General features: G+C 47.4%; 8 protein-coding genes, 1 long non-coding RNA gene and 1 other non-coding gene across 17 annotated transcripts in view; 9 read left to right on the top strand and 1 right to left on the bottom strand.

Annotated features, from left to right (window-relative positions):
- Positions 1–27,991, top strand: part of BPIFB4 (BPI fold containing family B member 4) — a 28,391-nt gene extending 400 nt beyond the window's left edge. The window contains exons 2-15 of the mRNA XM_053201379.1: positions 480–1,590; positions 2,557–2,661; positions 3,456–3,599; positions 6,557–6,620; positions 7,078–7,138; positions 8,255–8,346; positions 9,707–9,910; positions 11,709–11,762; positions 14,844–15,014; positions 16,101–16,168; positions 18,379–18,421; positions 20,361–20,424; positions 23,156–23,232; positions 27,649–27,991. Coding sequence (XP_053057354.1) covers positions 480–1,590; positions 2,557–2,661; positions 3,456–3,599; positions 6,557–6,620; positions 7,078–7,138; positions 8,255–8,346; positions 9,707–9,910; positions 11,709–11,762; positions 14,844–15,014; positions 16,101–16,168; positions 18,379–18,421; positions 20,361–20,424; positions 23,156–23,232; positions 27,649–27,672 — 2,282 coding nt within the window. The 3' untranslated portion in view covers positions 27,673–27,991. The remainder of the gene's footprint in view (positions 1–479; positions 1,591–2,556; positions 2,662–3,455; positions 3,600–6,556; positions 6,621–7,077; positions 7,139–8,254; positions 8,347–9,706; positions 9,911–11,708; positions 11,763–14,843; positions 15,015–16,100; positions 16,169–18,378; positions 18,422–20,360; positions 20,425–23,155; positions 23,233–27,648) is intronic.
- A 41,833-nt stretch (positions 27,992–69,824) lies between these two features.
- Positions 69,825–76,533, top strand: BPIFA2 (BPI fold containing family A member 2). The gene is made up of 6 exons (XM_053201378.1): positions 69,825–69,981; positions 71,901–72,045; positions 72,708–72,815; positions 73,745–73,897; positions 76,247–76,328; positions 76,441–76,533. Exons 1-6 carry the CDS (start codon positions 69,825–69,827, stop codon positions 76,531–76,533), a joined length of 738 nt encoding a protein of 245 aa, XP_053057353.1.
- Positions 76,534–77,293: 760 nt separating this feature from the next.
- Positions 77,294–79,125, top strand: LOC128311133 (uncharacterized). Its single transcript, XR_008289145.1, has 3 exons — positions 77,294–77,471; positions 78,300–78,380; positions 78,936–79,125. It is a non-coding gene; the product is annotated as an uncharacterized LOC128311133 (long non-coding RNA).
- Positions 79,126–87,467: 8,342 nt separating this feature from the next.
- CDK5RAP1 (CDK5 regulatory subunit associated protein 1) lies at positions 87,468–282,407 on the bottom strand. Of its 5 annotated transcripts, none has more exons than XR_003423984.2 (21): positions 282,257–282,407; positions 279,161–279,475; positions 275,570–275,673; positions 274,779–274,813; positions 273,679–273,779; positions 270,949–271,159; positions 269,143–269,263; positions 264,364–264,594; positions 262,632–262,729; positions 261,168–261,223; positions 259,213–259,343; positions 256,395–256,544; positions 248,734–248,874; positions 245,735–245,894; positions 200,216–200,290; positions 200,068–200,117; positions 98,226–98,470; positions 95,921–96,039; positions 95,613–95,747; positions 91,224–91,398; positions 87,468–88,622 (listed from the first exon to the last, which is right to left on the bottom strand). XR_003423984.2 is itself a non-coding variant. In XM_027069859.2 (14 exons), exons 2-14 carry the CDS (start codon positions 279,450–279,452, stop codon positions 245,814–245,816), a joined length of 1,752 nt encoding a protein of 583 aa, XP_026925660.2. In that variant the 5' UTR covers positions 279,453–279,475; positions 282,257–282,407; the 3' UTR covers positions 235,137–245,813. The 5 variants fall into 5 exon arrangements, 2 of the variants coding, with proteins under 2 accessions (XP_026925660.2, XP_026925661.2); XR_008289143.1 differs by having other exon boundaries at positions 88,387–88,622; positions 95,613–95,728; XM_027069859.2 differs by lacking the exons at positions 87,468–88,622; positions 91,224–91,398; positions 95,613–95,747; ... (2 more) ...; positions 200,068–200,117; positions 200,216–200,290 and having other exon boundaries at positions 235,137–245,894.
- On the top strand, positions 91,826–100,103 carry LOC106974623 (latherin-like). Its single transcript, XM_015071876.2, has 7 exons — positions 91,826–91,925; positions 93,111–93,240; positions 94,842–94,946; positions 95,825–95,974; positions 98,130–98,211; positions 98,845–98,908; positions 100,048–100,103. Exons 1-7 carry the CDS (start codon positions 91,826–91,828, stop codon positions 100,101–100,103), a joined length of 687 nt encoding a protein of 228 aa, XP_014927362.1.
- Positions 113,660–122,264, top strand: BPIFA3 (BPI fold containing family A member 3). The gene is made up of 7 exons (XM_015071875.3): positions 113,660–113,988; positions 116,847–116,997; positions 118,849–118,956; positions 119,589–119,738; positions 120,981–121,065; positions 121,482–121,545; positions 122,046–122,264. The coding sequence occupies exons 1-7, from the start codon at positions 113,874–113,876 to the stop codon at positions 122,078–122,080; spliced, it is 708 nt and encodes a 235-aa protein (XP_014927361.1). The 5' UTR covers positions 113,660–113,873; the 3' UTR covers positions 122,081–122,264.
- Positions 130,730–134,163, top strand: BPIFA1 (BPI fold containing family A member 1). The gene is made up of 5 exons (XM_027069857.2): positions 130,730–130,889; positions 131,056–131,215; positions 132,689–132,796; positions 132,939–133,088; positions 133,965–134,163. Exons 1-5 carry the CDS (start codon positions 130,730–130,732, stop codon positions 134,059–134,061), a joined length of 675 nt encoding a protein of 224 aa, XP_026925658.1. The 3' UTR covers positions 134,062–134,163.
- BPIFB1 (BPI fold containing family B member 1) lies at positions 160,859–182,757 on the top strand. Of its 2 annotated transcripts, XM_053200064.1 has the most exons (16): positions 160,859–161,165; positions 163,354–163,510; positions 164,564–164,705; positions 165,312–165,419; positions 166,316–166,465; positions 167,220–167,301; positions 170,479–170,542; positions 172,314–172,399; positions 173,375–173,554; positions 174,484–174,537; positions 175,053–175,211; positions 177,026–177,093; positions 177,591–177,636; positions 178,524–178,587; positions 179,524–179,600; positions 182,474–182,757. In XM_053200064.1, exons 2-16 carry the CDS (start codon positions 163,396–163,398, stop codon positions 182,504–182,506), a joined length of 1,428 nt encoding a protein of 475 aa, XP_053056039.1. In that variant the 5' UTR covers positions 160,859–161,165; positions 163,354–163,395; the 3' UTR covers positions 182,507–182,757. The 2 variants fall into 2 exon arrangements, with proteins under 2 accessions (XP_053056039.1, XP_026925659.1); XM_027069858.2 differs by lacking the exon at positions 182,474–182,757 and having other exon boundaries at positions 179,524–179,715.
- LOC113602517 (vomeromodulin-like) lies at positions 216,453–233,849 on the top strand. 3 transcript variants are annotated; one of them, XM_027069862.2, is made up of 15 exons: positions 216,453–216,572; positions 219,674–219,950; positions 222,161–222,644; positions 222,971–223,072; positions 224,562–224,717; positions 225,623–225,701; positions 226,035–226,092; positions 226,790–226,860; positions 227,306–227,452; positions 228,312–228,434; positions 228,997–229,064; positions 229,349–229,379; positions 230,955–231,015; positions 232,162–232,241; positions 233,495–233,837. In XM_027069862.2, the coding sequence occupies exons 2-15, from the start codon at positions 219,689–219,691 to the stop codon at positions 233,516–233,518; spliced, it is 1,746 nt and encodes a 581-aa protein (XP_026925663.1). In that variant the 5' UTR covers positions 216,453–216,572; positions 219,674–219,688; the 3' UTR covers positions 233,519–233,837. The 3 variants fall into 3 exon arrangements, with proteins under 3 accessions (XP_026925663.1, XP_026925665.1, XP_026925664.1); XM_027069864.2 differs by lacking the exon at positions 222,971–223,072 and having other exon boundaries at positions 233,495–233,849; XM_027069863.2 differs by lacking the exon at positions 232,162–232,241 and having other exon boundaries at positions 233,495–233,836.
- LOC113602636 (small nucleolar RNA SNORA42/SNORA80 family) lies at positions 251,474–251,612 on the top strand. Its single transcript, XR_003424116.1, has one exon. It is a non-coding gene; the product is annotated as a small nucleolar RNA SNORA42/SNORA80 family (small nucleolar RNA).
- Positions 282,408–285,055: the final 2,648 nt, after the last annotated feature.

Genomic DNA, 285,055 nt, shown 5'->3' with positions numbered 1-285,055 from the left:
TGGATGTGGTTGTGGCCCCCGTCATAGAGGACTGGTTTGAGAATGAATGAGGTAGCCTTCTGAAAACGTGGTCCCGTTCCTGGTACATACATTGAAGGCCTTCAAATGTGGGGGCTGTAATTATTCCCCCCTTTAATTCTTGGGAGCTCATTTTTGTCATCTGGCAAACAAAGACCTGCCCTGATGCCATCCAAGCAGGTTTATAAGCTCTAAAGTGTGGAGCACTTGAAAGGGAGTAGAAGGAAGAAAATCTTTCCAGGTTCAGTGAATGATGTTGAAATCTAGTTAAAGCAAGAGCAGGTCCAGGTTAGCAGTCAGTGAGCCCACCTGAATGTCAGGGCTGGATTGGTCTGGGGGAGTCTTCCCATTCGACCTTGACATTCTACTGGTGGGAAAGGTGGGGCCCAGAGAGCCAAGGAGTGGGCCAGAGGTAGCGCCTGGGGGAGGAAGCCCTCACTAATGCCTTTGCTTCTCTGCAGCCATTTCAGGCACCCTGCAGCAGAGTGATGCTCTCCGCTCAGCCCTGAGAGAGGTGCCCATGGGTAAAGCTGGTGGTGATGGTGGAGGACCTCTCCTGGGGGGTCTGCTTGGTGGAAGTGGAGGTGGTGGGGGCGGTGGCCTTCTGGGGGGCCTGCTTGGTGGTGGGAGCGGAGGGGGTGGTGGTGACCTGTTGGGTGGGGTTGGGGAAGGCTTATTGGGTGGCGGAGGCAGCAATGGCGGGGGGCTTTTGGGTGGCAGTGGCGGGGGGCTGTTGGGTGGTGGAGGCAGCAATGGTGGGGGGCTCTTGGGTGGCAGTGGCGGGGGGCTCTTCGGTGGCAGTGGCGGGGGGCTGTTGGGTGGCGGAGGCAGCAATGGCAGGGGGCTCTTGGGTGGCAGCGGTGGGGGGCTGTTGGGCGGCAGTGGTGGGGGGCTGTTGGGCGGCGGAGGCAGCAATGGCGGGGGGCTCTTGGGTGGCAGTGGCAGGGGGCTCTTGGGTGGCAGTGGTGGTGGTCTCTTGGGTGGCGGTGGTGGTCTTCTGGGTGGTGGCCGACACCATTACGATGACTACAGACGCGTTGAATTCCCCCGAGGTGTCGGTGGCATTCCCTACAACGATTTCCATGTTCGAGAGCGCCCCCCCAAATATACCAATGGCAAGCAGCTTGGCGGTAATTACAAGTATGGTCACATCGAGACCAATGACAACACTGCTCAGCTGGGGGGCAAATACAGATACGGTGAGATCCTTGAGTCAGATGGAAGCATCAGGGACCTCCGAAAAGGTGACTACCGCAATGCTGACAATGCATATGGCGGCCACAGGGGCCGTGGGCAGTACAGGTCGGCCGAAGGTGCAGCAGCCGTGGGCAGGCTTCACCGGAGGGAGCTGCGGCCCGGAGAGATACCACCCGGTGTAGCCACTGGGGCACTGGGCCCAGGTGGTTTGCTGGGCACTGGGGGCATGCTGGCAGCCGATGGCATCCTGTCGGGCCAAGGTGGCCTGCTCGGAGGAGGTGGTCTCCTTGGTGATGGAGGACTTCTCGGAGGAGGTGGAGTCCTGGGCGTGCTTGGCGAGGGCGGCATCCTCAGCACCGTGCAGGGCATCACCGGGTAAGGAGGGGCCAGGCTCTCCCTATCAAGCCCAAATGATGAACTTAACAAACATGGTGATCACCCCAGGGGCCTAGAGTTGGAGGGGTGACAGTCTTCAGAGCCCCATGCACTTCAAGACTTGGCCTCAGGACTGGACATCTTGAGAGTCCCAAGTTGTGTGGCTTGGGGTCTAGTCACTAAACAACCCTGAATTTGAGTCACAGCTCACCTTTTTATGTATGTGTGTGACTTTGGGCCATTGTTTTCATCATCTCTCTGAGTCTCAATTTCCTCATCTACAGATGGTCATCATCATAGTTAAAGTAGAAAATGCGCAAGGATTTAAAACTACACACATATAATTTCAGCTATGCCCAGTCTCCTCATATTCTCATAGTCACTATTTAATTCAACAAATACTGAGCACGTCTCCTATGTGCAGGCCACTGTGTTGGCACTGGGGACAAGGACACATGGTTAGCCAAGAAAAGACACATCTCTAGTCCTCACAGAGCTTGCAGGCCGATGGGGTATATGGGCTTTGATAAAGACGCCTGAAAATAATCATGCAATTATAACACTGGTTAGCAGCCCATGGAGAAATAAGGATGTGTATAGTGGGGGAGGTCAGGGAAGGCTTCCTGGAGGAAGAGGGTCTTAAACTGAAAGCAGAGAATTTGTAGGAAGGAACCAGGAAAAGAAGGGCAAGGATAAGCAGGGAGAATGGCATCTTTACAAGAAAAAAATTCAAAGGAAATACAAGGAAATGTAAACAGTGGGCCTCCAGGCAATGAGAGTGTGGGTCATGGCATTTTTTCCTGTCACTTCTCTGTGTTTTCCAAGTTCTATCCACAAACCTCAGGTCTCGTTAGAGTTCGGGGGAATGAATGTGGCACAGAGAAGGGGGTGTATGACACAGGGCACCCCCAGTGAAGCGTGGCAGACCCCGGGGATGACCATCTCACCAGCCTGGGTCCTATGCAGGCTGCGCATCGTGGAGCTGACCCTCCCCCGAGTGTCCGTGCGACTCCTGCCTGGTGTGGGCGTCTACCTGAGCTTGTACACCCGCGTGGCCATCAATGGGAAGAGGTGTGTACCCTCAGCCCTGGAGGGGTCCCCACCACCCGAGGTCCTGGATGAAAGATCTTGAGCAGGTCATTTCCCCTGTCTGCACTCCAGCCTCTTTGTCCGTAATGTGAGGAATACTAACACCGAATGTGTTACCGGCACCTGACTTATACCCTTGGGCTCAGGCCATCTTCCGGTCCCGGTCAGCAGTGAAGGTAGCCTGCATGGGTGTTAAGATCTGGGAGGCTAGAGACAGGTGACAGCCTGGCTTTGAATCCTGACTCTATTACAAGCTGTGTGACTTCTGGTCAGCCCCTAATGTCACCAAGTCTTAGTGTCTTCACCTGCCACGGACATAGTGACAAGTGACATAGTGATAGGGAAAGCAAGAAAATGTCTCCCTGATAGTGCCCGCCACAAAGTAGGTGCTTAGCGGAGGACTTTAGAGAGTGGACTTTTGTGCTGATTTCTCCCCATGGGACGAGGTCCTGTCTATGAGGCTAGGTCAGTGGGTAGTCACTTTGAAAACCAGAATTTATGTGTAGAGTTCATTTATTGACTCCTGTTCCCAGCCTTTGAGGCTCTCTCATTGACTAAGTGGGAGATGGATTTGTTCATGGATGTAGAGGGACCCGGGAAGCCTTCTGGTTTGGGACCCCTAGAGATGAGCAAGGCGCAGAATAGATGCACGACAGCAAGGGGCGGGGACAGCAAAGACAGCCCAAGGTGCAAGGTGCTGGGTAGAACTGAATGAGGCTGGAGGCCTGGAGGCTGAGGTTGACTAGCCGTCTCCCTGGCCCCACTACCTCCTCTAGTCTCATTGGCTTCCTGGACATCGCGGTGGAAGTGAACATCACGGCCAAGGTCCGGCTGACCATGGACCGCACAGGCTACCCTCGGCTAGTTGTGGAGCGATGTGACACCCTCCTGGGGGGTATCAAAGTCAAGCTGCTTCGAGGGTGAGTACTGGTGGGCAGTGGAGTGCCTCGGTGGACGGTGGAGCGGTCTTTGATAAACCATGTGGTCAGGAGCAGAGGCTCTAGAAGCAGCCTGCGGTTCAACCTCCACGATTCCTTGCTGTGTGACTTTGGGCAACTCTGCTGCCCTCTGAATCTGGGCTCCACTTGCTGTGTCTGTGAAATGGGCTAATTCTCTTTCCTTTTGGAATGGAGATAACGAATGCAAAACAGTACAGAACCTGGCACATTTTAAGTTTTCTGAAGAGGTGGCTCAGCTGATTACACCTCCAACTCTAGATTTCGGCTCACCTCATGATCTCACGGTTTGTGGCTTGGAGCCCCGTGTTGGGCTCTGTGCTGACAGTGCGGGGCCTGCTTGGGATGCTTCCTCTCCCTTTCTCTGCCCTTTCTCCCCTCTAAAAATAAATAAATATTTTGAGAAAGAGTTTTCTGGGGCGCCTGGGTGGCTCAGTTGGTTTAAGCATCCGACTTCAGCTCAGGTCATGATCTCGCAGTTTGGGGGTTCGAGCCCCACGTTGGCTCGGTGCTGACAGCTCAGAGACTGGAGCCTACTTCAGATTCTGTGCCTCCCTCTCTCTCTCTGCCCCTCCCCCGCTCATTCTCTCTCTCTCTCTCTCTCTCTCTCTCAAAAATGAATAAAAATTAAAAAAAAATTTTTTAAAGAGTTTTCTGAACATATGTCTAGCAGGAATTTTCTGTCCCTTCGAGCCCCAGCTCATGGGGAAGTTTCCCAGTTAGTTCTATTCAATGCAAGCTTGGTTAGGGTTGGGTTTTTTTCTATCATAGCCTCCCCACAAAGTGGCCAACACAACCAGAGAGGTTTCAAGTGTGTGTGTATTGAGGGGTATGCTGCCTCCAGGTGATGGTCTTGGATGAGGGCACACCAGGGCAGCTCAGAGCTGAGCCCCTTTCTCCTCCCTCCCTGGCCTTCATCATGGGAAATGTGTCTTTTTGGCTTCTCTCATTGAGGCCTCTGGCTGCCTGCTCCTCCCCCTCCTGTCTTATCAGTCTCTTTGCCCCTGTCCCTCCAGTGCTCATCTTATCTAGACTTTGGGAGCAGATAACCTCACTGTACGACTTGACCCCAAGAATTTCTGATTCATGTGAGCTTCTCTGAGTCTTTGTTTCTGCTCTAGAGTGGGTCAGGACAGAGAAAATTGGCCCCTGATATTTTGGTGAGAACAGGAGGGGAGAGAAGCACCCAGAAGCCTCAAAGATTGATTTTTTAAGTTTATTTATTTATTGTGAGTGAGAGGGTGCGATGCTTGAACCCATGAACCGCGAGGTCATGACCTGAGCCGAAATCAAGAGTTGGATGCTTATTCAACTGAGCCACCCAGGCGTCCTAAAACCTCACAGATTTTTTTTAATTTTCTAGGAAATATTTTTGGTAGTACATGGTTCAAAGATATAAAAAAAATACAAAGGCACAGACTGGAGAGCCCCCTCTCACCCTGTCTCCCATCTCCCCGCCCCCCCCCCCCACAAGCTCACTGTGCTTGTTTCTTGATTCTCCTTCCAATTCTTTTCTACAAATGAAGCAAACATGAACATAGAGTCTCATTCCCCACCCTCCTTTTAACACAAGTGGACACATACTATAAACATCACCTTGCACTTTTTCATTTACTCTATTTGGAGATTTTCCTGTATTTGGACATCGAGAGCTTCCTTTTTGTTTAACTTTTTACAGCTGTGTGGTATTCCGTTGTCCGGATGAGCCATCATGTATTCGTCCAGTCCCCTGGTGTGGCGACATTGCAATTTGCCTAATCTTCCGCTCTGAGGAATAGGTTACAGTGAATTATGTACATTTTAAACATGGGCCGATGTATCTGTTGGATCATTTCTCAGAAGGAGACAACAGTCTGTGCCCTGAATGGACATAGGTTAAATTCAAATTACCCCCCCACACACACACACATATGCACACACACGCACGCATGCACCCATGCATGGATAAATTCTCAAGGGCCTTATCGTCCACAGAGCACTGGAACCAACACAAGGTCCCTTAAGCTGTGAATCCACCTAAGAAGGAGACCAAAACGTGTACAGAAATGTTCTAATTAGGACATGATCTCAAGAAATGCTTTGCTCTGTCAAACTGGCAAGCGTTGGACACAAGCTGGGAGGGTGCAGGCAGGGCAGTGTTCAGTGGGGACAGAAGGGTGGATTTTTAAGGGGCCAAGCTATCGGTGACACTGCGTGAGGATGACCATGTTTCGCTCACCTTCTCATCACTGCGGGGCCTCGGGAAATAAACCCTTGCCCTACAAGTCTGTCTGTCTGTCCATGTGTCTTGCTTATGCATCAATACTATGATCTCTTTCCCCCCTTAACCAACTGGTTAGGACGGTTTGTTTACAGCTGGATGATGCACTTGGACCTCTTCTCCAGAGCTGTTTCCTTGTCTGTAGAACCAATCCCATCTCCCAGACTTTCAACAGCAACAGCTCGTTTTCTCCTGTGGACCCCATGAGCACATTTTGTCGGCCAGTATTTCTCCTCCCCTCCCTTCCACACACATTTATCGAGCACGTACGGTGCCCCAGGTACTGTGCTGGGTGCTTGGACAGAGGAATATGTTCGTTTTCCTGCAGCAAGCAGCCCGCTAGAGGGGCAGATGAGCAGGAGGGAGTGACTTCTGCACACAGGAGCATCCCAGCCTGGGCCTAGCCCAGTGCAGAGTTCAAGGAGTGTCTGTTGAACAAACGGATGGATGGATGGATGGATGAGTGAATGAGTGAATGAAAAGCCAAGCAATTTGCCTGGGCAGCCTGTCCGGCCAGTCTGTGGTGAATGTACATTGTCTGTCTGGCTTTCGGAACAATTTTCCAGCACTCAGGGGTTCTCGCTGCCCAGGGCCTGGCTCGGGACTCTGCGTGGACAAGCTTGGTGAGCTCCCTCCTCCTCCCCCACTCCTCTCTCCTCAGGCTCCTCCCCAACCTCGTGGACAACTTAGTGAACCGAGTCTTGGCCAACGTCCTCCCTGACTTGGTAAGAACCTATCCTGGGATGGGGAGCAAGGAGCACAGACTTTCCCCAGACGGAGGGAGCGCAGTCCAGCCTCCATCCCTGTGGGTGTGCAGGTGACCCAGAGGAGCCAGAGGCCTGGGGCCTGTTCTTAGAGGTCTGGGGAGGACCCTGACGAATGTGGAGGGACAGATGAGTGACGGGATAAGGAAGTGGAGCTTAAGAGTCACACAGTTCTGGTTTGAATCCCAGCTCGGGCACTTCCGAGCCACGTGACAATCCTATCACCTCTCTGATCTCGGTTTTCCCATCTATAAAATGGGGATCAGGAGAGCGCCTTCCCCGCAGGGCTGTGGGGAGGACAGTGCCAGGCACAGAGCACGCAGGCAGTAAACGCGGCTATTGTCATTGCTATTCCTGCGCCCTGCGCCCCAGCGCCCAGCCCCGGCTCCAGAACCTCATGCCATCTCTCCCCCCACAGCTCTGCCCCATCGTGGATGTGGTGCTGGGTCTTGTCAACGACCAGCTGGGTCTCGTGGACTGTAAGTCCTTCCTGTTTTGCTTCATTCAGCCAGGGTCTTCCAGCCCTGATTTGGGCCCAGCCAGGGAAGGCGCCGGGGGGCATAGCATGTCTGGGAGGAAGGTCCAGTGTGGTGGGGGCACCAGGCCCCTCTCGGGCCCTTAGAGCGCGGTGTGGCTGATGTCACAGGAGAGAGGCTACCTGGCCTTCCCTCTTGGCGCCAGACATGCCCCCAGAGGGAGGAGCATCCCACCTGGCCCAGTGGCTAAGTCTCTGGACAGAGACAGTGAGGCTGGTCAGAGCCCTGGCTCTTTCCTGACAGCTATGTGGACTTGGAAAGACTCCTTCCAGTTTCCTCAACTCTAATATGGGGGGCTGGCTTCAGCCCACAGAGGGATTGGAGAGTGAATAACAGGAGACACCATGAATACTGTTCAGGTCCCTAGAACCAGGCTCCAATACCAGCCGTGGTCCACGATTTCTGAGTGAACATTCCTGGAGGCAAGCCTGCCCTGTATGGTTGTGAGGTTCACGCACAGCAGGATGGCAGGGACCTCCTTTCACATAAACTGCAACATAACGGAGGCACCTGACTTGTGAGGTGCACAGTATCTATAGCCATACAGGGCGGCCCTCTTGGGTGGCGCTCCCGTCTCTCTGGGGTCCCAGGAAGTTTGGGGATGGCTTTTGCAGATGGGTGAAATTCTGTCCTTTTGTGGCCAGGAACAAGGGAGGGAGAGCCCAGAAGATGGGGCTGTTGGTCATAAGCAGTCAGGGAAGTGCCAGCTTCAACTAAGCACCACGTTGTGGAACCTTAAAACTTCCTCCCTGGTCACAGTACTCCACAGTTTACAAAGCTTATCAATATCCAGAATCCCACAGACCCCACAATATAGCCCAAGGAGTTATACAAACCTATTTTACAGAGGAAGAAACTGAGGTTCAGAGAGGCACAGTGTCTTGCCTGAGGTCACACAGCAAGGAAGAGGCAGAGGTGGGATTTGAACCCAGAACTCTTGTTCTTTTCATGCTGCTGTCTGGAGCTGGAGCCTTGCTGCCCTGCCCTCCTTGGGGCATAAGAAGGGAAGGCATCTGGGAGGATGAAGGGTGCTACCTATGACCCCACCTTTTCCTGCAGCTCTGGTTCCTCTGGGGATATTGGGAAGTGTTCAGTATACCTTCTCCAGCCTCCCGCTCGTGACCGGGGAATTCCTGGAGCTGGACCTCAACGTGAGTGCCGGGGCCTCAGGGAAGGGAAGGCAGGCAGGGGTGTGAGCACCAGACCCATGGGCTTCTACTCAGTGTCTGGGAAGCAGTGTTGGACCAGGACCCTCTTCTGATTACTTGAAGACCTTCCAGAAGCCACATCAGGAAACACAATCGCAGCCAACACTTACCAAGTGTTCGCTGCGTGGCAGGCACGTTCCAAGTGCTTTAATGTAGATTGACTCCGTCTGTCTTCACAGCCACTGTATGACATAATAAGGTGACCTCCGTGCTGATGTCCATGCTCTAAAGACTCCCACCATGGCCAGTTTCAAGCTACTAACTTTATATCACATGCATGGAGCTTTTGCTCTTCCGAGCTAGCGTGAGCGGGTTCCAGCACACCACTGAATCTGACCCCTACCTGTGCACGGGACACACACACACGTTCTTCCCCCCCATCCTGTACCAACATGGGTGCTTCCCCCGCTGCTCTATCAGCTACAGAACTGCGGGTGAACCCCACGCTGCCACGTACACAGGATACGTGTGAACACATATACGTGCCCCCCAGTCTATTCGCAAACAGTAGTCATTCAAGAGGTGTTTGTCAGTTACCTGCTGTGTGCCAGACTCCGTGCTGGGGCTGGGGGTGCACCATGAACAAGGCAAGACCTCTACCTTAATGGAGCTTACAATCCGTTGGAGGGGCTAGGCCATCCAAGAGTCACTCAAATAAATACACAATTAAAGATCATCAGTTCTGTGCAAGAGGGTCCCAGGATATCAGAGCCTAAAGCAAGGAGTCAGGCTGTATCCAGGGGGGTCATGGAGGGCTTCCCGGAGGAAGTGACATGTAAGCTGAGACCTGCCAGTGAGTGGGCCATAATAAGAGAAGAGCGTGGGTCAGGGAACAGTATGTGGGAAGGAGCCACGGTGGGAGTAGTGAGGTGGTGGCAGGGACTGACCAGGGGCAGTAGGGACGGAGTGAATCTCAACGAGGCGGAGAAGTCCCCACGGGCAGACCACACAGCATCTGTAGAGCAGGGAGAGGGGTCTGGTCTTCAGGGAGTAGATACGCCATGGGCACTGTGCGGACACGTAATTAGCTCCTTTTGGCAGGGCGGAGGGGCAAGAATCCATGTTGGACACGTATTTAAAATAAAGGGCGATAGCTCATGGCTGTAAGTGGTCATAAAGTGAGAACTGCAGGAGGTTCCATGCCATCACAAACGAAGAAAAGCCAGGGACCATAAAAGAAAGGGTAACTCAGACCCAGTGCGTTTAATCGAGGAAGGCTGCCGGGACGTCACCCCAGTCTCAGCCTCCTCCGCTCATCTCCCTGGAACCCTCCCTGTGACCCCTTTCCTCTCTGCTTCCCCAGACTCTGGTCGGGGAGGCTGGAGGAGAGCTCATTGACTATCCACTGGGGCGACCAGCCACGACTCCCAGACAAAAGATGCCAGAATTACCCCCCATGGGCGACAACACCAACTCCCAACTGGCCATTTCTGCCAACTTCCTGGGCTCAGTGTTGGCCCTCCTGCAGAAGCAGGGGGCACTGGATATCGACATCACCGACGGCATGGTGAGTCATGGTCCCATCCGGAGGTGGGCTGGGCTGGGCAGCAAACAGCTCCCCGTTGGTCCTGTCTAGTCCCCACAGCCTTGGGCAAATTGCTTTCAAGTGAGAACAGTAAGCAGATAGTGCGCCCCTGACTCATTTCCCACTCACGGGCATGTATTGGTTATGTCAGTGTTTACCAAAGCACGGTGACTGAGATGATTTTAGGCGATTCGTAGACGTGGCATTAAAGAACATCAAATCATATGATGATGATCTCTATTCAGTTCTATTTAATTTTATGTCACTCCTTCTTTAAAATCATAGTGTATATTCTTACATACGTATCTCAATATAAATGCTTAGGATCCTTTTACTTGGTAAACATTGGTATTAAATAACTAAAAGATACATAAGAATAAGGTGTGCTCCAGAATGATTTTCTTTCCAAACGTTTTCTTTTAAAAATGTCAAGCCTTCAGAAAAGTTACAAAATAGCACAATCGGTGCCCAAATATCCTTCACCTAGATTCACCAGTTAATATTTTGCCATATTTGCTTCATGTCTACGGATCCATCCATCTGCTCACCCACTGATCTACCCACCTACTCATCCGTGCTTCCTCCTCCCTCCCTTCCTCCCTCCCTCCCTCCCTTCCTCCCACCTACTCATCCATGCTTCCTTCCTCCCTCCCTTCCTCCCCTCTTCCCTCCCTCCCTTCCTCCCTCCCTTCCTCCCTTCCTCCCTTCCTCCCTCCTTTCCTTCCACCCTCCCTTCCTTCTTTCCTTCCTTCCTTCCTTCCTTCCATCATTCCATTCATCCACCTATCTAACCTATCTATCAGCAACCTAGCCAGCTATTGTTGAACAATTTAAGTTTTTAGAAACATGACATCCCACTCCATAAATTTGTGTGTGTCTCCTAAGAACAAGTTATTCTCCAAAAAACCACCGTATGAATTACGTCCATCTTGATTCCACCAAGAAGTCTCCATTTGGTGCTAGTATATAGTTAATCCTCTCTTGTACTTTTAAGTGTCCTCTTTGTAACTCAGAGAGAACAGGACTCACCCCCTCAAAGCCCTCCACAGACAACAAGATCCATGGAGAATATAATGGCACTGTTTCATTTTTATTGCGTTTACTTTCACAGTTGCCATTTCTTTCTGTCAAATGGTACTGACTTTTCATTTTTTAGTATTTGAGGTTTTCAAAAGCAGATCTTTGGATATGGCAGAATTATGCATTTAGTGGACACTGGGTTATGCACATGGACTCACCGATGTTCACCTTGTTTTGATAAAGAATTACATTTAGGCGCGCCTGGGTGGCTCAGTCGGTTAAGCATCTGACTCTCGGTTTTGACTCAGGTCATGATCTCACGATTTGTGGGTTCAAGGCCCACGTGGGGCTCCAAGCTGGCGGGCAGAGCCTGCTTAGGATTCTCTCTCCTTCTCTTTCTGCCTCTTTCTCTCTCTCTCTCTCTCTCTGAATGAATGAATAAATAAATAAATAAATCAACAAAAAAAGTTAAGAATTACATCTAGAGGAGAAAGAGTCAGGTCTTTTCTTACCTCCTGCCCCATAAAGTCATGCCTATAGTAAGCTTAAGTGGCTGGCCCTGTCCCCTTAACCACAAAACGGCTGCCGTGATCAGTATGTGGGTTGCCATTGGACAGGCAGGACCTCCCAAGGGGTCTTTGAAGGGAAGAAGATGCCCCTGCTGGTTGCCTGAGGGTGTGTAGGAGTTTAAGCACTGTGTTAGCAACTCCTGTCTGTCCCTGCAGCCTCAGGGACTCACATGCCCCTTCTTGCCCTGCAGTTTGAAGAACTTCCTCCTCTCACCACGTCCACGCTGGGAGCTCTGATTCCCAAGGTACGTAAAGCAGACGCGTCCCCTTGTCTTCAGCCCTCCCCTCCTTCTAGGTGTCCCAGGAACTGGGTCAGAAGAGGAGACACCCACAACCAGGGTGGGGTGATCCGAGTGCATTGACAAAGGTGTGGTGTCCAAATCCCCATGCCAGGAGGGCATGGAGGGTTGAGGTGGAAAGACCCTGAGCTGTAGCAGTGGACTGGTCTGCACCTTTCTAATCCTCATCTGGCTACTTCATCGCTGTGTGTCTTCAGGCAAGAGTCTTAACATCTCTGAGCCTTGGCTTCCTCATCGGTAAAAAAAGGATGCGAGCTCCTACTCCACACCTTCGTCTAGGAGAGTGAAGGAGATGAAGGTGATGGTTCACGTAAAGATGCTGATACGCGCAGGTGCATGGTGGCTCAGATGGGAGGAGCCAGATTTTTGGAGCAAACATGAACTTGAATTCCAGCTAAGCATGTCTCAACCATACTACCATAGGCAAATGACGTCTCTCTGAGCCTCTGTTTTCTCCTCTGGGAAATGGGGCTAATAATGCCCACTTCACCATGTGGCTGTGAACCTGGGAGTTGAACATAAGCACAGAGTAGGCATTTGATAAATGTTCACTATTATTGTTCTTGTTCATAATAACAAAATCGTTTTTTGTTTTTTTTTTTTTAAAGGGCAAGTGTGCTCTTGTCAGATTATTAGCTATATACGGTTGGAACAAAGGCCTTTCCGATCCCAGTTCTTGTCCCAGCGTTGGTCCAAAACCTGTTAGCCTGCACCTGGCAGGAGAGAGCTTCTTACACAGTAAGCGCTATGCAGGTACAACGGATTGCTGTAACCTACGACCATTTTAGACATTTTTCATCTCTTTTCTACCTGTTCTGCTCCTGGTTCGACTTCAGAAGCAGGAAAGGAGACCTAAGTCAACAAATGATCACTATCGCCCTCATGCGGTTGGAAGCTGAATGGCATAGCACCATTATCTGAGGTCAAAAACAGCGGCAGGTCCCAGGGGCAGGTAGAGTTCTATCAAATGGACCTTTTATTTACTGAACCACTTCTATGTCCACTGCACTTTACAGTTTATGAAAAAAATTTAAGAATCCCCTCTTTTATTTGGTTTTAATCATCCCCCTCATTCATGGAGCCGGAAAAGGGGAGCAATCCATTTCACAGACAGGGAAACAGAGGCTCAGAGAAGTCACACAACATGGCAAAGGCTGTGCTGGCACAAAGACTCAGACCTTGAAATGGGACTCTGGGTCTGCAGCAGCGGAAATTCAGGCTAGACACGGGAGAGTGTCCCCCGGAGATCCAGGCTTAATCAGAGCTGGGGTGTGCATCCTGGGTCTCCTGCTGCTGTGGGGAGAGTTTGAGGTAACCTCTCCGCGTCCGTGTGAAGGAAGGTGTTGCTAATTATTGGAGACCATGTATGTTGGGGTTGGCTCCTCCAGGTATCCCCAAAATCCCCTTGTGAAAAGCCAGTTACCAAATTATTGATTTGTTGAAAGCCAATTTGCCAAAGGGTGAATTCGCTCAGTGGTCATTTGGCTAAATCTACTAGATTCACCAACAGATCAAGAGTTTGTTTAAAAGAATTTCACCTTGGGGCGCCTGGGCGGCTCAGTCGAATGCGGTTAATTAAGCATCTGACTCTTGATTTTGGCTCAGGTCATGATCTCTCCGTTCGTGAGTTTGAGCCCTGCCTCAGGCTCTGTGCTGAAAGCATGGAGCCTGCTTGGGATTCTCTCTCCCTCCCTCTCTGTCTGCTCCTCCCCCGCTTGTGCTCTCTCAAAATAAATAAATAAACTTTACAAAAATTTTTTAAAAATAAGTAAGAATAAATAAAAGAACTTCACCTTGACAATGTGTTCAAGAACATGAGTAGAATCTTCTTAGTTCCAGGATCCACACTGCTGCATTGCCTGTGGAAAAGTTTCCATTTACATGGATTTCTTTTTAAAGTAACTTTGTAGTTTTTCCCATATAGTTAAATTCTTTTAATATATATTTAAAAAAAATTTTTTAATATTTAGTTTTGAAGGAGAAAGAGACAGAGCGTGAGTGGGGGAGGGGCAGAGAGAGAGGGAGACACAGAATCCGAAGCAGGCTCCAGGCTCCAAGCCGTCAGCCCAGAGCCCGACGTGGGGCTCGAACTCACAAACCACGAGATCATGACCTGAGCTGAAGTCGGGCACGTAACCGACTGAGCCACCCAGGCGCCCCCATTTAGTATATTTAAGAAAAGTGCTCCTTCGGGGCATCTGGCTGGCTCAGTCAGAAGACCATGCAACTCTTCATCTTGGGGGTCATGAATGTGAGCCCCACGCTGGGTGTAGAGATTAAAGTCTTTTTAAAAAAAAAAAGAAAGAAGAAAGAAGAATGTTCCTTAAAATAAAGTTTTTGCTAAAGCAGTAATTCAGCACATATGGGAACTTTTTGATGAACCGCCCCTTTAACTCATTAGCTTTTGGGGAGTCCATTCACAGCAAACAGGCTCAGATTCCTCCCACCTGGGGGGCTCCAGAGACCCCTGCAAACCCAGGTAGGCTGTGCCTTGCTCTGAGTTTTCACTGTGAGGTGCCCCAAAATACAAACTGTCTCATTCCAGGTGGGGTGTCCAGAGGCAGCAAGAGGGGAGATGGGCCCTGGGCTTCTGAGTGACACAGCCCTGGGCTGCCATCTCAGCTCGCCTGCTGACTTTGGACAATTTGTTTGAACCTCAGTTTTTTAACTCTGTCACACGGAGAAAATAATACCCTATGGATTTGTAATGATTCGATGCAATCGTGAATGTCCGGACAAACCCATCTTGCTCAGTCGCAAATTCTGAGCATTTCCATGCATCGGACATTGAGCTCGAGGCTTTGCCAGCACTCCCACATTTAATTCTCGTAGCGACGCCCTGTGAGGGGCTCGGAGAGGGCAGCCCCCTCCCCAAACGCGGCAGCAGGTGAGAGCCCTCACGTGCATGCAGGGCTCGGGCATTGCTGCAGGTGCCCAGGGTGACACCCTGTGCCGTGTGTTTAGAGTTGGCTGCTGACCCCGCTACCCAGGGCCCAACTCACTCTGGCCTGGTGTCCCCCCCGCAAGGTGTTCCAGCAGTACCCCGAGTCCCGCCCACTCACCATCAGGATCCAGGTACCGAACCCGCCTTCAGTGACGCTGCAGAAGGACAAGGCACTGGTGAGGGTGTTCGCCACCTCCGAGGTCATGGTCTCCCAGCCCAATGACGTTGAGACCACCATCTGCCTCATCGATGTGGTGAGTATCAGTGGGGGCGGGGGGGGGGGCGCCGAGTGGTCTTCCGGAGTCCCCAGACCCCCTCAGATCCCCACAAAACCAACCGTAGTGACTATAAGCCCAACTTGGGGCCAGATGATCTGATTCAAATTCAACCTTTAGCACTTTTAGCTATGTGAGCTTGGATGCGTCTCTCTCTCTCTCTCTCTCTCTCTGCCTCTTGCGTTACTTGGTTTGTAGCCTTAACCTGACACTATAAAATGCATTTGTTAGTTTATTTCTGGACAGAGATGTAATTTGTCTTATTCACTACAGCATCCTCAGCCTAGCCACAGAGTGCTACACATAGTAGGTGCTCAGTAAAGCACCTATTTGTTGAAGCAATGTGCTGTGTTAAGTGCCATTTCCCCCTTGGTGGTTAAAGCTTACGATTCAGACACTTAGGGTTCTGCCCCATCTGCTATGTCTTCTCAGTCTTTCCTCCCAGGGCTCAAGACCAAATGAGCCACTTCTAATCCGGGAAGTGGGTATTCTCAGCTAGACCATGCCAAGCCATGGTGTACTGGGGGTCCTTTCTGGGCATCATCAGATGTCAGATTCAAAGGGCTGGTTCTCACCCAGGGAGTGGACATGGCTGTGCCTGATTCAGTCCCCTGTTGATCAGCCCCTGCTGTGTGGAAATTTTTCCATCAATAGCCTAAATGTCTGTATGATCCAGCTCAGAGTCCTGCCATGGCTCTCCAGTGCCTCCAGGATGCAGCCTTGATTTTTCTGGCCCTGCCCGATCTGGCCCCTTCCCACTCAGTCTCCTGCAGCCCTCTTACCTCCTTGCTCTCCGGCTTTCTCTCTTCCATCTAACGCCATCCTCTTTCCTGCCCCAGGGCTTTGGCACATACCCTTCCCACTGCCTGGATCACTCTCACACCTTCTTTTTCATCTGGCCGAGTGAACGTTACTGGGGCCTCGGCCGGACCATAAAAGGAGGTTTGGCCAAAACCTCGGGGAACAGCCTGTGTTACGCTGAGTGCTGACGCAGCGCCCAGCCAGCGCCTGGTGCACAGAGCGCTCCCAGTGGCGACACTTCGTTCTCATCCCTCTTTCCTCCAGGACACAGAACTCTTGGCCATGTTTTCCGTGGAGGGGGATAAGCTGATGATCGACGCCAAGCTGGACAAGTAAGGGGGTTGCAGACTCGGGCCCCTCCTGCTCAGAAGGGCCTCCTTGGTGCTGCTGTGCCTGGTGCCAGCTCCTGAAGGGACATCTGGGAGGTCACCAGAGGTCCCCCAGCATGGCTGTCAGAGCTGGGTAAATCCAAGAGGCTGCAAAGGTGAAAATGGGCTGTGACCGCCAAGGCCGCTGGCGCGAGCTGGGCAGTGGGGGTGATGCCGTGAGCTTGCTAGAAGGAACCTACTGCCGACAACAACTACCATATCAATAATAATAATGACGGCCGTGATGATGATGGGCCAGGCTTTGCACTAGGTATTTATGTGCATTCTCTTGTTCAGCCTTGCAATGGCCCTGCGGAATCTCCCATCTTAAAGAGGAGACAACTAGGGCTTAAAGAGGCAGGTTGCCTTACTCAGACCCACACAGCAGGTCCAGAGAGGGGCTCTGGGCCAGCCCAGGTCTGTCTGAGCTGGAGCTGCGTGGTTACAAGTGCAGGCTTTGGAGCCAGGCCATATGAGCTCAGATCCTAACGTGACCACTGACAGGCTGTGTGACAGAGGCCAAGTGACTTTGCCTCTCTGAAACTCAGCTTTCTCATCTGAAAATGGGGATAATAGTCCCTACCTCATAGGACTCATAATAACACTACGTGCCAGGCATTCAGCTAAGCCCTGAATGTGTGTCAGTTCATTTCATTCTTGACCTCAGCCTATGGCAGTAAGTACTATTCTCATTCCCACTTCAAGATAAGTGAGACTGTGTGTAAAATTGTCAGCGTGTGCCTCGTTCATTATCACTTTTTCTTCTTATGACAGTTGATCAAGCCCAACAATGGGAATTACTCAAAATAAGACATGACTCAGAGCCATCCAAGAGTTTCTAAGGAGGTGATGCCCAACCTAAGTCCTGGATGATGAGAAGGGGCCAGTGGGGGCTTCGGGGCAACCAGAGCAGTGCAGGCAAACTTTAAAGGTCAGGAAAAAGCTGCGGTGTTGTGGATGGAGGGGCTGAGGGAAAAGGAGGGAAGGGAGTGGAAGTCGGCAGTAAAACACTGGTTTCTGTCCTGCTGGATGCCCTACGGCCCCAATGGCTTTGCCCCATGGGTGAGTCTGGTCTGGCCGCAGGTAGGGCTGTGGGTTTGCAGGTAAGATTCAAGTGCAGTGAGACTGAGACTCTCACAGCACAGACAGGGACCTCAAACCCAGGCCTTGAGCCTCCCTCCTCAGAATAGCCCAGCAGCCAAAATCGCACCTCAGGGCAGAGTCCTGGGCTCTCCCCTCTGAGCTCTGTGGCCATGGCCAGTTACCCCGGGAGCCTCAGGTTACTCCCAGACAAGGTTGCCGGAAGGATCCAGCGAGGTAGGGATGATTGCTTATGTGTGCACAGCACGCACTTATGTACCAGGCACGGGCTTGACTTGGATGATTCCTTTGGTCCTTGCAGCCACTCACTTTGCAGACGAGGAAACTGAGGCATAGAGAGGGTAAGTACTTTGGCCAAGGACATACAGCCAGTAGGGGTCACAGTTATGATTTGAGCTTTATGTACAGACAGTCCCTCCTTATCCGCAGGGGATACGTTCCAAGACCCCCAGCAGATGCCTGAAAGTGTAGACGGTACCAAACCCCACCTCTACTGGGTCTGGGTCTTCCTGTACAAATGTACCTGTGATAACGTTCCATTTATAAACTAGGCCCGGTAAGAGATTAACAACAACCATAATAAAAGAGGACAATTATAACAACACCCCATAATAAAATTTACGTCTCTCTTTCTCAAAATACTGTGCTGTACTCACCCGCCTTCTGGTGATGATGCGAGACGATAAAATGCCTAGGTGCCGAGATGAATGAAGCCGGGTGAATGATGTAGGCACTGTGATGTAGCATTAGGCTACCACTGACCTTCCGGCAGCACACCAGAAGGGGGATCATCTCTTCCAGACTGCAGCTGAGTGCGGGTCACTGAGACCACGGAAAACAAAACCTCCGCTAAGGGGCTCCTGTGTAGAGTATAAAAGCCTCCGCGTCATGTCTAATACATAGTTGGTGCTCAATACGCGGAGATCAACGTCGTTCTTACTGACTGCCCCCCGGGTCAAGCAAGGTCTTTGTGAGGATGTTCGCGGAGGGGCTTTCGATAGTTTATGGGAATATAACCCCTTATGATTCTCAGGCAATCACCACTTCTAACAGGTCGTTTGCTTTATTGGCAGGACTCACCTCAACCTCAGAACCTCAAACGTAGGCAACTTTGATGTAAGTACTAAGCGCAAGCTCAAGGGCAAGATATTCTGGGAACGGTGTCCCCACGTGGCTAGCTGGGGCCGAGGGAGTCTGTGAATTCCAAAACATTGGCACCATCTCTGCGAGGCCTCCTTTACAGGTGGGGAAACTGAGGCCCCCAAAGCCAGTGAGGGGCAGAGTACAGACTCACAGCTCCAACTCTGCCAATGAGGCTGTCCCATTTTAATGGTTTTTATTTTTTATTTTTGAGAAAGAGAGAGAGAGAGAGAGCACCAGTGGGGAGGGGTAGAGAGAGGGAGACACAGATTCCGAAGCAGGCTCCAGGCTCCGAGTGTCAGCACAGAGCCCGACACAGGGCTCGAACTCATGAACCGCGAGATCATGACCTGAGTCGAAGTCGGACGCCCAACCGACTGAGCCACCCAGGCGCCCCAAGGCTGTCCCATTTTAAACCACCTGCTCCCATGGAGGCAACCTGGCCCAAATCCCTCTGCTCTGAAGCGGGGGGGCGGTAGGGACAGCCACGTCCCAGGACCCCTTCCTTTCTGGATCTGGAGGCTTGGCTTTGCCACTGACTCCTATGTGACTTTCAGCAATACCAACCCACTCCGAGCCTCAGTTTCCTCATCTGTAAAGCAAACAGTTCCGGATATGTTTCTAACCACACCTTTACCACCACGTTCTGAAATTCTGCCTTTCTAACTGGAGAAGCTCAGATTCTAGGGGTGGGTCCCGTTTCATCTGTTTATTCTTGGGTCCCCCCACACCACCAAGAGTCTCCAGAAATGCCCCTCTTCTCTTTTACAAATTGACAACAGATGTTTGCTTTCTAGAACAGTCGTGGTGAGACTTCCATGTGCACAGAGAGAGTCAAATACTTACTGTGTTGCCTATTTTTGGGTTTTTCCACCCCCAGCCTCCACAACCCATGTTGCTGGTGTCACCAGCCGCATTTTATAGATGGAGAAGCTGGGGCCCAGGGCTGGGCAGCGACGTGCCTCACAGCTGCCTGGGGCAGCTGGGACCAGAACTGGCATCTCTGGACTCCGAGAAGAAAAGAAGCTCGCACAGTGTGAAATTAGAGACTATTTATTTCTGGGGCCACAGAGACTGGCACCAAATTAAGCTTCTTTTTTTTTTTTTTTTTAACCAAATTTCTCTCGTTTAATCCTCACAACAAACTTATGATTTGGGTAGAGCTATCAGCCCATTTTCCAGATAAGGCAGCCCAATGCAGAGAAGCTGGGGGGCTTGCCCAAGGTCACAGCGCTGGGATGAAAGTCCCGTGCTCTTGTCGCGGCTGCACCATGCGGTTCTACAGCCAGGCGGGGACTTTACACGGAGGAGTTTACATTCGGCTTCTACAACCGCTGTACGAGAAAGGAGTATTCACTCCTATCTTCAGCTGTGGAAACCAGGGCTTAGAGAAGTCAAGAGCGTGCGCACATGAGAAGTCTCAAGGCTAGGTATTTTACCTGATCTGCCTGTGATCCTCGCCGCATCCTTGCAGGCTGGGCTTGCTGGCCCATTTTACAGCTGAGGAAACTGAGGGTCAGAGAGGTGAGAGAGACTTCTCAGAGGCCCACGGAGACTCAGCTGGGATGGAACCCCAGAGTGTTGGCTACACAGCCCGAGGGCCTTCCATGACACCAGGGTGGCTGCAGAGCGAGCCACGGTAGACCAGTGCTCCGGGCCTCCCCCAGTCCCTGCCTCACCATGAGCCTGGGGCCGGCGCTTGCCCTGCTCTGGGCCTCAGTCTCCCCAACTACACCGAGAGCAGGTGCACAGATGTGCCTTGCGGCTGTCCACCTAGGTGGTTCTAAAGTCACGGCAGCTCCCAGATTCTCCCAGAGCAGCTCTGCACCTTCCGGCCACAGGGCAGGGCCTCAAGGGGCCCCCGGGGATCTGAGCGAACCAATGCCTGGGTTGAGTTCTCGTCCTTCCCCTGCAGGTTGGCCTCTTGGAGGTGCTGGTGGGGAAGATCTTCGACCTGGCGTTTCTGCCCGCCATGAACGGTGAGAGTGGTGCCTGTGCCTCCACGGGGGTGGGGGGTGGCTTGGGGACCTGGTGGCTGCTGGTTCGTCGGGCATGTTTGACACACAGCCATTCTACTTCAACCGTATTCCTGAGAGCTTCATTCTAAGCTTATTTATCTAACCCTCTGAGCGCAAATATTGCCCCAAGGGTGCATCAACTTCCATATTTGCTGCTTCTGCCGCCTTCTTCTCTCCTTCTCCTCCTTCTCCTCCTTTTTCTCTCCTTCTCCTCCTCCTTCTCTTCCCCCTCCTCCTCCTCTTCCTCCTCCCTTTCCTTCTTCTTCACTTATTTGGCTGATTTTTCTGATTATCCATGTAAAATTCTGATCACACATGAAAATTATATGTGTGTAAGTTTTAGAAAGTCCTGAACAGTTTAAAAGGTAAAATCCCGAGACGCCTGGGTGGCTTGGTCGGTTAAGTGTCCACCTTCGGCTCAGGTCATGATCTCACGGTCCGTGAGTTCGAGCCCCACGTCAGGCTCTGTGCTGACAGCTCAGAGCCTGGAGCCTGTTTCCTTCTCTCTCTGCCCCTCCCCTGTTCATGCTCTGTCTCTCTCTGTCTCAAAAATAAATAAACGTTAAAAAAATTTTTTTAAATAAATAAAAAATAAATAAAAGGTAAAATCTCACCTCCCAGAGGCAGTTAATCTCGACCCCTGTTATATTTCCTATTAAACTCTTTTTTCTCTATTAAAAAAAAATATGGCCTAAAATATTTCCTGATATCTTTGAGGTTTATTTTTAATCGTGGTAAAATACCCATAATGTGAGATTTACCTTCCCTAACCATTTTTAGGTATATAGTTTAGTATTATTAGGTATATTGACATTGTTATGTCCCTGATTGATTTTTGTTTTTGTGTTTTGTGTTTTGTGGTTTTTTTTATCTTTGATATCACATATTTAATTTTACATGCAGAGACAGTGTGAATACATTATTGTTGTAGAAAGTTTCGTCAGTACAGATAAAGCTAAAGTTGCTCTTACTGATCTCCCCAGAATCCTAACCCAGAATCCGCCCCCTAGGCAGCCACGTTATCATGAGAGGGTCTTCTTGCCCAACTTCATAAAAAGAAGGGACTGAGCATGATTCCCCCTCTCTGTGGTGCCTCAAGGATGTTATCAGGAAGCCACCTGACCTGCAGGGCCACTGGAGGCTGGGGTAGCTGAACCCCATTTTAACTGGAAACCTCGCCCCCAAGGCCTCCGCCGGTCTGGCCGCACCCTCCCTCTCCCTGCTTCTGCATCATGGAGAAGAGGACAGAGAGGGGCTGCTGTGAGCTCTACCAGTGAGGATTCGTTGGGGGTGCTCTTGATGTCAGATGGACCTTTACCCCAAAAACTGTCACCAGAGGAGGCCAAATCTCAATCACAGAAAAGCCCTGGCCACCAAGGCCAGGCACGTTCGCCAGCGGGAGAGGACGACGTCAGGAGCTAGGCTGGGCTGGGCTGACCTGTGAGGCAAAAGGTGGAGACTCTCACCTGGCTTGGTCACTAAGAGGTGGTGTGAACTGGGCAGCAGGCCCCTTGGTCTCGCTGTAATGCAATTTGCCATTCTCAAAAGTGAGAGATTGGACAAGAGCCAGGATTCTCAAAGTGGGTTCTGTGAAAAAATCCATCCCATAAGATACTCTTAAGGAAAGGGTTCCGTGGCGCCAAGCAAGTTTGGGAAATTCTGAATATACTACTCTGGGGTAGGTTTACAATGTCCCTTGCTCTCTGAAAAGTCCTGCTGGAGGCAGAAAATCTGTTTGACTTCATTTAATCCAGATTCCTTCACTTGTCTTTTCATCCCTCTCTTCCTTCTTACGTTCTTTCCTCCCTTCCTTCCTTCCTTCTCTCCTTCCTTCCTTCCTTCTCTCCTCCTTCTTTCCTTCTCTCCTTCCTTCCTTATCTCCTCCCTTCCTTCCTTCTTCCTTTCCTTCCTTCCTTCTCTCCTTCCTTCTTTCTCTCTTCCCTTCCTTCCTCCCTTCCTTCCTTTCTTCTTTCCTTCCTTCCTTCCTCCCTTCCTTTCTTCTCTCCTCCCTTCTTTCCTTCCTTCTCTCCTCCCTTCCTTCCTCCCTTCCTTCCTTCCTTCTCTCCTTCCTTCCTTCTCTCCTTCCTTCCTTCCTTCTCTCCTTCCTTCCTTCCTTCCTTCCTTCCTTCCTTCCTTCCTTCCCAGAACATGAATCAGTATGAATCTACTTCAGTTCTGCCAATCTAAAAGCAAACAGCACATCCCATGGCAGTCACTTGTTGGGGCCCCATGTGTATCCTTCCATACCTCCATTCAGCAAACATCTGTCCACTCCTCTGTGCCCAGCCCAGGGCTGGGTGACACCGGGGACACAGTCCTTGCCTGCAAGAAACTCACAAGACGGGTAGAGGTGACAGATGTGGAAGCAGAGAATTAACATTCTGTGATTTCAATAATGGTGGGGGGAGGGGCAGTTCGAGGGAGAGGCAGGAGCCCAAGGTTCCTTGGCCTGGGGTGGAGGAAATCTCTTAGAGGGCATGACATCCAAACAGTCCCGGGGAAGGCTCAGAGCCTGGCAGGCAGGCAAGGGTGAGGGAGTGTGCTCTGGGTGGGAGCATCTACAAGGACAAAGGCCTAGAGACAGAGGAGAAATGGCTGGTTTCCTTGAAAATATTGGTAGCCTCCTGTGTGGCTGACACCTCTTAGCCACGCTGACTGTGCCTGACCGTTTTGTTGTTGTCTCTTTTCACAGCCGTGCTGGGCTCTGGCGTCCCTCTCCCCAAAATCCTCAACATCGATTTCAGCAATGCAGACATCGACGTCTTGGAGGTAAGGGAGGAAGAGCTTTTTTCGCTCTCGGCTCCATGCCCAGGAATTGGGAGGAGGAAGAGAAGGGAGGTGAAGGGTGGGGCAAGAGAGGTCTGTTTCCTCAAAGGGCGGGGCTGGGGGAACAAGACACCAAGCTTAAGAACCCTTAAATAAAGTTTTCCAACCCACCATCTCATTTCGTCCTCATGGCAGACGTCCTCGCCCCCATCTCGCAGATGGGAATACTGAGGCTCAGAGCAGTAAGGGGCTCACCCAAAGTGGAAGTGTGATGTAGTTTGTTGGAAAAACTTTTACTGAGCACCTTCTGAGTGCCAAACAATGTGCAAGGGGCTGGGAATACAGCAGTGAGCAAAATGTACAACCCTGACCCTTGCAAAGCTCGCCCAGCCAGTGGGAAGATGGGCCTTTGGATAAATATTCCTGAAGTAATTGCTAATTATAATCATGGCAGTTGCCTTGAAATTCAAATGCAGAGGGTCTTTTTGCACTATAAAAACCACATATGCTCATTATCTGCAATTTGGAAAACACAGAAAAGATTAAACAAACACCTGTTTATCCTCTTAGACATATTTGCAACCTAGAAATGAACATTTAGAGCATTTCACTATTTTCATCCCAGTCTTTCTGGAGTTTTATTTTTAAACACAATTTTGATCAGTAGGGCACAGGCATTAAAGAATGAGGATGCTAGAACCCAACAGCCTGGGGTCAAATCCTGCCTCTGCCAGTATCCTGCTGGGAGACCCCAGATAAGTTACTTAACTTCTCTGAGCCTGTTTTCTCCTCTGTAAAAAGGGGCTAACCATAGTACCTAACTATAAGGCTACTTTTAGAATAAAGTGAGATTCTACGTGTAAAGTGCCTTAAACAGCCCCTGGCATACAGTGAGGAATCTAGAAGTGTCCATCATCCTCAGTGTCCCCATTGTAATAAAGATCCTGGTGCAAAAAGGTGTTTCTGGGTCTGGGATTCAGTACACTCCTCAGAACACACTCCCAGAAATGGAAAGAATGGGCTTTTCCCCCAGAACAACCATTTCCTTTTCAAAAGATGGCCCCGTCCACACCGCCTCCAGCAGCGTGCAGAGAGCCCAGCTCCTCACACACCTACCGGGCTCGGGTCTCAGCCCAGGCAGGGATGGCTCCCACCACCACCTCAGGGGAGCAGTCAAAGGAGGCGGGCAGTGACCTTGAAGGGGCAGTGCGGACAGAGGTCAGATGTAGGCGCTGGGATGGTCCTCAGTGGTACGTGTCCTGGTCCCATCTCTTGAGCTCCTGGAGGGCCTCGGTGCTACCCTGAGCCTCAGTTTCCTCATCTGAAAATGGGAACGGTAATGCCCCTCTCATAGGGTTTGTGATGAGAAATTAAATGAGATACAGCATTTTATTTATTTATTTATTTAGAGCGCCTGCATGTGAGCAGGGGTGAGGGGCAGAGGGAGAGGGAGAGAGAATCTTGAGCAGGCTCTCACGACCGTGAAATCCTGACCTGAGCTGAAATCTACAGTCAGACGCTTAACCGACTAAGCCACCCAGGCGCCCCAAGATACAGCATCTTAGTGTTAACCACTCTTCACTTTTAAAGGGGGGTTAGGAAATACGGATGGGATTGGCACAAATTTATCATCACCGTCACCATCATCATCATATGCCATTTCCCAAGCACATCCTGTGTCCCATGCACTAGTTCGTACGCATTTGGGCCCTAGCACAACCCTGGCTGCTGTTTGCCCTCATGTCATAGATGTAGGACCTGAGGGTCAGAAAGGGTAGGCCACCTGCCCGAGGTCAGCCAGCTCCTGAGAAGTAGGTTTTGCACTGAAATAACGGAGATGGCGCCAACCAGTGATTCTCCACGGGGGCTGTATTGCAAGCCCCCTCCCCAACCTGAGAGCCCTTTTTAAATTACTGGGGATGATTTTTTATTTCCTGGATAATCATGCTTGAGTATTTCACATCAAAATACATATTATTTCATTATAAACTACTTACCTTTTATTTCTTCTTTATATTCTAGTAAGGGATGTAAGTAGCTTATATAGGTTATGAATTTTATTGCAGAATAATAAAAGAGAAAAAAAGAATAATAAGAGAGATAACACAAATACCTGTAATAAAATGTAAAATGGAGTGTTGGTTCTGAAAGGTATAGAACCACTGAGTTATTTATTTTTTGTGCATAAACATTTTATTTTTTATTTTTTTAATATAATTTATTGTCAAATTGGCTAACATACTCTGTGTAAAGAATGCTCTTGGCTTTTGGGGTAGATTCCTGTGGTTCATCACTTACATACGACACCCAGTGCTCGTCCCAACAAGTGCCCTCCTCAATGCCCATCCCCCACTTTCCCCTCTCCCCCATCCCCCCATCCCCCCTCAATTTGTTCTCTGTAGTTAAGAGTCTCTTATGAGTTGTCTCCCTCCCTCTCTGTTTGTAACTATTTTTCCCCCTTCCTTTCCCCCATGGTCTTCTGTTAAGTTTCTCAAGATCCACATATGAGTGAAAACATATGATATCTATCTTTCTCTGACTGACTTATTTCACTTAGCATAATACCTTCCAGTTGCATCCATGTTGCTGCAAATGGCAGGATTTCATTCTTTCTCATTGCCCAGTAGTATTCCATTGTATATATAAACCACATCTTCTTTATCCATTCGTCAGTTGATGGACATTTAGGCTCTTTCCATAATTTGGCCATTGTTGAAAGTGCTGTTGTAAACATTGGGGTGCATGTGCCCCTAAGAATAAGCACTCCTGTATCCCTTGGATAAATTCCTAGTAGCAGAACCACCGATTTAAAGACCCAGTCCAGTCTTGGTCTCATACAACCTCTGTAAATAGTAGCTAATTCTTCTCCTTCTCTTCTCCTCCTTCTTCCTCTTCTTCCTCTTCCTCTTTCTTCTTGTTATTATTATATGGGTCTAGCCATGTATTTTAATTTTTCATTTTCTTTTTTTGTTGTTGAGAGAGAGAGAGAGGGCGCAAGTGAGCAAGGGGCAGAGAGAGGAAGAATCCCAGAAGGGGAGAGAGAGAGAGAGAGAGAGAGAGAGAGAGAGAGAGAGAAGCAGGGATCACCCGAAGCAGGGTTCATCTTTTACCTGAAGTGGGCTCATGTTCACCCAAAGCAGGGCTTGAGCTCACCCGATGTGGGACTTGAACTCACCAACTGTGAGATCATGACCTGAGCCAAAGTCAGATGCTTAACAACTGAGCCACCAAGGCGCCCCTAGTTTTTCATTTTCAAACAATTTTAGACTTACAGAAGAGTTGAAAAAATAGTACACAGAGCACTAGAACACTCTTCACTCAGTTTCCCCTAATGTTGCCATCTTTTATACCCAGAGTATAATGATCAAAACCAGGAAGTTCACACTGATACAAAACTATTAACTGATCTACAGGCCTTCCTTGACAGTTTTCCCACTGATGTCCTTTGTCTGGCTTAGGATCCAGGATCCCACTTTGCATTTGGTCATCAGTCCAAATCTGCGACAGTGTCCTCCAGTGTGTGACAGTTGCTAAATTTTCCCTTGTGTTTTATGACCTTGACATTTCTGATGAGTCTGGCCCGTTGTGTGGAGTGCCCTACAATTTGGATTTGACAGATGTTTTCTCATGATTAGATTGAGGTTATGTATTTTTGGCAAGAACACCACTGAAGCGATGCTGTGTGCCTTCTCAGTGCACCGTATCGGGGGCACGCAATGTCAACGCCTTCTTCCCAGGGATATTGACTTTGATCATGTGGTTAAGGTGGTTCCTGCCAGTTTCCCCACTGCTAAGTTACGATTTTTCCCATTGTAACTAATAAATATCTCACAAGGAGATACTTGGAGATGACCCAAATATCCTACTTCTCATCATGCTTTCTGCCACTCATTTTAGCATTCTTTAATGGTTCTTGTCTGCAACAGTTATTAGTGCGGTGTTTGCCCAATGGAGACTCTATAACTCCTTTCACATTTATTAGGTAGAAATCTCCTACGAGGAAGAACCATCCCTGCTCACCATTTATTTATTGATCCAATAATTTATATCAGTACAGACTCATGGGTATTTATTTTGTTCTGTGGGTTAAACCTATCATTTACTTTGTTGTAGATATTTTTAGTTGTGGAAATTGGATTTGGGGAGAGTGTGGACAGAGGCCCAGGCCTGCTTCTCTTATTTGGGAGAAGAAAGAGATGAGGGGTGGGGAGGGAAGTGTCTTGCCCAAGGTCCCCTGTACAGGGCAAGCCAATGACATGGCCAGGGTGATCTTCAGGCCCCTTGCCCCCAATTGTCTCCTCTCTTCAGAACTGCTCCTTCCCAGAAATGTGACTTGCCCAATCCAAAGGCAGGTGACTACTAGGCTGCAGGCAGAAGTCATCTCATCCATTAACTGGATTCTCTCTTCTGTTCTCCAAGGACCTTCTGGTGCTGAGTGCCTGAACAACAGAGGCAGAGATGCTGCCAAAGCCCTGGAAGAAGCCAGAACCAGCCCTGAAAAGGCTCTGCCTAACACAGCCCCTGGCCCCGAGTCCCTTCAGCCCCCTATGACAGTCCTTCCCCAGTCCTGCAACCCTCTTCCCACATGCCCCCACCCAAAAAAGGAACCAGCCATTGGCCCTGTGGGCAAACAGTCCCATCCACGGTTAGCCCTACAGTCAGCACCCACAGGGGGAAGGAGGTCACCTGGAGGACTGAGGCCTTTTGGACTCCATGCCAGACTCCACGCTGCATACTTTACACTTTCAATAAAAGATTCCAATTTCCCTGCAGTTGGGCCAAGTCTCCACAAAGACCTTCCCTCAGGGTCTGGGTGTTTCTTCCCTCGATGGCTGGCCAGGGGCACCTGGCAGCTGTAGCTATGACCTGATGGAGGATGGTTCAGGTCATGAGTGAGTGAAAAAAATATCAGATACATATGAGGACCCTACAGATGGACAGGAGGGGATTTAATTCAGTTCTCACTGCCTTGGTTCAGGGCGCAATTTGGCTGATTCCTCTTGCCTCGGTTTCCCCCACCACTCCTCAGCACACAGGGAGGGCCCAGACTCAGAAGCAACAAGTTCAGAATCATCAGGCTCCACACTGCCAGAGGAACTGCCATCTAGCCTACCTCCCATGTGCCATGATGACGAGGGTCTCCTCTCCTTCCTCAGCTTTCAGCTGCTTTCTCCCTTCCTTTCCTCTTCTGTGTCCCCAGCAAGACTTTCCCAGGTCCTAAAGGGTGGATGGCTGTATCCCAGGTCCCAGGGGACAAAAAAAGATACCCTTCTGCCCCATCTTTCTGAGAGCTCATGTCCATCAAGGGCTTAACTACCTGCTGAGCCCTGCACTCAGGCTTTGTGTCTTGATCTCATTTAACCTCATGAGAGCACCATGAGGTAGGTACCAGGTGGGTCCCTATTTTGCAGATGGGGAAACCGAGGGATCAAGAAATGCAGGGACTTGCCCAAGGTCACACAGCTGCAAAGTGGCAGAGCTGGGGTTGGAACCTGATAAGTGAGCTCCAGAGCCCATGTCTTAACCACCCACCACACTGATTCTGTTCATAAGCTGCAGGGAGAAACCCCACTGAGTTTGGCCCCAAAACTGTCCTGAGCAGAAAGAAAACACAGAGAGTCACACACCTGTACTGCTCCCATGCATCTGCTAGGAAGAGAGGCATATCACTTCTTCTCATATTTCATTGGCCAAAGCAGGTCGCATGACCCTGCCTGACCTCAAGGGGTAGGGAAGTGTGATCCTTTCTTATGGCGAGGAAGGGGAGGAAAACCAGACATATTGCTGAGCACAGGCACTGTGTTCCACGCTCTCCCATGTCCTCCTGGGGAGATGAGGCTAGGACAGGGGGATAGCGAGACTCCTGTGGCACAGAGATTCTACAGAAACCCAAGGCACCTCATGCCTTCAGGTCCAAACTGGGGAGGCCCAGATGCAGCAGCAGCCCAGAAAATGAGGTTCACAAACTGGTCCTTCTCATGCATGCCCTTGGTTTCTAGAAATAAAGCCCAATGACTCCAGGTTCGCTGAAACCCAACCCCTGCCAATGTACTGTCAGTTCAGAGTACCTGTTTGGCTAACCCACACCCAAAGGCTCCTGGAAACCCTGTCTGCCAGACAGCGAGGGGAACAGCCAGCGTCTTCATGTTCAAAACAATTGCACGGCATTCTACAGAGAGGTTACCCTGCCAACAAGACAGCTTTGTGCGTCACTAAACTCGACTCTGGTGTCAGGAGGTCACTAGAGAATAAGCATCTTGGTGTCAGAAGGATGGGGCTCTTCCCTCTCTGCCAGTTGGTTGACTTGGTGAGACCCTTAGCCTTCTGAACTTCGGTTTTCCCTTCTGTAAAATGGATAATAATAATTGTTATTACACTCTAAGTGTGAAGCTATTTAAATGAGTTTTTTTTTCTGAAGTGTTTGGCACTAAGGCTGGCACACAGTTAAGCACTCAATCTGGGCTTGCTGTGGTTAGTGCTAGTGTTGCAAGTGTGAGCCTTCGGGGCCCCTTGCCTCTGATCAGAGCTAAACTGAGAACAAGGAAGGGCATTTGACATGCTGGCAAGAGAGTGCCCAAGGAACCCCTCCCAGAGCAAGGCATTGGCTGCTCTCCCAAATGGCTCCGTGGCTATGTTTAGAGCCACAGGGCACATTCAGAGCGGTTTCAGCAGAGCTATTTGATCCCAGCTTCCAGCCTTGAGAGGGTACAGAAACACTGAAGTCCCTTTTACAGAATTAAGATAGCTTTTCCTCCCAGGGATTTTTTTAAAGACTTTTTTTGTTGTTGTTTTTGTTTGTTTGTTTGTTGGTTTGGTTTGGTTTTTCCCAATAGTTTATGTAACTCAATAGTGTATTGGGTGTATTCCTGGCTGCATCCTTCCTTCCTTCCTTCCTTCCTTCCTTCTCTGAGTGCCCATTCTGCCCTCACGAAGTTTAGAAGCTTAGATTCTAGTCCACAAGACACACCTTTAATAATAAGGCTGAAGAAAACAATAAGCAAATGACCAAAAAGGCTATTTTGAGATTGTCTTGAGGGTCATAAAGGGAGGGAATAAACAGGGACACATATCAGAGAGGGAAAGGAGAGGGGGAGGCACCATTGGGTTGTCAAGGAAGGTCAACCTCTCCAAAGAGGAAACACACCATCATCAGGCAGACCTCTCTGGGGCAGAAGTTTAATTTTTTCTGCCATTTAATTTTCTACGGGATTTTTAAAACTTTTTTTTTTTTTTAAACTTTTGTATTAGCACTCTTCTTCCTAGCGGAAGGATCTAGGGTCTCTTTCTCCCCTGGTCTCCTTGGTGACGCCCAAATCCTAGCCCCAGAGATGGGGGGGGGGGGCCGCAGCTCAGAGAGAAGTGGGGCAGGACTTCCTGTCCAGTCTGTTCTGGGAAAGGCTAGAGGAGAGGAAGTCCCGCCTTAGAGGGTGGTGTCTGTGAAGAGAATCCGAAACTTGGTTCCCAGGCGGATGGGTCATGCATAGCTTCGCTGTTCTTACTCCCATCGTGTTAGAACCAACTCCTGTAATTCCCATGAATTCGTCCATTTGTTTCTATTTCTACACCTCCACCTTGGTTCCTCCCATCATCTCTCTTCTGAACCACTCCAACTTTGTCATTGGTCTCCGCTCTTCCAGGATGGCACATACTATCCATTTTCCACTCAGTGGCCAGAAGGTTTTTGTAATTGCAGACATCCAACCACCTCCTTTCCCTGCTTCAAGCCCTTCTATGGGCTTTTCATGGCATCCAGAGCAAAATCCAAATCCCACATCACTGTCCACAAGGACAGTGTAGGGTCTGCCCCCAGCCATGTGTCCCCTGGTCCTCCCTGGAGGAGGGGCAGTGAAGCTCTCCATGGGCCCCTTACAACCCTTCCTCAGACATTAAAACACACCCGTATGCTCCAAGTTTAATTTCTTCTATTTAATTTTCTAGGGGATTTCTAAAACTTTGGGGGGGGGGCTGTGTAGAACTTCTGGATTATAAATAACTCGTTTCATTTTCCATCGACTGTGGTTTCTCAACATTCAAAGGACACGTTCAGTCATTCTTTAAAGTAGGAAGACGGAAAGATTTGGAAGAATAGGGAAGGAGGAAGGGACGAGGTTGGATCATATTAGAATTTAGGCAGAGTAGCACGGGGTTGAGGGTCCAAATGATGATACATGGTCCAGAATGCTTGGACTTCTGGGGCACTGGCGGGTGCTAGTGGAGGAGTGAGGCATGATGGGATTAGATTAGTGCAGCTGATACAACAGGAGAGGATCATCAACACCTGGCCGGATTGTTCAGGCCTCGGACCACGCTGCCCCTCCTCCTTCAGCTCACAATGATGTTGACCAAACCACCAAGTGAACAGTTGTTTCATTTTACTTTTTAAGATTTTATTTTTCAGTGATGTCTGCACCCAACGTGGGGCTCGAACTTACAACCCTGAGATCAAGAGTTGCACGCTCCACCGACTGAGCCAGCCGGGCGCCCCTAAACTGCTGTTTTAAGTTTAAAAGCGAGAAGAGCCTCTATTAAGCAGTTCCACAAGCTTCGAGGCAAGTGGGGCTGCTTGAGCAGGTTTCTGGTGGGACATGGCCATGAGACTTGCCATGTAACTTCACTGGTCTTCTTCTTCAGTCATAGCTGACGAATAGCAAACTCTGGAAGCCCCCGCCAGGAGCTCATTTAGAAGTTTCTGCTGCTAAGCCTGAGTAACAAGCCATCTCAAAACTTGGTGACATAAAACACAGTCTCAGTTTCCTCACAGATTCTGTGAGTCATGACAGCTTCTTTCTGCTCCAAGATATCCGGGCCTCAGCTGGGAAGAATGGCTGAGAGTGACTTGAGGGTTGCAGCTGGAATCATTTGGAAGCTTCTTCACTCACCCGTCTGGGGGCTGATGTTGGCTGCCAGCCAGAACACCTCCACGCGGCCTGTCCATGTGCTTGCTGGGTTCAAAATGTGAGCCTCCCAAGGGCACAAAATGGAACCTGCATGGCACTTTATGATCTAGTTTTGGAGGTCACGTAGTGTCACTCCTGTTGTACTCATTTATTGTTTTTATTAAAAATTCTTTAAGCTTTATTTATTTTTGAGAGAGAGAGAGAGAGTGTGTGTGTGAACAGGGAAGTGGCAGAGAGGGAGGGAGACACAGAATCCGAAGCAGGCTGCAGGCTCCGAGCTGTCAGCACAGAGCCCGACGTGGGGCTCCAACACACAAACCGTGAGATCACGACCTGAGCCGAAGTCGGCCGCTTAACCGACTGAGCCACCCAGGCTCCCCCCTGTTGTACTCAGTCAAAGCAGTCACAAAGGCCCTTCCAGGTTCATCAAAACGGCTACTTTGTCACAATGTCATGGAAACCTGTGAGCGTCCCTGCTGCCTGTGAAGTTCACTTCGTTGCCTCTTACCTTCACCACCCTCACCTTCAGCCCCACACCTAAAATCCCACTTGTAGGCCCTCCACTAGAACCAGTACTATTCTAGTCCAGTGCTCCCACTTTTCAGATGAGTACGGGGAGGTGCAGAAAGGGGAAGGGCTTCCCCAGGTCGAAGTAGCAGGCACAACACAGGATGCTGGTGTGTTCAGTAACATTGCTTTTGAGGCTGGTGATTCCTAGGAAATACTCTGTTTCAATCGTTTATTATTATATCACAAACCACTCCAAAACTTAATGGCTTAAAAATCCCAACAATTGATTATTTATCCTGCTTCTGTGGGTAAAGGGGGCCATTTTTCTGCCATGTGTGATGTTGACTAGGCGCTAGGGTGGCCGCGAGTTGCAGTGTTGAGCCTGAGGCCTTTCCTTGCACCTGCTCAGTTTTTTGGTGTCAGTCATGCAAAGAGGTTGGGCCCTGCCAGTGTCCTCCCGTAGGACCTGTTTGTCCCAGGCCATTTACACTGGCATTTGGCTGACACCCTTGCAAGTCCTTCCAGTCTCTGCTTGAGCCCAGGTCCCATCTGGGGAGGGGGGGAGTGCCAAGACCCTATCGCCAATCCCAGAGGGGGTCACTCACTCCCCATTTAAGCAGATGGTTCCAGGGGCGCCTGGGTGGCTCAGTCGGTGAAGCGTCCCACTTCGGCTCGGGTCGTGATCTCTCGGTTTCTGAGTTTGAGCCCCACATTGGGCTCAGAGCCTGGAGCCTGCTTTGGATTCTGTGTCCCCCCTCTCTCTCTGGCCCTCCCCTGCGCGCTCTCTCTCTCTCCCAACAATAAGTAAACATTAAAAACAATTGTTTAAGCAGATGGTTCTGACCTAGAAGCACTGTGAAGTGGACTGTAGTCCCTAAGGGCACCAGACCACTCCTTGAGTCCCCACGCTGAGCCCATCTGGTCTGTACTGTGGAGTCTCGGCCTTTCTCTGACAATTTGAGAAGGTACGTCTTTTGGGTCAAAAATGGGAAGACATCGTCGTCATCGAAGTCATTGCCATAATAGCAGCCATTTATTGAGCACTTACTATGTGCTGGGGATTGTGCTAAGCACTCACAACTACCATCATGCAAGTATGATTACTTCGCCTTCCCATTACACAGATGAGGCAACTGAGGCTCTGAGAAGCTAAGTTCCCATCGTCAGACGGTGTGCAGGTGGCAGCACTGGGATTCTTTCCCAGGCCTAGGACACTCTGAAGCTGGTGCCCTGCTGTCAAATGAAGACCTGCCCAAAACTGCCACGTGGGATTGTCATGAGGTTTAAACACGGTGAAGCCATTTAATCCGTCATCCAACCTGGGACAGCTCTGTGAGTGAAAGGGGCGCTATTAACACATACATAGGACGACAGGCACAGCCGGAACCATTCTTTGCAGAAGGGACGTAAGATCAGCCTAGTAAACACGCACCAAGTGGGTACCCAGTCCCGAGCCAGGCACAGAGAGGACATTCGTTCAGCCTGTAGCTTGTCACTCCCAAACATGGCCAGAACCCCACATCAGCCAGCCACCTCCCGCCACCGCATCACGAGTCTTTATTTGGGGAGAGACCAGTATCATCACTGGTTCTGTCATCAAGCATCTGTACACTGGGAGCGATCATTCTGAGGAGCAGTTATAAGGACCTTTGGGTAATCGAACATAATTGTTTTGGAATCTGCCCAAACCAGAGATGTCGTATATCCCTAGGCAGGATGGTGCTTGGATTCCTTTTTTTATCACAATCAGGCGAACTTTCGGGACTCTGGAAGACAGAAGCCAGCCAGGGAGACTTACGGGTTTTTATTCCCCATTAAGTAGAGTGCCGGGAAAACCCAGGTGTTATTTACAAGATGCCTCACTTTGGCCTCAAGCCGGCATCCTCAAATTTTGAGACGTCCAAGCCCCAAAACCGACTCGGTTCACCTAGATTTGGGGGAAGACGAGAGCTGGTATCGGCCGTCACACTTGGCCTCGGCCAGCTGGACTGGGGGAGGAGGTGCTCTGATCCCGTGAGTGGGTTTCCCCAGAGCAGACCCTGCGGCCCGCGGTGACAGCCCATCCCACCTCTCTTAACTCACGCAGGACATTAAGAGACTCAGTGGGGTTCCTGGTCTTCCTTAGAAACATTACAATCTGACAAGCAAAACTCCCCGCAGGTAAAGATGTTCTGTGGAGGACACGTGCGTGCGTGTCCCACATTCTCCTTTGTCTCTGACACAGAAAGGGATCGGACACAGGGTGGAGCATGGCCTTGAGTAAGGCTGCCTGGTCTAATCCTGCCACCCCTGCTGTGTGACCACAGGCAGGCTCCTTAACCTCTCCAGGTCAGTGTAAGGGTTAAATGCATGAATGTGGAGAAAGTGCTCAGAACAGTGCTATGTACCACACACAAGTTTTGCTGATTTAATATCTGGGCAAGGGGCGCCTGGACAATTACAGGAGTGGCGTAAGGACAGTACACAATCGACCGGCCCCACGGCTTCCCGGAGCTTCTAGCTGGTGCCGTGTGGTCGTGGGGAGGGGGGGGGGGTGGTGACAGCTGGGGTGGCGGTGGTGGTGGTCTTACGAGGAGTAACAAGCGGTTGGCACAGCAAGAAAAAGGCTGAAAGGAAAGAGAGAGAGAGAGACCCCACGCATGCTTTTCGGTGTATTGGTTTTTTCTGGAGGTGGTGGTCATCTCTGTTGTCCAGTGGTCCATTTGGTGGAGCACCCACATTGGGTCCCCTGGAAGCGTTGCTCAAAGATGGTGATGTCATCTGAAAAACAAGAAAACGCAGGATGAGCCACACACGCTGGCCTGTGGCCCGTGGCTCCCACACTCCCCACGGCTGGAGCTTTTCGGCTCTGAGCACGACCCTCCCCTGTGCCAGCACTGAGAGAGCCTCTTCTTTGAATACAAACTTCCCAAGGCCCCTTCTGCCTGTCCATCCCCACACCTCTGGTCACGGTCTTCTCAAAGCCATTTGGGAATCTTTGAGAAGGCAGCACCCAGGGCCCCACCCTGGGGCTCCTCAGGTCAAAGGAACCTTGATCCTTCTGGTGTTATTGGGTTGGTCTTTGGGTCGGGCAAAGCACGGGAGGGAGACACGACATTCTGAGTTTATACCCACTAAGGCAGGTCGGGTTAACAAAGGGAGAAGGATGGAAGGGGAAGTTCTAGCAAGTTCCAGGAGCAGTGACAGGTACTTCCTACCCATTATCTCACAAAATCCTTGAAACCATTCTGGGGGACAAAGGGGATGATCCTCACTTCATAGATGAGGATGTGATGCTCAGAGGGCTCAAGGGACTTGGCCAAGTTAGCACAGCAAGTAAGTAGAGGGACAGGAGCGTGGCCCAGGTCTGACTTCAGAACCTGCTCCTTTTCACTTCACCACAGAGCAAAGGCCAGAAGGAGGAAAGCCCGGAGACTCTGGGGAGTAGAAAAAAGACTAGTCTGACCAGAGCAAGTGAGCATTGGAAGGTGGAACTTACTAGCAGGAAGCTCACAGCAGATTGTGGAGGCCTGCAGGTTTGGCTGAAGAGTTTGGATTTCCTCCCATCGGCAGTGGGGAGCTATGGAAGGTTCTTGAGGAGGAGAGGAACCTGATGTTGGTGTTGGCTATGCTAGCATGGACAAGGTAGACCACAGTGGGAAAGGCTGGAGCCTCGGTCAGGGCCTTGGAGGAAGAGAGGAGACCACTGGTATGGGCCTGGTTAACCGGACATTGACATTTCATTTTCCCAGGACCTCCCTGTGTGAAAAGGACGCCCACCCAGTCTGAGGCCTAGACCCCTGCGATGTCCCTACCCCCGAGCCCTGAGGTCTGAACTTAGGCAAGAGGGCCATCCTATGCCCCCAACTGCCCGCTGCCACACTGAGGCTCTCTGACTGGACACAGGACTTCACCAACGTCACCAAAGCTTGTCCTCAAATGATTCAACTTTCCATTTTTCGCACAATTCTGGGGGAAGAGTCAATGTCTGCGATTCAATGATCCATCAGCCTAAAAGCCCCAAAGGTGGGGTTCTGGACACCTGGCGGGTGCTCGAGCAATGCAAACCCCGCCCCCACCCCTTGTGGATCATTAAGTATAGCCTTTCCCATTTTGGAGATGGGGAAACTGAGGCCCAGAGAGGCAAAGGGGCTAGCCCAGGGCTACGCGCCAGTAGTGTGGCAGGGTCAGGACCAAGTCTCTTGAGTTCACATCAAAGCCCCTTCCACTTCATCACTGTGACCATCTGTGTCACACCCTGGCGAACATAGAATCCCCAGGGCAGCATGTAAAATTGCAGGCCACCAGGCCCCCTCTCAGTGTTTCTGACTCAGTCACTTCAAGATGGGGAACTGGAATTTGAGTTTAATAAGCTTCACGGGCGGATTGGGGGAAAGACCTGGAGAAACACTGTTTTAGTCGACACTCTTAATTGTGCAATCAGTGAAACTGAGTCTGGAGAGAGCAAGGGGCACAGAGCAAGCAGGTGACAGAGTTGGTTTTGGGACCCAGGTATTGGAGGCTGAACCCAGCTGGGCCTGACTGACTTGAGGGCGTTTCAAGCGATTCCCCAAATCCCATGAGTCTGCTCCTGTCCCCTGCATGGAGGTGACTATGACAGAGAGCCAGCCCAGCTGTCAGCTCCTGGCCCCCCTGCACTTTCCCCACAAGAGGTGACTTGGAAAAGGGCCAATGCAGAAGCTGGCCTGGCCTGGCCTGGGCTTGATAAAAACAAGCCGGGCTGTTGCCCTAGGGGAGCCACAGGGCTCAGCTCTCAGGAGCCCTTGTTGTCAGCCCTGAGCCCCCTGCCTGGCCCGGCCCCCACCTCCGCCCCATCTGAACACTAACATCTCACTTGAAGCCCCCCCCCGCCCCGATTCACCTGCCCCCTGGGGAATTCTGCACCTCCCCTCACCCCCAGTCTCTCTGGCTGCACCCTCACAGCTCTCTCTGTCCTCCCTCTACCTGCCCTCATCCCTCATCCCGGATGTGCAACCGTTACCCTCTCTCCAAGTTGCCCAGATCGCTCAAACTGTTTATTGGCATTGTCCTGCTTCAGGGCCTTGTTCCCTGGTTTCTGCACCAGAAGAGTCTCCTGGCTCCTGCCCTTGCCCAGATCTACCCTTTCATGGGCCACGCATCTGATTCTTCATCTACCGATCGTTCATTGAGCAACTACTATGTTCCGGGGCACAGGATGAGTAAGACAGCCTCCCCTGCCTCCTGTCCTTTGAGCTTAGGCGGCTCTACTGCTTGAGAGGCCATGTTGGATCTTGGGAATCTTCGCCAAGGCTGCCAGTCTTGGGATCTTGGCCGCTACGCAGCCTCTAAATGCCAGGGTCCTCTCGTCTCTCTATGGCACTGGCAGAGAGCAGGGTGCAGGCCCCAGCTCCTCTTCCCAGACTTGGGCAGACCCTCCCCGACTGGAGGGTTACAGAATGTGCTGTAGCTGTGATTCATCTGACCCTGATGTGGGAGCTGTGAGGCAGAGCAGGGGTTGGGATTCCCATTTCACAGATGGGAGACTGAGGCATGGGGCATGGGAAGGTGTGACTTCCCAAGGCCACCTGGTGAGGAAAGGACAGGGCTCGGTGACAAGCCAGGCCTCCTGTTCACGCCCAAAAGACTCCTCACCCTCATCCTAAGAGCAGCCGTGGTTCGGGCTTACTTGGTGCCTGACACGTGATGTGCCCTTGGCAGGCGACTCAGCCAGCCGTCGCAATAGCCCTTTACTTCACGTACAAGCGCCAACTGCATCTGACAGACAGATGAGGACACGGAGGCTCAGAAAGGTAGCTTGGGGCCACCTCAAGCGTGAAGAGCAAAGCTGAGATTCAAATGCAGGTTGTCCTGACTTCAGAGCATGTGTTTCTAACCTAAGCCACAGAGACAATGGGGTGACATTTAAACTCAGCCAAACACGGGGTCATGCAAAATGACCAGAGGAGTGGGGTGTGACGCTGGGAATCAGCAGTCCACATCTTACCAGAGTGTTCAAACTGAGCTCTTGACCAAATGAGAGTTTCCGGGCAGCCTGATAGAAAAACAGCTTTGGGGGTTGGGCCGCTTGGGTTGCAGGACAGTGGGCTTCAGAAGCCCTGCCCCTCCAGGCCCTCTCACTCCCAAGACAGCCCCTGGTCAATGAGGATAATAGTGGTGACAGTGGAGATAAAGTCCTATTAAAATCTTTTCACGGAAGCAGCCAAGATTCTCTGAGCACTTGCCATGTGCTGGCCAGACCATTCGTTACTGCCTTATTCTTGTCCCCGTTTACAGATGAGGAAATTGAGGCGTAGGCGAGTTGGTCTATCAGTATGAGAACACACTGATAACGAAGGGCAGACTCAGGATTTGAACCCAGAGCCCGCAATGCGCTTCCTCACTGAGTCCCCGGGGGATGGAGCGGGGATACAAGAGAACTTTCTATGGCTTCATCTGCAGGACTGTGTTCTTTTTCCCAAGAACCTTCCTCTCAAAAGTGGCTTCTCCCACAAAGCTCCCCACCTTCCCTTCTACAGACATCCCTTCTCCCCCTTTCTGAAAGATAGTTCCCTTTCTGTCCCTAATCCCTGTTCAAGGGCATCGGCTGGGAGCCTGGCCACCAGGGCTCTGAACAAAAGGGGTGTGATGGCCCCACCAATGCCCGGGAAGCGAGCCAGGTGGTTTTCAATTTGCTTTCAGCAGAAGAGGAGTGTTATTGCTGCTACCAATCTACTTAGAATTATTGGGAAACAATCTTTGATCACAGTCTCGTGATTTTTGGCATAAATGTTGGAAGCAGTTCCGAGAATTGAGCAACACCGTCTTAATGAAACTCCCCCATGTCCACCCGTTTGCCAAACAAATAAACAGCAATTTTTTATAGCACTTAGGTCTCCGAAGTTGAAAATTAGGTCTCTGCTGCTTTGCTGAATCCTGTCCCTTCCAGCAGTGACTAAATTCATGTGCAGATAAAAGAACAAATTGAGAAAAAGCTCTGTTCATTTCCTTAAAGCATCCACTTCCAAATCAATATTACTTTGTGTTTAATCATTATTAAATTGTTAACAGGCTATCCATGAATGTTAATTGTAATAACAATGTAAAAGATTATTTTAAACAGTGCCTTATGGTAAAAAACAAAATTGAAGAACTTTTAATCAAGATACATATTTTTGATTCAGAGGAGTGCACCTCCCTCTCTGCCTGCCACCCCCCCCCCCCGTTCTTTTCCCATTTGATAGCTTTGCAACAGCCCTGCTGACCTCCTAATGACTCCTCTAACACACCAGCACATTTTCCACCCCAGGGCCTTTGCATATGCTGCCCCCTCTGCCCAGACAGCTCGTCCCCGAGATATAATTATGGCCTCCTTTCTCACCTCCTGCAGTCTTTGCTCTAAGTCACCTTCTCAGTGAGGACTTCTCCGACTTCTGTATCAAAAATTTCTCCCCCTTTCTCTCAACCCTTCATACTCTCTGCCTTGCCTTTTTCCCTCTTAGCACCAATCCCCTCTTGGTATAAAGACATCATTCAGATTGGATTAGGGTTGACCCTCATGACCTCATTTTAACTTAATGACCTGTTTAAAGGCTCTCTCTCTCTCCAAGTGCGGGCACATTCTGAGGTGCTGGGAGTTGGGATTTCAGCATATCGATTTCGGAGGTGGACACAAGCCAGCCCTTAGCACACGGGAAGCTTCACTTCATGCTAATGCCGCCAGCTCTATGCTTATGATTTGTGCACTTTGTGTTTGCATGTTCTGCTTCAGTAAAGATGTGAGAGGCACATGGTTTAAACCAAATTGTATTAGTATAAACAAAATGATTTGGAGTCTGCTCAGGTGGAGGTTTCTCTGACTAAAAATTAGTGTGTCTTCCGAGGCTCTGGGGTAATGCTGCACGTAAATCCCCAGGGCTGTGGACAGATGGAGAAAGGGACAGCCCACGAGGTTCTGCATCTGGACCCCGAGATGAGAGGGAGAGCTGGCCCAGCTGATTTGCCCCATCCTCCCATCTCAGCAGATAAACCTCCTGCCAACCCTCCTTGATGGAGGTCTCCAGACCTGTATATGCCCATTTTACAGATGGTACAAACTGAGGCTTCAAGAGAAGGGACTTACCCAAAAGCCACCCTGGATGTTTGGTTGTGAGCATCCTCAGCCCTGACTGAGCCTGGTCACACCGTCCTATCCCTCAGGCCTGGCACTGTCCCACCATTTCCCATGAGCGAGGTGCAAAATGGGCAAAGAGCCTGCAGGCAGAGAGGGAGGCCAGCCAGCTCTTGCCAGGCAGCCTGCCCAGCCCAGGCGTCCTTTGGCCTGGTCATCTTGTGCCCAGCTCCGGATTCCCACACCAGTGGCATCCTAAGGACACAGGGCACAGCCTGCGTGCCTGGAAGGGATGAGAAAGTGGGGTTAAGATGAAATGAGACCTCCTCCCCTGTGGAGGTCAGGGGACCTGGGTCCCTCCTCGTGCAGCACTCATTTGCTGTGTGATCTCGCTGAGCCCCTTTGCCTCTCTGGGCCACAGCCTCCTCTCCCAGGAGAAACACACTGAGGATGAGTGAATGGCGACAGAAAGACCCATCCTCATGGCCACAACAGCCCTCCAATGGCACCACCCTTTAGAGTTTGCCGGTCAGCCTTCCCGACTGCCAGGGAAGCACTGCTGAGGCCAGTGCCTGGAGGGCATCTGAGACCCTGTGATAGGACGTGACACATTCAAGATTCCCCAGCTGGCCAATGACAGAGCCCCTAAAGCCACTCTGGGGACTCTGAGCCCAGCCTGGGGGCTCTGCCGCTCCTTTGGTGACCCCTGGGAGAGGGAGACTTCCCACAGGAGTACTGGCATTTCCAGAGAAATTGTGGCCCTTCTCTCAACCAGAACCGGAATTCTCCCAACAACACTGAGACTCCTTAGGGATGTTGACAATGCCCTGGAATTCCCTCAGGATTAGCGCACCGCCCCACCCCCCACCCCCAGACACTATATTCTTACAGAACACTGGTCTTTCTGAGCTGTCATTAGAATTCTTAGAAACAAAGGTTCTTCAACATAGAAAGATTTCGTAAGGAAAGGTTAGCATTTCTCAAGAATTGGAGTATCCTCTCAGAAATGTGAGTTTCCTTACGAATTTTGAGATTTCTGACACCCACAGAAAGGCTGACAGTCTCCCCCAAGTCATTGATTCTCCCCCAAGAAAACTAAGAGACTCCACAGGAAGTTGCCTAAAAATCGAAGCTAACTTCCGGGGCACTTAAGATGCCTCAGGGAATCAGGTAAAAGCCGTGGCCTAGGGGCACCTTGGTGGCGCAGTCGGTTAAGCGTCCGACTTCAGCCAGGTCACGATCTCGCAGTCCATGAGTTCGAGCCCCGCGTCAGGCTCTGGGCTGATGGCTCAGAGCCTGGAGCCTGTTTCTGATTCTGTGTCTCCCTCTCTCTCTGCCCCTCCCCCGTTCATGCTCTGTCTCTCTCTGTCCCAAAAATAAATAAACGTTGAAAAAAAAATTAAAAAAAAAAAAGCCGTGGCCTATTCCCAGAACTTTGCAAGATGCACACCAAGAGACGTGGGAGCCTGCAGAGAGCCCCTCCACACACACACCCACACACACAATTGCGTACATGATGCAACACACACACAGACACACACACACACACACACACACACACACACTCAGGGATTCATGGTGGTTTCAGGAAGTGACAAGTTCCCGCCCAGCTGACCTCATGGCCTCATCTTCCTCAGGCCTCCTGTTCTCTACCCCACCTCCTTGCTGGTATCAGCCACAAGTGGCCAGTCTTCCAGAAGCCCTGCTCAGGGCCCCCAGGGCAACTGCCCGCCCCCTCCTGCCTGCTACTTAAGCTCTTCTCCACCGCTGGCTCTCACTCCAGGGGCAGGTGGAGGAGACCCAAAGGTCCCAGGTGACGGGAGCCATAACCCAGGTAAGGGCCCCATATTGCCTGCTCTCAGAGGCCTGGAGAGCAGCCGGGTGGTGCTAGATAAGGAGCTGGAGCCCTGGGTTCTGGTCCTAGCCATGACGCTGACCTGCCAGATGACCCTGGGGCCTCAGTTTCCAGATCTGCAGAATGGAGACCCTCAACCTTTGGTATATTATGTCTGTCAAATAACCAACACCACACCTATGGGAAATCCAAAGCCCACTTGTCCAAAGACCAGAAATGTGTCGGCTTATGAACACACTGTGTTGATTTTGTTCATTTGTGGCAAATATTAAGGATTCAGAGCACTCCCTGCCTGGGAGGAAGGGACACAGAGATGAGAGATGAGTGCTAAGCGCAGGGCCCAGAATCTGCTGGCGCAATTGTCATTGTCATTGTTCTGGGGGCTGTTAGCCCAGAGAGAACAGGTGCTCTGCTCATGTGTGAGACTGCTTCAGCCACCTCCCCACAGGTCCCAGGCCGGAAGGGGGCATGAGCCCCCTTCACATGACCGGGGTCCTGTGGGGGATCCAAGGGGGTGGCGGGGTGGGGATTGCAATTAGGCGTCTGCAAACAACAATCATAACTGTAGTTGTTCCATTTCTCGGTCCAGTTTATGAGGACGCAATCCCCCCCCTCCTTCATCTGCAGGGTGCTCGAGAGGGGACCCCGTGGGCACATGACACCAGTCTTTTGTACATACTACCAAGAAAGCCAATGCGCTGCGAATTAAACACATGAATTGTAAGATGCCTCCTGATTTCAGAGACAGTCCTGTGAGAGAAAAATCTGGGTCAAAGCCACTTAAACGTGGTAGTAAAAACCAGATGGTGTAATAGATATGATGAGCTTCTGAGTCCTCCAGCAAAGGAGTGCCCTCCTGCCTGCCCACTGTCTGTCTCTCTTTCTTCCTTAATTCCTCCCTCCCTTCCTTCCCCACTGCCTTCTTTCTTTCTTTCTTTCTTTCCTTCTTTCTTCCTTCTTTCCTTCCCTCCTTTGTCTTTCTTCTTTCTTCCTTTCTTCCACATTCCTTAAAATTTCTTTAAATTTTAAAATTTCTTTTTAAATTGAGTTGCATACATAAAATGTACATCTCGATGACTCTTTCCTTATTTGTACGCCCATGTAATCACTGCCCAAATCTCAAGACAGAACACTTCCATCACCCAAGAGTCTCCCCTATGCCCCATCCTGGTCATACCTGCCCCCAGAGGGGACTACTCTTCTGACCTCTATCCCCATGGGTGAGTCTTGTCTCATCCGTTTTTGATCTCCATGGAAGCAGAATCTTACTGACTTCTTTTGTTCAACATAATGCCTGTGAGATCCACTCATGTTGCTGCATCTGTCAGCTCTCTCTCATATTTCTTTCTTCTAACTCAAATGAAATCCAGTCCAGGAACCCTGGCTCCTCCCTTCTTCTGCCCTCCCCTCCCTGGGATGCACTTGGGCCCCAAACAAGTCCCCCCTGTGTGTGTTGGCTGTGCCCACTGCCCCTCACCCAGGCTGCAGAGTGGCCCTGGGAGGTCCTGCTGCCTCCTCCCTCAGCCTTCTGGTCAACCTGAGGCCTGGAGGCACTCCACAGGCCATTCTTTCCAGCATTTCTCACATTCAAGCCTTCGTGAGCATCCATCAGGTGACAGCGCAGACCCAACATTCCATATCTGCCTCCTCACGCCCAGGGAGGGTGAGGTCTGCCCTACTCTGGTGACCTCCAATCCCAAGCTCCTTGTGTCTGTTTTCCCTCCATCCAGCTCGCTCAGCTATAGTTCAGGGCTTGAGTTCTTAAACTGGCAGTCCCAGGGATGGAGCCCAGCAGTGTGAGTGCACACGCGTGTGCCCATGTGTGCATGTGTCCCACAACATATATTTGAATCACTTTTTTTATTAAGTTTACTTATTTATTTTGAGAGAGAGAGCATGAAGAGGAGAAGGGCAGAGAGAGAGGGAAAGAGAATCCTAAGCAGGCTCCACACTGTCATCGCAGAGCCCAACTCAGGTGTCGAACCCATGAACCGTGAGATCATGACCTAAGCTGAAACCGAAAGTTGGATGCTTAACCGACTGAGCCACCCAGACGTCCCTATTTGAATAACTTTTGAAATCTGACTTAGTTGCCAGTATCTTAAAATCAAAAGTTTCAATTCACGCTCTTGACAAGTTGTGTGTGTGTGTGTCCATGATAAGCCAGGCCCTACTGTGGAGGCTGGGAATACGCAGTGAACAAAACAAAGACCTTGCCAAAAAAGGACCTTACATTTACAGGCACTTCATCAGAATTAAAAAAAAAAATCCCCGCTTTTCTGGAAAGTTCTAGGTTCTAGCCAGAAGGGGTCCACGTCTCCCATATGGTGCAGTTGGCTAGTGTCAAAATCGCACATTTTGAAAGGCACTTGCCCTCCAGTGCATGGCAGCCCCTTCCCTCATTTGAGCTGCTTGCCTGGCTCCTGAAGGCATTTGAATCCTTTACCCCCTGGTTTAGACTTCTGGAAAGCGACTACTGTCAGTCCTGATCTACAAGGAAGGCTGATGAGGACCTTTCTCAGCCTTCTCCCTTCCCCACTGGGCTCATACCATCTCCTCCCCACCTCCAACACACACAGAAAAAGCCCAGGCCTAGGACTGGAGATGGTGGGGGGTAGGGAGCGGGGGGTGGGGAGGGGACATTCCCTCCCAATTTCTATAGTATTAAAAACAAATTCCAGGTGATTCTCAAGAAGCTACCATCTCTGTTAGATTATTAAGAAATTACCTTTCCAGGGAGCGCCTGGGTGGCTCAGTTGGTTAAGCGTCCCTCTTCAGCTCAGGTCATTATCTCCCAGTTTGCGACTTTGAACCCACAGCAGGATCTGTGCTGACACCTCAGAGCCTGGAGCCTACTTTGAATCTGTGTCTCCCTCTCACTCTGCCCCTCCCCTACTCATGTTCTCTCTCTCTCTCTCTTAAAAATTAACATTAAAATTTTTTTAAATAAGAAATTATCTTTCCAGGAGTGCCTGGGTGGCTCAGTCAGCAGAGCATCTGACTCTTGATTTTGGCTCAGGTCATGATTCCAGGGTCATGGGATCGAGCTCCACTTTGGGCTCTGTGCTGCGTGCAGAGCCTACTTAAGATTCCCTCTCTCTCTCTCTCTCTCTCTCCTTCCCCTGCTCTTCTCCCCCCACTCATGCTCTCTCTTTAAAAACAAATTAAAAAAATAAAAAAGAAATTCCTTTCCATGATCACTGCTATCTATTAGGGTGTCTCATGGGCCCAGTGCCATGCCAGGGGCTTTGTGCACATTATCTTATTCATCCTCCAACCTCCTTGTAACAAGGGTCTGCTCTCAGCTTCATTTTACAGCTGAGAGACTTAGGCTCAGAGAGGTAACTTGACTCAGCCAAAGTCACCCAGCAATTAGCTGGTGACCCTGGAACTGGGAGCTGGATCTTCCTGCCTCCATAACCACCTATAAGCCCCCACTCTAATCCACTCCCATTCTTGCCAAAGGGGAGTCCTTGCTGATCTTCTCTGGAACTGAGGAGGTTGGCCCAGCTCACCACCCATCCTGCCTTTGTCTCCTTGCCTTCCCCGTGATGGGACTGAGCTAAAGAAAACGGGCAGAGAAGAATATTCCCACCATTAATGCCTACTGTATACCCATAGGCTCTGTGCTAGGATCCAAGGAGTCTTTCTTCAAGAGGTGACACACAAGGGTAAGTTGCTATAATGACTGTGATAAGGGAGATCATTGGCTTTAGCCCTTGTTACCACTTCCTTTGCATCCAATTTAGTTATATATTGTTGCATAACAAATTGCCCTCCAAATTTGGTGGCTTCTATCAGGAATTCAGGAGCAGTTGAGTTGGACGGTTCCAGCCTGGACTCTCTCTGTGTTGGAATTAGGTATTGGCTGGGGTTGTAGTCACCTGAAGGCTTGCTCACTGACATGTCTGGTGGGTGATGCTGGCTATTAGCAGTGTCCTTGGCTGGGACTGTCGGTTGGAGCTTACCTGTGGACTCTGGATGGCCTGGGATTCCTCATAACATAGTGACTGAAGGCCAGGGCAGGTGTCTCCAGAAAGAGAGAATGGAAGCACAGCATCACTTTGGTTGTGCTGCATTCTTTGGGGCAATCGCCAGCTTTACCCTGACTCATGGAGGAGGAATACAGACACCCCCCGCCCCCGTATTAACACTGCATGCAGAAGATGTGGGACAGGATAAATATATAGTTGTGGTCGTCTTTGGAAAATGCAATCTACCATAGCATCCTCATCCACTAGCTCAAGTATCCGAGGGAATTCAAACAATAACCATCTCTCATAATCCTGGCTCTGTCATTACCGCTGAGTCACCTTGGCCAAAATTATCTCACTTCCATTTCTTCGGCTATAAATTGAAGTTAATAGTGCGTGCCTCTCAAGGTTGTTAAGAAGATTTGACTAAGTGAAATGGTGAGTGGAAAGCACCTAGCGTGGGAACTGGCACAGAGTAGGCCCTCGGCAAATGGCGACTGCTGCTTGCCGTGTCTACCAATGGAAGCGTTAGACCGTAGTATGCGCTCTGGGGCCAGCCTGCCTGGCTTTGGGTTCTAACTGCCACTTATCAGCTGTGTGTTCTAGGGCAAATTATTCTCTCTCCCCACACCTCACCTCTCTGGCCATAAAGCAAGCATGATAAAAGCACGTATTTCATAAGGTCCTCGTGAAGGTAAAATGGGGTGATGGAGACAAAGTGCTTGGCAAGATGTCGGGCACATAACACACCTAGTAAACTCTGGCTGTTCTTAGGACCACATGTGCAGAGGAACTTACTGCCCATTTACAAAGCACTTCTATATCCAGGGCCGTGTTTTCCTCTCAAGAAGCAGGACAAGTGAAAATATGTCAGTTTTGCAGCTGAAGAAGCTCAGAGGCTCAGAGAAATTGAGTGGCTTGATTCAGCCACACAGAAAGTGACCGGGAAGATCAAATGAGACGCCAGGGCTCCTGGATCCCAGACTAAGGTTTCCCTGTTGACCAAATCTTGTCTCCATCGGTACCCAGAGGGAACGTGGGGATGTTTGTGGGCTCTCTGCCTCCCCTGGCACCTGCTTAGCACAAGCCATGCTCATTTTGGAGGTCCCAGGTCCCAAACAGGTAAGTTACCCCATGCTCCTTGGAAGCTCCTTCCAAGGAGATTCCAGAAGAAACTCCCCTCTGTTAGATAAGCTGACACCTGTCACCAAGTCTGACTCATTAGAAGTGCTTAGATTTGCAAGTGATACAGGAGGCCCTCTCCCTTTCCTAGAGGTTCCTAATCCTTTTTGGATCCCATTTGGTGTCTAGATCGTATGTTTAATACAAACCTCATGTCATTTCTCTACCCTCTCACTGTAGTCTTCTTACACTTGGTTCCCAGGCAAATCTTTCCAGCGTCCATCTCTGATGACCTGAGTCCCATGAGATTGCAGTGCCAGCTGCTTTGGAACCACATTATCACAGACTTGTGGCTTCCGGTCTTCTGATAAAAGACTTTGGAAACCACTCATATGCCTCAAGTCCAGAGTCTGGTCCATATTGTCTCTGACGGTTTCTTATCTGGAACCCCACTCCAGATACTAATTTCTGTCATAGAGATTGTTTGATTGCAAGGGACAAAAACTTTCCCTATGAAATAGTTAAGCAAAAAGGTTGATTTATCAAAAAGGGAGAGGTGTTATCCCAGTGATTTCAAAGTTCAGAAGTCCCCCGGGCCTCTCAGACCACTAACACCAAGACCTGGGAAGCTGTCCATAGTAAAGCAGTTACACCCCCTTTGAAGCCACTGTGTTTGTTTCTCAGAGCATAACTGTATCATCATTTTCTCTGCTCCATCATAAATAACCCCAGTGTGGTCCCCTTGTGTCTGACTTGTCATTGCCTCTTGAGTCAAATGCTCAATAAAATCTAGTAAGAGAGTCTCAGTTCTACATCTGCGAAGGTAATCCTTATCCTGGTTCCTGGGCAGGGTCACAGAGCTGTTTCTGGGATGAGCTTATTCCTGTGGCTCTAGTGGAAAGGTGTGGTGGCCTTGAACTTACCCATGCACCTTTGTCCCGGCAGGCAGTGGAACTGGAGGTCTCCTGAGCAGCGGTGGTCTGTTGGACATAGGCCTTCTCAAAACTGGCCAGGTGCTTGGCCGTGGTGGTGTGCTTGGGATGGGCCTTCTCAGTGGGAGCAACCAGCAGGCTCTGGCCACCAGCAGTTCTTCAGGTAGCAGAGGAGCTGTCCATGTCTGTGAACAGAACTCCTCTGAGAAGGACCAGAAGTACATTTTCCTAAGGACCATGACACTGAGAATGTCACTGAGTACAGTATCTAGCCCAAGAAATCCAGTCTTTCCCTTGAAAACAAACCTGCTGACCACACCCCCAGTGAGAACAGCTGGGCCAAGTCCTACTCCACCCATGAGAACCCATGTGGCTGGTTGGGTCACCATGAGTTACCCTGATCAAAGTGAGATGAGGGCTCAAGGCTCTGCTGACAAAAGCAATGTGATGGGCCAAGGGTCTTTAGGCCACAAAAGAATGACTCTCCCTGGACAGCTTGGTCAAGAGGGTATGAAAAACCTTGGCTACTCTGACCACAGTCATCAGCCCAACCTGACATTATAGGTGTGGGAGTTATGAGTGTTTCAGGCAGTGGTCTTCCTGCAGATGGTTCTCTAGAAAGTGCTGCCAGATCTGAGGTGGCTGTGTCTGGCAGTTATAGTCAGTCTGGGTCATCTCGTGGTTTTGATCAATCTAGGGAAGAGCCAGTAAGTGGTCAGCTTGGGTCAGGGAAAACTGGTGGTTTGGGTCAGTCTGGGGTGGGATTAATGAGTGGTCAGACTGGTGTGATTATGATCAAATTGGTGGTAGGTCATCTGGTGATTATAGTCAAATTGGGGATAGGCCATCTGATGGCTCTGGTCAGCTAGAGAATGGGTCATCTGGAAGATATGGTCAATCTGGGGCAGAGTCAATAAATGGTCATCCTGAGTCTGGGTCATCTTGAGGGAAGCCTTTAGAACAACCCCAAACATTTGCTCTGGAAGGGGAGGGTTGCCTGCACTGCAGAGGTGGAGAAAACAAGACCAGTGACTTGTCTCCAGGAGTGGTCTGGGACCCAGGGAGTGCCCTGGCTGTGACTTCCCAGGCCACTCTTGCTTAGGCCCCCATTGGAGGTTCCCCAGGAACTCAGCTCACACTGTCCTCCTGCTCAGCTTCCTCAGTGGCTCCATGCTGGATGTGACCATGGAGGCTCCCTTAGCAATGCCCCAGACCAGATATGGCCAAGTCTTACTCGCTCTGCAGAACTGTCAATCTGTCTTCACTGGGATCCACATGTGAAAATGGTAGGTACTACACAAGGAGGGCACAGTGGGACAGTGCTAAGCACAGTGGCAGCTACCAGGCTCACTGGGGACCACAGTCAGGATGCAACAAACCACACCACCAGAGCCTCTGTCTTCTCATTTCAACCTCTGACCAGGTTTTTCCACCAGGGAACCTACATTTCTAAACAGAAAAGGATATCTTCTTGCTAGAAGCACGTATCTTCCATGAAAGTGTCCCTGAGTATTGCATGGCCCCTTGCCTGTGCTCACACAGAGAGACCCTGGGCAGGATCTCTGTCAAAGCACCTCTCACACTACGTTGTAATTGGGTGTGTGCACCTACGTGAGGTCTGTGGGAGTAGAAGCTGCCTTATATTTGTCATTAATTTGTTCATTTATTTACTCAACAAATACTGAGCCATTCACTATCGTGTTGCTCCTGGAGATACACTGGAGAACAAGACAGAGAAGGATGAGTAGATGGTTGGATGGACAGATGAATATATGAATAGGAGGATGAGTGCAAGGATAGGTGGCTGGGAGGATGGATGGATGGATGGATGGATAAATGAATGGATGGATGGATGGATGGATGGATGGATAAATGGATGGATGGATGGATGGATGGATGGATATAGGGTGGATGTGTGTATGGATGGAGGGATGTATTAAAATGTAAAAAGATAAGCTGATGGCTCAAAAACTCTTTTGTGGTCTCCCCTAAAAACCTAAGCTTGGTTCACTAGATGAGTTCTAAAAATTCACACTTACTTAGTTTAAGAGCAATGAGCTGGGGTGCCTGGGTGGCTCAGTCGGTTAAGTGTCAGACTTCGGCTCAGGTCATGATCTCACGGTTCATGGGTTTGAGCCCCGGTTGGGCTCTGTGCTGACAGCTTGGAGCCTGCAGCCTGCTTCAGATTCTGTCTCTCCCTCTCTGTCTGCCCCTCCACTGATTGCTCTCTCTCTCTCTCTCTCTCAAAAATAAACATTAAAAACATTTTTAAAAAGAGCAATGAACAAAGGGTTAATCAGATTCTGTAGCATTATATTTCAGACAGACCATCCCCTGAATAAGTAAGTGTCCAGATGCTGGGCTGGGAACCCAGTCACCACCTAATGGATAATCTCTAAGATCATTTTTCATGGTTGAGAGGGATGCTGTAAATCACAGATGGGTGCTATAACTCAGGAGTGAAATTGAACATGGGTTTAAAAAGATAGGCAGGCGAGCCCTAGAACCCAACTGCCAGCTGTCTGTGGTCCTTTCTGGCTCCCAGAGTCTGAATTCAATGCCTCAGAACCAAGATCACAAACTTAAATGCCCATTAGGGGTAGGAAATTAGCAAAATCAGTAAGTGGGCTCCAGTTAAGAGAAGTACAACATATGAGTTCAGTTTCAGTTTTAGGGATCCAACAGAGAGTGGTGGGCACTACGGCAAACTGGACGCTATGTTTCTTATCTGAAGAGGACAATCCCTCTTTGGCTCCTGCTGACTGTGGCCATTTGGGAAGGCGGGCCCTGTCTTGTCAGATTTCTGAATCTTAAACAGAAACTGAATATTTGGGTTTTTATGTAAAGTTACTTCATTTTTAAGTTCTGAAAACTCACTGTAAAATTTTAAAAGACTGTGCTTGCAAAAGAAGCAAGCCTGTGGGCCTCTTTTGGTCTGCAACCTGCCACTTGGCAACCACTATTTTAGAACATGGTTTCTAAGAAGAAATGCCTTCTATGCACCTTAAAGCAAGTCCCAAGGAATGTAAAAGCTCCCACCTGTTTATAAGGTGGTAGACCCCCTATTGATGACAGGTAGCCCTCCAGCCCATATCTTTCTTTTACTTACTGAATTGTCACAAGAACTTTATTTTCCATGCTGCACAGGAGACGCACAGAGAGGCTATGTAAATTGGACAAGATCACACAGCCAGGAAATAGCGGCACTGGGAGGCAAACAATCTGTGTTTTTAACTATCATGGTAATTTGAGTTAATATTTGCCAAGCGCTGAGACTGGTCTTTGGAGCAGAAAGAAAAACATTTTATAACCATCAGCTATAATTGTTGTTATTATAAATTTCCCCGATCCCCTTTGCAGCCTGCTCTCTTCAGGGACAGAAGTCATGCTGAAACGGGTCCTGCAGAACTCCTTACCCAACGTGGTGAGTTTGACAAAGGTAGACCCCATAGATCAGCTAGAGGTACAGAGGGACGGCCAAGGTAGGGAGAGATAGTCCACACTGGCAGTTTTATCCCTGGACTCTCCAGCCTCCCAGAATTTCGCTGCCCTGTCCTTTGTCCGCATCCCCAATGCTGGGGAAGGGGGAGAGAAATAGGGGACTGATGTTGCCAAGCCGTTTTCACCTGTGGAAGAAGGAGATTTGTGTCATGTTTATAAAAGACTCTGATAAAATCACTCCACTCTGTACCTGGCCCGTCAGGGGCTGGGCTGGGCTGGGCTGGAAGGGTGGCCCAAGCCTCCTGTCACAGAGACCTCTGCTTATCTGTATTTCGGCTGTGCCCAGTTGTCTGATTCTGGCTCTGCATCACCCATCAGTTGAGCATTCTGAAAAGTAAGATGTGCCATGGGCCTGAGCATTGCTCTCTTGCTAAGACACTGCAGTAGCCACCCCACCCACTCCTGTTTTCTCCCCTTCATGGCTTCAGAGAGATTTTTCTGACTCCTGTCTCTGATCAGAATCTTCTGGAGCTTCCCATTACCAGGAGGATCAAGTTCAAACCCCCAAAGCTGGCAGTCAAGGCCTTTCCTGCTCCAGCCTTATTGTCCTCTGTCCCCATCTTGCTGCTCCAGCCAGCTGATCTCAGACATCCCATAAACTCCAGGACCTTTTCACACTTTATAGTTTTGCTCCTCCCTCTGCCTGGAAAAATCCCACACCCCTTCAAGTTGTGGCTCCAATAGTTTGTCTTCTCCAAAGTCTTTCCAGATCGCTCCAGGTGGACTGACTCCCTCCTCAGGACTGCCACGACCTTGTGCGCACGTATCCATCACGCTTATCATATTGTATAGTAACTGTTGGTTTCTTCCACTAGAACAAAAGCTCCTTGAGGGGAGGGACTCTGTCGTAGTCTTTCTTGTGTTTGTCTTATAGCTCCTACTTGGGCACAGAGCAGGCACTCCATATATACTTTGTTGGAGTATGAACTGGAAATGAAAGGGGAGAATGCGGATGGATGACAGAACAAGCGGCGGGAAGTATTAACGAATAATAAAATAGAAAAATGAAAACATGTATGATAGTAGGGGCGGATAGAAGAATGGATGAGTGGCTGGATAAATACAAGGAGGTATGGACAGAATATGATGGAAAAAGAATGGAAAGAAGGAAGAATGAAGGAAAGGGAATTTAGATGTATGGGTGAATGGATGGAAGAATAGGAGACCGTAAAAATGATGGATGGATATAAGAGAAGCGGGAAAGATGAAGGATAATGGATGGGTGTACAGACAGATAAAGGGATGGATGGACGGATTGTTATGTGCCAAGTTAAGAATGTTCCACTCTCTTGTGCTGGAAGACGGTAGGGCTCTGGGCCTACGATGTATTTTCCAGCAATTTGGGAATTACCTCCCCCTTCTGGATAAGTCTGTGTATGACAAGGACAAAGGAGGTTCTGAGTCTGTATTTCAATTTGATCTCTTGTGTCTCCTCTTGTCCTCCCTCCCACTGCCACCTCTGTCCCTCTCTCTCCTTCAGACGTCCACTCACTCAAGTTATTTAGGAACCTTTGCTCTCACCCAAGTGCCCACATCGTCTGAGCCTTATTATTGCCTGGACTTTCAGGTAAAATCAGCAAGTTCTCTCCTGAGAATCTTCTGAGATTAGCCAAACCTTCACATCTGAGACTAGCTCGGTGCTGGCCCCACCCCATCACTCACTGGTCTTCTCTGTCAGGCAAATGTGCCACAGCTGCCCTGTCAAGAGAGGCAGGCTTGGCTGCTGCTTGACTGTGCAACCTCGGGCACATGGCCTTAGCTCTCCATGCCTCAGTTCGCTCATCTGTCAGATGAGAGTGATTATCAGACCCATATGAAGCGATCATAGCTCATCAATTCCAAGACACACATTTCCCCCACATTGTACCATTTCTGAAGTTGACATATGTCTTATATTCAATGGTATCCCATAGTTGGCAATTAAAAAAAAATTCCTAGTGGCACATTAAGATCATGTGTATCTTAATCTATGGTTTTTTGACATGTATGAACTATAGTACAATGATTAGATGAGAAGATGTCTGGTTCCAGAGTAGAGATTCAAAACTTAGTGGTTTATTCCCCTTTCCCCTAGATTTATATCCATAAAATAAACAATCAGGTTAGTTACTTAGGATCACAATATGTGGGGTCCAGGCTGGAGAAGTGAGAAGTGGTCCACGGTGGAGAAGTGGTCCATGCTGGGGGAGTGGCCCATGGTGGCCTCTCCTGCATCCCTCTCTTCTGAGCTTCTTCTAAACATGAACATGGTCCAGCCAGCACCCCGACTCATGGGAAGTTCTGATTATGAGGAATATGATTTGTTCCACAAAGTAGGACCTTCAGGGACCTTGGGAACAACAGCCCCCATGCCTTCCAGCACTCAACTGCCCAGACTCAGAGTTGGGAATCCAGATTGTAGGAACAGCTCTGCCACCAGCTCACTGTAAGACCTGGGCAAAGCAGTTCACATCTCCAAGTCTCCTTTTTCTTGTCTATAATCCCTCTATGGCAAGTTTGTTGTAAGGATCAAATGAGAGGCTTGGGGCCTGGCATGCAGATGGTGCTCAATTAATGGAGGCTTTCCAGTTTTTCCCAGGACAAACACTTCCCGGCCTCTCTCATTAACTGGCTGATTGAAAGTAAGTTTTTTCTTCTCATCTCCACCCCCATTGTTTCCCAACCTCATTGCCTTCTTCAGTGTTGAGCAGTCCTTTCTCAAGGGCTCTGAAAGCATGGGCTCTGGGGCCATGGAGAGCCTCCCTGACACAGAATCCATATTTTGATCCACAAGGAGCACTAAAGCTGGGTTTTTGGATAAGCAATGCCACAGTGACCAGTGGGGTTCCTGAGATAGCCTGCTCCATAGTGATTAATGTTAGATTTGAATTCTAGGTTCTCCTATTCCATCGTGATCCTTGTTATAGATTTTCCTGAAGCAGCCCATTCCATAATGATCAATGTAGGAGCGGAGTTCTGGGGATAGCCCACTCCGCAAGCATCAGCATTGAGATAGAGCTCCTGAACTAACCTACTCCATGGTGAAGAGTATTGTCAAGAAATTCACTCACTCTGTAATAGTACTTCAGGGAAATTGCTGAAATTCTCTACTCCATAATGATCAGTGTTGTGGGGTTCCTGGAATATCCTACCCCATAGGGAAGACTTCTATCATGGGGTTCCTCAAATAGTTCACTGTTGTGGTCAGCTATCGGGATATCTCATTCCATAGTGAAGGTATTACCGTTGGGTTTCTGGGCTAGCCCATTCTCTTGGTGTTAAAGTGAGGTTGTTCTTAGTATTATATGTAAGTTTCCAGGCTGTCTCACTTTGGTGAAAAGGATCGTGGTGAGATTCCCAGGATATTGCACAACTCTATTGTGAGAAGCTCTCCAATAAAGCCAAGTGATCTCTGAGTCTTAAAGGAGGTTTTTTTTTTTAAGTTTTATTTTATTCTTTATTTTGAGAGGGAGAGAAAGAGTGAGCAGGGAAAGGGCAGAGAGAGGGGGAGAGAGAATATTCCAAGCAGGCACCATGTTGTCAGTGCAGAACCCAACACAGGCTTCAAACCCATGAACCGTGAGATCATGACCTGAGCTGAAATCAAAAGTTGGACACTCAACTGACTGAGCCACCCAGGCACCTCAGGAAGGTTTTGTTGTTGTTGTTGTTGTTTGTTTTTGTTTTTTTATTACATCGTTGTGTTTTCATTCTATTTCTCAAATCCCCTATGCTGAGGGGTGGGGGAAGGAAGGGAGAAGACAGGAGCAGTGGACAAAGGAGAGCTGTCCTGGCCAGACTTCAGGACTATCATCATAGCTTGCCTCAGGCCACCTCCGTCTCCTCTAGGTTTCTCACCAAGATTGGGTCCCCAGCAAAAGACAGGGGAAGAGACGCGATCCCCTTCAAGCAGGAAGGGGCAGCCTGTAGTCGCCCTGGAGAGCCAGGGACGGCCTGACTCATCTGAGAGGCCTCTAGTGGCTTCCCTGGGATTCCTCCGTGGTTGTGGCGAAAGCCAGGGAAGATGGCCAGAGAAAGCCCTGGCCTCGGCATCCTGAGACCTGAGTTCAAGCCACAGTTCAACTACTAGCTCTCCAGGTGACCTTATACCAGACCTTTCCTCTCTCTGGGCCTCTCCTGTCCCATCTGTAAAATATGCACAGTTTCCGAAAGCCCTTCCCTCAACGATGAGTGTTGGGGACATAGGAGAGGACAAGGCCAAAGGCCGGAGAGGCCTGTAGTGGCCATGGTTTTTCCAGGGGCCTCTCCGGCCTCCGCTCTTGTCCTCTCCCATGTGCTACTACAGGCCTGCTTCACAGTGACAACTTTTCATGTCTCTCTTTGCTGCCAGTTGCAGAGGCCCCGTGGTCCTCCTATCTGCAGGATCGGCATGGCACCTTGCGGGGACTCCAGTAAGGATGTTTAAACCCCAGAGAGTCACTGTGGAACTCTGGCCCCATCTCGAGAGACCGTCACTTGATGATCTGCCACAGCCGAACTGCCAACAGTCCCTTTGTTGGGCTTGGGCTTGGATGTGCTGGAAGACGGAGTACCTCTCCAGGAAGGTAGGTCAGCATGGGGCTGGTTATGGCAGGGGAGTCTCTAAGAACTGAACCAAAGGAATGGAGTTCCAGTGGGGGAAGACCAGTCTGTGAACATGGCGCCCCATCAGGAGGTAGGTCTGCCGTACAGCTGAGGGTTTGAGCATTGTCGCTGGCTGCTGAAGCTGGGGCCATCTTCTGCCCGGTAAGTAGGGCCACAGCATTCCCGTAAGACGCACGATACCAGGCCGCTGACGAGCTATAAGCCCTCCAGGGCCCAGAGGCAATGGGTGCTACCAGTGAGGTTGCCCGGGACCCTCAAACCCTGTACCCTCATCTCCCACTTGTCTGTCCTCCGCTTTCCTCTCCTGTATAACGAATTTGCTCCAAAGCCACTTTTTCAGGTTTAAGATACACTTCAGGATCTGCCTGGAAAAAATAAAATTGAGGAACAAGAGAACACACGTTTAGAATCCTGGAAGGTCAGAATCCGGGCCTCAGAGGGAACCTGAGATCTTCCTGATGGGTGGGAAGGAGCAGGAATGTCAGGCCGGTAGGTCCCACATCACTGAAGCCCTGACCCTTGTTTTGCATGAGACCCTCATGATAAGGCTGTGACAGGGAGTGGGCAGCCCCTGTCACAGCTCTTTGGTGCAACAGTGATGGGGCCAGGCTTTGGAGTCAGCTAGACCTGAGTTCAAATCCTGCCCTTCCACCGACTCTCTGAACCTCAGTTTTGTCTTCTGCAAAACGGGAGTGAGAATAGCCCCTATCTCATAGGGTAACCTTAAAAAACTTCATGAAGAAAGCGGCAGTGCAGAGGCTGGGACTGCGTAGCAAGCTGCCTCCACCGGGTAACAGTCTAAAACCAATGAGGCCAACAGAGCAACCGTGCAGAGATGTGGATAGAAAACTTCAAGGGGGTGTGAGAACCCGCAGTCAAACCCTCCGCGTCACCCCTGATCCCCAGAGAGAAGCCCCTGCAATCACAGGGGTGGAAACTGCATGAGCTTCAGCTGCCCCCTCGCCCCCATCCCTCCACCTCCGGAAGGAGTAAGAACAGACTGGCGGGACAGCCGGGTGATGGGGGTGCAGTCCCCAGACGACACCACAAGGTGGAGCCATGACCCTGCTAATCCATGCTTCCTACCCTGAAGCCTGAAGATCCTTATGTAAAGCAGCATTTTTGACGCCAGGCACCCCGCTGGGCACGGGCCTTTCATGATCTTAATTTTCAAAGCCGTCCCTCAAGATCAGTATCACTAGCTCCTTTTTAAATATGGGGACACTGAGGCTCGGAGAAGTGACATGACCAAATGTGAGGACTAGAGAGTTATAATACTTGGGCCCAAATCCCAGTTCCTTCAGCCCACTAAGATACTTAACCTGTCTGTGCCTCAGTCTCCCCATCTGAAAAGTGGGGCTAATAATAGCAGTAACATTATGATAGTTTAATAGACCTTAGCTATTTGTTTTTATTCCGTGCCCAGCCCTGTGCTCCGCACCTTACATGAATCACTTCATGCGGTCCTCACAACCACCTTGGGAGGTGGCCATTAATATCCTTTTTTTGCAGATGAAGAAACTGAGGCTCAGAGAGGCTAGCTGCCTGTCCCATTTCCACCCAGCTAGATGGAGGCAGAGTGAAATTCAAAGCCAGGTCTCCTGGCAGAGAGTAGTAGGAGGTATCCAAAACCTCAGAGGAGAGAGATGCCCTAGATTCTTGTCCCGGCCTACATCTCCCTCATGCTCTGGCCTCAGTTTCCCCACTGGTGCACAAGCAATTGGGATGCATGAAGCCAAACCCCTTTGCCACCCCCGGTTCTGTGACTCACAGTGTGGCAGCCAAGAGACCCCATTCTGGAGGTGCCAGAGTTGGGGCAGAGGAACCCCCAGGGACAGGAGGGCCCCAGGTCTCCGCGGGTCTCCCCACACCCTGCACAAAGCGACCCCAGACCTCAAGCCTCTCGAGGCCTCCCTCATGTCACACGGACCCACGGCCTGAGGACGCACTGACAGGTGTGGCTCACAAGGCCATTCCGGCCCAGCAACACCTATGACAGTATTCATTCTCTCAGCCGCCTTCTCCAGCACCGTATTTGCGAACCACACGAGGCGCCTGTGGGCCTGGAAGAGAGCTGCGTGGAGCCAGATGGAGGGACAAAGAAGGGAGAGAGGGGGAAGCGGAGTGGCCTTCAGCGTTCTCCCCAAGTCTCTGCTGTGCCCCCGGGCACCTGGTGTCCTCGGTCCAGCAATAAACAAGCCTGGAGGGGCCTCCAGTTGCCAAAGGAAGCGGAGCAGGAAGCTCTCGGGAACATTTATTCTTTCAGGCAACAAATACAGTCGGGTCACATTTGCTGTGAATCTGATTCATGCAAACATGGAATCATGTCCTGCAAAATACTAATGAGGTTTCACCTTGTGAACAGAAAGTTAATTATTTCTTTCATTGTTAAGAGCACACAACCAAACACACCCCAGCCTGCCCCTCCTTGGGAGGAATCGAGGCCCTTTCCATTGACACCACACCCCCTCCGGCTCCCTCCCTCCCTCCCTCTCCCCCCTCACAACCAGCTTCCCCAGAGCTGAACCGGGCTGCCTCCCTGGGCTCTGGTGAAACTGTGGGTCCTGGCGGGGTTGGTCCGGGCCTGAGAGTCTGCATTCCCACAAGCTCCCTGCAGAGGCTGAGGCTGCTGGTCCCTGTGTCACCCACTGAGCAGCAGGCGTGTGGGGGGCGCGGCCAGCCCCCTCCCCACCTGGCTTCCATCGGTCACCCCACAGCCCAGCTCCAACAGTGTCCTCAACAATTTCAACGTGGAGGAACTCTGGGGACCCTGGTCGGCTTCATCCTACGTGGCCCCAACACAGATGCTATTTCCTCCTCCTTGAAATTAGTTCTTCCTTTGGATCCCCCCACCCCCTGCCCCCCATGGTCCTCCTGCCTCTAAGCGTTGCAGCTCTTCCTCCTTTCCCCCCCAGGGTGTGTTCCTACCGGCCAGTCCCTGTTCCTGCACCCCAGCCACTGCGGTTTGTTCAGAGCCCTTGGCCTCCCCAAGTTGATAATCGTGTGTGTCTGTGTGTGTGTGCGCGCACGTGCATGCAAGGAAGACACCTGTTCCAAACCTACGAGTGAGAAGTGCCGGCTAAGTGTGCCAGTGAGGGCTTCATAGAAGGGGTGCCCTGAAGGATGGGGGGGATCTGTCTGGGTGTGACATCCTCAGACCTAGCTCTGGGCACTGGGAGGAGTTGATGCAAAGCAGGCTCAGGAGGCCAGAGAGGAAGTCCTGGGGATGATCCAGAAGAAACAGAGAGCCTGAGCATGGCGGTAAGCGGAGATCCCACTGGACCTAGGTCCTGTGAGGAAAGGCAGGCAGCTCGCTGTTTTCTCCATACTTTCTCCTCCTCTTTTACCTGGGCGGCCTCTACCTAGTGTTCTGGAACTCTGCCTTCTCTCACTTAATGTACCCCCAGTCCCTCCTTGCCAGGATCGGCACCGGGTTTAGAGAGAAGGTTCGAAGAACTGATTTACCTTGCCTAAAATTACAGAGCTGGTAAGAAGCAGGGTCAGGATAGAGACCCTCCACCCTTCTCCCAGGCAGGCATTGCAGGCCTATCTTAACTGAGCACTTACTATGTGCCAGGCCCTGTGCTGAGGGGCTTAAACCTCACCTAATCCTCACGCCAGTGTCAGCAAATTGGCCTTCGGGTGATTTCTATTTTGCAAATGAGGATTGGAGGCTCAGAGAGGTGATGTAACTTGCCTAAGGTCACACAGCTAGGAAGTAGGAGGGTTAGGACTTAAACTGAGGTCTGGTCAATTACTACAAGTCCCTGCAAGATAAACATACTCAAAGCCACCCCAGGCTTGGGGATTATGCCAGTGTTTGTTTTCTGTCTTCTCTGTCTCCACCTGTACCATAATGTCTTATCATTTCGTTCAAGTCTCAAAAGGCTCAGTTCAACGCAATTCTGCTTATGAAGGGCCTTCACCAGGACCGGGCTCTGTGTCAGGGACAGCAGCGAAGCCTCAGGAGGAAAAATTCTGACCATCTGCAGGGGTTTTCAAAGCACAGAACATGTTCAAGTATGTTACCTGCTTCGTGGAGAGTAATCACAGGCGGGTATGTTTGCCTCCACACTCTGGTGGGGTCTGAGGGTAGACGCACACACGAGTGCTCTCTGGGGCGCAGCACCTGGCGTGGGGCAGGGCCAGAATAGAAGCTCCATAAATATGGGATGAATGAATGGATGAAGGGATGGGAGGATGGACGGGAGAGGGAGGCATAGGTTTCTGGAATCTTCTCGCTGGACTCTGGATCTCATCCCCTACATTTATCTATTCGGCCAGATGGCCAGCCTGTCCGTTAACCTGTTCTTTGCATTCTAATGCACTACAGTGTTTATGGGGACCCACTGCAAGCCAGGCCACAGCTGACTGCCGGATGCACAAAGATGGCGGAGCCTTGAGCCATGAGCCGTGACCTGAAGGAGTTCCAGTCCACGTTCCTCCAACTAACACATTTTAATGAGTGCTTCCTCTGACACCGACCTTGGGCTGGGTGGTGCTAGGGAAGAGACACGAATCCGAGCGCTTCCCCCGCCCGTGACGGGCTCCCACAGGCCAAGGGGGTGTGAGTTACCAGGGTATAAACGAGTGTGTGGTGTGAGAGGCTCGGAGCATGGACTCTGGGACCAGGCTGCCTGGGCTCTGATCCCAAGTACTCACTGTGAGTGACCCTGAGCTATTCACTTGGCTTCTCTGTGCCTCAGCTTCCTTGTCTGTAAAATGGGAACAAAATAGCACCTGCCTCTGGTTGTCTGAGGGGAGTGAGTACCTATGACACTATAATTTCCTGCCACTCATGAGTGATGGCAGGGGCTCACCTACTGCCCCACAGGGTGGCCCGTCTCTGGAACAAGTTCATCTTTGACTGCAACACAGGGTGTGGTACTCAGGAGGTGCCCAATAAACGGTGATCAAATGGAAGAGTGGTCCCAGCTCAAAACATCTTACATTTGTTACATGAATGAACGAACGAGGGAGTGAACGAATGAGGAAAATGTTTGAGAGCTGAAAAAACAAAATGTGTTTTCTCTAAAATCAGGAAAAGAAAACCAACGTCAGGATCCCAACATGTGTAATTAAAGGTCTTCAGACTGTGACATCATGACAACTTTGTTCACTCTTACATTTAGCAGTCGTGAAAATGACAATACATGGGAAAACATTTGTCACTTGGATCCTTCTTGTTTGCCAAGAATTCCTGAGTGGGTAGTTCAAGTGTGGGAAACTGGGGGCCTATTGTAAATTGGATGAATTATTCGCACCTGACTGACTTCAAAGGAAAAGGGACAATCCTTTCAGTCTTTTCCAGTAAAATAAAGGAATTTCACTGGGTGGATGAGTGGGTGCGCATCTCTGCAGCCATCATCGCCTGAGGAAGGGGTGGAGAGGGGGAGCCTCAGCCCAGCCCCCAGGCCCCACCCCTCTGCAACCTCAGCCCCACCGCTCCCCCTGTCTGGTCTCAGTGAGCTGGATGACCTTTTAGGACCTTTCTTGCCAGGGAATTGAGCCATGTTGGGAAAAAGATACCAGCTCAGAGGTTAAGGGCTGGGTCAGTGGGACCAGGAAGCTGCCACGGTGGAGATTAGTAGTCACACCGAGGTAGCACGTCCCAGGCTTGAGATAGCCAGCTAATCCTTAATGCCTCACTGGAGATTTTCAATGAGAAATTCATCCCACGACCCTCAAGGCTGGGGCCCTTGTCCCCAAAAGGCAAATACCTGCCATGCGTGGAGACTGCCTGTCCCCTGGAGAGGGGACAGAGGGGACAGAATACGCAAGAGGAGCCGTCACTGTTTCTGTTTCCGGGATGGCTCGGACGAGCGGCCTGGACCTCAGGTGGCCTCAGAGGGGACCGACCTCTCCGGCCACCACCAAAGGCCCTTTGCATGCCCCCTCACACCCGTGTCCTGAGGGTTTGGAGATCGTTTGCTTGGCTGGGAGGGGACACTGATACAGCACCCCAGCATTGTGCCAGCCCCAGACTGACGTCCTCAGACATCACAGCAGACCGGAGAAACACTGAGCCCAGCATTAGCACCCAGAGCCGAGAGGCCAGGGAGACCCAAGGCCGCACAGCTGAGGGGAGAAGTGGGCCTGGCCAGCCAAGCCCATGCTCAAGGCCACTCTGCAGCCCAAGGGCCACCAAGCAGGTCAGCAAGCAGGGGCCAGAGTGAGAAAGGAGAGGTGGGTTGTGCCATAACCTCTGGGGAGAGGCAGATACGCGTGGAAAGTACTAGCAGACAGAGAGCCATGGCTCTCCTTCGGAGGAGCCACCTGCGGGCGAAGTCCTTGACCTGTGTGTAGAAATAATAACAGCGGGGCGCCTGGGTGGCTCAGTCGGTTAAGCGTCCGACTTCAGCTCAGGTCATGGTCTCGCTGTTCGCGAGTTTGAGCTGTGCTGACAGCCCAGAGCCTGGAGCCTGCTGCGGATTCTGTGTCTCCTTCTCTGACTCTCCCCGGCTTGCACTCTGTCTCACTCTGTCTCTCAAAAATAAATACATGTTAAAAAAAAAAAAAAAGTTTTTTTTAAAGAATCCCTGCCTTCTGGAGCTTCCATTCTAGAGGGAGGATGAGAACCACACATCTTTCCAAAGCGCTTACAGGCTGTACACATGTTACCTTGTCTCCTTTTCAGACTGGTCCTGGGAGGTAGGCACACTTATTGTGCCCACTTAAGAGATGAGAAGGCTGAGTCTCTGGGAGGGTAAGGTCACAGGGCTGGTAAATGGCTGGGGGAGGATTTAAGCCCAGGTCTGTTGTGTCCTTTGTCATGCTCCCACACTGTCCCTTGTCACCCTCCCAATTTCCCTGGGCTCCTACACACTGTGCTGCATCACCCCTCCCTACTGTTTACTGCAGCAATAATAACGAAGATGGTAACTGTTACCCACGGAACACCTCCAGCAGGAGCTGAGCTGGGCTCTCCACTGCCATTTCCTCCTCTGGCCCCCCGCTAGCAGCTCTTCTGAGGTAGAGACCATTCTGATTCTCACTTTATGCTAAAAATAACAGAGGCTCAGAGAGGTTAGGGCACTGGCCTGCTGTCACACAGTCAACAAGGGGAAAGACTGAGACACACAACCAAGGCCAACTCAACGCAGATGTGCTCAGGCCAAGCCGGAGGGACCATTAGTGATCACCCAGGCTCCTCTTGCCCGTCCTGAAAGGTGGCAGACATCACTCGCCAACCATCCCCTCCAAGCCCCGGAGCTGCCTCAGAGGCCATCTCAGCAGAATGTTCCATCGAGCCCTGCGATCAAAGTCGTGCATGAGACCAGAGTTCTCAGACCTCCCTAAATTGGCCCGGGAGGGGAAACTGAGGCCCAGTGAGGAAATGCACGAGCCACACACCAGTGGCCCAGGGAGCTAGGACTGGTGGGCACTGGCATACGGGGGGCCTGAACCCATTTCAGCTCATCAGGACCTCACTGCACACAAAAAGAAGAGGCACAGCCGCCGTTAGGTGAGCATGAAGCCTATCGGATGCACTGTCTCCTTTAGCCTTGTCACTAACCCCGTGGTGGCAGGGCTGCGTGCAGACGGGAAAACCGAGGTGGACAGGAGTGAAGGGACCAGAAACCAGCAATAACGATAATCACCCTCGTCACTGCTGTTACCATGTGTCGAGGGCCTACCTCGTGCTAACCCTTCCACACAGGTTACCCTCCTCATCCTCAACAACACCCCTGGCGGGTAAGTCCCGCTGTTAGTCCCATTTCACAGATTGGGAACCTGAGGCTTCCAGAGACGACACCCCTTATCCAGGTCATTCAGCCAGCAACAGGCAGAGACAGGGGATTCGAAGCCAGGCCTGCCCAAGCCCCGAGCCAGGCTCTGACCACCACCCTCAGAGCCCCCTCGGCACCCTTTTGATTTCCACTTTGCCCCTGGGATCCAGGCACGGGGGTGTTTATCCCATGTTACAGACAAGGAAACTGAGGCCTGAGGTCTTTACGACACATTCGGCCTTCTGGGCTGTGTTCCTGGGGCGGGAAAAACTCTCTTCAGGGATTTCAGCGCTGTCCTCAGCTCTGTGCCCCATGGCTGGAGGAAGAGGGGCCCCACGTTGGCAGAACTAGGTGTCAGGCGAGGGGGGGGTCTGATGACTGGTCCAAGGCCACCCAGCACAGCTCTATTGGGTTCTCCAGGTCCCCGCCCCAGGCTTGGGGACCTGGGCTGCCACCCTGCTCATGCTCTAATGGTAGCACCACGGTCAGCGTGAGGAGAGCTAGGTCCCCAGCCACCAGTCCTATCCCACCCTTGCCCGGGCCACGTTTGCTTGAAGGACAGGCCGCCGGGTCCTTACTGAGCGGCAGGTGGGGGAACAGAGGAGACACACGGGATGCTCCTGAGCCCTCTGCCAGGGCTCCCCAGCCTGATGCCAAGTGGCACCCATTGGCGTTTCCTGGGGCCTGTTCCGGGTTGACACAGGCCCAGGGCACCAGGCGTTACAACCAACTCAAACAGCAGAGGCTGAGGGATAAACAGGATATTCAAGCTCCAGGGCTTTCCCGCCCCCCCAGCTGGCCTCAGTGTGACATGGGTGGAAGGATCTTCCCTGGGGACCCAGATGACCAGTTCCTGTCTTTGTAAAGCCAGGGCAAGCCACCTCCTTTCTCTGAACCTCAGTTTCCTCAACTGGTAATGGGGCTCCCAAAACCTCCTCACAGGGTGGTCGTGAGGACTAGCTGGGGAAAGTGCCCCGAAAGCATCGAGCCCAGCACCAGGCACCCAGCAGCTGCCGGACACTCCCCTGCCTCTACCGGGTGCAGGGCACTTGGGCAGAAAAGGGGGACTCGCTGCTTCTCCCAAGAGGCCGCACCTGGAACAGCCGCTCTCAATCGGTGGGTTACCATTTCCCAGCCCTGCCCTCTCCTGTCCCGGCTTCGAGCAAGTTGTCTTTCCTGCCCCAGCCCCATGCTCCTCATCCGAGAAACGGGGCAGTAACACGCCCCGCAAATCCACTGGGGAGACGAAACCAGATGAAGTCAAAGCACCGTACAAAGTAGGTGCCCAATAAATGGCAGTTGTTACTGTCCATCGTCTGTTGGTATGGGTCTCATATCAGCTTCTACAAGAGAGACTACACTGTAGGGTGCTGTGCACATGAGCTATAGGCTTGTTCCGGTCATGTCTAGGCTGAGCTGGGGCTCCAGAGGTTGGGGAAGGGTCACAGGTAGGCCATAGGAATCAAGGTACAAGGCACCTCTGAGTGAGTCATCCAGTCCAGGTGTTTTCGTTTCTGGTCAACCGCCCCCCACCCCCGGGGGTAGCCTAGACACAGACCCCCTTGGGGCTCCAGGAACCCCTGACCCAAATTAGCTAGGGATGAGACTCAAGTACCTGTACGTTAAACATGCTTCCTAAGTAATTTTGTTTAATCTTTTTTTATGTTTATTTATTTTGAGAGAGAGAGGGAGAGCATGAGCGGGGGAAGGGCTGAGAGAGAGAGGGAGAGAGAGAAAATCCCAAGCAGGCTCCGTACTGTCTGCCCAGAGCCTGACATGAGGCTCGAACCCACGCACCGTGAGATCATGACCTGAGCCAAAATTAAGAATTGGATGCTTAACTGACTGAGCCACACAGGCGCCCCTAATCTTTTCTTTTTCTAAGGCTATTGCCCAAATTAGAAAATTCCAACAAAACTGAAAGCCATACAAGAAAAGAGGAAGATAAGAGGGGTCCAAGGTCACTGCACAGTCCTTCTCCTTTTCTGGGCCACAGGCTCCCCAGACTTCCCAGCACGGAGGTTAAACTGATGCAATCTCAGCTCCCTCTGGCTTCAGGGTCTGCAGTGTACAGGGTGTAACCCTCAAGTAGCCATCGGAAGGGAGGAGGCCAACGTGAGCCTACAAAGGTGTGAGTCAGGACTGCTGTGGGTTTGAGTGGCAGGAATCCCACTCACACAGGCTTAAGCAAAAAAAAAAAAAAAAAAAAATGGAAGAAGAAATTTATTTGAACCGAAAAGTCCAGAGATATACATGACTTCAGGTACAGTTGGATCTAGACACTCAAATGACAAACTTTCTCATTTCCTTAGTATTGGTTTCATTCTCCAGTGGTCTTCACCAGATAATTGTATCTGAAGTCCTTATTTGTTTATTTGTTTATTTATTTTTCATCTTTTTTTTAATGTTTTTTACTTATTTTTGAGAGACAGACTGCGAGCAGGGGAGGAGCAGAGAGAGAGGGAGACACAGACTGCAAAGCAGGCTCCAGGCTCTGAGCTGTCAGCACAGAGCCCAATGTGGGGTCTGAACCCACGAACCGTGAGATCATGACCCGGGCTGAAGTCGGACGCTTAACCGACTGAGTCACCCAGGCGCCCCTGTATCTAAAGTCTTTAAAGGAAAAAACAGACCCAGGCAACCTGTGGAGACCCAAACCCCGCTTTGTGGGTAGTAAGCTCTTCTCATTCAGAACTGTGGTAACATGATCTCTAGGCTTCTGTAAGTTCTCCTCGTTGCAGGCAGGGAAACATATCTGTTTTCTTCAGAGGAGTCTAGCTTGTGCCATCTTGTTCTTGCACGTGCACACGCACGCCCATATGTGTGCATGTATGCCCACGTATGTAAATGTGCTTGTTCAAGAGTCCCACACCACTGTTAGGAGTAGGATCTGGAGAGCCCCAGGAAGAAGAGGGCCTGAGTTCCCTCCACTTTGATAGATTTAGCCTGGTCTACACCAGATTTGGGGGATTCCCCCAAATGCTCCAGCAGATGGGAGCCCTTAAGGGTGTGCCGAGAGCCAGTGAAGCAGCAGAGGAGAGAATGATCCGGAGAATACGGCTCCTTAGGAAGCAGGACCTTTGAGCTGCACAGGGGAAGTGTAGGGCCCACTACTCACTCGCCTGTCTCTGTGCCACCCCAGGAGCACCCCAGGGGACAGGAGCTTCTAGTCAACATCACCTCAGAGCTCAGCTGTGAGAGGCAGCTATGCCAGGGAGAGAGGCTGGTTTTGTCCTGATGTGCTCTGTGCTGAGGAACGGTGCCACAGCAGCTACGGTGGCTCCAGGAGGCCACAGCGGGGCCAGGCAGGTGAGAAAAAGAAAGAGGCAGGAAGCCTGACGAAACCACATCCCCAGGAAGGCAGCCAGACCCAGGCAGAAAGAGAACCTGAAGGGAAGAATCGTGAAAATGCACATCACTCTTTAAACTTAGGTCAGTGAGATCTGGAACCACAGCTCCAGCCACATGAAGCTGCACGGGATCTCAGCAATCACCTAGTCCAATTTCTGAGCATCTCTGGTGATGGGGACCTCACCACCTGCCCAGGTGGGTGGCTGTGCTCCAGGGAGAGGCCCGGAACATTCTAAGGACAGGTCAGTGTCTTAGGGACCCATGCGAGAGGAAGGCCCAGAGCACAGGACAGTAACAACTTGCTGGAGGGCAGGAAACAAGTTAAAACAAAAAAACCCAGTTGTGATGATTTGTAGCGAAAGAAGCCGACAAGGAGCTGAGGGTGGGAGCGGCTGGCTCCCTCAGCTGGACAGTCAGGGAAGTTCTGGGGAGGTGAGTGTCAAGGGCTGGGGACAGCTGGGGATGAGAGCACAGCCTCTGCGAGGGACCATGGCAGGAAAGAGGTTGGCACCTTTCCGAAACAGAAGGAAGGCCAGTAGGGGCTGGGGAGGGAGAGGTAGGAGATGACTCTGAAAGGCAGAGCACAGAGGACACAGGCTTCGAGAGCCATGGCGAGGACTCTGGGGGTAGGCTGAGTAACACCCCTCCGGCTGCTGTGCTGAGAGTAGAGCGAATGGAGGCAAGTGGGCAGAGGGAGACCAGGGATGAGGCTGTTGGTGCGTATCTCCTGACACTGGCTGTGCAGCCTCAGGTGAGACGCTCGACTTTTCTGGGCCTCACTATTGCCCACATATATGGAGGTAATGTGGGGCAAATTTTGTTCACTCCCAGGAGGAGCTCCCGACCAGCTAGATGGAACAGGCTGTGGGGGATAGGAAGCTCTCCGTCAGCACAAACATCACACTGAGGCTGGCTCCACCACGCGAGATTTTGTGAAGAGCATTCAGACACCAGAGGAGGGTTGGGTAGAATGACCTCCCTGGTCGCTGACCCTGACTCTCTGTGAGCCATAATTCTAGCCCTACCTCTGGACCTGTCTTGCTGGGTGACCTCAAATTGGTTACTTCCCCTCTCCGTGCCTCAGTTCCCAAGTGAGGACAGAATTAGCTGGATGATCACTCTTGGTCCTCCCACCAGAACATTCTCCTCTTCATCCATTCTCAGTCTTTACCCCAACCCCCACTCACAATGGCCACCGTCTTGGCAGCTGGATGCTCCATGAGAACCTGGTCTTAGTCTTGGCAGAAAGTCCTCTGCATGTCCATCCATTTCAGTTCAAGCATCCTGGGTGACCTTTGGGCTGGAAATCTCTCTGCTCATCCTGGACAGGGGTTATTTTCTTTGGAATCGCTCTGGATGGCCCCGGAACCAGGGCTTGCTTCTGTGCACAGCCTCCCATCCTGTCACCACCACATAAAGGCCACCAGCCCCTAGCAGATCCCAGGAGACTGTGCAGAGGAGCAAGGATTTGCGGACATCCTCCTCCAAACCTGTGAGTGGTGGGCTTTCCCCCTGATGGCACCCCATGTGGTGATCTTCAGAATGTTTGGGGGGCAAGAGACAGAAGGATGGGGCCACTTGGATTAGCTAATATTTTGAGTGTAGCATTATTATTGACATCCAGAACTCTGATCAGAGGACGAAGACAGCAAGATGGTGTGTGTGGGGGGGTGCCCCCTAACCTTGACTCTGGGAAGGGGCCAGAGTGGGCTTCACAGAGGGCATGATGTCTTACTGAAGCTGGAGAGTCAGTAGGAAATAACTTAGGTAAAATTGCAAAGACAAGGAGGCAGAGGAGCTAGCATGTGCAAAGGACCTTTGTGTAAAGAGCATAGACTTGGAACTAAGTGTGCCTTGCCAAATTCCAGCTCCTCCACTCACTGGCTGTGTGTTTCTGGGCAAGTTGCTCTAGCTTTATGATCTGGGTTGCCCATCTGTAAAACAGCAGATGACCACATCTACCTTAAAGGAATGTTAAGTGTAAGAGTAACAGGTGCTTATCAAAGATGATCCTTTTCTCTCTGGGTAATTCTCACTCTTGTTCCTCGTGGTGTCAAAGTGTTAAGACAAGATGCTTCAGCTTTGGAAACTTGTTCTCTTGTGCGGCCTGCTCACTGGGACCTCGGCATCTCTTCTTGGAGACCTTAGCAACGACCTGAATAATGTTGTGGACAAGCTGAAACCTGCTGTTGAGAAAGGACTTGAGACCATTGACAATACAGTTGAATGTGAGTTATCAAGATGATTGGCCTAAATTCTATGCCCGCATTACCAGAGGCTGCCACCAGGGGATGCTCTTTATGAGTGGTTTGCTGAGAAAGGTGACTATTCAGTTCTAGTTCATTCACTTATTTTTCTAGGAATAAGCAATGCTCAAATGAATATCCCTTTACACACTACATCATGGCAAACTTTTCCTAATATATGCGTCGTATAAATTCCTAAAAGTGAGATTTCAAAAGTTCAAAAGGTATGCACATTTTAGGGGCGCCTGGGTGGCTCAGTCGGTTAAGCGTCCAACTTTGGCCCAGGTCATGATCTCGCAGTTCACGAGTTCGAGCCCCACGTCGGGCTCTGTGCTGACAGCTCGGAGCCTGGAGCCTGCTTCCGATTCTGTGTCTCCCTCTCTCTCTGACCCTCCCCCCATTCATGCTCTGTCTCTATCTCAAAAATAAATAAACATTAAAAAAAATTTTTTTAAATAAAAAAAAGGTATGCATATTTTAAATTACAGTCGTTGTTGACAAATAATCCCTTACATTAACATTCTCTCCATTAGTCTCGGGAGAGCGCCTTCCCCTCCCCCACCCTTGACAGTACTAGTATGGGCAACTTAAGTGTTTTGCTAATGTCATAGACAAAAGATTATGACTCATTTCACTTTGCATTTCTCCAATTATGAAAGAATCCACTCATTTTTTCCATATTTTATTAGCTGTTTACATATTTTAGCACATTTTGTTCATATTCATAGCCTATTCTTCTGCTACATTGTTCAATGTTCTTATTAATTTGTATTAGTTCATTGGAAATTAGCCATACTTAAGCCCTCAGCCTAGGTAGCTTTTTTTTAAGTTTCTTTATTTATTTTGAGAGAGAGAGCACACACACACACACACACATGCGCGCGCGCACACACACACACACACGTTTGAGTGGGGAGGGGGAAAGGGGCAGAGAGAGAGGAGGGAGAGAATCCCAAGCAGGCTCTGGGCTAACAGCAATGCTAACAGCTCCAAAATGGAGCTTGATCCCACAAACTGCAAGATCATGACCCGAGACAAAACCAAGAGTCAGATGCCTAACCACCTGAGCCACCCAGGCGCCCCTAAGCCTAGGTAGCTTTAAAGCTACCTAGCTTTAAATTTATTTAATTTTGTCTCCTTTTTCAATTCTGATTTCTTTTTGTTGTTGTTGTTTTGTAAATGTTTATCTATTTACTTTCAGAGAGAGAGGGAGAGTGGGAGCTGGGGAGGGGCAGAGAGAGAGGGAGAGAGAGAGAATCCCAAGCAGGCTCTGTGCAGAGCCCAACTCGGGGCTCGATCTCACAAATTGTGAGATCATGCTCTGAGCCGAAAACAAGAGATGGACCCTTAACCAACTGAGGCACGCAGGCACCCCTTTATGAATGCCTCTAAATGCCTGCTGCCAAGCTCTCATCCTCGAACTCCCATTTGCCACTTTTATGAGTTGGAGCCATACTTTTCCCTTGATTCTGGATTTTCCATTTCTTAGTTTATTCTCTTCATTTTGTTTGACCCAGTTTCTGAAACTTGTGTGAACATCTCATTCAGAGCAATAGACCACCCCCCCCCAACCCACCTCAACTAGAAGCTGGTGTACAATCGATATCAATTGCCTCGTTCGTTGATTGATTGCTCTGGGTACGAATGATGAGTATGTATTAGTACAAAGGCAGCACAGAAGGAACAAAGGCTCCCCAGCCGCATGACTTTAGGCACATTTCTTAACCTTTCGGTCCTTTATTTCCTCATCTGAAAATGCAGATAATAACAATATCTACCTCATTTGTATTGTTAGGAAGAGTAAATAAAATAACATAGGCAAATGGTCTTTCCTAGCGCCTCGTGAATGGTCACTGCTCCATAAATGGCACACAACTCTCAATGGCAATTGTTTTTGTCAGCTATCCTTCAGAAACTGAAGGCTGACGTGGCGGTGCTTCAGGATTCTAAGGTTTGGCAGCTGGCCAAGCAGAAGCTGCAGGAAGCTGAGAAGTTGGTGAACGACGCTCTTTCTAAGGTCCTCTCACTTAAGGACGGGACTTTGAGGTGAGTTGATGCTTCAAGGTGAAGAGCTTTGCTTCAGGAAAAGGGAACACACACCTTTGGGGAGGTGAGTTTAAGATCAAAGACAGAAGGGTGGATAAATCTTGCTCCTCCTCATAGAGCTGAGGCCGTCTGAGGCCAGGTTCATCAGGGCTTGAGCAAATTAGAAGCAGGGCCGCGGGGCCAGTCCGAGCAGCTCATGGGTTTGGGCTTCCACATTCTGTAATTTCGGGATCCCAGTGAAGGTCCCTTTAATCCTCACCCCCACCTGCTTGCTGGTGCCTGAAGTCCCTCTTCCAAGGAATAAGACCTTTCTTCTCCAAATATAGCTGAGGGTAAAAGTCTGGATCCCCTCAGGAGAGAGAAAACTGGAATGCATACCACATAGCTGGCTCCACACATAGAGTTTTGGAGTCAGACGGTTCTGGGTTCAAGTTCTGATGCTGACACTTGTTGCTCCCCGGAATCTGTGGGGGAAATGACATCCGTCTGAGTGCCCGTTTTTGCTACGCCCCAACACGGAGAGGATCAAACTTCCAAACAGGGCGACCGTGAAGGCCAAAGAAGGCAGGGGTGGTGAGGCCCAAATGCTCAGCGTGATGCTGGCGTCAGGCTAGCATGGCTGTCACGAGGAATAACAAAGGCAAACCGTGGTTTTTGCACAGCTTGAACATCCTTAACTCCCGCATCCTGAATATCAAAATTGAACTGACTCCTGATGGCGAAGGCATTAACATAAGGGTCCCCGTCACCGCTAATGTCACCCTGGCTCTGTGAGTATGCATTCGAATCTGGGATTGGGGAGTGGCAGTGCAGCATGGCCAGGGGATTCCCAAATTGGAACCAGGCACTTTTCCATGCTGCTATGTGGCCTTGGGCCTCAGTTTCCCAATCTGTAAATGAGGGGGCCTTTCCAGCTCTAAGATCTGAGCCCTTAAAATGTTCTGATGAACTTTGGCCATCACCAAGTCTCTTTTAAAAGAACCTTCCATTAAATATTTCTGAAATCGTAACATTTGTACGATTGTAAAATTTGTAACTTTTACAATCTAATTGTAAAATTTGAAAAATTGAGAAAACATGAGCATTCACAACTCTTTGGCAAAATTTCCTCCAGCATTATCTGCTCTCTTGAGACTCTCTTTGAATAGCGAGGACCACTGTGCCTAATGCATATAGTATTGTACAGTATATAATGAAGGGCGTATGTGACAAATACAATTTTAAAGTATATTAATGACTTTAAGAAAGATAGGAGAATGAGCATGTGTGGAAGCAGATAAATGGAGGACACGGGGGCTCCATCATTCATTGGCAGTGAGATCTTGGGATGGTTGCTTAGCCTGTCCGTACCAGTATTTCCCCATTTTGAAAATAGGGATAATAGTGCTTTTCCCTCATGGTGTTTGTGTAATGACATGGATTAATCCAGGCATTTTAGAAATGCCTGGCATATAATTTGCCCTCGATAACTGTTAACTATTATTATTTTAATTATTACAGTGGTGCTATATAAAAATGTCATATGAGCCATATCCATGTGGCCAGGCAAAGACGCCCCTAACATAAATATGTCAGTCTCATAAGGAATATAGATGACACTGACATCAGCCATAGACATCCTGGGTAGTGTGTACCCACAGTGGAGGAAGCTTAGCAGGCCTTCTCGACTTGCATTCACTGGGAATCTTATTTCCTACAGGCCTCTCATTGGCAAGAAGGTCAACCTGAAGGTTTCTTTGGACCTCCTGACTAGCCTCAGACTTGAAACCGATGCCCAGACTGGCATCCCCAAAGTGGTCGTGGGAGAATGCCTCAGTGACTCAGACAGCATCTCCATCACCTTGCTGGACGGGTAAGGCCCTTGTTCCACCTCAGCAGAGCTGGGCTCTCAGGGGAGTTGAGGACCCCTAATCTCAGCCCTATTCCTATACCCACCAGGCAACACCATGTGGCGAAAAGGAGTTTCGCTCTGGAGTCAGACAGACCTTGGCTCTGCTACCAGCTTGTAACATTGTGACCAACTTAGCCCCTCCGAGCCTCAGTTTTCCCTTCAGTGAAGGTGATAATAATGCCTGCTCCTCAGTTGCTGAGCCGACCAGATGGAAAGACACAAGTGTCTGGCACCCAGCCTGGCACACACTAAGCTCTCAGGGATCATAATACCCATGCAGACTCTGTCTCCTTGTTCTCTCCGTTACCGAGACCAGAGTGTTGACCTCTGAGCACGAATCTGTTCGTTCCACCTTACGGTGCTGCCAGGATTCTGCTTCCTGCTTTTTGAAGCTCTGTTGTTTTGTGCGTGTGCACATTTAGGATTGTTACTTTTTCTTGCAAAATGGACCCCTCTATCATTATGTTATATCCCGTAATAACAACAACAATAAACTGTATTCACCTTCTTGCCTCCATGTGGGGGTGGGGGGAGAAGAGAAGTCAGTGCTTACCATGGGCTCTAATTTCCGATTGCCCCCAGAGAGGCCTCCACCCACTGGAAAATTCCCAAAATGAGATCTTGAAAACTCAATCCTCTCCATTAAAATCATCGATCCCTGTTAATCCACAAAACCTATGCCTTAAACTATGCTTGAAAGGGCACGTTTGGCGGGGAAAGAGGGTTGGGAGAGGAAGGGAGACCCTGGAGGTGGCTCATGGAGGAGGAAAGGCTGGAAGCTGAGGGCTGGGGCAGGTTGGCTTTGGGAGGAAACAAGGCTGGCTTAGCTCTCAGCCGTGAGGGCTATGAGCAGAGGTCACTCTACCATACCCCTCTCGAGGGATATGACCGCAGGTTGCCTGAAGTTCCCTCCCCCCGCCCAAACCAAAGAAAGGCTCTCCTGCCTGATGTTATTTGGGAAGGCTGGGATACAAAGTGACAGACCTGAGCCCTGCTGGATACGGCCTTGTCTGCAGGTCCCAGGGAATTCATCCTGTCACTCTGGGTCTCAGTGTCCCCATCTGTGAAATGACATTCCTCTCTACTGCCCCCAGCCTGCTCACCCCAAGTGCTCCCCACAGCTGTCTGGGCTCAGTATGAGCTGGCCCCACCCTCAGATCACTGCGCTCTTGCCATCACTCACTGCGTTCCAGGCACCCTGGCCCTTACTCTGGGCTCAGCGAAGCTCTCTCCCACCTCTAGACCTGTCCTTGTTCCGGCCTCCTAGAACACCTTGCCCCTCCACCTCCATGTTCTTCTTAACCTTTAGGTTCTAGCAATGCTTCCTCCTGGGGCGCCCGGGTGGCTTAGTTGGTTAAGCGTCTGACTCTTGATTTCAGCTCAGGCCATGATCTCATGGTTTGTGAGTTCAAGCCCCACATCGAGCTCTGTGCTGACAGTGCTGAGCCTGGTTGGGATTCTCTCTCTCCCTCTCTCTTTGCCCCTCCCCTGCTTGCACACATGCTCTCGCTCTCTATCTCTCAAAATAAATAAATAAACTTAAAAAAAAAGATTTTAAAAAGTTTCCTTCTATTCTCCCTCGAAATAGTCTACTCTAGCTCTTCAGAGTACTTGTCCCAAGTTGTCCTTATATATTTAATTCTATATTTATTTCATTGCTTCTTTTAGCCAAAGATGCTTGAACATCTGCTATGTCCCAGATAGGCTCTGAACTCTGGAGAATTTTTGATGACAACAGACAAGGACCCTGTTTTCCTGGAGTTTATTGTCCTGAGGGAAAGGCAGGCAGACAAGCTTCTAGTCCATCTGTAAAGAGCCCTCAAAGAAAATGTCAGATTATAATGTCAGACACATAGCGGTCTGATGCAAAGCACTCTCTTAGGCGAGCAGTCAGGGAAGGCTGCTCGGAGGAGGTGTCGGTCGTGCTGAGAGCTGAAGGTGGGAAGGAGCCAGACTTAGCAAGACTTGTTTCATGCTTAGGTACCAGGAGGCATGGTGCTTGTGTTTTGCTCCTCCCCGTGGCCCCAGCCCAGCTTAGTGCCTGGCATGTAGGTGGTGATCTGTAAATATGTGTTGAATGAATAAATGAATGAATGAAGTCTTAAGGTTGTGAGGAGACTCTCACAGGTTGAGGTGAGCCTCTGGTCAGACGTGGGGTGCCCCTGAACAGCACTCTGTGGTTAGAAAGGCGTCGCAGTGTCCCTGGGCCTATGTGACTTCAGGGTGCTACGTCATCTCCCACCCTCCTCCCCGCTGCTATGTGGCAGTTCTTCCCACTCGCCTGGTTTATCAGTTGCCTCTCTTTTCCAGCCACAGTCACCTGATCAACAAGGTCCTGAACTCCATGACCAGCATCCTGGAAAAGACTGTGTCCCACCTAATAGAGAAGGATGTGAGTCCTCCACTCCTGGGGGCCCAGAGACATGAGAGGGCCGGGGGGGCGAAGGGAGGCAGGTTTACCGTTCACAGGCCTGATCGTATTCTCTGGCACCTTTTCTTCCAAGGTGCAAACTTCTCCTTGGGCTGTCAGCTGGAACCTGCACCCCTTTACTCAGCCTAGGGAGCAGGAGAGAGGAGCAGGGCCTGACAGTAGCTGAAATCATTGGGTCCCAAACTTGAGCCACTGGCCATACCTACCTGGCCTTTTTAGCTAATGTGTTCTTTTAAACAATGCAATTTTACTTAAACTTATTTAAATACATTTATCTTAAAAGAAAACTATATCTCCACCATAATTGGAAATTAGTATCACTGAGATAATTAATTAAAGCAATAAGCACCAACCTGTAAAAATAGGTATTTTCATCATTTTCATATGTACACACATATGTACACACAAAGTTCCAGAGGTTCTGAATCAGTCATTCTGGAAGGGGGCTGGGAATCTGGGTTTGTGAAAGAAAAATCCTCCACGTGGCTCTGCGATTCACTGAATGGGAGCCTCACTACTCAAAATGTGGTCCTCTGACCAGCAGCATGGACCCTCACCAGGGAGCTTACTAGAAATGCAGGCTCTCAGCCCGCCCCCCTGCCCCATCACCACCCAGACGTGCTGAGTCAGAATTTGCATTTTAGTGAGATCCTCAGGGGATTGTACACACAGAATGGTGAGAAACTCTGCTCTATGGCTCCCAGGGCCCCATTTGATTCCTTAAAATTCCAGGGTGCCAAGGTTCAAGGTTTCCAAGAGTGTAGGGTTCTGGGATGTGAACATTCTAGATTCTCAAGGTTCTAGGGTTCCAATGTTCTAAGGTTTTAGAATTCTAACATCCTATTGTTCTCTAGTTTTAGACTTCTAAGTTTCTGTTGTTCCAGAATCCTAAGGGTCAAAGGTTCCGAGATACTCCTGGGCAGCTGGCAGTTTCTCCCCAGCTGATAATGATTTGTCCTCCTTCCTGTTCCTGGCCCTCCTCCCCCTCCCTCCTTCCCTTCTGCCCTGTTTCTCCGCCCGCCCCCCCTCCCGCCCCACAGGTGTGCCCATTGATCCACCTCTTGGTCTCCACCGTGGATGAACATATTTTACATGACATCATTGGTAAGTCACAGCCTGGGGACGGCGGCGGGGGGGAGCTTTTCCCTCTGCAGCCTTCTAAGGTTAAGCACGAACCCTGCACCCACCCCATGGTAGGTCTGGCCAGGGGACCCTGGAGAAGCAGGAGGACCCAACGTCTGAGCAAGCTGGGGGAGTGTGGCTGGATGGAGTCTTTGCAGAACTGAGGGGGTTCTGTGGGCCTCTGAGAGCTCTCTATCATCCCTCTTTAAACCCACAGAACCTGCCTGTGAGATGTGAGAAGAGCGGCCATATCTGGGTTCAAATCCTGGCTCTGCTATTTAGCAGCTATGGGGCCTTGTTCAAATGGGTCTGCCTCTCTGAGCCTGGGTTTCCTCCCGGGTGAACCAAGATTGTAAACACCGGAGGCTGATGAGTGGATTCAGAGGAAAAGCTGGCCTCTTTCCCTCCTTGTGAAGAGCCGTGGCTTCTCCTCCAGCCATGGGGGGTGAGGGAGCGGCTTTCTTTGTTCTCTGGGTCTCCAGGCGTGGCTGGGGTTGCCGAGCAGTAGAAGTGGGTAGGTGAAGGTATCAGGGTCCTGGAGGTGGCCCTTCTATGGAAACAGCCACAGGTCAGTTCCTTGGGCGATCTTTCTACGCTCTGCATACCCCATCCCATCGGAGCCTCGCAACAGTCCTGTGGGGTGGGTGCTGTCATTATACCCATTTTACAGATGAACAAACTGAGGCTCAGAGAAGTGGACTGACATGCCTGAGGTCCCATGGCTGTCAGACTGACCCGCTGGAGAGCAGCAGCCATTGGGGTCTGGTTTCTACTGGAGAATGAGGCCTGCTATTTATTTTGTCCCTTCAGATAAACTTCCAAAGGACAGCAAACCGCAAGCTGCTGCCTGAAGAGGGGCATGAGGAGGGCTTCTGTGATGCCCAACCAAAGGTAAGGGGTGGCTCTGTGCCCCATTAAGGGGATGAGGCCCCTCCACAGGCACCTGTGGTGAAGCCAAAGCAAGGCTTGGCTTCTCTCTTTTTAGCAGCAGGCTGAGCCCTAATTTTGGTCATAGACTGAGCTGTGACCCTGGCCCCAGCCTGAACTCTGACCTGGTCACACTCTGCACCTTGAACCTTATTCCGACACCCAGAATGAGCCTGGATCCTAGTCACAGACTGAGCCCTGACCTTGATCTCAGACTGATCCACGATCCTGGTCGTATACTGAGCCCTGAACCCTGGCTCTAGTCTTGGCCTCTGATCAGTCTTTTCACATCTGCCATTGCTCCTAAGGTGAGGGGAGAGAAGGGTGAGGGGAGGAGGATAGGTCCGTGTCAGGTGCCAGAGACAAACCCCAAACCACAGGTGCCAGTCCCTTCTCCAAGACGTGAGACTCTGTAGGATATTGTGGAAAAGAGTTCAGGCAGCAGGGTCTGGTGGCTGACAGGGATCCACAACAACCCCACTGCGGTCAGTGCCCTAAGCCCTCGCGGTCTCATTCCAGCTCAGTTCCCAGTGGCTTGACTGTGCCCCACGTAGCATCTCCATCTGGTAAGGTACAGCCACCATCCAACCAGAGTGACAGCCTAAGTTCAGCCAGAAGGAGCCCTCGCAGATCCTTCTCCTCATGGTTGGGACAGCAGCCTCTGTGCTCACCGCCCTCCACCCCCTGCAATAAAAAAACAATTTCTGCACCCTCCTGTGTGGCTCCTTTTATTCCCTCCATTGGCATGGGGAGGGGGCAACTGGGGCGGTAGAGACCTGGGTGGGATCTGGAAGAGATATTTGGGACTATCCATCTTGTTTCACAAGGCACAGAGAGGGCAAGAGACTGACCCAGGGTCACACAGCCAGTCGGTGGCAGTGGTAGACCCCTTGATTCATCCATTCACACGTTTGGCAGGTATTTAGTGAGTCCCTACTGTGGATCAGGCAAGCAGTGGGAATGCGACAGTCACATTCTGGGTGACCCCACCTAGTGCTTTCGTCCCCTGCCCTCCAGGGACTCTGAGAGGCCTTGTGGAGGACTGGGGACATCTGATCCATGGGCTCAGGAGTACAGAGCAGAATGACGTAGGGTCAGGGGCCTAGGCCACATCCCAGCCTGCCCCTCCGTGCCCCCTGAAGGGCTGGAGCTGAGATCAATTCAAGCAACCCCTGAGAACACCCATGGTCCCCAGACTCCAAGGCTCATCTCCCCTCCAACTGCCAGCCTGAGAGCCTGTGCGCCCACCTGCCAGGCTGCACGGAGGCCCAGCCAGCCTGGTGAAGCCAAGGGTCCCTTGGAGACCAGCTGCTGTCTCCAGCCGAGGTCCCTTCTTCCACACTCCAGAGCTCAGCTCACCCCAGGCTGTGCCAGGCCATGGTTGAGTCAGCATCGCTCTGCTTATGTTACCACCACTGCCATCCTGGGGAGCTGCCTTTGCTGGCCACATGTGACCTCACCAGTTCTTAACAACAGCCAGAAAACACTGTTCTTGTCCCCATTTGACACATGAGGAAACTAAGGCTCACAGAGGGAAAGTGACTCATCAAGGTCACACAGTAAGCAAGTGGCAAATCTGGATTTGAACACACAACTATGAGAGCCTTTGCTCAGAGAAGTGACATCCCATCGCCCCGGCACTTTGGCTGCCTCCTCAGCCCCCAGCAGGCACTGCTTTCTTCTGCCCCTGACACATGAGAGCCTCTCGAGGCTGGTCTTCCTCCCTACATGCAGGCCTCAGTTTCCCCTTTGCCCTGCAGGGAGGAGGATGCCACCCCACCCAAAAGGGACTGCCTCATGGGGTCCAGTCACCTCAAGGGACTCTTGAGTCCCTGGAGTGGCCTGGAGGGGCCTCAGACTAGCTCTCCTGAGTGATCCCGTGAGGACCTCAGTTCAGATGTGCCAAGGGGCTGCTGGGCACAGGGCGAGGGCCAGGGAGTTTGGCACATCTGAGCTCAAGATGGCCCCTGCCACTTTCTAGCTCTGAAATCTTGGGTAATTTACTTAGCCTCTCAGAATCTGGAGTTTCTCCCCTGTAGGGAATTAACAGTGAAACCTCGGTCACTAGGTTGTTGCGAGGATGGGAAGTGTTTAACTAGGGCCTGATAGCTATTGCGTCCCCTCTACACGCTGAAATTGCTATCACAACCACCCTAGTGTTTGTTGATTGACTGCTAACAGCCCTGATGTGGTAGAGAAAACCATGGTCCTGGGAGATCTTGGGTTTTCACCCCATCTTTATCACAACACTGCCAATGATCTCCCAGTGGTCATTCTCTCCCCTCCCCAGATTTTAACTGGGCACATCGTCCCCAGCCAGAGACTACATTTCCCAGCCTCCCTTGCAGTAGCCATGCGATTAAAGTCTGACCAATGGCATATCAGCAGAAATGATGTGTTTGAAAGGAAGGAGTTCCTGGCTGGCTGGCTCAGTGTGTGGAGCATGTGACTCATGATCTTGGGTTGTGAGTTCAAGTCCCACATTGGGAAATGAGCTTTAAAAAAAAAAAAAAAAAAGAAGGGGGGGTCCCTCTACTTTCTTCCTTCTATCAACTTAGAAATGGGAATGAGCAGAACTGTCTGAGACCTAGAGGTGGAAGCTGTGTACTGAGCCAGCAGAGCTGCTCCTAAAGCCCCTGACCACCCACCTCTGGGCTCCATGGCAGTAAAAGAATGAGCTAGCTTATTTAAACCAGTGTGTTTTGGGGTCTCCTTGTCAAGGCTACTTTGTCTCTATTCCACCTGCCTCCTTCTGCCAATAACGTGCTGTGTGACATTAGCCTGCTAACTTCTCTCTGAGCCCTGTTTTCTTATTTGCACAGAGATCCCTAAAGGCCCTTCCTGTTCCAACAGGACAAAAGTTAGTGCTCCCTCCAGACTTGAATGGGAAAGAGAATAAACATTTATTGAGTCCCTACCACATGCCAGGCACTGTATTAGACTGGTGATTCTTTGCCCCCCAGGGGCATTGGCAATGTCTGGAGACATTTTAATTGTCACAGATTGTTGCAGATGCTACTGGCATGTCGTGAGTAGAGGCCGGGGATTGTCACTTAGCATTCTACAATACACAGGACAGCCTCTCACAAAAAAGAATCATCTGGGCCAAAATGTCAATAGTGTTGAGAATTCCTGTATTAAACCTTTATGCACATTATCTCATTGAATTCCGTTTTTTTCTGAGGGATGCAGTGAATGGGTCTTGGGGGAAGATGTGGCAACTAAGTAAGGCTCAGAGAGGTGAAGTGACTTGCCCAAGGCCACACAGCTGGTCAGGGGCAAAGCTGGATTTAATCCAAAGTCACCCTCCTCCAGAGCCGGTGCTTCCCTTCTGGCGGGGGAAGAAGGGTGAGTTTTCCTTTCTCGCTGTTTTGTGACAACCCCTCCTCCCACAAAAAATACACAAAGGAGGTCTCAAAATTCAGGGCTTCTTTGGGCCATAACCAACTGGAGTCATTGCCAAGCCTTTGTCCATGCTGTTATGTCTACTGGGGACACCATTCCTCCTCCCTCCCCAGCTGGCTAAATCCTGCTCAGCCTTAAAACTTTGCTCAGGGGCGCCTGGGTGGCTCAGTCGTTTAAGTGTCCGACTTCGGCTCAGGTCATGATTTTATGATTCATGAGTTTGAGTCCCACATGGGGCTTTCTGCTGTCAGCCTCAAACCCACTTTGGATCCTCTGTCTTCTCTCTTTGCCCCTCCCCTACTCCACCTCCCTCTCTCTCTCTCTCTCTCTCAAAAATAAATAAACATTAAAAAAAAGGAAGAAAGAGTGTCAACTCTGGTTAGTATGGTTTTTCCCTTCTTTTTTTTTTTAATATTTATTTTTGAGAGAGGGGGAGGGGCAAAGAGAGGGGAACAAAAGATCTGAAGCAGGCTCCATCCGATGGGGGCCGCCAACCAGCGAGCCTCGAGATCATGACCTGAGCTGAAGTCGGATGCTTAACCCACTGAGCCGCCAGGAGCCCCGGTTTTCACCTTTCCTATTCATCAATCTGCCCCCATGAGCTCCTTGAAGGCAGGTACCTCGCTCCTCTCAACAGCCCCAGCGTCCAGAAAAGGACCAGATACAGTACAAGCACTAACAAATGTTGAATGAGTGAGTGAATGAATGAATGAATGAATGAATCTCTTCTGTCTGTATACAATCAGACACCATCTCCAGGACACCTGAGTGGGTAGGTGCACAGGAAATTTCTAGCAAGCCAGAAGTGGGGGTATAGGAGACTTGTCATCATTTTCTGTCAATCAGGGCCAGATACCTGGGACTTGAGGACATAAGTGATGGACTAGGACCAAATGCGGGGCTCCTAGGTAATTGAAGCCAGAACATGGGGTGGGTGGGGCCGAGGCCACATGGCCCCACCGGTGACTAACATGGGCAATGGAGGTGAAAGGAAAGAGGGTGCAGAAGTGACGAGGGCTCTGTTGTCAGCCTGGCGCCCCTGCTACCAGCTCTGGCTCAGACCTCAAAGAGGGGTGAGGGCTTCCTAGAGACGGTGACACCTCATGAAGGAGGCTTTGGGGACAAAGAGGCCATACGGAGGAGGAGAGGGAAGAACTGGCCTGAGGGAATATATGGGAAGAAAGAAGGCAAGACCTGACTGGACCCCGAATCAGCCAGAAAACAGAGAGCAAAACTGTCGCCCAGGCTCTTTTAAAGGTTTAATTCAATTAAATAAATGCTGGATCTTTCCAATGTTTGCACCATCCCTTCAGGATAACATCTCAGGATCAAAATTATTTACTTTATGCCTTGGAACATTTTAGGATGCCAGGAACACATCATAGAACTTACCAACCCGGATCTTTCTATTTACGCTAGGATGAGGGAGTATATACATTTCACCGTATATTTGCCAGCAGATAGACGCTTTTATTTTAAATATTTGTTCTTTGAATGGGAGTGGAATAAACTTCATCGCCCTGGAAGAGCTGAAGGTCCCAAGTTAGGAGAGTCAATTATTCCATCAACTCAAGAGATTATTTTCTCAACTTTTTTTTTTTTTTAATTTGGGGAAATACTGTGTTTTACAGCTGAATGAAAATACAGCTCTGAGAACTGTGCTGAGCTGGTGTCACAATGATGCAAGAAACTGGGACTGGGTGGGGGAACTGAACGGGGATGCTGAAATTTGACAAATTTCATTTGTTGGGGTGACTCACTTCTGTGTTAATGTTTGTTCAAGAAATAGCATGGATTTTCCAAAAAGAAGAGGGTTGTTGAGCACCTAGCTAAGCCAGGCTCTGTGCCTGATGACAGAAACAGGACCCCCTGCCCCTGAGCGCAGCAGCCTAGAGGGGATTCTGCAAAGCTCCAAGTCCACAGCAGGGTCTGGGAGTGAAGAGGGCAGGACTCAGGCTCATAGCCCCCCTGGGAGGTGGGGGTGAGAGAAAGACTCGTAGGAGGGGCTTCTGGCCCAGCCTGGGGCTGAGGGGCATCGCATTTTAACAAAATGACGTATTTTATGAAAAATAACTCCATGTTCCAGAAAACATCAAAAGTGAGAGGAGTAGCTCTGTTTTACTTTCTTTCTTTCTTTTTTTTTAATCTCGTGGGGCACCTGGGTGACTAATCAGTTAAGCATTCAACTCTTGATTTTGGCTCAGGTCATGACCTCACCGTTCAGGAGTTCAAGCCCTGCATGGGGCTCTGTGCTGACAGCATGGAGCCTGCTTGGGATTCTCTTTTTCTCTCTCTCTGCCCCTCCCCTCTCTCGGTCTCCTTTCTCTCTCTCTCTCTCTCTCTCTCTCTCACACACACACATGAATAAATAAATAAATAAATAAATAAATAAATAAATAAATAAACATTTTTTAAAAATCTCCATAACGACTGGCTTAACAGAAGACAGCTGGATCCTCGCATCTGCTCTGCCTCCAGTCAGTTCCAATATCACATGTCATGGAGTTCTCAGAAAAATCTGCTCTACACTTATGAGATAAATGAGAGAGAAGAGGCAAATAATGTCTTCATATTAATTCAAAATTGTTTTGGACCTCGCAGACCTCCTGGAAGTTTGGTGGGGGCCCCCAGACTACACTTTGAGAACCACTGGGCTAGTTACTAGGAAGCCATGGAAAGTTTCCAGACAGGAGAGAGACAATCTCAGCAATCAGTTTCAGGAAGTTTCCTCTAACAGGTGATATGTTGGGTGGGTTGAAAGGAGGCAAAGGCCATGGCTGGTCGAGGTCCCACCCAGGGCAGGAGCTGTTGGGGTGGAGAGCTGGGCTGTGGACAGAGAGAGAGGGTAGCTTCCAGGGAGGAGGTGCCCATGAGAGAGGTACAGCTAGGGAAGTCCATTCTGCAACTTAATCATGCTGAGCCTTTGCTATCCTGGGCCCCCCAGACTAGGCTCTGGGGCCAGAGCTGATGGTTCAGGAGCCTACATCCCACCATCCTCAGCTTAGGAAGGAGAGAGTGTTGCAGGAAGGCACTAGACCTCACCTTTGGTTCTGATTCTCTTTATCTCATATCCAAGGTCAGTAGGCAAAGTCACATTTGTCCCTGTTGTCCTGCAAGCACTTGCCCATCCAACTGACCCTCTGCCTACAGACACAACTGCTAACTGGAGCAGCTGTACTGACAATGGTATCCGTGGACCTACATTTCACAACCTTGATCGAAGCTTCCAGAGTGTCTCACCACACCATGCCACAATCACACCCCTTGGTATTTACCCAAAGGAATTGAAAAGATGTGTCCACACAAAAACCTGCACTTGGAGATTTTAGCAGATTTATTCATAACTTCCCCAGCTTGGAGGAACCAAGATGCCCTTCAACAGGTGAATGGATAAATAGACTGTGGCACATCCAGACAGTAGAATATGATGCAGCACTAAAAATAAATGAGCTATGGGGCTCCTGGTGGCTCAGTCACTTGAGCACCCAACTCTTGGTTTCTGCTCAGGTCATGATCTCGTGGTTTGTGAGATCAAGCCCTGAGTTGGGCTCCACACTGACAGTGGAGCCTGCTTGGGATTCTCTCTCCCTCTCTCTGCCCCTCCCCTGTGCTCTCCTCTCTCTCTCTCTCAATAAATAAATAAATAAATAAATAAATAAATAAACAAACAAACAAACAAACAAACATTAAACAATTTTTAAAAAGAAAGGAATGAGTTATCGGGTCATGAAAAGACACAGAGGAAACTTAAGTTCATATTACTCAGTAAAAGAAGTCTACTAAGTGAAAAGGCTGCATACTGGATGATTTCAACTATATGAAATTCTGGAAAGGGCAAAACTACAGAGACAGTATAAAAAAATCAGTATTGTCAGGGGCTTGGAAGGAGGGAGGGATGAATTGGCAGAGCACAGAGAATTTTTAGGGCAATGCAACTGTTCTGTATACTGTAGAAGCAGATACACATCATTACACATCTGTCCAAACCTACTGAATGTACAACCCCCAGCGCAAGCCCTAATGTAAACTGTGGGCGTTGAGTGATAATGATGTGTCAGTGCAGGCTCATTGTCATAACAACAGCCCACTCTGGTGGGGGATGCTGATCATGGAGGCTGTGCATGCACAGGGACCAGGAGGTATACCAGAAGTCTCCACACATTCTGCTCAAATCTGCTGTGAATCTAAAAGTACTCAGAAAAAGTCTATTCCAAACAAACAAACAAACAAAAAAACCCTTCAAGGTGGAGGTTCCAAGCCTGGCATTGTGATTCCCTTAGAACCTGACCCCTGACTGCCTTTCTGCCTCCTCTCCTGGGCTTCCTGGCCCATGTTCTACAAAGAGGAGGCATGCAGTGATGTTTTGGTGGGTGGCCAGGAGCTCTCAAATGACCCACATTAGGATGGCCTTCTGGCTCTAACATGTATCCATAGGCAGAAAACATACTGGATGAAAGTGAGTTGTGATTAAGACCTTGGCTCTAGGATCTACCTCCTGGGTGTGGATCTTGGCTCTTCCAGGGCTGGAAGCACACCACTCAGCTTCTTGGAGCACCACCTCTTTGCCAGTAATGTGAGTGTTGGAGCATCAACCCCTCATAGGGTTTGGAGAGGACGAAATGAGTGAGGTATGCAAAGCATGTGGTGCAAGGCCTAGGGAGGCAGAAGAACTTAGACACAGCCCCTAAAAGCTGACACATTAGCAGCAGAAACTGAAATCCTCAAACTTGGAACTGAACAGGGGAACAAATGGTCCCAGCTTTGGAGCCAGAGAGAGATTAAGTTCTACCAGGGAAATCTGTAACACCTTCTTGGTAAGCGTGAGTGAGATTAGAACAAGGCTTCAAAGAATGGCTCCTTAATTCATTCATTCTTTTCACACAGATCTATGGAGTATTTGCTACTTTCCAGGAACACAGGAATAGTTCGAACAAAGGTCCTGAGGTAGGAGGGGGAGGACATAGCAGGGAAACAATGTGTAGGCAGCACTGGACGTAGGCTGCATTTAGGGATGGGTGGCGAGAGATCAGCATAAGGTCCCCACAGCTTGGACTTTGTGGAACTGTCTGATCTTTGCCAGAATGGTTAAATGACTTAGTGTGGCAGACAAGAAAGTACTGTTCAGCTGTCCCTTCAAGGAGACCTGCCACAAAGAGGTTAGCTGGCTGGTTATTCTCCATATCTATGTGTATGTCCAGTTGCACAGAACGAAGACTAGAGAGCAATGAGCCAAAGTGCTAGTAGAGGTTATCTCTAAATAGAGATATTGTTTTCTTTATGCATTTCTATATTTAAAAATGTTCCCTCGTGGGGCACCTGGGTGGCTCAGTCAGTTAAGCGTCTGACTTCGACTCAGGTCATGATCTCGCAGTTCATGAGCCAAGCCCCATATTGGGCTCTGTGCTGACTGACAGTTCAGAGCCTGGAGCCTGCTTCAGATTCTGTGGCTCCCTCTCTTTCTGTCCCTACCCCCCCACACAAACATTAAAAAATAATAAACAAACAAACAAACAAACAAACATTTCCTTGTAAACAGGGATCATGTGAATAATCTGAAATATATGTTTTAATATATTTTTGAAATTAAAGCTTGAGTGGGGTCCCAGTTTTTGGAGCAAATGATGAAGCATATCTGTCCTTCAGGCCTTGAGGAACAAGCCTTCCCAGTGTAACAGAGAACTGTTCCTCCTACCCAATAAGAAAGCCTCAGCTCTGCTCTAAAAGGAGGAATTTGAGATGTGGTGTCAAAGTTACAAGCTTGGGCATAAGGCAGAACTAGATTCACAACCTGATTCTACTATAGACTAGCTCTATGATCTTGGGCAAAATTTTCCTCTCTTGAGTCTTGGTTTCCTTTTCTGTAAACTGGGGCTAATAATAGTTTTTACATGGTAAGGTTGCTATGAGGATTCCACAAGCATTTGTGAAAATTGCCTATCAGTGCTGGAATTATAATAGATGGGGGAACTGAGGCCAAGAAAGGGCATGAGGCCTGACCAGTATCAAAGAGCAAGACATAGTTAGAGCCAGGGTAAAACTCAAGCCTCCCTGAACTGAAGCCAGGATACATCCACCCTTGACTCCACTCAGAGTAGACTGAGTGGCTTCCTCCTTCACAGTCCTTTAGGTCCACCTCACTCATGGCACAAATGAGGAAACCAGCCAATAGGGCCATGAGTGAGAGTCATGAACGCAGCCTCCAGGCTCTCTCAGGGCTCCCAACATTCTCTACACCTCTGCATTTGCTGACATTCGTGATGTGCAGTTTGAAATATGTTTTTGACACTTCCATCAAATGTCTTAAGTGAGTCCCTATCTCCTTAATCCTCTAGGACTTCTATGCAGGAATGTTTGCTTTGGAGGTATTGGATGGACGTGGTGAGATTGAAGACTTCTCATCAGTTTCCTAGTGCCACGTCTTCCCAGCAATGGGGCCATTCGCCATTTATAAAGTCTGCCCTACTGCAGAGCCATCAGGATTCAACTGACGGAGACCCAGGGCATCAGAGTGGTCCTGAAACTGACTCTACTTACCTGGGATCCCCACAGGTACTGCCCCAAGATGCTGAAAGTCTCAGATCTCCTTCTCATCCTCTATAGTCTTCTTGCCCTGTTGTCTGCTCAATATTTGAATAATTGAATGATGTGTGAGTCTGTTATATTGTATATTTTAATTTCTTGGATTTCAGTCCATTTGTCCTTTTGTGCATGTGTGTATGCCTTGTAATTTTTCATTAGATGCTGAACATCATGATACAAATTATAGAGGTTCTAAACGATGTCATCTTTTTCCAAAGCCAACTGAAAGAAGATAGTCAAGAGATAGAATATAGGTGGATGGCTTTGATTCTGCTGAAGCTCAGATTTATGTTTTATGAGGGTGGAAATGTTTTGATTTTGCTCTTACTCTTCAGGGGAGCCTTTATTTCTAGGGCATGTCCCTTTCTCCTGCAGAATTGTCTTCTGAGTCTTAACTAAAAGACCAAGGTGTCCATTAAGGGCACTCCATCTTAATAAGGCTTGAATTCAAACCAGTGTCTCCCCAGCACCACATGGGGAGGTGCTGAAATCTGCTCAGCTTCTTAACTTTCAGCTGCTATTTTCTGCTGATGTCTCAAAGTCTAATGATTTTCACACCAAATATAATGTGCATTTATACACATTTATGCATTTCTATATTTAAAAATGTTCCCTTTCCTCCCACACCACCAAGAAATTTCTCTGACACTAGCTGAGTGTCCTACAGTTCACCTCAATTCTGACACACTCTACCCAGAGATGGCATTAGAGTCCGCAGCTTAAGAGCTCAGTCCCATGAGACTGCCCTCACTTCATATGCCACGTGCAAGTCCATGTTGGTTACCTGTGTCTCTGATTAACTGGCTATAAGTCAAAGGTTCGCATAACCCCTTCCTTGGGTTTGATTACTTTGCTAGAGTGGCTCACAAAACTCAGAGGAACATTTTACCTCCTAGATTACTGGTTTGCTATAAAAGAATACAACTCAGGAATAGCTAGGCAAAAGAGATTCGTAGGGCAATGTGTGAGGAAAGAATCATGGAGCTTCCATGCTCTCTCTGGCTGCATCACTCTCCTTGAATCTCCACATGCCCACCAACCTGGAAGCTCTCTGGACCCCATCCTTTTGGGTTTTTATGGAGGTTTCATTACACAAGCATGACTGATTAAATCACTGGTCACTAATGACTCAACTCAATCTTCAGCCCCTTTCCTCTCCCCAGAAGACTGAAAGGTCCAACCCTCTAATCACCTGGCTGGTTCCTCTGGCAACCAGCCCACATCCTTAGGTGCTTTCCAAAAGTCACCTCATTAACATAACAAAAGACACCTTTATTGCTCTCATTACTTAGGAAATTCCAAAGGTTTTAGGAGCTCTGTGCCAGAAACTGGACAAAAACCAAATATTTGTTTCTTATTATAAATCATAATATCACAAGTGTCACACTGCACAGGTGAGCTTAAGTCCAGTGAGTTGAGGGAAATCTGTGCACCAATTTCAGGTTTCTTTCCCTGTGGTACCTCCCTCTGTGGGATTTTGTTCCTCAAGTACCAACTTGAAAGCTCCTAGTCCAATTTCTGCCTCCTCAGCCCAGTAAGACTGGTCCTTTTGTTTGGACTCTACTCCCCCATATGGCAAATTGGGAAATGACCTTAAGCAGAATTTGGGGTGAATGTGGAGCTCACCTTGAATGACACCCTTTTCTAAAGAATCACAGGCTCTCATATTGTACCTGCGTAATTTTTCATCGATACCCTCGAAGCACTGTTTTATATATTTCTATCTTATATAGTTTCGATTTACTGGGAAGTTTAGTCTAGTAACTCTGTCATGACCAAAACCAGAACTCTGCAGCTAGAATTTGACCTTATATCTCACTGGAACATTGTAACCACCCATTTAGGGCTCAGGGTGAGAAGGTTCAACACAGGAAATGCTGCAACCTTCCAAAAACAACTTCAAGATTGGTTATTTCAAGAAAATGTTTTATGGGATATAATATGGCAAGTGAGCCAAAAAAAAAAAAAAATTCCAAGTATGTTCATCCCAGGGCTGTTGGGATTTGAATACAAAAATGGCCAAAAGGAGGAGACTGATTAAATAAACATTGGTCAATCCATACATTAGAATATTCTGCAGATAAGGAGGTAGAAAGACAGTCATGATGTGACATTATTTGATCAAGTGATTCTATAGAAGCATGGCAGGACAATCCTGGTTTTTCATAATGTTACATGAATGTATGTGCGTGTATGTACATGCAAGTGTGTAAAGAAAAACTTTTGAAAGTAGAAACAGAATTTAATCTCTGAGAATTTATTTTTATTTACTTTTTTCTTTCTTTGTATATATCTTTTTCTAATTTTTCTACTGGTCTGAAAACAGATCATCAAAATTAAAATTAAACCAAATGGGCTACTTTACATGGGATTGGTAACCAGAACTGGCCTCAGACTCTTTCCTGAATCTGTCAGGTGTCTAAAGGGAGGATTGGGCCCTACCAGCATCTGCCTGTTAGTCTCAGGTCCCAAAAGGGGCCATTTGCACTGTCATTTGGATGAAGCCCCAAAAAGTCCCATCAACATTTGCATGAATGTTTTTGACCCATAAGGGGGTGTGAGGTAAGTGTCAACATCCTGAAGACCTATCCCAGCCCATGCCATATAAGCAGAAAGTTCCAACCCAGAAGCATGCCCTCCACATACTCTAGACCATGTCCATACTCTGAGGGACATGTCCATGCCATCGAACGTATTGTTTCCTGCCAACTCAGGAAGAGTTGAATCCCAAATGAGAATCATTATCATCATAAAACTCATCAGCATAATGGTGACCATTTATGGAGCACTTCCAATATGCAGAGTGCTGTGCTCAGTACTTACAACAAGGCTGAGAGGAAGGTATGGGTGTGTATCATCCACATTTTCCAGATGAGGAAATTGAGCCTCCAAAACTCTGCATTGCCCAGATTGTCCAGCAAGTAGTAGGTGGCAGAGCTGGGATTCCATCCCAGGCCTGTCTGTCTCTGAAGCCAGTGCACATCACCACCAATGCCTCCTGTAAAATGAGGATAATATGTCCTCCATACAATGTCATGTGGTGAAGCAACTTGCCCTAAATCCCACAGTCCCACACCTGGTAAGGAGTGGAGGGCTTCAGAGACTGTTCTTGCAACTATAACATTGTGTAGTCTCTCACAGCGGCAGAGGGCAGCTGTACTGGGGAAGACTGTGTCCCTGCAGGAAAAGCTGCATGTCCAGCTCCATTGGCCTTGGGGAGCTGACTTCATCTCTTGTACCTTTCATTTCTTGCTCTATACTATGTGGAAAAGCATGTCTCCTCTCTGAAATTCACTGGCCCCATCTGTAAAGTAGGTCCACATGAGTTCTGTAGCCACACAGACCCAAGCTCTGGGGAGACCCCCTCAGAGAATGACCCCATAGCTGACCCTCTCTGCTGCTTCCCTACAGGTACCTGACCCAAGATGCTAAAGGTCTCCAGCCTCTTCATTCTCCTCTGTGGGCTGATTGCTTCATCCTCTGCTCAAGAGGTCCTCTCCAGAGTTTCTTCCCACATCACTGATGGTGAGATTGTCTTGCCTTGGGTCATACCTGGACTGATCAAACCCATAGGCCTCTCCTAAAATTCTAGACTGTCAGCCAATGTGGGTTAAGTTCTAATTAGCATAGTGTCTGGGACACAGTTAACATAATGAATCATTAGCTGCTCTGATCATCACATTACTATATTTAATCTTGTGTTCCCAAGATTCCCTCTTTCCTGTCTCCTTGCCCTGATTTATCTATTAAAACTCACCATCAAAAGACCCAGCCCTACCCGGACTGGCTCCTGTTCACCTCTCCTACCACCCTCCCCGCCGCCAATCACTGGCTCCCCTTCTGCCACAGTAGCCTCCTCAACACATAAAGCACATCCCAGGACCTTAGCACTTGCTGGTCCCTCTGCCTGGAACACGCTTCTGGCATCAAGTCTCCCTTCCCTTGTTTCAAGTCTCTGCTAAAAATGTTGCATTTGCAGAAGACATTTCTTGACCTCCTTGCATGAATTGCCACCCTCACTCAATATTCTCAATTCCTCACTCTGCCTTTTATTTTTCCCTCATGACAGAAATAGCTTCAGTAGAATGCACAGTATGGCTGCAGTGGTTAAAATACTGAAAAATTTTTTCTAAGCTCCTTGGAAAGTAGCCCCTGCTCAGAGATTCCCTAAGTGGCCCCCTCTCATCACCCCAACCATCCTACCTTAATCCCAGGACTCCAGGCTTCTCACCAACCAAAATCTAATGAGTCAACACCTGGCACAGCCCAGGAGCCACAGAACCAGGCTACAGAACTATGGTTGATGTCCTCTCTGGTTGGTTGGTGCCTATGCCCAACTGGTCGTTGAATATTTTGAAACCAGCCCCCTCATGGCAGTTATCTGCACTTGACTCACACATGTCCCTTTATTCACTACTTTATCATCTCTCTCCCCTCATCCCCACCAGAATGCTGGCTCCACAAGGGCAAAGAATGCTGCCTATTCTCACTGGTACAGCCTGGAATGGCTCTGGCACATAGTAGGCCTCTAAAAATATTTGCTGAATGATTGTGTTAGGAACTTGGCCTGGCACCAAGCAGACCAGGGAAACTAGGTGAATGAAGAATAAGCACCACATGTGGGACATTCTCAGAGGTCAAGGTTGCGTCCGAGAATCTTTGGCATCTAAATGTCTAATGGGGGGTGGGGGGGGGGGATATGTTTTTCAGCTTTGACACAAGGACTCCTTGGTATGAACTTTCTTCCCACCCTGCAGACAATTGACTTCCAGGGGCCATTGAAGGATATCTTCAGCCTTGTCCTGGGCCACCAGCTCACCAATGGGGAAGCCAATTTTATGTGAGTGGCCTTTGATCACAAACCCCCATGTCCAGACTGTCCTGATTTGTTGGTTTATTAGCAGCCTTCTGGCATTTTCTTGACTCTACAGAGCCTCTTCCATCAACTAACAGCCTTTCCAACTCTAATGGACTAAGAACCCCTGGTTGGGAGAAATTCCCACTGGGAGCAGAGGCAGAAGCTAGGGAGGTGCTAAAGACAGGGGTCCAATCTCTTTGTCTGGGAAGAGAATGGCTGCTCACCAGCTGTGAGAGCACCACCAGTGTCTTCCCCTATCTGAGTCTCAACTTCTGCCCCTATTAAATGGGGAACTATAGCATCCAACCCTACAGGACTGTTGTGAATATTAAATGAAACAACACATGAACCATGCTTACACAGCTCCCTGTCCTCAGCAAGCCCCCAGTCAGCAGAACCAATTACAACAACCTCTACAAATAACGATGTGGTAATCATAGTAATCAATGCTATCTGACAACCAGAGTGTAGAAGATGCAGGTCCCTTGTCTTAGCACATTCAAAACTACTGATGATTCCCAGCCTCCCAGCCTGCTTCTCCTCCAGCCCAGCCCATTTTAGCTAATGAAGCTCCATCCATCCTGCTGCTCTGGCCAAAACTCCTGACATCGTCCAACACCCCTCTCTTCACTCACACCCCCATGCAGCCTGTCTGCAAACTCTGTCAGCTCTATCTTCAAAACACACCCAGGGGTCTGACCATTTTCTCCACCTCATCTGGTGTGAACCACCAGCATTTTCCCCTGACTTGTGGTCCCAGATTCCACTGTTTCCACTTCAAGCACCCTCCCCCATTCCTTCCACCAGTATCCAGAAGCATCTTTCTGAGAAGTAGGCCAGACACTGTAACTCCCTTGCTCAAACCCTCCAATGTCTTCTAGTTACTCTTAGAACCAAACCCAAAAGTCTTACCATTGTCCCACAAGGCCCCCTGTGACCTGGTCTTGACTGCCCTCTCCCTTTCCCCCTGCCCACCTGCCACCTGCCATGCTGAGCCTGTTGCTGATCCAGCCTCAGGGCCTATGCACTTTGTCTTCTCCCTGGTCCTTTCTTCCTCTGGCCATCTTTATGATCTACCTGTACCCTCACGCATTCATGATTCTGCCCTAGTGTCACCTCCTGTAAGAAGCCTTCCCTGACACTCTGTCTAAAATGTCACTATTCCCAGTGTTACCCTCTTCACCTGATCCCACCAGGCTTTTTCTTCACAGCACCCATCACCCGACACGTTCTGTATGCATTCACTTACTGGGTTTATTGTTTTACACACACACACTCTGCCCAAGCATGAGCTGTCTATAGCTTTCAGTCTTCTACTTTATTCATATTCCAGCCTGCTTGGTGCTGGCCAAAGGGCTAGACATGATGACCATTCTGTGATGCATTAAGGCAAGAGGTTTTTTTGTTCAGGGCTATATTCTCAGTGCTTATCTCACATGGCAGCTGTACAATAAATAACATGATTAATGAGTCAGTAACTATCTTTGCATACATTCAGCCTCTGCTCTGTAGGGGACCTGCCTTTACACAAAGTGGGGCCCCCAGTGGCTAGAGCCACAACCTTCCCTGCTTTTCTCACACAGGGTACAGATGAAAGACCTTCGACTTTTTCAGGTCTTCCTTGAGACCTCCCCTGACTTCAAGGGGATTGATTTACGGATGCCATTGGCGTTTTCCATACAAATAAAGTAAGTAACAGCTGCAAGTCACTGGTTCAATCCTGTACTTTTGCACAGGTGTGTGGGGGTTTGGGAAGTAGCCATAACTAAAGGGTGTCCAGTATAATCTTAGCAAGGCTCATTGTGTGGTTGGGGTAAAACACCCTCCCTCTCCAGGCCTGGGTCACTCTATGGGTAGAATTTGGAGGCTGCAGAATAACTGAATGCTTCCAAGCTGGGGTCCCTAAAGCAGATTCCTTTCCCTGCTTTATCCAGAGAACCCCACCTTCATTTATTTGGACTTCATGAGCCCACTCAGCCCTGACTGAATACAACTTAAGACGAGAACACAGAATGTGCTCTAGATGGCAATGCCCCTTGGCACCATTGCCTAGAGATTGTCCACAGATGTGTTTTGTTTGGTCTGCACCGGTGTCTTCAGAGAGACCAGACATTCCTCAGGTCACCACCGCTGTCACCTCTCCCTGTGAAACCAGCCCCTGCTCTATCTGATTCATTTCCATGTCAAGCCTGGTCCTGGAGGCAGTGGAGTTGGTGACCTCTAGAAGAGTACTTTCCAAATTCAGTCTCTCAGTTTTGATAAGATGCCATACTTACAATCAACCTTTTCCTTTCTAACTGTCCCCCAAGCCAGAGATAGTGGGTATTAGGTATACACCCTGAATGCAGACCTACCTGGCTTATCCACTGGCTGGATGGCCGACTTGGAGAAAGCCATTCCCATTCTCCAGTCCTGAATTATCTCTTTTGAAAGATGAGGAAATGATCTCAACAGGGTGATTTTGAGAGTCCTGTGCAAACCAGGGGAACCTTCATTTTAGAAACAAATGGGAGTAAAATAAGCTCTGAGGTTCTCTCCCACCAGCCTTAATACTTCCCTCCCACAGGTTTCCGGCTCTTAATCCCTACATATTCCATGTATGGACAGATATGAAAGTCCAACTTTACTTGGAGAAGGATGTAGACAACAGATACCAACTCACCTTTGGGCATTGCAGGATTGTTCCTGAGACTGTATGGATCCAATCCGGAAATTTGTGAGTTCTCCATTTTTCTCTCTCTGCATCCAACTGGTTGTGATGAAGTCCCAAGGAAGCTTCACCTGAAACACGTCAACACCAAAGCATACCTTCCAAATGAGTCTTTTGTGCATATGGGGATGTATGTCCTACAAATAGAACTTCATAGAATTTAAAAATTTTTTTATTATGAAAATAATATTTTCCCTGACATGAAAAGAGGTTCACTGAATAATAGCACCAAGGACAAACAAAGCAGGCTCACTTGATTATTGGTTGACATTTAGGTTATTTCTGAATTTTTTGCTATTATAAATAATCCTAAACCTTTTAGTGCAGGAAATTATAGATTCGTGAAATGATTGAAAAAGTATAAACAGTTCTATGACTTTCAAATTTGAAGGTATATAATAGTTTTAAGGCATTCCACATCACTTACCAAATACCTCGCCAATAGAACTGAAGTGAGGTGTTTCTGGCTGGCATTGGTCACTTTCACCCTATAGCCAATCTGGACCAATTACTCTCATGTTTACAACTTTTCTCTTCAGTAGGAAATTTCAGCAGAAAATCCCATGGGTGCCATTCTCTTGACTATCAGTAGAGCAAGGATGTCATCATTTGTGTATTAGTCTGTGACCTCTCCTCTTCAGAGTAACTGTTTTCAGAGGTTTGCCCTTTTACTAAGGTTACCTTCTACATTTGTAATCTCTTTTTTACAATATTCTTTGTAAGATTTTTTAAAATTTAGGCTCACATCTATGATTAACTGCAGTCAAATGCTCTACCACTGAGCTATACCCCCCATGATTAACTGAATCCAATAGTTATCACCAACCTATTGTACACCATGTCTTTTTCATTCATGAATTTTATTTTGATTCATTTCACAGTTGCTCACTGTTTTAAGAAAGATCTGAGTGTGGAATCTTTTCTGAGCCCTTACAGGTCTGGTAATGTCCTCCTGTTCTGTTCCAGATACAGTGTCCTTGACTCACAGCCATTCTGCCCAACTCTGTCAGTGTGGCTCCATATCTTTTGATATGTTGAAGAAAACCAGTTTTTCCTTTGAGGGAAATCTGAGTCTTCAGGCTGGAAGTGATAAATCAGCTGATTTTTATGTAAGCTTTTTATAGAATAAAGACACAAACACTTTGCCTGAGAATGAGATTTACCCTCACTTGTAAGGATTACAAACTGAGCCAGGAACATGAAGACACATTTACACTGCTGTTTCCTGATTTTTTCTCATCCCCCCCCAACTGAAGAATGATATTACACTATTCCTTCCATTAAAGCATAACTATCAGGCTAAGGAGATAAGTTCTATTGGAACATAGATAATCAGAAGAATGGGAAAGCGTGCCAGAAAGAGAGTGATCAGGATCTAAAAGGGTGGTAGAAGCTGAAAGCATTCCAGAAGAGAAGAATGAAATAGGCAAGGAGAGGGAGGTGATGGGGAACAATGATGAGGGCAAGGTGATTTAAATTGAAAGATTAATTTCAGGGACACCTGGGTGGCTGAGTCGGTTGAGTGCCCAACTCTTGATTTCGGCTCAGGTCATGATACCAGGATCGTGGGACTGAGCCCCATGTCAGGCTTCATGCTGAGCATGGAGCCTGCTTAAGATTCTCTCTTGCTCTCTCTCACTCTCCCTCTGCTCCTCTCCCCTATTCGTGCTCTCTCTTTCTCTAAAATAAATAATAAATAAATTAGAAAATAAACAAATTAAAAGATTAATTTTAAGGAGTCCTAAGAGGTAGGTTGGAGCAGAAGGGCAAGCCTAGGTATGGAGCGCCATGGAAACAAGGAATTTAAATAATGTGGCGTCAACTAAATACATAAGTGATGTAAAGAAAGGAGGTTTTGGTGGGGTGTCTAGGTGGCTCATTTAAGTATCTGACTCTTGACTTTGGCTCAGGTCATGATCTCATGGTTCGTAAGTTCAAACCTCGCATCAGGTTCTGCCTGACAGCACGAAGCCTGCTTGGGATTCTCTCTCTCCCTCTCTCTGTCCCTCCCCAACTGGCTCCCTCCCTCCCTCCCTCCCTCCCTCCCTCCCTCCCTCTAAATAAATAAATAAATAAATAAATAAATAAATAAATACTTTCTAAAAAAAAGAAAGGAAGGTTTTGGAGAATTTAATCTGTTCTACTTTCATTCTTCATTTAGCATCACCCCAATGAAAAACTTTATTGTGGAAAACATAGAGAGAGCCCTGGGAAACGTGATAATCCATAATTTTGGAGCAAAAGTAAGTACACAAACACAGACTCCTTAAGTTTTTGACTCTGAGACTCAGAGCTTGGCGGATTGTGTCTTCTTAATAAACTGGAAGGAAATCTTCCAGGAAGGACAGTTAGGGAGAGAGGAAGTGGCATTTATGAAGCTCCCATTCTGCAGCCAGCACTGGTGAAGTGCTTTACGGATATTAGTTAATTCTTCAAGTCAAAATCAGCATCTGTGCGACTGGAGATAAGATGATAAGCCTCTTCAAGACTCAGTTTCCTTATCTGTAAAATAAGTGTAAGTAATCATAAAAATTAACAGCTAACATTCGTTAAGCACACAGGCACTGTGCTAAGGATCTTACATGAATTTTCTTACCCTACAAACAGTCTCATACTCTAAATAACAATATTCTTTCCATTTGCCAGACTTAAGAAAAAGTTCCAGAGATGGCCAATGACTTATCTAAGTCACATAGCTGCCAAATAGCTCAGCTGACATGTGACCCCAAGGCAGTCTGTCGCCCAAACTCCCCTACCTGGTCGTTCTCTAGACTAGGTTGGCTTAGAAGGAGAGTTTGCCTTGATTGCCCCCTGAATATTCAGACACCATTGGTAGAGTCCTCCTTCTGACTCTTGCATATTTCCTTGTCTTTCAGATGTGTCCCTTCATTAATTCATGGCTTTATAACCTGAATCCGCAAGTGACTAACCAACTGATTAGTAAGTGCTGGTGGTGAGAAGACATAGGAACACCCAAGGAGAAAGCTCAGACCCCTCCTTCACTCTTTTAATCTCCTCTCCCCTAACACTTCCCCCAGACAAAACATCCCATCCCTGATGAAGCAGAATGGTCCCTACTAATAACAGTCCTCATTAACTCAGCTGTCATTTACTGAGGAAGTCCTGTGTGCTATTCCCAGGGTTAAGCACTTTGCCTTCACTAGCCATTGAAACTCCACCGCTAGCCAAGAACTTGGTGGTTTCAATTCTATTCTGGTCCCAAAAGACTAGAGAAAATGAGATATAAATGGAAGCTACTCTGGGGGAGAAAAGCTGCCTGATTCCTCTTAACTTTCCTCCTAGATTAGATGATGCTACATTATGAGCAGAAAATTGACCTGGTTTCAACCCAAAGACTGCTTCCTTCCAATAGTCTCTATCTCCAGGCACCCAAAGTTTCCATGTCTGCCAGAAGCTAAAGCAGACAGCTGAAGCCCCCAGCAGGAATCTGAAAACCAACAGAATTTCTGGGTTGAAAGGACTCCCCCTTCATTCACTGAAGATTCACTAGTCCTTACCAAGTGCTAGATGCTGGAGTTTCTAAAGTTCCTTTAAATGTCTCTCCTGACAAGTGGTTTTCTGGTCTCTCCTCACATACCTCTATTGACAGGGAGCTCACTATTTATGAAGTAGGAAATTTGAGGCAGTTAATCTGGATGAGTATTAAAGCTCCCAAAGTTTGGTTCCCAGATTCACCCAAAGTAAATGTGAGTGGGGCAGCTCAACCAATACTGATATTGGGCTAGCATTCTGGAGAGGTGACCAGACAAATGGGGACCCAGCTGCTATAATGCCAACTTCCCCCACCATCTCATTTCAATGTACAGATCTTCAGTTATTAGTTTGGAAGGGAGTAGCTGTTCCCAATTTATGGATGAGGAAACCAAGGTCCAGAGCCGTCACTGAGGTGATCAGACATACCAGCAACTAAGCATAGCCTCCAGGCCCAGCCTTGTGACTCCAAGCATTTAATTCATTCCCTGACCCTGCTCTGCCCCCATTTGGAGCAGGAGAAAGCTCCTTTGGCCTCTCTGGTCCTCCTTTACTCCCACTGTCTAAGGTATTTGTTTGCCTTCTAGGTCTGCTGCTGCAGCATGGCACATACCAAGCCACAGTCAAAATATCCGCAAAGTAAAGGAGTCATGTTTGCACCAATCTGGTGAGAGATCAGAGCATATGTCCATTCCTTAGTGATGACACTTGGCCTTTAGGGCCATTATAAATATGTCATTTGTTCATTCATAAAATTTCAATTAAGCATCTACTATGCGCTAACTGCTAGGAATATGGCCGTGAATAACACAAAGACTCTGCTTTCGTGAAGTTTGTATCCTAGTTGGGTGTGCTGACAATGAACTAAGAAATAAATGTATAGTCAGCTAAATTCCAGAGGGTGGTGGGTACTATGCAGAAAACAAAGTGGGGTGTGAGAGAGAGTGATGGGTGGGGGCAGAGAGGGAGGCATCACATTAAGAGAATATAGTCAGGCAGAGGGCTCTTTGAGATCTTTCAGCTGAGCCCTGAATGATAAGGCAGAAGTTGTGCCAAGACCCAGTTGTGCCAAGATCACAGACAGGAAGATAAACATGTGCAAAAGCCCTGAGACAGGAATGAGTCTTCCTTTTGGAAGCAAGAAAGGGGAGCAATGTGGCTGAGATGTGGAAGGAGCTCAGTTATAGGAGATACCCTTCAAGGTTTCTGTAAAAGAAGATATTATTCATGCATCATGTATTTATTTACAACTATTCTGTGCTGAATACACTCTGCTCAAGTATCACCCTCTTAGATCTCTCAAAAAAAAAAAAGCATATCTGCCACTCTCTTCCTTGCTTATTTTTCTTCATAAAATTCATTATTATCTGACTTTTTACTATATTATGTGTTTCTTTTCTGTCTGCCTAACCAGAATATATATTTCATGAAAGCAAGGGCTTTTTCTTTTTTTTAATTCTTATTTATTTTTGAGGGAGAGAGAGAGACAGAGCATGAGTGGGGGAAGGACAGAGAGAGAGGGAGACACAGAATCTGAAGCAGACTCTAGGCTCTGAGCTGTCAGCACAAAGCCCAATGTGGGGCTTGAACTCACAAGCCATGAGATCATGATCCGAGCTAAAGTCAGATGCTTAACTGACTGAGTCACCCAGGCACCCCAGCAAGGACTTTTTCTATTCCTTGTTTTATCCCAGGTGCCAGGATTACAAAAAATGAATTAGACATGTCCCTGACTTCAAGAGTCCCAAGTCTAGTAAAGGATAAGACAAATAAATAGGCAATTTCATATGCAGTAAGGTGTTCTGGTTGGAGTTCTCTGGAAGTAAGGAGGCAAGATCCAGTAGCACTGCCTGAGGACTTCCAAGAAGACTTCACAGAGAACACAGCATTTAAACTCGATGTTGAAGAATGGTTGAGAGTTTTTATGGGAAAATGCATTAAAAGAGGAGGATACATTATGTGCAAATATACAGGAGTAGGAAAGAACCTGATGCTCTAAACAATGGGAAGAAGCTTTAGGTGACTGGTCATAGGAGTCATGGAGGATGGAGGCATCCTCCTCTGAGGGCCAAGGAGAAGTGTATAGTGAACTATACATGTGCTTTCTAAAAATAAAGGTTCACATGATGGAGTGAGCCACCGAGAAGAAGGTGAAATCCATGAAAGGGGGCATAAAAAACTGAATGGCCAATGCCATAATGGAATCTATGTCTTTGGGCTGATAGCTTAGTTATGTAAGATTCTAAAGTAATCTTGTCCAAATAGAAATATAACACAAAACACACACGTAGCTTAGAGTTTTCTAGAGATGAAATTTTTACAGGAAAAGGAAACAGATTATTATTAATGAAATGTTTTACATTCCTTTTTTGTGCTAATTCTTTGATATCTGGTGTGCATTTCATAATTATAACACATTTCAATTTGGACTAGCTGCAACTGAAGTACTCAACATCCATGTATGGCTAGTGGCTGCCATATTGGACAGTGCAGTTCTAACTAACTTGCTGCCAGCTGCAAAACTTTGAAAAGCCTAGAGCATTTCATTTGTACCCACAAAAACATCTAGGCTGCCATCTAACACAGCAGCTCCAACTGTGCCCCCATGTTATATTCAGTCGACAGACATATTTGGTTCAACCTAGAAAGTATTTTGTAAATGTGACTATGTTGTCAATATTAAAAGTAAGAAATATATCTTTTGATCAAGCAGGACATCTGACAATATTTTACATCCTTGTGTCATGAAGTAAGGCAAGGTGAGAAGGAAGATTCATCTTATCTGACGAGAGAGAGTACAGGGAACACAGCAAATTTTTTTGTCCAGGGATAGGCAGTGGATGGATGTCCAGACTGGAATATGGTTCAGCACCATGGAGAGTGGACAGCAGTACCAGAGGGAAGTGAGATGGGGAGAAGAGGCTCTCAGCTCTGGTTTACAGCCTCCTTAAAAGGGGGTAGAAAAAAGGCGCCTGGGTGGCTCAGTAGAGTAAGCATTCAACTCTTGATTTCAGCTAAGGTCATGATCTGATGGTTAGTGGGTTCAAGCCCCACCCACCTCCCCCATGGGGCTCTGCGCTGACAGCGAGGACCCTGCTTGAGATCCTCTCCCTCTGCCCTTCCCCTTCTCTCAAAAAAAGGAGGGTATGCAATTGACTAATATCTTGATTATCTCACACAGAATCAGGTACTGCTTGCTGATCTCTTTGGAATATCCTCCACACTTCAGACCATCACCTGTATGGCGATGATCCTAGATGTTCATGTTGATTATTCAGCTGCTACCTGGAATTTCATTACCCACCCTGGACTCAAGGATCCCGACTTCTCTGGGTATGGAGGCTATTTCCCTGTAACTTCTCACCAGAATCCATGTGCTGATTCCCTGTAATATCTTCACAATAAAAAAATTTTTTGCAGCTCTGAGCTGTAGGCCGTCCTGCCTCCATAGTGCAATGTGGACAGGGGCACAGATAGTCAGAGATGGTGGTGGGTCTGATCGTGATGATAAAAATTTGCACAGTGGAGGAGGATGCCTAGGTTAATTTAATCTTTATATCAGAAATACTTCAACACTCTGGTCTGGAGATTCCCAAAAACTAAGGAATAAGTCTTCTTGTCTTGTCTGAGATATTTTCTGGAAGATTCTGTGACCCTAGGTAGCTCCCCTCTTTGGGCCACAATCTCCCCACTGTGAAGTGAGAATTTTGGTCTTATCCAGTAAGTCCTTCAGGCAACCTACAAAGTTGTGGCTTATGGAAGAAAACATATCTTGGCCCTGGTAACTCCATTTTTCTTCCCTATATCACCAAACTTCTCAAGAGACATATTGCTATTCATTCTTTCAAACTTCTCACCTTTATCTAGTGCTCAATTTTGGATAATCTGGCTTATTTCCCCAACTCAAAATAACTTACTTTAGGTCATTTATAACTTCCTTCATGGACAACACCAGTGAACCCTTATTCAGTGTTCATGTTCCTCAAGTCATTACAAATTAATTTTGGAAGATCACTCCAATCTACTCCCCACCCGCTTCTGCTCCTTTTTTTTTTTTTTTTTTTTCCTTATCACTACCTTGATTCATGCCTGGCACTCTTCTGTGCGTATATACATTACATCATTTGCTCTTAAATAAATTGTGTTTTTATTAAGCTTTTAGCTCTTGGTTACAAATCTATCTTTCTGTACTCTGATTTGCAATGCTGGGTCTGGGACTCTGAAAACCACCTATCTTTTTTACCGGCTTGCTCCTTATTAGTATCCTTTACTAGAGGGAGATTGCAAGGCTGAAAGAGGAGAAAAGAAATCTCTCTTCTGTTTGCTTCCTGTTCCTCTAACCATCACCCAGCAATGGTTTTTCACCCAATCAGGGAAAGGTGGATTCAGTGTACAAGTTGTTTGTTTGCTGCTTCCAAACCAGCTTTATTATGTTCCTCATAATATTGCACCAGCCAACAAGAGTCCCTTCTTCAGAAGTCTGTTTCCCAGTTCCATGAGGTTTCTCCTCCAAGATCTTTAAAACTCATCCCAACCACCCTTTGTTGTCACTAGACCCATAACTAGGTTCAAACCTCAGCATGCTCCAAGGGAGCAAGAATAGAGGATAAAATAACTTATATACTCAAAATAATTACCTTTTTTGCCGATTTATGTCAGCAGACATGAGGAATATGTATAGCAATTGATTCTAAATATGTTAGACCAAGGAAGATAGAATATAACACTGGGTTGTTCCTAATTAATTGATGAGTGCTTTTATCAAAGATTCTGGGTTTAATATTAGATCACATAGTTAAAAATAGCTTTGATAGTTTACCGTGTTGGTTATTGGAAATTGAACTCAATAATGATCTTCATTCAGGGCGACTAGGTTGCTCAGTTGATTTAGTGTCTGACTTCGGCTCAGGTCATAATCTCACTGCTCATGAGTTCAAGCCCCGCATCAGGCTCTGTGCTGACAGCTGGGAGCGTGGAGTCTGCTTCTGATTCTCTCTCTCTCTCTCTCTCTCTCTCTCTCTCTCTCTCTCTCTCTCTCATATAAAATAAAACATTTAAAAAATGGCCTTCATTGAATAAGGTTGAGAACTTTCTAGGTACAATATAAGTAACTAAAGGCTTGGGGAGATTGGACTGTTGGAGTGGATTGATCTTTTGCCAACACATATGTCCCAAATTACATCTGAGAGGGTCCAAAGGACAATCTCTTCACTAAGATATTGAAAATTACATTAGTTAAGGGTACCCACATCCTTGAAAAGATCTGTGGTGGCTGTTTTCTGGGAGCCACCACATCTGGGAGATGCTGCCATTGAAAAGGATTCCCTGATTTCAGTGGGGGACAATGAGATATACAAGTAACAGAGAGCAAGTGGTGGAGCTTAACTGGCAGAAACAAGAGGGCATGCTTATTGTAATGGGTAGCAAGGATGAATTGGTAATCAGAGTATTTGGCAATTGCTAATTGATCACAGTTTTCCTAGAAAGGAAATCGTTCACCTGCTGAATGTTAATTAAGAGGATCTCCCGGTTTGGAATCCAGAAACTTGACTTGGGTTGCCAAAATTGAAAGTCAGAGCCTTTCACCCAATTTGCAGTTAAAAGCCAGTTCAGAATCAAGAACCCCTTGATTGAAGGGGAGGCAAGGGATCCTGGAATATTGCCACAGCATATGCTGTAAATCTTCCTTCAAGTATTTCCCAAACTGGCCTGTTGACATTTAGTAGAATCATAGTGCACTGTGTAAAAATACCCGGAACTTTTGGGGATATGAGATACTGGATCTCTGAATTTATGCTATTTTCCAGGAACCCAAAATACCTTTATGGTCCAGCAAATCAGGTTTGTGTTTGTCAAATGATAAGTGGAGTTTTGGCATAAGTTTGATTCAGAATGACCTGATAATTACACAGACCCAGTCTGTGATTATTTCTCCAATTCTTTAATGTCTAATTGGAATAGAAATAATTCGCAACTGGCAGAATCCCCACTTGGCTCTGTGATCCATGGAGGGAGAGCTTTCGGGAGAGGAAAGGCCAAGTGGAAACTCCTGGAGCTTTCTCTTGTAACAGGATAATAAACCAAAGCAATACTACACCACTGGGGAACTGGAGAGACAGAGACCATCGTTTTAGTTTGAGAGTCAAAAAGATGCTGATACTTGTATCAGTCAGGATTAATGCAGAGAGAGAGAGACAAAGAGAGGGATGAGAAGGAATCGACTTACATGAATATGGGGGTTGACTAAGCCAGACCAAAATCCATAGGTCAAGCTATCAGGAAGGGAAAAGCACTGAAGCTGCTGTCCACAGGAAATATTCCTTCTTTTTCCCTTCCTCCTCCTCCTCCTCCTCCTCCTCCTCCTACTCCTCCTCCTCCTCCCTCTTCTCTCTCTCTCTCTCTCCCCCTTTCTCCTTCTCTGCCCTCAGCATTGCTTTTAAGTCCTCTCAACTAACTGAATTAATCCTACCTGCATTATCTAGGATACTCTCCCTTACATTAAGTCATTTCATTATGGACTGAAAACTCCCTTCAGAGAAACACCTAGGTTAGCATCTGATTAAATAACAGGAGACTGTAGCCTAACCAATTGGACACGCTAGAAAAAAAAAAAAAAACTCACAATACTTATCCCATCCTCATTTAACAAGACTGTTCACTGTCTTTAAAGTCAATCCAGCCTCTGACACCTGGGATTCACTATTGCCCTTGAAAACATTTTTCCTTCTATTCCAAGATGTAGGGGCCATCAGAATTGGCTTGCCTTACCTGGCAGGGCTATCAGCACACCTTCATAGTTTTTCTCAGTGCTATTCAGCAATCCTGCTCTCTACCATAATATAGTTTACAAAAATCTTGGTCATATTGACATCACAGAGCATCACATATGTCCAATACATTATTAACATTATGCTGATAAACTTGAGGAGTAGGAATTAGCAAGAATTTAAAGGCATCAGTAAAATACACACAAGCAAGAAGATGAGATGCAATCTCATAAAAGCCCACATTCCCACCACTTTGATGAAGTTTCTGCAAGTACAATGGTTTGGAGCATGCCAGGATATCCCTTCCAAGATTAAAAATAAGTTGCTGTGCCATGGCAATGCTTATTCTTACAAAACGACACAAAGTTTCACTGGCCATTTTAATTTTTTTAAAACTTTTAAGGTAATATATACCACAATTAAAAGTATTATTCTGATGCATTTACTGAGTAATTCTTAAGGGACCAGTTTGAGTAGGAATCAGAACAAGAAAAGGCTTTCCAGCAAGCGGTGCAAACTTCTCTACCACTTTGTCCTTATGACCTAGGCAGAACCAATTATACTTTCAAAGTATCTATGGCAAGTGAGGATGTTTCTGGATGTACTGGCAGCTCTAATAGGAGAAACACAGCACAGATCTCTAGGGCTTTGGATAAATGCCCTATCCTAGTCTGCAGATAACTGCTTTAACTTTGAAAAATAGCTCCTGTCTTGCTACTGAGTCCTGGTAGAGATGAATACCTTAGCATGGGATATCAAATAACCATGCAATCTTAGATATCCTTCATTGACTACATGAAATCTGATCTATCAAGTTTGTTAATATGACGTATTACATTGATTGTCAAATGCTAAACCAACCTTGATTTCTTGAGATAAAGCCCCACATAGTCATGATGTATTACCCTTTCTATACATTTAAATCTGTTGAAGTCACTAATATGTTATTGAGGATTTCTGTCTCTATGTCATAACAAATGTTGGTCTGTAGTATTGATCTTAGTCTGTGTTTGGTATTAGGGTAAGGCTGCCTTCATAGAAGGACTTAATAAGTACGCCCTCCTCTTCAGTTTTCTGGAATAGCTGGGTATAATGTGGTGTTTGGTATGGAGCAATCTCGGCCTAGAGTTTCTGTGTCTTAAGGTTTTTATCCACAAATTCAATATCTTTAATAGATACAGGGCTTCTCAGGTTATTTATTTCTTCTTCTTCTTTTTTTTTCTTTTTTTTTAACTTGTTTTATTTTTTTATTTTTTAAAATTTCCATCCAAATTAGTTAGCATATAGTGCAACAATGATTTCAGGAGTAGATTCCTTAGTGCCCCTTACCCATTTAGCCCATCCCCCCTCCCACAACCCGTCCAGTAACCCTCAGTTTGCTCTCCAGATTTATGAGTCTCTTCTGTTTTGTCCCCCTCCCTGTTTTTAATATTATTTTTGTTTCCCTTCCCTTATGTTCATCTGTTTGTCTCTTAAAGTCCTCATATAAGTGAAGTCATATGATATTTGTCTTTCTCTAATTCCGCTTAGCAGCATACCCTCTAGTTCATGCACGTAGCTGCAAATGGCAAGATTTCATTCTTTTTGGTTACCGAGTAATACTCCATTGAAAGACATGCCACATCTTCTTTATCTATTCATCCATCGATGGACATTTGGGCTCTTTCCATACTCTGGCTATTGTTGATAGTGCTGCTATAAACATGGGGGTGCATGTGTCCCTTTGAAACAGCACACCTGTATCCCTTGGATAAATGCCTAGTAGTGAAATTTCTGGGTCATAGAGTAGTTCTATTTTTAGTTTTTTGAGAAATTCCACACTGTTTTCCAGAGTGGCTACACCAGCTTGCATTCCCATATTTATTTCTTCTTGAGAAGCTTTAGTAGTTTGTGCTTTTCCAAGTTCAGTTTTCCTGAATGAACCCAAATATATATATACTTATATATGTGTGTGTGTACATATATATGTATGTGTATATATGTATACATATATATGTATGTGTATGTATAAACCTAAAACCTCTTATAAACCCTCTAGAGTGTATCACATATACATATATATGTGTGTGTATGTATAAACCTAAAACCTCTTATAAACCCTCTAGAGTGTATTTATTTAAAAAAAAAAAAAGTTCCTAGAAGCAGCAAGAAAAAAAATTCAACTGATCTTGGCTCAGAGGTTTCATTCAACACAAGGAGCTCGGTGTGGTGAGTGTGTGGTGAATGGAGGAAAAAAGGAAAAACAAACAGACAAAAATGAAAACACACAGTGCAGAGATGTATAAAGTAAACAGGATTGGCCTTCCATCACAACTGGTCCAAAGAGACCCCAGACCCCAGTCAGCTGGTCCAGCAGGACTGCAGGAAAGCCCTAGGAAATATATGCCTCCCTCTTTTCCAATTTCCTTTGCTGTTCTCACAATTCACATCTCCAAATGTTGTAATATCAATTGAGATAAAGTTATTCATAATATTTCCTTATTTCCTTTTAATACCTGTAAAGTCTGGAATGCTGTCATTCCTCTCATTCCCGATGCTGGTCATTTGCATCTTCTCTCTCTTTCTGAATCTACCTGATTAGAGTTTTATCAATTGTATTAATCTTCTGGAAGAAACAGCTTCTGATTTCACTGATTTTCTCTAATGTTTTTTTTTTTATTTCATTAATTTCCATTCTAACCTTTATCACTTCCTTGCTTCTGCTTGCTTTGTTTTTAGTTGACTCCTTCTGATCAAATTTCTTACAATGGATACTAAGGTTGGATGTGCACTTTAAGAAGGACTCAAGCCCGTTTCCTCCTCCCCACTGGCTGACATTTAAGGCAGGTGTGCCTCTGAATAGCTGGTCACTGTGAAGGGCCTGCCTCCCTCCTTTCCTCCTGAGAACATCTCCACTGGGTAGGACCCCGGGCTTCACGGGGCCAGTTCCTGCCCCCTAGTGGTTCAGAGCCTTCATGGTTTTGGTGAGACCTGCAGTCTTCACTCCCCCTGGTAGGTCAACTCCAGCTCACTGGCAATCTTTGGCAGTTGCCATGTGTGTCCCAGGGAGTCGTCTGTGGCCTCTGTAGAATGCCAGAGGAAATGCCACTGGGCAAGACAGGCTCACCAGGGCCCAGGCTGAAGGGCAAGGGCTGTGGGCGAATTTATCAGAGACCAGACAGAGCCTACAGAGCCAGACAGCCTGGCTTTGAATCCTGGCTCCACACTCACCAGTGCATGTCCCCGGGCAAGTGAGTCCATCTCTCTGTGCCTCAGGCTCTGCATCTGGGAGGTGGGGCAATAACAACACAACCCTCCAGGGCTATTGGGTTCATGAGATTAAGCTACCAAAAGCCTAGAGCAGAGCCTGGCGCAGAGAGAGGATGGAAAGTGAGCAGGGGAGGGGCAAAATAGGAGTCTGCTGCTCTTCCTCCTGCCTCTCCTTGCAATGCCTGTGAGGGCCGTGGGATCGTGTTGGGGAGCAGAGTGGGGTGTGGGAGGGGGAGGCCCAGGAGGAATGAGCGACAGCTCCTCTGATCTCCCTTCTGTGGGTCTGGTTGCCTCGCTCCTGCCCCAGCCCCACCTGCCCTGGCTGGTGACTTCAGGGATCTGACTCAACTTCTCTGTGCCTCTGCAAAGGGGGGCCAATCACAACAGTACCGACCTCAGAGGGCTGTGCGGGGGGATTAAAGAAGCGATTAAAGGAAAGCACTTCGACTGCCCCTAGAGCACAGTCAGCTCTCAGCAAATGGCATCATCATTCTTATTTCAGCTCAGTGGTTCTCAGGCACCATGTACAGCAGAATCTCCCAGAAGCTTATTCCCAGGTCCCACCTCCAGAGGCTGACTCAGTTGCTCAGGGGTGGCCCAGGAATCTGCATTTTTACAAGTCCCATTTGTCCTCTCAAAAGCACTGCAATGCACCAGAAACGCCAGCTTTTCCACTCCCCTACTTCGCGCCACTCCAGAACCCAGAAGAGACATCCTCATCATCCTTTTTCAATCCCGATGTTCTATTCAGATGGCACCACACTCCCTGCCTACCTTCCACACCCTTTTCAAGTAAATTTGTCTTTGGGTTAAAGTTCCAGTCGTAGACCTCTATGAATGTTAAAAATATATATTTCTACAAAAAGTGGAATAAATGAATGCCTACATGAATAGTGAATTCCATTCCACAGAAGAGTGATTCCCAAAAAATAAACCAAACCAGTCCACCCTGCTTCGTTAGGTACAGGAAACTTCCACCATTCTGCTTCCACCCATTCTACTGCCCCCTGGAGTTTCAGGAATTCTGCCTTTGGCTGGGGACCTGGAGCTGCCTTTGAGCCCCGGGAGCAGCTGGGGGAGGAGTCTGGAGTTGGCAGGGAGGGGGACGTCTTTACCCAGCTATAGGAGGGCGGTCACGTGCAAAAGCCTGCTTGGCCCTTGGTTCAGCCAGGGGAAACTCCTGCCTCCTTGTCATGCTGGACACCCCCTCCCTAGAGCCATGGACGTGAGCCTGGGCACCTGGGCACCAATTTCTAACCCAGTAGACCCAGCCACACCCATTTTCCTTTGTTCCCCCAATCTGCTGAGCCCTTTCCCATCTCAGGCCCTTTGACCTTACAGTAGTACTATCTGCCAAATGTGTCGTTCCTCCATCTACACCCAATGCAGGCTCTGTCTCCTCCTGGACTCAGCTCAAATGTCACCTTCTTGAGAGACCTTCCCTACTCATTGCTCAAAGTGGCCTCCCTCCTATTCTCAATCTCACCCAAATTTCCCCCCTTCGTATACAATTTGTAATTATTCCATGTATTGTTTATTTTGTCTTATTCTGATTCTCTCCCCAGAGTATAAGTCTCTAGAGAAGCTGTGTGTCTGTTATTGCCTAGAGCCAAGCACAGTTCCTGGCACATTGTAGGCCCACAGGAAGTAATGGTTGACTGAATAAATAAATTTTATCCAAGTCAAACTCCTTGAAAGCCAGTTACCAGGAGAGCAGGGGTTTTAACTTGTGTCAATGGTCACGGCTTAAGAGGGTGATGGAAATCCTGCTACTATCAGCAACATTTTTTAACCAGTTTTTACATTATTTTTTCTGGACAAACCAAAGTTGTCATCACATTTTGAAAATGCCCCCCAAAAAGGTAAAGAAGCTTGTTCTAAAGCAAGTTATTTGAAATAGTAAAGGAAAGGGCTACTAGATGAGGTTTGGGGCAGCCAGCAGCTCCACCTTCCAAAGGAAACCTCTTACTCCTCTGGGCAGGGACAGAGAGCCAGAGAGCCTGCCGGGTGGCAGCTCGTCCTGGTCCCAGCCCAGAGCTCTGTAGGCCTCTTGGTTTCTCTATGTCCCCAACCCCTCACGTGTGGAATGAGATCACACATGGAGCAGGCTTAGCACAGTGAATGAGGCCCACCAAATAAACGTCAGCAGCACCATCCCTAGAGGTAGCTGCCTGGGGCAGGAAGGCAGGCCGTGGGGGAAGAGGAAACACGACACCAGCTAACTTGTAGGCTTTCCCTTAAATTCCACTCTGTCTCCTCAGGGAGGTCGTTTTTCTGATAACCCCCCTCCCCAGTTGTCTGGTGTCCCCACCCCCCACACCCCGCCAGGTATGGGAGCACCACGAGGACAAGGAAATCCAGGGCTCGTCCCAGAGCGGTGCCTTTCTGCTCCCTTGTCATGCACCAGGCTTGGAAAGTCTACATCCTTCACCTGCTCATTTCTTTAGACTCAGTAGCCCTGAGCACCACATCCTGCAATGGGGCAGGACTGACAGCCCTCCCCACTCCCAAGTTCAGACCTTCAAAGAGCCAAGGACAACAGGTTTGTTCCTCCAACAGTGCCCACCCTTCTCCAATTTTCTTGACAAAAAAATAACAAAATCCCAACTGGTTACACAAGATCAGGAAGACTGGAAAAGTACATTTTGAGGTAACTGATATTCTACAAACATCCCCAAGGGGAGCGTGAGCCCTGCAAGAGGACATCAATTCCGGAAAGCCATCACCCTGAACGAATGCTTTAGTTATGATCTCTTACAAAACTGGATGTGAAGTGCCCAAGGATGGCCCCAGGCTTCATGAGATTTGCAGAGGACCCTGAACATTCTCGGGGCGGGGGGGGGGGGGGGGTGTTGCGGAGCACAGGAAGTCAAGAGTACCTTTGTCTTGGGATTTCACAGCAGCTGAATTGTGGGACCCAGACCATGCCCCTCCCCCCAGGCCTGTGTGGCTGCCAGGAGTGGGAGCAGATGAGGGACAGTGTTAAGAGGTAAGGTCAGAGAGAACAAACACCAGGGAACCCTGCAGGACCTGGGAGGCATTGCATGGAGTTTGACATTTGCTCTGTGAGCAGTGGGAAGCTTTAGAAGTTTTGAGCAGAGGAGGGCTGTGATCTGATTAATGTCTTGAAATGGTTAGGCAGGCTGCTGTGTGCAAAACAGAGTGTGGGTGGGCAAGGAAAAAAGCCACGAATTCAGGTAGGGATCCCCATACGATAATCCAGGCCAATGTAATGGTGGCTGAGAAGGAGTTATTAGATGTGGTCAGATTCTGGAAGTGTTGACAGGACAGATGGATAGTGGGTCATGAGGAAAGATTAGTTAAGAGGGACTCCAAGGGCTGGGGCCAGAGCAACTGGATGGATTATGGTGCCATTTCTTGAGATGTTGAGGACAGGAGGATTTGTGCTGAATTCTCTCTGACTCCCAACTTCAGAACAATGAAATAAGAGACAGGCTCTCTGTCCTTCTCCTATAAATCTTATCCATAAACCATCGATCCATCCATCCATCCATCCATCCATCCATCCAATCATTCATTCATTCTTATCATTTAACAAACATTAGTAACTACCATGCGGTAAAAACATGGGAGGCATTGGACTCACACCCTGCCTTTATAACTTGGTAGGGGGTTTAAAGATCAGCCATTCTCACTCATTCATGTATTTAGTCATTCAGTCACTCAACAAACATTCGTTAACCCTCAATTCCTAGCAAGCAAGCATCATGGTAGGCATTGTGAATGATCTTGCCCTTGAGAAAGTTCTAGTCCAGGGGAGCCTGGGTGGTTCAGTTGGTTAAGCATCTGACTCTTGATTTCAGCTCAGGTCATTATCTCACAGTTCATGGGATCAAGCCCCGTCTCTGGCTCTGCACTGACAGTGCCGAGCCTGCTTAGGACTCTCTCTCTCTGCTCCTCCCCCACTCATGCTCACTCTCCCTCTCTCTCTCTCTCTCTCTCTCAAAATTAATAAATAAACACTAAAATAAGTCCTAGTCCAATTGGAGAGCCTGAAATTAGTCATCCTCAGTCACTCATTCATTCATTCACTTACTGTAGAATCCCCAAGATCCAGCCTGCGCAGGGTCTGGGAGACAACTCCTGCTGGATGACCCAACAGTGGGCTCTCCTGGGCGTATCCAAGCAACAAGGTCCCCCTCTGGATCTCTGGCCCTCCCCACAGGGTTCCACCTTCTGCCCTCACCATGGGAGCAAATCCCAGTGGCAGCTGCCAGAGCCCATCACAACACCTCCCCACGGCATGTTCAGGGATAACTCTGGTGTCATCTTTCCACAGGAAACCATGAGTCCACTCATTCAGGCAGCCACCCCCACAGCCACCCATCTGGGTACCTTCTGACCCTTCTTGACACCCACAAGTCCCAGAACCTGAGATGTGCCCAATCTGGAGGCTCCTAGTTCTCCTCAGCTTGCTGTCTTTGCCCTCAGCACTGCACAAGCAGGGCCTGGCCAAAGCCCATGTGGACAGCAAACCAGCTCTGGCAAGAAGTAAGTTCAACCCATGCTCTGCCTACTGTCACAGGGTGGGTGGGGAGGCGTCATCTGGGTCCCACCACTGACTTGCTGGGTGACCTCGGGTCAGTCATCCTCTTTTCTTCCTTTTTCTCTTAGACCTTTAAGTACAGAAAACTGAGGTTCAGTTGATCATATGCCAGTTCATAGCACATCATTGTTACTATGAAGGTCCTCTTGTGTTTTATTTTGTCATTTTCCCCTTTACCTCTTATTCTCACTCCCATCCCCTCTTCCTTGGCAGGCCCTGCGGTGTGTTTAATATTTGTTTACATATGCTCATGTCCTTATAAAACGTGCAGTGTTTTGATTTGCATAAATGGTACTGCCATGTAGATCTTGTTGTTCTTTATTGCTTTCACTGGATGCTGTGCTGTTGACATCTGTTGCTTCAGGCTGGTACTTACAAGTCCATGAGATTCATCCACTTCACCATCAGGCGGCCATTTCCCTAGGGATGGACACTTGCCTTGTCTCTAACTCCCCACTGTTTTAAACTACAGTGAGATGAACATCCTTGTTCATGTGCTCATGCATGTGTCCCTGTTAGGAGCTGTGGAAGAATTTCTCTGGGATATACCCATTTCTGGAATAAATATGATATTTTTTATAATTTACCATAATGATATATTTATCCTGTACTATTTTTTATAATGTAATAGAATGTATTATAATGTATCATACTAAAAATATACTTTATAATGTAATGTAATGTAGTTATAGAGAGCTAATGTACTACTAGCTATCTGATTTATTAGCTAATAATTTTACAGGATGTTAGCAAAGTTTTCATACATGAAAGTGTTGTGTAACTTTCTTTCCTGGTGCTTTTCTTGAAGCTAGGCAAGTTGTACTAGCCTCATAAAATGAATTTTGCATCTTCTTTTTCTGTTTTCTTTCACAATTATCTCTTTACAGAGTTTGGTAAAACTCTTCCCCAAAACCATCCAGATCAAAAACTTTTGGGGAATGAAATCTTCAACTACTATTTCTATTTCCTAATGGTTCTAGATAATCAGTATTTCCCATTTCCCTCATCACTACTTGGTATTTTATGGATTGCCACAAATGTATCCATTTCATTACATTAGGAAATATATACCACGTGTATTTGTGGGCCTAGGCATCATCATGGTTACAATGGTGCAGTTAGAATGGTATTTCATGGGGCTGCTTTTGATATTTAAACAAAGGAAAGCACGTGCCAAGTGCTTTTTCAACTGTGAATATATTTATCACTATAACCACCTCTCCTATCAGAGTATTTAGCTGCACATAATAGAAAACCCAACTCAATATGGCCGAAACAATGAAAAAAATGTCACAGAACCAAAAATCATAGGTAGGACAAGCTCCAGGTATGATTCAATCAGCAACTCAAAGGTGCCATTCAGAACTGGATTTTGTCCAATTTTTTTTTTTTTTTTTTTTTTTTTTTTTACCTCTGCTATCAGCATAGTTTCATCCTCAGGCCACTAGTTCCCAGTGTGGCAGGAAAATGGTGGCCAGTGGCCATCAGAGCTACAGCCTGCCTTGCTCCCTTCCAATAGGAGACAAGGAAAGAAACTTCCCCTTTAACAGGAAACATAAGATCTTCTGTTTAGTCTGATTAATAGGGCCAACTTGGGTGATATGCCCACTTTAAACCTGAAAGAGTTACCAGGCAATGATGGTTCAGATAATCAAAGGCTTTAATCTGGATCAGGAATTGGAGAGAGAGCATGAATCTGAACAAGGTTCAGATGAGAATGATAGGATAGATGAATGGGAGGATGGATGGATAGATGGATATTGGACTGGTGACTACTAATGTGTACTGGTCACAAATTTCCAAGTGTTGTCATCATCATTAACCAAGAACTGATAAGAGTTCTAGGCATACCTATACTATCACTCTATCTTTGAAACTATGTGGTCAATGTATGTCTCTCTTATTAGACAGAAAACTGGTTTGTGTCTTTATTATGTACCACAAGGCCTGATACCCAATAGATGCTCAATAATATTCTTGTTTGGATAAATTATCTCAATATTCCTTACAAGAATCCTGTGAGATGGGTAGTATTACTGCCTCTGTTATACCAGTGAGGAAATCAGGACTCAGGAAGGTGACAGATCCAGGATTTGAACCCAGATCTATGACTCCAAACACATTTTCTCTTTGCAGGCGACAACAGAAACATGGGATACTGAAAGGGGGTCTGGGAGCTGGAGGGAGGAGAGTGAGGTGGAACCATGGTTTCTGCTGCTCTGCAGTGTGGGTTCTGACCACAGGGAGGGTCAAGCAAGTGAAATAAATGTGTCCTGTGTACCCTCTGAGGTTCATCAGAGCTGGGCCCAATCCTGGGCAGGAGGGTCTAGCGCTGATAGGCAGGACTGAAGCATGCCCATCACTTTTAAAATCCCCTTCCTTTTTGGAATTCATTCTTTTCTGCTGGTAGCTCCACATAGTCCTGCAGCTTGTTCTGGACACAGTGTGGGAGAAATTACATTTATTCTCTTCTTATTTACCCACCTATTTTTCTCTTCAACCAACATTTGCTGTGATGTACATCCCGTACGTCAGGTTCTCTGTTTCAGATTCAGAGATAGAACACTGGGCGAACTTTCAACTACTATCATCTCGTCAGAGCAGCTATTACCTGTCAGACCCACTGCATGTGTGTCCCATCAACCCTGCAAAGCACAGGGTCCCAGATGAGGAGTATGGGTTTCAGTGTGGAGAGTGGAGTTGGAGGGTGACAAGCACCGATCACTCAGCAAGAAGTGGATGCCCCAGCCTGCAACGTAGGCCCCTTGACTTGCAGTGTCACTGGTCCCTTGTCCATTTCCAGTTATTGCCCAGGGCCTCATGAAGCACAACGCAGAGGGCCGAATCCAGAACATCCGCCTCATGGAAAGTCTGAATGCCTCGGGGCAGATGGCCCCAGGGATGGTGGGCTGGCTAATCAGCAGCATGAGCCTCCAGCAACAGCAAGAAAGCAGGTGAGGCCCTGAACCCCGCCCCTGGCCCTGGGACTCTAGTAAACTCTGGGTCAGAGGGCAGAGCCGAGGGGATGAAAGCACAAGGCTGTGAAGAGGGAAAGAAGGAAGATTGGAAGGAGGGGATAAAAGGTCCAATACAAGGAACGGGGCGGGGGGTGGGGGGGGAGGTGGAGAGGGCACTACGAGGAACCACTGGGGAGGGAGCATAATTAAAGCAGGATAATGAAAGCAAAGTTTCAGGAATAAAAGCTTCTGCGTTTAAATCCTGGGGCTGCCACCAACCTTAGGGAAATTGTGGGACCACTCCAGCCTCATCTATAACGTGGATACCCAGAGCACAGCCTGGACAAACATCTGGGATGCCGAAGGAACCCAGGTCTAGAGTCAGACATTTGAACCCCACTCTACTGTTGACGGCTGTGTGACTCTTGGCAAGGTGTATGAGGTCTCTGAGCTGCAGCCTTAAGCCCTCATCAGTGAAATGGGCATAATAACCGTCCCTGCCTTGGGAGCTGGGAGCCTTCTCTGCCCCACATAGGGATGCAGAGGCAGCAGGCCCTCCGATTAACCCAGCAGAGCCGGCCTGGGCTGCTCACCTGTAGTTTCCCTCCTTCCTCTCGAGGGACACGGCCTCCTCAGCCTCCCAGGCTCCCAGCCGCTCCACTGCGGTTCCAGCTGGCTGGGCCCCTGAGCCCCCGTCTCCCTGATTCAGTCCCTCACTCTCGCCATTGTAAGGAGCCAGCAGGGTTTCCCCTGATGTGTGTCCACAACCACCTCCCTTCTTTCATTCCCTTCCTAGTTGTTACAAGAATTCATTAAGCACCTACCATGTACCAGGACCTGGGCTGGGGTGCTTGCAATATGGCCATAAACAAGACACATGGTCACTGCCTTTTTGGATCCTACATCCTAGTTAGTGAGATGAGGCACAAAAGGAAATAGCTAATTTCAGGGAGACGGACATGTTAGGAAGACAACTTCAGCAAGGTAAGGGGTGACAGTGAGGGGTTGATCAGGAAGACCTTGCTCAAGAGATAATCCTTAGGAAGAATGAAGAGAAGGAAGCAAGCGACATGAAGGATATGTCAGTAAGTGCAAAGGCCCTGAGGAAGGAAAGAGACCGATGTGTCAGAAGAAGAGAAAAAGTCCTGTGTGGTGGGTGAGCAAGGCGGGGGGGGGGGGGGGGGGGCGGGTAGAAGATGCGGCTGTGGAGGCAGGTGGGGCCAGACCCTGCAGGTCTTAGAGGTCATGGTATGGAGTTCGGGTTTTATTCCAAGAGCAGTGAGAAACCCAGGCAGAATGTTAAGTAACAGGGCTGCCTATCGGCTGCCGTGTGGAGAAGAGTTCGTAGAGAGGCCCAGTTCATGGCAAGGAACTCAGAGAGAAACTAGAGTATCTCCAGGCAAGAAGTGATGGTGACCTGGACCAGAGGAAAGGGACAGAAGTAATGAGAAGTTGCCAGATCCCAGGTATATTTTGTAAGCAGAGCCAGTGTGATTCGCAGATGAGTTGAAGGTGAAGGTGAGAGATGGAGGGAAGGCAGAGGCGGCTCCCAGGCCTTGGGCCTGGGCACCTGGGCAGACAGCAGGGCCCTGTGCTGGGAGGCAGCTGCTGGGTCTGAGAACAGTCCCAGGATTTAGATCTGCAGTTGGCTGTGGGTCGTACACATTTGTCGTGTGGAACTGTTGAGGGCCCTCAGGGACAGCTTGCAGGCCATGGCTCCTACAGGTGGCTCTTGCCCTCCAACCATCTTTAAAAGGATCTGACTCCAAAGCCCACTGTTTGTCAGCCTAAGGTCCTGATGTCCAGATTTCCTTACCCTTGAAGGGCCTCTGCTTTCTCCTTGTGTAGCGCCAACGTCACCAACATTCAGCTGGACTATGGTGGGATCCGGATGTCTTTCCACAAGGAGTGGTTCTCGGCCAACATCTCACTTGAATTTGACATTGACTTGAGACTGTGAGTCATACCTCAACAGGGGCAGTGGGGCGCTGTTCCTCCCCAGCGGGAATCTGGGAGCTGGTGGGGGAAGGGTGGAATTTGGCAACCTAAGGAACCCAGATCTTTCTGACTCCAACCTGGTTCAAATCCTGGTTTCTGAACTCACTTGCTGTGTGACCTGGGGCAAGTCACCTCACACCTCTGAGCCTTGGTTTCTTCAGCTGAAATGTGGATGGCAATTCCTGGTCAGTGGAGGCAGGTCATTTGCTCATTTAAACCTATGTGAGTTCATGACACTGATTCGAAAGAAAAGAGAGAAACATTTTATTTCTATCATCACCCCTCCCTCCGTCTGTCAGACTATCCTTTAACATCAGCTGCCCCCAAGAAAAGGGAGGCCACAGCTAAACGGTAAAGTTTTTTTAATAAGACTAACTCTCAACTTCTGAATTTCCAAAGGCCCCTAAGCCGGTCGAGTTAAAGAATTTTCAGAAGCCACTCTGTCTGACAGCATTTTCTCCTTTGTCGCCGGCCGCAGGAGTAGTTGTTGAAAAAGTTGTTGAAAGGGTCACTCTTCTCTTGGTGTTGGCTGTTCCACCTCCTCCTCCATCCCTGGCCCTTTCTCTTCTCCTCCTCTCTCTTGTCCCCAGGTCCTTCAATAACAAGATCATAAAGATACACGTATGCATGAACCTCGTTATGGAGTTCTGGCTGGAGAAAGACGAATTTGGCCGGAGGGATCTGGCGATAGGCAGTTGCGGTGTGGAGCAAAGCAGCATCTACACAACAGTTCTAACTGAGTAAGGTCCCAGCTGCCCTCCCCAAGGCCAGGCCCCTTCCCAACCCCCCCTAGGTGCGACCACATGTCTCCAACACCTCCTGGGTGAGTCCAAAATAGATCTCACCATTTCCCTAGGATCGACTTCTCTTCCTGAGCCGCATCCCAGTGATGGCGCGGCCACCCTCCAGGAGGGACCTTTCCTCTTTCCCCACACCCCGCAGCCCATCCTCTCTGGCTCCCATCAATGACCTTCTGGCAGCCCCTGCTTGCTCCCTCTCTCTCCATCCCTCAGCCACTGCTCCCGCTCATAGACCACTTCCTGGACCCCCGCAGGAGCCACTCTGACACTCCCTGACTCAGACCTCACCTCCTTCACTGCATTCTGCCCCTGCAGCAGAAATAACTTTCTAGCACAGAAATGTGCCCCTGCTCCAAACCCTCCAGGTGTTCTCCAAAGCCCTCTGAATGAAGAGCAGACCCCTAGATGTCAGTCAGGGCCCTCCTCGTGCTCTCGCCTGCCCCACTCTGCAGCCCTTTGCCCTCTCGTGTCAATGAAGGCCCCACCTCTCCATCAACATGCTATATATTTGCATACCACCCTGCCTTTGCACATGCTGATCCTTTCACCTGGAATGCCCTTCCCTTCTCTCAAGCACTCCTCCTCATCACTTATTCATTCAACAAATATTTACTGAGAACTTACTAGGTGCCAGACATGGCATACTTGATGTTAGCCATACAGTAGGGAACCAGACAGAGAAAAAAAAATAGAGCTATTTATATGGTGCATCTATTAATAGAGTGTATAATTGACCTATATATACTGGCTGACCAACTCTGTTAACCTCAGCAGACTATGAGTCCCTTGAGGGCAATATGTGGGTGTGACTTCTCTCTGTAATTCCAGAACGCTGAAAGTAACCAGGTCGTAAGCAGGTGTTCATTCATTTATTCATCAGACATTCACTGAATGCCTAAATCATGCAGGGCATTCATGGCTAGGACAGTGCAGGGGAAGGACTGAACTCTGGTGCTCTCCTGACCTGGTTCTAATCCAGTCAGCACCAACTAGCTGTGTGACCTTGGGCAAGTCACATCACCTCTCTGTGTTGCCCCCTCAACTACTGCTAACAGTGATGCTTCTTGTAGAGGGCTGGCCGATGATTAAATGTCTGTGTAGGGTGTACTCAAGCAGTCAGTCCCAGCACTGGGACTGCAGAGATTTCTCTATTCTGTTCTACACATCTACCTCTCTTTCCAGAGATATCTCACCAAAGATGAAACATTTTCTCCGCCACTTCAGGGAGAACCTGGTAAAAGTGACCCCGCACCTGGTAGAAAGTCAGGTAAGTTTGAGAAAAATATTTTCCCCCTGGGTATCTTTGAGTCTGAGGGTCAGGATGTATATATTGGCAATTCAGAAAAGAGTTTCAAATCTTGGGCTTCAGAACCTGAAAAATCTCAGTTTTGTCATCTGCTGGCTGTGTATCCTTGGCAAATGACTTAGCCTCCCCACACCTCAGTTTCCCCATCTGTAGCATGGGAACAATCACAGTCCCCATCTCATGGAGTCATCATGAGGATTCAGGCACACTTCTAAGTGCTGTGCGTGGCCTCTAGTTGGCGCTCAGCACAAGGGAGCTGCCCTTGCTGCCATGATTCCTTGTGGAAATCCAGTGGGGTCTAAGGCTCCAGCCACAGGCTCTCTAGCTTTCTTCTCCTAGCCCCCAGCCTGACCCTTGTCTCTATGCTGGTGGCCCAGGTGTGTCCTCTGATCAGCGAAATCCTCAGACAGTTGGACGTGAAACTGTTAAAAAGCCTCATGGGTGAGTGTCTGCGTCTGTCCAGGGAGGAGGACTCAGGGTGGGCAAGTAGAGAGGCACCCAGCGGGGAGCTCCCAGGGAGGCCTGCTGGGGGGTGTCTGCATGTGCCCTGAGGACACTTAGAGGTGACCATATGATAATGACCGTTACGGTCTCCCGAGAGAGCTAGGACAGCAGAGGGCACCCCTACCAAGAAGACTGGGCCCTGCCAAGTCACCAGAATCTCCAGACCAACAGAAACTGTAACTCCTCCCAAGATCTCCACTCAGTCCTTCAGGGACCGCTGGCCCCACCCCAAACCTGAGACCACCCTCCATCTGTAGACAGACAGACACAGTCCCCGGGAAGCCAACAAGAAGCGCCTAACTACGTACCATTTGGAAAGAGTTTTAACGCAAATGCCTCAGGCACTGGCCCTTGGTCGGCTTGGATGGATGGGAGTCCCATTCGGGGGTTGAACAGGCAGTCACCCTGGTGACTGATCTTGTCTCTTCTCCTTACAGAACAGGCTGTTGCTCATAAATTCAACCAACTGTGAGTCCAGCCAAGCTTCCATGTGCCAGACTTGGAGTGTCCTCCAGCTACCTACTGATAATCAGGAGATTCCACATGTTGAGATCTTAAGCCTCCCTCAGAGTGGGGCTTCCACGGCCCCAAAATCCTTTACCACAGGCCCTGCAGAGTCCTGTCCTGTCCCTAATAAACTCTAGCTCTGAAGGGTACAGAGTTTCCCCTTCCTGGGTCCTGAGGTTAGAGTTCCACAAGTCAGACTTGATGAAGGTCCATCCTGAGACTAAATATGCCTGGGTTTGCTCATGAGCCCAGAAATAGCAGAGAAATCACTTTCTTTTCCTGTAATTTGCAGCCAAAAGCCCATCTGGAGATTTACTTATCAATGCAGGGAGGGCCCTGTTGAGATTTCCCATTCCATCACTCACTCGAGCCATATTTGTTGAGTGCCTACTATGTGCCAAGCACTTTGCCAGGCTCCAACGGAGTGGAGAGAAAGGCTGACATAGTGGAAAATCATAAACGTTGGCACCGAACGGATCTGAGTTCGAACCCAATTCAGCCAAATGAGAAGTTCCACGTGGGTATGAACCCTGTGCATCAGAGTGACGGATGCCCCCTTCCCCACTGGCCACCAGCGTAGGGCTGGCACAGAGTGTGAGCCCAGCAAATATATGTGGTTAAGTGGTGGATGAATCTGGTTTCAGGACCCACTCGCTGTGTTTGGAACAAGGCACTTTACCTTCAGGCCTCCCTCACCTGCAAAGTAGGGATAGAAGTCTTACGGGATGTGGGGCAACAAGAGCCTGGGCACTGCTGGTGGGAGGTAAATAAACCTGGGTGGCGGTTGCTACAGAAGCGCAACATAGACCCGCCCTGTGCCAGAAACACACGTGTGTGGACGCCACAAGACGTGCACGAGACTGCTTATAGCAGCAATGGTCATAATAGTCCCTGAGGAAAAGCCCTGAATGCCCTTCAAAAGAGTGGGCAAATATCGTGGGATAGTCTCCCAGTGGAATGCTCTACAGTAATGAAAATGACCTACAACTACGCACGATCACATGGGTGGATCTTGTGCACATAACAAAGCCAGGCACCAAAGAGCACATGTTACATCTCCCATTTATATGAAGTTCAAAAACAGCAAAACGAACCCATGCTGTCAGAGATCAAGATAGTGGTTACCCGTGAGGGGAGTGTTAGTGACTGGGAGGGGCTCAAGGGGGGCTTCTGGAGCCCTGGTAACGTCTGCTTCTTGATCTGGATGCCACTTATGGGGAGCCTGTTAAGTTTGTGAAAATTCACTGAGCTATTCACTTATGTGCGCTTTTCTTATGCATGTTAGACTTTAACAAACATTTTTAAAATAGAAAATATTTACCATGCAGGACATTTATGGGAGCATGTGAAAAAGCATTTGCAATATGTTTAGCATGTGCTAGGTCCATGGGAAATGCTTATTAAAAGTCATTTAGCTCATGGGGTTCCTGGGTGGCTCAGTTGGTTGAGCGTCCAACTTTGGCTCAGGTCATGATCTCACAGTTCCTGAGTTTGAGCCCCAAGTCGGGATCTGTGCTGACAGCTCAGAGCCTGGAGCCTGCTTCAGATTCTGGGTCTCCCTCTCTCTCTCTCTCTGCCCCTACCCCACTCGTGCTGTCTCTCTCTCTCTCTCTCTCTCTCTCTCAAAAAATAAACATTAAAAATTTTAAAAACAAGTCATTTATCTCATTAATGATTTGATTAATGACTATTCATTTCTGAAATATTGATTCCCGCCCTCCTCCCAAGGGGAAGGAAAGAAATCAAGGAGAAATAACACACACATATTAATAATAGTAGCCCACATATATTAAGTACTTGGCATGTGCCAAGCTTGGTGCTCAGAGTTTATATTCAGCATCTCATCAAATCATCACAGCAAATCCATGCGTGAAGACCCTGCGGTTCAGAGAGAGAAAGCCACTTGCCCAAGATCACACAGCAAGGAAATGATCAAGTCGACTGTGCTCAGGCAGCCAGACTCTAGAGCCAGACTCCACGCTTGACCACTGTGGCTCCCCCTCCAGTTCTCCCTCCCTTCCTCTTAACACCACTCCCCCCCAACACACACACACACACACACACACACACACACACACACACACACACTGAGGGAAAAATGATGAAACAGGAGTTTGGCTGGATTGACAAGCTCAAACAAGGAAGTGTCAACAGCTCAGAGATGAGAATAGGGTGAGGGAGCCTCAGGTCTCCTTCTTTCAATTCAGACTGCCTAATCCGAAATGCTTCGTTGGGGATTTGCAACCCTAAACGCCCATGTTCATTCACACAGAGGATTCCCCTTGACAGCCTCAAGTCTGGGGGAGGGGGGGTTCCTGCTCATGATTCAAAGAGCAAACAGAGGGCTGGGCCCCATCCTCCAGCGAGGGTGCCCGGTCTCTTGGTGAAGGCAGCTTTTGTCTGCCTTCCTCCTGACCCCTCCGGGGTGGCTCAGGGGCCTCCTTCCTCCAGCGGCCTCCTTGGGTTTCTCAGATTCTGTTTTCTTTTTGTTTTAAGGTTCATAGAGCCACGGACTCATCATGTTTTCTGCCGGCAGCTTGTTGCACAATGCACCTCTATTATGATCATGGGGTCTGGGGGGATTTATGCAGAAATTCAGCCCCAAGTGGCCAAAAGCTTGCTCCAGGTCCTGCCTATCTGTGCCTTGTAATTTTCACGCCCTTTCATTACAGAGTTCTGACTCTGTACCACACACTGGGCTGCAAGCTACATTTGTTTCCCCCATTTAACCCTCTCACAGCTCCAGGAGGTGGGCGTCGTCAGCCACGTGTTCTAGAGGAGGAAACCAGGGCGGCCAGAGGGAAAGCATCTTGCCCAGAGTCATCAGCCAAGCCGGGCTCGGCACTCAGCGCAGTCTGACTTCTCAGGAGTGGGAAGGCTCCAGAGAACACGAACAAGAATTTTCTGAAGATTCTGGGACACAAACTTGCCCTCAAAGTTAAGAGCACTGAAGCTGGATGGCCCAGGACGACAGTCTGACTTCACATCTTCCCAGCTAGGCTGGCCCTAGCCAGGTCACTGTGTTCTCTGAGCCTCAGTGCCCCCACAGGGTTGTTCTGGATGGTATAGAGATGATGTAGTGCTCTAGGCTCTCATAAAAAACAGTTATTACCATTAACTGCAAAGGTAGGTGGGAAATTAATCTCCACGGTAAGTGGAACTTAAAGCAAACTCTGCTGAACCAAATATAGTTTTCTCATCAAAGTGGGGGCCCCCAGCTCCCTGTGAACCCTTTATGCCACTGCCCCTCAACAAAACCACTGGGGTTTCCAAGGCCACCTGAAGATCTCCCCTGAACCCAGCCTCCAACCTGATCTTGCTCCTGAGCCACAGAACCAGCACCCCCCTGATTTGTGGGAAGCAAAGGGCACCACCTACAGTTTCTGAGAAACACTTTGGGAAGGCACTGACATCACCAACGTGGAAAACACTGTCTTGAAATGTTAGCGGCATGACTTCCACGTTTCTGATGCCCTACACCCCTTGCCCTCCCCAGGGCAGTGGGACATGCAGCTCCTGTGGCTTCAAGGAAGGGCAACTCCAACAGAAGCAAAGAGAAGGCTGTGAGTTTCCAAAGCCTGGGACTTTGATGAAAAGGTAGAGACAGAGAACAAAGCAGTGGTTGCCAACCGGTGGGGGGAGGGTGTGACACTAAAAGGGCAGCTGGAGGGTGCTTGGGGAACGATGGAGCTCTTCTTTGTCCTGATTGTTACGGTGGCTACATAAAACTCTACATGCGTTAAGATTCATAGAACTATACACCAAAAGGAGAAAAAGCCAATTTTACTGTAGGTTAATGTTTTTAAAATTTTACACATGCACCCCAATGTTTATAGCAGCACTATCAACAATAGCCAAAGTATGGAAAGAGTCCATCAACAGATGAATGGTTTTAAAGAAAATGTGGTACATATATACAATGGAGTATCACTCGGCAATCAAACAGAATGAAATCTTGCCATTTGCCACTACGTGGATGGAACTAGAGGGTATTAGGCTAAGCGAAAGTAGTCAGAGAAAGACAAAAATCATATGACTTCACTCGTATGAGCACTTTAAGACACAGAACAGATGAACATAAGGGAAGGGAAACAAAAATAATATAAAAACAGGGAGGGGGGCAAAACAGAAGAGACTCATAAATATGGAGAACAAACTGAGGGTTGCTGGAGGGGTTGTGTGAGGGGGGGATGCGCTAAATGGGTAAGGAGTATTAAGGAATCTACTCCTGAAATCATTGTTGCACCATATGCTAACTAATTTGGATGTAAATTTAAAAAAAATTAAATTAAAAGAAAAAGAAAAAATACAAAAAATAAAATTTAATCCTGGGCTTTTTCCTAATGTTTATTTATTTTTGAGTGAGAGAGAGTGTGTGTGTGAGCGAGGGAGGAGCAGAGACTGGGACAGAGGATCCCAAGTGGGCTCCACACCGACAACACAGAGCCTGATGCAAGGCTGGAACTCACGGACCGTGAAATCATGACCTGAGCCAAAGTCGGACACTTAACCCACTAAGCCACCCAGGCATCCCAAGCCTGGGTTTTTTAATTTTGAAACTCAAGGCATAGAATCACACATATATAATGAATTGAAGCAAGGTTTCCTGCCTCCAAGACTAGAAAATTCTCCATGTCAGGTTGGGTGAGTGTGAAAGCCCAAGAGAAATTGAAGAGAACACAGTTCTAGTGGGTTCTAAGAAGTAATTCCCTTGCTACTCCCCAGGCAAAACTTGGCACTGGAGGAGGGACAACAGAAACCCCCAGTCAGTGTGCTGGATTCAAGAACAGAGGACATCTGTGCCCTTCCAGAGCCATGAGAGGTGAAGGACGCCAGGGAAAGAAGATTATCCAGAGAGGGTCTAGGTGGGTCTTGGCAGATGGTCTGGGGTGGACTCCCACAGTTCTGCCTGAGACCCAAAGAATTGAGAAACAGAAGAACTATGCTGAGTGTTTGACAAAGAGTAAGAAGTAAATGCTAAATCTAGGGGGTGGGGGGCTTCTGGGCGGGAGGGAAGCATAGATTTCCTGGCAATTAGGGGGGACCAGATGGCATGTGGATATCTCTCCATTTCCAGTCAAAATAGGGACAAGGCAGCCTCCTTTAGAGGAATTGATACAAATGAAACCCCTGGAACAGAAATAAAACTCCAGAGGAAAATGGCGAAGTTTCTGCTACCCAGCAAACTGACATTTGAAATGGTAACTAAGCTGTAGATACATTAGAAAGAAAAACACAGACATGTGAGTTTATGAACCAAGATTCATGCCAACTCCCCAGACATCATCTCCCACAGCCCTAAGAGGTAGATATTATCCTCCCACTTTACAGATGAGAAAACTGAAGTTCAAGGGATTAAAGTGATTTGCCCGGAGTCACAAGATTTGAATCAGGGCAATCTGCACCCAGACCCATCCCCTCTCTGCCATAAAATATACGTAGCCTCCTGGATCCACACCAGAGGCTGTTAGCTGTCCAGTAACTAGCTGCACAAACTTAAATCAGTCCCTCGACTTATCTGCCTCAGTTTCCCCACAAAGATAGCAACAACCTGACCCAACCCATAAGAGTTGTACCAAGATAACAAAAAACGGTACTTTGAGGACTACTGACAACATAGAAGCTGTGGGAAGAGTCTAGAAAGTGTTTCATTGGATATGTCAGTCCAGAGCCAGGGTCCTAGCCCCTTGGAGGCATCAGTCAGACTCTGACAGGAAGTGAGAGCAGATTCAGGGAGGGCCTGGCCTGGAGGAAGGCAGCATGGCTCACAGGGCCGAATCCTGATTCCACCACTCACTCGTTGTGTGTCCCTGGGAAGTAGTCCTCCTCTCTGAACCTCAGTCTCCTTATCTGACATTTGAGGGGCAACAATACCTACCAATGCTGATGAAGATGAGGTTCAGGTGGGGAGAGCACCTGGCACATAGTAAGTGCTCAATAAATATGCATTTCCTCCTCCTCTTTTACTCTTGCTCTTAAGATGTTAGGTTTTGCAGGACAAGAGCTGCTCTCACCAGTCTGCGACCTTGACCTTTCCACGTCTCAGCTGTTTCATCTTCAAAATGGATTCAAAGGCCCAAGCGGTGGGGACAGATGCCTTATTACTTCATTTGGGGGAAGAAGAAAGGGTAAAGGCAGAGACCAGGATACCACGGCATCCTTCAGGCTTGGGAACCTGGAAGGACTCTTCCAGGATACAAAAGTGAAATTTCATAAGAGCATGAGATGTGGGAAAGCAAAATGCACAAGTGAGTGTGAGGAAGGTGTCTTCGTGCCTCAGCACAGTGACTCCGAGAACGGGCTGGAGTGTGAAGGCCTCGGCCCCGTGCCCGCTGTGCAAATCTGGACGTGTCCACTCACACTCCAAGCCTCGGTTCTCCCCTGGTAAAACAGGGCTACTCCTTCCCAGCCCACACCCTGGGAGGATTCATGGGGTTGCTGAATATGAAAAACAATGCCAGGCTGGCATTCAGCAAGAGCTCGGCAAGTGTCAGCTGTCGACACTGCTTTATTGTGATCGTCCAGTGAGAGAAATTCTGACTCTGCCCCATCCTCACTGTGTCTGGGCGCTTGTCCCACTGTGCAAAGGAGCAGGGCGGCATCCTCTCCCTCCCAGGGTTCTGGCGAGGATGTGTAGCCCCCGGCACGTCGTGCAACAGGGACCCAGAAAACAGGAGACCCCAGATGTAGGAAAGTCAGAGGCAGTTTGAAACTTCTGACACTTTGGGAGCAAGAATCCTCCAAATGGAGAAGAACTGGACCAGGAATGGAAAAGAGCCTCATTAGGAGAGGCTTCTTCCCGAGCCCCAGCTGGCTGCCTCTCGCGAGTTCCAAATGTGATCTGCCACCTGGGCACGTGGGCCCCCAGCCTCAGCCCTGCGCATGAAACCATGAAGTCTTGAGTAACATCCCCATCTCAAGTTTTTCTCTGTTTAACTTGTCCATCAAGTGGCTTAAGTGTCCCACCTACTAATGTGATTGGCAATTATTTACTTTGGAGAGCCCTGAAAGACACCACCGGATCGCAGAATTCTGAATTATCTAGAAACCCATCATCTGATCGCACATTTCCTGATTTGCACACTATAAAAGACGCTACCTCCTCGGCAGGAGCAAGCAGGCGAGGGGAGAGGAGAGCAGGGAGAGCCGCCAGGACCTCTGAGAAGCCCAGGTGAGACCTGCCTGTCCCACGCCCGTCCCACTCCCGCTCGGCGGCCCTGGGTGGCAGGGCCGCCAGGCTCCTCCCTGTGTGGTGGGCACCGGCTGGCTGCACTTAGGATCACTCATTGTGGGTCTCTTTCAGAGGGATTTTCGGGGGAATGGGAATGGCCATTCACTCTGCTTCCCTGAGAGGGCAGTAACATCGATGCAAGGTTTGAATGTGGAAATGTAAAGAGAATTTGATGGCGATGGGGAGCGTATGGCTGCAGCTGCCATTGCACACTGCCAAAATCCCATGATAGGCTTCACTCAGGAGCGTGCTCTTCATACCCTAAATCAAAATCTCTACGGCAGGAGTGTTAACTTGAGGTTGCCATTGTGGATTCGGACCAGCATCCTTAGCTAGGGTCCTTAGCTTCCTCTGGATTCATAAAAGGTCTGTTTCCCAAAAGAGTTCAGAGAATGCGATCTAAGTTTGAGAGCCACAACTGGCTCTTGGGACCAAAAAGCGTTTTCGATTCCAGCCAGCCACAGCAATGAGGGTGCTTTGGCCGCATCAGCCAGTTGATGGAATTTTGCCCAAAGCAGCTCTTGACACCTTTGCTGGCTGCCAAATAGCTCTGTGACAGGGTTGATGATATCTGGGAGGGGACAGTCCAAAAGGCAGCCAGATGTCAGGGACTGCCTCCAAATTTTGTTCAGGTTAGCTTGAGGGAGAAGAGAAAGGTGTAGAAAAGATAGTGTATGTTTGGGGGATGGGGGCTTGGAAACCTATCTCCAACTACAACTCTGCTATCAAGTTGCTGTGTGACCTTGGGAAAGTCACTACCCCTCTCTGGTCCCTTGATTCTCCTTATGCAATGAGGATTCTGAATGGCCCCAGGATTTCCCCAGCACTGGATGAGATGATGGCCATGGCCACATGACCTCTGTGATTTCAAAGGGTTTCCACAAACCATCGCAAGCTGGACCTGGGCCAAAAGACTTCCTGGGGATAATAGCAAAGCAGTTCAGCCCCTCAGCCTTTCCATTCTCTTGTCTGGACAGCAAGAACTAGGGGCAGGCCACTGCAAGCAAGCCCAATTGGAGAGTAAATCTGATGGTCACTTAACTTAAGGCCTTTGGGTCAGACAGATCTGGCTTCAAATCCCACCCCTACTGTGTGCTTGAAACCTTGGGGGAAGTTACCTACACTCACAAGACCTCCCTCTGCTCATCTGTACAGTGCAGGTGATATGCTCCCACATCTTAGGGGATGGTTAAGATGAAATCAATTACCAGGTCTGGAGTGCCTACCCTGATGCCTGGGCCAGAGGAAACGCTGAGTAGTGTTGTAGCTATTGCCATTCACTTCCTGGTGTTCGAGAGCCAGGAGGCAGATGGTGGGTAATTTCTCTCTGGTATCTGGGCTACATTAGATCCATTGTTCTATCCACAGATACCAAGATAGAAGATGTTTCAAACTGGGGGCCTCATTGTCCTCTGTGGGCTGCTGGCCCATACCACAGCCCAGCTGGAAGTCCTGCCCTTGCCCCTGGACCAGAACCTGCTTTTGGCTGGGACTCCACCCCAGGCCCCACATCCCACAGATCTTGCTGGAAGCTTAACAAGTGGTGAGTCTGTGACAACCTCTTTCAGGGGTGTGTGTGTGTGTGTGTGTGTGTGTCCAACTGTTCAGTGTGGGGAGGGAGGCAGGGGGGATGATTGGGAGAGAGGGGCTGAGGATCTGGAATTGTCAGATTTGACCCCCCAAGGACCTACCCCTACACCCATTTCCAGGTCTCAGCAGTGGCCTGCTCTCTGGGGGTCTGTTGGGCATTCTACAAAACCTTCCACTCTTGGACATCCTGAAGACTGGAGGAGACACTTCTGGGGGCCTGCTTGGGGGCCTGCTTAGGAAAGTGACTTCATTGGTCCCTGTCCTGAACAACATCATTGAGTGAGTAGTCATAAAATAGGGCCTTGGTCCCCACCCCCACCAGATAACCTTCATGGAGATCTGGGAGCCCCAGGCAGTGGCCCTGGAGGAGGAGGTGGGGGGAGGGTGGTCTGAACATGAGGCCAGGACTCATGACAGCCTTCTCACAGTCTGGTGAGGAACACCAGCCCTCCTGAACCAGGGATTGCCCCCAGTCCTGATGCATATCTTGAGTCCCCAGCATCATCTATAACCCTCACAACCCTTTCAGGTCGAAGTAATAATCTCCAGTTTACAGATGGAAAAACTGAAGCATGGAAAGTTGCCTGTGCTTACACAACTAGAGTGATGCTAAGCAAGAGCTCTAACTCTAATTTACTTAAGTCCAAAGCCAAGGCTTTCCCACCACACAGTGGTAATTCTGTTCTCCTCACCTGTGGGATCCTTCAGAACACAGGTGGCCCTTGATGTAAGCAAGAAAGTGGACGCAACTCTCCTCAATTATGTCATCAGTGGATGTCCACTGAGCAGTCTGATGTGGGGTTCCCACGAGACACCCGAGAGCTCTCTAAGCAAGCGGCAATGGGAAGTTTGATGCCAGGGAGCTGGCAAATCCTGGGTCCTTGACAGGGCTGGATCAAAGCCATTTCCAAGATTCCTACCCACCCAGGCGCTTGCCCTGACTTGAAGACAGACAGATAGCCTTGAGTTTGATTTCCAAATGCACCATGTACTTGCTGGGTGATAGGAAACCAAGGCACACAGTCTCCCTGGGCTTGGTTTCTCCATCTGTAAGATGAGATCATAGTACCCACAGAGAAAAACTGTCAGGGAGATTAGGAGAGATGTAATCACCTGGCACACTGGTTGTAAGATCGGCTCAGAGGAGAGTCTTGCTTCCATCCTCTCTCCATTCTCCCTGACTTCCTGCTCCTTGATCTGATCGTGACCCTTGTTGATTGACCCACCACTGATGGTTATGGCAGGAACCAGAAGCAGTAAGTGCTTCTTACCCATAAATGTTTGTGAGGGACTTACTCCACTTACTCTCATCCACTCACCCACTCATCTATCCATCCATTTGTCCATTCTCTCTACCATCTAACCAGCTACTCTCCCATGCATCCTTCCACCCATTCATCAATCCACAAAGTCAACCAATATGGACTAGGCCCCTTCTTTGTAAGACTCTGAGCTGGTATACAGGATGCAAATATAATCCAGACACAGCCTCCACCCTGGAATACCTCATAGACATGAGATGCAGAGAGGGGCATGGTGTGTTAGGATCTGACCCAGTGCAGAGGCTGGGAAATACTGATGTGTGACTCAGAACTCACGTGGCCTTTGCTGCAAGACTCCTCTCTTTTCTCCCCCATCCCATCTCATGAGTAGCTCCTCCTCTGGGATGGGTACAGTTTGGATTAAAGGTGGTTTCCAGATTTGGGGCTAAAGGAGCTAATATTCCTCCCTCCAATGTTGCTTCTTGGACAGTCTGAAGATCACTAATCCCCAGCTCCTGGAACTAGGCCTTGTGCAGAGCCCTGATGGCCATCGTCTCTATGTCACCATCCCTTTGGACATGATCCTCAATGTGAATACGTGAGCGGACCCCAAGGGGGAAGGGGAGGGTGGCTCACCAAAGGAGACCCTGATGCAATGCATAGCCATAAAGGGGTGTTGGAGTCTAACAGATATGAGTTTTCAACTCAGATACAGATGCAGCAAACTGTTTCCTCTGCAGGCCCCTGGTCGGAAGTCTGTTAAAGCTGGCTGTGAAGCTAAACATCACTGCAGAAATTTTAGCTGTGAAAAATGAACAGGGGAAGATCCACCTGGTTCTTGGTGACTGCACTCACTCCCCTGGGAGACTGCAAATCTCTCTGCTTGATGGGTGAGGCCAGAGGGGTGGCTTCTCCTGCCCAGAAATAATATTGATGAGATGATAGACAGATGGCTGGGAAGACAGAACAATGGGAGTATGGATGAGTGGGAGGGTGGAAGGGTGGGAAGATGGATGGATAGATGGATGGATGGATGGATGGATGGATGGATGGATGGATGGATAAACAGCCACTTATCTTTTCTTTGGTGGGGCTGACCAGTTTTATGCTAGATCAGGCAATCAAAAATCTGAGTTCAAGCCCACCTACCAGAGGGGCATGTGGAGAAGTAGAGGGATTCTTGTGTGAACATGGACAGTGCCTCCCCAGTTAGAGTCTCAGCATACTCAGATCACTGTACTACAGAGGCACTTTGGGGCTCTTGATTGAATCCACTAAGACAACAGGTGCGAAAATGCTTTGTCCCAGTATGGGGTAAAACAGCTATGCAGCCGACCTGGTTTCCTTATTTCAGTTACCTGTCACAGGGGAGACTGAGTCATGCATAATGTGCAGAAGTCGTCCTCATCATGGTTAACATTCACTGAGCACGTATGTTGTATTTCACACATATCTCGTTGAATTCTCATGACAACGATGTACTAAGCACTGTTCATCCATTTATGGATTCAACAAAGTCTCACTGAATACCTACTGTATGCTGGAACTGTGTGCTTATTCTATTCATACCTACTGTATGTACTGCTGTGTAGGGTGCCACTCCCTTTGGCTGGACCCCCCGGTGTTCACCTGCATGAGGGTGTGAGTGGACAAGGCCCCGTTTTAGTCATGGAGTACTGAGACCGACACGGGCACAGTAGCCCCTCTGAAGCCTTCTCCATACCAACCCCAGGCCTCTGCACTGCCCCCTGGATTTTCTCTTTCAGATTTGCTCCCCTCCCCGTTCAAAGCCTTGTCGACAGTCTCAGCGGCATCTTGAATGAAGTCCTTCCTGAGCTGGTACAGGGCAAGGTAAGTGAATAAAAGTGGCAGCTCCTGATTCTTAGGTCATAGGGCTTCTCAGGATGAAAAAAGCCCCTGGAGCGAGGTTTTCTGAACTCCTCAGTTTGATATGTCTCCCTGTCCGCTGATCCATCTGTCTGTGTTTCTTCTTTCCACCCTTCAAAATGCATTGATTGGTTCCTGCTGTGGGCCAGGCCCTGGGCACGTCCACACTACAGCTGAAATGGATTGGCCCCTGCCCCAGGAAGCTCCCAGGCCACCCTCACCAGGGCTGTAGGCAAGCACTCTTCCAGCCTATGCTAGGGTGCCTCCTATAACCAGAAACTCATCTCTCCCAAAGAAGCTCTAGTTAGAAGCAGGTGTCCTATCACACGGTGAACACTGGCTCATGTGATCGGGTGCTTCAACGTACACACCTCCCTTTTCTCCCTCTGCCCGTGTGAATGTGTAAGCATTCATCTGTGAGACTGCTTAGAACCAACACTCTCAGACACAGAAAAATGATAGAAAATCTCCCCCAGAGAATCCATCCTCGGGATACTGCTGCACCCAGGGCCTCCCTACAGGTGCCACTTTGCCTAACGCCTCTCTCTGCCCCTGGGTCAGGTGTGCCCTCTGGTCAATGAGGTTCTCAGCCACTTGGACGTCACCCTGGTGCATTCCATTGCTGGTAAGTACCCACTTCCAAGGCCTCTCTCCCTTTCCAGAACAGCGATTTTCCCCCAAGGAGCCCCATCCCTGCACACCGTAGGAGAGAGCCAGATCCTTCCAGCCTCAGCTCTCCCCATTGCGGGGTTTTTTTTTGCCTTTAATTATCCAGATAATGTCAATGGATAGGCCTTGCTTCCCCCCCCTCCCCCACCGCCCTCCACCTCCAGTAACCCAACACTGAAAATAGCTGAGCTGGTTGGTGGAAGGAGGTGTTAGCCCTGCCAAGCTTCACCCGAGCTTAGTGGGATCACCAGAGTTCCCAGTGCCCGTCCCCAGGCCTCCAGGAAGTGTGGGATATCTCTGAACTCCTTCACACTGAGATCATCACTCTGGTCTGCAGTGGTTATTCTTTCATTTTCCAGACATGCTGATCCATGGGCTGGAATTTGTCATCAAGGTCTAAGCCTTCCGGGAAGGGACCCAGCCTCTGTCAAACTGGTGAGTGCTGTTCCCCAATCCCCAGGATTTGGGTGCTGCTGCTCTTCTCCTGACAGCGGACAGCGGGGGGCTTGGGACAGTGACTCTATTGGGACAGTGACTATCTCCAAAGGGAGACAAACAGCCACACAGAGGTACACAGAGATGCACAGAGAAGTCCACAGAAATGCTGACAGAGGTGGAGAGACACAGACAGCACCCCAACACAGCTACAAAGAGAAAGACACATGGCTATGGATACACACACACAACACACATAGGTACACATGGATACCAATGCACTCAAACAAATGCACAAGGAGTCCCCTTGGCCCCAGGCCCCAGACGCTAGCCTGAGGTTCTCAGCCCCCTCCCCTTCCTTTGGAGGGCAAGTTTGATGATGGGCCAATACCAACAAAAGTCAGTGACCGCCAGTCTCCATTCTGACTGGGGGCTTCTCCCAACAGAACCACTTCCTGCTGCTCAATCCACTCCCTGCCCAGCTTCCGAGGGCTCACAGAAGGCTGACCCATGTCCTGGACAATGACACAGCCACTATGTGGGGACCAGAGCAGCCTTCTCTCCAAGGAAACTGCTCTCCCTCCTTTCCCACAGGCACGTGTTACAGCCCATGTTCCTCACCAAATAAAGTTGCTCTTTCTCTGCACGGGGGCCCTTGTCATTCTTCACCATCATCTGAGAGCTAGTATATTGGAAAGAACCCCGGCCTGGGTGGTTGGAGCCATAGAACAGAGTTTGGACTTTACACTATAGAACTTTATGGTTTTCAGCTAGACAGGGAGATGTTCAGATGAGTGTGGATTTCAGAGCGACTGCTCTGGGGTCCTTAGGATGGGTGGACAAGGGGTTGGGGATAAACGTAACACTCCAGGCATAGATGATGACACACAAGTTTGCCATACAAGAAGTGAAATGGTTTATTTGAGAGATGTTCAGGAGGTGGACCTGAGAGTGTAGGTGAGGGACCAGGTGAGGCACAGGTTGCTGCCCATGTACCAGGTTGGGGAGCCTGAAGGGAACTAGGGATATGGGAGGAGTAGACTCCAGCAGGAAGATCATGCCTTTAGCTTTGGGCATGCTGCGTGGAAGTGCCTGGGAGACCCTGAGGGAGATATCCAGGAATCTGGTGGATCACAAGTCATATGCCATTCCTCTTTGCTCACTGGCATCCAGTTAAACTAACTTCTTTTCTGTTTTCTCAGCAAGAGGGTGATAAGGATGACAAGGAGGAAGTATAGGAGGAAAGATAAACTGGTCCCAAGTGCTCATGGTTCACAGGCATAGAGGAGAGTCATTGGAGATGCATATGAAAAGATTATTGATGCCATAAGAGTCTTATTTTTGGAAGAAGACGCCTGGTTTTTAGGAACCAAGAAGAGGAAGAGATGAAAGGAAGTTGAGAGTGAATGCAGATACAATATATGAAAAATTGGAGGCAAGAATGAAGAACAGGGCTACCCAGGCTGGGAAAGCTTGTCCCCTCAAATAAAAACTAATTTTGCAACCATTGTTTGAGGTCCTTAGAGGACTAGCCCAACTGTCTTACTCCACAGATGAGGGCACGGAGGCCATGGGGATATGTGGATGACTTGCACAGGTCATAGAATGACAAAAAGGCAAACTCAAGACATCACAAAAACCTTGTCCTTTGTGCTTTGGGAGACCCCACTGACCTTGTGAGAATGACCAGATTCAGGCTGGTGTTTCTCAACCCTTGCGAAACATCTTTCATCAAGTCCAGACCTACCACCATACCCACCTACTGTTGTCACTAACCAACATGGCATCATGGGAAGATAGTCATATAGTTCAGAACTTCAAGGTTTATTGTAGGAAACCAGCAGGTGTCTTCTGGTGAGGACGTAAGGAAGGAAACATCTTCCACCTTCACAGAAGTAGAAGATCTTTGAATTTTATAAGCAGATGAATGATCATTGTGAACATCTGTCTACCTAGTCAGTGCCCTAAAGTACAGAAGAACCTTCCAGACTGGAAACCAGCAATCAGGACTTGACTGGGTTTGAGGAGAGTCCAGGCATTAGTTACTTTCAAGTCCCTTTTTGGGTAGGCATGAAGTCAATACTGAGTGTCCCCCTTGGCTGAGGTCCCAAGAATCAACCTGAATAAGGACAGGTACACACACCTGGTACCATCAGCACTGGTCCTGCTGCCCTCTGGCCATGGCACCAAACTGCATTCCTATCTGAACACACATCCACTGCCCATCTCTGAATACTATTTTCCCAGTGCTCCCTTGGACTTCTTTCTATAGCCCACAGATGGGTCTTTCCCCTCTGCTAACAACTTCAATTCCTAACTAACTAGTCTAAGACTGCCCTGGATACACAATAGTCTGACAGGCAGCCAGGTCAATCAGAACACGTTCATGACTTTTAAATAGTGATAACATTTTCACATTTTAAAAGCTCTCTCAAAAGGATGTCAGTGACAATGGCAGATTGAAGACCTCTAAAAATTCTCTCCTATGGAAAAGCCATGAGAAAGCTGGCAAAAAAAAAAAAAATTGTCAGAACCAGCTTTTTCAGAACTCTCTGAATTAACCAAAGGTTTGCAGCAATCTGGGGTGTGCTTATTCAATTAAAATTGCTGAATCTTGGTAAGGACAGTGAGCTCTGGGGCGTTTTAGTTGACCCTGGTCCCATCTCCCACTCTCCGACTTCACAGAAGACTTGAAAACCAAATGCCCACAATCTTGGTGAAAATCAGTAGCCTAGAAGCCACTGGAGACAGGCAGAACAGAATTGAAATAACTTCAAAGCCTCATTCCCATAAAATGGTCATTATTTGATCTGCCTTGTTAGTTCCCTGCAAGATCCCACTCTCAAGGCTGTCTTGACTTGACTTGACTCAGAGTTCACCTAGTTTCAACAGCCTTTCCTCCAAGGACCTTTGTCAAGATGGTAGACAGATGTGAAGACTGGGGGTTTCTAACTCTCAAGCTAGTCCACACTCAGGCTTTGGCAATTTGTCACAATTACATTTTAAGTGTTCCTCCCCAGCAGCCTCTGCTTCAGGTAAGCTGACCTCGGCTGTGATTTTATGTGTTCACCTGTCTCTCCAGATCTGGGGATGGCAGTTTACCCTATGACAGGCCTGAGAGAGTTACTGATTGTCCGTATTGAGCTCTTTTCTTACCATGAAGGTGGGAATGACAACTTCCGAGCTCTTTCATGTTGGCGCTGAGATGAGCAGTCTGGGTTTATAGTTTTCACCAGTTATGTTTGTTTCACGGGAGGATGGGCCCCCAAGCCTCCTCATACCGCCATCCGGAAAGTGAGACTTCACTGAAAGTTGTTAACCATTACTTCTTCAAATTTCTTTTCTGCACCATTCTTCTGTCATCCTGAGTCTCTCATGACATGAATGTAGATCTTTTGTGATGATCTAAACGGGCTCTATTGAGGCTCTGCTTGTTTCTTTCCGCTTTCTTTCTTCCTCTTATTCAGATTGGATCCATCTCCAATGTGTTGTTGTAGTAGACATTTTTATTTTTTTAAGTTTTTTTTAATGCTTATTTGTTTATTTCGAGAGACAGAGAGAGTGGGAGTGGGAGAGGGACAGAGAGAGGGAGAGAGAAAATTCCAAACAGGCCCCATGCTGTCAGCATAGAGCCCGATGTGGGGCTTGAACTCACAAACCATGAAATCACGACCTGAGCCAAAATCAAGAGTCAGACGCTTAACCGACTGAGCCCCCCAGGTGCCCCTAGACATTTTTAACACAATGTTAGGAGACTCTGGGTCCTGTTTAAATCCTGTGGAGAATGTTGGGGGGCAGGGCTGTTTGGTTTAGCAACTGACCCAGTGAGATTCAGCCTAAGTTAGTTTCAAGTTCCAATCTGCCTTCTGTGGGCTGTGTTCTCAAACAAGGGATTTCCTCCAATGTGTCTACTTGTAGGGCACCCCCCTTCCTGGTTCTTGGATCAGAAGGAGAGGACTTCTCTTGAAGCTTTTTGTATTCACACCTGCACACAGTGTCATGACTCACACTGCCTTTGAGTCCGGGAGGAAAGATACAGGAGGAATAAAAACTCGGGAAACTCAGCTTTGGATCATTCATTCTTTCAGTTATGACTTCCTTCTGCGGTCCACCTGCCACCATTCATCTTTCAGAATCCCCAGAGAGCTACTTCATTCACTGTATCCAGCATTTTAGTTTCATTCTGTAGGAAGGACAAGGTAGGGTCAGCTTACTCCATCCATCTCAACTCTCCAATCTGCAAACCCAATGGCTTATGGCAGATGATGGCGGACTACCAGTCAAGTACCCTCCCGGTCGCAGCATCCTACTAGAACGGCTAAATGCAGCCTCTGGTGCTTGGTGTGCAGTTATCTATCTGGAAAACGTGTTCTTCTCAGTCCTCATCAGATAATGACTTCAGAAGCAATTTGCATTCACTTGGGATAGACCACGGCACACATTCAATTTTGCTCCTGCTCTCCATCACAAGATAAAGTCTGAAGGGGTCCTCTCATGTTCATGTCCTAGCTACTATTTCTGTGTACCATGCCACCCCCAAATTAAGTGGCTTAAACAACAATACTCATTTCATGACGCTCTGTGGTTTCTGTGGGTCAGAAATTCAGGAAGACTCAGGGTGAAGTTCTGGCTCATATTCTCTGCAATCGCAGGTTTAACTTGTAATCGCTTCTTTAATCCTCCGCACAGCCCTCTGAGGTCGGTACTGTTGTGATTGGCCCCCCTTTGCAGAGGCACAGAGAAGTTGAGTCAGATCCCTGAAGTCACCAGCCAGGGCAGGTGGGGCTGGGGCAGGAGCGAGGCAACCAGACCCACAGAAGGGAGATCAGAGGAGCTGTCGCTCATTCCTCCTGGGCCTCCCCCTCCCACACCCCACTCTGCTCCCCAACACGATCCCACGGCCCTCACAGGCATTGCAAGGAGAGGCAGGAGGAAGAGCAGCAGACTCCTATTTTGCCCCTCCCCTGCTCACTTTCCATCCTCTCTCTGCGCCAGGCTCTGCTCTAGGCTTTTGGTAGCTTAATCTCATGAATCCAATAGCCCTGGAGGGTTGTGTTGTTATTGCCCCACCTCCCAGATGCAGAGCCTGAGGCACAGAGAGATGGACTCACTTGCCCGGGGACATGCACTGGTGAGTGTGGAGCCAGGATTCAAAGCCAGGCTGTCTGGCTCTGTAGGCTCTGTCTGGTCTCTGATAAATTCGCCCACAGCCCTTGCCCTTCAGCCTGTCAAAGATTGCCAGTGAGCTGGAGTTGACCTACCAGGGGGAGTGAAGACTGCAGGTCTCACCAAAACCATGAAGGCTCTGAACCACTAGGGGGCAGGAACTGGCCCCGTGAAGCCCGGGGTCCTACCCAGTGGAGATGTTCTCAGGAGGAAAGGAGGGAGGCAGGCCCTTCACAGTGACCAGCTATTCAGAGGCACGCCTGCCTTAAATGTCAGCCAGTGGGGAGGAGGAAACGGGCTTGAGTCCCTGCCCTTACAACACAGACCAGTCTCTGTTTGATGATTAATTTCAGATTTTTTTTTAGTTTTTTTTTTTTTTTTTTTTGAAGGGGGTGGAGGGCAGAGACAGGGGAAGAGAGAGAATCCCAAGCAGGTGCCACACTGTCAGTGCAGAGCTGGATGCAGGGCTTAAACTCACGAACTGGGAGTTCATGACCTGAGCTGCAATCAAGAGTCAGATGCTTAACTGACTTGAGCCACCCAGGCGCCCCCATTAATTTCAGATTTCAGCAATCTGACTTGTTCTCTCACTTTCCCTTCCCCGACTCCCTCACGAGGGCCTGGGTCTACTGCCTCTCAGACCCCTTCTCTCTCATGTCTTCATCATAAAACCTCAACAGTTTCTCTGCCACCTGCTTTCATTCCCTTTCTATTCCCAACACCCCTTTTCCTTCTTTTACTAATTATCCTCCATAGTCACATCTCAGAAATTGCTCACTCCATCAAAATTGGAATCTAAATTTTCACAGTATTCGTTACAACAAATCAAGGCAGTGCTTCTGTAACAAAGGGGCCTGACACTTCAATGAGCCCGACACAGGAAGTCTGATTCTTCATTCAGACATTCACTTCATATTCCATTTCAGGACCACCCCATCTACGGTGCACGACCCCCGCCGTCACCAGGATGGGGCAGTGAGGGTGGGCAGAGGGGCCGGATATCACTAAAGACTCGGCTGAAAGTGGTGTGGGTCACTTCCTTCATGTTCCACTGGGCAGACATTCAGAGCCCCAGTGTCCTTATCTGCAAAACCTCCATCTCAGAGGAGTTTTGTGAGGATCCAATCAGCCACTGCATGTAACACACGTACCTAGCACTATGCCTGGCATGTAGTTAGTCAGGGCTTAACATAAGCTATTAATGGGGCACCTGGGTGGCTCAGTCAGTTAAGTATCTGACTTCAGTTCCAGTCATGATCTCACTGTTTGTAGGTTCGAACCCTGCATTGGGCTCTGTGCTGACAGCACAGAGCCTGGAGCCTGCTTCAGATTCTGTGTCTCCCTCTCTCTCTGCCCCTCCCCTGCTCACTTTCCATCCTCTCTCTCTCTCTCAAAAATAAATAAACATTAAAAAAAATCAAAAAATAATAAAAATAAAAATAAATTTAAAAAAAGAAACATAAGCTATTATTATCATTCATGCCAACGATTTCCTGGAAAAGCATCTCAAGCAAATTATTTGAGCCTCACTTCATCACTGGAAAAGAGGGGAGAGGGGCCTAACAGTACCAGTGCATCATTACTGTAAACACAAAATAATGTGTACAAGACCTGGCTCAGGAAACGTTGCTGCCCTGAGTTAGCTAGTTTCAAGATCTTTCTTAAGAAATCATTGGTTTCACAGCAAATCAACCAGGATCCAAGAGTGGAAACAAGGAGAATGAGTATCAGGGTCAATCAGGGTTTGATCCGTACAGAACCACTAGGAGTGATGTATATGAGGGGGGTCTTTGTAGGGACCCCTTATCCCTACAACTCACAGAACCGTGGGAGTGGCTTAAATGGGCTCCGCTAGGCTGTTGTCTTTGTGTCTGGAGCTGGAGCTGAAGTCAGCAGGGCAGACAGACAGGAACGGAAGATGGCTGTGATGTGGGGGGATGCAAAGACAAACTGGAACGTGCATCCATGTCTCCCCACCTCCAAGCCTCCAAGTCCAAGGACGCAGGGGTGCAGAGGAGGGTTCCTGCTCCTCTGGTGAGAGCCCGGGCACTTGATAAGGCAGTGGAGTAGGAGCCAGAGGCCAAGCACTGGTCCAGACCCAGCGCCCACTTGCACGTGATTTTGGATGGAGGCAAAATAGCCTCCTCTTGAGGACGGCTCAAGATCCCACAGCCCTCTTGAGGATTAACAGCAACGTGACCTGGAGCTCAATGCGTGGCATCCTCTTCTTTGCAACTCAATCTTCTAAAGTGTGAAATGGGAGAGTCCAGAGTTCAGCTGTTGAGTCCTTGTCTCAGATGAAAACCCTTTCCCCAAAAAGGACATTGTTTTATTTGCACTATAGCTACACTTGGCTCCCTCTGTTTCCCCCTTGTATTAGTTATCTGTTGCTGCCTAACAAACTATCCCGTAACTTTGTGGCTTAAAAACATTTATTATCACATAGTTTCTGTGGGTCAAGAATATACAGAAAAGGCTTAGCTGGGGTCTTCTGGCTCAAGGTGTCTCATGAGGTTACAGTTAAGATGTTTTCCAACACTGCATCTCCCAAAGGCTTGACCAGAGCTGGACAATCCTCTCCCGAGATGATTCACACACATGGTGGTTGGCTGGAAGCCTCCGGTCCTCACCACCCAGATCTCTCCGTTGGGCTGCTGAGCATCCTCTCAACATGCCAGCGGCCTCTGCCAAAACAAGCCATCTGAGCAAGGAGGAAAGAGGGAAGCTGCAGGTTTTATGAGCTGGTCTTAAAAATCACACACCTTCATTTTCTGTCATAATCTCTTCATTAGAAGTGAGTCACTAAGGGGGCACCTGGGTGGCTCAGTCGGTTAAGCAGCCGACTTTGGCTCAGGTCATGATCTCACGGTTCGTGAGTTCGAGCCCCGCGTCGGGCTCTGTGCTAACAGCTCAGAGCCTGGAGCCTGCTTTGGATCCTGTGTCTCCCTCTCTCTCTCTCTCTCTGCCCCTCCCCCACTCATGCTTTGTCTCTCTCTCTCTGTCTCTCAAAAATAAATAAAGATTAAAAAAAAAAGTGAACCACTAAGTTGTCCCCCTTCTTAAAGGGGGCTTAAAGAATTTGTGGACACGTTTTAAAACCACTACGTCCCTCTCCATGCCAGGGGCATTGCCTTCAAGGTCCAAAGGCCCATTTTCCTGAGCAAACGAGCCTTTTCTCCTCGGATAAATTCTTCAGCCTCCACAGGAAGTAGACATGGCTGCAGTGCAAGGTATGGATTTTGTACTGTTTTGACTGTTTAATAGCAATTTTCCTTTTCACTGCATTCAAACCACATAAAAGCAGAAGTGCTCTAGTGAAGAGGTGCCTGGGTGGCTCAGTCAGTTGAGCCTCCGACTCTTAATCTCAGCACAGGTCATGATTGCACCGTTTGTGAGTTCAAGCCCCACATCGGAGTCTGCGCTGAGAGCACAGAGCTTGCTCGGGATTCTGTGTCTCCCTCTCTCTGCTCCTCCTCCCCTCACTCTGTCTCTCTCTCAAAATAAATAAACAAACTTAAAAAAAATAAAAGGAATGTTCTAGTCAAAGTGGAGATGAAGGGCCCAGTTTCAACACGTCTGCCCCCATCAGTGTCTCCTCCAGCGTCGACAGGTGCTGCCCCTGCTGTGTGAGACTCTGCACAGAGAAGGCGGTGCTGAATCACGAAGGGGGAACGTCCTTGTTCCCTTTTTCATTCTTTCCCCCCTCTTCTGATGGCAGCCAGAACAAAGTCTCGGTAGGAAGCTAGCCCGTCTTTAACACTTGGGGTGTTGTTGTGGCAAGCTCTCTGTTGAGAGAGAGACAGAGAGATGCTCCAATTCGTCTTTTTGCCACATTGTCCAGGAAAACCCAAAATGTTTTCATTTTTCTGTTTCCCTTGTGAAGCCACCATGTGGCTGCCTTTTATTTCTGAAAGTTGATGCTAGGGCATTTAACTAAAAATTGTAACGTTTCCTGTTAGAATAGATTTCTTTAAAAATAGGGAGACAATTTGAAGGAGAATATTAAATAAATAAAGGTTATGGTGGCTGGTGTGTGGCAGAAGCTGTGGAGGGGATTTGATATGTGAGTGACTATAATCTAAGGAGCTTGGGGACCCGTATTCCAGTGCGTTACTAGCCTGGCTACTGGACCCCCCCCCCTAAAGCCCCCAGGATCCTAGCCTTGCACCAGCTCGCGCTCGCATTCCTGTCCTGTGCCCACTAGATGGCGCTGTTGCAAGGCAACCTAGCAGTCATCTAGTAGATTAACATTTGTTTAGCAGTAACGAGGAGCCCAGCAACTTGCTAAGCCCTTTCAAAGCCAGATCTTATTTAATCCTCACAGAGAAGAAGCCTCTGAGGCTCAAGGTCATACAGTTTGTGAGCAGAGGATCCAGGATTCTAATCCCAGCAGTCAACCTCTAGAGCCCAAGCTCTTTGCCAGGGGTTACCAATTCATGAGCCTCTGGCCAAATCTGGTATGTTGTTTGTCATTTTTACTTTAAATTATTTTAAATACTGTTTTTTTTTTTCCAATTGGGTGTGACTGTAAATGTATTCACTATTTCCCCGAACCCTATCACACCAAACTGTCCTATGCAATTAAATGCTTAGTCCCTAAAGTACGGTTGCCAGATTTACCAATGAAAGCACTGGACATGGCACAAAAACAGACACTCAGATCCATGGAACAGAATAGAAAACCCAGAAATGGACCCACAAACGTATGGCCAACTAATCTTTGACAAAGCAGGAAAGAATAGTCAATGGAATAAAGACAGTCTCTTCAGCAAGTGGTGCTGGGAAAACTGGACAGCGACATGCAGAAGAATGAACCTGGACCACTTTCTTACACCATACACAAAAATAAACTCAAAGTGGATGAAAGACCTAAACTTAAGACAGGAAGCCATCAAAATCCTCAAGGAGAAAGCAGGCAAAAACCTCTTTGATCTTGGCCGCAGCAACTTACTCAACACGTCTCCAGAGGCAAGGGAAACAAAAGCAAAAATGAACTACTGGGACCTCATCAAAATAAAAAGCTTCTGCACGGTGAAGGAAACAATCAGCAAAACTAAAAGGCAACCGACAGAATGGGAGAAGATGTTTGCAAATGATATACCAGATAAAGGGTTAGTGTCCAAAATCTATAAAGAACTTATCAAACTCAACACCCAAAACACAAATAATCCAGTGAAGAAATAGGCAAAAGACATGAATAGACACTTCTCCAAAGAAGATATCCAGATGGCCAACTGACACATGAAAACATGCTCAATATCACTCATCATCAGGGAAATACAAATCAAAACCACAATGAGATACCACCTCACACCTGTCAGAATGGCTAACATTAACAACTCAGGCAACAACAGATGTTGGCAAGGATGCGGAGAAAGAGGATCTCTTTTGCATTGCTGGTAGGAATGCATGCTGGTACAGCCACTCTGGGAAACAGTATGGAGGTTCCTCAAAAAATTAAAAATAGAACTACCCTACGACCCAGCAATTGCACTACTAGGTATTTATCCAAAGAATATAGTGTGCTGTTTCCAAGGGACACATGCACCCCCATGTTTATAGCAGCACTATCAACAATAGCCAAAGTATGGAAAGAGCCCAAATGTCCATTGATGGATGAATGGATAAAGAAGATGTGGTATATCTATACAATGGAGTATTACTCAGCAATCAAAAAGAATGAAATCTTGCCATTTGCAACTACATAGATGGAACTGGAGGGTATTATGCTAAGTGAAATTAGTCAGTCAGAGAAAGACAAATATCCTATGACTTCACTCATATGAGGACTTTAAGATACAAAACAGATAAACATAAGGGAAGGGAAGCAAAAATAATATAAAAACAGGGAGGGGGCAAAATAGAAGAGACTCATAAATATGGAGAACACACTGAGGGTTACTGGAGGGGTTGTGGGAGGGGGGGTGGGCTAAATGGGTAAGGGGCATTAAGGAATCTACTCCTGAAATCATTGTTGCACTATATGCTAACTAACTTGGATGTAAGTTTAAAAAAAATTTTTTTTAAATAAATAAAAGCACCAGACACCCAGTTAAGTTTGAATTTCAGTAAACAATGAATAATTTTTAGTGTAAGTATGTCCCAAATATGGCAAGAAATATACCTAAACTGATACATTATTCATCTAAAGTTCAAATTTAAGTAAGCTTCCTGCATATTTTCTGGCCAGAATAATTAAATGACTGCTTATATTTTTTTCTGGCAACCTTGCCCTACTAGTATTTGCATTTATAACTCCTGCCCTGTACTTCTTCCCCCACAGAGGGGAATATTTATTGAGCATCTACTATGCTAGTTTGGAGTGGGGTCTGGAGCAATAAAAAGGCTCTGCAGTGCTGTTGCTGGAACCATGTGACCAGGCTGACCTCATGGTACTAGAAGTATCTGTGATAGAGAAAGAAACCATGTGGAGTGTCTGACACATCCCACTAAGGGAGTCACAGAGAAGCCTGCTAGAATTCCGGGTCAAGGCCATGCCATCTTCAGCTGTGATCCGTATACTATTGAAAAAGTGGCTCCTGGGGGCGCCCAAGTGGTTCAGTCGATTAAGCATCCGACTTAGGCTCAGGTCATGATCTCGCAGTTCATGGGCTCGAGACCCACACCGGACTCTGTGCTGGTGGTGTGGGGTCTGCTTAGGATTCTCTCTCTCTCTCTCTCTTTGTCCCTTCCCCACTTACACACTCTCTCTCAAAATAAATAAAAGAGAAAAGAGAAGACAGAAGGGAAGGGAAAGGGAAAGGGAAGGAAGAGAAGGGAAGGGAAAGGGAAAGGGAAAGGGAAAGGGAAAGGGAAAGGGAAAGGGAAAGGGAAAGGGAAAGGGAAAGGGAAAGGAAAGGAAGGGAAGGGAATGGGAAAAGAAAAACAGCTCCTGACATGTAACTGAGCGCTGGTAGAAAAGAAGCACCTGACCGTAGGGCATCAGTTGACTATGAGACCAGAACTGAACATGCACTAGGCACATTATCCACCAAGTCATAAAGTCAGGCAGGACCAGCAGCGATCCATGACCAGACAGAAGCAGTATGTCTAGTTTGGGCTTCAGAAGATCCAGCGGGCATAAGTAAGCAGCATGACCCAGACCCTCCATGTCACCTACGTCACCTCCTAGTACTGCGCTGACACTCCTCCCTCAGTTCACACCGATGGCCATGGGAGGCCATAGCAGGCATTCCCCATAACCAGCTGATGGAGGAGAGAAAACCCAGCGCTCACCATAGTCTCGCTCAGGGGTGACCTTGGAAGAGCAGTGAGAGGAAATCCTCTCAGCAGGCTAAGCTTCAGGCAGCACACTTTGTCATCCACTTTGAGAAAAGAGAAAAATGACTGAATATTTAGTGTCACGGGCTGAAGCAAGTGACTTAATAGTTTAGTCAGGGATCTGGAAGAGATAAAGATGTAAAGACTGGGGACACCGAGGCTGATCTAGTTAACTGCCACTGAATATACAACCTGCTAACAACAGGGACCAACACTGCGTTCCTGATATGGTACCATCCATTCAGGTGACCAGCCCACCACTTGGACCAGCAGAAGTGGGGCAGATCGGGGTAATTTCGAACGGACAGTAGAGGAGGGGGATAATGAGTATCAGTTAAGGCCCCATAGTCAACTATGTCTGGTTAGTGTTGTGAGTTTCCCATGGGTCATGATACATCAGTTTGCTAGAGCAACCATAACAAAATAGTACAGACTTGGTGGCTTAAACTACAAAATTCATCTTCTCACGGTTCTGGGAGTCCAAGATCAAGGTGCCGGCAGGATTGGTTTCCCCTTAGGCCTCTCCCCATGACTTGCAGAGGGCTGCCCTCTTGCCACAGCCTCACTCGGTCATCCCTCTGTGCACACGTGCCCCTGACACCTGTGTGTGTCCTAATCACCTCTTTCTTTCTTTTTTTTTTAATTTTTTAACGTTTATTTATCTTTGAGATAGAGAGAGACAGAGCACGAATGGGGGAGGGTCAGAGAGAGGGAGACACAGAATCCAAAACAGGCTCCAGGCTCTGAGTTGTCAGCACAGAGCCCGATGCGGGGCTCGAACCCACGGACCGCGAGATCATGACCTGAGCCGAAGTTGGCCGCCCAACTGACTGAGCCACCCAGGTGCCCCATCACCTCTTTCTATAAGGACACCAGTGAGACTGGGTCGGGGCCACCCTATGGCCTCGTTTTAACTTAATCACCTGTCTAAAGGCACTATCTCCAGATATGATCACAGTCTGAGGTACTTGGGGTTAGAGCTTCAACACATGAATTAGGCGGCACACATTTCAGCCCATAACAATGATCACCCAGAATTCTGTGAGCAGCTGTGCATGGATACAGTGAACATAGAATGACAAGCGTAGCAAACTGAGCAGTGTACGGGGTGGACTGTGGACACTGGCACGGCCCCGCCCGGATCCTCTTTACAGGGCGCCAACCCCCAGTCACTGTCGGGGTTGGCTACTGACAGCGCCCCCTTCTCTAGAGAATTGCCTTCAGACAGGAGCAGTCAATGACTGATACGAGGGTCAAAAAGGTCAGCCCCCGGGCCTCAAGGTGGAACAGCTCAGCGGTGTGCTTTATGCTTCCTTTCCTAAGGGCAAGCACAGCTGCAGTAGAAATAGCTGGAAGGGGCCATGGAGGCAGTGAGGAGGGAGTGTGGGTGAGACGCCCATGGCTGGAGATAAGGGGGGGAAAGCTATGGAATGATACACCCTATGAGATGAAATACTAAAACTGTTATGTGTTGATGTGCAAAAATCTCCAACGCACGTTAATGAGGGATGAGGGGAACAAGGTGCAAACGCAATGTACTTTGTGATCGTTGTAAAAGGAGAGGTCCTTTCTGGAAGCACAGACAAGGAAGTGTTTCTAGTGATTACAACTCCAGGCAGGGGGCGCCTGGGTGGCTCAGTCGGTTAAGCGTCACTTCGGCTCAGGTCATGATCTCACAGTCCGTGAGTTCGAGCCCCGCGTCGGGCTCTGTGCTGACAGCTCAGAGCCTGGAGCCTGTTTCGGATTCTGTGTCTCCCCCTCTCTCTGCCCCTCCCCTGCTCACACTCTGCCTCTCTGCCTCTCTCTCTCTCTCTCTCAAAAATAAATAAACATTTTAAAAAATATTAAAACTCCAGGCAGGGGCACCTGGGGGGCTCAGTCAGTTGAGCATCTGACTCTTGATTTCAGCTCAGGTCATGATCCCAGGGTTGTGGGATAGAGCCACACATCGAGCTCTATGCTGAGCTTGGAACCTGCCTCAGATTCTCTCTCTCTCTCCCTCTGCCCCTCTTCCCAGCTGTCTCTCACTCTCTCTAAAAATGAAAAAAAAAAAAAAAAAGAAAAAGAAAAAGAAACCCTCCAGGCAGTATAGTGGGTTGAGGGTGAGGAGACTATTTGTCTGTGTTTCACTCAGTATCCTTTGTACTGGTGGAATATCATCCCGTTCATGTATGACTTGTCCCTCAACATTTCATTGTTACAAAAATATTCAAACATACAGGAAATTTGAAATAATTGCATAATAAGCACCTCTAGCCCTACTACCTGGTTTCAATAATTAATGGTTTTCTATGCTTGCCCTATCACGTGTCTGTCTATCCATCGTTTCATCCATCCAAGAATCTTGTTTTTTGATGCATTTCAGAGTAAACTGCAGATAGCAGTTCACTTTACCTCTAAACACTTCAGGACTCATTTCTTTAACTACAGAGTTCAATATTTGCTTATGTTTTTTAACTTTAAGATAAAAGTTATACAGCTTGAAATGCACAAATCCTTAAGTCTATCTACATATCTTCTTTATACCTGTTTCTTAAACTTTTTAAAAAAGAGTACGAGTACCCATTGATCTGCTTCCAGTCAGCGCGTATTGAGCCCCTACTGTCTGCCACACAGTGTGGCAGTCTGCTGGGGCGACGTGGTGGCCGTGACAAAGTCACAGTTCCCATGAGCTCACTGTCCAGGGTTGGGGGGACAGACAAGAAGCACATCAATGAATAAGTAAAAAGGACCATTGATGGCTGTGATGGGGGCTAAGAAGGCCAGAAAGTGAGGGTCTGTGATGGAGAGAGATTGGGGCTGTGGATGGGCAGTGCAGGAAGAAAATGCAAGAAGACCCATCCAAGGAGGGGACATCTGAGCAGATGCCCAAGCGGTGAGAAGGTGCGCAGACATTTTCCAGCTTTGATGCATTCGTGGCTGTTTTCCGGAGCAGGTCTCCTCATCTCTCTAGGCCCCCACGTTTCTCGCCTGTGTCACAGGGATGGTAACACCTCTCCCTCCCACAGGGGAGTGGTGAGGATTAAATGAGGGAGTCGATGTGCCCAGCACAGGTGAGCATGTGGCAACTGTCAGCAGCCGTGCCGTTACCACGGCCGCCTCTGTCAATGCCGTGAAATGTGTCCCGAGCTCCTAGTATGTGCGGACTCTGTGCTGGGTGCTGGAAACACGGCAATGGGTCAGACGGGTGTCTCTGCTCAGGGAATTCCCAGTCTAGAGGGTGAGGCAGTTACAGAGCGGGGTAATCAAAGCTGCAGGAGAAATAGCTGGAAAGGACCTTCGTGGCACTACGGAGGAAATGACTTCCTCTGAGTGACATGTCCAGGAAGGTTGCACGAAGGCGGTGACACGTATGGTGAGTCTAAAAAGATTACTGGGAGGTGGTCAGATGAGCAAGGGCAGGAGCACATTCTAGGCTGAAGAACCAGCCGTGAAAAAAGCAGAGAAAGAATGAACTGACCGGATGTGTGAAGGAAAAACACACGCTCAGGTGAATATGGTAGGAAAGTTAAAGGGGAGGCTGGACAGAGAAGGGCTGGACCTTGGAGGACGCAGAGCCAAGGCTGAGAGCTGGACTTCCTCCTGAGCGCCATACCGAGCCAGGGGCACGCTTCATGGAAAGATGGCATCAGCACACCCACCAGAAAGATTAAAATTGAAAGGAAGAGACACCACCATACGTCGGTGCCAGAGTGGAGGGACAAGAGTGCTCATACTCTGCGGGTACAAATGGAAACTGGCACAAACGTTGTGGGGAGGGATGATGGGTCTGGCTATGTGTACTGTGCAGACAGGAAATGCAGCTCTGCGATGCCCCCTCCCCCCCACTTCAGATGGGTCTGCTGGTTCGCCTCTCTCGTCTCCTGGAGGACTGGGTGACTTAGTAGTAAATGTTAGCACAGGAACCCAATCCACATGGGTGACTTCGAGTGAGGTGCCTGATGGGTCCCCCTGCTCCCCTCCCGGGCCCCAGGAAGTCAAGATAAGCAAAGCACAAGACGCTGTCAATCCACAGAGATTGCAAGGCCAGAAAAGGTGCAAAGAACTCACTTCATCTGGGTGTTAGAGCCTCTGCTAGTGCCAGTGAACACAACTGCCTCACGGGGGTAAGATATTTGTGATCCGGCTCACGCACACTCAGAAAGTGCTCCAAAGCACTCTTTGATACGTGATAGATAACCTGGTGCAGCTTTTCCAGAAGTGGAGCTGCCTCTCACACCATCAGCGAGCATGAGAAAGTGTTTCACCTTCCTATTCTTTCTCCACCCTTCCAATACAAAGGGCTCAGCAGAACACTAGTTCAACACCTCTCCAAACACTGGATTCTCTCCAGGTGCCTCGAGCGGGCAACATGGCTAGCCAGAGTTCCACCATGTGTTTCTGCTTGTTTTCACCGTGACCTTAGAAAAAATATCTCGCCTCTCGTAAAGGGACTCATCCGAACCTTATCTGAAAAATGAGGATAAAACAGTACCCACCTCCAGGCATCAGCGTGGGGTTAAATGGTCCCATTTAATAATGCAAGCAAAGGGCGCGTAAGTGCTCACTAAGCTTAGTTATAGCGTCTAATACCCACTGTGACCGCTAAGGTCGTGTTGTCACCTCTGATTTATGGGAAGCAGTATTGTTTTCTCACTTTGGGTAATGTTATGCAATTTACGTAAGAAATAGAAAATCAAATGTATTTAAGTTTTCAAACGTGACTCCACTTACCTGAATGCACATTGAATAGATAGTGATCCCAGGCATTGGCAGACATTGCAAACCGTAAAGGCAGATGTGGCAGGCAGGTAAGGACAGCACCCCAACAACAGGCGTGCGGGAGGTGGTGGCTAAAAGACTGAGTGCCAGTTTCGGAGTCAGATGGACCAGAGTTCAGATCCTGGCCTCTTATCCGGGGAGCTGTGTGACCTTGAGCAAGTCAACCCTCCTTTCCGCACCTCCAATCCCTTATCTGTACAACGAGGGGAGGAGAGTGAACTGGCTGGCCGGAGGCTCAGTCTGGCAGGCAGTAAGCACTCAGAAATGGTAGGGCCATTCCTATTCTGTACCTCAGACAAGCCCTCCTTCCATACATAATCAGCCCCCAAAATTGCATTGCAAAGAAAGGAAACGTGTGAAATTCGGAAGCAGAACAAGGGGAGATTTGCCTGGTGTGTGTGGGGGGGGGGGGTGTTAGGGGAGGGCATCTAGTTCCCCGAGGGGCTAAAACCACTCAAACCCTCCTGCAGCTCTGATGGTTTGAGCATTCCATACCTGTTTCTTATTTTTGATCTCTGTCCTCATGACTGAGACAAGTGAGTGCTGTGTTTTTATATTTCCTTGTCCATTTCTGGCTCACTCTCTCTCTCTCTCCAGGAGAATGTGAGCCCGGGAAGGCAGGGGGCACAGTCTGTTTGCTCCCTGCTTCGCCCAAAGCACCCAGAATTGTGTCCACACACAAAGGGTGTGAAATACAACTAGCTGACCAGCCCACTGACCTGCTGGCTGACTGTGTCTGTCTGTCCCACCAGTCCTGAGCTACTAAAGAGAATGAGGGAGGGGCACCTGGGTGGCTCAGTTGGTTGTGTCTGACTTTGGCTCGGGCCATGATCTCACAGTTCGTGGGTTCAGGCCCCACATCAGGCTCTGTGCTGACAGCCCAGAGCCTGGAGCCTGTTTCAGATTCCGTGTCTCCCTCTCTCTGCCCCTCCCCTGCTCGTGCTCTGTCTCTGTCTCTTTCTCTCTCTCTCAAAAATAGACATTTAAAAAAATTTTAAAGAGAGAGAATGAGGGAGTCAGGAAGCAATATTGCAGATAGACCCCTAACCTGCACAGGCCCACACACACATAACAAGTCTCCAGCTCCCAGGTACCTCCCCAGGTCTGCCCAGGGGGGCCTTCCCACCTCCTGACCTGGTCACCCCTGAGAGGCTGCCTCTAAGGGTGACCATTTGGGAGGTCATGAGGCTGAACCTCTGAGGCCCTGAAACTGAGGCTCCCCACTTGGAGCCTCAGCTGCTCTCAGAGGCCTGATCCAGGAACCCCCACTTTCCAGCTCACACACATATCACACACCCAGACACTGTTTCTAAAGACAGACTCCAAAGGACAGTCCTCATAACAACTCCCAGCTTGTAAAACCACTTAGTTTTTCCAGTTACAGCTACACAATGTCAACAATAACGACTAAAATAATCTTCACAGAAATCTTCAAATTAAGAGCGCCCTCACGCAGCCCCAGCTGGGCTTTAAGGAAGCACTTGCCACAGCCACTGTCGTCTGCGTGTAAAAGAGTTAACGGGGTGCCAGAACAGGGCCTGGACAGGGAGCGAGTGCTCATATGCTTGGGTGGTTCCTTTCAAGGTCCACAACTGAGCCAGCAAGTCAGTCATTGCTCAGGGACGAGGGCAGGGCTCCAGCCCCTCCTGGCGGCACTTTGGCCAAGGCCACCCGTGGGTAGCTGGGAGGGGGGAGGGGGGTCGGTGGGGGATCGCCTCTCAAAGTGCCAACACCTGTGCTCTCCACAGGGCTCCCCCAGCTCCCTCCTGGGCCTCTGAGTTGGCAAGAGATGGACAGAGACAGGGACAGAGAGAGGCAGAGGAAAGAGGACAGAAAAAAGAGGCCAAAATGTACAGAAACCAGCTTGTGTGTGACAGAGAGAGAGGGGCCTCAAGACAGCTGAGGCCAGGGTGTTCAGACAAGCAGGGTCCTAGAGGCCTGGTTTCGGAGGTCACACCAGACTGGCCCCTGCCTGAGGGAGGCTCCAGGGTGTGCCAAGGGGCAACCAGGACCCCAGCCCCACTTCACCTCCAACCTGTGGTCTAGTTTCTGGTGCAGATGGCCCAGCCTGCTTCCCTACCACCTACTCTGTTCCGTCACAAGACTTAGATGAGACCCCCAGAGTCTCTCTTTCCAAAACCCACCTCCTTCGTTTGCCCCTCCTCCTGGAAAGCCCTCCTCTCCTAGCCCTCATTATCAGCCTCTTACCATTATCCCCGAAGCCCAGATCAAATGTTACCCCTTCCGTGAAGCCTTCTCTGATCTAACCTCGTCCCCAGTCAGGCAGCGCATGCCCTCTGAGCTGTTGGCAACTGTCACATTCTAGGTGCACGTGGACCCCCCTCACAGCGCTGATCACCTCCCTCCTCTACCCTTTGACACCCTTTGCCTGTGCCCCACACTCTGGCCCTGATGACACGTCCTGTGTTGACCTCCATCACAGCACCCGGTGCAGTGGGCCTGGTCTCACCTCAGTTACTGCACTATCACCGTGGGCTTCCCCTTCTAAGGGCACTTACCAACACCTAGCTGACCTCTACCCTGTCCCACGCTGCCCGAGTTGGGGAAAGTCACCACGCTTATCCCTCTGCCTGCATTGACCCTGATCATGACCCAAAGCCTGACCTCTCCGTCCCTGTGGGACACACCCACTGTGTGTCCCCCACCTTGTGTGGACCCCCACCTTGACTGTGAGCCCTACAAGGGCAGGGCATATCTGGTCTTTGTCTCCCTGGGAAGAGTTAGAAGTCTGGCTTAGCCAATGCTTGTTTGCACTGAATCTATTCCCGTCCCACAAAAGAGGGATTACGCCCGTGAAGTTTCAGTGGTGGTTCCGGGACTGGCGTGACTGGGCTTTTGTTGGAACGGCTATCTATCCATCTGTCTATCTGCCGGCCCGTCTGCCACCCATGTCTCCCTGAAATCCTGGGTGGTGGGGGCTGTGGGTGACGCTGGGAAAGGAATGAGACTTCCTCCACTCCCCTGTTCTCCACCCAACCTTTATTTACTCATTTTCAAGCCATTTCATGGGGCTGTTTGCTGATCCAAAAAAATGTATTCAGTGTGAAAATGTTCTCAATTCTGAAAACACAAGGAAGGTGGTACAAGTCACCTGTGATGACACTTCCAAGAAATGAACACTGTTACCATTTTGGTGAGTTTCCTTCCAGTATTTTTTCTAGATGAAAAAAAAATTTTTTTTTCTAAAAAACAGAAGTAACTTTCTAAAATAAACAATTTATTTGATGAGTCCCCTGTTGCTGGACATTTAAGCTGGTCCCCCCTTAGGGCTGTTGTACATAATGCTGTGCTGGGCCGCCTAACAGTTCCTTTGGCCCACACCACTGGACAGGTCCCTCAGACAGAACCCACACTGGCCCTGGGTCAACGGGAGTGAGCCTTCCTGAGAACAGACGTGTCCTCCGGAACAGGCCGTTCCTCCCTGCTAATTCAGTGAACCCCCTCTGCCATAAGCAAAGGCTGCCTGAGCCAGTCTGACCTCCAGCATCAAGAAGCCCGGCGTCCTCACCTGACAGCTGGGGAGGCTAAGGCCCAGAGAGAAGAACTGACGTGTCCAAAAGCATCAGCAAACTCCATGTTGTCTGCATGTTTTCTCTCCGCTCTGTTATCTCCTTGATGTTCTACAAGGAACCACAAAATCTTCAACCAGAACGCAGGTGGCACTCGGCAAGAGCAACACGTCGATATGGCTCGTGGCCACACTGTGAGTCCGTCATCACGCTCTTCCGCTGAGTCCAGACCCCCGAGGACTGCAACAGCCGTTACCAGGCAATGGGATGGGCGCAAGAGGTGAAATCTTTCTGCCACTCTCATGGTACCTTTGGTGCCAACAAAGCCCTTTTAAATTGAGGACCCGAGCCCACTCAGGAGAGCTTTGAAGGAGACTTCCATCTTGCCTTCCAAGATGGTAACAGTGTGTAAGTCCTCCGGATTTTCATCTGTCCAGCCCAGCCATGTCCTCACAGACTCTGGTTCTCCACAGGACCATGGACTCCTCAGAAAAGGATGTCCCTGTCCCAGCTGGAGGTGATGGGGTCAGCTGGGACAAAGGGACATGTCATAGGCTCCAGAGTCACACAGAACTGGGTCCAAATCCTGGGTCCACATTTTATGGCTGTGGGACCCTGGGCACGTCACTTCCCTTCTCCAAGGACCTCGCTCGTCTGGAAAATGGAGGTGTTAATCCCGTGGGTGTTATCCTTTCTGGGCCTCAGTTTGGTGATCTATAGAATGGAAGTGGTCTTTTCTACTTTGACACTTTGCTGTGGCTGTGTGTCCAGCTTTCGGTATCTTTGATTTCACACTCTCTCCCCACCCCTAAACCAAGGCTTCTATGGACTGGCTTGGTACAGACAGGGGAGAGAGGCTCATGTGCGCGCTCTCTCTCTCTCTCTCTCTCTCTCTCTCTCTCACACACACACACACACACACACACACACACACACACACAACCTGTTCCCTTTCTCTCTGGCTCCATCCAGGGATGGAGCACAGTCAGAAAAGAGAGGAAAAGGGGGCAGGTTTCCCTTGGCTGTTAGTACTGCAAGATGGCTCTCTCATCTCTAGGGAGGCAAAAAATGTTTCGAGCTCTCATGGGCACCTTCTTGAGGGCATTTTCAAGCCTCCCTGCCAGGCCTCTTGAGCTGCAACCCCAGACAAGGGCAGAGCCCCGCCAGTGGCTGACCACCCTTCATGCCACCCCCAGCCCCTGGCTCTCTAGAATCCTTTCTGCACCTGTCCAGGAGATGGTGTTGCAAAGGACTTAAACCAACCCCAAACTAGACCGCTGTCCTGCAGGGTCCTTGGAAAAGCATACACACAAGCTTTGACTCTGTCCAGAGCCAGAATTTTCCTCAGAAGCCACTCTGCCCACTGTGACAGCAGCTCACAGCCTCTTTCTCTCAGGCAGAAGATAGAAACCAGGCCACTGCATGTCCCCTGGACCCCTACCTGGTCCCTGGAAAGCCCCCTCCCTCTAGGCCCGCAATAGGGGCAGATGCCCCTCTCTCCTCACCGGGAGAGTGGGAAGAGGGACCACAGCTGTAGCTGTCTCATAAGAAATACCCTCACAGACTCATAAATATGGAGATCAAACTGAGGGTTACTGGAGGGGATGTGGGAGCGGGGATGGGCTAAATGGGTAAGGGGCACTAAGGAATCTACTCCAGAAATCACTGTTCCACTATATGCTAACTAATTTCGGTGGAAATTTTAAAAAATAAAAAATTAAAATTAAAGAAAAAAAAAAGAAAGAAATACCCTCACAGGGTGCCTGGGTGGCTCAGTCGGTTGAGCGTCCGACTTTGGCTCAGGTCATGATCTCGCCGTCTGTGAGTTCGAGCCCCGCGTCGGGCTCTGTGCTGACAGCTCAGAGCCTGGAGCCTGCTTCGGATTCTGTGCCTTGCTCTCTCTCTGCCCCTCCCCTGCTCACACTCTGTCTCTCTCTGTCTCAAAAATAAATAAATAAAAACATTTAGAAAAAATTTTTTGAATAAAAAAAAAAGAAATATCCTCACAGACCTTCCTTCTTTGCCCTCATGATTCTTTATCACCTTGATCTGGGTCAGAAGCCTCCACATGGCAGAACCAAGGGTGGTGCGACCGGTTCTTGGCTATCGGCTTGCACTGTGTTCTGGCCCCTTTTCTTAGTATGTGGCATCATCCGTGGAACGATGGTGCTAGTTTGCAGACCTAAGTACCGGTGGGGACACCCATCAGTGAGCAGTGAGAGAGAAGAGCAAAAAGACCCCTACCTTAGCAAGGGTGGCCAGGTAAGGAGGCCTTTCCAAGGAGGGGACACTGAAGCTGAGGCTTGGGGAATGAGAGGGAGCCAAGCTGGGAGAAGAGCACTCCTGGGAGAGGGCTCAGCATGTGCAAAGGCCCTGAGGTAGGAGTGAGAGGAGAGAGAAGCAAAGTGATGAGCGATGAGCCCTGAGAGGCGGGCTGCAGCCAACCAGGTGGGACCTTGTCAAGCTTGGATTTTCTTGTAAGAGCCACAGAGGCCTTTGGCGGGGGGGGGGGGGGGGGGGGGAGCTGTTAATAAGCACAGATGTGGCAAAATCTGAGTAATTTTTTAAAAGCTAACTCAGGCTGCTGGGTGGAAATTGGATTTTGGTGGGGTTGGGGGGGACTAGGGGTGGGAAGAGGGAGACCAGAGAGGAGACTGGAATGAATTAGTGAATGCATAGATGGGTGGATGGATAAAGTGGACATCTCTCAAGGCAGAAGAGGATCCAAATCCCAAGAGAGTAAATAATTTGTACTTTGGGGGCTCCCGGGAGGATATCGGTCCAGGTGGGGCAACAGTCGGGCAGCTCTATGCAGATCTTGCCTTCTGAATTAGGCCTTGAAGATCAGTGACGTTAATATTCCAACAATAATAACAGCATTTACCATTTACTGAATTCTCTGATGTTCCAAGAATGTGTGACTGTCAAAACAGTCCTAATTTACAACTGAGGAAACAGAGGCTCACAGAGGGAAGCAATTTTCCCGTGGCCTCACAGTTGATGAACCCAAGAGCAAGGATTGAACCACATCTGTCAAACTCCAAAGGCTTTCCCCTGTCCTGCTGCCCAGATGGGGCAAGATGGACCTTTGAGGGAATGGACCAGGCATTCCAGGAACAGGACACAGCACAAGCAAAGGCCTGGGAGCTGGAAAGAGGTGAGAGCGGGACAGAAAGGCCGTCAGCAGTCTGATGGGAGCGCTGAGCGGCACTGAGCACAGGGCCATGCCGGCCCTGGGCTCCAAGGTGTGTCAGGCCAACAGAGAGGAGTCGTGCATGGTGACTCCAGTGAGTGTATCAGAGCCAAGAGGCAGGAAGCAGGAGCTAAGGCAGGCCCAGGCCCTGGCACTGGACGCAGGCCTCCCACAGAGGGGCATTGTTCACAGGCAGCAAGCATGACCAGCCGAGGAGCACAAGAGGCAGCACTTGGCTCTCTGGAGACGCGCCCAAGGGACTGGCAAGACCCCTCCAGGAGGCCTCCCTTACTCCCAAAACGTCTCGTCTTTGGGTGTTTGGCACATTTGCACACACGGCAGGATAGCAAATGCTCTTGCCTTTTTCCCCTTAACAACTCCAGGAGGGGGAGAGGGGCCAGGGCCAGGCCACCCACACACTGAGGGGCCTCGGGGCATTCACTGCCGCTCTCTTGTCCCCCTGCAAGATTCAGCAATGGCCCTCTCAGCTCTGAGCCACAAGCCACAAATCGAAGCAGGGCAGCAAGGATGCCTCCCCAGATCACGTCAAAAGGCCGTGTTCACATCCCGCCCTCCCGACACTGGCCTGGAGTCACTTGGGGAAAGGACAGTGGGTGGAAAGAGCTTGTGGTCTGGACTAGGTAGACTGGACTCCAGTCCCAGCTCTGGCAGCCCTGGCCATGGGACCTGGAGCAAGTCACCCACCTCCCTGAGCCTCAGGTGCCCTTGGTGAGCCCGGGGCTGCCGACACCCGTCTGAGTGCCCGCAGGTTAAATGAGGCAAGGTTTGTACCCAGGCGGTGGGTGATAGGGGTCCTGTGGGACCATGGCTTTGTTCCCTCGGTTCGCAGGCATGCCTCATTACTCATTCGTTCCACACATGTTCGCGGAGATTCCTGAAGGCGGATGCAAGGCACAGTGGGTATAATCATTGCCCAGTGAATCACTGAAAGTACTTGCTAAGTGCTACATGAGCATGCACCTCAGTTCACGCTCTCAGCAGCCTGTGTGGGAGGTGCTACTATATCATCCCCACCTTATCGATGAGGACACTGAGGCCCAGAGAGGTGAAGTACTTTCCCCAGGGTCACACAGCAAAGAAAGGCCCATCCTATTACAAGCAGTGATAAGATAGCAACAACCACTCACATTTATTGAGCACGTACTCTGTGCCAGGACCTACGCTCTGAGCCATGTCCACTGTGCTCCTCTCAGCATACTAGTATGTGGGTGCTACTATTGTTCCCATTTCACAGATGAAAAGCTGAGACTTGGAGAAGTTAGGGGATGTCCCCCAAATCACATATCATGGAAATGGCGGAGCTAGGACTCGGACCCAGACTGTCCTCAGGACCTTTTATATCTGCCAAGCTGTAGAGACATCCCCAGATAGGTTTTGAAGTCAGAGTTCTGGCTGAATCCTGGCTCTGCCATTTGCTGACTGTGTGAGGCAGGTTCCTCCGTGGTGACGTTGTGATAATGGTACTGATCCTGGTGGGGACGAGGCTCCATTGACACGACCAATGTAAAGCCTAGGGTGGCACCTGCCATGTTGTAGGCGCTTAATACATCATCACTGCTACCGTTCTCATCATTGTCCCCGTGGGAGTGACTGTCCAGAAGGCAGGGAGCCCCTTTCACAGGCCACACTGTGCCTGATTCAGTTCCTCTGCCAGGTGCCCCAGCGCCCCGCCCACCCCTCATGGCGGCCCAGACCCTCCTCTCTCCAAATCCTGGGAAGCTGGAGTCCCAAAGCTGCCTCCAGGCAGGGATGTGGTTCACCAGCAGCCACAAATATTTACCTTGGAGACCTCAGCCCAGCCCAAGGTCTCAGCCCAAATGCAAAGGGTGACTTCCCAGACTGGGGTGTGTAAGATATAAGGTTAGACTTCCAGACCCAGTGTCCGAGGAGAGAAGACTGAGGACTCCGGCGTGTCCAGGTAAAGGTGTAGGAAACGGCCTGAAAGCCTAGGGCACCAGAAAGGTTCTAAGCTGGAGACACCTGTTGCAGTCAGGTCAAGACCAGGAGGGAGGCCTGTCCTGGAGGTAAGCTCCCTTAGTCCACTAGGACCCTCCTAGTAGAGGGTAGAGGCTCTCAGCTCTCAGCTCCCTTGCCCAGAAGACCAAAGAGCAGTGACGAAGGAATTGGACTGGCTGAGTCTTTCCTTGGCCTGATCCCAATGACATAAACCCACCCTGCACACACCAATTATTCTGTGCCCAGCTCTATGCTGGAGTGATTCTGGGGACAAAGAGAAGTATCAGACTAACCAGGCCCTCAAGTAATTCCCAACATGGGCCAGTGTGATACATGCTGTGCTCAAGGAAAGACCAGGGACATTGTGGTAAAGAGCAGTCAAGAAAGGCTTCCTGGAAGAGGTGGCATGTCACTTGAGAAGCCAAGCAGAAGTTGGCTGGACAAAGGAAGAGAGAAAGGCATCCCATTGTAAAGGGAACCGCATAAGCAAAGGCCAGGAGGTGAGGCATGATGTGGCGGGTGTGGGTATGGTGCTTGGATCTGGGGAGGAGACCCTTTTCCACAGGAGGGGATGCTACCATACTATTGGCTCCCTGAGCACTCTGATCAGAGGACAGGGTGGTGTGCAAAGATAATGAAGGGAAATAGGGTCAGGGTATTTGAAAGAAAAAGATTATGGAGTGGGTGGGGGCTTCCTGGGCAGAAAAGCAGGGTGCCGGGCACCACCTCTCTTACCTTCTGGCTTTGATTCCAAGGTGGTTCCTTCTGACCCCAGTATTAGTTATACTACCATCATCATAAAAACAGCCAATACTCATGAACACTTGTGGCTCATTCAATCTTCCCAACAACGCTGTGATACAAGTACTATAATTACCCCCTATTTTTACAGATGGAAAACTGAGGCTCAGAGAGGGTAAGTCATTTGCCCAAGATCACACAGCAAGTGGTAGCAGCAGGCCTCCAGCTCGGGTCTATCTGGCCCTGAGGCCCATGATATTTCTCCTCCACTCTCAGTCTTGATGGCCCAGACCTGCTCGGTTGGGCTGGCTCAGATTCCCCGTTTTCCCAAGGCTCCTGAGGCCATTCATTCATTCAGCAACCATTTATTTATTAGACACCCAGAGGTGTTTGGGACACAATGCCAGGTGCTTGGGACACAATGGGGAGCAGGTAGACCCAACACTCCTCCCAGAGCTCACAGCCCAGTCTGGGAGACAGATATTGAACCATTATAGCAAGTGTCTCGGAGAGCTCATGTTGCCCTCATGCCATCCAGATGCCATGCTTGTCTTTGGCAGCAAGAAACCCACATGCTGAGCCGAGCAAGGGCTTGGATCTCCAGGTCAGCATCTTCCCTCCCTCCAAGCAGGAGGCAGAAGTTTGCCTGGGGGCTTGGAGACTGAGCCAGGGTGCAGGCTGGAGGGCTCAGGACCAGCTTCCAGGGGCTGCCCATGGAGGGCACAGAGCAGCCAAGGAGCAGCCAAGTCCCTCTGCCAGGAGGCACCCACGGGCCTCTTCCTCCCTCTCTCTGCCCTTCTCTCCCTGGGTTCAAGCAGCCACCAATCCCTTCTCAGTCCCCTTCATATCAATCAAGCAAATTTCCTGCCCACTTTGCGTCCTACCTGAATAACCATTGCCCTCCTTTCTCCAAATTTCCTGTCCTGGGCACACAGCAGCCCCCAAGGCAGCATTTCTCCAAGCATAGTCCAGGGCCTTTGACTGCAGGAAGGGAAAAACTTTACAGAGAAAGGGAAATGTGAGCAGAGTTTAAAGGATGAATAAGAGTTCAGCAGGCAGATAAGGAAGGGGAAACACACTACCGGAAGCAGGAAGCGTTAGAACAAAGGCACAGGAACAGGAGAGAATGGGGTTATATTCTGGGAACTTCGAGCAGTTTGGAATGACTGGAACTTTATAGAGCAAGAGGGGAATAAGCAGGAGGTGAAGCTGGCCAAGGTTGGATTGTAGAGGGTTTTAAGTGCCAGACTCTATGAAGGCAGGTACTATTTCATTAGGCCCATTTGCTAGATGAGAAAACTGAGGCAGAGAGGCTAAACTGATTATCTAGGGCCACACAACTAGCACCTAGTGGCAGAGGCAGGACACAGACCCAAAAGTCGGGCTCCAGAGCCCACACTCTTAACCACTTCACTAAACAGCCTCTTCTGGACTTTATGCCCCAAGTCACCAGGCATGGTGGGCCTGTCCTTGACCTCTCTGCCCAGCTAACAGGGCCTTCTGTGCTCACCCCAGGTTCCTTCACCTGTCACGCGCTGCTCACCGATCCCCAGAAAGATGGCTGGCCCATTAACCTTCACCCTCCTCTGTGGTTTGCTGACAGTGACTTTGGCTGAAACCACCCTCCGCCCCCCTGCGGTTCTTAGCCTCGGCCGTGAAGTCATCAAAGAGAGTAAGTCTCCGCTGCCCAAGCCTCACCGCCATAAGGCAAGAGGGCAGGTGGAGTGGCCCTCCGAAGGAGGGAGGGAGTCCCCCATCACTGGGGGTGTGCAAGGCACAGCTGCGATCCCAGATCCAGGGTGAGACTCGAGAGGATGAGTTATAAAGATTAGGAGTGTCTATGATCTCAAGAGTCCACGATTCCAAGATCTTCCCTTAAATTCCATGATTCCACTGGGCCCCTTCCTTCTTTACGCCCCTCCAGAGACTCCATGGACAAGCCTCCACATTTTGCCAGCTGGCAGAGGAGGAATATTTACGGGGCCCACCTCCATCGTCACGGAGCAGACAAAAAGATGGCTTTGTTGCCAAGAGGCAGTAACACACAGGGACTCTGGGACACAGTGGGGGACACACACCTGGGTCATCCTGCCTGCGGGCTGAGGGAGCTGGGGTATTTATACCGTGATTCCCATCAGTCATGGGCTGAGGGCTGCTTCTGGAGCTGCCTCTGGAGCAGCTGGAACTTCTGACCTGCTCTTCATACAAGCCAAATGGGCTCTGGCCGCGGGGGGAAAGTCCAGCAGGGACCAGAACCCAGGACTCCCGGCTTCTCCTATCTCAGCTCAGCACCTGAGGCTCTTTGGACAACAGGCCCATATGATGTGGGTGCCAGAGAATTGTTAGCAAGTGTGTTTTGGCAGCAAAACCAGCCCCAACACGGTCTTGTGGGTTCCCTGCCTCTTGGCTCCAGAGCTTGCTGCCGGCTGGCGGGAGGGATGCAGGTCCATACGCCTGTATCCTGGCCAGTGTTCCCGCAGAGGCTGGCAATGCTCGGAGCGTGAATGGTCCCACCTATGCCCCTACCTTCGTCTTTATGTGAAAACGGCTCATCTAGACCATCATCCTCAAAGCCACGTCTCCACAGCAGACGGTCATCCATCCCCTTGCCCTTACGTCCGGGTCCAGGTAGCCCTGAGCGATGCCCCCTCCCAGCCTGAAGCCACTGCCATGCCGTCCGTCTTGCCCCTCCTGCTGGACCCTGATCTCTAGGATCTGCCTCCAGGGCTGACACAGGAGCTGAAGGATCACGACGCCGTCAACATCCTCCAGCAGCTGCCACTGCTCAGCACCATACGGGAGAAGCCAGCCGGGGGCATCCCCATACTCGGCAACCTGGTGAACTCCATCCTGAACCATATCATCTGGTGAGTGGAGCGGGACAGACCTAGGTGCTAGCTCATTCCCCACACCTCCTTCAGAAGCTCCCAGAGGAGTTAACGATGACCATAAGAGAGTGACACAGGTACCCTAGCAGGGTGACCCCAGAGGAAGGTCCCCTGGGGTAGGAGAGTGAAGGGATAGAGTGACACTTCTCAGTGGAGGGAACAGGTGAGCCAATGACTCCGTGCTCACCAGAAGACAAGAAGAAAATGGCATTCCAGGCAGTGGGACCAGCCTGGGCAAAGGCACAGACGGGTGAGAGTCCGTCAGAAGAGCTGGCACTCAAGCCCCCAAGGTGAGGACGGAGGTCAGCGGGGCCACGTCACAAAGAGTCTTCCAAGTCAGCCCAAGGAACTGGGATTAGTCTCCAACATGGGGGAATCATGGGAGCATTTTGAGCAGTGGTGACAGGGAGGGAGGGGGCCAGGCCATGCTGGCGAGGAGTCAGGGGACAGGATTTAGGTCCAGCTGCTGGGCAGAAACCCCTGGCTGGCCACCAGGGGAGACAGGAAAGATGCAGTGGGCAGGTTTGGGGATGATACTCAGCTGAGCATAAGGTATGAATCTCATGGGTCCCATGTCCCACCTAGGCTGAAAGTCACCTCAGCCAACATCCTCCAACTGCTGGTGCAACCCTCAGATGAAGGCCAAGGGCTGGCGGTCAAGATCCCCCTGGACATGGTGGCTGGACTCAACACGTGAGTGTCTCCTCAGTCAGACACAGCAGGCCTGACAGGTTCATTTACACATCGCCCCTTTTCTCCAGGCAGGTATCTGGTAAAGAGAGTCCCAAGCAGAGAGAAGAGCAAGTGCAAAGATCCTGAGGCACCTGCTTTGTCCAAATAATGGCAAAGAGAGTGGAGAGAGGCGGGGAGAATGGTGGGAGGTGAGGGCTTTGTGGCGCCTTGTGGGCCAAGGTGAAGACTTGGCTTTTACTGAGTGAAATGGGAACCATGGAGGGTTCTGAGCAGAGGAGGGACAAGACATGATTTAACTTTAAAGAATCCCTCTGGCTGTGTGTTTGGAGGCAGGGAGGGCGTCCAGAAGCTACTGTTACATTCAGGAGGAGCCAGCGATGGCTTGGACCAGGGTTTGGAGGCAGGAAGGTGGTGAGCAGTGATCAGACTCTGAATATGTTTCAGAGGTAGGTAGAAGCAACAGGATTTTCTGATGGACAGAATGTCAGAGAGAGAGAGAGAGAGAGAGAGAGAGAGAGAGATTGAGAGAGGTCAAGACTGTCCCCAGGGATTTTGTCTGTGCAACTGGCAGGATGGAGTGGTCAGCAACCAAGACGGGAACGATCATGAGAGGAGCAGGTTTGGGGAAGGAGCTGGAGTTCAATTTTGTACATGTTAAATTTGAGCACCTGTCAGACATCTGGGTACGGAGTTGGGTATCAGTTTGGGAGCTGGTGATATATGCAGAGGATTTAAACCAGGAGAGGGATCCAAACCCTGAGCCTGAGACATGGTGGGGTGGAAACTGGGGGAGATGCAGAGAATCAGCAGAGGCGCTTGAGCTGGGAGGTGAGAGAGACAGACTGCATGTTTGCCCAGACCTGGGGCTGAGACAGCATGGAAACCTCCACTCCCAGGCCCCTGGTCAAGACCATCGTGGAGATGCACATGCAGACAGAGGTCCAAGCCATCATCACAGTGAATGCCAGTGAGAGGGGCCACACCCACCTCGTCCTCGAGGACTGCTCCAATAGCCACGGGAGCCTTCGCATCAGCCTGCTGCAAAAGTGAGTGTGGCCACCTGCCTCTGGGTTCCCACCGTGCCCGGGAGGGGACCAGGTGGTGGCCTTGCCCCATTTTACAGTTGGAGAACACTGAAGCCCAGAGAAAGAAAGGGACTTATATCCCTCCTGACTCTTGGCTGAAGCTCCTTCCAGGGAATCTGTGATGCCAAAGAAAGTTCGAGACATCAAGAGCAGAGTCAAGGATGGTGGGATTTCAGGCATCATGCCAGGAAGTGGGGCAAACATTTGAAGGCGGAGAGGAGCCACATTCCTAGGGCGCCTCCAACCACCTCAGGCAGCCTTGAGTGGAGCATTGGGTAAAAACACACTGTGGAGTCAGGCAAATGCATCGTCTTCATTTACTGTCTGTGCAATGCTGGCAAGGTGCATCCCTATGCCTCCACTTCCAGGCCACAGTGACAGGACGAGATCGGGCTGCAGCCATAAGCATTCCCCACAGTGCATGGCAAACAGCCGGTGCTCAAAAACGTGCTTTCCTCCACTTCTTATCAGGAGAATGGGGACAAATGCCAATGCCATCATCCCAGTCTCCAGCAAACATTTCTAAAGACAACCCCCAGCCCCTAGTTCGTGAGAAGTCTCTGCCACCATCTACATCTGGCTGGGGGTCTACTCCACACTCCGTGCTGTGTGACCATAAGCAAGTGTCTTCTTCCCCTGGGCTCTGTGTTCCCTTCTATAAAACAGCGTCATCTCTGACCCTTCCTAATCTCTCTCCCCTTCTCCTCTCTGCAAGGCTCTCCTTTCTGGTCAACTCCTTAGCCAACAAGGTCATGAGCCTCCTGGTGCCAGCCCTGCCCAAACTGGTGAAAACCCAGGTAAAGTGGAATCACGGCCTCTCTGGCCTGCAAAGATTGCCCCCCCTGTGGGTCTGGGGTGGAACTGCAAGCTGGTGCTAAGGGCCCCGTGTCTCCTTGAGTTAGGAAAACTCTGGGCCTGACCATTCTTTCAGTGGCTCCTTGAGGCAAAGGTAACAGAACTGCCAGGAGTCACCCAGGAGGCCTTGAACAGCGATGTGCTGATAAATTATTAACAACCGACTCTCGAGAGGTTGAGGGGAAAGGAAGCCTGATTTGAAGCACTTGCTGATTTCTCTGGTATAAACACTTCCTCTGAGGCCAATTTCAAGCTACTAATGTGATGTCACTGAGCAGAGTTGGGAAGAATGGCACAGGAGCACACTATTGTATGGTATTTCTGCCACACGGATACAAGAGACGTAAATAACCTCAAGAGCAATAGATAAGAGTAAAATATAACAAAGTAATCAGGAAGTGATGAGTTTTGAATTCTCATGAGCTTTGCTTTTATTTATTTTATTTAGTTATTTATTTAGAATTTAATTTTTAATAATGTCTGGGTTTAGCACATGGCTCAGAAATTCCTGAAAACTTAACACTTGGCCCTTGCAAAGTGGTCCAGGCTGGTTCTAGCATACATGAGTCTCCTATCAACCTGATCAACCTGTGGTCTTCAGGGGTCTGTCCCCCACCAGGCCCTGCTGGATCTATTTTTCTGAGGCAATAAACATACGTTAATCTCAGTGTATATGTCCCTTATAGGGCACATATACAGTGAATTATAACTGTAAGCTGGATTCATTCACTTTGACCATTGATTTCCACTGTAAATTTCAAGATGGGTTCACCACAGCGGGCCTCCTGGAGATCAAAACACCTTGTCAGATAACTGATGTTCTTTATAATAAAACTTTTTTGAATTGAAAAGGTGATATAATAACTAAAATGACTTGAGGGGAAAGTGCCCATAATCCTTCTACCTTAACTTGGCACCTATTCTCTCTTTTGTGTATATATTGCCTTCCAATCTCCATCCATATGCATTCATAGTTTTATGTGGCTCTTCTCAGCATCAATATAATTTAATAGTCCTTAAACTATACGCATGTTCTATGCCACTATATAACATTCATAATTATTGTAATAGCTGCATCATACTTAATACTTTACTAAGCCATGCAGAGAGACTTCTAAAAAGAATCTGAAAATGAAGAATTTTGTAAAATTTGTCTCTTCTTACATGAGATATTTTTTCTTTTAAGATTTTATTTCTGCTTAGAGGTAGGAGTTTCTTAAAGTAGGACCCAGCTAGAAATTTTTTCCCAGTCTCCAACAAAATCATATTTTAACTGGCATCATACTTCACCAGCTAAAAATGTATTTTCCACTAGAAAATATGGCATAAAAATGTTCTTTGCATAATATCTCTTTTTAAGGGTGAAAGTTAAGTATAATGAATGATTCGAGAAAATTGGCATTTTGTTAATCACTATCGTTTCCCCACTGTGACTCAGTGGATTTGATTCAATGGTCATGTGAAAATTTTGCCTGAAACGAAGAGAAAAGGCACAGCATGCTTAAATCTGACAGGAGCCCATCTAGAAAATGCTGAAGCCCTTTCCAGTGTAAATATGTGGGCCCCAGCCCCAGCTGCACATCAGAACAACCTGGGATAGCTTTTTATTTATTTATTTATTTATTTTCAACGTTTATTTATTTTTGGGACAGAGAGAGACAGAGCATGAACGGGGGAGGGGCAGAGAGAGAGGGAGACACAGAATCGGAAACAGGCTCCAGGCTCCAAGCCATCAGCCCAGAGCCTGACGCGGGGCTCGAACTCCCGGACCGCGAGATCGTGACCTGGCTGAAGTCGGACGCTTAACCGGCTGCGCCACCCAGGCGCCCCTGGGATAGCTTTTTAAAATACTGATAGATACTCCAATGTCATGGGTGTGGGTGACGCCCTAGTATCCTAGGGGGTTCTAGCTGGTATCCCGGACGATTCTAATGGGTAGTTAGGGTTGAGAGCCACTGGTGGAAATGAAAGAGTTGTGAGAGATGATTGCCAGCGACACCCTTCCCATGAGGAACAGGCTGGTCCCTGGCAGGTGAGTGGGTCTCCAAGCCCAAGCCCCTCATCCTCCCTGGGTTCTGGGTTGGCAAAGCAGCTAGGGGTAGGGAATGGGTTTTTCACAGAAAAAGTTAACTGTTCATAAAAAACTTTCATAGGAAAAGTTTCTCAAAGTGCACTGTCCCCTCTCAAGAGTGGCAATGGGTGGTCAAGCAGAAGATTCTTCCACCAGGGATATTGCATCTAAGACAAAGTGACAAAATCTCAGTGCACTGCCCTAGAAAATGTGCTGCCTAGAGCAGAGAACAAGGCTCTGGAGTCCCATGAGCAAGTGAGTGAAAGGTTTAACCTCCTCCTTAAGCAAAATAGGTGAGGCCAGGATTAGGTTAGACCAGAGCTTCTTACCTTCAGCGTTACTGACAGTTGAGTCATGTAATTCTTTGTTGTGGGAGTTGTCCCACACTCTGTGGGGGTGTTTAGTGGCATCCCTGGCCTCTATCCACTAGACGTCGATAAGCCTTCCCCCCCAGTTGTGACAACTAAAAATGTCTCCAGAAATTTCCAAATATCTCCTAGGCAACAAAATCAGCCCCCTGCTGAGAACTGCTAGCAGTTTTAGGGGAAGAAGAGCTCACTGGGCAAAGGGACGTGTTGGAGCTAGAAACCCACAAAAGGCACAGAGATTGTTCATGAGTCTGGCTGGGTCTGCCTTGCCCGCCCCCGTTCTAGAGTCTGACATGCAGAAGGAACTCAGTAAACAGTGGTTGAATAAGTAAGTGAATGAAGAAATGAATTCTCCATTTCCCTCTTATGGAAAACATGGGCTCCTGTGAACAGGACAAAGAGTCTGATGGGGAGGGCAGCTGGCTGGCCAGGCACACCGTGGACATAGGGGAAGGGACAAACCACTGCAAAAGATCCCAGGCAACACCAGGGGCTGGGGAGGGCTCCGGACGGCACGGATGGCTGGCGGAGTGGACACAACACCAAGTCCTCGATCCCATAGGCAAAAACCTCTATGGCCATGGACACATGGGCTCAGGCTGGGTGGGCCAGACACGGATCACTATGGGGTTAGGGTCCGGCCCCTCAGTAATGGAGCCTCTGCATTTGTGCTGTTGCAGCTGTGTCCTGTGATCAAGGAAGCCTTTGAGGACATGCATGTGGACCTCCTGAGCCTGGTGAGGGGTAGGTGAGCTCTCTCCCACCTTTTTCCTTTGCTGCCGAGCTGGCCTCCACGCTCTGGCTCTGCCCAGAAGAGGCCTCCCAAGTCACATCTGCACAGCAACTTGGCCCAGCAGCAAGTGAATGAGCATCCATGGATCCCTCCCAAAGATAAGCATACAGGAATTCACCACAGTTGTGACTTCACAAGGACCTACCATGTGCAAGTTTATGTGAGCCAGATTTCCAAGTTCAAATCCCAGGTCTGCCACTGACTTGTTCTATCACTTTGGGAAAGCCACTCCACTTCCTTATCCTCACTTTCCTCATCTGTAAAATGGGGCTCATACATCCCTACCTCACAAGATTGTTAGTGAGGATTACAAGTTTACAGGAAAGTCCCAGGCACACGGCAGGTGCTCTGCCTGGCACAGAGAAGAGTTTGCAAATGTGAGCTGAATGGATGAATGAGTGAATGAATGAATAAACAGATGCTATAGCAATTACTGTGGGCTTATTGAGGAGAGAAAACAAGGGAAAAGACAAAATGTGTGCTCAGGAAGGAGGTTGTTTCTCCCTTCCCAAGAGTAGCAGAGATGGGAGGACCCAGGCTTCTGTCCCTACGTAACAACTGTACTGTCCTCAGAGGTCTCAGAGCGGGGATTAGCAGGAAGAAGAAAAGTCTACCATCCACTGTTTCAGGATCTGAAGAAGCTCACTCAAAGGGTGACCAGGGAGGAGGGGGGAGAGAAGAATGGAATTAGTACACATTGAACACCCACAAAGCACCTACTGGGCTGGGTGTTTTATATACACTGCCTCAGTGACTCCTCAGATAATTCCATGAAGTGGCCATCATTACCCCACTTCACAGATAAGAAAACTGAGGCTCAGAGAAATTAAGTCATTTGTCCAAGTTCACAGAGGAAATTAGGGATGAGGAAGGTTTGAACTCAATTCTGCAAGTTCCAAGTCTGGAGTCCTTCATATATGAGCCAACTTAAATAGGTACCAGTCCTGTACAACCTATGAAGCACGTATTACTGTTATACCTACCCCCATTTTAAGAGGAGAAAATTGAGGTTCAGAGGTAGGAACAGACTAGCCAAGGCTACTGAGGCTCAAAGGGAAGTCTGTCTGGCTCCTCTGTTCCTCAGGAGCAGGGCAGGAGGTCTCTCCAGGGGAGCAGGGGATCCAAGAATTCACTGCCCGAGCCTGTCCCTGAACCTCTCTGCAGCCCCGCCCATTCCCGGGCCCAACAGCCAGGGCAGATGAGACACCACTGCCACCTGGCGGCCAAGTGGGGAATCCTGAGGCAAACACAAGCAATCCTTTGCATAGATGGGCGTGCACCAAGTACTCTGTCCCATGGGGGGGATGCATGCAGATCACCATCCCCTGGAGGAGGTGGAGAGTTATAAGCAATAGTTCAGTCTTGTTCCAAACCAGGATTCTGGCACAGGACCGACTGGGTTCAAATCCTTTCACAGTATGACCTTGAGCAAGTCATTTTGCTCTTCTGAGCCTCAGTTTTCCCATCTGTAAAATGGGGGTAATAATAGGCCCTACTTGCTAAGGTTACTGCAAAGACCAAATGAGTGTAAGTGTAAAGGTTTAGGACAGCCTGCGGTGCTTGACATACGCTCAGTAAATGTCATTCCCATCATCATTACCAACACTGCTATTCCTGCTCCTCCCTACAAACAGAAAGCCCAACTGGCTGAATGCAGCCCCCAAAGCGCCCTGTCCAATACTGCCCTCCTCCCTCACAGAACTTTCTTCTTGTCTCAAGCAGCGCCCATTTCCCTCGGCTCTAACCACCTGGAGTTTGACCCTCTGTCTCCTGCCATCAAGGGTAATGTTATCCAGCTGAAGCTGGGGGTGAGTGTCATGGGGCCTCAAAAGTACAGCAGGGACATCACTGCCCTTCTCTCACCGCCAAAGATCAGACACCACGGGTCTGTTTCAGGGGAGAAGATACCGCTCAGGGTTAGGACACGCAGGCTGATTTAGAAAAATCTACACGGGCCGAACGTGTCCCACGCACACCATCTTGATGGAGGAAGGCCAGCAGGTGGAATCCAAGGGCTACACGCAGAACGTCAGCCCCAGTGATCTGTCCTCCGACCCCGGTTTCCCCACTCAGAGGCCAGAGTACGCACCGGTGCTCTTGGCCTTCCTCTCAGGCAAGCCCTGCCAAACCCCAAATATCTGACGACTTTGAAACAAGAGCCCAGGACCAACACCCATCACTGGGGATCACACAGACCTAAGTTTCTCTCCCAGCTCCACAACTCCCTGGTTGTGTGACTTTGGGCAAGTTTTGTCACCTCACTGAGGCTCAGTTTCCCCATCAGTAAAATGTAGACAGTAAAGTCACCAAGAAGATGAAGTGGCAGGCAGAGGGGGCCAGTAACTGTCAGCTGTCTGTAAAATGTGAGGCCGTGCACTCACACTGGGGCTGGAGTCCCTGAGGGACCTGGCCAACCTGGAAAGCCTGAATCCCAGGCCAGTTTTCATGGATCTTTTGGGAAGCTGTCACAATCAAACATTTTTATCAATTTTGTTGCAGTTTTGAATTTTCCCTTCACCCAAAGGGTTTCTGAGATATCTGAGAACTTAAAACCTAAATGCTAAATAAGGTATCTAGGTTTTAAAAACAGAGATTAACTGAGGGGTGCTAGAGGAGTAGAGGTTGCTGGCCACCTTAGATAACTCATCACCTCGGGCTAAGCTTCCGGTCAGCAAATGCAAAAAGGGAAACAGGATGAATGGTGTCATTTTCTTCTAGGTTGCTATTGGCTAAGACTTTGGAGTTAAGGTTCCCAGCCAACTCTCTGCTTTGTGTCTCTTTAGGCCAAGTTGGTGAACTCTCAAGGAAATGTGACCAAGTGGTTCAAAGAGTCTGCAGTTTCCCTAACAGTGCCCGCCCTGGACAACACCCCTTTCAGCCTCACTGTGAGGCAGGATGTGGTGAATGCTGCTGTAGCTGCCTTGCTCCCTCAAGAAGAACTCGTAGTCCTGTTGGACTATGTGGTAAGTCTTGGCATGAGAGGACGGGGCCTCCACTGCTACATCATGGGAATTTCCTGAATCAAGGGGCCTCAAGGACTGCCCTAAGCCTCTGAGCAGTAATCCCCAGTCAGGCTCAGTTTAAATCCCTCCAGTAATGAAGAGCTCACCCCCTCCTCAAACAGACCCTGACTCTGACATATGGCTCTAAAGCTGCAACTTTCCTTGTAACATCCAGCACCAGACCCAGTTCTGTCCTCTGGAACCTGATACAGCTGCTTCCTCTACCAAATAAGAGTCCTGTCAAGCCAAAGGGCATCTTAGATATTGGGTGGTCCTGGGACAGCAATAGTGCCCCTGCTGTCCACTATGGAGCCCACGGCAGACATCACTAATCAATCAGGGTCCTCCTTACAATTGAGCCTAGATGCCGACACGGCCCCGGAATCCTTATATTAACCCAGCATAGCAGACAATCACCACCCATCAGCTGGAGTGTGTCACCTCCTCTCGAATGACCAATGGGGAAACTGAGGCCTAAAGCTATGGGAGGGTGGCAGGAGTTCGGGTCAGCTGATAGGCAACAGATAACCAAGGTCTTGGAGATTAGAACTCAAGAGTAAGGGACCAAAACGATGAGAAAAGAGGAATGGTCACTGGCAACCACATTCATGACAATAGTAAGAATTGGGTCACTTCTCTATGTCCTCAGGGAGCAGGGAGCTGCCCAAGACCCAGAACCACCAACTCACAGTAAAACGCCAGGCCAGTGAGAACCCCATGCCCCGCAGCAGCTGACATAGGGGCTGTTTTCCACCAGTGACAGTCATGGGGCCTGGACCATCAGACCCACCAGCTTTTCTGGGGTTCTGGGGATCTGGGCAATGGGGCTGCTGGAGGTGTGCCTCCCTTTCCCCTCCAGCTGACCCACTCTGCCTTCCCCTCGTCCTCAGCTTCCTGAGCTGGCTCGCCAGTTGAAGTCAAGCATCAAGGTGATCAGTACCAAGGTTGGTCCATTCGCTGTCTGCAGTTTGATGGGTGCTCGCTGTGATCTGTGCACTGTCCTCTGAGGAGTAAAATACATGTAGGACTGTTCTGTTTCCTTCTAGCCCTAGTGTCTGCAGCAGACCAGGTCCCTGTCCTCACAGAGTTTCATTCTAACAAGGCAGTGTGACCTGCATCAATATTACACAGATAATATTTCAGTTACAAGTGTGGTGACAAGGGATAGATTCTAGGGGTTATGAGGGCATTACTGGGACACCCGATATAATCCAGGAAATTAGAGAGGGCTTCTCTGAAGAGAAGGGTATTCCAAACAGGGAGAAGCAAGACCAAGGGCTGTGAGATGGGGAGAACAAGAATTCATTCCAGGCTCTGAGAGAAGGACAGTGGCTGAAGTACAGAAGGGAAGTAGGGAGGCCAGGAAGGTGGACAGGAGCCAGGTCACAGGGGCTACGTGGGGCCTGTGAGCCATGGGGAGGCACTTGGGAGGCCTTATGCGGATCTCATATCTTTCCAGGCTGCGGATCAGCTGGGGCCCACACAGATGGTGAAGATCCTAACTCAAGAGACCCCAGATCTCCTTCTGGACCAGGGTACTGCCAAGGTGGCCCAACTGATCGTCCTGGAAGTATTCGCCACCAATGAAGCCCACCGCCCCTTCTTCACCCTGGGCATTGTGAGTCCAATTGTCTATGGCACGAGCAGCAACCTGGGGGACCTTCCTACTCACTGGTCTTATTCACCCCCTCTTGCTTTGCTGTTTCCAGCACTCTTGGCAGGGATGGGGGAGGGGGAGTTCTGAATCAAGAACCAGGAGCTTTGGTCCAACTCTGGTCCTATGACTTTATTAGTTAGGATCTTTAGGTAGAAACTTAATTCACATGCACAGAAGGAATTGTATTAGTTCATATAACTGAAAAGTCCAGACGATCTAGCTTCAGAAATAGCTGGATCCAGGTGCTCAAACAATGGCATCTTCATTCTTCTCTTCTCACCTGGAAGCTGTGTTTTCCTATGTGCTGCCTTCATCCTCAGACAGATTATCTTCTCATGGAAGTGCCCGAAGCTGTATCATAATATCAGGTTGGCAACATCAGCTGAACCAGCCTCTTTTCCTCCGGGTAGTTGCAGCAAAAGTCCCAAAGCTAACTCTCATTGGATGAGCTTGGATCATGTGCCCATTCTTGAACCAATCAGTGTGGCTAGAAAAATACACCTGAGTCGGGAGTTTGGCTGTATCCAAACCACACAGACTGAGGGGGAGAAGGGTAATTCCTCTTCTGAAGTATAAGCAGAACTAAATTAGCTCCAAGTAAGTTCTTGATTGATTTTCCCAGTAGCCCCAGCAGGTCACATCTCAGAGTTTCCATTTAGCAGGGGGACTCTGTGGGTAAAGGTATAGAGGTGGGGGGTCTGCAAAGGATAATCCCAATAGTATGGTATCTTAGGGTCGGGCCCTAGAAACAGAGCCTAAGAGAAGGATTCTTACAAAAGTAATTTATCGGGGAGAGCTGCCAGAGAGCCCCATAGAGGAGATCTGAGTGGGGCCCCAACCACATCCACGACAGAGGGCAAAGGGCAAAGGGAAAAGACAAGGCAGGATTCGTGTTTGGGCACTGGAACCATGCTTAACCAAGGAGTCTGGAAGTATCCGGCTATTGGTAGACTAAAGTTGACACTCCCCTTACAGCACGGTTGCTGCGTACAGTTGTGCAGGTTGTCCGCCCACACTGTCAGGGGGTACTGTTCACAAAGAATACAGGATGCACAGTGCCCTGGCTTCCTATATTAAAGGATATTCTGACCCCACAACCAGCAGGAGGGACTGCCCATGCCAGCCTCGCTCTTTATTGACTTGGCCCCTCCTTGGCCAATGGCAGACACTTTTCAAAAGGCCACCAAGCCCAGGCCTGCAGGACAAGTCTGGTCTCTGGGTGCATCCGACCTGGAGCTGGAGCCTGGCTCTGCCCTCAGGCTCACCCAGCCCACAGGTCAAGCTGATGTATATCTTTGACGCCCATATTGGAGACCTTGCTAGCTACTGACCTTCCAATAATAACAATGGTTAACATTTACTGGAGGCTTACTGGTCTTCTTTGTCCCTCAGTTTCCTCACCTTTACAATGGGGTAATAATAGGAGCCACTTCACGGGGTTGTGAGGATCAAAGGAGATAATCAGATAACGTTACTAAAACACTGCCTGACACGCAATGAGGACTCTGTGCATATCGGCAGCTGTAATCATCATCATCATTGCCCACAACAACCCCATGTTGTAATCTGGTCAGCAGACGGTGGGTACAAATACTGTCTCATTTAATAGAAGAGGAAAGCGAGGCCCAGAGAGGCCAAACCCTTTCCCAAAGTCAGAGCCAGTAGCTGAGATCTAGACAGTGTCGACCTGACCCCAGATCCTCCTTCTATAACCTCACAGCCCATGCTTGACGCAACTCCTGAAAGAAATGGGGCCTGGGCTTCTCTTGTTGCAGGAAGCCAGCTCAGAAGCTCAGTTTTACACCAGAGATGACCGACTTATGCTCAGCTTTAACGAAATCAGGTAAACATGTAAATCACTGTCTCACCCTGTGACCAGTGGGATGTTTCGAATCTCTGGGGTGTGAGCATGGATGGAATAAAGGCTACTCCTAGATGGGCAGAAAGGTGACATTGCCTGGACTATCCCGCTTTGGGGACCAAATGTCAGAGAAAGGGAAAGAAAGGAAAGTGGCCTTGCAGCAGCCATGGGAACAGCCTGCCCAGCACCATCCCCTCAGCTCATTCTAAACACCTCCAGGACAGCGGCTTTGACAGTCAAGCCCAGATGCTGACCCCAAGCCCAGAAGCACAGGGCTCCAGCTGCCTCTTGTACTTCTCCCCACACCCCATAGCCCTCCTGTTGCCCCAAAGGGAGTTCAGGGGTTGCAAACTAAAGCCTGCTGGAACAAGTCAAGCTCTACACAGTAGGTGCTCCATAAATAGTTGTTGAATGAGTGAATGAATGAGTGAATGAATGAGCCTCTGAGGGGCCATTCTCACTGGCATCTTCTGTTGCAGTTCTGATCGCATCCACTTGATGAACTCAGGCATTGGCCTGTTCAACGTGAGTATTAACAGATTGTCCCTGGGGCACAGGGGATAGCCCGGGATGGTCCATTTCAAAGACAGACATTGACCAGGATTTGCTTCGAACAAGGTCCCCATAGGCAGCCCCGTGGTGGGCTGGCCAGCCTCCACGTTATCAGCCACAAAGTCCAACCTCCTGGCTCTGGTGTTTACTGAGCACCTGCTGTATGCCGGACACAGCTGAGAACGTGCTAAATGCTCACAGATACACATTTACTTTTCTTCTGTAACATTTTGGTCCTAAATGAGAAAACAAATCCCTTCTTTTTGCAATCTCATTTTGCTCATGTACTCATCTCAGTGACCCTGGACAGCCTCTTCCCTGAGGTCCTCTGTTTCCCCAGCTGAGACAGAGTGGATCAGGGATCTCAAACTGGCTGCTTCCTGTCTCCTGCCATGGTTTCGTTTTGTTTTGTTTTTTGGTCCTCATGTTTTGTTTTGTTTTGTTTTTTAATTTTTTTTTTTTTTTTTTTTTTTTTTTGGCTAATTTTTAAGTGGGGAGGTTCTCACATGAAAATCAGAACTTCTGGCTTCACCAGAGAAGTCAAAAGTTGGGAAACAGGGTGAAAATTCCCTCAGGGCAAATTCAGCTAGAACAGAGCAGTGGAGCCCCTGAGGGCAGGGAGTGCATCCCTCTAATATTCCCCAATCCCCCAGATGGGTTTGTACTGCCCCCAGTATGTCTGGTGCCCTGGATCCCTCACAGCTCTCACTGGCAGAGGCCTAGGATTCCAGTATGTCTCCTGGCTGCCCTGATCCTGGGGCTGGGCCATACCCATTCTAGGAATAGCTGGGGGGGCGGGGGGCGGGGGGGGGGGGACTCTGGATCCTCAGCCATGGTAACAATGCCCCTCTCTCTCACAGCCTGAACTTCTGAAAAACGTCACCACTGAGATCCTCAACTCCGTCCTACTGCCAAACCAGAATGGTGCGTCCCTTTGCCGTCCATCCCCCCCACTCCCTAGGGCTTTGAGGGTGGATGCTTCACTCTGCCTGCCTGCATCTCACTTTCTGTCAAATTCCACCTCCTCCAGGAAGCCTTGCTGGTCACCCAACTAGAAATGACCTCTCCCATCTCCAACTTTCCAGCCCAGTTCCTTTACTAGTACCAGTACATAGGCATGCAAAGACAAACCAGGCAATGCTCCCGCCTCACAGGGCTGATGGCAGAGAGACAGAGGTGTAAACAGACAACTAGGACACGCTCAAGGTGCCTCAGGTAGACCTGGGTTCAAGTCCCGATTCCCCTTCTTGTTGGCTACCTGGCCTTGAGCAAGCTGCCTTATCATCCTAACTCAGTTTCTCCATCTGTAAAATGGGAAAATAAAAGTACCTTGCTCAGGCACATAAAGGAGACGATGATTTTAAGGGGCTGAAGGAGGTGCCTGGCACAGTTGGGTCTCAACGTCTCTTAACTATTCCTGATGTTTGCATTGTTATTTGTGTTACTAGAGGTGGAAGTCAAGAGAAAAGGTGGAATTACTCTACTTAAGCCCCAAGTTGGGGAGGGAGAGGTGAATTACTAACCTATGCCAACGACATCTTTTTCATAATTTTATTAGAGTAGGAAATCTCAACGTACAGGCACCTCCCTTGTGAATGACAGGGAGGTCGTTCTTTATGACAGAACAGTCATTCTGGCTGTTCTTTAGCAGAGGTGTGGGAGGAGGTGAAGAGTGCCCTTTGGAGCTACCAGCTACTGTGCTGGAAGCACGGGGAGGGGAGATGAGGCTGGGTGGATGCTGGGGCCAGAGAACAGGCAAGAAGCATGAGGCACAGTCCGAATTGGGTGTGCCAGGTCCCGAGTTCCCTGCCCACGGCTGCTCTATCCCACCCCAGTCTCTGACCACATTCGTTATTTCAGGCAAACTAAGACCCGGGATCTCGATACCGATGGTGAAGGCCTTGGGATTCGAGGAAGCTTCAAGCTTTCTTACCAAGGTGAGTGGGATTAAACATCCTGCCCCAGGGAGGGCACAGTTCCTGGGGAGAGCCCTGAGCTGGGAGGTAGGGCCCGCACTCCAATGCTGACCCCACTGGTCACTCATGGGGGGCCTTGGACAAGTCCCTTCTTTTCTCGTGGCCTCACTTCTTCATCTATAAGTGTAAGAGTGCGACTGTCCTAGCCTGGGGTGCATTTGTCTCTGGCTCTTTCTGTTCTACCTGTTATTCATTCATTCACTCATTCATTCATTCACTCATTCATTCATTTGTTCATTCATTCAGTAAGGCTTGGCACACCGTAAATGCTTAATAGATGCTCGCTGAGCAATGTCCCCTTGGCACCTACTAGGGAGTGAGGCTATCACAGCATCACTCCCACCCCCAAATATTATCATTAACAATATTTAATAGCCCATAATCACTCTGTGCCATTCAACAGCATCTTGTTCAGTCTTCACATTCACCCTATGTGGTATATCCCCATTTTGCAGACAGAGAAACTGAGACTCGTGAATGACAAATCCATTTCCAAGGACACACACAATAGGTGGCAAAGTTGGGATTTGCACTCTGCACCTGCCCTCATAACACCTGCTTTGGTCCCCAACTTCTGCAGGAGCCAATGACAGTGAGGTGGGCTCCTCTCAGTCAGCCAGCCAGTCAGCAGGCATTTATTAAGCACTTACTGTGTACCAGGCACTGATCACAACAGTGAACAAAACAGACAGAAACCCCTGCCTTCTTGGAGTTTCTAGTCCACTCTAGGTGGGGGAGACATTGAAAGCAGATTTTTTTTTTAGTTTATTTACTTATTTTGAGAGAGACAGAGACAGCATGAGTTGGGGAGGGGCAAAGAGAGAGAGACAGAGAGACCAAGAATCTCAAGCAGGCTCCGCACTGATGCAGAGCCTGATGCAGGGCCCGAACCCACAAAACCGTGAGATCATGACCTGAACTGAAACCAAGAATAGGATGCTTAACCAACTGAGCTACCCAGGTGCCCTGAAAGCAGAATTATTAAGAATTAAGAAAATCCAGGGAGGTTGGGTGGCTCAGTCAGTTGAATGTCCAACTCTTGATTTCAGCTGAGGTCATGATCACACAGTTCATGAGAGATCAAGCCCCGCATCAGTCTCTGTTAAGCAGCATGGAGCCTGCTTGGGATGCTCTCTCTCGGTCTCTCTCTCCCTCTTTCAAAATAAATAAGATTTTTAAAACAAAAGAAAAAGAGGGGCACCTGGGTGGCTCAGTCAGTTAAGTGTCTGACTTTGACTCAGGTCATGATCTCCCGGTGTGTGAGTTCGAGCCCCGCGTCGGGCTCTGTGCTGACAATTCAGAGCCTGGAGCCTGTTTCAGATTCTGTGTCTCCCTCTCTCTGCCCCTCCCCTGCTCGTGCTCTGTCTCTCTGTCTCTCTCCCTCAAAAATAAATAAAACATTAAAATTTTTTAAATAAATAAATAAAAAGAAAATTAAAAAAAGAAAAGAAAATCCACAGGTGATTGCCCACCCTTCCATGGCCAAGGTGTCCAACCTAAGGCCAGAAGGCCAAACTCCTATTAGTCCTGATTTTCCTAAAGTTGTGGATTGGTATCAGTGAATTCCTGAATTATTAAGTTCTGGAGAAATTCACAAAGGAAAGAAGTCTCAGAAATGCCTCTCCACATGCCACAAGATCACATTGGTGGCAGGGTAGGAGGCTTTGTTAACTAGCTTCCAAGGCAAGTTGTGGATGACTTACTACCAGCTGCCCACCCCCAAAATCTGTGTCTACCCTTCAGCTGGCTGCGATGGACAAAAACAAGGACAACGCTGTGGATAGTACAGAGAGAGGCTGAAAGTCTAGACTCAGAAACCAGAGGACCATTTCAATCCCGGCTCTGCCTCTCTCTAGCCATGGACCTCAGGCAGGTCCTTCTGCCTGAGCCCAGCTTTCTCATCCATAAAACCCAGCAGACGTATGAATACACAGGCCTTACTCTAATGGACTACATTGCAATGATCCAGTTAAAATATAAGCAGTTTATCTAAAATACATACTACACTCAACTCATGTTGGATGAACAGCAGTGTCCATACAACTAAATGGCTAGAGCTTGGTTTATTTCACATATCTCTTCTTAGGAGGCATTTAGCTACTTTCCTCTATTTTTTTTTTTTAAATCAACTTGCACTGCATGGTCCATCATTTGTACTTTGAGTTAGAAAGGTATCGTTTCATTCTTTGGGTCTGTTTCCAAGTTTCCTGTTTTGCTCTATTCATTTGTTTTGAGATAGCAGTCCATCGATTTCCTTTTTATAGATGTGTATATGTTTTTAAAGCTAGCCGGAGGAATGAATAAGTAGATAAATATGAGATAAAGCAAGTATGGTTTAGAAAAAGCTAATGACAGAAACTAGGTGCTAAGTATACAAGTGTTCACTGGAAAATTCTTTCCACTTTGCTCTGTTTAATAATTATCATAATAAAATATTGGGGGAAATCTAATAGGTTAAGTTCCTTCCATCACATTTAGTTTAAAAAAAAAAAAGAGCATTGTTAAAAAGTTAGCTTGCCTGGACCCAGTGAATACACCTAAGTATCTGCATTTTATGAAACTTCTTGGGGAGTTTTGGTGATCACCTGGGCTCGGGGACGACAGTCCTACACAATCCCATACTTTGCATGCAAACACTTTACCTGTGCTCCAGACCCCTGCACAGCATCACTGTTCACAGACAGACCCTACTCCTCTGACCCTTCCAAGAATTCTGTGTGAGTTCAGGGTCATGATTCCCAAAGCCAGCGGTCACCTTGTAGAAGATACACCAGCATAAACCACAACAAGGTAGGGGGTAAAACGCTGAATTGGTTTTTCTCCTCCAACTCAAGGATTCTCTTGTGATCACCCCGGCCTCCCAGTAGAGCCCCGGACCACCCTCTTGTCTCCCGTGAAGACTTGGATGATGGCCATCCAGGGCAGGCTGGGTCCCAGTAGGAGTATGGAAGCCAGCTCTGTAGACTGTCTCTCTCTGCAATAAATAAATACTTGTCTGTGACTCCCACAGCGTGGAGTGTATCTTTGTCCCAACTCAGGAGTCATTTGCAGGTTTGGGAACTGAACATCCAAGCCACATCAGAGTCATGTTTAGGCACATCTCAGCCAATCTGGCCTATGCCCGAGCTATGCCTGGGCCATGCGTGGACTATATAAAGATAACATCCAAGATCATGGCTGCTTCCCTGGGTTTCAGGAATAAGGCAGTCATTTGTGCCCTCCTTCCTTCTGTGTCAGCCTCAATAACACCTATGGTGGAACCATCTCTTTGGTGGGGGACACATGTTTTGTTGATCTAGTGTGATGGATTGAGGGCTCTCTGAACAGTGTGACTCTGGAGAGAAATGAACTAGGGTTTGAATTCTGGCATGACCCCTCAACAGTAGTTTGACCCTTGGGATGTGGCTTCCCCTCTATGGGCCTCAGTTTCCCTCCCTACAAAATGAGGAGAATCGTAGTCCCCACCTTGAATGGCTATCATGAGGATGAAATGAGAGAGAAGTGTTCCTGGCACATGGAAGGTACTCAGACAGTGTCATCTGTGGGTGATGTCATCGTACTATTGTTACCTGGACTTCAGGATGTTGGGCCTTATCACTAAAGGCCCCTCCCACTTGGACAGTGTGTGACTGCCATTGTCTCCCTGATGTTAGCAGGTTCAAGACAGACAATAGGGCCCCTGTTCTCTAGACTCAGGCTTGTCCCAGGACACAGAGGTCTTCAGTTACACAAAGGACCTCAGAGGATGGGACATTGGGTATTTCAGGAAAAGGCATTACCACCTTCAGGGTGTAAACAGGCAGGCGAATGGTGACAGCCTGGGAAGGCCGCCAGGAAGGAACTTCTCCTATCTACAAGACATGGGCGAGGCCAAGAGGGACACCAGGGGACAGGACAAGACCCTGCTCGAGACACTTACACAGGGTCAGCAAACACTTGCTGGGCAGTAGCTGAGTGCCAGGCTCCGCAGCTTCCACATACGCCCCCAACTCCCAGACACAACTTTGCCATCTGTTCTCCACACATCACATTCCACTGTTTCTCTAAATCGTACTGAGTCTGAGGTTTGAACCATCTCTGACCAGGAAGATGAGAAAGTCAACCTCCATCTTGTCTGGGGCAGGTCCCTCCTGGCTCCCTAGGGTCGTGCAAGGATCTGAGGGGAAGGAGGGCTTCGAGGAGCCTGGAAAATGGGGTAGGGCCTCTCTCTGGTCTTTGGTCCCATCTGGTTCCAATGATGGGATCCCTGTTCCACCCACGACCCTTCAGAGGACAGTGGCTCCAACACCCAGTCTGAGGCACTTCTCCGAAATAGCCATGGCTCCCGGGTTCCAGCCGCCCATGACCTCTTTCTGGAGGAGGGGCTTCCTGGAGGTTGATGGATAAATAACCCGCTTCCTCACCGCCTGGGGCAGGGGGCAACTCCAACCCCACACAGCACCCCACAGGTCCGAGCTCAGGTGCCCACGGGGGTCACTTGCTCGAACACACCTTTCTGGGCCAGCTCCTTCTCCACCTCTCTTTCCTCCTCTGCCAGCAACTCCTGGGATCACCTCTCAAATCAGCCACCTGCACTCAAACCCTGCTCTCAGGGTCTGCTTCTGGGGAACCCAAACCAAGATAAGCATTTGCTCTACAGGTATCACGCTAAGGGTCTCACCCGGCCTTCCCCACGGCCTCTGGCAGCCCCACTTGACAAATGAAGAGACTGAGACTCTGAACACTCACCATGACTACCAAGCAGCCCCTAACCATTACCCCACACTGCCTCCCTCCACTCTGTGCCTTCATCTCTGCCTCCCCACCTTCGGCCTCTACTTCCCGTAAAGAAGGAGAAGGGTTGTCTTCTGTGCCAACCTCCTTCTGTTTGGGGCCCCAAAGCAAAACCACCCTCCATGCACCTCTGAGGCGGGAACCCCCAGACCTGGAGCTCCAAGACTCCACCACCTTCCTTGGCCGGGGAAGCGAAAACTCTGCTTCCTTCCAAGGCTTAGCAGCAGCAGCAAATAAAAAACACCAGTGATTCCTCAGTAAATTACCCTGCCTCACAGGAAGTACTACTCTCTTTGTCTTACAGATGAGAGAACAGGTAATACACAGTCAGTGAGTTGATGGGAACCCAAGCCTCCCACCTGAATCACGTCAGGACAATAACCCAGTATTCTTATTCCTCAAAATAACAGTGACAGCTAAACAGCCTCTAGTCCATGGGGGCCGCTCAGTCCCCAGACAGGACTAAGCACTTCCTGTGAGATTAACATTCCCATTTTATAGATCCATAAACTGAGGCTCAGGGACAGAGAGTAAGTCCTTCCCAGGGCTTCCCTTTCATGAAGGAGACCCCCAGAAAATTCCCCATCTCTCAGCAGAGATTAGTCAATGAGGGGAACAGACAGAATCCATAGGGCTCCAGTCAAATTCGTCCCTCCTGCCTGGTTTAGAGAGGCCACGTTTGGGAAGGGAAAGATCTGCAAGCTTCCGCCAACATCCTACTCCAGTCCCCAGTGATTCAGTTGAGGACATTAACCCCAGAGCCTTTCTGTGCTCCAGACAGAAGGAGGACAGCACTTGGCAGTAATGTTGAGACCCTATCAACAGATAGGAATGAGGAGGATCCAGCAAGTTTTAGAGCATCTTCCAACCAAAAAGTCCATGATTTTATGACTCTGAGATTCTAGAATAAGTACATCCCCATCAAAAACACTTTACTGAATCATACTAACATCAGCCATTTGCTTTTGACATTAACCAGAGTGAGAACTTGAGAACTACCTAACATTGAACATTGACCTTGCATTTCCTGGGCAGCTGCTGCCTCCCAGAACCCACTCGCCCACCATCAGCCCCTCTGCCCTGTGTGTCCAGCCGAAGAATGGAGCTTAATACCTACCCTGACCATGCCTCTGTGTTGTGAATGGGAAAATAGTTAATCATGGGGAGAACCCTTAGAAGATCTAAAAGCCACCTAGAGATGAATACAAGTGCCATTCACATGACCATGGGCAGCAGTTAATGGAGTCCATGCTGACACTGACAGCTGTGCACACTCACAATGGTGGCACCGGGATTCCCAAAAAGGGACATTCCCAAAGAGGACATTTGCCCACCGAATTTCCCTTTTGCTGGGTAGCCATTCCCCTCTCTGGGCCCGGATTTCAAATCCCACTTTTGCCACGGTGGACATGCTGTGTGACCTTGAGTAAATCATCCAACGTCTGTCAGCCACAATTCTTTTCTCTATAAGATAGAAATTAAAATAAGTGACTTTTCTGGAACGCTTCCTATGGATCAGGCCCTGCGCTGACATCTATATGAGTTGCTTCACAATCCTCACAAATACCGAAAAGACAGAGATGAATTTATTATTTATTTATTATGCCCATTTTTTCAGACATGACAAGTGAGGCTCAGAAGAAAAAGTAACCTGCCCAAAACATGAATAGACACTTCTCTAAAGAAGACATCCGGATGGCCAACAGGCACATGAAAAGATGCTCAACGTCACTCCTCTTCAGGGAAATACACATCAAAACCACACTCAGCTATCACCTCACACCAGTCAGAGTAGCCAAAATGAACAAATCAGGAGACTACAGATGCTGGAGAGTATGTGGAGAAACGGGAACCCTCTTGCACTGTTGGTGGGAATGCAAACTGGTGCAGTCGCTCTGGAAAACAGTGTGGAGGTTCCTCAAAAAAATTAAAAATAGACCTACCCCATGACCCAGCAATAGCACTGCTAGGAATTTACCCAAGGGATACAGGAGTGCTGATGCACAGGGGCACTTGTACCCCAATGTTTATAGCAGCACCTTCAACAATAGCCAAATTATGGAAAGAGCCTAAATGTCCATCAACTGAGGAATGGAGAAAGAAATTGTGGTTTATATACACAATGGAATACTACGTGGCAATGAGAAAGAATGAAATATGGCCCTTTGTAGCAACGTGGATGGAACTGGAGGGTATTATGCTAAGTGAAATAAGTCACACAGAGAAAGACAGATACCATATGTTTTCACTCTTATGTGGATCCTGAGAAACTTAACAGAAGGCCATGGGGGAGGGGAAGGGGGGGAGAAAGTTACAGAGAGGGAGGGAGCCAAACCATAAGAGACGCTTAAAAATTGAGAATAAACTGAGGGTTGATGGAGGTGGGAGGGAGAGGAGGGTGGGTGATGGGCACTGAGGAGGGCACCTGTTGGGATGAGCACTGGGTGTTGTATGGAAACCAATTTGACAATAAATTTCATTAAAAAAAGAAAAAACGAAAAAATTAAAACAAGAAAAAAAGAAAAAGTAACCTGCCCACAGCTACACAGCTACTGAGCGATGGTGGGGATTTGAACCCAGGTCTGTGTGGCCGCAGAGGCATGGCACAGAAAACATGTGTGGAAAAGGGCTGGCTCTACCACGCCCCCGCTGTCCTCCATACACCCCCAACACACTCTCTGACTCAGTTCTGGGTCTGCCGCATCCTGTATTGGGAGCCTCCTCAGGCCCCTCCCGAGAGCTGAAGGCTCTGCCCCGGGCTCTGCACCTCTGATGTCACTCCGAAGGGGAAGGCCCCACCCCCAAAACCACAGAGCCCCCACCCCCTTCCTCCCTGAGGTCTGTTGGCCAGGGGCCCAGTGCCTGTGCCTTCAGGCCTCAGTGATGAGCCCTATCGGTTTTGGCCAGTAGCCCCTTGCCACCTGGTGCCAGGAGGACCCCTTTCTCCACTGAAGAGCTCCTCTGGGCACAAGTCCCGCCCCACCCACCCGGGCTTCAGAGCTCAGGTTATAAAAGTTGTGTCTTTCTGGGAGGCTGGAGACGAGGCCAGGGAGATTCCGGGCCATCCTGTTATTGGAGAGGTAAGGACAAGGAGGGCACTTCTCAAATGTTTCTTGAGCACCTACAATAATGTGCAGAGGTGCACAGATTCTTAGTGGTTTGAATCCACGCTCTGCCACCTGTGTGACCTTGGGGTGATTCATTTTTCCTCTCCGAGCCTCAGTTTTGTCATCTGTACATTGGACTTGCTATCAGTGATCCCAGACCATGTGGTGAGGACTCGGGGATGTAATGAAGCTCTCTTTACAAAGTCCTTGGCATGGTGCCTGCCCCTTGGTAACAACTCAACTAGAAGTTGGGGCTGGTAGGGATGATTGAAGGCAAGAGTTGGAGAGAGCTGGAAGACAGTGTAATGTGTGAAGGGCAGGAAGGGAGGGGAGACCCGACTTGGGTGAACTGATTGAGAAAAGTGCCCAAGTAGAGGCTGACTAAACTCTGGTGGGCTGAACAGCGGGGGGTTTCACATCAGCCTGGAAGCAAAATACGAATAGCTAATGCCATGAGTACAAATTTTCCAGCCCCAAACCCGCATACGCAAGGGAACGGATACGGTTTTTATTATTCAGTGTAATCGTTGTTTGGAGCTCCTATGCCCCCAAGCAACCAAAAACTGACTGCTGCTAATTCAAGGCATCGCTGGGATTTTCTCAGCTACTTCAGAGCAGGCTCAGTGCCTTGGCAGGGGGGGCAGTGTCTACCCTCTGGGGGGCTCCTTCATTGGCGCGGCATGGCAGGGTGTGGTGGTGGCGCCTCGGCGGGCCTGCCTACTCTGGAGATGTCTGCATCCCAGCCAGTCCCTGCCTGGCAGCTCCAGAGGCTGCATCTCCTGGTGGCACACCGTAGCCCACCCAGAGCGCCCCCTGCCTGCAGGCTCTGGGGTCCCAACTTTGCCCTTTGGCCACCAGGCAGGGCCGAAGTTCACCTGTTACAAACACACTGGTTGAAATATTGAAATATTTCCCTGTTATCTGGTGAGGAAGTGTGGCTTCAAGCCCCTCCCCCTGCTGCCCACCCCAGCCAGTATAAGACCTCCCGCAGGACCCTCATCCCTTCAAGATCCAGAAACCTCCATGGTTCAAAGGAAGAGCTCCATCTTCTAACATCTCACAATGTCACCCGGCCACGTGAACAGCTGTTGAGCACACTGCTTGTCAAGTGCTTTGCACATATTGTTGAGTGTATTCCTCACAACAACTTATGTTTATCCCCATTCCACAGATGAGAACACTGAGGCACAGAGAGGTCCAGTAAGTGGCTCAGGGTCACACAGTCAGGAAGTAGCAGAGCCTGGATTTGAAGGTGGTCCACACGATGGGGAAGGGCACTCCAGGAAGAAGAAAACAAAAGCACTAGTGTGAGGTGGTGAGAAGTGCAGGGTGTGTTCAAGGACTAGCGGATCTGGAACGAGGGGGAAAGACAAGGAAAGGGAAGCTGGAGAGAGTTTCCAAGGGAGACAGGGCTGGGAGACCCTAGACAATGGGTCCCCAGTGCAGACATGGAGGTGGCCACAGGGGTTTCCAGTTCTATGTCCACAGGTCCTGACTGGGAGGATGCTGCTGTTCTGGGGGTCACTGCTATGCTGGGGGCTGCTGCCCCAGGCTCAAGGGGAGGCCCGGCATCAGATCCTCCTGCGAATCAGCAAAGATCAGCTGAAAACAGGTAAAATTTAAGGGGTGGGCTTTGGGAGGCAAGAGCTCAGGGAAGGGTGGGGATGGGAGGCGGTACCACCATCTAGCCTCCCCATGGCCAGCAGCAGAATTTGCCTTCCTTCACCCAGACCTGACCTCATCCTTCCCCTGCTCTAACACTTGCTGTGGCTCCCTCATGCCTCAGGAGAAGCTCCAAGCTCCTCATCTTGGCATTCAAGACTCTGCATCCCCAGCCTCTTCCACTGCCACCTGTCCTGAGCACCCCCATAGACTTCACAGCCTCCTTCCCTTCCTGGGCTATTTCTTCTATCTACAATTCTCTTTCCCTCCTTCCCAACATGCTGAATTCTGACTCATCCTGTAAGGCAAAAGCTCTAACAGTCCCTCTGATGGGAATCCCGCCCCCACACCCCCAGTTTCCCCAGGCAGGAGTCTCTTTTCTCTGGGCTCCCACAACCCTTTGGTGAAACCTCATCTATGGCATTTTCCTGATGTATGACACTTATCCTGTCTATGTGTCTGTTTGTCTCTCTCCCTCTTGACCATGAGCTCCTTACTGCCCATCCACCTCCTCCCCTACTTACCGCCGTCTATCCTCACCCATCTTTTGGTTTCATAAATTCACTAGACTCCTTACCACCTCAGGGCCTTTGTACAAGCTGTTCCCTCAGCCTACATTGCTCTCCTCCTAGACCTTGCAATAATGGATTCCTTCACTTCGTTCAGGTCTCAGCTCAAATGCCTCCTCCTCAAGGAGCCTTTCCTTGACCACTCTGTCTAAAATAGACCTTCATTCACCCCAGTCATGCTCCAACTCTACTCCGTTGTTTTTTTTTTCTTTGTAGCACTTACTTTCAAAAATTGCCTTGTTTGCTTATCTGAGTATTTGGCTGTTGTCTATCTCTCCCACTAGAATGTATACTAGAATGCACACTGCTCCTGTTCCCTGAACCCAGAGAGAGTGCACACTTAATAAGTACTTGCTGCTAGGGGCACCTGGCTGGCTCAGTTGGTGGAGTGTGCGACTCTTGATCTCAGGGTTGTGAGATCAAGCCCCACGCTGGGTGTAGTGGTTACTTAAAAATAAAAAATTCTAAAAAAAAAAAAAAAGTAAGCACTTGCTGCTAAATGACCATCTCAATTTTTTTTTAACGCTTATTTATTTTGAGAGAGAGAGACAGACCGACAGAGTGCGAGTGGGGAAGGGGCAGCGAGAGGGAGCTGCAGAATCCAAAGCAGCCTCCAGGCTCTGAGCCGTCAGCACAGAGCCGGATATGGGGCTCGAACTCACCCACTGTGAGATCATGACCTGAGCCGGAGTCGGACGCTCAACAGACTGAGCCACTCAGGCGCCCCTTTTTTATAAATTTTTTTAATGCTTATTTATTTTGAGAGAGACAGACTGACAGAGTGCAAGTGGGGAAGAGCTAAATGACCATTGAATCACTGGCTCTGAGCAGATGCTGGTGGGCATTTGCTGAATGACTGAATGAAGGGTGAGCCCCACCTTGAGAAGGGGCTTGTCTCCTCAGACATTTCAGACCTGTTCTCGGAGCACCACATCTTGGACCGCGTGGCCGGCATTCCTGTGACGGGGGCTGCAGGTGAAGGCGTCACCATCCTGGACCACCTGCCCTTTGTAAGAGAAGGCCTCTCCAAAAAGAGCAGTGGGCTTGATCTGTCACTGGTCGGGGACCTGCTCTCGGGGAAGCGCCTCCCACTGCTGGAGAAGCTGCTCCAGGTGGGCGGGTGAGTCCGCAGAAGCTGCCTCTGGCCTTTCTTCCCCCTTCAGCCTCCGCCCCTGAGCCATAATGTTCTCCTGTATCAAGAAGAGGACTGGGCAGGTGGGAGGCCCGGAGGCTCCCTATAGCCTGGAAAATGCACAGCAAGTGCACCTTTATTGTTCTAAATCTCTCCAAGCTACCTAGAATCGTCCCAAGCAGGGTCTAAATCAAGGATCTCCACCTAGCAGCCCTCCAGACCCCCACATTCAGCCTACACCTGGGTACTGCAAATTTGCATGGTATTTTTTTTTAATATCTTAATTTTAAAAAGTTAAAAATGTTATAATGAATTGCCAATATTTAAAAATCAAGAGGGTTTTAATCAAAATCAAGGTTTTCTGATTGTATGGTTTGTTAGGACTGCTGTAACAAAGGACCACGAGCTGTGAATTTGTTGTGTCACAGTCCTGGAGGCTGGAAGTCCAAAATGAAGGTGTGGACACAGCTGCTTCCTTCTAAGGGCCGTGAGGATCTCTTTTCCACGCCTCTCTCCCAGTCTGGGTGGTTTGCTGACGATTCCAGTGGGCACCAGATGAGTCACTAACTTGTATCTGATGTTTAAAAAGTACTCTGGGCCCTTCTCAGCTCAGGGAGATGCTGGGACCTGATGTCACTGAGGGGAGAAGAAGGCTCATGTCCTCCCTCCTGAATGCTCAGCAGGGCAGATGGTCCCTCAGTGGATGGTGGCGAGATCACCTGCCATCTTGCTTTCTGAGTCTTGCCTGCTTGCTTCCCTTTTGCAGAATGCTTATACTTGAACTCAGGCAGCCTCACTGCACATAGACAGCCCCTCCACTGCATTCTCCCCATTTTGTAGAGGGTGATACTGAGGCCCACAGAAGGGAAGAGACTCAACCAGGTCTTCAAGACGTGGAGGCTGGAATTACAGCCCCATTGTTCTCCAGCTGGACTGGGATCAGGGACGGGGGTGTCCCAAACCTGCTCTTGCTCCTCCTGGGGTCCATCCCTATTCCAGCCAACCCAGATACACACACTCTACAGAACCACAGCGGCCTTAGCAGACCACACCAACACCCCCCAAACCTCTCACAGGTTGGTCATAGAAGATGCCGTGGGACCAGAGATCACCCTGCAAATCCTGAGCGACAGCCTGCTGCAGGTCACGTTGCGAACCAAACTGTACCTCTCGCTCCAGCAGTAAGTACACCGGGCACTTCCTCCCCACCCGCCTCAGTGCCAGGCAGGCCAACCCCTCATTGCTATGACTCAAGAGGCAGCCATGCAGGGCTAGCAAAGGCCTCCTGCCTCTGCCGCCATAAGCCTCATAATAATCCTTTCCACTCGGGCTTGTTTCAAAGCCATTTTCACTGATGGGGAAACTGAGGCACAGAGTGGCAGAGGGACCGACCCAGGATAACACAGTGAGTCAGAAGCAGAGACCGAAATAAAACCCTTGGACTGCCAAGTCAGGGAATATGTGTCCCATCTGAGTAAAATGCAGATGCATTGACAGCATGATCTGAGGAGGGTCTGATTCAAGCCCCGCCACCCTCACCTCCAGAGTATGGCATAACTGCACTCCACTCCTACTCACCATCTAAGCAACTTGAGCAAGGGCATCTGTTCCCTGGGCCTCAGTTTCCTCATCTACAAGACAGGTATGATCAAGTATGCTCCTACCCTTGGCTGTTGTGAGAGTTCACTGCTGACCTGAGAGCTTGGATATCTCACTAAGGTGTGGGTGATCATGCCGACCTGGGGTTGCAAACCGTGGGCAACAGAGGGAGTGCTACGGGTGGTATCTGCACGTGAAACAAATATTCCTTTTTTTTTTTCCGAGAGAGAGGCGAGAGAGAGGAGAGAGAGAGAGAGAGGAGAGGAGAGAGAGAGAGAGAGAATCCCAAGCAGTCTCCACACTGTCAGGGCAGAGCCAGACATGGGGCTCGATCCCACAACCCTGGGATCATGACCTGAGCCAAAATCTAGAATCAGATGCTCAGCTGACTCAGCCACCCAGGATCCCCAAAACAAATATTCTTAAAAGCCCCTTAGGAATATGTCCACTGTTGGCTTTCTTTAAAATATGGCCTTCTTGGTCTACCTTCCCTTTTGAATAGAGAAGTGAGCACAGAGGAATATTTCTTTGGTAGAGAAGTGAGCACAGAGGAATGTTCCTTTGGTAGAGAAGTGGGCACAGAGAAATATTTCTCTCCTATACAATAAACGTATCATCGCCCTTATAGTGATGTGCAGTAAAAACACAACCTAACTCTTGGCCTCGTGGGGACTGTAGCACTTGGAGCACCTGTGCCCCATGTCAAGGTCACCTTCAGCCCCAGGTGATTGTCCTGCTGGCTGGTGTTTTCGAATCTTTCAGGTTTTCCGAAGTGAGAGATCCATATGTTTAATGACGTCTCCTAGTTTTTCATTTGAGCCCCGCAGGCAGCAGCAGGCCACCAGCCTGTGACTTCTGGCCTCCACGTCAGGTGGTGGCTTGGCACCTGCCTAGACCTGCTGCCCCTACAGGATATTGCGGCTCAAAGTCATCAAGAACATCCGCATTGGGATACGGCTGGAACAGATGGGGAACGAGACCAAGGTGGCCTTCGAGGAGTGCCACACCCCACCAGGATACCTCAGCATCAAGGTTCTGGAGCAGTGAGCACCTCCCCACACCTGCACTACCACTGGCCAGGAGGGAGTGCCAGCACTTCCCGCCCTTCATGCAGACTCCCTGTGGGGCTGCTTTTCCCCAGCCTAGTTCTCTGGGTGACCAAGGGCATCAGGAACAGAGTCATCTGCAAGGCTCCGAGCTGCACACACCATCCATCAGCATTTCCTCTCTCCACACTGAATGTCATGGCTGAGAGTGGGCATCCAACCAGGTCAAACCTCAGCTTGGCTGCTTCCTAACTCGGGGACCCTGAACAAGCTATATGACTTTTAGAGCCTGTTTCCTCACCAGTAAAATGAAATTGTCCACAGAATCCAGCCAGCAGGGGGTGGGGGTGAGGACAACATGAGCTGATCTGTGTGCTGAGGTAACCTTAGCACAAAACCACCTCCTCCAGGAAGTTTTCCATGACTCTCCCTCCTCAAAAATCCCAGAGACCTTTATCAGAGAGGAAATGAAGAGACAGAGGCAGAGAGGGACAATAAGGAAAAAGTAAAGACGAGGAAGTCATGGAGAGAGAAAGCAAGAAGGCAAGAGAGGGATAAAACAGAAAAAGAAAGGGTGGGGTTGGGGAAGGAGAAGAGAGACACCAAGTGGGGAAGGAGGCAGCCACTCTATGTTACACTCCATGTTACACAAGCCCATTGGCCCTGCCCTGGATTCCCGCCTCTGGCCTCAGATCCTGCATTCTCAGGTGTCTCAGATCCCACCTGCTCTCCCCCACCACTAGAATGGACCCGCTCCTGGCGAACGGAGCTCTGGAGTTGGTGACGAGTACCCTAGATAAGGCACTGCCCTTCCTCCTACAGAAGATAGTAAGTTGTTCGCCCTCGTCTGCCTCCTGGGAGAGGGGTGTGACCCCAAGAGAGAGCCTCTCAACGTGACAAGGACCCCATCGTGCCTTCCCTGCAGGTGTGCCCCCTGGCCACGACCCTGCTCAACTCACTGCTGGAAGACCTGCTACACCTCACTCTGCGTACGTAGAGTGGCCGAGAAAGCGGCTTAACTTCCATCCCCCTAACTGTGTGCCAGGAACCGTTCTGGGCTCTGAGAACAGGACAGGAAACCAAACAAAGCCTAGCTGCAGGGAGCCTACTTTTCAGTGAGGGAGAAAAAGGGCACTGTGCCTCATGACCTGGGCAAGTCATTTTCCCCCAGAGCCTCAGTTTCCCAACCTGTAAAGTGGGACTAATCCTAGACCCACAGAGTGGACTGCTGCAATAATACATATAACCCGGCACAAAGTTACCGCTCAATAAATGTTCATTGTTATAAGAGGCACAGGCCTAGCCCACAAGAACTTAAAGCTGAGCAGAGAAGTTCAATTTCTGCCTGCTTCACTGCCTCTCCACACCGTTTCACCCTCCCGCAGGGCAAGCGGGGTCCTACTTCCATTTTCCCATTGCAGCCCCGACCATCTCAAGCCCAGAAGACTTCCAGTACTATGTCACCACCACGGAGTTCACGGAGGAGGCCATCCTGATGAAAGTCCAGGTGAGCCAGCACCCTGGCTAGGGCAGACCCTCCCGGGACACCCACTGGCCTAGGGGAGGATGGGCAAAGAGGAAAGTGAGATGGCCTTCTCTGGATGGGAGGCATACAGAGAGGCCGCAGGTAAGGGTGGTAGGCAAAAGAGGAGAAGGAGAGGGAAGGAGGGAGAAAGAAGGGGAGAGCTGGTGGACCCCTGCCCTCGGGAGCTTGTGCTGAGGCCCACTTGAACCCTGGAGAGCAAGAGAGGCCATGAGGCTACAGGTGCTGTGAGTGGGGATGAGACTCCAACAAAAGGGTAAGTGGGGCAGTTCGTGGGTGCAGAATTATATGCAACACCCAGCTGGAAGATATCCCTCAGATGGGGAAACCGAGGCCCAGAGAAGGGCCTGTCAGAGGTAGGTCAGGTGGACAGGAAGGATTTGAGTGGATAGGAAGGAGGTGCTGTTAACAAAGGCACAGAGAAGGGAATGGGGTCAGAAGAGGGAGAAGCGAAAAATAGGAGCTCGTGTGTTCAAAATGTAGCTCTACCTACCGTCTGTAGGACATTGAGTAAGTCATTTCACCCCTCTGGGCTTCAGTTTCCCCACCTGTCTAATGGGGACAGTAATAGTTCCCATCTCACGGCACCGCTGTAAGGTCGAAATGAGATTGTGCACATAAGTGTTCAGCACTGCCTAGCACATAGTGAGCCTGTGGTATCAGTTATAGCTATAATCGGTTGTTGGTCAGAGAAGCTGTTCGCACTGAATTTCTCCTTCCTCCCTCCTTTTTCTGAAGCTTGTGACGCCCTGCAGCCCGGGCCAGAGACCCCGAAGGCCTGACCACCTGGCCCCCCAACCCCTTCCAAAATTAGCCCAAGGCAGCATGGCAGACCTCGCTTTTGGGCTAGAAGTCTACAATGACATCCTGTCCTGCCTCTACACCCGCAAGGAGATCCACGTGGACCCCCAGGACTCCAAAGTGAGTGCTCAAGAAAGGGGAGTATATAACTTTATTGCTTTGCTTTTCACATGAATAAACCAAGATCCAGCTGGCAGAAGTGCCTTTCTGGGGGACCTAGGTAAGTCACTTCCTCTCTCTGGACCTCCCTGGAGAACTCCTCTTCAGCCCTCAGAACCCAGCATGGAAATCCCCTCCTCTAGGAAGACTTCCTTGAACACCCAGGTCCCTTTATTGCTCCTCTCTTCATAACACTTATCCATTCACTCATGCCACAAATCGCTCTTGAAGGCCTACTATGTGCTAGGCCCTGTGCACCCAGCGTCCCTGGCCTTATAAAGCTCAAAGTCAAGTGGGAGAATAGAAACTGAACAAGAAAACAGTCAGATAAATAAAATAATTTATCTTGTTTATAATAAGAGCACTGGGTCAGCAAGCGACTAGTGGAAATGACAGGGCTACCCTGGACACTCTAGTCAGTAAAGACGTCTATGAGGAGGTGGCCCGAATGGTGACAAGGAGGCATACACATAGAGATCTGCAATAAGAGCAAATGGCCAGGGTCAATGAGGAGACCAATGAGGGGGAAATCCAGATACATCACTGCTTAAAAGCCCCGAGCAGCAACTCAGCACACTCTGAATAACATCCAGTCGCTTCTCTGCAACCCCCTGCCCATTTCTCCAGCTCTGTCCCCTTACCTACTCCACTCCAACCACACTGGCTGAGCTGGTGCCCACCTCAGGGCCTTTGCACCTGCTGGGCTCGCTGCCTGGAACATTCTTCCTTCCACTGTTGGCCTCAGTGCAAATGTCATCTCCTCAGAGAGCCCCTCCTTGACCACCACATCTAAATATGCAGAATAGGCCTTCCCCCTCCTCGCCCCACTTCCCCTCTCTTTCTGTGCTTTTCCCTTCAAAACGCTGATCACACTGGGCATGTGTATGAGTAAAGTTACATATGCAAAGTCATATGTTGACAAATACACACACATGTGTTTATTTATTTAACTTTGTGTGTGCACTGCCTCCTCCATTCGAGGACACAGACTACAGATGGTGAACATGTCTACAGCATGCAGTGGGTGCTCCATAAACACTGAAACACAAAACCCTAAGATCTGTGTCTAGAAGAGATCTAATGCTACTGCTCCATTTTTTTACATGAGGAAACCAGGGCCCAGATAGGGAAAGAGACTTGCCCAAGATGACCCAGCAGTGGGATCAGGAGTAGAGCCAGGTATCCCCACGCTGGGGAGACAGTTGTAAGTGAGCACTGAGACAATTGTAGGTGAGCATTGTAATTCCATGCCCGCAGGAATTCTTACCCCAGTGGGCAAGGGTACATATGCAAGGGTGCCCTTTGTAGCTTCACTTGGGATAGGGCAAAAAATAAAGTTAACCTAGGTGTTCATCAATGACAAATTGGTAAAAAGGGGTCTGGTTATGGTCATACAGGGTGGAATACTATGCAGCTGTCAAAAAGAATGGCGTTGGTGGAATGCAAACTGGGGCAGCCACTCTGGAAAACAGTATGGAGGTTCCTCAAAAAATTAAAAATAGAACTATCCTACGACCCAGCAATTGCACTACTAGGTATTTATCCAAAGAATACAGTGTGCCGCTTCAAAGGGACACATGCACCCCAATGTTTATAGCAGTGCTGTTGACAATAGCCAAAGTATGGAAAGGGCCCAAGTGTCCATCGACAGATGAATGGTTAAAGAAGATGTGGTATATATATATATATATACAATGGAGTATTGCTCGGTAATCAAAAAGGATGAAATCTTTCCATTTGCAACTACGTGGATAGAACCGGAGGTATTATGCTAAGCGAAATTAGTCAGAAAAAGACAAATATCCTATGACTTCACTCATATGTGGAATTTAAGATACAAAACAGATGAACACAAGGGAAAGGAAGCAAAAATAATATAAAAACAGGAGGGGAGACAAAACATAAGAGACTCTTAAATATAGAGAACAAACTGAGGGTTGCTGGAGGTTGTGGGGCGGGATGGGCTAAATGGGCAAGGGGCATTAAGGAAGACACTTGTTGGGATGAGCCTTGGGTGTTAAACGTAGGGGATGAATCACTATTCTATTCCTGAAATCATTATTGCACTAGATGCTAACTAACTTAGATGTAAATTAAAAAATAAAAATAAAAATACAAGTAAAGAATTCAGGGGGAAGAAAAGAATGGGGTTGGTTCTATATGTACTGATACTGAGAGAAAAAAAATAAGGTGCAGGACTGCATGGTGAGAATATTCTCTACTATGCATGTTTATATGTGTGTAGAAAACAGGATGTACTCCCAAATGCCAACAGTGGTTACCCCTGAAAATAGGATTTGGAGGAAAAGGGGAAGAGGTGTTGGTGTAGACTTGTCCCCTTTATACGTTTTTTACTGCTTTCCATCATGATTTATGATTTTCAGGAACCAATGGAGTATGGCTAGATGGATAGAAATATAATGAAGCAGGTATAGGAAAATGTTAACTGAAGAATCTAGGTGATAAGTATACAAATGTTGAAATTCTTTCAACTCTGCTGCATGTGCGGAAATTTTCACAGTAAAACATAGAAAGGGAAAATCACTGAAACAATAAAGTTAACCTTTCCGGATAAATCATGGTGAGAAACCAGGTGGAAGTCTCCTCCGATGTCGACGTCGACTACGTGCAGGTAGTGCATTCAGCTGGAAGCAATTACACCTCAATGAACCCCAATGACACCCCTGAAACTGCTCAGAACAGAGCTACGGGATACTAAAGGCCAACACGCGGTTTGCCCTTTTTCCAGGCTGCCGACCTCATTGCACTGCTGTCACTGAGAGAGCTGGAGCGGGAGCCCAAGGTGGGTGTGTCACCAGCTTCCCCTCCCGCACCAGGGCCAGGATCTCAGGAAAGAGTCTGGGATGGGGGCAGGATTGGGCCACGTAAGCATGTTCCATCTGGCCAGAGTTTCCTACTGTGGACTCCAAAAACCACTGCACCTATTCCACTGGTGCTGTGAGGGTTGGGGGGGTTGGTTCAAGTAAGGCACTTAGCTCATTGCCCCGCCCAGGTGCCCATGGCCAGGAGGCTGGCGTTATGACTCACTACTGAACGTGCCCCTGCCCCTGCTAAGGCAGCCAGATGTGCACACGGAGATAACAGCGAGCAGTGACTATGTGCCAGGCTCCTCCACCTGCGTCAACATAATCCTCAGATACCCCGCACTTCAGCCCATTTTCCTATGTGAGCAAACTGAGGCACAGAAAGGTGAATCCAGTTGCTCAAGCTCATATCACTCAGTCAGTGGCAGAAACAGGATTTGAAGCCAGTCCTGGACTCCAAAATCCATGCTCAGTGTCCTTTCTCCAAAGGCTCTTAGAACATGGCATCGGATGAACAAACAGTAATAGAAAACAACAGCATTACTAGGTGCTGGGCTCTATTCTAAGTACTCCACATGAATGAATTCATCTAATCCCCACAACAACCTTGTAGAGTAGGAACGATTATTCTCATTTACCAACTAGGAAAACAGAGAGATTAAGAGACTTGTCTCAGGCCACAAAGCTTGCAAGCGGTGGAGCTGGGATTCTTGCTCCAACATTTATGTTCTTACCTGCCATGCACGCCCAGGAAGCAGAGGATGTAATCTCTCACCTTAAAGGAGCTCAAGGAGGTTAAGTAAACTTCCCAAGGTCAAGGTCATGCAGCAAGTTGCTGCAGAGCTAGAATGAAACTTCAGACACCCTGGCTCCTAAGACGATCTTGTTCCCATTCTTCCAAGCCGGGAACTAAGGAACTCCATTCTCTGTACCTGCCTGCACCTTTTCTGCTTTAACCTCATTCAGACTTCCAAGCAGTCCAGAGGAAGTGTGAGACTGACCATCAGTACCCCCGACCCTCCCACCGTCCACATTGACGGCCACAGCCACCGTCACCCAGCCGGGCTCGCTGGTCCTGCTGGGGACCAGCAACACCTCCTCTGTCTCACTTTCCTGGGTGAGTAAGCCTTGAAATTATTTGTTCCTCAGGGGGCCTGAGTCCACTTGGGGGCCCCTCCGGGACCGGGTGACTGAGGCAGCTGCAAAACTCACCATTGTGTCGCCTGCTAATATTCGATCGGTCCACACCCAAGTAGATGCACCTGTTGTCAAAACATTACAATTAACACTTGCTCCCCTGTGTGGCTTCCAGTGCTCCCCAAAGACCTCCTCAACAACTAAAGGGTTTTGCCTCCAATACCTTCTGCTCAGTGCCTTGTAGGTAGTTGTTAAATCTTCTGCCTTCCCTGGACGTGGCTGCCTCAAAAGCCCTTGTCTGCAAAACCAGGAGAAAGATCAGAAAAACAGTTCATAAGAGGCTAAACATATCTGTGTTGTCTACTCTATTTCTGGGGAAACACAGCTTCCCCCAAAGTTTCAACTTCTCTCTTCTGAGCCCCCTTGGGATTCCTATTTCCCATTCCACAGACCTTAAAATTGGGAAGGTACCTCAGATATATGGGGGGTGGGGGACCCCCCCCAATAGGCAAGCCCAGCAGCATCCAGTACACACACAGGACCCTAGAATCTTAGTTGGCATGACTCTGTGGTCAAGAAATTTGTCATCTCTGAGTGGTAGTGAGAAGAACTATTTCCGGTCTATAAGGTGACTGTGTGATTTACGAAGGCCAATAGACAACCCCCTCAAAACCAAGGAGTCCTCTGGCTTCGAGCAACAGTGATTCAATGGCCAAATGACTCATTGCAAAAGGCTTTCCCTTCCCTGGGCTGAGCCTCCCTGCGTTGTGCCCAGCCCCAGCCTCCCCTGGCCTCCAGGAAGACCTGACACCATGAGTGCCCTCTCCCACAGCACCACCCACACACATGGTCTGAACACACATGACCAGCATCTGGGGCAGCAGGGAAAGGACCGGTGAGAGGGGCCAGCCCTGGACAAGCATTCACGGGAGTTGGGGTGAAGGGTATCCCTCTGGCTGGAACATAATTTCCTCTCCTCTTCTGACCTAATTTCAACTCCCATAGAATCTCCTTTCAAAGGCTATGTTTTCCTCAAGAATCAGGAACTAAAACTCCAGTTCACTCCAAGCAGGTAATGTTTTTTTGGTTTTGCATGTTCAGAAGAAATAAGAATGACTGACAGAGAAGTAGGCGGGTGTGGGGGGGGTGGTCAAGGGGTGCGTTTCCATGCCTGCTGTCAGCACACGGAGTAGTGGATAAGAGGGAGGGAGGAAAGGAGGGAGGGGGTGTTGTAACTGGAGCTCACTGACCACTGCACCCCCAAGCAGCTGCCGTGATCTGAAAGGGTGATCTCTTTTCTCTGGTAGCACCACAGTCACCCTGGGCCCTTATCCCGCCGGCCTTGCAAAGCAGGTGAGTCTCTCCTAAACTTTGGCCTTTCCATGGTCCTGAAGGACCCATCAGCAGGCCCAGAAAAAGGCCCTGAGTCACTGATGTAGGAAGTTGAAAGCCTCACTCACTTTCTATCACTGATCTCATCTTGCCCTGGAGTCCCCACACCCCCTGGGGTCAGGGGAGCCCCCAGAATTTAAACTCGTCCACTTCATTCTTTCAAACACTTAACAAACACCTACTGAGCACCTATGATGTGCCCAGACTTGACTTAGGTACTTGGGATATGTCAGTGAACAAAGCAAAGGACCCTGCCTCATGGAATGTACATTCTAGTAGGGTGAGGTCAGATAAGAAGCAATGAGCACAGTAAAACTGTAGGGTATGTACGCAAGTGATCATACTGTGGAAAAGAAAAAGTAGGAAGAGGGGGTGTGCATCAGGAGTGCAGGTGAAGGTAAAACTAAAAAGGAAGGTTGGGGAAGGCCTCACTGAGAAGGTAAGTGTTTGAGAAAAGACTGGAGGAGGTGAGGGAGAGCGCTGTGGGGACATGGGAAAGAGGGGCCCCAAGGCCCCAAGGCAGAGAGGGGTGTGCCCATGGTTCAGGGAACAACGAGGGGGCCAGGGTAGCTGGATCAGAGGGATCGAGGGGAGGTTGTAAAGTGAATAGAGCCTACTAGTGGGAAGCTGGCTCTTCCAGAGTGAGATAAAAGCTGATGGAACACAGAAGGAGCAGTCTGGAGGGGCCTGGAGTGGAGGCAGGTAGGCCATTGAGCAGGCTGGTAGAACAATGCAGAGGCTTGATGAGGCAGGTGGCAGTCAGGGGACTGGCCGGGTGCAGGACATATTCCTGATAGGACTTCCTGCTGGAGTAGATGTGGGAAAGGAATGAGAGAGGTATCCAGGATGATGCCCAGATTTTTAAGGGCACCTCCTCATCTATAGGTTGAAAACAGCCTCCTTTGGGAGAACATTCCGTTTGCACCCCCAACATGGCTGTGTGTCTCCTCTCTGGGTTTCTACTCCCCTGGGATTCCCAGCATAGCGTCCTGAGCCACCTGTGCCACCTGGGTCCCCATGTAGCAGTGAGGGGTTTCTGCTATAGTGTGACGTGTCTGGGCCCTCCCTAGCCTTGGGGCACTGGTTCCACCATCCTTCGCTTCCACAAGACTGTGAACCTCATGGGCCAGCCCTTAATGGGGGAAGGCTGCAAGATGGAAAAACAACAAAATGAAAGGGCTGAACATGTGTCGGGAAACACTTCAGAATGATTAGCCCTGCTATATTAGGCCTTGCTCTGGCCTTACTTGCATAGAATCCCAGCCTTGAAGGGTCCTGAAGATCATCTTCCCAGGTCAGGGATCCCTTCTGTGACATCATCAGAGGGCAGTTATCCACACCAGGGCTGCTGTGTATGGTTGCACAGGTTGTGCAGTGTACAAGCCACCCACATCATAGATAATTATGAATATGTTTATAACAGTGTCCCAATACATGGGGAAAGAGTCTTAAAGAAAGGGAGTCCTTTTCCAATCTCTCCAAATGGGTTGGAGCAGCTCTGATCAACCTCTTGAACTGCATGAACATCCCTAGTAACAGGAGGTTTGCTATCTCAGTGAGACAATTCCTGCCCCATCACCAGACAGGTCTCAGCATTGGAGAGCTCCTCTTTGGACGGACCCAAAGTTGGTACCTGTGAAGCTCTGGCCGTGGGTTTCCTCTGGCTCAACCTATTTCCTCTTCCCCTGGGCTACCCTGCAGAGATATGAAGACAGTCCCCGTGACCTAGGGTGAGGGTAACTCTTTTTCAGGCCCCTCAACTTTCCCTAGGCCCTTCACTATCTGGTCATCTGGCCCCAGTGCCCTTTAAAAATGGAGTCCCCTGGACTACTCCTGATCTCTTGTGGGCACCTGTACACTGGAGGTGCCCCATTCCCATGGTCAGAATCTGCCAGCCCAGCCGAAGTGACCTTCCTGTTTCTTTTTCATCTGTTGTAGGAAAAACGTATGGAGGCCTTTCTCTTAGAGCTTCTGAACAGGGTATTTTTGCCCCATCACAACGGTGAGCCCCACTGGGTTTCTTCTCATGCCCATACACCATGCAGCCTGGAGCTGCATCACCTGTGTCTAGAACTCTGCACAGACAGCTGGCTTCTGCCTTGTCCCCTGGGGTTGGCTAAGAACTGTGCTTGGGCAAGGCAGATGGAGGCAGGGTAGAGACTGAAATTTGGAGTGTGGCCAATGGGGGTGCCGGAAAGGGCCCAGGTGTGCTCCCTCCCATTCTCTGCCAGCTAGTGTACCTTGCGTGGACCCTGCTAGTACATGCAAGGTAACCAGTTCGGACCTTACGCACTTCTGAGAAATCACCCGGCTCAGCCTCCTTTTTTGCATTTGGGTTCAGTAGAGTAAAATGACTTTCCCAAGGTCACACAGCAAGTCTCTGGCAGAGCTGAGCCCAGAACTCTGGCATTTCATCTCCTTTCCAGGGGCTTCTCTCTATGCTCCAACTTGAGGAGTTATGTCAGGACTCCAGAGTGAGGCTAGAGGGCGAGGCTAGAGGAGCTCAAATGCTGGCTGGGCTGAAGGGTTTCGCATCATTCTGTGACCTGTGATAGCCAGGGAAAGTTCTGGGCATAAAGTGAGTAAATCTGTGCTCAAGAAGGGAGACCTATTAGAGGTGAGGAACAGCGGTGATGAAAGGCCCGGCAAGGCAGGCAGAAAAAGGGTCCAGGTGGGCAAGGATGCAACCTCACCTAGCCAGTGCCTACCACCGGCAGTTTATTCAATAAGTGTATCTTCGTCCTAGACCAAAGAGACCTATGGCGAGCATCAAGATGACCCAGGAGCTAGGTCTGGTTCAAGAAGCCTATATAGTCTTGCAGAGTCTGAACATCCAGGCCTTGTGTGTTGCACAATGCCAGGGTGCCATTCACACTGGGGTCCTGTCCAAACCTCCCCCGCAAGGCAAAAAGGAGCAGGGCCAAACCCACTCAGGAAATACAGGAAAACTGGCTGCAAGAAGCAGCCTGAGGATAAGAGAATTGGCAGAGGAAAGATTCACAAAAGCCTGTGCCGCAGTCAGGATCATCTGGTCCCAACACAGACAGGATTGAAATGAGGAGGCGTCCAGAGGCTGGGAGCTGGAAGGCTGATGAGAAGGCATCCGCAGATCAGGGAACAGAAAGGACACCAGAGGCACCTGTCTCTCTTCCTCCATCCTGCTCCCCACCTAACTGGGCTGGAATACACACTGGGCCAGCAAGGGCCCCAGAGTGATGATGGGGGGCTGAGATGAGATAAGGGCTGGTCAGTGCAAAGGAGGGGGAAGGAGGGGCCCACGCCAGGCTCTCAAGTCAGAAACTCAGAAACTCAACAGGCCAAATGGTTAGTTCTTTGAAACTCAATTTGCAAAATTCTCCAACTTTACCATTTACCAACTTACCAAAAACTTACTCTAAGGACTATCTTTCATATATTTAATAAATGAGTATATTCATGAATATTTTCTTTGATATATTTAATGGATATTTTCTTATCATACAACCAAATCCCTAGTGTTTTAAGGTTGATTTTTCAGTTTATACTGACTTGTTTCTAACCTTTTTCTGAGACATTTTCTGTTTCTGCCAACATTTTAGCATTTTTAGGAGGACAAACATTGTTTCAGCAATGTTCCTCAATTAAACAAGAATGAAATTCACTAAGACGTTCCTAAGATGCCTTCAACAAACCGCACATTCCTTAAAATGCTGCTAAGAAGCCTATCTTCACAAGAATGTGTTCATAGTTCCTGAATATATTCTAGAAGAAATTCTCTCAAGATAGATTTTTAATGAATGGGTAGAAAAGCTATTTAGGGACCCGGTTTTCTAGAGTGGGGTTGCCTGAGAGAGGATGATGTCCCCTGAGGAAGGAGAGGAGAAAGGGGATACGCCAAGTCCTTTTCCTGTTCTGAACAGTGGAGCAGCCAGGGGTCAGCTGGCCCGGGCCCTCCCCGCCCTTGCCCTGCACCCACAGACACCTCTGCTTGCCAGGGCACTGAGCTCCCCTACCCATACCTCTCACAGAGCTGCTCAGAGAACAAGACCTCCCGCTGCCCAACGTCAAGGGCATCTCCTTCGACCAGGCCCAAGTGGAGCCCTCCAAGGTAAATGCTGAGAAAAAGAGCTTCCTGAGACAGCCGGGGAAGGTCAGAGCTAGAAGGGTCTTGGAGCCCTACAGGTGCTTTGTCCCCATTCTGCAGGGGCAGAAGCTGAGGCTCAGGCAGAAGAGGCACTCAATGAGGCAAACCTTCTACCTCCCTTATCTCACCCTCTCATAGCCATCCTGGATGTGATGCCCCATATACAGATGAGGAAACTGAGGCCCCAAGGGGTTCCATGAATCCCTCAGGGAGCCAAGCCCTAGGCAACCTGAGAGCTTCAATGCCTCACATAGGTGGTCTTCACAATTAGTTCCATGAAGTCGATGCTATGATTTCTCCCATTTTACAAGAGAGGGAACTAAAGCTCAGAAAGGCAAAGAAACTTGCCTAGGGCAGGACAGCCAGGGTTCCAACCAGGGTTTATCTGATTTCAAAGCCTTTACCCTTAGCCAGGACCACCTACCACCCTAGAGCTCAGGTGGCCTAACCCCCAGAAAAGGGCTGTTGCCGCTGGCACCTGCTCTCTGTGAACTGCCAGAGGGTGGGAACCTGGGCCAGCACGAGGCTGGCTAAATGCCAGGGAGGTAAGATGGGGCCACAGACCAGAGGGCTGAGAAAACCAGCAGAGGAACCACGGACGTGCTGCCGAGGGGGGGTTGCCAGCTCTGAGTCTGCCCCAGGGGTCACCCTGCCTCCTTGGCACTCGCCCCTTCCCTCTGGAAGGTGAACCTGAGAAGAGGAAGATGGGGTTGGTGGGAAGGGGTAGAGCTCAGAGATGCCCTTCATTTCTTTGTTTCCCACCTTAACAAGATTCCCACTCTTAAATAGCAGTGCAGGAAAGGGCTCTAGGGGCAAAGCAGAGAGAGAACCACATGGAACCTGCTGGCCATGTGGCGTCAGGCAAGCCACTGCCCCTCTCTCAGCCTGCTGTCTCCGTCTGTCAAATGGAGATAAAGATAGGCGCTGGAAATCAAGGTTCCCTTCAGAAACACGAGAACTACTAGGATCACTGATTTCACCCAGCCCTACTCTGACCGTTGACAGAGCGTGACCCACCACCCCAGACATAAAGTTTGAGCTTCAGGACCCTCAACTTATGCCCAGTTCTGGACCCAGGACGCCTAATTCCCGGTCCTGACATTCAGGAGACACTAGAAATCTGCTTTCAAGAACCAGATGTTACTGTGCAGGAGGGTAGGAGGAGACAGCAGCAGTTTGTCTCCTAAAACCCCAGCCCCTGGCCTGTGCTACTCCCCCATTCCATCCTCAGACCCCTCCCCTAGACCCCACCCAAGCCAGGGTGGCCCTGGTAGGAAGGGTGAGCCCAGGATGACCCTAGGTCGAGGCTGGAAGACCTACTTCAGGTAATCCAGGGGCTGGAGCTGCTCCAGAAATGATGCCACAACTCTGGGCAAGGAGGGCCAGGACAGCAGGGGCCCCTCTATAGTTCTGAATGCCAAAAATGGCAAAGTGCAAGCACAGCCCAGCAGACCTATGGAGACAAGGTGGGGGTCGGGGCAGCAGGTGGGCTCATGGGTTAACTTGTCGATTCACTTCTAGGCTGCCTTGCACTGTTGTGCCAGTTACATATTACACAACTCCAAGATGCACCACTCATACAGTAGCTTATATGAATGACAGCACCTGGAGTGGGACAGTGCACAATCTGCACATCCTTACATAGCTGCCCTGACCGCTCCCTCATTCATTCGCTATCACTAATTCACTCCATTAATATATATCACCGGCTGCTCTGTGCCTGGCCATGTGCTGGATGATGCCAAGACAAAGCTATGAGTCATACCCCGTCCCTGAAACCTTCAGGAGCTCCCCTTCTGGTGGAAAAACAGATGCAGGAGCAGATGGATTCCAGCAGCATGGGTTGGGCATAGTGGGTGGGAGCAGGTGGAGGGCTCTAGCTGGATGAGAGACCCACCTCAGGGCGACCCAGCAGGATGAACCCCAATGCATCAGAAACATTAGAGGCATCTTGATACATAGGTTTTCAGAAGAGCTCCAAAGAGTGATCTTTCTGTTCCTTCCTTCACAAACATTCCCAAGACCGTTCGTCCCCTCTGCTCTAACCCCTTGTCCAGTCTGTCCCTGACTCTGCCTTCTTGCCAACAGGGAAAGTTGTGTCCTTAGGATACATAGAACCCCTCCCAAGATAGCTTGAGCCACCTCAGGGAGAGCCGGGCAGTGAGGACAGGTAGGATACCCCTCCCTGCTTCTACCCACAGGGTTATGTGCTGCTGACTGTTCCAGACGAATAGCCGGTTCTTACCGAGGGCCAGTCCCTCTCCTCAGCCACAAGTGCTCTGGACCCTTGAGAGTACAAGAATGGCTGCTGTCACAATGGAAAATCTCAGCTGCAATAAAGATGATTCTTGCTTGAGAAAGAGTCTGGTTCTGAGTTTGCTACGGGGTTCTAGGAGATGGCAAGGCCCCCTCTGAAATGCTTAATGGAAAGGTTTTTCTCCCTGATAGTTCCTGTGTTCCCTTGGCCCCTCAGAGAGAGATTCTGAATTCTGTATTCAGCATCTCAGGGAAGAGAGGCTCCTCAGGAAACAGAGAGGGCCTTAGCTTCAAGAGCCCACACCCTGAGACGATGGGACATAGAAAGAACACAGGGAATTTTCACATACAAGGGTTCCCTGCTCGAGAGGGAAGAAGAGGAAGGAAGCAGAAGTTTTGATGTCCCTAAGAAAGAGGGGACTCCAGGAGCCCAGAGATATTTGGGAGGCCCTGAGTGTGGAGGCAAGGGGTTAAGGGAAGAAGCCAGACCCCTAAGGGTAGAGCCAGATCCAGGTGGCTGATTATGATACCACAGAGCTCCCCTGGCCCTGAAAGGTGTGACAGGCAGGAGAGTGGTTGACATGTGCCCAAGAGCAGTGCCATCGAGGGAGAGAGTGAGGAGAACCCTCCCCATCAACATCCAGTCCCATGTGGCCCAGGCAGGGCAGGGTGGTGAGCAGAGAAAGCCTGGGTACCAGAGGGCTTTGCAGTCAGAAATGTGAATAGTTCCATGGTTGCCAAGAGTCACAAAGCGGGAAGAGGCCTCTTCTCACACCTGGGCACCTGCCAAAGCCCATGGCGAGTTAAGCCTGCCCCCAGACAAAGGCAGATGAGGATTGTGATAAAATCCCCATCACGGGCAGGTCTCTGTCTTGGGAGGGAACAAGTGACCAGCAGCCCAGTAACCTCAGCTGGCCTCTGGCAACTGGATGGCCAGTGGGGAGGCCCTCCTGGAGGCCAGTTCTCTGCCTACATCCCAAACCATTGAGCAGGCCTCGTGGGTCAGGTGCAGGATCCCTGTGCTGTGGTGGGAGGATAGAGCCCAGGCCAAACCTTGCTGTGAGTTCCTTACCTAACTCCCCACCTGTTTTACAAATATGAACCACAAGCCCAGCCTTGAAGGAAATAAGTCTCCCAAAAACATCCCTCAGACAAGTCCTTGGGCAAGATGGCAGGACCGCCCTGCACTGTGGCCTTGCAAAGTCTCCCAGCCCTTGGTGTATATAGGATAACTTAAGATAAGGTAGAGGCTGGGAGACACTTTCCCAGAGGACAGTTGAATCCTAAGGCCAGAATTTCCCACCTGTGTGTGAGCACACTGCCTGGTGCATGGCACATACATAGTAGGTACAAAATGATGGAATGGAGACATCCTCAGGACCTTGAAGAAAGCTAGGCAGAAGGAGCAATCCAGGCAGGAGAGGCATGAGAGAGCCTGTCCTACCATGGAAGCCCCTCATTCCTCTCCCATGACTTTAACAGGTGCATCTCATTTTACAGTCTTGCAGGCACGGACAACTATTATCCCATTAGATTCTTACAATCACATTGAGTGGCACCGGATGGGGGGGTGCAATTACCTGCCTTTGCCCAGGCAGGGTTGCCCACACCATTTCTGGTGCTGGAAGTCAGTGCACTGGCTCCAAAGACCACCATCCTTCTCCCTCCACCCCAGATGGTCTCTCCTTGCCCACACCTCCATCCCAAGCCTCTTAGCTCAGCTGGGGAGCAAACAGCCCAAAGCACCTCTCCCCAAGGGGCGTCTGGCTGGTTAGGTCAGTTAAGCATCCGACTTTGATTTTGGCTCAGATCATGATCGCATGGTTGGTGAGCCTGAGTGCCATGCCGTGGGGCTCTGGGCTGACAGTGGAGCCTGCTTGAGATTCTCTCTGTCTCCCGCTTTCTCTGCCTCTTCCGAGTGCGCTCTCTCTCTCTCTGTCTCAAAATAAATAAATAAACTTAAAAAAAAAAAAAAACCTACCTCTCTCATTCACCTGCTCTGGTGGACTAAAGTCTTCCCCAGTAGCATCACTCCTGAAGATCTTTTTTAAGAAAATAAGTTTCCTTATTTTATTCCTCAAATAAAAGTTTACCTGACACATAAGACAGATGACAAGAGAGGTGCTCTGATTAGAATGAGGCTGGGGGCTAAAGTTCTGGCCCTCTAGTTCTACCTTCTAACAGCAGGCACCTCTAAGGAAACTATGCTCCGTGGAGTTAAGGCACTGAGTTACCCAGGAGGGAGGCCCCAGTGCGTAAGCCATCAAAAAACAAGGAGCAGAAAACAAACAAACAAACAGAAAAACCAAAAAACAAAAACCAAGGAGCAGAGCGCTAAGAGAACTGAACACAGGATGGATGGGTTTTGACAGCTAGGATAGTAACCGAAAGAATGGGGGAGGGGCATCAAGCTGGCTGAAGTGGTTGAGCTTGCGTCTCTGCTGCTCCCCTCTAGATCTCCGGGTTGTGAGTTCGAGCTCCATGTTGGGTGTAGAGATTACTTAACAAAATGAATGCAGGGAAATTCATCAGAAGAAATAAAGGGGCCCAGAAGGAAGGACACAAAAGGCTCTCACACTTCCCTACCTGCAAAGAGTCAGCACTATCCCCCAGGTGAGGGCTCTGCCTGCTCCACACATAATCCAACACCCAGTCCAGTCCTGTTGTCCTACTTTGTCAATCACTCTCAAATCCACCTGCAATACCACACTGGATAAGGCATCCACCATCTCTCACCTGGATAATTCCAACTGCCTCCTCCCTGGTCTCTCTGCTTCCACTCTGTGCCTCCAGGCTAGACCCCACGTAGCAGCCAGAAGAGACTTCAGAAGATAACCCGAATCATGTCACTCCCTGGTTAAAACCCTCTAACAGCCTCCCATCCATCGTCTTCACCACAGCCCCCAGCGTCTGCCTCCAGTGGTCTCCAGTGGTCTTCCCACCGCCCCCACCCCTCCCTAGTCAGTCACACTGGCCTTGACTTGCTCCCCACCAGACTGCTCCCTACCACAGGCTTGCTCAAGCCATTCTCTCTCCATCTTCACCCCACCCTGCATGGGATGGTTTCTTCTCATCCTTTAGATCAACTTAGAAATCATCTCATCTGAGAGGCCCTCCACCACTCCCATCTCAAACCTTCATTTCTTTCAAAACACTTAACACAACTTGTCATTATTTAATTGAATGGTCTGTTTGCTTGTTCCATGTCTGTCTCTCCGACTACAAATTATAAGGCGAGAGACCATGGCTTGTTGATGCATTCCTGAGCTTGGTACATAGTAGGTGCTTAACAAATATTTGAGGAATACATGGAAGGATGGATGGATGGATGGATGGATGGATGGATGGATGGAAGGAAGGGAGGAAGGAAGGAAGGAATGAAGGAAGGAAAGAAGGGAGGGAGGGAAGGAAGGAGGAGAGAGGAGGGAAGGAAAGGAAGGATGTGTGGTAGATGAATGAACCCATCAGTACTAACCCAGACCCTGCTCACATCTGAGGACACACCACCGCTGGAAACCGGACAGAAGGTAGGGCCAAGGACTTCAGATTTCCATTTGCATGAAGATATATTCCATGGAGAAATCACCCTTATGTGTTAGAGCAAAGAGCTCTTCTAGGTGATGCCTTAAGCAAACAAAACCTAGTTTGAGATGGTAGATGGAGTCAAACTGCTCTTCATTCTAGTGTACATTTATAATTCAGATATTTCACTAAATGACACTCACCGTCCCCCCACAAGAAACCCAAATGTTTGAGTTCGGCAAGAGCAAGCCAGATCTCTCATGGACCAGGAAACTTGAAAATATTCATACTCTTTGAAATGCATATGATAAATTCCCACTTCTGGAGATTTTCTAAAGAAATCCTCAGAGATTCAGAGAAAGGTTTAAGGGCAAGACTTGTTGCCACAGCATTGGTTTTGTGATGAAATTTTGGGAACAGGCTACATGTCCAACAATAGACGATTTATTTTTTATGATAAATTCTTAGTAAGAAATGTTGCATAGCCATTAAAGTCACTTTTATTTTTTTTATGTTTATTTATTTTTTAGAGAGATTGAGAACATGACTGGGGGAGGTGCAGAGAGAGAGGGAGACAGAGGATCCAAAGAAGGCTCTGTGTTGACAACAGAGAGCCCAATGTGGGGCTCGAACTCACAAACCGTGAGATCATGACCTGAGCTGAAGTTGGATGCCAGAAGGCCCTAAAGTCATGCTTTTAAAGAGCATTTGGTGTCAAAAGAATATGCTCACAAGAACATTTAGATCCCAGGTGTGAATATATATAAAGTAGTTGAAAATGTTTATTGTGATTTTCAGATGGCTTGAGTTGGTAGGATTGCAAATGATTTTCATTTTCTTCTTAATATCTTTTCCAAACGTTTTATGATGAACATGGTTGACTTTCATCATTGGGGGAAAAATGTTCACATTCATTCAATAAATAGGGTATCAAGCATCTACTCTGCCATGTGAGCAAAACAAAGCAAGAATGGTTTATGCCTCATGACACTTGTGAGAGAGATGACATTCAACAATTCAGCCAACAAAGAGACACATAACTGCAAATTCCAGTTATGGCTAAGAGGAAACCTACAGGGGGGTACTAGGAGACAGCATAATGTCGGGGCAGTCTGATTTCAATGAGGTGTCAGGGAAGGCTTCTTGGAGAAGATATATGAGCTGAGACCTGCAGGATGAGTAAGTTAAGCAAAACGTGGAGGAAAGGGATCTAGGCCATGGGACCAGAATGTACAAAGGTCCTGAGATGGGAACAAGCTAGGTACACCCAAGAAACTGAAAGAAAGCCAGTGTAGCTAAAGGGAGTAGCAAGAAGTGTTAGAGAGGCAGACAGGAGTCAAACCAGACAGAGGCGGACAGGAGCCAAACCAGGGCCAAAAATAAAGGTGTTACAGTGTGCAACAGTGAATTATTGATGAAGTATTAAGCAAGAGAGCTATGTGATCTGAATTACGTCATATATTTTTAAGAAAAAAAGAGACTGAACCAGAGCTTCCAAGCTACAGATCCATAGAGCCTCGGGAGGAAATCCAGCTAAACCCAGTGACTGTTTTAGCATGAGAAGTCAGAGGATTCATCCTGAGCCCATCCAAACTGACCACCTGAGGGAGCCCATATCTGCCCAACGCCAGTCTGAAAAGGAGTAGAGATACGAGAAAGGAGGGCTGAAGACGGAAGGAACTCTGGCCTCATGTATGGCTGTCACTTTAAACACTCAGAGCCACTTTCTAATCTGATTCCTATAACCATTACATAACCGAAGGCAAGGACATGTTAGCCTATTTGACAAACAGAGAAACTGAGAAGTTGGCCCATTCATTTGTTCATTCATTAATTTGTCCAACATTTACTACCCACTGAGTGGAGACAAAAATGTACAAGGTAAGTAAGACATGCCCCAGCCCTCAAGAATCTCATGCGCTAAGGGAACAAGAAGATAAATGACATGTCCTAAGTCAAGGCTTTGGCTTCAGGCACATCCTGGGCTTGAAGCCCAACCTGTCACTTCTGTGGAAAAGTCACTTAACTTCTGAGCCACAGCTTCTTCATCTCTAAATGGAGACATGGGTGATGGTGGTGATGCTGCTGTTGATGATGGCGGTAACAGGTCGTCATAAGGGCAGAAAGTATTTTCTGAGTGCGCAGTAGTTAGGGGTTTGGTGTTGTGGTCACAGCCTATGACTCAAGGTTCAGTGTGATTTCCATGACATGACCCTTCTCTCTTTCTCAGGCCAACCTAATGCCCCCCAATGTAAAACCCAAGCTGGCTGAATCCATGGGGAAATGTCACCATAGTGACACCTGCAGCTATATGTGGAGTCAAATTATTGCACTTCCAGAATAGGATGCCTACTAGCAGCAATGTATAGCCAGTGATGGCAAAGTCGTGACAGGTGCTCAGAGGGAGAGCAGCAAAGACAAGGTGCCTGTCAGCTACTTGCCCCCCTGGGGATAGTGAAAAGCTCCTCTCAGCATAGATACACTCAACTCTGGCCTACAAAGTGGAGACCACAGGCCTGACACTGGACAGTGCCACCTGTGGAGCAACTGGGTAAAACAAAGAACAGAGTCGACACACAGACATTAGCAAATGTGTCCTGGAGGTAAATACTTAGTCTTTTGAAACCTCTTATGCATTTGTGACAAGGTATATTCACAAATACAGTTGCAGTAGAACGTATCAAGAAAACTCTACCCTTCCACCAAAAAATGAAAACTCAGAGTAACATTAAAATATCTCTATATCTGCCCTTATTTTGGGAAAAGGACTATAAAGGATCCTTTTTTTTTGTAAAGAAACAATAAAAAAATACATATTTTCTTGTTGCAAACAAGGTATGAATAGTTGCCAAAATCTAGGGGAAATCTAGGGAAATTATATAAAATCTGAGAGAGAGGTGGGTGAAAAAAACTGAAAATGGCTGATGCAATAGTAAAAAAGTCATGATGATGGTGATGATAGTAAATTATGGAATAGTCACATATGCTAAGTTTGATGCTAATCTTGTAACATATTTCATCTCGCTTAACCCTCATAACAATCCTATATAGGTATAATACCATCCCTACTTTATGGATGAGGAAACTAAGACACAGAAAAGTTGGATAATGCCCAAGACCAAACACCAGTAGGTAGCTGAACCAAGACTCACACCCAAAGCCTGTACACAAAAACCTTGTCGCCTCCTAAAACAATGATTCTTTGCCTTTGGTAACTCACAAAGCCCACTGAAAATCTCATAAGAGACATGTATCCTAAGAAATGAAAACTGACCCAAATTTTACAAGCAATTTAAGAGTATGCAGGGATACAAGTTCCCTGCAGGAGGTCCCTGTGAATTCCTGTTATTGGCCAAGATCTGAGATTGATTATACCAGAGCAGGAAACTGAGGCAAGACGACTGAGTTCCAGGGATCAGAAAAACATAGACAAGCATATAAATGTGTGCACAGGTGTGTGTATATCACTAAAGAAACACCTGTGAAAGGTCAAAATCCTGATGCCCGTCAGCAGGACATGCACAGCTCAGCCACATCTATGGAGACATCCTCACACAGAGGCCATTAAGAATTAGTACCTGCCTTATCATCTGCAATTGTGATCTCAGCCAAGCCTTGGCCAGCCTTGAAAGGGTCCTCTCTTTCAAGAGTCAGCAGGTCAAATCACTTAGGGCTTGGGAACAAGCAGGCCCTTTGCCCAGTGTGATAAGCCACCGTGAGTGAAAGAGCTTCCCATAGATTGCGGATTAGCAGAATCCAATGACTGCCCCACCTCCAAAGGTTGAAGGAGAGAAAGACAAAGAATGGGGAGGCCCCAAGGGCCATCAGGGGCTGCATCCGGGATGTGCCCTTTCCCAACCCCTGGAGTTGGAGTCATTCATTGGGTCCAGAGAACCACTAGAGGAAGTAAAATCAAGGGCCACATCCACCAACCGATGTCACAATTTTGCCTAAAAGATGATTCCATTTCCCTCAGATGCCCAAGAAAAATAAGACCCAAGGCAGCTGGGTTTTGTCTTCTACTTATCATATATAAAACTCTATGTTCTGCCTTTTGAGAAAAGGTCAACTGTCATTTGTTCTTTGCATCTGACATTTCAGCAAAGCCCCAAATGGAACATTTGGCAAATGAAACTATAGCTGAGATTCACAGTATGGGAACTCCCATGGGGTTGAAGAGGGCCCTACAGCAAACATGCTGAGCTTGCTTCAGGGCAGGGATCCGGGATAATTCTGGACTAAGCTTCAGGTAGAGAGAGGCAGGAGATGATTCTGACTAACCAACCCCTTAGTCAAAATTATCTCCCTCTCCCATACTCTTGCACTGTAAAGCTGTAGTAACACCACAGGCTGATCATATAGGATGTACAAAATCACAAAATTTCAAGTGGTAGGAACCTAACAGATGACTAGGCTTTCTCTGAAATAGAGGCCAGAGGCCCAGAGAACAGTCTCTAAAGTTTTAGGAGCCATTAAATGAGATGACAGATGAGAAAGAGCCTAGAATTCTTGAATACAAATGAGCATCACTATTCAAGTTTCATTCCAAGTGCGATTAGGGAAAGGAAAGGGGACTGAGCAAATTTTATAACTCCCATGCCTAAAATCCCCCAGACATGCCTTCATGCTCTCACCCACTGCAGACACTGTGTATATTCCAATCTTCCTACTTCCATCACTTCTCCCTGAAATCTTTGCAAGTTTGGATGCTTCTAACTGCACACATCTCATATAAAATGTCACTTGACCAGAAGTCTGTCCGTAAACACCCTTTCCAGAGGGATCCCATCCCCTCTCCCTCAGATCCCCACCCTAGCACTGGTCAATGCTGAGTGCCAACCATGGCCAGGGCATGGCACTGGCACCATAAAGGACTCTCACTGGGTTGACACCTGCCAGCCTTAAACACCCCTCTACTCTTGCCATTCACCCAGTACCCACCTGACTCAAAGATAACAGGCTTGTGAAGGTTTAAAATAAGGAAGGGACAGATACTTGGCCTGGCTGCATCTCCAAAAAAGTTCCAAGCACCTTGAACATCTCTCAGAAAGATGCTGACAAATGTCACAACCATTAGCAGGTGTTGATCTTGGAAGTCAGCCTATATCATGCCACCCTTATCAGCACACTTGGATCACGTCCCTGCATGTCTGACAACTTCTGCGAGAGACACTGGTCTATAAAATGAGATGTAGCTTTCCTCTGACAGTTCACAAGCAAGAGCAGGAGGGGAGGCATCTTCCAAAAACGTTCTCCCATCAACATCGACCCATCAACGTTGGACAAGGTAAGAACTTGCTACATCAAAATTCACGAAAGAGGGGTGCCTGGGTGGCTCAGTTGGTTGCGTGTCCAACTCTTGATTTCAGCTCAGGTCATGATCTCATGGTTCGTGGGATGGAGCCCCACGTCCAGCTCTGCATTGACAGTGAGGAACCTGCTTAGAATTCTCTCTCTCTCTCTCTCTCTCTCTGTCCTTCCTGCTCTCACTCTCTCTCTCAAAATAAATAGTTTTAAAACTTCATGAAAGAGAAATTGAAAACTCTGAGGCAGAAACAAGCATGGGACAGTTCAAGAAAAGTGACCTACTTAGGGTTTTGCATTTAGAATCTCTTTAGCAATGCCCCTCCCTACTGAAATGCACAGCACTGTACCTAGAGTGGTAGGCGTTAACAATTTCTTGGTATGTAACTTCTTTTAAAAATGGGGATCTCTTGGGGTACCTGGCTGGCTCAGTTCTTGGAGTTGTGAGTTTAAGTCCCACATTGGGTATACAGATTACTTAAAAATAAAATCTTTTTTTAAAAAGGGAGGATCTTAAATGTCCATCAACAGATGAATGGATAAAGATGACATGCATGTATGTATGTATGTGTGTGTGTGTATACACACACACACACATACATACACATACATACACACACATAATGGAATATTACTTAGCAATCAAAAAGAATGAAATCTTGCCATTTCCAAGTATGTGGATGGAACTAGAAGGTATTGTGCTAAGCAAAATTAGTCAGTCAAAGAAAGACAAATATCATATGACTTCACTCATATGAGGACTTTAAGATACAAAACAGATGAACAGAAGGGAAGGGAAGCAAAAATAATATAAAAACAGGGAGGGGGACAAACCAGAAGAGATTAATAAATAAGGAGAACAAACAGGGTTACTGGAGGGGTTGTGGGAGGGGGGATGGGCTAAATGGGTAAGGGGCATTAAGGAATCTACTCCTGAAATCATTGCTTCATGATATGCTAACTAACTTGGATATAAATTTAAAAATTAATTAATTAATTAATTTTTAAAATGGGGGATCTTTCCTGAGATTTTCTAATGATTCCATTCAAGACAACATCTAATAATGCTGCCACAAATTCAGTCACAGGCAGAGAATTTTATTATTTTTTCCCTCACAGAACACTTAAAGTCACCTTTACACTAAATTCCAATTTCTCACAGGTAAGGGTAAAATGAGAAAAGTAATGAAAATGTGATGAGTTTTTTCCTAAAGTCTAACTTGTCCCATATGAAAGATGCCACTGGCTTCCCATTATGTCTTTCCCAACATTTCATCAATAGCAGTTCTTCTCAGTTATTTTTTTTCTTTTTTTAAGTTTATTTCTTTATTTTGAGAGAGGGGGAGAGAGTACAAGCAGGGGAGGGGCAGAGAAAGAGGGAGAGAGAATCCCAAGTAGGTAGGCTCCATGCTGGTAGCACAGACCCCAATACAGGGCTCAGTCCCACAAACTGTGAGATCATGACCTGAGCCGAAATCAAGAGTCAAGACGTTTAACCGACTAAGCCACCCAGGTGCCCAATTCTCCTCAGTCTTGATAAATGGCAGGCAACTTGATTTGGACAATGCCTATGCATGGCAAGAGCAGAGGTTGATAAGCCTTATTTTATAAAACTTGATTAGGTAAGAAATGCAGAGAGGAACTCCAGAGTCTACTGGCTTTACTGACAGAACATACCCCAAGACACAAACCTCTGTATTACCTTAAACATTAGAGAGAGAAAGACTTGAGAGAATCATTGTAAGGGAGGAATGTGACAGCCAGAGAAGGGAAACAATCACCACTGGGTCACACAACTGAGCTCAGAGTCAAACATGGGTTTTCTGCCTGGGTGGACCCAGCTCTCTGCCTTCTTGCTGAAGCTAAGGCCCCTCAGCTGGAAATGGGGTAATAATATTATCGAGTGTCTACATTTGCTGCGAAAATTATAAAAGATGTTGTGGATGAAATAATTAGCACACAGACCAGTACTCTATACGTAGATATATATGGATACATCCCAACAAAGAGAGGTAAAGTCAGGACTTATAAGTTTACACATTCACAACAGTTATGGCTGCTCAACCCTGGCCAAGAAAAAGAAGCCACATGCCCCATGGTCGTTAGGACCACCCAGTGCCCTACAATAGAAGAAGCTACAGAAAGTGGGAAATGGGTTAACTTGATCATTGATCCACACACAGAGGAGCCTCCTGTGTGCCAGCCACCAACACAATAATGAGGATGGTCCAATGCCACCACTAGACCACACTAATGCTCTCCCAGAACATGGGAACAGGCTTTGAAAAGACAAGAGAGGGCCTGAGATGGTCATACTGACATAAAGATGGTTCTGGCCTCTGCACACTGAGCTGAAATGCCAGGACAGCCCAATGACCAAATGGGTGGAGGGTGCCAAGCTCGGGTCTGATTCATTGGGTGATTTCATTCTGATTGGGCAAAACTAGCAGCTGGAAGCTGGCCAGTGGGCACAGGCAAGCATATTGCCTGCTCTGTACCACAAGTTTCACCATCTATAAAATAAAGATAGACCCTCCTTCTCAGGGTTGTGTAGAGAGCTTAGAGCAGCTAATGTCCGCTTACTCTCCACAAAGGGACTGGCACATGGAAAGCTCATACCAACAAAGACAGTGCTTTATATTAGTTGATCAAAAGCTGGGAGAGACCTTGACCACCATTAGAGCAATAACCTTTGTAGCTGGATCATTCAAAATTCTTGAATTCCCCAGTTGGTAACTGAGATGGCTCCAAGGGCATTTGAGAAAAGGAAACCTGGCAGGAGACACATGTGGACCATAGAGGTAAGGCTATTGGCAGGGCTTGGCCTGTACTCAAAGACTGCCACCAGCCTGTGGATATCTTCATGCAGAGCTGAAAAAGAAGTAGAAGAAAACAAGACTTTGCCATATGATGGAACACTGTCTGATGAATACAATATACAGACTAGAATGTCAACAATGTGAGTGGAACCTTTCCACAAGAGCGAGGGCCCTTGTAGGTGCATGTCTAATACAAACATACTGGCATGTTTGGATCCCTATGATCCATTGGGAGCATGGTCTCTAAAAGAACTTGCTTTTGCAGATATCAGTCACCAAGATGCTGACCCTCTGGGCCCTGGTCTTCACGCTGACCGTCCAGGCAAGAGCACTTGACCTGCAGAATCCATCTTTGCTGCTGGGAAATCTCCCTCAATTAGCCCTTGAGGTCACCAAAAAAGCCCCTCTCAATCTGCCACCCGGACCACTGTTCAGAAGTGCCCCAAAAGATTCTCCATCTAAGAAACATCCAACTAGGACCCCAGGAGGCAGGTGTCTACCAGTGGCCAGGTACTTCATGTCTAGCAGCAAACTCGAAGAATGTAAGTAAAACTTGTTTCACCTGCTCACCTTTGACTTTCCACCCGCTCACACACACTTCTCATTTCCAAGCCCAAAAGCTGATTACACCTTCAATAAGGAGAAGGCATCAAAATCACTTTGGGAGTTTGTTAACAAAACAGCTGCCTGGGCTCCACTCCCACACACTGTGATACAGCAATACTGCAGAGGGCATGAAAACCTGGTTTTCTAATAAGCTCCAAGATGATGTTGAAGCTACTTGTCTGTAGTCCACACATGGGGAAGAACTGGTCAAAGCAACCCTGGAGAAGGGAACTCTTGGATCCAGTCAAATGGCTACCTGCCTTTTATGTGACCCTTATCACCTGCACACTGCCAGGACCTCTCATGGCTTCCCAATGCTGGGCCCCACAGCTCATCCCAAACACCCACACGTACTTAAAGCATCAACCTGGTTGACAAAGAGCCAAGAAATGGGAGATCCAAGTCCAGTACCAAACCCCCTGACCAGATTTGCTCTTTCCAAACGCCCTTCTCACACCCTTCTTGAGTCTCAGCCTCCTCCTTAAAGAGATGTGGAATTCTGTCCTCTGGCAGTCTCTTAGGGCCAGAGAGCAGAGGAGCTCAGGAATTACAAGGCTTGGCAAAGAAGTGACTCTCTTTGGGGACCAAGAAGGGAGTAGGACTCTTGAGCAAATGAAGGCCAATAGGAAAGTCCACAAAGCTCCCTGCAACAGCCTTCTGCAGCCAGCCTTCCAGGATGAAAGGACAGGGTGACAGAGGGAAAATTGGTGGCTGCCTAGTGATCATGGTACCCAGCCCCACAGCTCACACATCCACTGCTTTGCCTCTTTAGGAACATTTCCTCCACTCTGCCCACCACTCTGCCTTATGACAAAATAGTTGAAATATATAGAAAAGTTCAGACAGTGGTAAAAAAGAAAAAAATAACAGTTGTATACCCAACAAACAGTGATTTGGTGGTGGTGGTGGTGGTTGTTAATTTTGTCAGACATAAAATATATATACACATATATATATACATATATATACACACACACACACACACACACACACATATATATATATATAGCAAATACTCTTGAACTCACAACTGAGTTTAAGGAATAAAACCCGGCCATAGGGCTGAGGGCCCCAAGGCTCCTGCAGGGCTGCCTCCCTCTCCCCCTTTCTCCTCCTCCCCCTGGAGGAGACCTCTGGCCTGATTATTTTTCCCTCGCCACTTCTCTATATGTTGTGACATGCGGCTATTCCTATTCTGGAATAGGAATGTTGTCCTTTGGCCCAATTAAGCTCTTTGCTGAGGTAGACAGGGTTGACCACCAGCCAGATGTAATAGCTCCTCTTCTGAGTTCCTTTCTCAGGCCACTGAGAGCAGGATAGGATAGGACCCCTGTGACTTCACAGTTCTCCAAGTTGGCTCTTGACCCTCTCTCCTTCCCCACCATCTTCTGGGATTCCACTTCTCCCTGCCCTGCTTGTCTCCAGTGTGAAGGCAAAGACATGGTGAGCATCTCCTCCACCCTGATGATAAAAATGCTGGAGGATCAGTGCTGATGCAGGAGGTCTCTTAGTATGGGCAGCTGGTCAAAGGTGGCAAGACCTCCCGATGACCCACAAGGGGAAAACGAGGCCTAGAGAAGAGAAGAGACTCGCACAGAGTCACACAGATGGAGAACAGAGGAGTCCAGGTCTGTGAGCTCCACTACCTCTTCGCTAGCCACCTCAACCTTACTGAGTACTTAAAACCAGCTCAACATTTGTCCTGTGCCCAACAACCCATGCTGCAGGTTCTATCACTCCTAGACAGGTACAGAGACTGAGGCTCAGGAAAGAGAATACTCTGCCCCAGGCCACTTGGACTTCAAGAAAGTGTCTAGACCTTATATACTTGGGGCTACTGGGCTCCAGAGCTAAACTAAATTCTTTCATTCCATGCTCAAACCACTTTAGAGTAACATACTCAACACTAGGCTGGCCTCAGGTAGGTGGCTAACAAATGTTAACTCTTAACAAGGGACAGGTTATCTCTGTATCACCAGGCTGTCCTGTGGTGGGCAGTGGGAGGGAGTGATATATCCAGAAGGCATGATATACAGTAGCTAAGGGCCTAACAATTCAGAGGTGCTGGCTCTCCAGCTGGGAAGGTTCCTCTGGTTGAATCAGTTGGACACCCAACAGCAAGATCATGTCTCTTGACCCTTTTCAGATCTGAACGCCGCGCTGCCCCCACAGATCGAGAAGATGCTGATGTGTGAGGAGATAGATCTAGCTGGTGTGCTTGGGACAGTGATATCTACATTGTCTAACTCCAACCTACTGTCTGTGTTAGACCTCACTTCATCCCTCAACATACCTGGAAGTGATGTTCTTGGTGGTATCCTGGGCAAGGAAAGTGGTGGCCAGTCCCCAAAGCTCCCACTGTCATTGCTCTCAACAGCCACTGATGCCCTCAATATCCAAGAGACTCTGGGCAGACTACTACCCACTGGTGCAGAGAAGAATCCTGTAAAAGGGCTTGTCAACACCCTTGACCTCCCAAATCTCCCCCAGCCTCTGAATGATATTGTTAACCAAGCCGGCAAGCTCACAGAATCCACCGAGGGTGTGCTGAACAGTCTAGTGCCAGTAGGTGTTAGTGATGCAGTCACAGGCCTGCTGAGAAATGCTGACCTAGCAGAACTCTTACTGGGGTAAGTGCTTCCTTGATCCTAAGGTCTGACACAAGAAGAGAGCTGCTGTTTGGGGACACTGAAGTTCAACCTCCAACAATACCATGGAAAGGGACAACCACATTTTCATGAAGCAATATTCTAGTTCTGTGCTAAAAGGGTGCCCTTTCAGAGGGAAATACGACCAAGATTTCTTCAGCTTAAAGAGCAGAGTGGGTAAGGGAGCCAGGGAGTCCTGGGAATGGATGGGTTGGTAAATTGTTAAATGGCTGCTTCAGGGGTACCTCTCCTGCTGCCCAGGCTGATTTGTGGAGCCAGGACTGACCCATGATGCTGTCACTTTGCAGATTAAATGTTCAAGAAGTGACTGTGGAGAGTATGACATCAACCATGACAGGTGATGGGATCCTCGTCTCTACCACAACTACCGCCTTCATAGGTGGAAAAGGGTGAGCCTGTTTCCAAATCAGTCAGCCAAGACAGTTAGCCTGGGGACTTAAGAGCCAGAGTCCAAGAGCCAGGCAGAGGCAACACAGAATAAGGTTGGATGATTGAGGGTGGGGCAAACTGGGCACCAGGAATAGCTGCCTGTCTCTTCTGCCCCAAAGGACCAATGCAGGAGAATGACCCCATGAAGCCCCATCCTCAAATAGTGTAAGCACAGCCAGAAATCCAGATCTCCATGTGAAATCTGCACAATTTTATACATGGGCAGTGAAGAGAAAAACCACAGAAAATGACATATACACTGGTATTATGGGAAATGCAGGCTCCAAATAATCTGGACCCTCCAAGAAGAATCAGCCCACTCTACAAACACTGTCCCAGGCATTTGGGTGGGGGGGGGGGGGGGGGGTGGACAGAGATGATTGAAATGCATGCATCAGTCATCCACCTAATGGGTAATTAATACACATCTCTATACCAGATGTTGTGCTGGGCACAGGAGTAATGGCAGTCCCTGTCCTCAGTGAACATCAACAGGTAGGGGAGAACAGGTTAGCAGTGTAGGTCCAAGGCACACAGGAAGACATGAGGACAGGCAACCTACACTGGAGAGAAGGCAGCTTCTTGGACTATCACACACATGGCACTAAAACCTTTCACCGAGCAAACTCCAGCCAAGCACTTAACTGAGGCGCTCTGAACTCACTGAACCCTCCTGACAACCTCATCAGAAAAGCAGTCCTATTTCTACACTAGGAAACCAGTTTAGACTACCAAAACCAGTTACATACAGCTGACAGGGTTCAAACCCAGGCATTCTGCCTCCAGAGCCCATGTTTGTGACCACTACAGTTAGCAGTAGCAGGAAGGGCCATTTGTCTTCTCGAGAACATCTGACTTTAATGAGGCCTGGTTTTGGTAAATGGTGGGTTTTTCTTATGCTGTAACCCACACAACACACAGCTGGGGATGCTGGGCACAAAAGTGAACTTGTAATGAGCTTCTCATTACAAGTCGGCCTCGTGCCACCAACAAAAGACTTCATTTTTTTTTTTAATGTTTATTTTTGAGAGAGAGACAGACAGAGTAGGGGAGGGGCAGAAAGAGAGGGAGACGCAGAATCCAAAGTAGTCTCCAGGCTCTGAGCTGTCAGCAGAGAGCCTGATGTAGGGCTCGAACCCATGAACTGCGAGATCATGGCCTGACCCGAAGTCAAACGCTTCACTGACTAAGCCACCCAGATGCCCCAAAAGAAGACTTCTTGAAGGCTGGTGAGGAGAGTGATTTTATAAATGCCTCCCGTGAACCAGGATCTAAATCCTGTGTAAGAGAAGGCCAACCTTGAGGCATGCTCACTTGAAGAGCACCAAACTTTCCCTCTCTCAAATAATCTAGACAAACACATGAGGCTTACTCCCAAAATGCCTATTGCTTGGCCTGAGTGACATCCTGGAGCTAGGCCTGGTTTCACCTACATCTTATTCTCCACAGCCTAGCAGGACCTGTAGTCAGCCTACTGGGATATCAAGTACACAGCGATATAACTCTGAAAATTGGCATTTCCATGAACAATACCCAATGCATCAACCTCCAAGTCCAGGACAAGGACATCAAGTTTAAGAAAGTGACCCTTCAAGTAGTGGAAACGTACGTGAGACCATTTTTCTCATTTTCTATATCCCCATGTGCCAGAATGTCCCTGTTGATACCACCCTTAGGGTGGAGTTTGGCCAACCCAATGGTTTGAATGATCAGTAATTGGGAGTCCCAGTCAGGGGTCTTTGCTTGGGAACGCCCAGCACATTTGAAAACAACCTTCTCTCACTCTGCCTGCATTCTGCTAAGCATACTCTTTGTATTTTGTTCTTTTTGCTTAAGCAATACATTCACCTAAATCAAAATCCAAAAGATACAAAAAGCCATACAATGAAAAGTCTTCCTCCCACCCATGTATACCAGCTGGCTAATACTCCTCCCTGGAAGCAACCAAAGGATCTAGTCTCTTCCATTGGCTTTCAGAGACACTATTTGCATGTGCACAGTTGTGTGTGTGTATACACACAAAGGGGTGAATACCATATACACCTTTCTGGACTCTGATTGCCTCACTTAAAAAATAGCTTGGAATCTGTTGCATCAATATATAAATAGCTTCTTCATTTTTTATGGCCTAGTATTCCATTATGAAGATGCACTGTAATTTAATAGTCCCTTATCAAGGAATAGTTGTGTTTTACAACTGTTAACTTTTGTACCCAACTCCAACTAGAAAGGTCCCAGACAGGTCTGTTCACTAACATGAACGAGTGTCTGAAGAATAAATCCCTCTACATGGGATTGCTGGGTCAGATGTCAGGCATTGGTAATTTTCCCAGGGATCCTTGTAGTATCTTCCTTAATGACTGAAACTGTAGACAAAAGCGCTCGGGTGTTGGTACAAATTAAGAAGTAGGACATCATGCAGCTGTTTCATGAATAGATGGGTTTTCTCCAATGTCTGGGCAAAATCCAGAAATGCAAGAATCACATAGTCCTCCACATATCTTTCCCAGGGTCACAAATACTTTGCCAGTGCCTCTGCCTTTGGACCAAATCGTTTCTCAAGTGTTGACAGTAGCTATGAAAGAGAAGGTAAGTGTTGGGAAAGAGGAGGGCACCACCTCAGAGGTCTAGGTCACTGGGGGAAAGCGATTTGGTCCTGATGCTGGGCAAGACTCCAAAAGGAGACATCAGGCCTTCAGGAGTCCCAAGTTTAGAGCTATTCTGGCCCAAAAGACCCCAGCAGCAGGACAGGATAACGCCTCACACTGGGAGAGGGAGAGTATAAGTTCTGCCAGAGAGAAGCCCAAGAAACAGGGAGAAGGGGAAGAGGATGGGGAGGAGGGGAAGATGAGCTGGGCTGAAGGGGAGGAGGACAGGCCTGCTGCACTTCCTTGGCAAAGCTCATTGGTGGTGATTTCACAGCTTCAAGAAGTAGAATCGTGTGACATTGATCTCAGTGATTTCAGCAAATGCAAGAACTGTGAGTACAAACACCAGAGCTCCCTGGGGGTCATGGGTCAATGGAGGACTCCTTGGGGATCTCACCAGATGACAGACAGGAGAGTGGGCGGCCGTGAGCTACAATACCTTGAGCCTCCAGGCACACAGACCCTCCTCAGCACCTCAAGGCAGAACATGTGGTAACTTACTGGCTTCCCTGAACCATTATGACACATTCTCCAGGACAGAGCAGGGTGAAGAGCCCCTTAGAAGTCTCTGTGGCAGCCCCACCACCTAAATGGTTTGCCAAGCGCACATATGTGCAGAGTTGGAGCAAGGAGGATTCCAGGCCTCATGCCAGGGAAGCTGAGAAGCAAAAATTCCCTACAATGTCCTCAAACATATCCGGGAGACAGGAATGATAGGACATAGGACATAGCAGCTGCCAGGACAGCCAAAGCAGGAAACTGGTAACATTTCTCCAGTCCCAGAGTAGATGAAACTGGCACCTTGGCAACAAGCTTCTCTCTCTCATTTGCGGTTTTGGCACAAGAAGGAGAGGGCCAAGCCCTCATGCTGCCTTCCTCCCCGAAACTGGAAAACACAATAGGGCAGCAGCTTTCTGCCTCAGACTGAGAAACAGGGAGGTGTCCACCCTGGTCCATCTGGAGGGCAGAGCCACCAAGAGCCCGGGGGTTACGGGGGTCTCCAGATGTTCTCTTTCCTCTCACCTGCAGCTACTGACTTGTTCAAGTACAACGTTAAAAGTTCCAGGACTTCTGCACAAGGTCTTTCAATCTTCTACTGTGTAAGTGTTCTTTGTGCTTACAATGGATTCCATAGGAGGGCTGCAGACATCCCTGAATTCATGAAATATATGCTACTTCAAGAACATTTAAATGGGGGAATTCACCTCAAAAATGAGGACTTATGGCTTCTCTTAGACAATCAGAGGTCTGATGGCCCTAAGTTGGACTGCATCAGGGCTAATCAGCTGGACAAGAGCAGTGCTTCCTCCTTTACAAAATGTTTCTACTCTCTAATCTCCACAAACCCCACCACTTCCTACAGACCCCCAACACGGAGGCTGGCGGGGGGGGGGGGGGGTCTACTGCTGTCTGTCATCATCCTTGTCCACTGCAGTCCTCATGGGGGCCACTTCACTCCTCAACATCTCAGCCAGGCTCCAAAGACATAGAAACTGATGTTAGTCTCACATGACAACAGGGATTTTTCTGCTTTTCTTTCTCTAGGCTAAAGCCTTCTTTAACAAATATATAGTCCCTGTACCTGGAAGTCCCCTTCCACCAGATCCTAGAAATGCCAACATTTCCCTAACTCTGTCCCATAAATTACTCACCGTTATCATCACACTGAGTGTCAAGCAGAGCTCCACCAAGGTAAGCCTCATCTACCCTGACACCATTCTCCTCTTTGCTTAAGCCTAGTCTATCAAACTCTTGAGAGAAAGGTAAAAATGCAGTGGGTTCCAGAACATTCTTCCAGAGGTAAATAAGAGGAAATGCTGTGGGATACAGCTTTTCCCTTAATGATGATCATATAAATGGATATTTGTTGACACCGAAGGAGAGCAGAGGGCAGGGGCAGAGGAGGATAAATGTCTTCTGAGTTCCTGCTTCAAACCAAGTACAAAGCCAGGTGTCATTTCATCCTGACAATGGCACCAGGAGGTAGGGATTCTTGTCCCCATTTTACAGAAAACCAAAGTGAGAGAAGTACTTTACCAACAGTCACAGTATGAGCAAGAGAGTGGATTTATCGACATCTGAGGTATTCATTTGCTTCTGGCCCCAAGGGTGATAGAAGGAATAGAGGCAATAATAACAAGAAAATAATAATCATGGAGAACTTTCTATGGGCCAGGCTCTGTTTCAGCAATGTACAATGTTTCCTTAACAGGGTCTCCAAAATGATTAAGTGCAGAGTGGTCTGCCAAAAGAGCATAGAAAGAAATGGGTTTAAGCTGGATGAGGGGTAACAGAAAAGCAAAATTTTATGTGTTAAATGACCTACTGTCCTTCTGAGAAAGGAAATGAGATATAGGAAAATATCTGGAATTAGACCCTATCTGCTGTGGTCACACCCACTGTGCCAGTACCCACCTAGGTGACCGACTCATACTAGAGAGCCAATAAATATCTGAATAAATGAACTGAATGATGCACAGGTATCTCATAAGGCACCATTCTGCAGTCCTCCTTCTTCTCCATACTCTAAATGATGACTTCTTCACAACAGATGAATAACCTGGCTGCAAGCATCACCAAAATAGCCTACTCCTTCAAGTCAGGCAACCAACTCCAAGTCACCTTGTGGATTACCGTGGAAAAGGATGGTGAGAATTTTACTACCGTGGAAAGGGTGAGTACTGAGTAACAAATCAGGACTGAGCTGTGAGGAGGAACTAATAGGAGCACAAGTTACACGGAAAAAAGAGCGGTCTGGAGTGGAGGGGGCCAAATCCCCGAGGGCCCAAGTGCCTGGGTACCCCTATGACAAGGGTGGCTGGTGGGCTCAGCCCCTAGGGCAGAAGAGATAAACAGGCTGTCTCCTGCGACCAGGGAGTCTCCACTCCAGTCCTTACCTGTGATCTTGTTGGCCATATCACAATGTGATACATTCGCTGACTAATCAGGTCAAGGTTGTTTTTTTTTTTTTTTAATTTTTTTTTTTTTTTACATTTATTCATTTTTGAGAGACCGAGAGAGACAGAGCACAAGTGGGGGAGGGGCAGAAAGAGGGAGACACAGAATCTGAAGCAGGCTCCAGGCTCTGAACTGTCAGCACAGAGCCCGACACGGGGCTTGAACTCACAGACCACGAGATCATGACCTGAGCCGAAGTCGGATGCTTAACCAACTGAGCCACCCAGGTCCCCCTCAAGGTATTATTTTTAATGCATATTTGTTTTATATTAATGCAGACCTCAATCATCTCCCATGACAGCAAGATTTCAAAAGACAAATTGATACCAGACTTCAAGATTATGAGGTACTGTCCATAACTACAAAGTCCTCTTGACATTTGTCAGTATAAAAATAAATATCAAGAACCCAATTCAAATCACATGAGAAAAATAACAGAAAAGTCCCTTGGGAAATACCTGCATAATTACAGGGAAGCCAAAATGGAGTTTTACTCACCTTAAAATTGCTTTATCCTCTGTATTTGACATTTTATAAGTGGCTTTGAGAAGTGAACTAATACCTAAACTCTAGAATTGGTTAATATTTTTTATGTGAAAATAATTTTTCCTTGTACTTGTTTCCTGACAGCTCTGAAGACAAGGTGACACCACCTGAGGCTGTAAGTCGATTCAATTTTCAAAATATCTGTATGTGAGAAATTATTTTAATGCCAGATGCTCAGTGACACAGGGACTCTGGAAAGGAAAGGTCACACAGACTAGATCACAGATGCAATGTGGAGTAGGTTCCAAACCTTTACCCTCTCTGGAGAGTTCTTCAAGCTAGTTCCCAAAGCCATGACTAGAATCCCACATTCAGTCAGTGACTTAAGGAAGGCCTAAATCCCTGATTTTTTAGTGTTGTGGGTGATTCTGACACACAAGGAAGTCCTGGAGTCCACTGGAAGAATGAAAAGGTGATCTAGATTCTAATCTTGCCTGGGTTCATGAGAGTTGCTCACAAATATACCCAGCCTCACCCTTCCCATTGGTAGTTCCCATCAGTAATCCCGAGTGAGCATAGGAATCACCAGATGAGAGCCTGGGAGGTGAGAAGGGGGGAGAGAGAGGGCAGGGCCCAGGGAACAGGTTCCAGGAAATTCCCAGGAGGTTCACCAACCATACCCTCATTTAAGATATTTGTTCTTGTACATGTTCATGCCTTCACTCAACAAATGTTCAGGGAACACCACAATGTCCCCAGCCCTAGAATACAACATGAAATAGTGATGAGATCCCTGATTCTAAGAGTGACCCTCAAATTTAAGTAGGAAAACAGAGACAGCTGAAAATCATAAATAAATCAGCTAAATCATTAAGAGCCTAGGAGCCACACACTGGGTGGAGGCATACAATGGGCACCCTGAAGTGAGCAACCTTATGACTATGGGTGACTACGGGGACCGTCTGCATCTCATGTCAGCCCTGAGACAATAAGGAGTCAGTTGAGAGGCAGACTCTGGGAGGTATCGCAAGTCCAGTGATTCTTCATCTCATCTTTACCTCTGGGCTGCTATGTAGCATGCCAGGTTCCATGCAGGGGAAGGAATGTAGAAGGCATGGTCCCTAGCCTCATGTAACTACGCACCTGACAGGGGTCACAGACATTTATGCAGAAAGTTGTCAGTGTAGCATAAAAATGACAGAGTAGAGAGAGCACCAACTAGAAGGCAGACAGTAGGTTCCCTGAGAAGATGCCTGAACTTAACCTTGAAGAAGGAGAAGTTAGCACAGACCCAAAGTGTGTACGGGATAGAGGAAACAGAATGTGCCAAAGGTAGGCATCACAGAATCATAGGCCTTTCGAAGAGGGGAAAGGTAAGCAGAGTGCCAGCAGAGAGAAGCAGATCTGGGAGGCCCTTGGAGGGAATGCAAAGGAGGCAGGCTCAGCAACAATCAGTCCTTCCCAATACTGAATTCAACCTTTGTCTTGAAAGTATGCAGCTGCACCACTGAGCCTACAGCAGTCTAGAACGTAATATGACCCCATAAACATTTGTTCAAGGAGCCACCTAAGGCATCAAAACCTACTGAAGGGCTTTGGAAAACCCCCAACGAAGAAGCCTGAGAGATTGACCAACATCCAGCTCCCCATATAGCCTTGTCTAGTAATAGATTTCTTACACTAGGAAAAAACCCACATATGAGAGGCACCCAAGATGTACTGATAAAAATGCTCCTCCCATCTCTTCCAGGAAGCAGAAGTGCAAGATGTATTGCTTGAGGTTCTGAAGAAATTTTTGTCTGCCCTTAATGGTATGTGGAATTTAAATTTAAACACTTAGGAGCACCTGGGTGGCTCAGTCAGTTGGTTAAGAGCCCAACTCCTGATTTCAGCTCATGTCATGATCTCACATGGTCGTGAGATCAAACCCCACATCAGGCTCTGTGCTGTGTGTGGAGCCTGCTTAAGATTCTCTCCCTCCCTCTACCTGAGCTCTTCCCCCACTTGCACACTCTCTCTCAAAAAATAAAATTAATTAATTAGTTAAAGGGCACCTGGGTAGCTCAGTTGGTTGGGTGTCCAACTCTTGTTTTTGGCTTATGTCATGATCTCACGGTTCATGAGATTGAGCCCCATGCCATCAGCACAGAGCCTCTCCTCTCTCTGCCCCTCCCCCCACTTGCATGCACTCTCTCTCAAAAGAAATAAACATTAAAAAAATTAAAAATATCTATTAAAAAAACAATAATGTAAACACTTAGAGTCATAAGAAAGGGACATGGGTGCGAAACCACATTACAGAACAGTCCATGGCACTGAGCACAGTATCATCCAATCACCATCTGGACTGAAAATCACTTCTTAGTTTTCAGATAGGGACTTCAGCACCTTGAGATGGCAAAACATGAAAATTAAATCTAAATGCCTCTTCTACGGGTCCTAATGAAATCTAGCTCCGTAGGGGTCATCTTACCACTTGGAGGAAAATGGACCTGGATCACCTAGTCACACAGATGCTGGAGTTGGAGAAACTTGAGACTGAGATCATAAACTTCATAACCACCAAGAGATGATGGTACAAAATGCTATCTGTACATATTTGTGGTGAACTCTAAAGGGGTTCAAAATAGTGCAAATGACACCAAAACAGCAGGGTCTTCTTCTTCAGCTAGTGAAGGCAGACATGCCTATATGTCTCTTAATATCAATTCTCTGTGCATAGAATACCCACTTGGTTTCCAGTTCATTCTAAGGTCTTTTCTGATCTTTGTAAACTCACCCTCATACACACACAAGACTAAGAGACTATGTCTGAAATCAGTCCATTGAATGAGCAAGGGAGAGATTTCTCCTAGAGCCGTGCACTAACCAGAGATCCCTCCAGCTGGCTGTGGCTAAAACAACCCAGCCTGGCCATTGTTTCTTTCAACTCATATCACATTTTCTCTTTATTTCAGAACTGATAAGTGCATGGAATGTTCCTCCAGGACTAACCTCAAATCCTCTAACCAATGCCAAGGTTAAAGTACTTAAATCGGTAAGAGAGAAATACCAATATTTTCCTTTTGCACAAAGGCCTACTGTGCACTTCAATCTTCACAGGAATGAAGGGGGCCAGTAGGCCTCAGCCTCAGTCTGTTCCAGGCCGCCCTACTGACTCCAACTAATCTCCCCACTCTTCCCTAGGCAGATTCATTGCCTACTTTAGTCACAAGTCCTAACAGTGAGATACTCTTGGTTATATATAATCAAATAATCTATCCACTGTCCCATGAGGACTCTCATACTTTTCTGAATATGTCTCAAACATTTCTTTGGAAACATCTCCACCATACATGCCCGATTCATCCACACTATCACCTTCTGTGTGCTAGAGCCTCTCATTCTTTGTCATCCTGACTCAAATTTCCCCCTTCTTCCCATCTATCTAACCCTAAACCCAGAGAAATTTTCAAAGAGGACTTGCTTCCTAAGAAACAGGTAAAAGAATGGGATTTTTATTTAAATTTGTCACCAGGAAAATGTTAAATTATGAGGGTGGAACTAGGGAAGGTATATGAGAGTAAAGAAGTTTAGAATCTCCATCACCCTTAGATACTCTATTCATGATAAACATGCTTATTGAGGAAAATTCTTCTATTTTGGCTCAAACCTCAGAAGTTATATATTCAGGTTTTTACTTAACCTCCAAATTTCCCCGAATCTGTGGCCAAATCAATTATTAGAGTACTAAGTGAAGTAAATCAGCATTTGCCTCAGTGTTGGTTTTCCACCTCCTGCTCTTACACTCCATGGCTCTGAGTGGCCTTCGACATACCACTTAGTGTCCCAAAGTCAGTCTTGAGTCAAAGGATTGGATTAGATGAATGTCAACTGTGTTCCAGCTACAAATGATAGCCCAACCAGAACTGGTTTATGCAACAACAATAAAATTATAAGTGGTGAACATCCAGGGATGAGACTAGCTTCAGCAGTGGCCTGATGCAGGGCTTAGACGATGACACCAGAATCTATCTCTTGCCTCTACTATTTCTGGGTGGGCTCTGTTTGGGCTGTACATGGAGGTCTCTACCTACCAGGAGCTTCACTCTCCATTTCTTTCTGGAATAGCTCAAACAATGACCCAGAAATAACCTCCGGGGCTCCCACTAACCTGACTTGTTCCATATCTCCATCCTTGAAGCAAGCACTATGGGCAGGGGGATGGAGTGCACTGGTAGTTCAGTCCGGGCCCGCAGCCAGCTTATGTATTTAAAAGTATATAACTAGTTGTCTCTTATCTCCTCACAGAACGATCTTCAGGCAGCAAACTAACCCAGCACTTGATGCCAGAGAATTTTCCAGAATGAAAGCATTCTAAAACTTCTCTAAGAAATATTGAGCCAAGGACATCCTTATTTATCATTAAGGAGCCACGTAGAATAGTGTTCTGAACATGTCAACTATTCTTTGGAATCTCACCAACAATACCTTGAATTAACAAGCGCAAGAAAAGCAAGAATCCAGGGATTTTTGGTATTCTGTAATCACTTCTTTAATAATTAACCTGTTTTTGTGCAAAAAAAAATGACTTGTCTTCAATTCATACAAATAGGAATTTCGTCTTATGCTTAGAATTAGTAAAAGAACTACTTACCAGGAACATAAAAGTTAACGGTATGAATGATGAGGCAACAAAACGCAGACTTCATTTATCTAGTGCACTAAGGGACAATCCTGACAATGACTTTTCTTCCTGTATCTCTGCCCTCCCCTCTCCAACTCCAAATGCTTTTTTTGCCTAATGGCCCAACATGAAAATTACACAGGGGCTAGAATCCAACTTCCCCCATCATCACATGCTAAACAGTGAGAGGCACAGTCCAAATGCTAAAAGTTGGATGGCAAAGAGCAGGTAAGAGCCTGGCAATACCACGAACAGGGCAGCAAATGATCTAGGTCCCAGCTTGGTAACTATAGACCATGCCAAGTGGCTGTGAGAGGAAAGCTAAGCCAAGCTCCTTTTAAGGAGACCAATAAGTACAAAGAATGCCAGAAAAGTAAAGAAGAAGGATACTGAGAAACATCACTGTGATCTCTACACCAGGCAAAGACTATGGCTTGTGCTGTGTCTGTTCTGGAACCAAAAGAACTCAGATTGTGGACACAAAGACAGATAGGGGAAGCAGGGCCAGATTCAGGACTCACCTCACAGCAAGGAGCAGCACCCCATAAAATAAAGGCCAAATCACATTATTACCTTCAGCCTTTTGCCCAAACCTTAGGTCTTGATTTCTCCCCAGGCCATACTTCCCACAGTCAATCCCATCTCGGTAAATGGCAATATGATCCACTCAGGTTCCCTAGTCAGACACGTGGAATCATTTTTGATTCCTCTCTCTTTCACCAACAGACCAAGTCCTATGGATTCTGCCTCAAGAACACCTCTCATCTGTTTGCTTCTATCACCATCCTGGTCCAAGTCATCATCATCATCTTTCACCAGGGCAACTGGTCTCCCTGCTTCAGCCCTTGCCACCCACAATCCATTCCCCAACTGGCAGCCAGAGTGCTCTTTATAAAACAACAATGAAATTATAAGATAGTGAATATCTTTATAAAACACACGCTCCCTACTTAAAAACCTTTCAACCACTGGTGAGTATATGGAGAAATCGTAACCCTCATGCATTACAAGTAGGAATGGTTCAATCTCTATGGAAAACAGGTTGGCTGTTCCTTAAAAAGTTAAACATAAAATTTACATATACTCAGTAATTCCACCCCTAGGTATATATCCAAAAGAAATGAAAACAGGTATTCAAACAAATGTTGTACATGACTGTTCATGGCACCACTGTTCACAATGGCCAAAACATCTGAACAACTCAACATTTTATTTATTTATTTTTTAATTTTTTTTTTTTTTTAACATTTACTTTTGAGACAGAGAGAGACAGAGCATGAACAGGGGAGGGGCAGAGAGAGAGAGGGAGACACAGAATCTGAAACAGGCTCCAGGCTCTGAGCTGTCAGCACAGAGCCCGACGCAGGGCTCGAACTCACGAGCCGTGAGATCATGACCTGAGCCGAAGTCGGACGCTTAACCGACTTAGCCACCCAGGCGCCCCTCAACATTTTAGATGTTCAAATGTTCATCTATAGATGAATGGATAAACAAATGTGGTATGTATACACATACACACACTCACACGCAGATGCATGCACACACAAAGGAATATGCTTCAGTCATAAAAAGGAATGAAGTATTCATACATGCTACAATGTGGATCAACCTTGAAAAGATTATGTTCAGTGAACAAAGCCAGGCACAAAACATCATATATTGTACAATTCAGTATATGTGAAATATTTAAAGTAGGTAAATCCACAGAAACAGAATGCAAAATGGTAGTTACCAGGAAGGCAGGGAGTGGCTAAGGAGCATACCTGCCTAACAGATATGGGGTTTTATTTTGGAGTGATGGAAATATTTTGGAACTAGACAGAGGTTGCACAAAACTGTGAATGTACTAAATGCCACAACTCCATCTGAAACAAAGACTTCTAGAGATGCCTAGGTGGCTCAGGTGGTGGGGTGCTGGACTCTTGATTTCAGCTCAGGGCACAATCTCGTGAGCTCTGTGCAGAAAGCACAGAGCCTGTCTGGGATTCTCCCTCTCTCCCACTCTCTCTGCCCCTCACCCACTAGGGCATCTGTGTGCTGCGCTCACGCGCGTGCTCTGTCTCTCTCTCTCTCTGAAAATAAACGTTAAAAAAAATAAAATAGAACAGAGACTTCTAAACAGAAACTAAACAAAACAGAGACTTCCAGGGAAGATGGCAGAGTGGGAGAACCCTAAGCTTACCTCATCCCACAGATACAACTAGGTAACACCCACATCAGTGTAAATAACCCAGAAAATGACCCAAAGACTTGGAAGAATGACTCTCCACAACTAAATGCAGAGAAGAGGCCACAATGAGGAGGGTAGGAAGGGAAGAGAAATGGTGGAGAGATAAATGGACCTGCAGGACTGTCCATGGGAGGGAGGGATGACGAAGGTGTGGGTGCTGAGAGGGGAGAGAAACAGACCCTCACACCAGGCATCCCAGGCATGGGGAATCCACACAGGGACACTGGGAAGACAAATCCCAATAATATTTGGCTATGAAAACCAGAGGGGCTGAATTTGACGAGTTCTTACCATCAGAGGAGTTTAAGACCTAGAACTATAAAAATCAGCAGGCTCAGCTCTAGAAGAGCTGGGAGGTCATACAAAACAAAAACCTTCCCAGCCACAATAGCAACTAACCACCCAGATGTTGGTTTCTAATACCATTCTCTATAAAAGTAATCAGGACCCCTTGGAGAAATAGCTAATTTCTAGAGACTAGAAAGAAAATATAAAAGATGACTCCGGAGCATCTTATTAATTAATGAAAGTAAGAAAGTGCTCAAGAAAACCACAATGATGGGAGTATGTCAAAGGGTTACAGGGGCAACTGGAAGAGCTGCCAAAGCTGAAACAATGGGACCAACAAAATAAAGTGGTACTGGATTATAACCCAAAGTACAAAATGAATATCCAGCAGTCTATACCGATAAAAATAAATTTAGTAAATAAATGGGGGGAGAACACACAATTTCCTCTGCAGAAAATCCCTAACTGGTTTACATAGCTATTTCACCCTCATGGAGGTGGAGCAGAGCTTCCCACTAGTTAAGTTTCAGCTGCACAGTGACATTTGTCCCAAGAGCACAGTGCAGAAAGGGAGGACAGCAATTTTGCAATGAAGAAACCTGACAAACACTACCTCAAGCCAGGTGATCAAGGTTAACATGAACAGTGTTAAGTCATATTAACAGTATGTACACTTATGATGTGACGAGAACGGTACTTTATCTCTGTAATCTTCCTCCCCCAAACATGTAACTGCAGTCTAATCATGAGAAAAGCATGTGACAAACCAACTGAGGGGCACTCTATAAAGCATCTGACCAGTTCTCCTCAAAACTGTCAAGGTCATCAGTAATAAGTAAAGTATGAAAAATGGTCACAATTATGAATATACTAAAAACTAATGAACCGTATACTTTAAAATGGTGAAATTAATGGGATGTGAATTACATCTCAATAAAAAAAGGGATAAAGGGAGGAAATCAGCCAAAGTGGTTATGGTAATATTAGACAATGTAGATTTTAAAGCAAAAAATATTACCAGGGAGGGGTGTCTAGCTGGCTCAGTCAGGGCAGCGTGCAGCTCCTGACCTTGGGATTGTGAGTTTGAGCCCCACACTTCATGTAGAGATTAGGTAAGATTAAAATCTTAAAAAAAAAAAAAAAAATTACCAAGGATAAAGAAGATCATTTCATAATGATAAAGGAGTCAATTAATCAAAGGAACATAAAAATCCTTGATGTTTATTCACCTATTGATAGAGCTTCAAAATATATGAGGCAAAAAATGACAGAATTACAAGGGGAAAAGAGAGAAATACATAATTATTTTCAAAAATGTCAATACCTTCTTAGCCACAGTTGATAGAAGAACTGGATAGAAGCAAGCAAGGATATTATAGACTTGAATAACAACCTAAACTGACTGACATTTATAGAACTCTACACCCAACAATAGAATATTCTTCTCCAGTGTACAGTGAACATTTACCAAGACAGATCATCTTCTGAGCTATTAAATAAATCTCAATAAATTCAAATGATTAAAGACAAAGTATATTCTCTGACCACAATGGAATTAAATTACATATCAGCAACATAAAGATCTCAGGAAAACCCACAAATATGTGGAAATGAAACTTATTCTTTTTTTTTTTTTTAACGTTTATTTATTTTTGACAGAGAGAGAGAGACAGAGCATGAGCGGGGGAGGGCAGAGAGAGAGGAAGACACAGAAACTGAAGCGGGCTCCAGGCTCTGAGCTGTCACCGCAGAGCCCAACATGGGGCTCAAACCCATGAACTGTGAGATCATGACCTGAGCCAGTCAGACACTTAACCAACCGAGCCACCCAGGCACCCTGTAAATGAACCTTATTCTAAATAACCCATGGGTCAAAGAAGAAATCAAAAGGGAAATTGGAAAGTATTTTGAAATTAATGGAAATAAAAATATAACATGTCAAAATACATGGAAGAAATTCCATGGTAGCTTGGGAATAAGGGATCACTGGAGAGACGGACCACAAAGAAATAGGAGAAAATTTCAGAGGTGATGGATATACTCTCTTGATTTAGGGATGGTTTCATGGGTGTATACGTTAAAACTTATCAAATTGTACCCTTTCAGGGGCTCCTGGGTGGCTCAGTCGGTTAAACGTCCGACTTCAGCTCAGGTCATGATCTCACAGTTTGTGAGTTTGAGTCATGCATCAGGCTCTCTGCTGTCAGCACAGAGCCCTCTTCAGATCCTCTGTCTCCCTCTCTCTCTGCCCCTCACCTGCTCATACGTGCATGCGTGCATACACACACTCTCTCAAAAATAAACACACTAAAAAAATTGTACACATTCAACATGTGCATATCAGTTGTATGTTAATTACACCTATCTCAATAAAGCTATCAATAGTGTTATATGTAAACATTGTGTAAAAACAAAGAGACACTAATCACTGTATATACAGAGACTATTTCTGAAAAGACTTAACAGGAAATGAAAAAAGTGCTTTTAGGAGTGCTGACAATACTGACTCCATCTTTGGCCCCTATCTTGTTCCTGTCTGCGTGATGACCTCCCTGAAGGCTGCATGTTCCCAGGCCCCTTAGAGGTTAATCTATGCCTGGACTGGAATGTGACAAGGCTGGTTCTGGTCTTCCCTAAAATTGTTTATGTAACTAGTAGAGATAACACAGTTTCTTCCCCCACTTTCTGGCACACAGGTGGCAACACGAGGTCTGTTAAGTGTCAGACACTTTGACCTCATCACGATGCCTTCTGCACAAACCCTCGCTCTATAAAATCTGTGGGCTAAAGTCCAGGCTTTGCAGAGAATAGCCATGCGATACCTAGACTGTCACCTGCCCAATCCCATCAGTAAGTTACCCTGAATAAAACTTGGTGTTAACTGTATAGAGTGGCCTGCTTCATTTTCCAGTGTCAAAATGCCTTCTCAGTTTGGAAGATTCTTTAGTGTCCCTCCTCTACCTTCTGACAGTGCTGGCCTTCATAAAAGGATCTAGATTAGGAGAAAGTGACAGGAGGGAAGCTGACCAATTATAGATACCTATTGTATTGTTTGAATTACTTATCGTATGTATATTTTACTTCTTCATATGTCAAATTTCAAATTTCAAAACTTTTTAAAAAGTGCCTTTTGAATAAAGAACTGAGGTGAAGAGCCATAACAAATGTTTTCCTCCATAAATGGACCTTACGAGCAGAAACAAATCTTCCTGGGCGGAACCAGCATCTGAGGAAGAGTTCCCAAAGGCTGTCACGCAGGTGAGTGGAAAGGGTCTAAATGAGATCATGGCCAGACATGCAATAAAAGCCTCAACATACCCTAATATACAGTCTTTTTTAGAAGCAAAATCTTCCAATGATCATTCCCATGTAATAAGTACTCACTATTTCATAGGCAGTGCTAAACTCTTCACAAGTTATAATCTCACTGAACTTCATTTGAGATAAGCATTTTTTAGCCTTACATCATATGAGAAAACCAAGGCACAGAAGAATAAGGGGCACCTGGGTGGCTCAGTCAGTTGAGCAACTGACTCTTGATTCAGCTAGGTCATGATCTCACGATTTCAGGATTTGAGCCCTGTGTCGGGCTCTGCACGCTGATTGCACATGGAACCTGCTTGGGATTCTCTCTTTCCCTTTTTCTCTCTCTGCCCCTTCCCTGCTCTGTCTCTCTCAAAATAAAAAAATAAACTTAAAAAAAAAAAAATAACTACTCAAGTTACTTTGACTGACTCCAATATTCTATGTTAACATCTTTTAGGTTTTTTTTCATGATACCCACAGAATGACATAATGTTGGTAGTGAATGGTCCAAGAATGAATGCTCAGTGCCTACTAATAGGTAATGACATTTCAAAAACTCCAAGTAATAACTGACCCAGTAATCAAAAAACCCAACAAACCAAAGCCCTGGACTAGATGGCTTCATAGGCGAATTCTACCAAACATTTGAAGAAGAGTTAATACCTATTCTTCTCAAACCATTCCAAAACAGAAAAGGAAGGAAAACATCCAAATTCATTCTATGAGGCCAGCATTATTACTTTGAAACCAAAACCAGATAAAAACACCATTAAAAAAGAGAACTACAGAGGTGCCTGGGCGGCTCAGTTGGTCAAGCATCCAACTTCGGCTCAGGTCGTGATCTCACGGTTCCTGAGTTCGAACCCTATGTTGGGCTCTGTGCTGACAGCTCAGAGCCTGGAGCCTGCTTCAGATTCTGTGTCTCCCTCTCTCTGCAACTCCCCTGCTCGTGTTCTCTTTCTCTCTCAAAGAATAAACATTAAAAAAATTAAAAAAAAAAAAAAAAGAACTACAGGCCAATATTCCTGATGAACACAGATGCAAAAATTCTCAACAAAATACTAGCAAACTGAATTCAACAATACCTGAAGCAAATCATCCATCACAATCAAGTGGAATTTATTCCTGGGCTGCCAGGATGATTGACTATTTGCAAATCAATCAATATGACACATCAGATCAATCAGAGAAAGGTTAAGAACCATGTAATCCTTTCAATAGATGTAGAAAAAGCATTTGACAAAGTACATTACACAAAGCATTAAAGCATTAACAAAGTAGGTTTAGAGGGAACATACCTCAACATAATAAAGGCCATATATGAAAAACCCACAGCTAATATCATCCTTAATGGGGAAAAACTGAGAGCTTTTCCCCTGAGGTCAGGAATTAGACAAGGATATCTATTCTTGCCACTTTTATTCAACATACTTCTGGAAGTCCTAGCCACAGCAAACAGACAACAAGAAGAAATAAAGGTATCTACATCAGTAAGAAATAAAACTCTCACTACTTGCAGATGACATGATACTCTATATAGAAAACCCCAAAGATTCCACCAAAAAACTGCTAGAACTGATGAACGCATTGAGTAAAGTTGCAAGATACAAAATCAACATACAGAAATCTGTTGCATTTCTATACACCAATAACAAAGCAGGAGAAAGAGAAATTAAGGAATCAATCCCATTTACAAATGCACCAAAACAATATAAGATACCTAGAAATAAACCTAACCAAAGAGGTGAAAGACCTATACTCTGAAAACTGTAAAACACTGATGAAAGAAACTGAATGACACAAAGAAATGGAAAGACATTCCATGTTCATGGCTTGGAAGAACAAAGATTGTTAAATGTCTCTACTACCCTAAGCACTCTATACATAAGCAATCCCTATCAAAACACCAACAGTGGCACAAAAACAGACACTCAGATCAATGGAACAGAACAGAGAATCCAGAAATGGACCCAGAAACATATGGCCAACTAATCTTTGACAAAGCAGGAAAGAATATCCAATGTAATAAAGACAGTCTCTTCAGCAAATGGTGCTGGGAAAACTGGACAGCGACATGCAGAAAAAGGACCCTGGACCACTCTCTTACACCATACACAAAAATAAATTCAAAATGGATGAAAGACCTAAACCTAAGACAGAAGTCATCAAAATCCTCGAGGAGAAAGCAGGCAAAAACCTCTTTGACTTCTGCTGCAGCAACTTCTTACTCAACACATCTCCAGAGGCAAGGAAAACCAAAGCAAAAAAGAACTATTGGGACCTCATCAAAATAAAAAGCTTCTTCACAGCATAGGAAACAATCAGCAAAACTAAAAGGCAACTGACAGAACGGGAGAAGATATTTGTAAACGATATATCAGATAAAGGGTTAGTATCCAAAATCTATAAAGAACTTATCAAACTCAATACCCAAAACACAAATAATCCAGTGAAGAAATGGGCAAAAGACATGAATAGGCACCTCTCCAAAGAAGACATCCAGATGGCCAACTGATGCATGAAAACATGCTCAATATCACTCATCATCAGGGAAATACAAATCAAAACCACAATGAAATACCACCTCACACATGTCAGAATGGCTAACATTAACAACTCAGGCAACAACAGATGTTGGCGAGGATGCAGAGAAAGAGGATCTCTTTTGCATTGTTGGTGGGAATGCAAACTGGGGCAGCCATTCTGGAAAATAGTATGGAGGTTCCTCAAAAAATTAAAAATAGAACTACCCTACAACCCAGCAATTGGACTGTTAGGTATTTATCCAAGGGATACAGGTATGCTGTTTCCAAGGGAAACATGCACCCCAATGTTTATAGCAGCACTATCAACACCAGCCAAAGCATGGAAAGAGCCCAAATGTCCATCGATGGATGAACGGATAAAGAAGATGTGGTATATACATACAATGGAGTATTACTCGTCAATCAAAAAGAATGAAATCTTGCCATTCACAACTACGTGGATAAAACTGGAGGGTATTACGCTAAGCAACATTAGTCAGAGAAAGACAAATATGACTTCACTTATGTGAGGACTTTAAGATACAAAACAGATGAACAGAAGGGAAGCAAAAATAATATAAAAACAGGGAGGGTGACAAAACATAAGAGATTCTTAAATATAGAGTACAAACAGAGGGTTGCTGGAGGGGTTGTGGGAGCAGGGATGGGCTAAATGGGTAAGAGGCTTAAGGAATCTATTCCTGAAATCATCGTTGCACCATGTGCTAACTAACTTGGATGTAAATTATTAAAAAAATTATAGAAAGTAAACTCTAAAAGAAAAAAAAATTCGAAAGGCAAAAAAACACCAACATCATTTTTTTTTTTTTTATGGAGCTAAAACAAACACTCCTAAAATTTGTAGGGAACCACCAACCAACCCAAATAGCCAAAGCAACCTTGAAAAAGAAAACAAAGCTGGAGGCATCACAATTCTGGGCTTCAAGTTATATTACAAAGCCGTAGTAATCAAAACAGTACAGTACTGGCACAAAAATAGACATATAGATCAATAGAACTGAATAGGAAATCCAGAAATGAACCCACAACTACACAACTATATGGTCAATTAATCTTTGACAAAGCAGGAAGAACGTCCAATGGGAAAAAAGACAGTGTCTTCAACAAATGGTGCTGGGAAAGCTGGACAGCAGCATGCAAAAGAATGAAACTGGACCACTTTCTTACATCACACACAAATATAAATTTAAAATGGATGATGGGGCGCCTTGGTGGCTCAGTTGGTTAAGCATCTGACTTTGGCTCAAGTCATGATCTCATGGTTCGTGTATTTGAGCCCCATGTCAGGCTCTGTGCTGTGCTTTTTTTAATGGATGAAAAGACCTAAATGTGAGGTTTGAAACCATAAAAATCCTAAAAGAGAACACAGGCAGTCTTCTTTGACATCATCTGTAGCAACTTCTTTCTAGATATATCTCCTGAAGCAAGGGAAACAAAATCAAAAATAAACTATTGGGGCTACATCAAAATAAAAAGCCTCTGCATAGCAAAGAAAACAATCAACAAAACTGAAAGGCAATCTAGAGAATCAAAGAAGGTATTTGCAAATGACATACACGTAAAGGATTAGTATCCAAAATACATAAAGAATTTATAAAACTCAACACCCAAAAAAACAAATAATCCAATTAAAAAATGGGTAGAAGACATGAATAGACATTTTTCCAAAGAAGACATACAGATGACAAATGGACACAAGATGTTCATCAGCACTTATCATCAGAGAAATGCAAATCAAAACTATAATGAAATGTCACCTCACGACTGTCAGAATGGCTAAACTCAAGAAACAGGTGTTGGTGAAGATGTGGAAAAAAAGGAACACTCATGTACTGTTGGTGGGAATACAAACTGGTGCAGCCACTGTGGACAACAGTATAGAGGTTCCTCAGAAAGTTAAAAACAGGGGCGCCTGGGTGGTTTAGTTGGTTAATCATCTGACTCTTGATTTTGGCTCAGGTCGTGATCTCACAGTTTGTGAGATCGAGCCCCACATCGGGCTCCATGTTCACAGCACACAGCCTGTTTAGGATTCTCTCTCTCCCTCTCTCTGCCTCTCTTCCACTTGTGCTCTCTCTCAAAATAAATAAACTTTAAAAAAAAGGGTTAAAAATGTAACTACCTGAGCATGGTGGCTCAGTTGGTTAAGCGTCCAACTTCAGATCAGGTCATGATCTCATGGTTCAGGAGTCTGAGCCCTGCATCAGGCTCCATGCTGGCAGTGTGGAGGCTGCTTGGGATTCTTGCTCTCTCCTCTCTTTCTGCCCCTTCCCTGCTCGTGCTTTCTCTCTCAAAATAAATAAATAAAAACTTTAAAAAAGCATAACTACCTTATGATCCAGCAATTATACTACTAGGTATTTACCCAAAGAATACAAGAACAGTAATTCAAAGGGATATATACACCCCTATGTTTATAGCAGCATTATTTACAATAGCCAAGATACAGAAGCAGCCCAAGCATCCATTGATTGATAAATGGATAAAGAAGATGTGGTATGTGTATGTGTATATATATACATGCATACACATACAATGGGATATTGTTCAGCCATAAAAAAGAATAAAATCTTGCCATTTGCAACGAGATGGATGGAGCTAGAAAGTATTACGCTCAGTGAAATAAGTCAGTCAAAGAAAGACAAATACTGTATGATTTCATTCATGGGCAGAATTTAAGGAACAAAACAAGTAAAGGGAATAAAATAAAAGAGACATATCAAAAAAAAAAAAAAAAAAGACTCTTAATTATAGAGAACTGATGGCTACCAGAGGGGAAGCAGTAGGGGGATGGATTAAATAGGTGATGGAGATTAAGGAGTACACTTGTGATGAACACAGAAAAATGTATGTAAGTGTTGATTCATTACATTGTACACCTGAAACTAACATTAGTTAATATATAACAGTTAACTAAACGGAATTAAAACAAAAACATAAAATAACATAAAAACAAAAAGAAATAAATAATAAAATAATAAAATAAAACCATACTATAAAAAATCAGAAAACAAAAACAACCCAAGTGATGCCAGACCTAAGGGCAAAGAATGAACTGACAGGCAGAAAAAAAAGGTCCATGAGGGAAATCCTCAGGTAAAATATGAGAATAAAGTAAGGACATAGGCAGCTGAGTCAATTCATTAAACCGAAATATTAGAAAGATCTAGAGCAGTTTTTCCTGAAGAGTTCCCTCCATCTTCCCCTCCTTCAGTCTCTAACTCCTAGGGCCCAGGGTACAAAATCAGAGAGGTTAGCAGTATCCACAGCAAGAACTAGGTTGGGAAACACTTAAAACAGAACAGACTGTAGGGAAAATCCCAGAAACACTAACCAAGACAAAAGTGAAGTAAAAGAAGAGAGACAAAGGAACCACTTTACTTGTGGTAAATTTAATGACTATAAGAGCTGTTCACATAACAGCAAAGAGACACATTTTCCATTTGACATGAAGTTGCTTCACCACTTGCAGCTTGTCTCCAGAGCGTCATTACCTCTTTCTTTAGTGACCAGTCCTATCTCCCTTCTTGTCAGAAGGACAGCCCATGTCAACTCTAAGGCCATCCACTCAGGTCAGCAATATGCTGAGGAGTCCTTCAGGGTGGTCCTGCAGAGAACATGTCCTTTAAGTGTCTGAGAGCTGGTGGACGTAATCTGAAAGAAAATCAGTCAGGAGAAGACAAAGTAAGCAGGACTGCACTTGAGAGACTTAATGTGGAGCCTCCAGAGGAGAGGCCACCAATAGAGATCTAATGGAGGTGGTGTCAGGCCAACAGAGACTGCATGGTTCCCATGTGCCCCCAATCCTGGAAGGAAAAGATATCTAACATCTAATGCAATGGTAATACCTATCATTGAAGAAGTCTAAATTAGTTCAGGTCCAAACTGCTACTTCTCCCTTTTCTCTTGGGAGATGGATGGCTCTTCTCCAGCACCAACCATGAGTTTCTGGTGTGGGCTGCCCATCACAGATCCTGTCCTCCTAACTAACCACAGGGACAAGCTTTGATCCAGGCTTACCAGGCAAATTCTTCCTTAAGATATTTATGGCCCAAATTTGGTGAGAAAAGCTGTTTTTCCTCCCTGGGAGCTGAACGCATGTGGCCCCAAAGGAGATTTCAAGAGAAGACTGAAAACAAATATGTAAACAAAGATGACAACACGCACTGAAAAGTGTTATGATGATAAAATGGGCTAATGTAATAAATAATGACAAGAGCAAGCAGAGGGAACCTGCTTTAGCTTCCCTAAGGAGAAGGCCTCTCAAGGAGGTGACAGTTCAGAGAGAAACTGAAAGTTAAAAAGATGGCAGTCATGTAAAAATCAAGAGTCTCCCAAACAACACATGTGCAAAGCCTCTCACTAGAACTTGGTCTGAAGGGCAAAAAAGAGGACACCAAGGCTGGAGAAGAGAGAAGTAAGAAGAGTAGAGGGGACATGAGGTTAGAAAGGTGGGTGGGACAGATCATATAAAGCCTTAGACATGGTGCATTTCATGCTGGCTCCAATGAGAAGCCACTAGAGGGCTTAAGCAGAGGAATGAGTGATCTGATTTAGAAAGACCCCAGCGACCATGACTACCGTAATGCAGACAGACTAGAGGAGGGCAAGAATGCAAGTGGGGAGGGGAGCCTGGGTGGCTCAGTTGGTTGACCATCCGAGTTTGGCTCAGGTCATGGTCTCAAGGTTTGTGAGTTCGAGCCCCACATTGGGCTTGTATCTTTGGCTTGAGCAACTGAGTGTGCTCAGAGGGGCTCTCTGCCCCTCCCCTGCTCGTGCACTCTGTCTCATACTCTGTCTCTGTCTCTCTCTTAAAAATAAACATTAAAAAAAATTAAAAAAAAAAAAAAAAAGAATGGAAGTGGGGAATCTAAAGCCTTAGGAATTCTCATGCACTGCTGGTGGGAGTGCAATAGGGTACAATTACTTTTGGCTAGTTCTATCATACACCCTATGACCCAGCAATTCTAAGCCATATACCCATCAGAAATGAATACATATGTGCACAAAAACACATGTACAGAAATATTCTCAGCAATTCGATTCATAACAGCTCTAAAATGGAAACAACCAAAATGACCATCAACAGTAAAATGCATAAGCAAATTGTGGGTACATTCATACAATATGGATATATATAATCACAAATGTACTGCACAACATAAGACTGAGGAAAAGAAGACAAGCACCAAAACTACACACTGTATGATTCAATTTTATAACAATTAAAAATAGGCAGGGGCGTCTGGGCAGCTCAGTTGGTTAAACGTCCAACTTTGGCCCAGATCATGATCCCACGCTTCATCGGTTCAAGCCTTGCATCAGCCTCTGTGCCGACAGCTCGGAGCTCAGACAGAGCCTGGAGCCTGCTTCAGATTCTGTGTCTCCCTCTCCCTCTGCCCCTCCCCTGCTTGTACTGTCTCCCAAAAATAAATAAATATTTTTTAAAAATTTTTTAAAAAAAGGCAAAGCTGAACAACGGTATCAGAAATTAGAATGTAGGGAAGAGAAGTAACTAGTAGGAACATGAGGGTCTCTGAAGTTCTGAAAATATTCTATTTCTTGATCTGGGTGGTAGTTACATGGATAGGGTCACTTTGTGATAATTCATCAAGTATATAATATGGGCAGTTTTCTACATTTATGACATGCTTCAATAAAATAATTCATCTTTAAAATACAGAAGCAAAAAATCATAAGAAGCCTACTGAAATCTCCCAGCCAAGAAATGATGGTGGCTTGGAGATGGAAAGAAATGAGTAGGTCTAAGATATATTCCAGAAGTGAGCTGAAACAGATGTACAGGAAAGTTGAGTATCTAGGACATGTCCTGTATTTTTGGCTTGAGCAACTGAGTGTGCCATTTACTGGGATGGGAAGGGCCTGAAAAGAAGAAAGGTGTAGTAACGAATTCATTCTAAGGGCGCCCGGGTGGCTCAGTCAGTTGAGCATCCGACTTCAGCTCGGGTCATGATCTCATGGTTCATGGGTTCGAGCTCCACATCCGGCTCTGTGCCAACAGCTTGCTCAGAGCCTGGAGGCTGCTTCAGATTCTGTGTGTCTCTCTCTCTCTGCCCCTCCCCTGCTCATGCTCTGTCTCAAAAATAAATAAAAAAACATTAAAAAAAATTATTTTTTTTTTTTAATTCAACTCAAGGTGCCCTTTCAATGTTCAGACTGAGAAGAGATTTTTATTTTACTAAAGAATTTCTCCTGGGAGTGCCTGCATGGCTCAGTTAGGCATCTGACTTTGGTTCAGGTCATGATCACACAGTTCATGAGTTCCAGCCCCGCTTCAGGTGAGCCCTGCTTCTTTCTCTCCCTCTCTCTCTCCCTCCCGGGATTCTCTCTCTTTCTCTCTTTCTGCCCCTCGCTCACTTACACTCTCTCACAAAAAAAAAAAATTTCTCCTGGAAGAAATTTCACTCCCCCAAATTATCCAACCCAGCATCCATCTCACAACGCAGGCCAAAAGCCCAAAAGGACACCTTACCTTCACCAGCACATAGTCCCCAGGCTGAGCTCTAACCCTGACCCCAGAGTTAGAAACATCCTCAATCTCTACATTAGGGAAGATCACTTTAAGGTTTCCATCATTCCGGCCAGACAGGTCAGTGGCAGAGCGTTTACTGTGCTGCAAAAAGAAGAGAAGAGAGTTTATGAATCTGTCACAGTTATCAGTTCTCAGACGGCAGAAATTATACCTTCTCTGTCTCAGAACCCTAAGGGTTTTACTCAAAGAGCATTCCTTAATCAAGGAATTACTTAAGACTACAAAGGGGCACCTGGCTGGCTCAGTTGGTGGAATATGCAACTCTTGATCTGGGGGTTCTGAGTTCGAACCCCATGTTGAATGTAGAGATTACTTTAAAAAAAAAAAAGACTACATGTTTACTGCTGCTCAGCAACAAGGACAGCGCATGGCACACTAGAGAGACTCCATAAATTTTGCTAACTATCTGTTAATAAATGACTCAGTCTTTCATTGCAGAATTACCTTCCTTAGGAATGGACTTCCAGTAGTCCTAAAAGCAAGAACACATGGGTGATACACTTAACAACCTGACTTTCACTTTATCTGGTCTCATAGTAACCACTCAGGAATGTTCTGGGGTTGTTTGGCCTAGGTTAACTTGCCGTTAATGAACAGGCAGACATGAAGCCAGAGTCTCCATCACAACATACAGAAGACAGGGTCAGGACAATAATAAAACCAGTATGATGGTATTAACTTCTAGAACATATACAAGTTTTTCTCTTCCAGCCATGATGAAATGTCAAGAATCAAATTTATTCTCTGGCCTTAAATAGAAACTGGACAAAATATATGAAATCGCAATTTTCAGATACTGAACAACAGACTGTGCAAGACTGTGAAGCCAAGAAAAGGAAAACAAATGAGATGAGCCCTCCAATCACCCTTGTGTTTTGCCAGAAGGCATGTGTCAGACCAGGGTATGCCAAGCAGGCAGGAAGATCTTGAGGCACACCATAGTGGCTCTCTCTGGATTTAGGAAAAAGACATCAGAGTTCAGGGAGCCTGCAATAGATAGGAATTGTGGAGCAAGTTCTAAAGACGAGGGAGCTAAGCAGAAAAAGAGCTACAGAAACATGCACAGGGATCCCTTGAGTCTTTGCTGAATGTTTATCACAGTGAAACTCCACAAAGTCAGGCAAAAAAAGTAACCGGGGAACCGTCAGCAGATGTGTTTCCAGAGCTCATGCAGGGCTGGGAATCACAACTTATCACAATCACAATTAATGGCAGTCCTCATTGATTCCTTGGGACATGCAGTACTAATTCCAGAAAGCCACCCCTTAGCAATGAGGCTAAACTATTCCTGGGATAAAAAAGCTTTCCTAACAAAACCTGAAATCGAGCCCTGACAGGATCAAACTGAACTGCAGGTAACAAAATCACCTATCAGAACAAAGCCCAACACAAAATCCAGACCTTAAAAATTAGTATCACGATGTTAAATGTCCCATCAAAAATCAGTGGATATGCCCAGAAGCAAAAAATGTTACCTATAATAGGAGAAAAGTTTATCAAAAGAAACAGACCAAGAAATGATAGCAATGATGGAATTATCACAAAAATAATAAACCAGTTTTTATGATTACATTCAAAGGAAATTAAGTTTCAAAGGAAAACAAGAATACAGGAGACAAATAGAAGGTATTTGAAAAGAACTAAATGGACCTTATACAGACCAAAAATATAATATCTAAAATTAAAAATTCAATAGGTAATAGCAGATTACACAAATAGTGAACCTGAAGACAGAGCCAAAGAAACTATCCAAAACAAAGCACAGAGGTATAAAAAGCAGAAAAAAATGAACCACCTCAATGACCTACAGAAAAACCTTTTTATAAGTGGTTGGCCATATATGTAACTGGAGTCATGGAAGGAGAGGAGAAGCAGTGGGGGGTGGGTGGCAGGAAGCAGGAGGAGTACAGAAAAAATATCTGAAGGAGCACCTGGGTGGCTCAGCTGGTTAAGCATTCGACTCTTGGTTTCGACTCCGGTCACGATCTCATGGTTTGTGGGATCGAGCCCCACATCGGTCTCTGCCCTGACAGCACAGAGCCTGCTTGGGATTCTCTTTCTCCCTCTCTCTCTCTGCTCCCCCTCCCCTCTCAAAATAAATAAATAAACTTAAAAAGATATATATCTGAAAGATAATAGATGAAAATTTTCCAAATTTGATGAAAATTATAAATTCACAAACTAAGAAGCCTCAACAAATCCCAAAGAAAACACAAAGGGATAAACACAAAGAAAGCCATGCCAAGACACATCAAATTTCTAAAAACAGTGATAAAGTAAATATCTTTAAAAAGCAGCCAGAGAAAAAAGGAATTTTATGTACACAGGAAGAAAGAGAAGGATGATTGCAAACTTCTTGTCAGAACCACGTAAGTCAGAAAACAACAGAATGATACCTTTAAAACATCAACTTAAAATTTCATACCTAATGAAAAAATATTTTTTAAAGTGAAAAGACATTTTTTTCAGACAAACGACAGCTGAGAGGATTCATCACAAAAAGATCTGCATTATAAGAAATGTTCAAAGAAGTTTGTCAAGCATAAAGATAATGATACCAGACAGAAACCTGAATGTACACAAGGAATGCAGAACGACAGAAGCAATAATTAAGTGGGGACACAGGAAAGAGTTTTTTCTTGTTTTTAAAAAAGTTTTTTTTTTAAAGCAACTGAGTATTGTACATGGTGATCGACTGATGGTGGGCCCTTCTCTGTGGGCCTCTCACAGCGTACCCGCACCAGAGGAGTGTGCAGCCCTGAACCACTGCCCTGCCTCCTGACTGATGGGCTGTGAACACTGACGGGGGCTCTACAGTTGATTATTCAAAGCAAAAATATCAACGTGTTTTGGGACACAGAAGTAAAAATCTATGACAACGATAGCACAAAAGGGGAAAAAAAGGATAGAAGTATATTATTTTAAGGGTCTTACATTATACATGCTAGGTGATGGCCTGTCTGGGGTTAAAACAATTGGCCAGAGACAATCCAAAAGGTAATCTGTTCTTAGAAAATCAAGCTCCAACGTCATGCTATGTTCTTCAGTAACCAAAGACAGAGGAAGGAGTTTAGTTCTTAAACTAATTACTACTTTAGGGAAACGGCAGTCAGGTAAGATTTAAAAAGATTTCCCACTATCTCCCTACAAAACACTTACTAGTTACAAAAGGAAAACGAGCACCTTTACAGTCAACAAGCTTAGCAGACACAACCTTAACAAAACGTTCAAAACGAGATGCTTAAAATTAACATCACCAGCAATGAGACCAGCAAAACCGTACACCACCCAGGACACAAATAAGAACACATTTCTCTAACATTCCGGCCTAAAAATACATAACCTCAATCTTACCACAGGGAAACTTCAGACGAACTCAAATTAAGGAATATTCTACAAAATAACTGGCCCATAGGGGCACCCGGGTGCCTCAGTGGGTTGAGCGTCAAACTCTTGATTTCAGCTCAGGACATCATCTCACAGTTCGTGAGTTTGGGCCCCACATTGGGCTCCATGCTGACAATACAGAGCCTGCTTGGGATTCTCTCTCTCTCCCTCTCTCTCTGCCCCTCCTCTGCTCATGTGAGCATACACATTCTCACTCTCTCTCTCAAAATAAATTTAAAAACTTAAGTAAATAAATAACTGGCTTGTAATCATCAAGTGTCAAGATTGTGAAAGTCAAAGAAAGACTGAGGAACTTTTCTAGACTGAAGGAGACCAGACAGACATGAAATTAATGCAACATATGATACCGAACAAACTCTTTTTCCTATAAAGGGCAGTTCTGTGACAACTGGAGAAACTTAAACAGGGTGGGGGGACTAGATCGCAGAAATCTAACAAGGTAAATTTCCTGATCTGGTGGTTGCACTACAGTTATGTAGGAGAATGTCCCTATTTATAAGAGAGAGATATATATTACAGTATTAGAGGGGAGGTGAGGGAATCATCGGGTCAGCAACTAACTCCCAAATGAGTCAAGGAAAAAAAATTCTTGGTACTCTATTGCAACTTTTCTGTAAGCTTATGATTGTTTTATAATAAATTTTTAAAAAGACAGCATGATTCCATGATTTGAACCAACCATAAAAGAACATTTATGAAACAAAAAGGGAAATTGGAACACTGAGTAAATATCTGACAATATTAACAAACAATTATCGATTATTTCAGATATGATAATAGCCTAATGTTGGGTTTTTTTCTTAGAGTCCTTCTCTTTTAGAGAGATATATACTGAAATATTTACTGACAAAACGCAATGTATATGTATAATATGATGTATAAGTATAAGGTACTTGCTTCAAAACAATCCAAATTGGGGGAAGGGGGGGCACCTGGGTGGCTCAGTTGGTTAGACCTCAGACTCTTGATTGTGGTGATTTCATGGTTCGTGGGTTCAAGCCCCACGTCAGGCTCTGCACCAACAGCACAGAGCCTGCTTGGGGATTCTCTCACTCCCTCTCTCTCTGCCCTTCCCCAACTCATGGTTGGGCTCTCTGTCTCTCTAAGTAAATAAATAAACTTAAAAAAAAAAAATCAGTGCACCTAGGTGGCTAAATTCTCTCTCTCTCCCTCTGTCTCTGCCCCTCCCCTGCTCACACACACTTTCTCTGTCCAAATAGGTAAATAAACAAAAATAAATAAAAGCAAAAGGTTTAAAAGAAAATAACAATCCAATGGGGACAGTAAAGATGAAAAAAGATTAGCCATGATTAATTAACACTGTATTGACAGTTGTTGAGGTTGGTTAATGGGTATGTGGGCATTCATTATACTGTTCTCTCTATACCCATATATGTTTTAAATTCCCCATAATTAAAAAAGGGGGAAGGCTGTTGTTTAGAGGTTCTGGAACGAAATAGCCCTGAGTCAAATTCTGGCTCTGCCACACAAGCTGTATGACCTTCAGAAAGTTATTCCACTTCTCTGAGTCTCTGTTTCTTCATCTCATAAAAGGACTAATAATTAGCACTACCTCCAAAACCGTGGTAGGACTCAATGTACCAACAACATAAAGTGCACAGTTCCTGGCAGACAGTAAATGCTCAGCAGACATGAGTTATCATCAACTTCTCTGCCACTCTGGAGATAGCAACCTGATGTTTTAAACCAACCAGGACTAGAGGAAAGAAAGTCTCCTCTAAGAGAAAGTAAAGACTCCCAACTGCTAGCCCTGAAAAATCCATTTATTCTCTAACCCCGAGTCATGGCTTATGCTGGACGCATAAGAAAGAATCTTGTTTTGATTTATTTAGTTACGACAGGTTTGCTGCAAGGCTAATAAAGTCAGGGACACAGAATAGTAAACTTTGAGTACTTATTCATTCATTCAAAAGATAAGTACGCTATTCTGTGCCAGACTCCGTGAAGAGAGCTGGGAATACAACAAGACCTAATTCTTACTGGATAAAATGTAGACTGCTAATAGACATGTACATATCTCCAGAATCACAACTGACACCCTAAATCACAAGGTATTTAGTGAGGCAAAAACCTTTTGGGGTATTACACTAGCTCAGCATCACCATCAGCCAACTGCTGGTCTAGACCACAGGAAGATCCCGTAGCCCAAGATGAGCTGACCAAGCACCCGTCCTGGAAATCTGAGCTGGGGCTGAGAGACACAACTGTGACCCATGAATAACGAGAACCGTAACATGTAAACATAGGAACTACACAGCTGCTGTACTCACTCTGCAACAAAGATGAGGAAGCAGGAAAAGCTGCTCTAAGTAGCCAAGAAAGCCTGAAGGGCTTCCCAGACTGGGTACAGTCCTTTCTAGACACCTACAGTATTCCTGCCCTTGGGCTCTACAAGACACCCCTGAAGTCTTATACAAAAGAAGATTTCTTTTTGGCTTAGGCTGAATGGCTTAAAGAAATTTCTGTTACTCACTACTAAAGAGTCCTAACAAACACAGATACCAGGTAATTGGTGGCTTTGATGCTATCATATCCTAAGGCATGAAACAGGACTCTCTCTTCTCAATCCAGGACTTAGGAGTCACAGAAAGAGCCCATCTCTCTCCTTCCCTTCCTCTCCAATAGCTGCAGCATGTAGCTTCATAAAAGGTCAGCTCCCAAACTTACCCCTTATTCCATGTGTTTAGTGCTCTGACGGTTAGGTTCCCCAGCTTGACCACAGATGCCTATAGGAACCCCAAACTTTCTGAAATACAGTACACTTCTAAGAAAATGTGATTTTAAAAAATGTGATTTTAAAAAATGTGATTTTTAAAAAAGCCTGGCTGGCTCTGTTGGTAGAGCATACAACTTTTTGATCTCAGGGTTGTGGGTGAGCCCCACATTGGGTGTAGAGATTACTTAAAAAATAAATAAATAAATAAGATCTTGGGGCACCTGGATAGTTCAGTTGCTTAAGCGTCTGACTCTTGATTTCAGCTCAAGTCATGATCTCATGGTTTCTAAGATTGAGCCCCGCATCAGGCTCTGTGCTGACCGTGCAGAGCCTGCTTGGGATTCTCTCCCTCCCTCTCTCTCTCTCTGCCCTTTCCCCACTCACATGCATGCATGCACACACACTCTCTCTCTCAAAATAGATAAATAAACATTTTAAAAAATTAAAAAAGAAGGATTACAGACAAACTGATTCTGGAAACATACATATGATACTGCTTCCAGAAAGATGGAGCAGACATACTTTTCCTTAATCTTTCTGCTGCTAAGCACAAAAATATCTTTTAAGAATGAAGGAGAGAGGTGCCCGGGTGGCTCAGTCAGTTAAGTGGCCAACTTCAGCTCGGGTCATGATCTCATGGTTCATGAGTTTGAGTCCCACATCTCTACTGTTAGCACAGAGCCCGCTTTGGATCCTCTGTCCCCTTCTCTCTTTCTGTCCCTCCCCCACACCCTCTCACTCTCTCTCAAAAATAAAAAAAAAAAAAAAAAAAAAAAGAACAGAATGAAGGAAAAATCAAGACATTCTAAGATGAAGAAAAACAGAGAATCTGCTGCCAGAGTGTCTAAAAGCTGTCTAAACAGACAGGAAAAGATAAAAGAAGGAAGCTTGGAATATCAGGAAGGAAAAAAAAACATAAAAACATGATTACCTATGTAGAAAATCCCAAAGAAACTGCCCAAACAACTCCTAGAACTATTGAGTTCAGCAAGGTCACAGAATACAAGATAAACATACAAAATTCAATTATTTCTGTACAATATAATGAACATCTGAAATTAAAAATACAATAGCAACTAGCTATTTGCTATTGGAGCAAATAGCTTAAAAAAAAAAAAGACACTTAGGTATAAATCTAACAAAATACATACATATAGGACCTGTACACTGAAAATTACAAAAACTCCGATAAATCAAAGATGATCTAAATAAAAGGGAGACATACTGTGTTTTAAAACACAAAAAACATTGGTGTGCCTCTTGATCTGGGCTCAGGCCATGGTTCAAGCTCAGCATCCGGTCCTGCACTGACAGCGTGGAGCCTGCTTGGGATTCTCTCTCCCTCTCTCTCTCTGCCACTCCCCTGCATGCACTCTTTCTTTCTCTCTTTCTCTCTCAAAAATAAACTTTAAAAAACAAAACACAAAAATATATATGTATATACACATGACCTTACCCCCTCCACCAGCACTAGCTGGGTACAACCCACAGAGGCCATGTTGGCTTTTGTTGCTTCTTCTCGAAAGACAGTAATAAGTTCCTCCAAACGCCTTAATTTCACCTCTTCTGGAACATCATCTTTCAGCCTGTGATATGCCCTGGTTTTCTATAAAAATAAAAAGAGAGATGGAGGTCACCAAGGACTCATAGAATCCTTTTTTCCCCCCACTGAATCCATTCTTAAGGTACAGAGGACCAGGTTCATTCCACTTGTAAGTTACAGACATATGTACAAGAACCCAAGCCACACCAGGAGGGTTCTCTAGCTCTAAGAGCATTCTAAGACAAGAAGTTTACTATGCAATAAAGTCACATTTTTGTAAGGGTTAAATTCTAAATTTAGCACATGAAAATTGTAGACTCAAAATTGTTCTTGATGTATTTATAGGATACAAATATAAGCTTTAGACAAATGTAACGTATACTAAATAACTCATGTACCAGGTTACTCAGCAGCACTGTTTATAGATAAGACACAAGATGCAAAGCAACCTAAACATTTACCAATAGGTTGTTAGTAAATGAATTATGCTTTATCCACACAACAGAATACTGCACTACTGTAAAAAGACTGTGATAATTCCATATGTATTGATATGATTACTTTCCAAAACATACTCCTAAAAAAAATAAGGTACAGATCAACATATAAATATGTTTATAAATACATGAAATATCTCTGGAAGTTTACAGAAGAAATTCCTAAGTGATGGCCTTCAGGGAAGGGAATGAAAAACCAGGCAACCTAGGAAGAAGGAAGAACAAGAACTTTTCATTGCATACTATTTTGAGCTTTTGAATTTTTTAAAATGAGCTCATATTACCTAGTCCAAAACATTTTTTAAAAGGAAATTTATCCTAGGGGCGCCTGGGTGGCTCAGTCAGTTGACCATCCAACTTCAGCTCAGGTCATCATTTCACAACACAGAGCCTGCTTCAGACCCTCTGTCTCCCTCTCTCTCTGCCTCTCCCTGACTGGTTCTCTTTCTCTTTCTCAAAATAAATAAATAAATTTCAAAAAAAAAAAAAAAGTACCTATAAAAAAAGGAAATTTATCCTTGAAAAGCCTTTAAATTGTTTAAAATCATGGCATGCATACATGTGTGTATATGTGTGTGTATACACCTATTTTTTAAGGTTTTATGTACGCAAGCTTATAGAACACAGTTGGGAGAACCACTGAGCTAGATAAAAGTATGGAATAAGAGGAAAACCTATACATCCAAGTGAGGACATTTAAACCAACTGGCCTTTGAGACAACTACCAAATCCACAGAGGAAAATGGCGAATGGGTTTACTCTATTTTGTCTTATTAACAACAACTTGCCCCTATTGTGCATTTACCATTACCAAGCACTATTCTCATTTCACAGGTGAAAAGACCAAGGACCTTTCTCAAGATCACACAGTTATTAAGTGAGTACAAAGGTACAATTTGAGTGCTTGTTCTCATCCACTAGACGACTTCAATCTTTATAACCTTAATCCTAACCTAGAAATTAGATCCCAGAGTAAACACTCGTATTCAATGCCCATAAGATATGCTTCCACCACACAATGAAAACCCATTTCCCAACTCTAGCATTACAAAAAATTTGTCTTACATATTTATGTCCATGGAAGAGTAACAAAATGGAACCCAACATCTACTCTGAAGCTTCATCTCTGAAATAATTATGTAAGAGACCTAAATATATACAATGGCCTACTTACACTGCCTACAGAACACTAGGCAGTGGGCTTTAAAAGACATGAATTAGGGGGCGCCTGGGTGGCTCAGTCGGTTGGGCGGCCGACTTTGGCTCAGGTCATGATCTCGCGGTCCGTGAGTTCGAGCCCCGCGTCGGGCTCTGTGCTGACAGCTCAGAGCCTGGAGCCCGTTTCAGATTCTGTGTCTCCCTCTCTCTGACCCTCCCCCATTCATGCTCTGTCTCTGTCTCAAAAATAAATAAACGTTAAAAAAAAAATTTTTTTTTTTAAATTAAAAAAAAATAAAAGACATGAATTAGGTTGGCTGATGGCAGCTGAATGACAGTGGTGGCGAAGATCACGAGTTCCATCATTCATCAATCAGCCCTCCTGATCGGCCATCCTCCTCAGCCTCCAGCCCAAACACAAGGAAAGACACCCCTGAGCTGACTGGAGGGATGAGGAATGACCCATGGAAATTCATCCCTACCATCAAGAAAATGGCAGCAGAACGGAACTATCCCCTCTCTGCAAGAAATACACATTACTCTCCCATTCCTTCCTTATATCCTTCTGCTTTGTTTTCCTGGAAATCTGTGTTACAGGAAAAACTCTAAAGTGGTATCAGTAGGTTCACTTGGCCTAAAAAAATGAAAACTAAAAATAGCTGAGGATGGCTAGGAGGGCAACAAAATGCATCTGTAAGACAAATCACATCTGTAAGTCAAAAACGTTCTGCATGTTGAGAAATTATTTTACCCTTATAAAGAGAACAGCGTCCCCCCTCCACAATGGCATCCCTCCCTTCATATTAAAATTCTAGACGATCTAAACATAATTTAAAATATTTTAATGAAGACAAATATTGTCACAACTGATCCACTTTCATCTCAAGTTGCTGAATTATATAAAATAGGCTGACTAGAAAAAAAAAAAGAATGAGTGGTAAGATCCTTGTAGCTTCTCAAGGACTGCTCTGCTGCCACTTTCTTTTCTTCCCAGTTGTCTACAATCAACCAGACACCGGTCAGGAATTCTGTCAGTGCCAGCACAGAAGTAGCTTCTCCCTCATCCCAGGGCTGACCTGTCTCATACTGTAGGCAAAGAGGAAGCCCATGTTATACTGAACTTCCCGAAGCAAAGACACCGTCTGGAGGTGATCTTCCTCTGTCTCACCACAAAAGCCAGCAATGAAATCGCTGCTGAGGCTCACACCTGCAACACATGACAAAAGACAACATGTCACTGCAACTTACATTCAAAAGAAGCCTTTCACTTGTGGGTTACAGAGAGAGAGAGAGACAGCAACTGTACACCTTCCTTGGAGTACAAAGTGACAGTCCACATGCAAGTGACAGAACAGTCATTATGGAGCAAGGCCTGCTTATCTACAATGTTACCATGCCAAAGCCTGGCTTCTCAGTCTATATTCCCCTCAGCACAAGAAAAGATATTTTTACTTCACATGTTGGATTTAGGGACACAGCAGGAACTCCACATTTTCAAACTGGTCCTGCTTTTAATGGTGAAAAGTTTGCAATATCTCATATAAACATATACTTTTGAAGCTAGTTTAACACAAAGTTTATTTAAGACCATAGAGGGGAACCTGGGTGGCTCAGTCGGTGAAGCGTCCGACTCTCCGTTTCAATTCAGGTCATAATCTCCCGGTTTCGTGAGTTCGAGCCCTGCATCAGGCTCCGACAGTGCAGAGCCTGCTTGGGCCTCTCTCTCTCTTCCCCTCCCCTGCTCACACTGTCTCTCTCTCAAAATAAATGAATAAACTTAAAAAAAAAATTTTTTTTTAAAGACCATATAAACAATAACTACTAGTTACTAAACAGTACTAAGTGCTATATTTTCCTATTTAATATATTTAATTATTCCAACAATCCAATAACATACTATCAACTCTATTTTTTTTTAAGTAAACTCCACACCACACATGAGGCTTGAATTCAAGACCCCCAAGATCAAGAGTCACTTACTCTACCGAATGAGGCAGACAGGCACCCCTTATTAACTTTATTGGATAGATGAGGAAACTACAGCCCAGAAAGCATCCATGCTATCCTGCCCCTCCAAAATGAAAAGTATTTATGCATAATACAAGTTAACAATAATTAGAAACTTGGAAACAAATGTAAACATTGTCACCAAATCTAAATTAAAAGACTACTACAAAGTAATTCTATTAGAAGGGAAAAGAGAAAAAGAAGTTATGATAATAGGAAAGGAATTACCTCTAAGGACAGTTTTAAAGATATCAACTGTCCCCAAATCAGAATTAATGTAGACCATACCTGCCAGCTAACAAAGAAGGAACAAGGTCTCTCCCATATGTTCAGAAACACAAATACTGTAGAAAAGAAATCTCTGGGAGATCTGGGTGGTTCAGTTGGTTGGCGTCAGACTCATGATTTCGGCTCAGGTCGTGATCTCACGGTTCGTAAGATCGAGCCCCGCATTGGGCTCTGTGCTGACAGTATGCAGCCTTGCTTGGGAGTCTCTCTCTCTCTCCTTCCCCTGCTTGCACACAGTCTCTCTCTCTCAAACAAACAGGAGCGCCTGGGTGGCTCAGTTGGTTAAGTGTCTGATTCTTGGTTTAGGATCAGGTCATGATCTCACAGTTCGTGGGTTCAAGCCCCAATCAGGCTTTGTGCTGATAGCCCGGAGCCTGCTTGGGATTCTGTCTCCCTCTCCCTCTGACCCTCCCCTGCTCACTCTCTCTCAAAAATAAATAAACATTTAAAAAAATTTTTTAATAAAATAAAAATAAATAAAAAAAGAGAGAGAAATCTCTTTAGCATTGAGGCCACAAGCTGACACCTTTGAGTATATCTAGCAAGACCAAGTCATTAAAAAACCAAAAAAGAGTAAAATAAAAGAAAGAGAAAAATGAAGAGGAGGAACAGAAGTATAAAAGGTAGTCCCTTTTTTTCATTAAGGTAGTACCACAGGCATTGCCTGCATCTGAAAAAAAACATTGTGATCACTGGTACAGTAATGTGCTCAGCAGAATACATTTCTCAAATGTACCTGGAATAGATTCTCTGATATGATGAACTAACTCCACATAAGCTTCTCTTGAATATCTGCAAGAAGGAACAAAAAGGATTAGATGAACCAATCTTCTTTAAATGAATGCTGTAAAAAGACATTATGCATTACCACATACAATCACTTCTTATCCACATAGGACAGTACAAGCGTAGGTTAAAGTATCCAGAACAGTCCTTTTGATGCTAATCCTGCAGTGTAACCTAATCTAGAGCCCATGAGTCTTTAGTTCAAGAACATACATTAAATAGCCTTTTTAAAAATATAAATAAATAGCCTTTTATTTTTAAGGTTTATTTATTTTTGAGAGAGAGAGAGAGCGCACACGCGCGAGCAGGGGAGGGGCAGAGAGGAAGACACAGAATTTGAAACAGGCTCCAGGCTCTGAGCTGTCAGCATAGAGCCTGAAGTGGGGCTTGAACCCACAAAATGTGAGATCATGACCTGAGCTGAAATTGGACACTTCACTGAGTGAGCCACCTGGGCGCCCCAATAGCCTTTGATTTAATAAGTGAAGACAGATTAAATATTTAAGAGGATCTCTAGGGGCACCTGGGTGGCTCAGTTGGTTAAGTGTCTGATTCTTGGTTTGGGCTCAGATCATGATCTCATAGTTCATGATATCAAGCCCTGTGTGGGGCTCTGCACTAACAGCATGGAGCCGGGAGCCTGTTTGGGATATTCTCTCTCTCTCTCTCTCTGTCTCTCTCTCTCTCTCCTTTTGTCCATCCCATGCCCGAGCGCACGCACTCACTCTCTCAAAATAAATAAACTTTAAAAAAAAAAAAAAAAGGATCTCTAAAACTGCCAATGTGGAAAACAAGGCAAAGCACTAGTTCCACACAGCCTGCCATTTGTCACCTTATCCTTTCAGTCTTATCTCTACCGCGTATTAGTCCCAAAGTAAGTGAACCAGAGACACGTTTAAATTCTAACACTTAAAAAAACTTTTTTTAAGTTTATTTATTTATTTTGAGAGAGAGAGCAAACACGTAAGTGGGGAAGGGGCAGAGAGAGACGAAGAGAAAGAATCCCAAGCAGGCTCCAACCACCAGTGCAGACCCTGATGGGGTGCTCAAACTCACAAACCGTGAGATCATGACCTGAGCCTAAGTCAGAAGCTTAAATGACTGAGCCACCCAGGCATCCCTGGCCTAAAAAACTTTAATGTTAAAAGCTAAAGGATTAATATTTCAAAGAGTGTGCCACACAGTAAATACTTAATAAAAAACATGCTAAACAAATGAAATGAGTGATCCAGTCCTTAGTCTATATTTAGGGAGTAAATAGAAACAGGTTATAATGTCCATGGGTTTATTCACATAACAAATATTGACTGAGCAGCTACTATGTGCTATACACTATGCTGGTTCTTAGACACTCTGTGGTCCTTAAGAAAACATGGAAAGGTGCAGGAGGCTCCCTCCCCCAAGCAAGTCTGACCCCCTCCGCATGGCCTCCAATACACGGCTGCTTCCACTCTGGGCTGGTAGGTGGATCTGTTTACAGATGTTGTCTCTCTCATGAATCAGCTGCAGAACCTGATCAAACAGAACACATTAAAGGTCATCACAGTCTCACCAAAGAATCCTGCATAAAGGAATACCACCCCCACTGTTTCTTAATAGGCTTTTTTTTTTTTAAGAACTTTAATGTTTTTTTTTTTTTTTTAACATTTAGTTATTTTTGAGGGAGAAAGAGACAAAGTGTGAGCAGTGGTGGGGCCGAGAGAGACAGAGACACAGAACCCAAAGCAGACTCCAGGCTCTGAGCAGTCAGCACAGAGCCCAACGTGGGGCTCAAACTCACGAACCGTGAGATCATGACACGAGCTGAAGTCAGATGGTCAACCGACTAAGCCACCCAGGTGCCCCTCTTAACAGGCTGATTAAACAAAACACATGAATTACCCAAATCCTTTACTTTTGCTCAAGCCATGTTGTCTGTCCCAGACATTTCCTCTGATGGCATCTCCGCTTTCAAAAAGTGAAGCAAGCAAGCAGAGGTCAGATTCAAGCCATGGGCTGACATGGACAAAAAGGAAAACTGGTATTTGTTTCATCGAACTTCCAAACTAATTAGCTACTTTAAAAGACACCATCAAGAAACTGGAACAAGGAAAAAATATTTGAAAAAATACACTGACAAAGGATTTGTACCAAGAATACATAAAAAAAGTTTTACAACTCAGTAAGAAGACAATCCAGTGAGAAAAAAGTAGCAGTGGGGCAAAAAGACAGATGTTTCACCAAATCAAAAATACTTTAAGGGGCGCCGCTGGGTGGCTCAGTCAGTCAGGCGTCTGACTCTGGCTCGGGTCATGAACTCGTGGTTCGTGAGTTCGAGCCCCGCATCAGGCTCTGTGCTGACAGCTGAGAGCCTGGAGCCTATTTCGGATTCTGTGTCTCCCTCTCTCTCTGCCCCTCCCCGAATTGTGCTCTATCTCTCTGTATCTCAAAAATAAATAAACATTATTTTAAAAAAAAAAGTTTTTTAATTTTTTAAAAACTTTAAAAAAAGGTTTCACATGTAGGCTATACATTCTATGCTTTTACTAAAGCACTTGGTAAACACCTTCCATACAATATACCTATTTCTCAACCCCCCCAAAAAGCAGGAGGTTATTATTAACCTCATTTTACAGATGAAGAGGACAAGATGAAACAGTCATACCTACTAATAAAGCAAGGGAAGAGCTAGGATTTAACTCACGTCTTGTCTCAGGCCAAAGTCTGGACTGTTTCCCACTGCAACATATCGCCTCCCTTTCTGTCCTTCCCATAAAATCTTGTAATAAAACCTCTCTCCGCAGAGGACATGGTCCCAGGTGACCTTAACTTCCCAGAATATCAGTCCTATCTCTATACTTGCAGTGAGCACAGCATAACATAAAACTTGCCAAAATCACTATGTTGTACACCTGAAACTATACATCATATACATATAGTGTGTCAACTATACATCAATCCCAAAAAAAAAATAAAAATTTTTTTTAAATATATCAGTCCTATCTCTGCCCCAACACTGGTGGACTTTAACTGTGGTGGAATCAAAGGGCAATACACCACAAGATCCCCTGAGCAAGATTCAAGGACTGCTGTATCCCACTGGGTCCAGCCTTGGCAAGCTTACACATACTGATAACAGCTTGGCACGGTTCACTGTTGATACTCACCTCATCAGGAAAGTCTTTGGGGTGGGGAGAAGTGAAACGGATCCTCATTTCAGGATTTACTCTGGAGACGTGATCCAGAAGGTGAGCAAAACGAAGGCCTCCTTGCTTGGGTTTATAGTTGGTGGAGAAGCCACGGCTGAGGTTGGTAGACACTGCATTGTTGAACTGGACCTCTGAACTGTCCCGAAAACTATTAACATTCTGACCAAGGAGTGTCACTTCTTTCAGCCCCTGAGAAAGGGAAAGTGAATATATTGGAAGCAATTTAAAACTTTTTTGGTAGTTTCATGCAAATCACTAATTGATATTAGTTCAACCCACCTAGAGCCATTCATAAATGTATTCTACTCTGTATTTTAACCCAGTAATTTCGTATTTGGGCATCTTGTCTGAAGAACTGAACTTCAGAATAAAACTTTACAATAGCACCTGGGTGGTTCAATCAGTTAAGCATCCAACAACGGCTCAGGTCATGATCTCATGGTTCGTGGGCTCGAGCCTTGCGTCAGGCTCTGTGCTGACAGCTCAGAGCCTGAAGCCTATTTCGGATTCTGTGTCTCCCTCTCTCTCTGCCCCTCCCCTGCTTGCACTGTCTCTCTCTCTCTCTCAAAAATAAACCTTAAAAGAACTTTTTAATTTTTAGAAAAATAAAATCTTACATAAAAATTAATCTCCAAAGCATTTTTCAGAATAGCAAAAACCTGGATGAAATTCAATGTTCAGTAATAATGGTTAATCTATAGCACTATAAATCAAATTATGACACCATTCTGCCAGTTGAATATTATATAATCACTGCCCATAAAGTATTCTTCCCAAAGTATTTAGCCTAAATTGAATTAAGCTTTTACATTTAACTTCCAGTTTATCAGAATTCAGAGGAATATTTTAAATGACGACATTAAGAAGCAATCAGACAAATCCAGATGTATCTGATCTCTTCAAAAACTTAATATATCATTTAAAGCAAACAAAAAAAATGAAATTAAGAGAGAATGAAAAAATATAAAAAACAACAAATAAAACCACAAAGTTTGACTGGATCTTAGTTTGAAAATAAAAAAGCAGTAAGATATTCTTGGGGTGCCTGTATGGCTCAGTAGATTAAGCATCCAACTCTTGATTTTGGCTCAGGTCATGATCTCAAGGTTATGAGATTAAGCCCCATGTCTGGCTCCACACTGGAGCCTGCTTAAGACTCTCTCTCCCTCCCTCTACCACTCATACTCTCTAAAAATAAATACATACATACATACATACATATTTTTGGACAATTAAGAAATTTTGAGGGGCATCTGGTTGGCTGAGTTGTTTTTTTTTTTTAATTTTTTTTTTAATGTTTATTTATTTTTGAGACAGAGAGAGACAGAGCATGAATGGGGGAGGGTCAGAGAGAGGGAGACACAGAATCTGAAACAGGCTCCAGGCTCTGAGCTGGCAGCACAGAGCCCGATGCGGGGCTCGAACTCACGGACCGTGAGATCATGACCTGAGCCGAAGTCGGACGCTTAACCGACTGAGCCACCCAGGCGCCCCTGGTTGGCTGAGTTATAAGAGCATGTGACTCTTGATCTCAGGATCGTGAGTTCAAGCCCCACATTAGGTGAAGAGATTACTTAAAAATAAACAAATAAACTTTAAAAAAGAGAAATTCTGAATATGAGTTACATATCATATAATATTAGTTGTTCAATTTTCTACATGTAATAATGGTATTATGAATGGAAAAACTCTTATTCTAAGAAGATGCATACTGAAATATACAGGGTTAAGAAGCCTGATATCTACAACTCAGCCTTGAAATGTTTCAAAAAACATATATTTATGCATATATAAAGACAGGAAGATAAAGCAAATATGACAAGTTTATTAACTGTACTTACTGTACTAGACTTTCAAATTATGTTTGAAAACTTGCATTATAAAACTTCACTAAGGAAAAAAAAGTTGCTATAAATAGACTATTTTTTTAACTTTATTTTGATGAAATTTCAAATTTACAGAAAAATTACAAGAATAGTAAAAAGAACTCCCATATACTCTTTGCCCAGGTTCACGGTTAACACTGCACACCATCTGCTTATCATTCACATGCTCACACTCAGATACACCCTCTCTCTGCACATACACATGCAAGCACATATTTTTCTGAGCCTTCTGAGAACAAGGTACAAACAACATGCTCTTTTGCCCCTAAATATCCACATACTATAAATTAAATTTTTAACAACAGTCCAAATAATGTCCTTTGTAACTTTTTTTAATTTGGTTTAACCATGGCATGACTAAGGGAGTGCCTTAATATTAGAGGTGACTAAACAATAATATTATATATTAATATTATATATTAATACTATATATTACATATTATGTTATATTGTTATATATATTATGTGTATATATTATGTATAATACATTATATTATGTATATTATATATATTACATATATATAATATATATTATTATAACAATATTATATATTTATATATAAACAATTAACATTAATATTACATATTAATATTATGTTATAAAAATATGTATATATAAAACTAAGGAAAATACACACACATATAAAAAGATATTAACAAGGGCGCCTGGGTGGTTCAGTCTGTTAAGCATCCAACTCTTGGTTTCGGCTCAGGTCATGATCTCGAGGTTCATGAGTTCGAGCCCCATGTCAGGCTCTGTGATGACGTGGAGCCTGCTTGGGATTCTCTCTCCCTCTCTCTCTGCCTTCCCTGCTCACACACTCTGTCTCTCTCAAAATAAATAAACAAATTTGAAAAATAAATAAATAAAATAAATAAACAGAATGTCTCTATCCTGAAGAGTTCTGCTACGGTGGGAGAGGTGGAAGGGGAGAAGGAGACAACTGGAGACCAGGAAGCACTTGCAGAGGTGGGGTATGGAGAGCAGCCAGGGACCAAACAGGGAATTGAGAACTAAGGGATGGAGATGAGAAGAGAGCACTGCCAGACTGTAAGAAGAAACTGCTGACTAAAAACTGGAGCAGAGGCTAGCCTCCCACAGTTCCCGAGCCAAGCAAGTAAGGAAACAGGGAGACTCTAATGAAAGAAAAGCTCCATATTCCCACCTACTGTCCTCGTTTTCAGGGCTAGCAGATCCAGGCCTAGAGTTGGGGGGGAGACAAGCTCCCAATAGCAGGAAAATAGCAATTATCTCCCCTCTGGCCTCTGATGGGATTCACTACCCTCATCTGTTCTCTGTCCCTCAACTAGTGAGCTGGCTCTGTGATAAAATGAACAAGAGATTTGGGATGTTTCCCAGAATGGACAGATAAAGCATTCTCTGAAAATTTACTGGGTGCCAGGTAGTTTAAAAGCATTTAAACTGGGGTGTCTGGGTGGCTCAGTCAGTTAAGCGTTTAACTCTTGATTTTAACTCAGGTCATGATCTCACAATTCATGAGACTGAGCCCCATGTGGGGCTCTGCGCCAACAGCCCAGAGCCTGCTTGGGATTCTCTCTCTCCCTTTCTCTCTCTGCCCCTCCCCCACGCCCTCTTGGGTGCGTGTGCGCTCTTGTTCTCTCTCTCCCTCTCAACATAAGTAAATGAACATTAAAAAAGTTTTTAACTATGGGGGGGCTCAGTAGAGCATGTGACTTTTCTAATTTGAGTGAGAGTGACAGAGAGAGAGAGAGACAGAGAGAGAGAGAGAGAGAGAGAGAGAGAGAGAGAGAGAGAGAGAACCTTAAGCAGTCTCCATGCCCAGCATGGAGCCCCATGTGAGGGACTCAATCCCACAACCCTGGGATCATCACCTGAGCCAAAATCAAGAGTCTGATGTTTAACTGACTGAACCACCTAGGCACCCCAAAAATGTGACTCTTGATCTTGGGGTTGGGAGTTTGAGCCCCATGCTGGGTATGGAGATTACTTTAAAAACAAAACAAAACTGGGGCGCCTGGGTGGCTTGGTCAGTTAAGCATCCAACTTTGGCTCAGGTCATGATCTCACGGTCCATGGGTTCGAGCCCTGCGTCGGGCTCTGTGCTGACAGCTTAGAGCCTGGAGCCTGCTTCGGATTCTGTGTCTCCCTCTCTCTCTCTGCCCCTCCCCTGTTCATGCTCTGTCTCTCTCTGTCTCAAAAATAAATAAATGTTAAAAAAAAAATTAAAAACAAAACAAAAAACCATTTAAATTAGGACAATCCTTCCAATAACCCAGAATGGAATTTACTATTTTATCTTCTTTTCATAGATTAAGAAACTGTGTTTAAAAGAAGACAGTTAGGGGGCGCCTGGGTGGCTCAGTGGGTTAAGCATCTGACTCCTGATTTCGTCTCAGGTCATGATCTCATAGTTTGTGAGTCTGAGCCTGGCATCAGGCTCTGCACTGACAGTGTGGAGCCTGCTTGGGATTCTCTCTCTCTCCCTTTCTCTGCCTCTCCCCTACTCACACTCTGTTTCTCTCTCTCTCAAAATAAATGAACAAAACTTAAGAAATTTTTTTTCATAAATAACTAAAAGAAGATAGTTACATGACCTGTGCCAGGGCACTAAACCAGAGAATGGTGCAGCCAGAATTCACACTCAGTCATCTGACTGTAAACTCATGCTCTCTCCATTCCACTGTGCTGCCTCTGAAGCAAACTTCACATGGGCAGCAAATCAAAGATGTTCAGCCAAGTATTTCTTCCTGGCCAGGTATGGTTCTAAACTTCTACAGCTCGGAGACAGCACAGGAAGCAAAACTAGAAAGGTTGTCCTCATTCTCCTAAAAATACACTTATAAGATGAAAGCCAACAGAACTTTTCACCTGCTCAGAAAGCTTCCTCACTTCCTCTAGAATGGAAGCAACAGGCCGACTCCTCTCCCGGCCACGAGTGAAAGGGACGATGCAGTAGCTGCACATATTGTCACAGCCTCGCATGATAGACCTGGGGGAAAAGCACCAAAACTTAGTAAGAGGAATGGGACACCTGCTCCCACCCAAGGAGCAGGTCAGAGCTCCCTAGACGTTATCCTCTGGCTCTGAATCCTCTTGGCACCATATTCACACTGGACCAATCTGAGACATTTTTAAGGCAGACATTTTTTATCTTTAAAAACTAGTATCTAAGCACATGATATAAACCACATCACAACTGGTAGATAGAGCAGTTACCCTGAGGGAGCACAGTGGTGAGGGAAAGGGTGCAGATGTACCAGGAGTATACCCCATAAATAGAAAATGTTTGAACTTTTTACATCTACACCAGAAAAATATATATATTATGAAGTGTGTATGGGGAGGAAAAACTTCAGATTTTTCTTTTTTTTAAGTTTATTTTTGCAGACAGAGAGAGAGAGAGAGAGAGAGAAAGAGAGAGAGAGAGAGAAAGAGCACAAGTAGGGGAGGGGCAGAGAGAGAGGGAGACACAGAATCCAAAGCAGGTTCCAGGTTCTGAGCTGTCAGCACAGAGCCTGACACGGGGCTTGAACTCATGGACAGCAAGATCATGACCTAAGCCAAAGTTAGACACTCAACCGACTGAGCCACCCAGGCGCCCCTGAGAAACTTCAGATTTAAAACAGGAATTCATAGTTCTCACTCATTCCTCATCCAATTATTAGGTTTCTAAGTTAAATCACTCTCTTCCATTTTCATCCTGTATATGAAAACATTAATTTACCTTAAGGAAATAATTATGAATATCAAAGATGTTCACTGAAGAACTGTTAAATAAATGTTAGCTATTGTTTTTATTAAGCTTTCCAAGAAGTGTGGGATAGCCATTAAAATGACAGAGGTTGACAAACTTTCTATAAGAAACAGACAGTAAATATTTCAGGCTTCACAGACCACACGGTCTGTGTCACGATTACTCAATTCTGCTACTGTAATGACAAAACCAGCCACAGATGATATATAAACAAATGGTAAGGCTATATTTCAGTAACTTCATTTACAAAAAACAGGCTGTAATCTTTTTTTGCCAATTTGCCAATCTCTGTTATAGAAAATTTAATTACATAAAATTAAAATATTTCACCATTTAAAGTAAGGTTATAAAACCAAGTACATCAAGAGCCCATTTTTACAACTAAACACAGGTACAAAGCATACACACACAGGAAAGGACAGGAGTAATATAGCAAAATGATAACAGTGTTCATCATTAGGTGGTTGGAATATAGGTGACTCTTACTTTCCTCCTTATGTTTTTTTTTATCTTTTCCACGTATTCTTCAACAAATATGAACTATTTTGTCACCAGATTTTACTACTTTTTTTCAGTTAAAGTTCAGGGGAAGAAAAAAAGGAATAGGAAAGCTGAAGATATTTTCTTAAGTAAAAAATTAGAATACAGAAAGAATGGTAGGAAAGATCCCATATTACATGTATGAATGGATATGGAAAGAACACTCCTAAAAGGATTATACAAGAAACTACTAACATGGCTGCCTCTGAGGTGGCCTACAAGACCGGGGAGAAGAGATGTGAAGGAGTCTGACTTTATCAGTTTTTTGTTTTTTATGTTTTGTCCTATATGCATGTATTAATTTGCTTTAATGTAGCAAAATTAACATTATTTTAAGAGAAAGGAGAAGTTCACTCCCTGTCTCTTGGGCAGTGTCTTACACGAAGGCAGATGTAGCACTGGGGCTTGTCTGGACTGGCATGACATCAGCATAGGTTTCATCCAGAGAGAGCAGCACATTGGCAGCTTGTTGACCTGACTCAGCAACAGCCAGCAGCCGAGGAAGGTCCCGATAGGCATCTGGACCAGCCAAAATATCCACCATTTTCTCCCTGTTGAGGATCTCCTCCTTCAATCTCTCAGCCATGCAGCCTGAGGAAGGAAAACAAAATAAGTACCCATTCACAAATGCATCTGGTCTCGTGGTTTCTTCTCAGTACACATTACCTCCAGCTACATTCAGAGACCAGGGCACAGAAACTTCTCTAAGAGTTTAGCATCATCATTCCCCAAATTTGCCCAATACTTCCATAGCACTGGAACCTGCATCTTCCTATATGAGAAAACCAAAGGAAGCAAGCAACTAAAGAAATCAATTAAATGCTCAGAAAAAAATTAAACCATCATCCAGGGGCACCTGGGTGGCTCAGTCAGTTAAGGGTCTGACTCTTGATTTGTTCGTTTGAAGTCATGATCTCATGGTTTCATGAGTTTGAGCCTCTCATCGGGCTCACTGCTGTCAGCACAGAGCCCGCTTTAGATCTTCTGTCCTCCCTCAATCTGCCCCTCCCTCTCTCAAAAATAAACATTAAAAAAAAAAAAAAAAAAAACCTATTCTTGGTTATACACCTATGTTCATAGCAGTATCATTCACAATAGCCCAAAGGTAGAAGCAACCCTAGTGTCCATCAACAGATATGGTGTATACATAAAATGGAATATTATTCAGCCTTAAAAAAGGAAGGAAATTCTGATATATGCTATGATATGGATGAATCTTGAAGACATTGTGCTAAATGAAATAAGCCACTCACAAAAGGACAGATATTCCATGATTCCACTTGTATGAGTTACCGAGAATAATCAAATTCATAGAGGCAGAAAGTACAATGGTAAATTGCCAGGAGCTAAGGTGAGAAGGGAAATGGGAAGTTATTTAATGGGTAGAGAGTTGCAGTTGGGGAAGACGAAAAAGTTCTGGAAATGGATGGTGGTGATGCTTGCACAACAATATGAATAAACTTGAAGCCACTGAACTGTACATTTTAAAAAAGGGCTCAAATGATAAATTTCATGTTACCTATATTTTACCACAATAAAAAACAAAGTATTGGGGGGATTTCTGAAATTCCTAACAAAGATACAGCCAGGGGCTTCTATAATGAAGGCACTGAAATGAAACAAAACATTTCAGGGGCACCTGGATGGGCTTAGTTAGATCAGCGTCCAACTTCAGCTCAGGTCATGATCTCTCAGTTCGTAGGTTTGAGCCCCGCATCGGGTTCTATGTTGACAGCTCAGAGCCTGGAGCCTATCTGGGATTCTGTGCCACCTTCTTTCTCTGTCCCTCCCCAGCTCACTCTCAGTCTCTGTCTCTCAAAAATACATAAACATTAAAAAATAAAAAATAAAAAAAGAAACAAAACATTTCAGCTAATCCTTCCATCCTCCTATGTCACTTAGTACATTAATCTGTATAACAGGATATGCTCCAACTATGTTTTGACCCATCAATAGGAATTAATTTAATCATTCCACAATGGACAGCCCATTTTAAAGTTAAATACATTAACTAAATTCTGGGACCAAGAGGGTACAGAATATTCATTTTTGAGATATGCTTTCCAGCTATCTAGATCAGAGGTGTCCAACAGAACTTCCTCAAATGATAGAAATATTCTTTATCTGTGCTGTCCAAAATGGTAGCCACTAGTCAAGTGTGACTACTGAGAAGTCAATATGTGGCTAGTGAGAGTGAAAAAGTAAATTTTAATATTATTTAATTTTAGCTAAATTTAAATAACCACATGTGACTAGTGGCTACCATACTGGTCAGTGCAGATCTAGATCCTCACTTGGCTCTACTTCAGGAGTCAAGACGAAAGGTGCCTACACTCTAAATTCATGCTGTTCCTTCAGACGCCAAACTCTCTCCTATCCATAACTCTGCCACCATCAGCCCCATTAAACTCTAACAAGGACAGACCATATTCTGAGTACCCATGATTTCAAGGCACTATGAAAAGCCCTTTTTATGAGCTTTAGCTTATTTCATGCTACAGCCTTTGACATCAAATACAAAAGTTACATGGGACGCATGACATTTCTTCAAACGCTGGGAATCCAGCATCTAACGGAAACCCTAGCATACAAAGCTACATGAAGGGGCACCTGGGTGCTCGTCACTTGAGCATCCGACTCTTGATCTCAGCTCACGTCATGATCTCAAGGTTCATGGGATCAACCCCAACATCAGGCTCTGCATTGACAACACAGAGCCTGCTTGGGATTCTCTCTTTCCCCCTCTCTCTCTCTCTGCCCCTCCCCAATTTGCACATGTATGCACTATCTCTCTCAAAATAAACAAATAAACTTAAAAAAAAAAATTTCAGGGCACCTGGGTGGCTCAGTTGGTTATGCATCTGACTTCAGCTCAGGTCATGATCTCACAGCTTGTGAGTTCAAGCCTTGCATCGGGCCTTTGTGCTGACAGCCCAGACCCTGGAGCCTGCTTCAGATTCTGTGTCTCCATCTCTCTCTGTCCCTCCCCTGCTTGCACACTGTCTCTCTTTCTCTCCCCAAAAATCAATAAACATAAAAAAAAAAAATTTTTTTTTTCATTTTCATGGAGCCCAACTATCAAAACACAAAATCTCCAAATTACCGGATACCTAGAATCCCAATTCTCAGAGGCACTTGGGACCGGAGCCGTTTTGTCTTCAGGGCTTTAAGCTGATGTAAACGATTCCAGATGGTCTGTTCAGCCTTCTCCCTACAAAGATCAAAAGAGGTATAACTGAACCTGAAAATCAACTATACCACAAGCTAAAAGAGTAGGGCAACGGAAATAAAATCAAAAGAAACTTCAACCCTTTAAATGAATATCTACCTTTTAAGTTAAGGGAAGACAGGCAGGGAGCCAACTGAAGAAGCACCACTTGCTATAATTCACCATTCCCACAATGACACCCTTCCTGCAGATCTCCACACCTGACAAGCCTTTACGTCAAACTCAGAATCTACTTCACAAAGCCTCGTACAGAGTCTGTCTGCCCTTTAACTGCCTTATAACTATACTTTGCCCTATACTTAGCAACTTCTCTTTTATTGTTTGATTTTTTATATAGTGCTTTCTGCCAGATGTTAGAGCTATTTGTGACTCTGCTTTAGTTCCCATATCAGACTAAGCTCCTTAAAGCAAGGCTCCATGGAGGAGGGTTCATTTCTGAATCTCCCAAAGCCAGCTAGTTCAGTGTCTTACAGCAGAAACACCCCCAACAAAAATGCTGGATTCCATTAACACTAAGGAAACACTAACACAAATGTGCCTTGTACACAGAAACAAAGTAAGAAACAGAATATGTTTACTTCCGATGGATGCCACCCATCTCCGTTCAGAAGAACCCTGTCCCCGGCCACTGACTGCACCCTAACCCTCATGATGCTACATCCTAAACAAGTGCCATTACCTGCAAGAGAACCCTTAGGAAAAGCTGGGTGCCTCAACATACCCCTCATCTATAAAATGGGTTTGATTATAGCACCTACCCCATAGGGTGGTTGTGAGAATTAAATCAGTGTATGTATAGTGCTCAGCACGAGACAGGATACGCAGCACGTGCTGGGCAAATGTCAGCCCGGTTCCATCGCCGCTATCTCCCATGTTGTAAAACTGCAAGTCCACTGACTCATCTCCACAGGTAGGCCAGCCTGGCACTGCTAACTCTGACACAAAACACGTTCACTCTCTAGGTAAAGAACAAACTCCCACCTGATAGAACATGTGACAAGGAGGATCACATCAGCCTGAGTGGAAAAATAGGAAAAAAAGGGAAAATTACAATCTCTGAAATCTGCCTTGTAGAATCACTACCCACAGCTTTTTCTTTCCTATTATTCCTACTACTGTGGTAAAAACATACATAAAATTTACCATTTTAACCATTTTTAAGTGTACAGTTCAGGAACATTAAGTACATTCACACTATTGTGCAATCATTACCACCATCAAGCTCCAGAATCATTTCATGTTCCCCAACTAAATCTCCTCTGTTGGGTTCAGAGATTAAACACTAACTCCTCCGTTCCCCTCCACCTCACAGCCCATTTTTAACCTAGTTCCTTGCCTAAAAATGAGCACCACAATAAAAGTTTCAAAAATAACCAGAACAAAAATACACCTTAGTCCCATGCTACACACTTTACTCAAGGAAACCCACTCTCACCAGGCCATACCCTGTTTCTAAAGCTGTATCTAAGTCCTGGCACAGGGGCACCTGGGTGGCTCAGTTGGTTAAGGGTCCGACTTCAGCTCAGGTCATGATCTCACGGTCCGTGAGTTCGAGCCCCGCGTCGGGCTCTGGGCTGACAGCTCAGAGCCTGGAGCCTGCTTCGGATTCTGTGTCTCCCTCTCTCTCTGACCCTCCCCCATTCATGCTCTGTCTCTCTCTGTCTCAAAAATAAATAAACATTAAAAAAATAAAAATTAAAAAAATAAGTCCTGGCACAAATGCAGAGTCTCATCCAGGCCCAGGAAACAAGGGAAGCAGAAAACCCACGTACCTCTTGGAGGTTCCTGGTGCGCAGGTAGCCACTCTTCTGTAAGACAGACCAGGCTATCTCTGTGTCATTCACATTCATCTGACAGCCATAGGTCTCCAGGTAGACTGCAATGAGAGGAGGATTCCACAGTAGGCAGACTAAAAGGGACCGTATGTCTCAAAAGGTCTCTTTCCCAAATGCCCCAGAAACATCTGAGGCAACCAGTTATCCAAGTCCCCTGTTGCCTCAATTCTAAGATACCATTAACTGCCAGAGGTACTGCCAAATTAACAACAGCCTTTCAGAACAAAAGAAACACTGCAATACATACATACATAATTACAGGCCATGTCATTTAAAATACAGGGGAAACATGCACCTGAGAATCAAGGCAACGTGGTTATAAAAACAGAAAAGGGAGGACTAGCTGATAGTGTTGATTATCAACTTAGGGGGAAAAATTTTTTTTTTTTCAACGTTTATTTATTTTTGGGACAGAGAGAGACAGAGCATGAACGGGGGAGGGGCAGAGAGAGAGGGAGACACAGAATCGGAAACAGGCTCCAGGCTCTGAGCCATCAGCCCAGAGCCCGACACGGGGCTCGAACTCACGGACCGCGAGATCGTAACCTGGCTGAAGTCGGACGCTTAACCGACTGCACCACCCAGGCGCCCCGAAAAAATTTTTTTTAAGTAGGCTCTATGCCCAGTGTAGAGCCCAACACAGGGCTTGAACTCACAACCCGGAGATCAACACCTGAGCTGAGATCAAGAGTCAGAGGCTAAACCAAGTGAACTGCCCAGGCGCCCCAAAAATAAATTTAAATCCATTACACTCCTCCTTCTCAAAACAAGGTTCTCCAACCTCTGAAAATAACAACAATGGCAGGAGGGTACACAAAGCCACAAAATAAAAATGAGGTAACTTCCTACTACAAACAAACTACAAACTACAGACATACATCTCAAATGAAAGCAAGCATTGTGGCACCTGGCTGGCTCAGTCAGCAGAGCATGGAACTCTTGATCTCCAGGTGTAAGTTTGAGCCCCAGGTTGAAGTAGAGCCCACGATGAAGTAGAGATTACTTAAAAATAAAACCTTTAAAAAAAAAAAAAAGTATGGCTGTATTATGACATAAAACACATTTGCATAAAGCTTCTTTTTTAATGTTTATTTATTTGAGAGACAGAAAGCATGTGAGCAAGTGTGCAGGAGAGGCAGAGAGAAAAAGGGAGAGGGAGAATCCAAAGCAGGCTCTGCACTGTGAACACAGGGTCCAATACAGGTCCCAATCTCACAAACTGTGAAATCATGACCTGAGCTGGAATCATGAGTCAGATGCTTAACCAGCTGAGCCACCCAAAGCTTTCACAACATCAAAGGGTGCCTGGGTGGCTCAGTCCATTAAGCGGTTAAGCATCGGACCCTTGGTTGCGGCTTAGGTAATGATTTCACGGTTCATGAGAAAGCATGGGGCCTGCCTGGGATTCTCTCTCTCTTCCTCCCTCTCCGCCCCTCCCCTGGCTGCACTCTCTCTCTCTCAAAATAAATAAATAAACTTAAAAAAAAAATAGGAACATCAATTTCACACTCTGGCAAGCCCTTTCAAACTAAATTCCTCTATCAACCCCTGTCCCCACTGGCAATCTTTAATCCACAGACCCAAATAAAGTCAAAATGAAGTTAAAAGTTGATGACAAAAAAATCCTATGAAAACCAACAGAAAAGAGCAGTAATTTATAAAAGAAAGAAACATCAGGTTTTGGGGTTTTTTTAATGCTCTTTGGCTCACTTTCCTTGTCTAAAAAAAGAGGACTAGTGGGTGTGTGGGTGGCTCAGCAGGTTGAGGCTCAGGTCATGACCTGACTTTGGCTCAGGTCATGATCTCACAGTTCCTGGGTTTGAGCTACATTGGGCTGTGTGTTGACAGCTTGGAGCCTGCTTCAGATCCTCTGTCTCCCTCTCTCTCTGCCCCTCCCCTACTTATGCTCGCTCTCTCAAAAATCAGTAAACATTTAAAAAGAAAAAAAGGGGCGCCTGGGTGGCGCAGTCGGTTAAGCGTCCGACTTCAGCCAGGTCACGATCTCGCGGTCCGTGAGTTCGAGCCCCGCGTCAGGCTCTGGGCTGATGGCTCAGAGCCTAGAGCCTGTTTCCGATTCTGTGTCTCCCTCTCTCTCTGCCCCTTCCCCGTTCATGCTCTGTCTCTCTCTGTCCCAAAAATAAATAAATGTTGAAAAAAAAAAATTAAAAAAAAAAAAAGAAAAAAAAAAAAAAGACTACAAAATACCTAGCAGGAGTCATAAGATGTACACACTCCTTGATTTACTAATTCAACTCCTTGATATTTACTCTGAAAAAAAAGGTCTTAGAATATATACACCCAGTTATATGTATATGTGTGTGTGTATATATACAAAGATACATATTATAGCATTACTTATAAAAACTTTTGAAACAACCTAATGTCCTACTAGAGGGAACAGGTATATCATAGTACAGCACAATGTAATATTTTGTACCAATTTTTAAAAATTTGATTATGAAGACTGCAGTATTTAGAAAAGTGTCAAATGAAAACATCAAGTTACAAATGATTTGTGCTATATGACTGCAACCAAATCTTTAAGAATTATGGAAGGAGGGCACCTGGGTGGCTCAGTTAAGCATCCAGCTCTTGATTTGGCTCAGGTCATGATCTCGAAGTTTGTGGGACAGAGCCCCCCATCTGGCTCTGCGCTAACAGCATGGAGCCTGCTTGAGATTCTCTCTTTCCCTCTCTCTCTCTCTGCCCCTGCCCTGTTCACGCTCGCTCTCTCTCTCTCTCTCTCTCTCTCTCTCTCAAAATAAACAAGCAAACAAATATTTAAACATTTGGGAAAAAAAAGAATTATAGAAGGAAATATTTTTTTTGAAACAGAGCAAAGGGGGAGAGATCTGGTTGCCCTTCAATGTCTCTTCAAACTTGTTTTTTATTTTTTCAAACTTTTTTTTTAAAAGGCATTTTGGGGCACCTGGGTGGCTCAGTTGGTTAAGCGTCTGACTTCTACTCAGGTTATGATCTCGCGGTTTGTGAGTTCAAGCCCTGCATCAGGCTCTCTGGTCAGCAAAGAGCCAGCTTTGGATCCTCTGTCTCCCTCTCTCTCTGCCCCTCCCCGACTGGTTCTCTCTCTCCCTGTCTCTCTGTCTCTCTGTTTCTTCCAATAAACTTTAGAAAAAAGAAAAAGAAAAAAGGAAAAGGTATTTTAACTGACTGTATAGTGTTTCTCAGAAAACCTTTATTGAAGCATAAAAAGTGAATTTCTACAGCACCAATAGTGAAAGGTGCCTTATGACTTAAGACGATCTAAAAATCAGAACAGAGACTATAGGGTTTCCAAAAGTAACCAAAGAGAGGACTCCCCAGGACTTCCACCCCCAGTCACATGGACCAAAAGTATGAGTTTCTTTATATTAATGTTACTTGATAAAGTCTGACAATTCCATAAGCCAGCAGCCTTCCCATACTATTAACCCTGCAGAGCCAGGTCTGCAATAAAAGAACAGTTAAGAATCAGAAATGCTGGAAAGGAGCAAAGCAGAAGTCCAAAGAGAAAAGAAAAATAAAACCAACCTTTTCTCTGCCTCCCAGAAAGTTCATCCACTGTGAGATAGGGGGGTGGGTCCTCCACATCAGGCTTCTCTTGAGGATCTAAAGCACTTCTTAAAAAATGCTGAAAAGTCGGGCCAGCAGCCAGCCTAGAGCTGAAATCCTTCCGAACTCCATTTTCCTGCTGCCTCTCTGGACCGGGACATGTGGTGCCGTGGACACTACTCTGTGCCCTGCAGGTCCTGAGCAGCAGCCAGGACACAGAAGCCCAGGGGCCCCTTCTCTGTGCTTGCAGGACACACTGTAAAGGATGCATGGCACTAAACCAACAGCCAAAGTCTGCAAAAGAAAAACAGGTATCACCAATGTTTACTAACACGACATACAGGGCAACGCTATAAGCACTTCCAGTGTATTAATACATTTAATACACAAAAACCCAAGAAGATACTCTTAATATTATCCCTATTTTACAGGTTAAAAACAAAAAACAAACAAAAAAAAACTGGGGCAACTTACCCAAGATCACACAAAGGGGTGCCAGAGATAAGATACAAATCCAGGCAATTTTCACAACAAAAGGGTGGTAGAGAGATGAGATGGTGTGACAAAATAACAAAGTAGCACCTTGTGCTAGGAACAGTTTCAAGGGCTTTCCATGTAATAATGCATTAAATCTTCACAGCAATCCTTGGCAAAATAGACAGTAGACACCATTGTTACCCCATTCAGAGATGAGGAAACAGACATAGAGAGGCTAAGGAACTTACCTAAGCTCCACCTAAGCAACAGAGCCAGGACTCAAATGAAGGTCTATAGGACTACAAAGCCAGCGCTCCTAGCCACCTTGCTACAATGCCTGTTTCTATGAAAACCACTGTCTGAAGGCATCTTCCTTTGAGTTCCTTCAAATGGTAAGTATCTAACATGAGGCACCACGTCTGATCAGTGACTCCTCCCACCCTCCAAGAATCTCAAATTGCTGCCTTCAAAGTTCCTACCCAGGCCCTCTCACACACAGCTGGGGGAATGGAATATTGCAAATCTTTATACAGGATGATTTGCCACTTTCCATGAAAATTACACAAACACTTTGACCAAGCAGTTCCATTCCTAGATATTTATCCTACAGATACAGTCTTACATATACAAAATGCCCCGTGTATAAAGATATTCGATGCAGCAGTGTTTCTAATAGCAAAGGAATGGAAAAGATCTAAATGCCATCAAAAGGGAACTAGTTAAATAAGACATGGTACATCCTTACAATGGAATAAAATGCAACTGTTGGAAAGTAAGGCTGAATCTATACATGACAAAAACAAGGAAGCACAGTGTTCAACAGTACCTATAATATGTTGTACTTTAATCTGTGGGGGAAGGAAGGCAAGAATATTAAGGTACACACTTATAAATGAACATAGTATCTACAGAATGCATAAGAAACAGTGGTTGCAGGCACCTGGGTGGCTCAGTTGGTTGAGTGTCCAACTTCGGCTCAGGTCATGATCTCACTGTCCGTGAGTTCGAGCCCTGGGTCAGGCTCTGTGCTGACAGCTCAGAGCGTGGAGCCTGCTTTGGATTCTGTGTCTCCCTCTCTCTGTCCCTCCCCCATTCGCTCTCTTTCCTTCAAAAATAAATAAACATTAAAAAAAAATTTTTTTTTTTTTAAAGAAACAGTGGATGCCTCCCAGGAAGTAACCTAGATGACTCAAAGTATGAGATGGAGACATTCTTTCTACCACATGTCCTTAACGGACTTCAGACCCCTTCAGGGTCTCCAGCCTGACTGCCTCACTCCAGTCATACCAGACATTTCTGTACTGATCTTCCCTAGCTTCTAGGCTTTTGTACACACTGTTCTCTCTGCCCAGTATATCTTCTATATACTTACTGAGCCAACTCCTATGCTTTTAGATCTGTTTCCTCCTAGAAGCCTGTATCCTCAAAGTCTAGGCTGGGGTCCTCCTCTGGGTTCCCGAAGCCTCCTTCTAATCTCTATCTCAAGACTCATCACACTCTGCTGTTAATTACTACTTACACTTCTGCCATCCCTTACAGGCAGACAGGTTCCTAAAAGCAGGGAACAAATCTCATTCATTTCTACATTTCTCAGCATCTCCCATTCAGTAACTGACTCCTGGCAGGAGCCGTACATGTAAAATGAGCAGATGTGGCCGATGACCTCTCTCACTTGATCACCTGCCATATAGGCTACCCGCACTTTAGGCAGGAGCAATGCTAAGCTACATTCAAGTATCAGAGAACAGCAGTCTTTTAGAGAGAGCTTTAAAGTCACTCTTTTCTGCCCCTTACTTGTTGTGTGACCTTGGGCAAGTCAAATTCCCATCTCTGAGCTGCCAATTCCACATCTGTAAAATAAGGATTAAAAGCAGTACCTGTGTCCCAGAGGTGTTGTGACAATTAAAGAAATATTAAAAACCCAACTTGGCTTACAGTAAGTCTTCAATAACTGCACATTTGCAGCCCACACTCCCTTTCCCGGGAGGTACAGAGCAATACAGTTAAAAGCATGAGCTCTGGAGTCGTAGTCTGACCCACATGCTGCCTAGCCAGGTAACCTTGGGCACCTGGGGTGCTTCTTAAACTCGGAGGGCTTCCGTTTCTTAATACTACCCATCTCTTCGAATGCTGGGGGGAATCAAATGTGATAACGCAAGCAAAATGTCTGCAGAACACAATGTAAGGGCTGGGGGGGCGGGGCTCAAAAACTGGTAGTCGCCAATAACGTTAAGACGGCAACCTCACTTCAACAAAAGTGAACATAAACGATAAACATCCCAAACATTTTCTTGGGTGGTTACCAGGCTTCAGGCGCGGTGCTTAGCCCTTCCCATGGATTACAGTATTTAATCCTCACAGCAGCAGCGTAGAGCAGGTTCTATCATCCCCGCTTCACAGGTGAAGAGGCTAACGCTTGAGGGCAAGGAGGGGTGACTTGCCCAAGGTCACAGGCGAGCAGGCAGCGGAGCTGGGGCGCGAACCCCGACAGACTGACTCCAGGGCCCGCGCCATCTCCCTTTGAACGCCGCGCACCGGCGGAGCCCCGCCGCCCTCCTGCCCCAAGCACGGGCCACCTCCGCCGCCCCGGCCGCTCACCTCCCGCAGCCCGAAAACCCAGCAACCGGCAACAGGAGCTCCCCTCAGGCGGCCTGGACCCCCACCTCCGCCTTCCGGCGCCGCGGAGCGCGCGCACAAGCGACTTCCGGTCCGCCTCGGCTTCCGTCCCTGACGGTGCACCGGAAGCGCCTCCTCCTGTGCCGGCCGGGTGGCTCCCGGATCCCGGTTCCCGGCTCCCCACACCCCCGCCCCCCGCCTTGGGAAACCGCTGCGGTGCTGACCTGTCTGGTCGCCCCTAGTTGGCCTGCGGTAACCCAGCGCTTGCAATGGAGTGAGTGCGAGTTAATGTGCCCTAAATGTAAAATATACACCGGAGGGGAGCCTGGGTGGCTCGCTGGGTTAAACATCCGACCCTTGATTTTGGCTCAGGTCACGATCTCTCTATGGATGAGATGGAGCTCGGCATGGGGCTCTGCGCTGTCATAGCCTCTGTTTGGGATTCTCTCTGTCTCTCTCTCTGCCCCCCCCCCCTTAAAGTAAATAAACTTTTTTTAAAAAAATACACAGCGGGTGTGGAAGAAAGACTGCAAAATATCAACCATTTTTATGTTGATTACTTGTTAAAATAATATTTGGGATATACTGGGCTAAATAAACATAATTTAAATTGTTTCTTTTTACTTTTTTAAGTTTATTTATTTATTTTGGGGGAGAGAGGGAGAGACAGAATACCAAGCAGCCTCCGCGCTGTTAGCGCAGACCCCACGCAGTCCTCAATCTCAGGAACTGTGCGATCATGACTTGACCTGAGACAGTCTGGCCTTTAACCGGCTGAACCACCCAGGCGCCCCTCTTTTTACTTTTTTACTGTGGCTACTGGGAAGTTTTAAATTGTATATTGGCTCAGTCCGTTAAGCGACTAACCTCCGCGCAGGTCATGATCTCATGGTTTGTGGGTTCGCTGCTGTCAGTGCAGAACCCGCTTCAGATCCTCTGTCCCCGTCTGTCTGCCCCTCCTCCCCCTCCTCTCTCTCTCTCCCTCTCTCCCACTCCCTCTTTCTCTCAAAAATAAATAAATAGTTGAGCCTCCAACTTACACTTAGGTCGTGATCTCACAGTTTGTGAGTTCAAGCCCCACATCAGGCACGCTGCCATCAGCCTGTCAGGGCACAGCCCACTTCAGATCCTCTGTCCCCTCTGTCTGCCCCTCTCCCACTTGCACTCTCCCCCAAAATTAATATTTTTAAAAAATAATAAATGTTTAAAGAATAATTTGTATACGTGGCCCACATACTCTTTCTATTGGACAGCGCTGTGCTAGAGGTTAAAGACTTCCCATTGCCATTCCAGCCTGAACCCCCATCCTGAGAGGGTGGTTACAGATCCATAGTTCGGCTGCCTACAGGGACATGTCCTCTTGGGTATCTAATGACCAACTCTACCTTAATACAGAACTCTTCATTTCCACACTCACATCCTCACCCAAAACCTGTTCCTTGCCAGGGTAGCCCATCTCAGTACATGACCCAACCATCCTCCCAGTTGCACTAGGAGAAATTGAAATGGGCCATTTTTGTTTCCTCTCCCTCAACCTCCAGATTCAATCCGTCAGCAAGTCCTGCCAGCTCTAACTCAAAAATGTCTCAGGGCACCTGGGTGGCTCAGTGGGTTGGGTGTCTGACTTTGGCTCAGGTCATGATCTCACTGTTTGTGAGTTCCAGCCCCACATCAGGCTTTGTGCTGACAGCTCAGAGCCTGGAACCTGCTTCGGATTCTGTGTCTGCCTCACTTTCTTCTCCTCCCCTGCTCGTACTCTCTCACTCTCAAAAATAAATAAACATTTTAAAAATGTCTAAAATTTACCCACTTCCTGTGCTACAACTCTAGCCCAGGCCACCAACATCTCATCAGAAACTACTGCAATAGCCAGCAAAGTTTCCTTGCTTCTGCCCTTGCCTTTGTCGCCTACAGACTATTTCCCATACCGAGCCTAACAGAATTTGTTTGTTTGTGTTTTATTGGCTAAGATCATGCCATTCCTCTGCTGAAAACTCTGGGTAGCTTGTCATTGCCATTGCAATAAAATCCAGATTTCCTACCATGTCCTAGGGCCTGCATGATCTGGCCTCTGCTTACTTTTACTTCCCCAACTTACTTCTAACATGTTCTCTCTAGTTGACTACACCTCAACTCTGTAACTTTATTTTGCTCCTTTCAATAAATACTCCAAGCACATGTTTATGTCAGAGTCTACTTAACAATTATCTTTCTGGAATGCTTTTTCCCAAAATTGTTTCTTGGCTTGTCCCTTCTCATTCTTCAGGTCTCACCTTAAATATCAGCTCTTCAGAGAGGCCCTCCCTGACCACTCCATATAACCTGCTCCCATCACTATCCCATCATTTTCTTCATGGTACTTGTCACTATCCAAAATGATGGCATTATTTATTTACTTGCCATTGCCTGAGAGCAGGGATACATTCTGTCTTGTCCGTTGCAACATCCCCAAGATCTAGCAGAGAGTCTAACTCATGGAAGAGCTTAACAAATAGTTGTTAAATGAATAAATGATTGCGTTGTGTTTTAGTCTGGGTTCTCCAAAAACAGACCCTGAGACAAGGATTTGAATGCAGGTAGGAGGTCTCAGGAAACATTGACAGGGTAGTCAGGGAAGGAGACAGGGTAGGGGAGATGGCCAATAAAGAATGTTACCATGGTGGCCATCTGGGGTTTAATTCTGTTGGGGAGTTCTGGGAAACCGTGTAGCACACATACCTCAGAATTATTACACCCAAGAGGAGAGGAAGCTAGACTAGTTATATGCCAGCAGTCATGGTA

Source organism: Acinonyx jubatus, chromosome A3, assembly GCF_027475565.1.
Source record: "Acinonyx jubatus isolate Ajub_Pintada_27869175 chromosome A3, VMU_Ajub_asm_v1.0, whole genome shotgun sequence".
Classification (NCBI taxonomy): domain Eukaryota; kingdom Metazoa; phylum Chordata; class Mammalia; order Carnivora; family Felidae; genus Acinonyx; species Acinonyx jubatus.
The sequence above is the reverse complement of the archived record's forward strand: the minus strand, read 5'-3'. Positions and strand labels throughout refer to the sequence as shown.

Excerpts from the sequence above, each read along its gene's own strand:
- BPIFA2 (XM_053201378.1), top strand. The coding sequence starts at position 69,825 with ATGCTTCAGCTTTGGAAACTTGTTCTCTTGTGCGGCCTGCTCACTGGG. Across the intron at positions 73,898-76,246 it reads TCCATCACCTTGCTGGACGG|CCACAGTCACCTGATCAACA; the intron begins GTAAGGCCCTTG and ends TCTCTTTTCCAG. Across the intron at positions 76,329-76,440 it reads CCCACCTAATAGAGAAGGAT|GTGCAAACTTCTCCTTGGGC; the intron begins GTGAGTCCTCCA and ends TTTTCTTCCAAG.
- LOC106974623 (XM_015071876.2), top strand. The coding sequence starts at position 91,826 with ATGCTAAAGGTCTCCAGCCTCTTCATTCTCCTCTGTGGGCTGATTGCT. Across the intron at positions 91,926-93,110 it reads TTCTTCCCACATCACTGATG|CTTTGACACAAGGACTCCTT; the intron begins GTGAGATTGTCT and ends TATGTTTTTCAG. Across the intron at positions 93,241-94,841 it reads AATGGGGAAGCCAATTTTAT|GGTACAGATGAAAGACCTTC; the intron begins GTGAGTGGCCTT and ends TTTCTCACACAG.
- BPIFA3 (XM_015071875.3), top strand. The coding sequence starts at position 113,874 with ATGTGCCCAATCTGGAGGCTCCTAGTTCTCCTCAGCTTGCTGTCTTTG. Across the intron at positions 116,998-118,848 it reads CAGCAACAGCAAGAAAGCAG|CGCCAACGTCACCAACATTC; the intron begins GTGAGGCCCTGA and ends CTCCTTGTGTAG. Across the intron at positions 119,739-120,980 it reads TACACAACAGTTCTAACTGA|AGATATCTCACCAAAGATGA; the intron begins GTAAGGTCCCAG and ends CTCTCTTTCCAG.
- BPIFA1 (XM_027069857.2), top strand. The coding sequence starts at position 130,730 with ATGTTTCAAACTGGGGGCCTCATTGTCCTCTGTGGGCTGCTGGCCCAT. Across the intron at positions 130,890-131,055 it reads TGCTGGAAGCTTAACAAGTG|GTCTCAGCAGTGGCCTGCTC; the intron begins GTGAGTCTGTGA and ends ACCCATTTCCAG. Across the intron at positions 133,089-133,964 it reads CAAATCTCTCTGCTTGATGG|ATTTGCTCCCCTCCCCGTTC; the intron begins GTGAGGCCAGAG and ends TTTCTCTTTCAG.
- BPIFB1 (XM_027069858.2), top strand. The coding sequence starts at position 163,396 with ATGGCTGGCCCATTAACCTTCACCCTCCTCTGTGGTTTGCTGACAGTG. Across the intron at positions 170,543-172,313 it reads CCTCCTGAGCCTGGTGAGGG|CGCCCATTTCCCTCGGCTCT; the intron begins GTAGGTGAGCTC and ends TGTCTCAAGCAG. Across the intron at positions 177,094-177,590 it reads CTCAGCTTTAACGAAATCAG|TTCTGATCGCATCCACTTGA; the intron begins GTAAACATGTAA and ends CTTCTGTTGCAG.
- LOC113602517 (XM_027069862.2), top strand. The coding sequence starts at position 219,689 with ATGCTGACCCTCTGGGCCCTGGTCTTCACGCTGACCGTCCAGGCAAGA. Across the intron at positions 229,380-230,954 it reads AGGTGACACCACCTGAGGCT|GAAGCAGAAGTGCAAGATGT; the intron begins GTAAGTCGATTC and ends CATCTCTTCCAG. Across the intron at positions 232,242-233,494 it reads AGGTTAAAGTACTTAAATCG|AACGATCTTCAGGCAGCAAA; the intron begins GTAAGAGAGAAA and ends ATCTCCTCACAG.
- CDK5RAP1 (XM_027069859.2), bottom strand. The coding sequence starts at position 279,452 with ATGCATCCTTTACAGTGTGTCCTGCAAGCACAGAGAAGGGGCCCCTGG. Across the intron at positions 273,780-274,778 it reads CTTGTCACATGTTCTATCAG|GGAGAAGGCTGAACAGACCA; the intron begins GTGGGAGTTTGT and ends TGATCTTTGTAG. Across the intron at positions 256,545-259,212 it reads TTGCCTACAGTATGAGACAG|AAAACCAGGGCATATCACAG; the intron begins GTCAGCCCTGGG and ends TTATTTTTATAG.